At 32.8% G+C, this 276,400-nt stretch overlaps 24 protein-coding genes, 2 long non-coding RNA genes and 2 pseudogenes across 38 annotated transcripts; 18 read left to right on the forward strand and 10 right to left on the reverse strand.

Moving 5' to 3' along the window:
- Positions 1-9,638: 9,638 nt before the first annotated feature.
- On the forward strand, positions 9,639-13,440 carry LOC108322471 (triosephosphate isomerase, chloroplastic). Its single transcript, XM_017554577.2, has 9 exons — positions 9,639-9,904; positions 10,171-10,197; positions 11,020-11,089; positions 11,735-11,858; positions 12,095-12,179; positions 12,291-12,423; positions 12,522-12,695; positions 13,028-13,110; positions 13,207-13,440. Exons 1-9 carry the CDS (start codon positions 9,728-9,730, stop codon positions 13,261-13,263), a joined length of 930 nt encoding a protein of 309 aa, XP_017410066.1. The 5' UTR covers positions 9,639-9,727; the 3' UTR covers positions 13,264-13,440.
- A 4,594-nt stretch (positions 13,441-18,034) lies between these two features.
- LOC108322441 (probable aquaporin TIP-type) lies at positions 18,035-19,565 on the reverse strand. The gene is made up of 2 exons (XM_017554536.2): positions 18,835-19,565; positions 18,035-18,739 (listed from the first exon to the last, which is right to left on the reverse strand). The coding sequence occupies exons 1-2, from the start codon at positions 19,213-19,215 to the stop codon at positions 18,368-18,370; spliced, it is 753 nt and encodes a 250-aa protein (XP_017410025.1). The 5' UTR covers positions 19,216-19,565; the 3' UTR covers positions 18,035-18,367.
- A 17,125-nt stretch (positions 19,566-36,690) lies between these two features.
- LOC108322426 (zinc finger protein ZAT5) lies at positions 36,691-37,738 on the forward strand. The gene has a single exon (XM_017554501.2). It carries the CDS (start codon positions 36,829-36,831, stop codon positions 37,606-37,608), a length of 780 nt encoding a protein of 259 aa, XP_017409990.1. The 5' UTR covers positions 36,691-36,828; the 3' UTR covers positions 37,609-37,738.
- Positions 37,739-40,745: 3,007 nt separating this feature from the next.
- On the reverse strand, positions 40,746-43,971 carry LOC108322398 (ras-related protein RABC2a). Its single transcript, XM_017554472.2, is given in 7 exon segments — positions 40,746-41,063; positions 41,065-41,094; positions 41,234-41,362; positions 42,018-42,139; positions 42,751-42,816; positions 42,998-43,066; positions 43,493-43,971. Coding segments are annotated over 7 exon segments (585 nt in total). The 5' UTR covers positions 43,632-43,971; the 3' UTR covers positions 40,746-41,033.
- A 5,373-nt stretch (positions 43,972-49,344) lies between these two features.
- LOC128195401 (uncharacterized) lies at positions 49,345-50,188 on the forward strand. The gene is made up of 3 exons (XR_008246849.1): positions 49,345-49,569; positions 49,701-49,853; positions 50,003-50,188. It is a non-coding gene; the product is annotated as an uncharacterized LOC128195401 (long non-coding RNA).
- Positions 50,189-50,513: 325 nt separating this feature from the next.
- Positions 50,514-57,447, reverse strand: LOC108322466 (phosphatidylinositol 4-phosphate 5-kinase 9). Of its 2 annotated transcripts, none has more exons than XM_017554570.2 (9): positions 57,279-57,447; positions 55,064-56,588; positions 54,042-54,209; positions 53,490-53,655; positions 52,916-53,026; positions 52,493-52,680; positions 51,794-51,951; positions 51,517-51,679; positions 50,514-50,986 (listed from the first exon to the last, which is right to left on the reverse strand). In XM_017554570.2, exons 2-9 carry the CDS (start codon positions 56,281-56,283, stop codon positions 50,707-50,709), a joined length of 2,454 nt encoding a protein of 817 aa, XP_017410059.1. In that variant the 5' UTR covers positions 56,284-56,588; positions 57,279-57,447; the 3' UTR covers positions 50,514-50,706. The 2 variants fall into 2 exon arrangements, with proteins under 2 accessions (XP_017410059.1, XP_017410060.1); XM_017554571.2 differs by lacking the exon at positions 57,279-57,447 and adding an exon at positions 57,053-57,183.
- Positions 57,448-63,815: 6,368 nt separating this feature from the next.
- LOC108322454 (uncharacterized) lies at positions 63,816-73,985 on the forward strand. Its single transcript, XM_052872735.1, has 12 exons — positions 63,816-64,106; positions 64,182-64,397; positions 64,870-65,997; positions 66,709-66,831; positions 67,940-68,121; positions 68,218-68,449; positions 68,596-68,805; positions 69,674-69,802; positions 72,195-72,263; positions 72,406-72,528; positions 73,318-73,368; positions 73,445-73,985. Exons 1-12 carry the CDS (start codon positions 63,873-63,875, stop codon positions 73,580-73,582), a joined length of 2,835 nt encoding a protein of 944 aa, XP_052728695.1. The 5' UTR covers positions 63,816-63,872; the 3' UTR covers positions 73,583-73,985.
- Positions 73,986-75,532: 1,547 nt separating this feature from the next.
- Positions 75,533-76,751, reverse strand: LOC108322386 (expansin-A16). Its single transcript, XM_017554460.2, has 3 exons — positions 76,513-76,751; positions 76,013-76,331; positions 75,533-75,908 (listed from the first exon to the last, which is right to left on the reverse strand). The coding sequence occupies exons 1-3, from the start codon at positions 76,712-76,714 to the stop codon at positions 75,596-75,598; spliced, it is 834 nt and encodes a 277-aa protein (XP_017409949.1). The 5' UTR covers positions 76,715-76,751; the 3' UTR covers positions 75,533-75,595.
- Positions 76,752-79,546: 2,795 nt separating this feature from the next.
- Positions 79,547-80,638, reverse strand: LOC108322385 (expansin-A32). The gene is made up of 2 exons (XM_017554458.2): positions 80,383-80,638; positions 79,547-80,252 (listed from the first exon to the last, which is right to left on the reverse strand). Exons 1-2 carry the CDS (start codon positions 80,579-80,581, stop codon positions 79,663-79,665), a joined length of 789 nt encoding a protein of 262 aa, XP_017409947.1. The 5' UTR covers positions 80,582-80,638; the 3' UTR covers positions 79,547-79,662.
- A 2,409-nt stretch (positions 80,639-83,047) lies between these two features.
- On the forward strand, positions 83,048-89,732 carry LOC108322369 (uncharacterized). The gene is made up of 9 exons (XM_017554447.2): positions 83,048-83,503; positions 84,522-84,735; positions 84,846-84,993; positions 85,820-85,899; positions 85,988-86,030; positions 86,531-86,587; positions 86,727-86,814; positions 89,228-89,322; positions 89,405-89,732. The coding sequence occupies exons 1-9, from the start codon at positions 83,332-83,334 to the stop codon at positions 89,498-89,500; spliced, it is 993 nt and encodes a 330-aa protein (XP_017409936.1). The 5' UTR covers positions 83,048-83,331; the 3' UTR covers positions 89,501-89,732.
- A 4,564-nt stretch (positions 89,733-94,296) lies between these two features.
- On the forward strand, positions 94,297-162,586 carry LOC108322435 (protein SHOOT GRAVITROPISM 6). 10 transcript variants are annotated; one of them, XM_017554512.2, is made up of 51 exons: positions 94,300-94,525; positions 94,619-94,698; positions 94,778-94,832; positions 94,945-95,076; positions 97,353-97,424; positions 97,844-97,934; positions 98,043-98,138; positions 99,334-99,412; positions 99,521-99,584; positions 99,810-99,913; positions 100,082-100,187; positions 101,861-101,950; positions 102,894-102,971; positions 103,750-103,817; positions 103,895-103,994; positions 104,098-104,235; positions 104,592-104,681; positions 104,810-104,875; positions 105,048-105,143; positions 105,269-105,343; positions 107,056-107,115; positions 107,775-107,864; positions 108,197-108,318; positions 111,531-111,660; positions 111,761-111,840; positions 112,698-112,833; positions 120,862-120,943; positions 121,252-121,394; positions 121,483-121,563; positions 121,636-121,736; positions 122,117-122,355; positions 122,439-122,548; positions 122,734-122,865; positions 122,994-123,068; positions 123,148-123,281; positions 123,405-123,477; positions 123,992-124,123; positions 130,126-130,301; positions 130,382-130,504; positions 130,940-131,000; positions 131,081-131,176; positions 132,252-132,352; positions 141,248-141,353; positions 141,784-141,897; positions 141,986-142,060; positions 151,702-151,800; positions 160,430-160,501; positions 160,585-160,670; positions 160,782-160,875; positions 161,897-162,004; positions 162,084-162,586. In XM_017554512.2, the coding sequence occupies exons 1-51, from the start codon at positions 94,454-94,456 to the stop codon at positions 162,240-162,242; spliced, it is 5,142 nt and encodes a 1,713-aa protein (XP_017410001.1). In that variant the 5' UTR covers positions 94,300-94,453; the 3' UTR covers positions 162,243-162,586. The 10 variants fall into 10 exon arrangements, 9 of the variants coding, with proteins under 9 accessions (XP_052728699.1, XP_017410001.1, XP_052728696.1 ...); XM_052872736.1 differs by having other exon boundaries at positions 122,734-122,802; XM_017554513.2 differs by having other exon boundaries at positions 94,301-94,525; positions 94,608-94,698.
- Positions 162,587-164,196: 1,610 nt separating this feature from the next.
- On the forward strand, positions 164,197-165,411 carry LOC108322367 (UDP-glycosyltransferase 73C11-like; annotated as a pseudogene).
- Positions 165,412-171,751: 6,340 nt separating this feature from the next.
- Positions 171,752-173,418, forward strand: LOC108322366 (UDP-glycosyltransferase 73C2). Its single transcript, XM_017554444.2, is given in 2 exon segments — positions 171,752-173,278; positions 173,280-173,418. Coding segments are annotated over 2 exon segments (1,536 nt in total). The 5' UTR covers positions 171,752-171,796; the 3' UTR covers positions 173,334-173,418.
- Positions 173,419-174,843: 1,425 nt separating this feature from the next.
- Positions 174,844-176,530, forward strand: LOC108322406 (UDP-glycosyltransferase 73C1). 2 transcript variants are annotated; one of them, XM_052872743.1, is made up of 2 exons: positions 174,888-175,391; positions 175,516-176,530. In XM_052872743.1, the coding sequence occupies exon 2, from the start codon at positions 175,533-175,535 to the stop codon at positions 176,406-176,408; it is 876 nt and encodes a 291-aa protein (XP_052728703.1). In that variant the 5' UTR covers positions 174,888-175,391; positions 175,516-175,532; the 3' UTR covers positions 176,409-176,530. The 2 variants fall into 2 exon arrangements, with proteins under 2 accessions (XP_017409969.1, XP_052728703.1); XM_017554480.2 differs by having other exon boundaries at positions 174,844-176,530.
- A 2,529-nt stretch (positions 176,531-179,059) lies between these two features.
- LOC108322384 (triphosphate tunnel metalloenzyme 3-like) lies at positions 179,060-179,498 on the reverse strand (annotated as a pseudogene).
- Positions 179,499-187,039: 7,541 nt separating this feature from the next.
- LOC108322395 (UDP-glycosyltransferase 73C1-like) lies at positions 187,040-188,713 on the forward strand. The gene is given in 4 exon segments (NM_001329809.1): positions 187,040-187,727; positions 187,730-187,759; positions 187,762-187,774; positions 187,777-188,713. Coding segments are annotated over 4 exon segments (1,482 nt in total). The 5' UTR covers positions 187,040-187,066; the 3' UTR covers positions 188,555-188,713.
- Positions 188,714-192,177: 3,464 nt separating this feature from the next.
- Positions 192,178-193,788, forward strand: LOC108322396 (UDP-glycosyltransferase 73C1). Its single transcript, XM_017554470.2, has one exon. It carries the CDS (start codon positions 192,226-192,228, stop codon positions 193,690-193,692), a length of 1,467 nt encoding a protein of 488 aa, XP_017409959.1. The 5' UTR covers positions 192,178-192,225; the 3' UTR covers positions 193,693-193,788.
- A 9,993-nt stretch (positions 193,789-203,781) lies between these two features.
- Positions 203,782-204,954, reverse strand: LOC128195370 (uncharacterized). Its single transcript, XM_052872643.1, has one exon. The coding sequence runs from the start codon at positions 204,952-204,954 to the stop codon at positions 203,782-203,784; it is 1,173 nt and encodes a 390-aa protein (XP_052728603.1).
- A 5,099-nt stretch (positions 204,955-210,053) lies between these two features.
- On the forward strand, positions 210,054-211,526 carry LOC108322380 (UDP-glycosyltransferase 73C6). The gene has a single exon (XM_017554455.1). It carries the CDS (start codon positions 210,054-210,056, stop codon positions 211,524-211,526), a length of 1,473 nt encoding a protein of 490 aa, XP_017409944.1.
- Positions 211,527-214,706: 3,180 nt separating this feature from the next.
- On the forward strand, positions 214,707-216,425 carry LOC108322360 (UDP-glycosyltransferase 73C2). The gene has a single exon (XM_017554436.2). The coding sequence runs from the start codon at positions 214,769-214,771 to the stop codon at positions 216,233-216,235; it is 1,467 nt and encodes a 488-aa protein (XP_017409925.1). The 5' UTR covers positions 214,707-214,768; the 3' UTR covers positions 216,236-216,425.
- A 5,401-nt stretch (positions 216,426-221,826) lies between these two features.
- LOC108322408 (UDP-glycosyltransferase 73C12) lies at positions 221,827-224,092 on the forward strand. Its single transcript, XM_017554483.2, has one exon. The coding sequence runs from the start codon at positions 222,374-222,376 to the stop codon at positions 223,877-223,879; it is 1,506 nt and encodes a 501-aa protein (XP_017409972.1). The 5' UTR covers positions 221,827-222,373; the 3' UTR covers positions 223,880-224,092.
- A 1,298-nt stretch (positions 224,093-225,390) lies between these two features.
- On the forward strand, positions 225,391-230,182 carry LOC108322407 (UDP-glycosyltransferase 73C3). Its single transcript, XM_017554482.2, has one exon. It carries the CDS (start codon positions 225,542-225,544, stop codon positions 227,012-227,014), a length of 1,473 nt encoding a protein of 490 aa, XP_017409971.1. The 5' UTR covers positions 225,391-225,541; the 3' UTR covers positions 227,015-230,182.
- LOC108322377 (UDP-glycosyltransferase 73C6) lies at positions 227,894-228,463 on the forward strand. Its single transcript, XM_017554454.1, has one exon. It carries the CDS (start codon positions 227,894-227,896, stop codon positions 228,461-228,463), a length of 570 nt encoding a protein of 189 aa, XP_017409943.1.
- Positions 230,183-231,449: 1,267 nt separating the features above from the next.
- Positions 231,450-234,191, forward strand: LOC108322445 (UDP-glycosyltransferase 73C6). The gene is made up of 2 exons (XM_017554546.2): positions 231,450-233,093; positions 233,922-234,191. The coding sequence occupies exon 1, from the start codon at positions 231,599-231,601 to the stop codon at positions 233,066-233,068; it is 1,470 nt and encodes a 489-aa protein (XP_017410035.1). The 5' UTR covers positions 231,450-231,598; the 3' UTR covers positions 233,069-233,093; positions 233,922-234,191.
- Positions 234,192-234,273: 82 nt separating this feature from the next.
- LOC108322446 (uncharacterized) lies at positions 234,274-238,129 on the reverse strand. Of its 2 annotated transcripts, XR_001831608.2 has the most exons (4): positions 237,992-238,129; positions 235,187-236,946; positions 235,042-235,098; positions 234,274-234,318 (listed from the first exon to the last, which is right to left on the reverse strand). It is a non-coding gene; the product is annotated as an uncharacterized LOC108322446 (long non-coding RNA). The 2 variants fall into 2 exon arrangements; XR_008246850.1 differs by lacking the exon at positions 235,042-235,098.
- An 8,672-nt stretch (positions 238,130-246,801) lies between these two features.
- LOC108322376 (UDP-glycosyltransferase 73D1) lies at positions 246,802-248,423 on the forward strand. Its single transcript, XM_017554453.2, has one exon. It carries the CDS (start codon positions 246,861-246,863, stop codon positions 248,322-248,324), a length of 1,464 nt encoding a protein of 487 aa, XP_017409942.1. The 5' UTR covers positions 246,802-246,860; the 3' UTR covers positions 248,325-248,423.
- Positions 248,424-249,180: 757 nt separating this feature from the next.
- On the reverse strand, positions 249,181-252,574 carry LOC108322375 (probable pectinesterase 15). The gene is made up of 5 exons (XM_017554452.2): positions 252,105-252,574; positions 250,772-250,943; positions 250,349-250,555; positions 249,629-249,879; positions 249,181-249,542 (listed from the first exon to the last, which is right to left on the reverse strand). Exons 1-5 carry the CDS (start codon positions 252,512-252,514, stop codon positions 249,362-249,364), a joined length of 1,221 nt encoding a protein of 406 aa, XP_017409941.2. The 5' UTR covers positions 252,515-252,574; the 3' UTR covers positions 249,181-249,361.
- Positions 252,575-265,696: 13,122 nt separating this feature from the next.
- LOC108322429 (probable 2-oxoglutarate-dependent dioxygenase SLC1) lies at positions 265,697-268,749 on the reverse strand. The gene is made up of 5 exons (XM_017554505.2): positions 268,521-268,749; positions 268,063-268,367; positions 267,669-267,916; positions 267,136-267,469; positions 265,697-266,145 (listed from the first exon to the last, which is right to left on the reverse strand). The coding sequence occupies exons 2-5, from the start codon at positions 268,354-268,356 to the stop codon at positions 265,900-265,902; spliced, it is 1,122 nt and encodes a 373-aa protein (XP_017409994.1). The 5' UTR covers positions 268,357-268,367; positions 268,521-268,749; the 3' UTR covers positions 265,697-265,899.
- Between the last annotated feature and the right edge of the window lie 7,651 nt (positions 268,750-276,400).

Genomic DNA, 276,400 nt, shown 5'->3' on the forward strand with positions numbered 1-276,400 from the left:
CATGGTCAGAGTGATCGCAACCACTATGGGGCGAATGAGTTCATGAACATATTGGCATTTATATATTGCATGTTGAAGATATCAGATTGGTTTTAACGAATGTTGCTGAAGTTGGTACGAATGAAGAGATGTAATTGGCCAAATTTGATAAATAGGTATGTTAGAAGCAGCCTATAAAGTTTTGTTAGGTGATTGAGACGCACACATAAGCCATTTGAAGGTGTCAGATTGTTTAACAGGTAAATAGATGAAGTGATGTAATTCACGTATCTATATATTATTTACGATTGATCGGAACATCACCAACTGGGGTAGCCATTATCCACCTTGCTTCAGAAACCATGTTTTTCATTCGACTGATGAACATGCATGAATTCCATCACCATTGGCATCCGACACTGACATACTTTTGCCTCCTGTGCTTAAATTACGTCACCTTTTAACTCACTCTTTTGCCATTTTCCAAATTAATTGTTTTTTTTTTCCTTTTAGTATGAACTGATAACTTATATATTGTCCATGATACGATGTATGAGTTCGACCACATCATCTAAATCAATATCTTATCTGCATATGGCAGCAGTGGATTTTTTTTTCTCGTCTGTATAAATTCATTATTGACTTGTTAAATTCAGTTGTAAAGAACATTAAATTCAGGAGATGCTTAATTATTTGCTATTTTCCCAGGTATTATTAATTAAGTATTTTGCCTACCACCACGACATTCAAAAATTATGGTCCTTTAATTTTTACTGAAAATAATAAATAATTTATTTTCAAAATTTTGATTTAATTTATTTTTTCAATTTTAAAAATAAATTTATTTAATCTTTTTAATTAAATTTTATTAAATTTATTTGATATATAAAATATATTTGAGTTGTTTACACGGATACATTTTTACTTTTTAATGTTAATAGAGAAACTTGTCTTAAATATAAAAAAAAATTAATCAAATTTGATAAAAAAAAAGGCTAAATTTATTCTTATTATAAATATTAAACACTAAATTAATTCAAAATTTTAAAATAAAACTCGTAAAAGTTAAAAAATTAAAAATATATTTAATTAATATATTTAAATCTTACTTTTTCTTTTATTTTAAAAAATATGCCGAAATCAGTGTCGTAAATATGTATAAATCTCTTAGTTTTGTGTCTTTTATTCGGTTAATTAAGGGAGTTGTTATTCTCCTTCACAATTGCTTCAACATTTCTTTGTTTTTTCTTTTGTTATTGCAAGAAAGTAATACATTTAAAAATGATGAAATATTCTATGAAAAATTATTTGTTTAAATATAGAAAGATTTCAAAATTTATAAAAATATAATTTGGCTATTTGAAATATTTTATAATTTCCTTTCTTTTTCAAATTCATGTGTTTTTTTTTTTCATATTCTTTCTTTGACTTTAATATTGTGGGTTTGGAACATCAGTAACTTGATCAAGTCCAAGATATCATAAATTGAATTTGTTTTTTCATTGATGTCAATGGAATAACTTTTTAACTTAAAGTCAATATATAATTATTTGTTAGTTGTTTTCATCAGTGTTAATTTTTTTTGTCAACCTAGACCAATGTTATTTCTCGTGCTAAAAAATTAATTAGTTTGGATGTTTTCCGTCTGATGTTAATTAGAATTTTTTCATGGGCTCTAATGAGATTAATTTTCAACTAATATAAGTTAGAACCATTTAATAAATATTCATCTAGAATATTTTTTAACTAATATTGTTGAAATTATTTATATGATGATATAAGATAGAACTATTTCTTATTTAATGTTTGTTAAATTTTCTCAATCATTCTATGTTTATCCTTATTAACCAAGTTTTGTTTTAAAATGTATTATAATTATTTTTTTATCTCTACAGATTAAAATAGTAACTTTTGTATTTAGTGTTAATTGAAATATTCTATTCAAATAAGAAATTAAACAATTTAAAATAAACATAATTAAAATGTAGTATATTTAAAATTTTAAAAATTATATATTTCGCTGTTCAAACGCAAATTGTCGAATTTGCAATTTCTAATACCGTTGATAGTTTGGTTTGAAGAAAATTTGCATAAAAATATTAAATTTAAACTAAAAAAAATATTTTGAAGAATCGAATAATTTCAAATAAACTGAACTGATATTATATTAAAAAAATTCTAAATTGTTACAAGTTATTGAACCTTTTTATTTAAAAGATGACTTTGCAACAAAGTTAACAAACAAACAAATTTGTATAGACTAAAAAATATTGTTCTATTTTTTATCTCTATTTAATGCACACACACCGTTTTTTTAAAAAAAAATCATTTTTTTGTTATTTCAAATTGAAAATTCGTGATAAAATAACTTTAATAACAGTACTCTTAAGGAAAATGTTATTGATCAGCTTTTCTGGTCGTTATCCTTTTACGCACTCTTGATTCGATCTAAATACATGTGTAGTACATTTTTAGTTATATAAGGATCAAAATAAAAATATATTATATGGAAAAGAAATAAATTAGATTTAGATTTTTATAAGTTCAAATTTAATTTCGCAATAAGTTAATGCATAAAAAATTCGAAAATTTCTCAGTATATAAACTAATTTTAATTTATAAAAGGTTTAATTTTATTTTTCTTCTCTATGTTTTTGTCTTTTATTATAAAAGTTTATTCAAACAAATCCTTGTACATATTTCAAGAAGGAATGAGTTTTATCATGTAATTAAATACACGCTGACATAGTGTACCTTGATAAGATGTCTACTTTTATCTATTTTTTTGTATATTTATTGTTACTAATAAAATTAACTCTGTATTGTTTTATATTTTGTTTAATCGTTAAGTTTATTTATTTTTTAGTTATTTTGTGTTTGTTTTAGTTTAAATTTTCATTTATGTGTATGAAATAAGTAAATAGAAATATATTTTAGAAAAGGAAACAAGTTGGAATTCGAAAAAAAAATAATTGAACAACAAAAGAAGGTTTTGATGAAAGAATGTCTGTAGCAAAGGTCATAGGACCAACGTTCAGCATTACAAACAGATAGTGAAGCGTTACCCACCTGCATAGGCCTATTCATTGGGTGAGAATATAGCTCACTAAGCGTTGTCAATCCACATACTCAATGTTTGAGTCATTAGACAACGAGATGACTTGTTTAGTGAGTTGCAAGCTAGAGAACACCTGATTTTATTATGAATTTTATTATGAATTGTTAGATAAGAGTGTTGTAAAACTTGATATACGGAATTATATATTTAGTCATGTTTCTATGAGGATTTTAAGAAATTCCTTACTTGGATAAATAAAAATCGTCTTACAGTGTTTTGGGAAAGACTTTTGAAACTTCATAAGGATATTAAAAAACTATTTGTTTTCCTCCTTGGATCTTCTTCTTCATCCATAAAAGTTTCTCCTCTTTTGTGTTGAAGAGGAATAATATTGACAATTAAAAATGTTGAGGCGAATAAGAGACACAATTGAAACTTGAAACAATTCTTAGGTGCCTTGAAAAAGAGTTTTCTTCTTTTTTTTAGTTTCAATTTTTTTTATCTCTTCAATTTGTATGACTTAAGTTTTTCATTATGGAGTGCTAAACCTTCTTTTTATATATTAGATGTAATAAATTGATTTTCTGTAATGTTAATAAATATTTTTTTTTTTTAATTTCAATGTTAGAATTTAATTTCTATATACTTAGGGTTGAATACCTATGGTTTGATTATTGATTTTTAAGGTGTTGATTTTTTTTTTCAATTTAGAAATAAAATTAATAATTAATAGAACTTGTAAATAGACACCTTTCACTAATAATATTTAAGAAACATTATTTGTTTTGAAATTGACAAGTTATCACTAGAAAAACAATTTAAATAATTTTTTTAGTTAATCTTGACTTGAAGTTGGATTTGAAATAATCGTAAATATATGAAAGTAAAATTGGTAAAATTTAATATAAATACTACTATGTGTTAATTTATCTCGCACACCAACTATTCAATAAAATTACCATTTTTATATTTTTTTGTATTTGTCAAAATTAATTATAAAATTATATATTATACAACCCTTTAGAGAAAAAAATAATAATATACTTATTATTTATTATGTTACAACGGTGTACTTGTCGTATCATTATACATTAAAACTTTAACTTTATTTACTAAATTTAAGACTTTCTTTACTCAATTTTATTTTATATGATTTATACTACCTAATGTACCAATAGAACGTATACTAAATGTCAGGGTCATTAAATTCTCCAATGTAGTGGACACTAGGTGTCCGCAAGAAGGAAAATGAAACTCAGGAAATGGAAGATAAGTGACTGCAAGAGAGTGAACTAATCGGTTTGTGCAGGGATATATAAGTTAAAATTTTAAAATTCGGTCCCACTTTCTGCATGCACCCTTCTTCTTCAAACTTTTGAACCTCATTTTCTCCTTTTCTCTAGATTCCTCCATCTTCTCTCTAAGAATTCTAACCATTTTCTTCTTCCGATCACCATTCAGGCAACGTCTGAGCTTTCCTGGCGTCAAGGACTTTCATTTAGACCGATCAAGTTGCGGTTTTGAAGTGGTAAGTCCAATCTCGTCGTCTTTTATGGTCCATGCATTCCTGTCACATGCAAAGTATTGTTTGGTCTTGCATGCGTTCATCAAGCTCATCTCTGAAACTGTTTTTTATCTTTGATTCCATGGTTGGTTCTTCTACACCGATCAGAATCTTGAAGGAAGTCGTAGCAGTTAGTTGGGGTATAGTCAATATTGTCAAAGCTTAGCATTCTCTAGGTTTCAAGGTAAGGGAAGCTTGTAATTTAATTGTGATTCTCGTTCCATGATTGTTTACTTGCTGGAATGATGTTATGTTTGATAATTTGGTTGATGTTGAAATATTGCATGTTTGTTTGGATGTATTGATGATTGATGAAAAGGCATAAATTGGGTAGGAGTATAGTTTGATCGTGATTCTACAATAATCTGCCGAATTCTACCGAGAGTCATTCGTGACTGTTCGGTTTTCCTTTGGTGTGTTCGGTTTTAACTGGATTCTCCTTCTGAAGAGAATTTCAGTTAATGATCGTTCGGTCTTTTATTGGTAGGTTTGAACACTAAATACTTAGTTTAAGTTTAGTTTTCTATTTCTACTTAGTCATCAGCCTAGTCAGGGTATTCAAATAAGTTAAGTAATCAACATTATAGTCGTTTTCAGTATGTGAATAGATGTTAGGTTGTTTTCGTGGTCGGCTTTATATATATATATATATATATTTCTATTAGCTAGAGTGTTCGGTCTCTATAGTGCTAGGTTTGAGACTAGCACTCGGTCTCTTCAGTGTTCGGTCTTAGACTAAAGATGAGTATTATTAGTGCTCGGTATCGTACTAGTTCTCGGTTTCTTCATAGTATTCAGTTTGCTACTGGTATTCGGCGTTAAACAGTATTCGGCCTCAATAAATGGTGTTCGGCCTAGAGTCTTAGTATTCGGCCTAAGCTTAGTAGTGTTCGGTTTAAACTCTTAGGAGTCAGGTCAATGAAGTGGTTAATTTGGTAAATAGCGTTTGGTCATGCTAGTTACCAAGGAATGTTATTCTATTCGGTCTCGTTCATAAACATGATAATAACTCTTTTGGTCTTGTTCATGATTAGTATTTTATTTTATCATTATGTTTGATTGAATTGATAGTTAAGTATGATGATATTGAAGAGTGATATGAATTGAGTAATATGGATGTAAAAGAGAATTCCAAGGAGGAATATCTCATGAATGGTATTGGAATGGTAAAGTATGAATGTGGACAAAGCTTAGTTGGCGTTTATCCTGATATTCCGTGATTGCTCATTCTCACGTAGAGAAGAGTAACTCATGTGTGGGAATGGCAGGAGGTCCTAGACCATAAGGTGAACTTGGGCGGAACAGACTAACCTTGGGTGGCAGCTGTTGAAGGTATCCCAGCTATTACATCACCCAGGTGCAAAAAACGTTGTAGCTACACAGAATTCATACCATCCGGACAGTCAGAGTAAAGCAGTCGGTCATTGCATGCATTGACGTATAATTATGGTTGGAAATGTATGATTGGATGATTGCATGATTGACTTATTGATGTATATCAAATTTATGTGAAATATATGTTTTACTGAATTAATTAAATTACATAAGCTTACCCTATTTTCCTGTCTTGTCTGTATTGTCTGTTCGGCCGTCATTTCCTGTTGTAATGATCATCCTGTGGATGTGAGTAGAAGGGAAAGAGTGTCTACTGGAAGAAGTGGAAGTGAAAGCTGAACCATAGGACCGTTCCGTCGTTAGAATTGGTTCTATTTTGTATAACTGATCGATGTAAGCTTAGTCTTGGAACCGTTTGGTCTAGACCGTCGTTTTGTAAAGTTTAAATTCTGAAGTATTGTTAAAAGGCCGTTCAGCCATAAACGTACTTATTCTCTTTCAAAACTAAACTGTAATATTGTTAACTGTGAATATTCTATGGTATGATTTTATACTATATTTTGGGATGTTACACTAAATTTACTCAAGTTCCTAATTATGTTATAGAGAATTTTAAGTAACATTTTAACTATTTATTAAAATGTATAGAAAGACACAAATTCTAGTGAGCACGGTATGTATAAATCAAATTTTTTAAAAATAATATTATTAATTCCGCTTACATTATTTTATTTGTTCCTCATTTCATTTTAAGTGTTGATATTTTGAAGAACAAATATTTTTACTCATCTATTGATTTCAAAATTAAACATAGCATTAATTATTTTTAGAAAATCGTATTCTTATTTTTTTACATAAATTTTAGTTAATTAACACTTTTAAACGAAAATTAATGTTGCTAAGGCAATTAATGCTGCGGTTTGGTGATGGGTTCTTAAAGTCACATTCTTGTAATTTCATACCTAAAAAATGTTAGATAATGCACTAAGTTGAACCAAATATTCAATTGATAGGAACATCTAAACTACTCTAAAATACATATAAAATTTATAATTAAAGAAATTAAAAGATAAGATTGGTATTTTTCTCCATTATATGCTAAGAAGAATACACTTATATAGCCCAAAAACATCTCTCATCAACAAAATTATTTCATTATTTCATTTTACAGAGATTAAATATTGTACATATTATTTTTAACACTATAGAAACATTCTTTTAAATTCTTAAAATATTCTATAAAATTATTAAGTAAATGCAAATCCAACTTTGATTTATTTTCATCACAACTTTTTCATACATGCATTAATTTGAATTTTTTATGTAATAAAAGTCTATACCAAAACATTGTTTAATAATATATATTTTGAGTTTATTACTATATTAGAACTAAGCATTTCGATTATCAATCATACTTGTCACCATGTTTTGGTAGTTAGTAATTCCATACACTTTTACATTAAGTTAAGCCAGTGGCATAAGAGACGGATAATAATTTATCTACAACTATTTGTAAAGAAATAAGTTATTTTTTCTACGTTTTTGTATTCAACGTTATATCTGTGATATTGTTTATATTCTCAAAATTTCATTTGTATTTTTTAAATTATTCGCATTTCTATCCCACCCTACCATACAAATCATTCATTGTTTATTTTAACCATAACTATTAATTTCTTAATTTTAAAAATAACTATGATATGTTAATAATTTTTTGACAACTTTTTATAGTAGACTATGTAATATTATTTTATTAGTTTGTATATTTGAAACCGATCAATCACTAACTAACACATAAACTGTTATAAAAAAGTTGTTAAATTTTTTTTTTTTAAATAATAAAGATACAAAATGTTTCTTTCGTAATAATAATTAGCAAACTTTAGTAAACGTGTGGGGGAAATACAAAAAAAAAACAAAAAGAATATTTGCAAAATGTGACTGGTCTTGGAACGATCAAAAGAACAAATACAAAGGATAATTGGCAATATAAAAGGTGACAACCAACCAGGAGGAAATTATCCTTATTTGGTTTAAGAAAAAAAACCTTAGAAGGATATAATAAAAAAATAAAGATTTTTTTAATTATTTTAAAGCATCTGAATCAAAGTAAAGAAAATAAAAAAAAATAATCTCTCCACCAATTCCCACTAATAAATTATACCAATAAAAAGAAAGTCACAAGACCAAAGAAAACCAAAAGCAGGACTTTGGTTTGGGTCAACTTGAGTCACTCGTTTAGATTCTTGAGTTTTTGTAATACGTGTCGCCACTAAAACTGCAAACCCAATATCAAGTCAAACTCCAAAACAATTTCACTTTATCAATTTCCGATAAGGTTGCATATTTTCTTCCCACAAAAGTTTTAATGCCTTATTTCAACTGAGATTCCATTTATGTAAATTTTTCATAATACTAATTAGTATCCTAAAAGGATTAGTTAAGAAAATATATTCAGTAGAAAAATTATGAAAACATAATATTTAGCATTTTAATACACTTTCACCATAATATTCAGTAAAATATATTTATTAATCAATTATAATATTCACAATTTTTATTCAAAGTATGAAGTTCTAGATACATGTGTATTGAGGATTACATAATATTTACCATACACAAAAATAATTACACATATGTAATTCATGTATACATTTAATATATTTTAAATTACTAAAAATTACAAATAAGAAAATGGTAACAAGTAACCTGTTGAAGATTCAGAAATGAAAAGTATCAGTGGAAAAATATTACTTAACTACAATTTTCTTTATCAAGAGTATTTATGGGCTAAGGTTCAAATACAAAATATACTATAAAATATTTAAGAAATGGAAATTACTATAGTTTTAAATAGAATTTAGTGTGACATGCTTTTGTAGAAATCTTGTTTTCACTTATTTTTGTTTTTTCTTTCATATCAAAGCGCAGAAACCTAGGTATTAAATAATTATTTTCGTAGTTTTTTCTTTCATATCTATTTGATTTGTAAGAAAAAATTTCACATCTAAATTAAAATTCATGAATATTTTTGCAGTAAATAGTTAAAAAAATATTTTAAATTTTTAAAATGAAATATAAGTAAAATTATTAAAAATATATAATATAATATAAATTAAATTAAATATAAATATAAATTAAAATTTTATTTAATTTAATCTAATCAAATATAAATTAATTTTAATTTAATTAATTTTATTTTTAATTTTTTATAAATAATAAATACTTACACATATAAGTATTATGATACCATATTCAACTTGTATATAAAAAATATTAAAATATTTACAAATGTTAATTATTTATCACGAATTTTATTTTTAGGGAAAAGTATTTTTGTCGTCTAATTAAATTTGTTTACATTTTAATATGATATATATTTATATTTTATTAAAAAGATTCTATGTTTAAGTTCTTGTGATCACATAATAAAAGTTTTGTGAATAAAGAAAAAACATTTAATTGTATTTTTCTTATCTTGTGGCGGTGATGGATGGTTCGTGAATAGAGTATTGTTCCTGGACATGATTACTCTGCTATGTTCATGTGTAGGGACCACATAGTTGAACTCAGCAATTCAAGAACCAAGAAAACCATGGCCTTCTTAAGTTACTTGTTTAACTTGGTAGGTGCGTATTAAATAGTAAAACAGTAAAAAGTAACACACTCTCTCACCAACCAACACCAAACTACAAAACCAAAATCTAATCCAAACCTTAAAATTTACTACTAGTTTCGCACTCACCTCAACCGCAACCCAACACTGTTCTTGTTCTTCATCTTCTTCTTCCATGGCAGCAACCTCAACATCACTGGCTTCTCAACTCTACATTGGCCTGCGCCGCCCCTGCCCCAAGCTCGATTCTTTCAATTCTCCGTCTTTTTCTGCCTTCGACCCTAATCTTCGCCTCTCCCTCTCTCCTCCCAAACCCTCACGCGCCGTTGTCGCCATGGCCGGCTCTGGCAAGGTGCTTTTGCTTCTTCTTTTATTCTTTTTAAAAACTTCAAATTTATTATTCTTTTATTACCCTTGATCGTTAAATAAAACTCGTCTCTTTGATTTCGGTGGGTAATACATTTCTCTTCTATGGGTTGGGTTTGCGCAATTCCATCGAAGCCTGTTAGCATCCATGCATTATTGGTTATATATTGCTTTATCTTTAGTGGTTGGTTATCCATTTGCCATTTGCCATTTGGTGTATTGATCTTTTTCTTCCTTTCTTCGTTGTTGCAGTTCTTCGTTGGGGGCAACTGGAAGTGTGTAAGTATCTTTCCCCCAAACTGTTTTTGTTGCTATTTTTGTTAAAATGCTATGTTGATTTTTTGTGATTCAGTACTTGAGTAGTTGATTGATGTTATATTTTATTTTAGCATTAGAGTGGTATAACAGCACACTATTGGAATGCAAATTATGCGCCATAAATCTCGGACTATGTTTTGGTTTTGAGTAAATAACCTATACTTTTCCTTGTAAGTATTGAGCTTAATGTTTTTGGATTATGCATCTGGTTCAACTCACCACACTTTGCAACTTACGTCCCCTGACTTGACTTTTTTCTGTAGCTAGCAGTAGCAGTTTAGAGCTTGTTTTCAACCCTTTGTTCAAACTTTCTTTTAATTTTTTTTAGCACTAGTATCCTGGAGCCATTTCTTTCCATCTGCCATACCGTTCTTATAAAGAATGCACTCTACATTAAAGGACTAAAGGAACTCTTTCTTTCCTCTTGATCACTTTGTAGAGCAGCACAGGTTTATCTTAAATTAAACTAAATAAAAAAAAAATACAGTTTTCTTGTGATATCATATCTATCTTTCAGAAGAATTTCCTTCATACTTCATCAATTATCCCTTGGACCTATTTATTTGTGTAATATAATGAACTTATATTCTCTTGCAGTTCTACCAGGTTATTTGAAACAGGTCCTTTTTGCATTGTTCAGTAGTTTTTGTTCTTTTGTTGTATGTGATAAACCACTCATAAGTACACATGAATCATTGGTTCTCACGGTTCAATCAATTACTAGTTCAGTAAACTCTGCATATATCTCTATCTGATTTTTAGTACTTTTTCTGTTTTCTTTAGAACGGAACAAAAGATTCCATCAGTAAGCTTGTCGCTGACTTGAACAGTGCAAAATTGGAGCCCGATGTTGGTGAGATGTGTTCAATCTTTATTTGTGTTTCTTGCTAAAAGATGTAGAAGACTATAAATAATTGTTATGCTTCTTCCCTACTCCTAAAACCTAAAATAATTCGTTGAGTTTGAACATTTTTTTCTCTGTATGCTAGTGCAATGACACATTTGGTGTTTGGTTACAAAATGCTGATAAATGATGATATATTTTCTGGTTGGAAATGATCAAATTAATTGTTTCAAAAGGAAATGGATATAGTTCTCGATTATCCATTCCCAGTACCAAAAAGTGGCAAAACGCATGGAACCCCATTCCAACCATGGGTCATTTGCAGAGAACTCCCTTGTACTTTGGAACTCACCAACATGATTCATCGAACTTACCAAACTATACATAATGACTCCTCATAGGGGGTTTTGGGCACATGCCCAATAAGGTCAATATACACTATTTGTTTGGCATGTGCTGTGTGTGTTGGTGTGTTTGAAAGCTTAAGTAAATTTGCAAGCTATGATCCACAATTGGAGAGGTTCCTTGTTTTCTGGTCCCTCAAAAAATTGTATTGAGTATGTGATTCAAGTTAAAAAAACTCTTTCTTAATAACCTTGAAAAGTTATCATTTGCATTTGGTCATCACAAGCATTTCCATTTTGAGATGTACAGATGTCGTTGTTGCACCTCCCTTTCTGTACATCGATCAAGTGAAAAGCTCACTTACAGACCGGATTGAAATATCTGCCCAGAATTCTTGGGTTGGTAAAGGTGGTGCTTTCACTGGAGAAATCAGGTTAGCTTGCTCTTTCCTGCCAAATGTTAATTAATCCAGGTTTTCATTTTGTTTTTTGAATTATAAATTTTGGCAAGTTGGATGATTGCAGATACTATTTCTTTTATGTTCACAGTGTCCTTCATGCTGTTTTCGATGCAATTCCAATGTTTAAACCAAATATGTTATTGTTTTCTGGTTATCCTCAATTATGCTACAAGTTAATTCAGTTAGTTATTAAAACATGACTTTTGTAGTGCTGAACAAGTGAAAGATATTGGATGCAAGTGGGTTGTTCTTGGACATTCTGAGCGAAGACATATTATTGGAGAAAATGATGAGGTAAAGCAAATTCAGAAATCATTGATACAGCATTCTTGCCAGAGAATACTACCAGTATATTTGCAAGAGATGATAATATTTTAGATATTAACCGAACATTGTCCACTGCAGTTTATAGGAAAGAAAGCTGCCTATGCTTTGAACCAGGGTCTTGGAGTGATTGCATGCATAGGAGAATTGTTAGAAGAAAGGGAAGCAGGGAGAACTTTTGATGTTTGCTTTCAACAATTGAAGGCTTATGCTGGTATAATCCATTTAAAATCGTTTTTTTTTGGGGGGAAAAACAAAAGGGGGGAGGGGTTTCTGATTGCCAGCATAAAATTCATTGTCGCTTTTATGCAGATGCTGTTCCTAGTTGGGACAATATTGTTATTGCATATGAACCTGTATGGGCCATTGGAACTGGCAAAGTGGCCACTCCCCAGCAGGCTCAGGAAGTACATGTAGCTCTTCGGGATTGGCTGAAAAAGAATGTCTCAGATGAAGTTGCATCTAAAACACGAATTATTTATGGAGGTAAATCTTTTGTTGTACCTGTAGTTGCATTGTGAACTTTTGGCAGTGTTACGGAAATTTAACATATACCATGATTTAATAAGGCTGCATGTTTATTCAATGTAACTTTGCAACATCTGAACTTTCTTATGATGCATTATTTAAGAACATAGCAGAATCATGTATTTTCACAATCAATGAACTGCTTGCCATATAGTGATAGCTGATATACTTGATAGGTGTAAAGCTGTGCACAACATATCTTGTTAACATTAAGATTGTCCCTGACCTTGTCTATGCAAAATGTTGGTTTAGTTTCAGCATATTTGAATATAAAATTGATCTGTTTTCAGGGTCTGTAAATGGAGGGAACAGTGCTGAGCTGGCAAAGCAAGAGGATATCGATGGATTTCTCGTTGGAGGTGCTTCATTGAAGGTACATACATAGTTTGTTTGAGCAAAGTAATCATAGCATAAGATAAGGAATTGAGGTTATTATTTATACTTACAAGTTGATGTTGTTGAGCTGCAGGGTCCTGAGTTTGCTACCATTGTGAATTCAGTCACATCCAAGAAAGTTGCGGCTTGATTACTTATTGTAGTTTGGGCAATATGAGAGGGCAATTCTCAAATGTGGCAATAAATAATATGGGTCTATTATAATAATAGCACTTTGCTTTTGTCATCCTGAGTTTTTCCAAAGAGCCAGTATTTTCTTTCGATTAGAGATACAGAGAGGCAATAAATTTTAAATGTTTCTGAATTATTGTTGTTTTCTCATAACGTCACTGTTAAATCTTGAATTTTATTTTCTTTTTATGGTCGCTCTCAGTGATGTGGTCTGGACTTTTGTGACTCGAAATGTGCCTTCATAAGTTCACTTTCTGCGTATTGTGATGAAGCTTAACATACTTTTTAGATTAAACTTATTTATCGTCCAATCGAACAATTCAGATAGTTATATGAGAAGATAAATTGAATTACTTAAAATTAAGTATATTTAGTAAGTCATTCAGTTCATTGGGTTCCGTTACTTGAGTATTCAATTATGTTCAATTCAATTTCATTGAATTGAGTTCAGCTTTATTTATGATTGGGCCAAAGTCATCAAAATCCAAACTAACTCACTCTTGTATGGGCTAAAGCAAGCACCAAGGTATGAAATAACCATATTGACAAGTACTTCCAAGATAATGGCTGTTTTCGAAGTCTTAACGAGTATGCTCTTTATATAAAAACTTATGATAATTAAGATATTTTTATTGTTTGTCACTATGTGGATGATCACTTATTCACTAGCAACAATCCAAACTTGTTTGAAGAATTCAAGAAGGTGATGTCATATGAGTTTGAGATGACACACCTATGGTTCATTTAGAGTTGTCAAAACAGGTAAACCGATTTGACCTGGCCCGGTCTATCATGGGTTGGTCACTTAATGAGTCAATCCAGCTCGGTTCGATCCATTACGGGTTGGTGGGTTAAAAGAGTTGACTCACTGGTTCATTTAATTATAAGTTTTTTTAAATAAAAAAGTTAAAAAAAAGTAATTCAAATCTAAATAAATGTCACTCTAAAACGATGTTAAACTCCAAAGACAATTCAGAAAAAAATTATCATACAATACAAGCGTAATCCAAAAACATGTAAAAAAGACAAACAAATAAGTTTTTAATATTGTTAATTTTTATCTCACTTGTCCATTTATAATATTAGAGTCTTAAACAAATAAATCTATAATATTTTTCTCTCTTAGAAACATTTTTTTTTATCACTATCTACAATATAATAAAAAAATGTTAACTAATAATATTGAAACATAAAATAATAAATAATTAAATTAAATTAGGTGGGTTGGTGAGCCAACCCGACTCACCATCGATTCAACCTGGTGAGCCGGGTTCTCTAAGTGAACCGGGTTGAATACTAATTCGTATAAAAAAGTTATATTTTTTTCAAACCCAACCCAGTTTAAACTCGTGGTGAACCGAGTTGGCTCGCGAGGTACAACCCATTTTGAGAACATTACATGTCATACTAGAGGTTAAGCAATTGGAGGAAGGTATCTTCATTTATCAAGAAAGCTATGCAGAGGTGGTCTTGAAAAAAATTTAAGATGTTTGATTATAGTCTAGTGAACACACCCATGAAAGTGGGATGAAGCTATCAAAGTTTGAAGATGGAGAAATGGAGAATTCCACTTTATTCAAAAGCCTCATGGAAAGTTTGAGATACCTAACATTTACAAGACTCAATATTTTGTATGTCATTGAGTAGTGAGTCGATACATGGGGACTCCCGCTTCTACTCATATGAAAGTTGTTAAGAAAATAGTCTGTTATCTAATAGATACTCTTGATTATGGGTTATTTTATTCATTAATGGATTTTGTGACAGTGATTATACCATATATATCAATGATAGAAAGAACACTAGTAACTTATTTATATTTTTTATAGGAAAATGTGATTTTTTATGAAGTTAAAAAAAAGTTTCAAAGGTTAAAAACAAAGATCGATGTGTAGAAGATTTCAAATTAAGAGAAATGTTATTATAATTTGAAATATAGAAATATCTAAATGCCTCTAAAATTTTCTTAAGTAAACTCTAATATCTAAAAAGTCTTAAATTAGTGATGGATGTAAAAAATTTCATAGTGAAACTTTAATTAGATAAGCTCCTAGAAAAGAGTATAGATATCTCCATTAACCTTTGTAAATATCCAATTGTACTTGCTCTTTTTCAGAAAAAAAATTGACTTCTCTCTTCCAATTCTCACCTCTTCCTCTAACAGTCAGATGCTTCCAAACAATCCACATTGTATGTAGTAAAATAGTGCATTATGAGTCTGAGTCTTTCAGATTATGCCACTGATCTGAATCCAAATATGCTGTTTGTACTTGAAATTACAAAAATTGTCATGTGCTGTCATGTTAACGCTCTTATTGAATTGAAGAAAGGGGAAACCATATAATATAACTATATTTTTTTTTTTCAGTTTTCTGTGCAAATGACCAATGTTACCAACTTACGACGAATCTGTGACAGATAATATTGGTTGTACATTCAGAGGATAGTAATGGGTACAACAATTCCATTTCAAAATTTGGACCAAAATATGTGACGAAACGTGGAAATAAATTAATAGATTATGAGATGATGAGATGATAAGATGAAGAATATAATTTTGCGGACGTTAGTTTATTACTAAATCAGTGGGAAAGCACACTAATGATTGCAAGCCCCACACAGTATTTTAAATTTCTTGTCAGAGAAGACCCAACAACCAGATTCGTGCTGGTGCTGCATGTTAAACAAAGTTGTGTTCATAGTTTAACTCGTTTTAAAAGTTAAACTGTAAAAATTGAGTTTTTTTTTTTCTTAAAATTCATTACTTGGTATTGGAATAAAAAATAAGAGCTGTGTTTTGGGACACGCTGAAACAAAAGGCGAGGGTAAGACAATAAAGCAACCGGAAATCACGAACAGCACCGAAGCATTATTGAGATTGGTATTGTTTTTGTTTTCTACATCTGTCTATTATTAACCTTGCATGTGAAACCCGAGAATAAGGACCCCTACAATGTATAGTGATCTACGGCTCCTGTCTTATTCATTGTAACAAAACCAGCGACAGAACTACAACAAACGCCGAATGATTAACATTAATTAACGTGGTTAGGCACATGCAAAATCTTCCCTTTAGCCATCTATTGGCTGTAATTTGTAAATCGGTTCAAATCCCTTCATTACTTACTTCCAATATCCATAGAAATTAATGTTAAGTGATATTGCTTCGTTTACCAAATCGATGAATGGAGCCTCCAAAGTCAAATGAAATATAGCTGCAGATTATCATATGTCACGGGAAAGGATAGACATCAACTACCTGTTCGTTTTTCCGGACTGTGTACAATGTATGTAAAATCCAATAATTGTTCTACACTTTTTTCGAATTCTACATTAGTAGAAAGAACAAGTTTTTTTATATCAGTATATAAGCAGACAAATTCAGTTGTATATCTAAGTGAAAAAGATTTACAAGTTTATGTTTTGTTGTGATTTTGGTTGAAGATGAGGTTATATTGTTTTGTATAATCGGTTATCTTTTTGTTTCTTCTCTCATATCAAAGCCAAAGATTCATTTTAGTAGCGGATGATGAATTTTAGGTTTGCAGATCCTTCTGATAAAAACAGTGTTTCTGACAAGGTTTGTGCCAGATTGACTCAGTGTTATATGCTTTTGTATAAAATTAGGGGAAAATCTATAAAATGTTTAGCAGGGATGGAAGTAAGAGACTGTAGCATTTTTGCGTATATGGTCTAATAAACAAGAGATTTAGGTGAGTAAATGGTATGGATGGAGTGGACCATAGGCACATTTCCATGATGAAAAAGTGTGTTGGAGGGGCCAATTGGCAAAGTGGAATGCATAAAGTGAAAGACCTGTTTGGTTTGGATAATAGCCTTTCCAACGCTTTCTTTCACGTGCTGTGCTGTTTGGCCATCTCATCATTGGTGCGCAAAATCCATATTCCCATCAATTTACCTCCACCAACACCCATCTATCCATTCTATACCCATATTTAAGACAAAACTACCAAAACCATTTCGATCACAACTTGCTCACATTTATTTCATTTTTTCCTTACCGCTTCAAATAACAAAATAATATCTTTACAATCTTCTCGTATTCTCTACCATTTTTGCTTTATATATCCTTATCAGATCACATAGTAGCTCATGTATATTTTGTTAGAAAACAATGTAAAGCTATGTGTTTCAAGGTAGAAAGTTCGGTGGAAAAGGAAACAGTATAGTCATAATTTGAAAATCAAGATACATAATATAAGATATAACGTTGTACATCATCTAAATTTATGATATAGAATCTTGCTTTGTTATCCAATTCTCAATAATATTAGATAAAATAAATACAATAGCTTCACATATTGGAAGCCTCTGAAAGGGTGCATTATTCCCAAACAAGGAGACAAACTAGATTTCTGGAAAAAGTTATTAATGAGTGACGATAGATGCATAGCTATATGATCCAGTTGAATCTGGTTTAGTTCCTTTCTCTAATCAACGCTCTACAATCATTCTTCCTGGCTTTTAATAGTCCGATACTGTGGTCGGTACTCGTACGTCTTCGTTAGGGAAGTGAATTACCCATCCACGCTGATGGACCCACTTCTTGCATGTGCCTCAACGATTCTCCCTTTAAGAACTTTTGTCGCATGCCATGATTAACTTTTTTTCATTTTTTTTTTTAGTTCAATCTTCTTCTCTGGACAGTTTGTTTATTGTCGCAATGATTGACAGATTAAGGGTTTAATAAATTAGAACTGTGCAAGAAATTAGAAAAAAGAGGAAAACATTTCAATTCGACAGAAGCAGCAGTGAAATGGTACATTCAGCCAGACCCCAATAATGATACATCCATGGTGGACCAGGTGAGAAAGAGAGAGACAGAGAGAGGATGCACAAATGATGATAATTTAACTTAAAAGAGAACATGATCATCAACCATCCAACCAAAGATCAAAGTCCACCGATTCAACACGAAAGGAACAACCCGCGAAAGTAGAATGAAGAGAAACACAAGGAAAAAAAACATACACAGAAGAGGATCGAAGAGAAATTCAATAATAGACAAATTTTTTTTTTTGTTTATTTTTGTGATTTCGGGTCTAGTAGTCAGTGGTTGGGAGCTGCTCGTGGGTGTGGCTGATGAAGACGACCTCGTAGATGACTCCGGCGAGGCCACCACCGATGAGAGGGCCGACCCAGTAGATCCAGTTGTTGTCCCAGGTCCAGCTAACAACGGCAGGTCCGAATGTGACGGCAGGGTTCATGGCTGCTCCTGAGAAGGCCCCACCCAACAAAATGTTAGCGCCAACGATGAAACCAATGGCGATGGGAGCGATGGTTCCCAAAGTACCCCTCTTGGGGTCAACGGCGGTAGCGTAGACAGTGTACACCAAACCGAAAGTCATCACGATCTCCAACACCAAAGCGTTACCAACTCCAACTCCAGCTGAGAGTCCAAATGCGGGAACAGTCTGTCAAGCACCGGAACAAAACTCGTATCAGTTCATCAAACACTTCGACTTAAAAGTTAGTTATGTAAAGTAAATAACGGTAATAACGGTCTTACGGAGGAGGTCACGAAGGCCAGGAGGAGGGAGGCCACCACGGAGCCCAGGAGCTGGGCGATGATGTAGACGATACCGCGGAGGAAGGTGATGTTGCCTCCGACGAAGGCGCCGAAGGTGACGGCGGGGTTCACGTGACCTCCGGAGATGTTAGCGCCGACGGAGACGGCGACAAAAAGGCCGAATGCGTGGGCGATGGAGGCGGAGATGAGTCCGGCAGGTGTGGCGGCGCCGTTGTCAGTGAGCTTGTTGTAGGCGATGCCGGAGCCTGAGCCGGCGAACACGAAGATGAGGGTGGAGATGAACTCGGCCAAAGCCGCCTTCAACGTGTCGGGGTGAGTGGCCTCCTCGGGCCTTCCGATGGCGATGTTTCTGATCGGCATCTTCAATCGACGGTGGTGATGATTACGACTGGTGAAAGATGAAGTGAACACCGAGATCACTCACTCAAATCACTCTCTGTTTCGCTGCCACTGGTTTTCGCTCCTTTGCTTGTTATATACCCACTCTCAAGACGCACCTGCCTCTGAGTCCACCGGCTCTACCCGGTTCCCGGTTATTTCTATTTTCCTATTTTTCATGTTAAGAAATCATGATCAATACTTCCAAATATGACAGGAATCAAGCTTTTCTGAAACACCAATCCAGAAAAGAAATAATCTTATTTCTTGACAGCTGTGACATGTTCTTCATATTTCAAATTATCAATTGTTTTCCTTTTTCAATTTCATTTTTATTTTTTTTTTATTTTTGGTATAATGATGTATCCCCACCACTACTCCTTGTTCTTAATCCAGCGAAGCTTTTCAGCTATAGCCGTTCTATGATTGACACGTGTCCCAGATGGATAAGAGCCACGTCAGTCGCTGATAAGTGAATACGGTTTAATCTGTTTTTCCATCTGGATAGTTCGGAACAGCCCAATTTGCAGCCTAATATTTTATTTTCAAATGATGACTGTGCGGTTGTAATATTATATCATATCTCGTGGGATAAAAATAATACAGAGAGTATTAATTATATGAGCAAAGTAAATACTTAATTTATAATTATAAGGGCACAATTGATCATAATATAATGAAGGAGATAAGAGGATAAGCACTGTGAGTCTGTCAGTGACCCACAGGAAAAAAAGCTGGTATCATTAGCATACCGCGACTGACACGTGGGTAAAATGTTTTTTTTTGTTTATAATAAAAAAACATAAATGTTGCAAACTGAATAAAAAAAAATCAAACTTTGCATAAAGTTTACCTTTGTAGCAAAGAGGATATTGATAATCAAGAAATTTAAAGAATCAAAATTAATCTCCCTCTTTCATCCCTCGGTTGGATCAGTTTAGCTGCTCCCTCAATTATTGTTTTCTACCAAATCGGTGGATCGTGCATATGGAATCACTGATGCATTTTGTTTTTGGGCATCTAATCATGTACATATCAAGTTCTTTATGCTATTTTCCTTCAACAAAAGTTAAAAATTCATTTTAGATTTGTCCCGTTCTGCTCTCTTTTTTTGCCACCTTTGCTTATTTAATTTAATTACAGTAGTAACCATGGCTTTAACGGCTCTTGTTCAAGTTGAATGAATACGTGATCTGTAAACAATTAAACTGCCACAAATTTACAACCAGATATATGCAAGAGTTGGATCGGAACCAAGTCGTAATGAAAATGAATAACTTGCAAAATCTGCATCACGAGTTTCCTTAATTGAAAGCAAATATATATGCTCGTGAATTTGGATTATATACTAAGCATATGATTTGCCAACTAAGCTACAATCACTATTTTTCTAATCATTGCATTATCATCTATTTAAATACCTTATCGTCCAAATATTATATAACCCAACAAAGAGCTCCTAGAATTTTTCGAACCACCGAAAAAATATAAAATCAAAATTATATTCATCTCACTGAAAAATAATGTTTTCAAACTTTAAAGAGTATAAAACTAACAAAAAGAACATATATATTGAGGAACAAACCACACTTTATGCTATTAAAAACAGACACATTACCTAATTTGAACCCTCGTAGGCTATTAGTGCCATGTATTAATACTAATTCTTTAGTGGCATAAAAACAAAATATTTGTATCGTTCAAAGGAATTCTCATTTTGGGAGGTGGAGTTTATACCAAAGATTAGCCCTCAATTAATTAGAAAAACAAAATTCCACATCATTAATGCTTTTATATATTGACTTTATTCATAATTTTACTTTGGGCCGGCACCGCTTTTCAAATTTTTAATTACATCTGTACCAAATCATGAGATCATTTTAGTGGTTGGAATTCGATATTATAAACAAGAGGGGTTATGCAAACCCAGATAGCAGATATGGCTAATGTCAATTTCAAACTAATAAAGTTACGCAATATGATTTTCTAATCAAAGAACCTGTTGGACCTGTTCAAGTTCTTCGTAGTATACAGTTGATTTATAATTAGTCCCGGAGATGAGTATTTAATTTGATATTTAGTGAAAACTCAGTCATGATTAGCTTCGTACAACCCCATTAATACTGGCCTAATGCAGTCATTTTCTTTCTCAGACTTTTTTGCCTGCATGATTTGCGTGACGCAACCAATAAAGAAAGTATCAATATCATTGGGAGGTTAAAGTATTTCTATTTATATTTATATATCATACATTCAAAACCCTTGTTTTTTCTTTCCGCTAATTAAACAGACAATAACATTAAAGATGAACAAATATAGTGTTGCATATGATAACTACATCTAAACATGTGATTAGGAATTAAACTTTTGATCATTTATGTAAAAAGTAAATAAACTTTAGGTATATCCGGCAGCATATGCCAGCTTTAATTCTCTTGTCATTTCTATTTAGTGAGTCTCTAAACATGTGGTGAAAGCAAACTCAGAGCAACAATGGCCCACCCACGCGCGCCAAAGTCCAAGTCTCACATAATTCATGATCTTTCATATCAAAACAAAAGAGAGCAAGTAATAGTTTTCACATAGGGCCTCGGGCAGAAACAAAACCAACATTATATTCTATGATTTTGTCAGACGCACATAGTGTAGTTGTTTATCAAATGATTAGGTGTTGGAGGAGAAATTGTGAGGCCGAGATTCATTTTGCGCTCGCAATAACACTGATTTCTGCATAATTTAACAAGTACGTCAACATGCTAATACAAACAATTATATAATAACATAATAGAAGGAAAAAAAACAATTAATGAAATATTTAAAAATGAAAGACTAAAGAGAGTAGAAATGCGAAGAGATTGAGGTTTGGACCACATCACAACGTGAGACGGAGAGGTTGTCTTTGTCTGTGGTCACTTACGGTATAACCATCCAAAAAGCATTCTAAATTCATTTCCATTTGCATCATTCACCAACTTTTTTTCTCACCTTCAACCTAAATAAGTATCAAACAACTACTGTTGATGCCTTCGTGCTTAGTTCATTTCACACTGCCATAATGTCTCAAGATGAATGGTCAGTTTCTTACTGCTGTAATTATGTTGTATTAATAGTTTTAAATGTAAATAGAAATAATTTAGAATTAATAAATCATTAGTGATTAGTGATAAATGATGAAATTATGAGACAGCCGAAATAATTAATGGAAAAAAAGAATAATTAGTCTAAATATTTATATTTTGTAAGAAATAGAGGATGAATTGTTATGTTATGTATGTAAGAAAGAGAAATAGAAGGTGGCAATAGCGTGGAGGTGGGGACAGCATGTGAGGTTACAGACTGGCGTTGTGATTAGTCAAAAGGAAAGTGAGAACATGTTAGCAAATACAGCTGTAATCAGTGGGCCATCACGTGAACAATAGTAATTTTTTTATTTTAATATTTGGCGCCATAACTCATTTTCAAAATTTCTTCTTTTATTATTTTAAATTTGTATGTTCTGTTTTAAACACATTATCTATAGAATTTTTTATTTAATTAGTTCAGAAATTCTTATAATTTTACTTTTTTTAACTGTTTTTTCTAAATTTAAATAACTATGTATTATAGAAAAAAATACTTACATATTGAAAAAAAACTATATAATAAAATTATAAAAAGTATCTTTTATAACTGTTTCTTATAAAAGTATTTATACAATTTAATGAAATTTTTCATTTTAATAATTATTATAGTAATACTTTTTATTAATTTCATCTAATAAATCTTAAATAGGTATTATCATTTATTTGAAACTAAAATTCATTTAAATCAATAAAAAAAATTATATTTCAGTTGAAATTAATTATATATTTTAAATAGAATTACATATACTTTTGAAATTTAGATCAGTTTCGTTTATATCCTTTTAAGATATTTTTGTTGTATATTATTTATTGCACAATTATTCAACTTTAAAATATTAACTATGAATATATTATAAGTAAAAACATTACATGTTTATTGTTATTAAAAAATATAATATTAAGTTGACCTTTTATTTTTAAATGGTCACTTTTAACTCTGAAATTTGGAAGAAAAAAAAGTAAAGTATGATATTTTACTGATTGGAGTATTTTATTTTTAAGATGATTTTTTTCTATTTTCTTAAATTTTAATTTGTATATTAATAAAATTTTAACCGTTATTTATTATTTTTAATTTAGTTATATTATCATTCCATTATTTATTATTTTTAATTTAGTTATATTATCATTCCATTATTTATTATTTTTAATTTAGTTATATTATCATTCCATTATTTATTATTTTTAATTTAGTTATATTATCTTTCCATTATTTTGTCATTTTAAATGTTATATTATTTAAGTTTATTTTTATCATGTTTTATCATCTGATTTTGTAATTTTACAATTTTTTTTATTTCTTATATTTGTAATATATAATATATAAAAATAATTATTATACCAATCATAAAAGGCCTTTCTTTAATGATGAAAAGATTATGACGTTATCCATTTAGTTTTTAATTGAAATTGTTAAAATGACGATAAAGTTAATTTAAATCCTTAGTCAATTAATTTTGTTTCACGTGTTCATATAGTATGTTATTTTTTCTTTATATTATACATAGTTAATATGTGATATAATATTATGCTAAATATAAGAGATGATGAATATAGTTGGTGAGTTGTTTTATCTTTAAAATTACTGTTCAAGTAGGTTTTAATAGTACACATATGTTAGATTTTTTTTTTCAATCCTTTTTTAACACATAATGTTCAAAAAGAGCATTTTCCATATTATTTTTTCAATGTTTATGATTGCCCTTTCCATTTCTCCATCTGTTAACAAAATCAATGAAATTTTGAAAACTATAATTTTAGAGTTGGAGAGAAATATTTGGATAAAATTATATTAAAATATTAAAAAATAAATGTAAATTATGTTTTCAAACAAAAAATTAATTATGAACTTATCTTTTTTTATAAAAATTATATTAATACTTAAATATGTTTTTTTACAAAGATAATATACACTACTGCTATTCATAATCTCTCCATAAAAAACATGTATAATCTCTATAAAAACATGTATGATACATGTTTTCTTTATGGAGAGATTATGAATAGCCATAAGTATATCAAAAATATGTTTCAATATTAATATATATATATATATATATATATATATATTTATTTATTTATTTATTTTTAAAATATTAGAAACTGTAAAGAAACTAGAAAAGACAGCAAATGTCATAATATATTTATTAATATCCTTATGTATAGAAGTAGAAGTCTGAACTCGATCCTAAAAACAAATTTTCTTTTGAAAATATGACTCTCTTTTTTGTACATTTGAAGGATTTATTTCCTTTCCTAATATGTGATTATTATAGTATAGTATATTAGTAATATAACATTTTCAAATAGCCCTAAAAGTGAAACTGTTAAATACATTGCTTTCTTTAAATTTGATGTTTTGAATTTGTGTGGTGCTCTACGACCTATCATAACATTTGCATTAACCATAAAGCGAAACAATTTAATTATGAAGAGTTTTATCTATAGATAAATGGTAAATAATTAAAGAATAAAAAAAAATCTATGAATAGAAAAGATATATTTGTTTTTTATTTCATTCAAAAAAACTTCTTTTTACAACTTAAATCCTCTGAATAATTTCCAAATTTAAATAAAGATTAATTATTATTACTATATTATCAAAGTTGATTTTTTGAATAGTGTATCATTCTTTACTAATAGTTTTTTTTTGCTTGCTTAAAATAGTTTTTTTTAGTGTAGATGTTGTTGGTATAGCTTTTACAGTTTGAATAATATATGTCGAAGGGCCTTTTTAATTAATAGATAAACTTCATTTAGATAACAAAAAAAAAGTTAATATTTGTATTTATTTATATAACACACACACACACACACACACACACATATATATATATATATATATATATATATATATATATATATATATATATATATATATATATTCTAATTAATTATGTGGAGGTATTCATTTTATTATTATGTGATATTTTCAATAAAGACAAAATCAGGATTGGTTCAGAGTGTAACTAGAAAAAATAAGTAGATGTGGTATTTTTTGTTTGTGTGTGTTTGATAATTGATTTAGTTTTATACATTGAATCGTTATCTTTTATTTTTTATTTTTCATATTATTCGTTTTGTTTATTTATTTATTTTTATGTGGTCTGATACAAAAGTCATGTCAAGATTTTTGTCTATAAAGAAATGACATACTTACTAAACGTAATCTAAATATAAAGAGTAGAACAATCTTTTTAATGTCAATGAAAAGAAAACAAATTATTATATAATTAAAGTTATGAAATCATCAGAACAGTGAGACTAAAACTTTCTTCTTCATTTGATCAAGAACATAACAATGTCCCTTGTTACTACAATGCATACAAATCGTGTTAGATTCTCCTGCAACAATTGTCTAAAGCCCATCGTTTCATAATCCAAGGGACTCACTTTCGTCTCTATCATATACTAATTGTTTCGGTTGTTAGGATCGAAATTTAATTTTTTTTTAAATTTTGTGTGCCTAAATATTTTTTTTTATTTTTTTTTTCATCTTTTATTTTATTTTATTTAATTGAAAATTTATTTACAGAAAGTATTTAATGTCAAATTTAATATTGATTTCATAATTATAACCATTAATATTATAGCAATTAATATATAATAAATATAATTATTTAATTTTTTATGTCAAATCCATATTTATAATTTTCAGATTAAGTTTAAAATTAACGATGACTTACCCAATTATTAATAATGATACAATGTAGGGTTCATCACAAGAAAATGACGTACAACCATACAGTACGCTAATATTTTAGTCATGAGAACCTAAAATTCCATCAACTAAGCAATGGTACTTTTGAAGCGTTTCACTAACTTCGTTCCGTTCAGAACAAATTTTCCTAAAATGTGATGTCTAAATTGCCACTCAATCATTTATTTAAAATGTTGAAAGTTAAAGATTTAATATAAGAAAAAAGTAATGAGTAAGTATTGAGATATATAATTGAAATTTTAAAAAATAGTTTAAGACAGCAACTTTTAGTAAAATAAGGTGTTCTATATGTAAATAATAGTGTGAAGAAGTCCCCGACCAGTGGCCAATCATGATTGCAACCTTTTCCAACCAATGGCACGACACAATTAAAACACTATTCTTACGTTTTGAAATACTTCAAATCAATTAAATCTCGTTTCACTTATCCAATACTGCACATGCCTCTCTCACCTGGATTTTCTATTACAACTCACTCATAAACTTTGAAACGCCAAAGTTCTAGGAACCAATTTTAGATCAAAAACTTATCAGAAAAAAAAACTATATTCTAATATAATATTGCACCTCCTTTTTTCAATTTTACCACCTAATCAATCTTATATTCTAGTATTGTAACAAAAACATATAGAATTGAAAAGTACTAAAAAAATAATTTCATGATTAAAAGGGCTGGAGAAAAAAATAAAAAAAAAGTAATTGTTGAGCAAACACAAGTGTCCCCATCGCCCACCGTCCACGGGTTTTGTGGTATAAAAACCACAGCAGGAGAACAAAAAAGACAAGGATGTTACATTTATGTATTGTTATAAAATCATAGCAGTACACAAATTAGGTGAAAAAAATAATATTGTATTATTCCACTCCAATGAGATTTCAAAATTACAACCGCTCATAAATTCTGCTCCACCTAATCATCAATATAATAGAATGTTTCGACCACGTCCTTTACATTTTATTTTGTCCGAATCATTCAATTCGATATATATAAGATAGCTAAGAAATTACCGAAACAACATTGCTTTTATTTTGTTTTTTCAGTGAAAGTCGGTTCTTAACTATAAAGTAAGCACCAATAAAGTTTTGATATATTTAATAATATCATAGGGTAGGAGGAAGTTTTGATAATTTGATTATTAAATAAAGTTTATAAAAATGATACGGCATGTGTCGTTATCGTATTGTGGTCGCATATCGTGAAGAAAGTGAAAGAAGTTTAGAGAAATATGTGAGCGCATCGAGCAATGAATTGGTTGGGCCGAAATAAAAAAATCTTGGGCTAAGATGGGCCCACAGTGAAGAGAGCAGAGATGATTGTGAACCACAGAAGTTCGATGATGATGGAACATGAGACAGATGGAGATGAAAACATGTTTAATATGTGTGTGTGTGGCTTAGAAAAGTAATTTACGTAATCGTATGGCGTGTGGTTGGTTTTGTTGTGAGTGTTTTTGTTACAAAGCAAAGTGAGAGTGGGTGAGGGTTCTGGTCGAGGTTGAAAGGTCGGTTAGGTCGGCCACACTCGCATTATTATGAATCTGGGCACACTGCATCACAAGAAAAAAAGAAGATATTCTTCCGATTTGTGGGGACTTACACATTCCGCACTCTACCACTGTGCCTTTCTTTCTGTACAAAACAATTTCTACTACATAACAACATACTACGCCAGTTTCAATTCAACTTATAATAACTATAACTTACTTTTAAGTTCAGATCTAAGTATTCGAAAAATATAGTACACAGTAAAGACATGATGACTATATTTTTGATCGGGTTCGTTCTAGGAAAATGTAGAAATTTCTTAAGGTCACGTGCCTTTCTTACGGGTCAAAGATGGCTATATATCTTTGTCCTTTCAACAATTGGGTTGCAGTCACCCGCGATTGTACGGTCCTGATTATTGTCGGTTTGTTGGGAGTGTCAAAAAGGGAGAAAAGTTTCGTATTACAGGGGAATTAGTTATTCAACAAATAACCTATATGCAATAAAAAATTAGGATAACGATACTTTCATATTATCTATGGATCATGATTGATTTATGTTAGTATTTATGATTATGATTATTATTATTTGTTTCGGTTGAATTTATTTGAAGATCGATTGTCCTTTTTTGTTTTATTTTTTTTATTATCTAATGTTTTCCAAAAACGCGATCCCAAGGTCTATATTTTATTATGATAGAAAATTATCCTTGTATCCGAACATCAATTGTCTACTTATAAAGCTTGTAACAACACGTCCATTGATTAATCATTAATGTCGTATATTTGTAGAGTATAAGGTAATCTAATATATTAGTATCTGTTTAATGACAATCAATTTCGATCGGTATACTTCATATCATACATAATTCCGATCGGTATACTTCACATAATACATTATTGATTGTGAAATAATTTTGGATCAATTATATAATGATATTAAAATGTTATTAAAGAAATGTTGTCAAAGTATTATTATCTAAAAATTGATTTGCGTAATTTTTTTTTGTAATGTTTTAAATGGATATATAGAGTCTGGTTCTCACTTTATAATTAGAGTTGTTGATTATTGTTAGCCCCCTTTATAGCTCGACTTTGATTTCAAAGTTTGTCGCGTCATTTGATTAGGTTTGAGAAAAAGGTCTCACATTAAATAGAGAGATCACATTAAATAGAGAGAGCATCTATAAGGGTAAAATCAAATCTAAATCCTATATTATTAAATTGAATCTGAAATTTAAATCCATCTAAATTGAATTAAATTTAAATTCTTAACTCAAAATTTCCAAATTATTCAATTATATATCTTAAGTTAATTTTCTTACTTGCACTTGCCTTGTTTTTCAAGAAATTAAAACTTTTAGCAAATGAAAGAACTCAAAATCTACATAAATCCGTTGAAGAGATTCCAAAGTTAGATCCTAACAAAATTTCTTTCAAACTAAGTTTAATTTACACCTGTTTCAAGTCAAATGCTAGATTGAAAAGAATTGTGAAGAAAATAAATCTCTAGAATATCATAGAAAAAACAAATTCTAGAAAAGTCATTTATAGTAAAAGTAAAAAGTATTTTATTTATATTTATAATCTTATTATCATTATTTAATCCAAATATCATAAAAAATCTACAAAAAATATATCCTTGTTTCATGTTCCTAGTAATTTTAATTGTGACGAGTTTGTTAGACAGCTTAACTTTAATTAATTGATATTATACAACAGTTTTACATTATCAATGCATAGTCACTAAACTATTATTTTTATTTTTTATTTATAAAACACTGATCATTTTTACGCTTTGAGCGCAAGAAAAAGAACAGCAATTTTCCATCGGGCTCATATATGCTGTTCATATGATCCACCATTTTCATTCAACAACAGATGGATCATTTCTTTCTGCACCCCGTAGTTTCATATGCAATCTCTAGGGTAGTTGAAAGATCAAACTGTTCTTCTGCCATCCTTTATTGGTGTTGCCCTTAGGAAGAGAATATTCTGATTGTATGATCTATATATATATATATATATATATATATATATATATATATATATATATATATATATATATATTGTTTATAAAAAATAATTTTAAAATTTAAAAGTCAAAATTTTTTTGGAACAATAAAAAATGATATTGAATTGTAGAATTCAAAAGTCATTTTCTTATAAACTAAAATGACAAAGCAAAATTTTCATTTTCTAGAGGTGCAGAAGAAAAATAGAGGTTACAAAAAGAAGTTTCCTAACAGATGTTATATTCATAATCCAAAAATTAGCTCTCTCGACTGTTTTTGTTTTTGTTTGACTCCTTGTCTCTTTCTTCATGAAAATGAGAAATTATGATACTTTTAAAGACTACAGTTTGAGTATTTTTTAAAATTACGGAGAAAAAACTATTTTTATAAATATAGGAAACTGTTTCGGTAGATATTTTCGGGACCGAACTTCAGTCTTGACCGAGGGGATGTACCTGCAAAGATACTCTGACGCTCAAGTTAAGCGTCTGTTGAAGGAGCTTTTGCTTACAAATGAATGTTTTATATGGTGATTGAGTATTATGAACTCAGTAGGGTGTGAGTAGAATGTGAATGTAACGTTTTGAAATGTGAATTGAGCATATCTGGCTGATGACCCTGACCTTGTATTAATAAGTTGTCTCATAGATCTAATATGATACATGCCCAATAAAATATAAACAGACTTACCTTAAAATTCAGTCGATTTCTCATAAAAAGCATATCAATATCTTTAACTAGATATTTTAGATTTGGTGTTGACCGAACGGTTAATAATTAGTAATCGTTCGGTAAATACTATATCCGATACAAAAACAAAAATGAAAATACAATATTTTCGCATAAGACATTTTACCTAATATCTTCTTCAGATTTTTTTTTTGCAAATTATGACATATTCGCATGATGTAAAATTTATCTGATATTATGCGTTATATTTACAATTTAACGTGAGTGTGTCTTAATTTAAATAAGTAAAATGTTTATAAAAATATATTATGTGAAATATCCTATAAAAACAATACAAATATTTTTTTTATTTATTTCCATTTTTTTTTGGTAAATATATAGCTGAATTAAAAGTTAAATAAGAAGTAAGTATATTATTGAAAAAAAAAATTATCAACTTCAATTTTTAAAATGACAAACAGAATATTTTCTTTTAAAGTTTTACGTTTAAAAAAGGGCATGAGGAAAGTGATATTATAATTTAAAGCTAACACATAGTTATATCTACGCAAACACTGGAGTTATTATATTATTTATTTTAAGAAAAAGAAGCAACTTTCATGTCAGTGATTTTTCTGTTAGGTGTTATCAAGTGATTTACCCACCTTTTTTATATGCGCATATATCATTGTGATATGGTTCTTCATACGAACTACAATATCATAGACAAATTAGAAAAACTCTAAGAAATTATTAGACTGCATTTTGATAGTAAATTTCAGAAAAGACAGAAAGCGATCAATGGGAAGACAAGAACTACGTAGTTGGTGTCGCATGTACGATGAGATGTGGTGTTCTGGTGACCACTTTGTCTCTTGCCTAAGCAACATTAATGATTATATATATAATAATTAGATCGATAATAAATAATTGAGAATAGATATATTGTATATTAAGATCGATAATATGCAGGTGTTGAAGAAGATGCTTTGCTTTGAGGCATTAACTGTTGCAAAAACTAAAACCTAAACCTAAATGTGATGCTGAATTGGTGTGTAAGAACTTTACGTGCCTCTATCAAATAAGCCCTTACGCTAAGAATATAACTTCATATGACGGAACCTCAACACTTCCACCGCAGCAAACTCCATCCTTTACCTTATTCTTTACTTTTCTTCATTCATTTCTTTCCCCAAAATCATTCTTCTCCAACACATATGTTATGCATACTATAAAAAACACTCATTTACTCTAAAGGTTAGATATGACTTTCTCTATTTTATCTCAAGAAAATTAAATTACCACTCTGTTCTTTTCTGATGTACGCAGGCTATTAGTAAAAATATTATCAGTGTTATTGTAACATCTCAAAATACAGTAATAACCATAATCAGAATTAATTACATTTAACAGTAAAACAGTGCAGTCTTTACACTAAGATACGAGGTTCAAAAAGCCGAACGGCTTAAAGTACAGAAATATATACAAACACAGCAGTAACAGAATTTCAGAGACGAACGGTTTTACAAAACCTTAACCGAACGTTCATAATAAACTTAAAGACTAATAAAAGAAAAGCCTAGCGAGCACTCTAAGGCTCGGCTTTAACTTCTACTTCAACTAGATTAGCGTCTTCCAAATTTTCTTCTTCTAGCATTTCTTCAAGAGACGCACCTCCATCTGCTCACATCCACATGGATGATCATTGCAACGACAGGACGAACGTACAGAGACAACAGACAACACAAGGAAAACGAAAGGGTAAGCTTATGCAATTTAATTTATACGTCAACATATACAATAAACATTTCAATCCACACAAGCACATAGTTCAACATATAACATCATCCGAAATATATACATATATATATACTAGACCGACCGTCCGGACTGTATGAAACTGTGTAGTTACAAGCGTCCTTGCACCCGAGTGATGTAGTAACTGGGATACACTCAACAGCTGCCACTCGAGGTTAGTCCGTTCTTACGTCGCCCATGTTAACTTATGGACTAAGGACCTCCTACCGTTCCCACACATGACATACTCCCTCTACATGAGGATGAGTACTCACGGAACATCAGGATGAACAGCAAGTCTTAACTTATCCACAGTCATACTTTACCAAATTTAATATTCAATATATGTAAGAGTCGTTCCTCCCTGGAACGCTCGTTCAAATTCCATAATCGTATAATCATTCAATATAGTATTCACACTTCAACATCTTATAATTTATCACCATCTTTATCTTCAGTGTTAAAAGTATAAAATAACGAACGTTCATACTTCTGAAGAACGAAGACGAACGCTAAAGATTAGATTTAGAAAGACTCGTTGCCAATCAAAATAAGTCAACACATACTTATAGGAAGAACGTCACTGCTACTCGAATCAGTTGAATGAACCGACTCTTAAAGATATACAATAAATGTTCAGAATAATTTAGGTACAAAGACTCTAGACCGAATCCAAATGGATAAAGATACAACAAGACAATTATTTAATTATACTGAGAACAATTTGTTTAAAGGGATCGACTGCCAGTCAATGACTGAATGCGATAATATACATTTACTAATAATTTGGAAGGACGTTATTTTCGCCCATTTAGAAATCAAAGGTAAGGACGAGCGTTCGGTATAAGACCGAACACTTCTTAGGACGAACGCTAGATATAAGACCGATAATTAATTAGGACGAACGTTTGGTATAAGACCGAGTACTAATGAGGACGAACGCTCAGTATAAGACCGAGCGCTACTAATTTGTAAGTATAAGGGGATAATACTTTATGACTTAATTTTAAAATATATGGTTACCACTAGGCTGAGCCGAACGCTCAACATAGTATTTCACGGAACGCTCGTTCTCGATCAGAACTCTTTCCAAATGAAAGGATTCCTTTTTAAGCAATTGATTAGAAATCGAACGGTATAAGACCATACGATGACGAACGTATTTTATCATAGCAATGATTTCATATTTCAGATTTTCATCTAGTTCAATTATCAATTTTCAACATATCAGTTCATACTTTATACTTCATATAAATATCAATTTCCAAACTTTATATGATTCACATTAATCATTCATACCTCAAAGTGATAACTCATCTCATATTCATACGTATCAACCATAAACATACATTTCAACCAACATATACTCTATTCATCCAGTACAATAACGTTCGTTCATGCATACTCAATCAGCATACATTTCATACATTCAGTTCATATCATGCTTGCATACAACATACAAGTATTAATTAAATTACTAAGCTTCCCTTACCTGGATAGCAGTAGTGAACGTCCTAAGAGTATGACTTTGACTTTGCCCAACTATGGCTTTCTACCCTCCACGATCTTTCTTACGCTCTTCAACTAAGTCTAACCAAAGAAAACTCAGAGAACTCAGTTTATACCCTTGCATGCAACTGAATCTTAGTTTGCATGTAACCCAGAAATTAGCGTCCAGAGTCGAGCGACTTACCGGTTACAGAACTTGGATCTATTCGGTTCAGATTGAAGCTCACGGCGCAGGGAACGTTCCTACGGTTCTGAATGTTGAACGGAGAAGAAATGGTGAGTAACAGTAGAGAGAAGTTGAAGGATTTCTAGAGAGAAGGTGGAGAAAATGAAAAGTTGAGTTCTGAGGAAGAAGAAGAGTGCGTGCAGGGTAGTGGAAGGGTTTTTCAGAAATCAGTTTTGTTCAACCCACGTCCAAACGGACGAGCGTCTCCCCTGCCGACACCTGCACCCCCACTACTGACTTCAGAAGCTTCTATTGTGACAAGTGGCGCTCATGCATGGAGTGCAGAGTGGGTTTTAATGGTTCTGTGCAAGTGATGTGGGGTGCATTAATTGTGATTTGCAGTGTTAATTTTTCAGGGTCTTACAGTTATCATCTTTTAATAGACAATTTTTTTTTAGTATAAAAAAACTTCATCTATATACTTCAGATCCTATATGCAAACAAATACTGAATTATAACGCTTTCAACAGAAAAAAATATATATTTAATTTTAATTAATTATATCACAAATTCGAATATTATTTTTAAAAAAATCATGGAGCTAAATGATTTATTGATAGTTTAAAAAAACTAATTTTTAAATCAATATGCTAAAGTTATATTGTTAATAGTTTCATAATACATTTATTTTATTAAATAAACATATGTTTTGTTAATAGCTTTAATATAAATTAAATATCGTAAGTAATAAAATTAGTAATTTAATAGTGGTTACAATTAAAAAAGTCATTGATCTCGATTAATATAAAAAAGTTTACAGTTGTTTGAATTTTTTTTATATAAAATTGTATCATTCTGAAAATTCTTACAAAGTATATATATATATATATATATATATATATATATATATATATATATATATATATATATATATATATATATATATATATATATATATATATATATATATATTTATATATATAAAAATAATGGTATATATACGGAAGTATTTAGGATATTCCTACTAATTATATAAAATAAGTGTTTCGCCTTATACCTCTATTCTTTCATCTGTTTTACCAAAATTACAAATATGATTTTTAATCTTTTATTAATTTTTTTTTCTCTTTTCTCTTATTTTTTATTTTCTCTCTATCGACTTTAGAAAATTTATAAATTCTTAATCTTATTAAGAGTTTATTGTCTTTCTAAAGTCGATTAAAAAAAAAACATATTTCAAACCTTAAATTGTTGAATTCTGTTTTGGAAAACCGATTAAGAAATAAAGATACACTGAGTGAAGAAGAAAAAAAGTAAAAAGAAAAAAATTAATTTAATAAAACATTAAAAATTATATTTATAATTTTGAAGTGGAGAAGAAAGAAGTGAGATTGAATGAAACAACCATGTAAAATAAATATTTAAAATTACAAAATTTCCTATGATACTACATTTAAGAATCTCTTGAATCTCTCTACGCGTTTTCAAAAAAAACCCAGAAAATGCACGATTCTGAATCCTCAATGTTTAAAAAATAATTTTCCTTAAAATATAAAAAATAATTATCATGTTATTTTTAAAATTGGGTTATAAGTGGTTGGTAGAGTCTGAAAATATTATTATATTTTTTTGTGTGTCTTTGTCTAATTAAGAACCATGTTAATATATCTTAAAATTAATTAAAATTGGTTGACTTCTATACAAATATAAATAATTATATTTAACATAAAAATTCTCTCTCTCCCTCTCTCTATATATAATTTAATAATTTTAATCAAGTTCACTCAACAATAAAAGAGTGTTTAATATTTCATTAGAACTAAAAGTCTTTTCAAACCTTATTAGGTTAATTCCCTATTGATTTTAATTTATTACATATAAGCTAGTACTTACAAATAAAGTGGCATGAAGCAATTCTTTCACCAAACATACAGCAGTGACCAAAATCAAACAACCTAACACTTTTTTTCTCTGACATCCATAACTAGCATAACAAAGTAAAATCGCGTGAATATACATGTATTACAAAGATATACATAGCAATATGAGCAAAAATTAAGCTAATATATATACTATATATATTTTCAAACAGCTATTATTATACAAATTTTTTATTAAAAAAAATATAAAAAATATATGAGAGACCATATCATAATTTAAATTTCATGTAACAAGAAAAAGACATATTCCTGGACTATTGATTATTTAGAATAGGTATACCCTTTATAACTATTTTAAATGACACAAATAAATAATATTAATATAGTCTGTATTTCCTTTTGTTAAAACGTTTATACTTATAAAAAATTTACGAACTTTTAGTCCATATATAATTTTTTTAAAAAGAAGAAAACACATTTGATAAAAGAATATTTTAGAACATATAATTGACTGCAATTTATATACCTCTCAGATAAACATATTTACACATACCAATGATTTTGGATCATGTGTATGCCTGACTTGATTATATAGTTGACTGTCTTGTGCCACACTGATGCAGTTGTGATTAATTTGTAGAGAAAGAAACGTTTAGGTCAACAGCACATGAACTAACTGTTTAGCAAATAATGAATCATTTAATATTTAATATGATGACAGATATAGATGGAATTATAAATTATTGAAAGATAAGATAGAAATAATCCTACACTTGGTTAAAATGGGATTGGAATTAGTTAAATTAAGCTGCAGTGGTTGAAGTAAAAGAAAGTAAGAAGGAAAAGCTAATAATAAAAGGTGGTGAAAGTTTGGAAAATGTGTGTGGTTCCAGGCTTGCAAACCAATCCTCCAGAAAGGAATCGTTGCCAAAAAGTAACGGGTTTGCTTCAAAGCCAACCGAATCTCACTCGTTTCCTAGCCTCCTCATGCTTAACATTGCATCTTTTCTCTCTCTCTTTCTCTCTTTCTTTCAACACTTCACATCTGTAATATAAGACTTCCAAGTTTGGAAACGCAACTCTGGCAAAGCCAAAACACGTTACTATAGCTATCATAGGTACCCTTTTCCCTCTACTTCAAACCATTCTAAATATTAACTCCCACTCTCTTCATTGCGCTTCTTCCATTCTCTCTCTCTCTCTCTCTCAACAACATCATCTTCTTCATCACCATGCAAATGCAAGAGGAACACATGCAAATCATCAAGGGCAAGCGCACAAAGCGTCAGAGGCTTCCGTCCCCACTTAGGTTAACCATGTCAACATGTTCCACCGCAGACAACTCCGCAGCTTTTGAGCCTCCGACAACCTCAAATGAATTAAGGAACGAAGAGGATGAAGACTTGGCCAATTGTTTGATTCTCTTGGCTCGAGGCCATAGCACTCCAAAACCCTCACACGGCAAAGAATCCGGGCTATATGTTTACGAGTGCAAGACTTGTAACCGATGCTTCCCTTCGTTTCAAGCCCTCGGTGGCCACAGAGCCAGCCACAAGAGATTTTCCAAGGCTGGTGCAGAAGAAAAGCAAGTTACTACTTTTGGGGATAATATTAGTAAAAATAATCATGATGATTATTGTCTCACCTTACAATTATCAACGGTTTTGTATAATAGTAGCAACAGCACTAGGAGTAGCACCGTTAATGCTAAATCTAAGGTTCATGAGTGTTCCATATGTGGGGCAGAGTTCTCGTCTGGGCAAGCCTTGGGAGGGCACATGAGAAGGCACAGAAATTTTCTGAGTTCACCTTCGAGTGGGGCAATTGCATATGCTGGTGATAGAATCCCCGAAATTCCAGAAATCAAGAAACAGAAAGATGTTTTGAACTTGGACTTGAATCTTCCGGCACCTGAGGATGATCACCACAGAGAATCCAACTTGCTTCCTTTTCAGTCCAAAGAAAAAGTCATTGTATTCTCTGCAACTTCTTTGGTGGATTGCCATTACTAAAAGCTCAACTCTGTCTTCACTGTTAACCTTCATTATTGCTTTTTCTTCTTCTTACGTTTAGCCATGTAACAACCAATTGTTCATTCTTTACATTCATTCTATGGTATGTTCACTATTAAATTTGAATTTATTCTGTTAGTGGGGTTTCGGTATTGCCAATTTCTTGAATTCTTGTATTTTAATTATCGTTCCATTTTTTGGTTTTTGATATATAGTTCGTATGATGGTTCCTTTTTCTATTTCACATATTCCACCGTCATGCACGTGAGAAAATTGAGAGAGAAAGTGGGTGAAAAATTAAAGCAGAGAAGAATAAAGCTGCAGGTATGAATGGGTGAAAGATAAGTTGCATCAAACTGATAGCAGAAAACGAAAGACCCAATGGCAAGCAAAGCCATTGGCTAACTTCTTAACTCATGGAACTTTAGTCATCAATAGTAATTAATGAATGAAGTTGTTTCAGGGAACAGAGTTTATATAAGTTAGTTAATTAAATAAATGTTTACTCTTTTGTGTTGTTTCATGTTTCTGCAATCAATGCTTCAGTTAAGGATATATTTCAACAAGGTTTTTTTTTTCTTCTATATCTCGAATGAAGTGTTTACGAAATTGATAAAATTGATTTTGATTCTTGATTTTGAAAGGGAATGATTTAAGTTTAAATATTGTCATTATAAAACAAAATAATAGCTAAAGTTAGTATAGGATTTTTTTTTTTCTGATGTGAAAATTATTGAACATTGGTAAAAAATATATGTTGATTACTTTTATTAAATTAAAATTATATCGATCACAGTTCACACACAAAGAATTTATAATCATAATAAAAACTTCAATAAAGGATTGTGTTTTATAGAATTCAAGTATTTTTTAATCCTTCTAACATAAATAAGATTTGATTTTGACATCTATACAAATTTATTTGCTTTTCATCTATAAATTAAAATTTCACTTATTTTATTCTGTTGTATAATATGGCATTGGTTAATGTTTATGTGTTGAATAAAATGTGAAGTCAACATTACATACGTGAACATATGTTAGTATTGTAATATAATGACAATATGCGATGTCTGAAAAAAAAGGTTTTGAATTTTGTAAATTAAATATTATTTATTTATCTTAAAATGAATATTAGGCTCTAATTAAAAGTATAGCTTTGAAGATGAAATTCAAAGAAAATATTGTTATAACAAGAAATACAGCCAAAATTTACACATTTTATAAAGATTAAAAATAATGCTTTTAAATTTTATGGGAATAAAAAACAAAGAAATTTTTTATGAGAACGAAAATAAAAACTTCTTAATTTTATAGAAACTAAAATCGTATTTAAGTCATTTCAAAACAATAATTAATTATATGACAGTCTGCATACATGACTAAGTTTTATCACTTCTCCTCTCAGTTTCATAAAAAATAACTATAGTTTCTTTCTACGTTTGGATCATCAAAAAATAATTTTGCTAATTGAAGAACTATAATATTATCAACAAGTGATAAAAAAAAGGGTTTAGGTACCTACCTACATATAAAATATGAATTGTTAATATATTTACTTAAGAGCACTTCAATAAAAATTGTTATTCTACAAAAGAAAAGGAGAAGTTATATAAGAAACTCTTCTATCTTAATAAATTTATATTTATGAGATTTATATCAAAATAGTGTTTTTATTGACAAGCAATTCGTATTTGAAATTAATATAATAACTTTTGGTTGGTGGATAGATTGACAGCATTTCTATTGGATGTTGACATACAAACACCCCATTTTCTTTTCAACATTTATCCAATATTAGTAAAATAGTATTTTTTTTATTTTAATATATAAATAATTCAGAATAAATCAACTAGAAAAGTGAAAAAAAAAATCTTTGTATTAGGTGTTGGAGAGAGGTATAAAAATTAAGAAGTGTACATCAAATGGGAGGCATTTCCTTATTGGAGAATGAATTCATAACATTAAAAGTGGTGTTGCTTCGAACGTCAATGTCAACACATCAAAACATGCATTCACATACTCATGCACATGATTTATATTAGTTACATGTTACCAATGTTGACTTAAATTCATTTAAATATAAATCAACTTTATCCTTTTAAAATAGAACAAATAATTTGGTTTATTTTCAAAATTTAGTTTGAAGTCTACTTGCTTCTCTCTTAAGTTTATATTTATCATTTTCTCCTTTTACTTTTAAGCCTTTTTTTTAGCATGTTATGAATAAGCATCTATTGAGCAACTTGATCAATCATTCATAACAGTTTGATATAACTTCAGTACAATTTAGACTAACACAGTGTTCGTATTTTGTGAATTTTTAGATGTTTTACTTTTCTTTTCTTATCTAAAGCAATTGATGCTGTGAAATTCCTTTAATAGTTACAACAGTTGAGAGATAAATAGGAATTTGTAATATACCGTAATTCATTTCTATTAGTAGAAAATTAAATACAAATTTAATTCATTCGAAGGTGTACTAAAATTTTAAAATATAAGAACGGAAATAAAAATAAATAAGGAAAGAATAAAGTGTAAAATGAGCATTAGACCAAAGATCAATAGAACCTTTCCGTCGTATAAGTATCTGCATTAGACATAGAAGCGTGCAGAATATAAACACATAAAATACTGTTTCTTGATAAAAAAAAATACAGATATTGTCTATGATTTCAATTCAAGTTAATTTGATTCAAGCTGAAAATGGAATACATGAGCTTAAACGAGAAAAGAACTGTAAGTGGGGCAGCTTGTATTCTTTGACTAAGCCATCTATATAATTTGTATAGGTTTGCAAATTTACAAGTGTTAAAGTTTATGAAACATGAGTTTTCGAGAAGAAGATCACTTGTAAAACATAATATCAATGACATACGAGTCCAATTCACGTAAAAGAGATTAATATTTCTTCCTCCTCAATTTTATAAACCCTTTTTATATACTGATCAATTTTCTAATTTTTATTCAAGACTTAAATTAATAATTGAATTCTCAGTCATGTATAGGTTATGTTAAGCAGAGCTTAAAATAGTAGTACTTTTGAGGAGCCAGATTCTGGTTTTAGATTACTTTGGTTTGCGTTTAAACGAAGTTAACCAAATTGCTGGATAATAGAGAATTTCATGAAACTGCAGTTGTAGAATCAGGATTGACTTGGGACTAATGAGCAAATCAAATGATAGTGATTGAAAGGAAAGCAAATTTACAGAAGCTAACAGGTGCCACTGTTGCCAATTTCCCCACTCCAGTAATACAAATAATTAAACAATCAAAAGACAATGGAAGTAAGAAACTAAGGAGGAAGCTTACATATACAAGATTTGTCCAAGATGTGCTAGTTAAGACCAATGTCCACTCCACAACGTATTGTTTTTAAGAGCAACAACCACTATTTTGGGACGCTTGGGGCTCTTGCTTCTGTTTTAAAACACTCCTTTTAACTGCTGTTGATCCTTCTTCCAAAAGACTGGGAGCTTCCATTATCTACAAAACGGTCCCACATTCACTCATACAAAATATCATCCCTTCCAAGTAATAATTAGTTTAGTTACTTCTTATAACCAAACACTTCATTTCTTGAACAAGACAGAAACAGCATTGAAGCAAACTTGTAATACTGTACCTTTAGAGCAAGTTCCTCAAAGCACTGCTCCACATTTTCCCTAGTTTTAGCACTACATTCAAGAAGCAAACACCCCAATTCTTTGGCAAGGGCTAAACCCTCTTCTCTGCTCACAGTCCTTTCAGTATCCTAGAAATTGAGAAACAGATGACAGAAATTAATGAACTTAAAAGGGAACAGTTTCGCCAGTCATGTCAAAATCTTAGACGATTCATCCAAGGAATCCTATGCAGTTGGGGGCCTATTTTTCTTTCATGAATTTAAGGATGTTATGATCTTAACCAATGCCATATGCATAGGGAAACGACGTTGATGCGAGACAATGTCATAGTATTAGCTCACTAATCTCCATATGGCTCTTCAACAGTCTCAGAGGGTCCACTAAATTGTTAATCACAGGCTTATGCAGATATTCACTAAATTCACTGAATTGGCATTGAGTTCATAAAGAAATGCTACATGGCTATGTAGTGAAAGTGTGGTGACATCAAGAACATCATATGTAAATGGGGCTCTAATGATAATGCACGGATCTAGTTTTCTGATGGATATCATGAGATAGATAATCATGAGTTAGTGCCAGAATAGTATGGAGCAGTGGAGTGAGAATCATGTATGCATGTCGAATTGTATCTACCATAAGTAAGTTGGATTGGACATGGTCTTAATTTGCTTCAAAAGGACAGACAAAACTTGAACAGATAAGATTAGAGCATTCATGACAATAGCAAACTCATTTGCTTTTGTCATATATTCGGGCCCTATATTTGAGCACGGAACTTACTCTATCAACTTTGTTTCCAACTAGCATCTTCACGCAATCCTGATTAGTTGAGTAGAGTTTCACTTCCTTAGACCACACTTCTGATAGGTTTGTAAAGGTTTCTCTCCTTGTCACATCATAAACTAGAAGTGAAGAAAACGAAGCACTCTATAAATAGAAATCATTAGAGTTTCAAGAATTTTAACTAGCAAATGGTCAAACACATACTTTGTCCACTTTAAATACACAAAATTATGGTTTCAGAAGGTCACCTTAAGACCCAAGAAAATACATTTGAGAAATTCTTCTTACTAAAAAAGGAACATGAAAGACAAGGGCAAGAATCATGTTACTACTAAAAAAGATAAAACAACTGGGGATGTCATTAAGAAAGGCCTATTTTCCCTAGATGCAAATGTAAAACTTATCTAACGATTGATAAAAATAACATCAGAATTCATTTACTGTGAAGTATAAACATGTAATAAAAAACATAGAGCATACCCTGAAACCAAGGTTCGAAATAAATGTCATAATACCTTGCAATTGCTTCATTTTAGTCCATCTTTACCAGACATCACTCGTAAATAAAAAAGTATCCAGAGTGTATATCGAAGCATAATGTTAACACAGAGTTCAATAGTAGTTGAAAAGATAAATTTTTCCCTAAAGATATTCTAGAAAATTCTCTCACGTGGATGAATCTAATAATCCTACATTTTTGTAGTTATGTGCATTAATAAATTGAGCATACCGAGAATGATTCCTTGTGCTTTTCTATAGTAAGAACTGGTTAGAGTCCTGAACCTTTCCTGCCCAGCTGCAATAGATGTGAATGTTATTTTAACTCAATAGATCACTTAAGTTGGTCATTTTGGGCAACAAATAACCAAAACACTACGAAAGGCATTTCATTCTATCTGTTCTAATCAAAAGCTGCTTGCATTGACAAACGGTCTAATTTCAAGAACTGAAAGCACAAGATTTGACTCTATCATTACCAGTATCCCAAATCGTTAATTTCAGTCTCTTGCCACCTACTGTGAGCGTTTTGATCTTAAAATCAACACCTGCATATCATAGGAACGACATTAGATCATATCAAAAGACAAACAACTCGTGACCGAGGCAAGAAGACGAATTAAATTGCTAGTTAATTCAAGTAGCAAAAGAACCAGAAGCAGTTAAATCCTACACAAGTAACAGGCAGAGACAATAACCGAAGACCAACAGATTCAATCACGAAAACATAGGAAAATACAGAATAACTGATCGGAATTGGATGAGTCCGAAATGCAAAGCAGCTTTTAAACCGAAAAACCATTTGAAAAAAGAAATCACAAACTCAACAGTGTTACTGTAAACAATAGATCGACAAGTATGCGGTATCATTTGGTTGCAAACAATGTGTCAGAAGTGTGACACCTAAATCCCAAGCATGCAAAGGTTAAAAATAGAAACTTGAAGGGTCGAATGTAATGTAATGAATGAATTACCAATGGTGGGGGTAAGATCTTCAACAGAACTTGAAATGAAGCTGACAAGTAGGCTACTTTTTCCCACCCCAGAATCTCCGATCAACAAGATCTTGAAAGAGAGATCAAAGCCACTGCTCTGACCGGAGGATGAACTCATTCTTTCCACCTCTGATGAATGGGTTACGTGTGGCTCAAAAAGTACAGTGAAAGAGCAAAAGAAAGTGGAAAGAAAGAGAGATAGAGAGAGAAAAGGCTAAGGAGGTTGAGGGTAGGCAAGGCTACGCTGTAAGGAAGAGCAATGGGGTAACACCTTTGATTTATTTGGTGTGTAAAGAGAGAGAGAAGGTAAGAAAGAAGATAAAAGAAAAGGAAAAACGGCCACGCTTTGGCTCAGTTCAGGCACAACCACCTATCCTAAGCTCACACACACCCCACACCAGCGTATTTATTCTTTCCTTTTCTCTCTCGTGATACGTGTGTGTGATGTAGTTGTTTGTAGAAGTGTATCATATAATATTGAGTTCCCAACTTCATGCCATGCCCACGTGCAAACCATTGATTGGTGTGGTTTAATCTCAAACAGATGCTGCTATTCAAATACCATTCATAATCATTCCTCGGAAGCCATTTTCAACTGCGCCATTTTTGGTTTTATTATTGTTTTTCATTCCTCCTTTCATCTCAAAACCAACGACGTCACGCTCCTTTTCCCCTTGTTTTTACATGCCTGAAAATCACCTTTTGCGACCATTATTGTTGCCTTTCGTTCTTCTTGAAATTCAAATTTTAACGGCACTGTAAAACTTGTACATAAATCTATGCACTATTATAACTTGGTTGTAGATTTCCCCCACACATTCCACAATCTATCATTATCTTGTTTCTTTCTCTTTTTAATGCAGGCGTGCTCGTCCCATCTGGCAAATCTGCAAGCTCGGTATTTTATAACTTAGATTCATATCTACTTGTGTTTCTGCACCAACTAATAAATTGTTGGCTTTTTATGTTAAATATGTGATTTTTAAATTTGTACCAACAACATTAAACGCGAACAAAAACATGTTATAAAAGATGGGACTTGTCATTTCCACCGAATGTACAGATCAACTTGTCTGGAGCTGTTTAAGCTTAAACAGTGATGGAGTTCAAACCGTGGGATACTTATAACTTATGGAGTGTAAAAGAAGCATTTTTTAGCAATGCTGCTTCAGCTTTATCACACAAATTTTCCTCAAACCCATCAATTTTAAATATTAGCTCATCCAAACATTAATACTAAAATCTTTCAATTTTCAAAAAAAAAAATCTACTAATTTTGTTATTTAGTGGCTCAACATTGCTTAACTAATTTTAGAATATATGTGTGAAACGCATACAATTTATTTAAAAAAAAAAAATACATTATTTTAGATACAGGATGAGAATATTCACAAAACATTTTTTTCATATTTTTTTAGGTTATCCTTCTAGACGAAGTTTTTTTTGTCCAAATTTTATATTTAAGGTAGTGATTAATCTAATCAAGTATTCTTAAATTCGTAATAATGCAACCATCTACTTTATTATCTTTGATATATATTTATAGGTTTCGATATAGACTTATGATTAATGAACTTCTAATCACGGTCTATTAACTAGTAAATAGCGTTTACCAATAATTTTGATTGAATGATGTTTAATTATATTCGTTATTCGGATTGGTCAGTCCTTCGGTGATCTTGATCGTACACACCTTTTGCACCTGACATACATGTTTTTTTTTCATTTTTAAATATTTACAATTCTTTTATAAATGTGATCCTAAGCACTTAAAGCAAATAAATTTTCATGGATATAAACTACTAATGAAAAAAATAATTTAATTGATCTTGATTTTTTAGTAATGATCATTACAAAGACTTATAAATATAAAAAATTGTGATCTTTAACATTTAAAATTTAAAAGGCAAACCAAAATAAGTAGGTATCAAATCATTCTTACCACGTGTTATTTTTTTTACTTTAATTTCTAATTATCTATCATCGGATTATCTTTACATTTAGAATATAATTAACATCATATTCAACCTTAAATCTTAAACCAACAGTTTTGTAAGTTTTATTTATTTATTTATATAACCTTTATCTTACTAGTATCTACACATTGTGTGACTTTCTATTTTTTTTAAATTTTCAATAATTTCTCTTTTAGATTGGATTTCTATTATATTGGTATACTTATCTCAAATCAAAATATTTTTTTAACAATTAGTACTTAAGTGATTATATTTATTTGATAATGGAACTTATTTCTTAAAATATAATATTTTTTTATATGAAAAATCCATAAATTTAAGATAGTTATTTTTTGTTTTACATATTGTCATTCTACCCTAACCATTCTTAGACATATATTTTTGTTCTCATGAGAGAATGTGATAAAAAAAAATCCTTTTTCAATTAAAGTTAGAATAATCTTCTTTAAGTTGATTCAATACATCAAGTTTAGCGTCCACATAGATCTAGTTAGAAAAAATTTCAATTATGACTCTAATACCATATTAGAAAGTAGTTTTAAGCCTAACTCAACCCCACAAAACCGGCTTGTATGATGAGGTTTGCACCCCACTTATATATTATAATTTGGTCTTATCTTTAGTCGATGTGTGATTTCTAAAATAAACCATGTATTGCAATCTAAATTACGTGGAATAATTTCTTTTGATTAAAGTTTGATTTTTAACTTGGTAATTTTTTTTTTGAAGAAATTGAAAATATAATTACAAATTGTGAAGGTTAAAAGATAATATAATATAAATGTTCCAAGATTTAAAAAAAAACACTACCCAAGTCGTAATATTATACCCTAATTCATAATAAATATAAGTAAACCAATATTGTATTGCCTATCAAGACTTCAATTCAACTTATTTAACCAAAGTCATCAAAATAAAAAACGATCTAAGTTAATACAAATCTCGTCATATGTTATGATGATTTCTTTTCAATGTAAATTATATTGAAATTATCACACACATGCTCGATTTTAGTATTGCAAAAATTTAGTCACACTTCACTATTTTAGTTAATTTAATTAAATGTAATTTATGTTAATAATTTATTAAAACGACTTCAGTTCAATAATCAAACTCGTTAAGGAACTTCTTCCAAATAAGTTCGTCCTTAGTAAGCACGACCCTTCAAATAATTTTTAAAAAAGTAACTCAGATGTTTAATGTTATAATAAAATTTGATCGGTTCTATAAAAAAGCCGATGACTTCTTGACAATGTGTCTCTACTTATATCACATTATTTAAGTTTCCCCATATGAGTGAAACGACTTCATTTAATGTTGGCAGGTTGTATGTCCTTCATTATTTATTCTACATTCGTACAATTTCAAACCATAATTTGAATTTACATTGTTTTGGAACTCTCATCATTTAAAGATTGTACTATAGCACATGATTTTCATCAATCATTCTTTTCAAATCTAAACACAATTATTTATCTAAGTTATTTGTCCTTTACCTGATCTACAAAAAAAATTAAAAAAATTCAATGATAGTTTAGTTGGTATATTTTTTTAAATTTAAAATATTTAACATATAAGAAAAAATTGCTTAAAATAATTTATTCTGTTGGAACTCTCATTTTCAGCGTTACATATATAAAGTTGGAAAATTTTATGTGTAATGGAATTAGATTCTACTTTGCCTCCAATAAAATAAATGAAAACATGTTGCAGATGTTTCATTGATCTTAAATCCTGTAGATACAATAAATAATATATTCATTAAAGAAGAGGAGATTTTTGTGAAAAGGAAGTTGAATTTTCCCTTTCATACAACAGTTTGAGAATTCAGGATTTGTTCAATCTTTCTACTCACCACGTTATATTGCTTGACAAGAAAAACGTACCAATATTAAATCTCTAATCCAACTATTGTACATAAAATAAATTATTAGATTGCAATACTATCTTTATTACATAATAACTCTTAATTTTTTTTTTCTTACAGTAACCATGTGATTTTTTACAAAGTTGACTCAATTTCTAATAGGTGGGATATTGTTTTAAGAGCTTAGAACTCATATACTTCTATTTATACTACTAAAAGTATTTTTGGTAATATCAATAAACTAATTATTAACTTATTTAATTAGCCTAAACCTAATTAAACCAGACTCTAAAGTGTAACAATAACAAAACATAAATTACAAAAATAAAAAATTATGGGTTTCTATCTTAATTACTTTCAATATTGTTCTTTGAGTGATTTTTAAAATATTCAATCTCATCATATAATAACAGGAAAATTGACCACTTTTAAAGAGGTGTGAGATTTTTAACATAAAAAGTTCAATCTCATCTTTGTTATTTTTACTTAATATAGGATTTTCAATTCATAACTTTCCGATATTTTTTTACTTCCTTGAATATAAAAATAATCAATTTCGAAGGTTGTCTAAGTTAATTTTGTTTCACCTATATAAGCGTCACCTGGTAAAAAAAATCGCTTATAAAGAATGTAACTGAGTCCTTACAAATAAAAATGGTCCCAAATTCATTTATCATATCAACATCTGAATCCTTAAATGTAACATAACTCACCTATGTAATATGCATCTTACGATTCTTTTTCAACTTTAAAATTTCGATCAATGTCCATGATTACTTCATACTTTTGATCCTTTCCTTTTCCCCTTTTTAACATGTGCATATAGTCAATGCAGATAACAAAAGAATGTTTAAGAAGAATATTGGAAAATAATATATTTATATACTTGTGACAAAATATATTAAAAGTTACCCAATTATTTTGAAATCTGGTGTCTCCATATTTCAAGAAATCACTTTTTGAACAAATTTAAGGTAAATTAAGATTGATGAAACTAGGTTTGAAGACAGGCATGAAAATGGTAATAGAAAAGGAATTGAATTGTGGTAAGTAGGTAGTGAATTGAGATGAGGGTATTGGTTTGTTGATAGAGGAAAGGGAAACAAGTTTGTCCATGGATTTGGATGTTCAGGTGTGCCTTTTTTATTCCTCAGGTAAAGGAAAGAAAGGAAAGAGATGACATGAGAGGTGGAGTGTCACTATCAAAATGGGGTGGCACCAATATCAATGGCCCATATCATGTCACCAACAAACTTCCATTCTTGACATTGGTTAAGAGGTCCATTTTCTTCCTTCATTACATATTTTAACCTAAAAATCACACTTTCTATCTTCATCACCACCTCTGCTTTTTGAATCAGCATTTATCACTCATTTTATTTTCAATCAAGATGTCATCTCACACTTTTTTCTGCGATTATTGTATATCTCACTTTATTGGATAATGTTAATGTCACTTTTGTGATCTTGATTTTGTTTTTAAATTTAGTGTTTGAAACTGTTTCTGCCAATTTTTTGTTAAATGGATAATTTTCATAAAATATAGGATAATCACTGCACTGATATATATTAAATTTATGTAATCTACATTATACAGAAATTAGGGATTCCTCGAGCAAAGATAAGCATTCTGTTGTTTGATTGGAAATCAAAGTTTCAAGAACAGAGTTGTACAGAATATGAATCTATTCAGCACAATACAGTATATGATTGGAAATCAAATATGAATATTTGACGGAAGGGAATTTGGCATACAACAACTATAGTTCCTGACACAATAACAACTTATATATTTGATGCTCGTCATGCTCATTCTAGAATGAAATAAAACTAAGAACTGCTTATTTAAGTTATATGATAGGTGACCTGTTATGTTTTTAGATCGAATGAATTGTTCTTTAGTTTATCTGAGTCTTAGAGATTCTCTGCTTCTCACTGCAGACAGATACATCTTCTGTTCTAAAGGAGTCAAATGAATACATAGGATTCCTTCATAAACAAGTTAAGGTTTGGCCATTCTTGCTACATTATGCTGAAACTATCACTGTTAATATTCTAGTAATTGGTTTCATATATCGCAAACATACAAACTTGGACCTAGAAAGACATAACAGATTCTAAATCATGTTTGACAAGACCTTTTTTTTCTCTTCCTTTTTTGACAGCTGCTCAGTGCTGCATGCCTTGAAACTTCAGCAGCAGCCAAGAAGCAGGTAAGCATAATATGATATGATTGATTATAAACACATATGTCTTGTTTTGCAATGGTTTAAATTAGTTGATGCCATTGACGAGAAACGCACATGCCTTACTGTGAAATGGTTAAATTATACTCTTGATACAGGTGATAGCAGAAAATCCACCTATCTGGAAATGAAAGGATGGATGAATATGGAGCTCTGTGGTCTGCTTCATTTCCTTGACAGGAGCTTCAAAGCTTGATTTCTGATCAATGGAAAGAAATGGGGCAGGGTAGAGATATGTCTACTGATTTCAGGTTATATATGGTTAATATGATTTTACTGAAATGAGAATTATATACATAAAATTGGCTCCTTTAATTTGTGTCTGTGAGATAAGATAACCATGGACCTAGGCACGTATATAGCACCAGATTCTGAACCTAACCATTGCATCAAAATGCAGGAACTATTAAAATGCTGAGATCAACACCAGATCCACCTAAAGAATCTGAAAGGAGAATTGTGTGATTGCTTTATTGAAAACAACACATGTCACGTAGTAGAGATGTAAAAATCTCTTTACCTTATCCTGAATGTTCTTAAGTAATTTATGCTTTGCTATATTTTTTGACACAGATAGTTGTTTATATATTTAATCTATAGTTTCCTTATAGTCGCAGATATGAGAAGAAATTCATTGTGGACTTTGAATTTTGAAATTGCTTTAATTATGATAGATAACGGATGAAATAACTTTAAAGACAAATGATTAAGTTATATAGGTGTGATTGGCATTATCCCTAGCAAATTGCATTAATTCATTAAGATTTCTTGTATTAGCATACATACTTGTAAAAGAAAAACAAATAAAACTTATCAAATAACGGACCTTTAGAAATAATAATCTTCTTAACATAAAGTATATTTTAGATTTATCTTCTTTAAATTGAACAAAAAAAAAGATTATATCCACATTGTTTAAGAATTGGTTAAAATTATTGAATACTTTAAGTATAACAAGTTTTTATGTATATTTACTGAGATACTCTTTATTCACTAAATTTCTACTATCACCGTCATGCCCAATGGTCACCTACAATAGAAATTCTGGAGCAATCCACACTCTCTAAACAAATTAAGTGGATAAATATAACCCCAAAATCTCAATTATCCACCTGCCATTGGATTTGGTGGAAACACTTTTTGAATAAACTCCAGGAAACGACGAGAGTAGAATGTAGGGTCCACAGCTGAGATAGACAATGAATCAAACTGAAGAGATTTATAAGCATGTTCAATCTTCTTGGTCATGTTATAGTCCTGCAATATATCAATGATACCCAGGTACAGCACCACATCGTAGACCTCCTGGAACTTTGGTTTTTCTTGTTTATCCGAAATCTGCTCTGCCCTTGAAGGCATGTTCACACCAAGCTGGATTTGGAGTCTGCTTAACAAATTGGAAAGAGAAATATGCAAGTCGGTATTTGCAGTATTGTGGCAATGATACAATTATAGCGTAAAGGAATCATTATAATCATTAAAATCCTGAATAGAACGCCTAGAATTATTAGAATAGTCTACATTATAAGTAATACATGTGATAATTTGAAGAAAATAAATAACCAATTTATCTGTTTTACTGAACCGTTTCGATCACATTCTATCTAGTTTGTGTTAAACTTAGATACAGTCCCAGAGTGTTATTTGTGCTGTTTTCCTATCAGAACTAATCATTCACTTTGATCATCTATAGAATCGTTCAATACAAAATTTTTATTAGATAGATATGTTACTTAGGTGAAATTTGAATTCTGATTAAAAAATAATATCAACACCTAAAGAATTGTATATAAGTTTTGTCCTTTGATCTAACCTGCATATGCTGGGAACAACAGAACTCTCAAACAGTCTAGCTAACCTGAGTTATTTAACCTGAAGATTAAAGGCCAAGGCAAAGTAATTAAGAAACCACACCTTGCTGTACCAGGTAGAAGTAGATCCACCTCCTCATCACCAGCAGATGAAGCCCGCAACCGACTACCCCTCACATGTGAGCCCACAACAACACTGTTATCATCTGCTCCTCTAGGAACTAGAACAAGACCTTGTGGATAGGATGCTTCATCCTCCAGAGGATCTATCAAATCATCGTTAGCATATCACAGTTTTTAAGTTGATCACTTCATTCATGCTTATATATTGCACTAGAAAAAGCAAGAATATAAATCTATAAACTAGACAATCGATTCACCTTCCTCTGCAAGCATTGCTAATCCATCCACACTTCTACTTTGGTTGTATGATATGAGAGGACGCAGATGCTGTGGAGCTCGATAGTGAACACCTAGAAGAAGGCTGTAATCCATAATGTGTTGTGCTTCTAAAAATTTGCTGTCTATTTCAATCTGCCTGCACAAAAGTATGAGTAGGAGGAAGTATTCAGTATTTGCAGTGGATTTAAAAAACGTCTTACATTTTGTATCAGGATGCATGGTTAAGATATATTATGCCAATTAAAAAAAAATTGTATGCATGCTGCCTATATGCATCATAAAAAAATGGACTGCAAAGATCAAACAAAATTTCGACATGAATAGTTACTGTTTTCAATAGCATCATAATTTATTGGAGACAGTCTGCCCACATATATTTACATATTCATAGCTCACAGTATCAAAACATGATCCAAGGGTTTTTGCAGCATATTTCAGACACCAGTACTGTACTAAACAGAAGATACACACGTTTTCTGTTGTTACCTTGTCCAAGAAGAATATCTTATCTTCCTTTTCTTATATGTACGTTATAATAAAGTTTCTTCTTTTTGTCTTATTTTTACACTTGGGTAATCCTTTTTATGGTACTGAAAATTGACCTCTTTCAATAAATATTTTTTACCGTGTATAAGAAACCCAAATGCAAAAGAAAAATCGTTATAACTACAGCTTACTTTAATAAAGACTCCCGCCAAGACGGTTCCAAGTAGAAACAGTAGTTCAGATCCAAATCCTTTAGTGTTGTATTTTCGTCAATTTCTATCTTGTCTGATGATCGTCCAAAGGAAGAACCTTTTAAATCAAATCTCCGATGGATCCTCAGTTCCGTGCAGAACATATTTCCCATTACAACGAAGCGAAACTGCAAAAGGGAAAATTATATCCAAATATTAGACTCCTAGTTCAGGAAATGCATATGAAAAAATTAAAGAAGCGGGATTGATTGACTCAAATATCTGATGTTGTAAATTCACTTTATGATATTTTCATAATTTATATTTCAGATTGCAAGTATTAGGAAACGTGACATTCCTTCTTTATTGATACGGAAAATGACCCATGATCTGAAAAATGCTGCAAGGCAATGTGCACGTTACCTTTTGACCACTTGAAGCCTTAATCCTGTGCAAGCCAAAGAATTTTGTGATAAGTGTATTTTCGTATGTCTTCACATGATGATGATAGTCTGGCAGCATTCTTAGAAGAACCTGCATGCCAAATGTTGAACAAAGGAGTATTTATTATACACTGAAAACAAGTAGATAATAACAAGTGAATACTAAGATAACATTACTAAAATTGTAAGTTGCCTCAGTACGTATTAGCTAAAAGCTTCTTCTTTTACGAGTTGCCTCTGAAAAAGGCTAACATTATTCTACAACTACAACAAAAGCTCAATTGTAAAATCCTAACTCTGGCACAAAATTATTACGGACTCAGCAGGAGAACTAATTAAGCACTCTCTCGTTCCTTAATGGCTGCGAAATTCCATACTAAATTTCTACAAATAAAGTGTTAGCTTCAATTTGTTATGAGTACATTGAATGTACGCAATAGAGTCCACACGAAATATGAGAGATTCACCTGAAACATTTGTAAACGTTATTGAAATACTATAACGCTACCTTCGACCTTCTATTGGTTCTAACTGAAACATTTATAAGAACGCACCTTCACTTCAGACATTCGCAATGTCTTGATCATGAAACGATCATCCTGAGACAGGAAAAAGACACTGCCACTTTTCCCTGGAGAAGATAGTTCCCTCAGAGTATCGTTTCCACAAATGGACATCATGTAGTCGGCAGCGTCAATCTTGAATAATTCTCTCAAATTTCTGTAATAGTTTATACCAAACAAACTCATGGAAGGACTTGTGGAATTTAAGAATGCATATTATGATCAATCAAACACTTAAGTCCCACATTATGATCTTACATTCTTAAATCCTATATTATCTCAGATTTGGAACACGTTTGTTCTTCTGAACATAACGCACAAAACTAAGGATAATAGAAGCACAGTTATGTTTCAAAGGAGACAATTCAATTCAAATTGGAAACGTTTACAGTATGATGGGAGCTAAGTAGGCTAACTATCTCAGAAAGGGTTTTAAAATCTTGCTTAAAGAGACAGATTTACATGCAAACCTAGACGGTTTAACAATTATATTAGCACCACATGAAAGACAGATCATAAAAAAAATCAGGAGTAACTACTGACCTGAACACCATGGGGCAGTAATCTTTCCATTTAAAATCCTCTGATGGATGGGTAGGTGTTAACTGAGAACCTTCTTTAGGAAAATTCATCCAAAAGCTTGCTTTGGTACCAAAATCTGATATTCTTACTTCTCGCGTAGGTATAGGTGTTATCTTGCCCACGGTATACCTAACCAATTGAAGGACATTTACAAGGAAATCCATGGAAAAGCAACCATATTGAAGAATGATGAGACAGTTATGTGAACAACACGAATTTAGTAACTAATAAATTGCGCCATTATGTGTTTTGTAACCATTATTAAAAAATGTGCTTGGTGAATTGCAAGAGGACGAGTCTCTGTTAGTGCTTAGGCCTATCTATGTATTGTGTATTAAGAGAGGTTACTCTCAATGAGGGAGTCTGTCCTTTAATTTTCTTTTGTTGTCTGGGGTCTGTTGTAACTTCTTTTCTGGTTTAATCCAGAATATATAAATTAAACTAATTGGTTTGTGTGTAGTTCTCCAGTCTAACCAAAAACTTCACATGTTAGGAAAATCCATGCAAAGGAAAATGAAGATAGTCTGTTTAGGATAGCATTTTAACTTCAACTTATGTGACTTCAGTTCACAGTTTTCGGCCTCCTGACGTCCTAATCTTAAAATCGGAGTAATAAAACAAAATGAGATGTCTATGTTCCACTGTATAAGCTAATCAATACAAGCGAGAAACTTTGTTGAATGAAAACAGCTTATAATTGTCATGCGATTCTCAAATCTTTATTGGAGCTGCACACTAAAAGAAGTTAGGTATGGGACCTTAATATGATTGACGAATAGAACCATCAACCAGACCTATATAATAATTATGGTTTTATGACTTGGGTATTGCCTTCCAACTTTGGATTCATCTTGAAATGTTAGCATATGTCATGTGCCATAGAATAAAGGCAAAAGCATGCAGAGAATAATTTGAGTGTATTGTAACAAATGATAACAACTGAAGCAGTTTGAGTATGCTACAGGTCAACATAGTGTCTTTACCTTATTCCAAGCTGCAAACAGAGCATTAGATCATAACTCCTGTGACCTTTAATGATTATTTCACCAGGTTTTTTAATCTCTTTGGCAAGCTTTTTTTTAAGTCGCCTTGCCCTTCTAGACATTGATGAAAACATATTATTTAACACAACCTCACTTATCAATACACCTTGCATGTACTCTCGTTCCAAAATTGGGATCATTGTATCAACCTCTTTGTCGCTACTTTCTGGCACAGAATCTGCTAATCCTAATGCTGAATCATATCCAATCACTTTCTCAATCGACACCTCAAGACTCCAACGTCTTTCAAGAGACACATTTCTTCTATTAGACTGTTCCAGATTTAACAGGTTTCCTTTTGCAAGATTATCAGATGAAACATGACTTGACAGCTGGTTTTCTGGTACCTTGACATCTCTCACTTGCGTCTGTTTTCTCAAATCTGGCAATAGCCCTCTTTTTCTCAAGGCACTGAGATAAATTTCTTGCATTGATGGAAGCCGGCTACCTCTTGGGTAAAAGGTTCCTTTGCCATCTTTTAGACCAAATGCCCAAGTCCCAACATAGCTTCCTCCATCACTCCAAGTGTAAACTCCAAATCCATGCATCATGCCATTTAACCAGTTTCCTTCGTACGAGTCCCCATTTATCCAGGTGAGTGTTCCTTTCCCAGACATTATCCCACCTTTCATATTCCCCACATAAACATTTCCATTGGCCCAGGTATACTTGCCAGGGCCCTCTGGTGTTCCTTGCATCCAAGAACCTTCAAAGGTATCTCCATTAGGATAAACTTCATACCCCAAACCATGTTTAAGATTCAACCGCCATCTACCTTTATAGGTCAATTTATCAGAACGAATATATGTCCCCGTGCCATGGATATAGCCACCGGAGAAATCACCTTCATACACTGCTCCAGAAGGCCATCTGATCTTCCCATAACCATTTCTCATCCCTCTCCTCCATTCACCCTCATATACACAACCATCACACCAAACGTATGTCCCATAGCCCTCAGAAACATTGCCATAAAGGGACCCAGAATATGACTCTCCATTAGAAAGTAAGAGTTGCCCAACAGTAAAGCCATCACTTTCACCGTTTGTCAGCGTAGAAGGTTGGTCTAATTCATCAAGCACATCAACAGATTTCGTTCTCTCTGTAAAAGAAAGTGCTCCTCCATTTGAATAATCTGCTATGGCCACGGGGCCAGACATTCATAATTACCAGAAGAAAGATTTCCTTGTAGAATTTCAAGTTTCGCGATTTCTCAGCCTCTCCAAGACAAGAAGGTTTGCATATAGGAATTCCAACCCAAAGATGCACTCTTGAAACTCTTTGTCCTGGAATTGAATATGTTATTACTTAAGGTACAGTATATAATTATACTCAGCGTCTGGATCGACTGAAAAGGTTGCTACAGCTTAACCAATGGTTTCAGATTCGAACACTGGGCATGCAATTTGTATTGCCTGTAGTAGTTTTATGCGACTCGAGTAGACGTGTCTTCCACGAAGGATGCCTGTAGTCTCAAACAAGATAAAAACAGATATGTTATATTCTAGTTATTACAAGGGAAGGAGAAAAAAGAAAGACGGCCGAGAATTCAAGAATCAAAGTCATATTACAGCGTGTGTGAGTGTGAAGAAACAAGTTTAATTCTAAAGCGCAGTAACCAGACACGCTATGTTCTTCACTGAATTTTGCAGACCACAAATTACTAAACAAAAGGACAGACCGCAAAGTACGATCATAATATTAAAATGGAGACAGAAAACAATTAAACAATAGTATCATAAAAAAATTATAAAAAGAACAAGAATTAAATGAAAAAGGTAACAACTTTTTCCGTCATTATGATGAAATTTATCAAAGAAAATAAATGAAGCAATATACAACAGAGAGTAAGTGTTGGGGGAGAGTCAAAGAAAAACAGAAGACTAATAACAACAAAATCTGCAGCAAATGAAGCTTCTTGGTCCTTACATCATTACATGGCTAAATAATACTTGGAATTCCAGTGTTGAGATTTCGTAGGCTTATAAGGATAGGTTCCGTAGCTTTGAATACAGAAAGAACGGCCAAATATAATACACAAGCAAGTTGCAGAAGAAATTGGAAAGCGAAGATAACAAAGTTTGTGAGATACGACATTAGTGAATAAGAAGTTGACATCCATTAACACAAGGGAAGAAGTGTGAGAGAAGTTTACCGGAGAATTGTGAGCAGTGATGAAACAGTGTTGTTGCCGGAGAATGCAAAAGAACAAGAGAAGAATTCTGTTCAAATGGAAGATTATATACTTCTTCTAAAATTCTCAAAATTGAATGAGTTCATTTTTCAAAATAGCTTTTTAATGACAATTCAGAACATAAGTTAGGTCAATTGATCCAAATCAAGTTATGGGTCGGCTAACTTACAATAGCGGATTAATATGAGCACATCAACGCATTAAAAAAGTAAAAATGATTTGGTTTTCCATTTATTATTTTAAATGATTGTCATTATTAGATGTAACGATTGGTCAGGAAACTATAGTTAGCATTGATTAGCAATATAAATATTTCATAATGTAAAGTTTGAATAATTTGTTAGACGATCCTTCCAATGAAGTAAGATTGAGAAATTCAATGGCCACACATACTTACATCAGAGACAATAACATTACATCGTGCCTCATTTGTAAAAGAAAGCGCCACCTACTAACACCAACAAATGTCACCTATCATTGTAATAACACTGTCACGATAAATTTGATGAAAAATATTATTATAAAAAAATTAAAACCAACTATATATTAAGGTTCAGTAATTAAAAAATAATAATAAATAAAAGTCAACACAGATTTCTAAATAAAAAAATCATAAGTGATAAACATTATTATAAAAAAAATAGAGAGAAGAAAACAATATTGTGAAACAGACTTGGTAAATACTGTAGAAAGAATCATTATTATTATGCTATATTTAAAGTACCATGTCAATTTTTTAAGGACATCATATAAAAGTATACATACACGTCACTGTAACAATATAAATACCATGAGATATATAAATACCATTATATATATATATATATATATATATATATATATATATATATATGTATGTGTGTGTGTGTTTAAAATATTAATTTCAAAATAATAGATGATATTTTATATGTTGATTTTAGTGAGTCGCTTGAACAGGTCTTTGAGAATGCTTTATAGCAAAGTAAATGATAATTTAAAAAATTCAAAAACTAATTATTTAAAGTTTAATATATTCGTAGACTGTAACATTAAATGTGCCCACGAATTCTCTATTAAATACATTGCTTTTAGAATATTTTCCACTGTGAACATACATACATAACTTATTAGTTTATAAATATAATAACTAAATCTAAATGCACTCATTGTTATGAAAAAAAATAGAAACTGCGGTTATAAGACAGCAATTAGATGTTGTGGATGGCCTACTTGTCCTACGTTTCAAAGACGGTTGGTGAATTTGTGTCCCTGTTCATGGCCTGCACTGTCTGTAACATGTTTGTGTCCTAATTACTTTATTTAATCACAGCTTTTTTTTTATCACAAATTACTTTAAAGATAAATTAAAAATAGTGTGAGAATATAATGATGATATTTTCAATGAAAAAAATATATTTTTAATTCCATGATTATTATATACTTAACTATGTTGTCATATATTGTAAATATCTTATGTTATTATTTTTACTGTATGACATTTGACTTTTTTTTCTCTCGATCATCTTGTTTAAATAAAAAAAAAACGTTTTAAGGATAGTAAAGAATCTTAAATGTAGTATATTAAATGTTTTTGCTAAATTCTATATCTTTAGTATAATAAATGTACTTCATATAATTGTTTGTTTTAATTTTCTCAAACAATACCATTAAGGTATGAATTAATAATATCACTTTTTAAAAGTAAACTTTAGTACTCTATTTTTTATATCTGCACTGATATAAATTCAACAAATCATTAAATGTTATTATTTTATTTTTTTATATGCCTCTTGATTAGACTGGAAAGTTCTGTTTCTATTGTGAACTTGTTTTGAAGGTTCATTAATGTTATTATTGGTAAACCTTAAATGATTAGTGAATAAAAATGAAACATTATATATTTTACAGATGCGGATATGATTGTTTTTAAAATATTGTAAGACCAAGATATATGACTGTAGAGGTAGTCAAATTACATTTTATTTAGTTATTTTTAAAATAATTTACTACACATACATTTTTTTTATATATTCAGATTTTTGTCGTTTTTAATTCTTTCAAGTAATTATTGTTATCTTGATTATTTTTTATCAAATGTTTTGTTTTATATAAGTCCTCAACATTAGTTTCACAGTTGATCATTTCGTAAAACTAAAGTAAAATTAATCAAGTAAAAGTAAGTATATTAATACATAATAAACTATAGAAATAGTTTTTGTTTAATATGGTTCGGCTTAAATAATAAATAAAAAACAAACTGATGAGTTTTTATAACAATAAGTAAACGTAATTAATTTAATTTTTTTATTTTTTATTCAAGATTCTTTTATTCAGTTATGTTGACTCTTGACTGATTACATAATAGAATGAGTAAAAAAAGACTTTGGTATTTGTAGAAGGAAAACTAAATGGAACATATTTTCTAATAAAAACCTTATTTCTAGCCAAATTAATAGTACAAAATTAAGTAGGCATAGTTGTCCATTATTATTTTCCTTTCTTTCATTTTCATAGTGTTTAGTTGTCCATTATTATTCTCCCTCTCTTTCATTTTCATAGTTCTTTTTCTTTGTTCTTACGTTAATAGTATACTAGTTATATTTTTCCCATTATAATATTATCTATTAAATATTTTCTATAATCAAAGTTACTATAATATAATACAAATTATAAGAAATAATATAAAAATTTGTTTTACTTTCTATATAAAATTTTAAAAATAATATACAAAAAAAACATAAAAATATATCTTTTCAATGGCAATAATTGATAAATTTCGATCAATATATAATTAAGAAAAAACAATGTATTCATATTAAAAATAGTTTGAATATATAATATTCCTACAAAATTATTAAAATCCAGTTTTTGAAAGTTATAAAATAATATGTTAAGTTTGTTTTTTTTTCTTATATATATTTTACATCATTTTCACTTCATATATAATAAAAATATATAAAATAGTTACACTTTACTTAAACTACATGAACCATAACTTATTTGTTACCACCAATAATTATATTTGGAAAAAAATATCTATAAAATGACATTGGTAACAAAGTTTATATATATATATATATATATATATATATATATATATATATATATATATATATATATATATATATATATATATTGTTGAAAAGAATTAAGAAAGAGATTCAATTAAATTGGTTATGTACACGTGTGGCATTCCTATTAGGTAAGAATGGGTGAGTAAGACATTTGAAAGTGGCCAAAGGAAGCTTTGCAAATGAGTCTTAAATTGGTATATTAATAATGGGCTTTTTGTGGCCATAACTTAATGATATCTCAACCCCACTTTTATCATCTCATCATTACCAATTATTATATCAGACAATAAGAGTCGGTAATTATCATTACTCACTTGCACCAATTTCTTCCATTTTTCTTTCTTAATTTTCTCTCAATTTGGTTGACTAACTCGTAATAACATTTGTTTCTTTCCAAATTCTATGCCCAGTTGCATTTTAATTTCTCTGGCGGCCACCGACTCTCTCCACCCATTTAACTCTTTCATTTGGTTTTTTCATATAATAAACTCTTTAATTTAAATAATCCAAGCTACTCCTCATTGGTTCCTGCATTAATTTAATATTTACAATTTTAAAAGGAAAGCAATGTTTTATATAACTACAATTCAATATTAACTAAGAGACTACGTTCTAGTTCAGCTAATTATGGATGTACTATTTAGTGAATTAATTTAATCTGTTTTGTTAGTTAATAAGTTTAAAAAATTTAAACTAGATTCAATCCATTAGGAATTGATGAATTAAACAAGTTGATTTATTGTCTTATTTAATTATAAGTTTTTTTAAATAAAAAATATATAATTTTTTTAATTTAAATTTAAATAAATTTTACTAATGATAAACTTCAAAGACAAATAAAAAAAATACCGTATAACCTAAATGTAATAAAAAAACAAACATAAAAAAGTTAACAAATAAATTTTTATATATTAATATCTTTTTGTCATTTATTTATTTTAAAAATTAGAGTTTTCAATAGATAAATTTATAATAATTTTATCTCTTAAACATCTTATTATTTATCCCCATCTGCAATACAATAAAAATATATTAACTAACAATATTGAAACACAAAATAATAAATAATTAAATTAAATTAGGTGCATTTGTGAATCAGCTCACCACGCGTTCAATCCAGGTGAACGTGTTCTAAGTAGATCGAGTTGAAAATTAACTTATATAAAAAAAATTACATTTTTTCAAATCTAATCCAGTCTCAACTCGTAGTGAACCAGGTTGGTCTGTAGATTTTAATCCATTTTGACAACACTACTATTTATAATTTTACATTAATACATAAATGTTAAATTTTTGTAATTTAATTTAATTTACTGAAATAATTAACTTTACTTTTTATTTATTTAACTTAATAAATAGATCTAAACCAAAAGACCGTGTTTGATGTGGAAACATAAGTGAATGTAATCTGTTTGGTGGAGGGTTTGCTCTCAAATTTGAACCACATAATTAGTCAAAAACATGCATTGAAGGAAAAAATATAGACGATAAAGAAAACGTTAAAGAATAAGATATGCATCTACGTTTACATTCGACAAAATTGTCTCTATCAAAATAATGACCGTTTCTTTTATTTGGCAAATCATTTCAAAGAAAAATACAATACTTGTATTGTATTATAACATGATACATGTTCATTACTAGCCGTTTCACTACTGTATATAATACATGTTCATTTTTTTATTTAATCGTTATCATCTCTTTCATAATTTGCTTCTGTTTTTTTTTTAATTTAACTTTTTGGAAAAACATTATTCACAAAGGCCTCTCTTCCCTTTTTAATTTAATACATGAAAATCATTTTTTTCCCTTTTTGAGAGAAAAATAACTTTGAAGACAAACTTATAGTTACACACGTAAACTTGAAACGTGGGACGTGAATAGTGCCCATCATTGTAAGAAAATTCTGAATATATATATATATATATATATATATATATATATATATATATATATATATATATATATATATATGATTTCATATAATATTAACTTAATTTTCTTATCAAATACATACTTGCATAGTTTAGATTAGTACGGTAGCTAATGGTTCTATATTAAATTGGCTTTTGTTAATGCAATCATTGCCTAACAAAATAAAATCAGCAATATAAATATTTATAGTCTATATACCAACAAAACAAAAGTTCATGTTATCAACTACATTAGGTGTCTATTTGGATGTATTTTGAAAGGTCTTTCAAACTTGTGTCACAAGTATCTAATGATTTTAAATAAGATTAATGTTTTACTGAGTTTTTTTTTCTTTTGTTATGGTCTCACTATTTTGATTAATTTCCATTTAGTTTAGTATAATTTGTAGATAGTAATCAATGTAATTTTTTTTATTAACATCACTAGGTTGATCAATGGAAACGTTGCAAATGTAGTAAGATGAAAATATATTTTATTAATAAAATAATGATAAATTGTTTTTTGTTTTTTTAAAACCACGTAACTTTAATGTTGTGTGTTTTGAGAAGTACTAATGATTCTAGGTTATTGTTGTGAAAGACTCGGAATATTTAATTTAGAAAGATGATGATAAGTCTCGTTGTTTAAAGTTTTGTGTTACTGTTTGGTGGTTGTGAGAAGGTAGTGATATCTCATGATTTTGTAGGTATTTTATAAGGCGAGTGTTATTCTGTAATTTGTTAAATAATATTATGATTAGTAATTAATCTTCAAAAAAAAATTTGTGAGTATTAACATTTTCTTTTATAAATATATGCAAACTTAAAAAGATTAAATATATAAAATTTAGTAAAATTTAAAAAGAAATTATTTTATTTATATAATAATTTTGTTTGTATATGTCATTATCAAAAAAGATAAAAATAAAAACCTATTGCTTCTTACGCCCCATAATTACTAACTGCACTCTCACAATAAAAGACAAAGACTCAAAAATTCTTCATCACTGCACCACACCACCATTGCTGTGATCGCTTTTGCCACCATCATCACCACTATGAAAGAGAAGAATGAAAGATCTTTCTGGGGACATATTTCATTCAAAAGAAGAAGAAAGAGAAAATGCTGAGACCACTAATTCAAGAAATCTCCTTCTGATACGTATTTCATGTGTTCTAAAAAAAGTGTTTTAGAAATATATTTTATATAAGGATGTTTCGAAAAATTTATTCCAAAAAATATTATATATATTGCAGAAATTTTATTTTCAAAATCCCATTTCATAAATTTTGAAATATATTTTATACATTTTGAAAATTACATTCAAAATATTTGATTTCAAAAATTCTATTCGGAAAATTTCGTACTAAAAATTCTAGGTTTGGAATTTCGTTCCTAAAGTTCAAAAAAAATGTTTTGAAAAGTAAAAGCCACACTTTTTTGGAGGATAAAACAATAATTTTAAAATTTGAGGGGTGCGCGAAGGTGCAGGAAGTAAAAGCCGAAATAAAAAAAATAAAAAAGCTAAGAGTCCGTAACCATAAACCCTTAAACCCCTCGACTCAGAAATAGTCATCGCGGCAAAACCATGGTGAAGGCCTACCTCCGATTCGAGGCGGCAGCGTCGTTTGGAGTGATAGCCTCGGTGGATTCCAACATATCATACGACAGCTCCGGCAAGAACCTTCTCTCTCCGGCACTCGAGAAGATAGGCGTTTGGAACGTGCGGCAGGGCCTCTGCACCAAAACCCTAACACCTTCTACCGCGTCTCTTGGTCCTTCCCTCGCCGTCACCTCCATTGCCTCCTCTCCTTCCTCATTGGTAATGAACTTCGAATCTCGATTGTGCCAGCGTGAATTTGTGATTCTCTTAAACTGTTTTATGGTTGTGTTGCAGATTGCTGGTGGTTACGGGGATGGTAGCATACGGATTTGGGACTCTGATAAAGGAGCGTGTGAGACTACGCTAAATGGTCACAAGGGAGCTGTCACCGCTCTTCGTTACAACAAGGCTGGTTCCTTGCTCGCCTCTGGTAGCAAGGATAATGATGTTATTTTATGGGACGTGGTGGGCGAGACTGGGCTCTTTCGCCTTCGTGGTCATCGTGACCAGGTTTGGTTTTCTTACCTTTGGGTTTGGAAAGACTTTTCAGTAAGCACTTAATAGAAGAAGGAAAAAGAAACAAAATTAATCAAACTTATGTAAGTGAAAATGAACTTATGTACATCAGCTTTAGAGAAGTTACGAGAAAGATCTTTTATAAAAGTTGAAGTAGGTAAGTTCATTTCAACTAATGGGAAAATTTTAATTCATTTTACCTTCTTGTTTTCTTCTCTTGTTAATAATTGTTTGGAGGTTTATTTAAACATGGTCTTAATTAAAAGAGTTGTATAGGTTTTGGATAAGAGAATAAGGGATAATGGAACGGTTTTTGATACACTGTCATCTTTTTAATTTCATTCTAAAAGTGAGGAAAATAGAGAAAAATAATATTTACCTGAAATGAGACTGATGCTCTTCCTTTCCCCCCAAAACCCTCTGTCTCAAACTTACCTTGACAGTTTCGTTTATGTGGTTCTGGCAGGTGACTGATGTTGTTTTTTTGAATTCTGGGAAAAAACTTGTGAGTTCCTCCAAAGACAAATTCTTGAGAGTGTGGGATCTTGATACCCAGCACTGTATGCAAATTGTGGGTGGACATCATAGTGAAATATGGTCCCTGGATGTTGATCTAGATGAAAGGTATCTGGTCACTGGTTCTGCAGATAGTGAACTTCATTTTTATGTAATCAGACATGAGTCTGTGGATGGGAACTCTTTAAATGGGGTTGAAGAATCCTCCATTCAAAGCAAATGGGAAGTGCTGAGGCATTTTGGTGAAATTCAGCGACAAAGTAAGGAAAGGGTTGCAACTGTGCAGTTCAACAAGTCTGGAAACCTGCTAGCTTGCCAAGTTGCCGGTAAAACTGTAGAAATATATCGTGTATTGGATGATGCTGAAGCAAAGCGCAAGGCAAAGCGAAGGGTTCACCGAAAGAAAGAGAAGAAACACAGTAAAGAGGCTTTGGACGGAGTAGAAAATGGAGACGGGAATAATGCTAACAAAGGAGATAACTCTTCTGTCACTCTTGTGCCCACAAAAACAACTAACCCTGAATTTACTGTGCCTGATGTTTTCAAGCTGTTGCATACTATTAGAGCTAACAAAAAGATATGCTCCATTTCTTTCTGTCCAATCACTCCAAAAAATTCATTGGCTAGTTTAGCATTGTCTCTGAACAATAATCTTCTTGAGTTTTACTCCATTGAACTTGGTGAAACCAGAAAAACACTTGCTATTGATCTTCAAGGGCATCGTTCTGATGTTAGAAGTGTCACGCTTAGTTCAGACAACACTTTTCTGATGTCAACCAGTCACAATGCAGTAAAGATTTGGAACCCAATTACTGGCGCTTGCCTAAGAACCATTGATTCTGGGTATGGACTGTGCAGTTTAATTCTTCCCACTAACAAGTATGGGCTTGTTGGAACTAAAGATGGAACCATAGAAATTATTGACATTGGAAGCGGCACTTGTGTTGAAGTAATGGAAGCTCATGGTGGTTCTGTTCGCTCAATTGCTGCCCTACCTCATAAAAGTGGTTTTGTCACTGGAAGTGCTGATCATGATGTCAAATTTTGGGAGTACCAGTTGAAGCAAAAACCTGGTCAAGTATGTCCATCACCTTCATATAATTTCCTTTTCATTTTCTTTTTAAGAATAAAAATTGTTTTGTTTTCAAAAGTACCCAGAATTTTAACATTTTGTTTGGTTTTGTATTATACTGCACATAGAGCATAGTTAAAAATCTAAAACTTCTTTTTGTTTATAATAATGCAATATTTCATTGAGAAGTTCATTTGTATTTGTCTTTATGTTTTATATTTAATTGATAGAATCAAATACTTAAACTGTAAACACAAAACTGTCTCCACGTAGATATGTACATAGAAGCTACTGAATACTGGTAATGATGACGGTACAAGAAATTTAAACCAATAATATTCAATATTTCCATTCTCATACTAAATTTATTAATAATTAACTTGAACTTACATTATAAAAATCAAATAGAAGATCATCTCATACCTTCTATATGGATGCAGTTAACCTATGTTTTCTTTAATAGCTTTTTCTCAGGTGATGCTACTCCAAAAAGGTGAAAGAAGATGATCTTATGTTGTTTATACTGGAATTGTTTTGTTTTCTCCCATTTTTTTTTTCTAATTTATTTGAATGTGCTCTCCCAGCCTCTCTTTTCCAATTTTCGTATACTTTATTTATGTGTCCTCCAATTAGTTCCCTGTTAATACATGCCAAATCATCTTAGTACAAATGGTTATCCAATTTGTTTATTTAGCAACTTTATTTATTTTGTTTCAGGCTACTAAGCAACTCGTAGTGTCAAATGTCAGTACCATGAAAATGAATGATGACGCCCTTGTTGTTGCAATTAGCCCTGATGCTAAATATATTGCTGTTGCTCTATTGGATAGTACTGTGAAGGTTAGATGCCTTAATCTTTCGTGTTCTGTTTATAATCTGTGGTTTCCAAAAACACAATTATCTTGCAGATTTTACTTTGTTTATTGTCGTTTTTGTTTTACCTGTGCACCTGAAAATGAAAATTTGAAGAGTTTACATTGTTTAGCATTTCTTGGTGATTTGGGAACCTTAGCATTATTTCTACGTAGTGGCACAGAAATTGAGGACACTGAACGCACACATGTAAAAGGAGACTCTAAGGAAATAAAATTGAAGCAACATAACAAAAGATAATTATAATTACATTGAAAAGCCATTATTTTACTGGATATAATGTATTGCAAAAGAATAGTAAGTGACAACTTTATTTGATAAAATGATATGCCTTCTTTTAATATTTAATATTATATTATTGGTTGACTTTTCTAAAATATAAAACCATTTTCTAATAATGTTAGCCTGTGCCCATCTGTACGTGGGTGTTGGCTCTGGTAAACAAACCTTATTGAGGTGGCATTTCTAATGTCTGAGTTGGATTTTTTTAATCGGGAACTTAATCAGTATTTTTGTGTCTGTCAGAGGACTTGAGTAGGTATCGTCCTTCATAGGATTTGATCATTTCATATACAAATGACAATGTGGCTAAGCATATTTCTATTTGCTTCAGAGGCATTTGGAAGATTTTATGAAATTTCATTCGAGCTTAAGAAAATAGATTTCCACTCCCATAAAATAAGTTTTTTTAAACTTATTTCAGTAAGTTTCTTAGTGTAGCTTACCCAAAATACTTTATTTGTGTTTTCCAAGAAGTTTACCTCTCAAGTTTTTGCCATAAGCCCTCTAGTGGCTAGAGCTTATTGAATAAGAACCTAATGATGCTTTTTATTCAAATGCATCTGCAGTTTGAATGCTATTTTGCAAATATAGTGAGTGATACAGGCTAAAGTGATAACTTAGTTAATTATATTTCTACTAATGCTGCTTTTCATAGCAAATGCAAAATTCTTGGTGTGTTGGACACCTATGTTGGGTACTTTTATACTATGAGATTATGGTGGGTCTTGTATTTATGCTTTAGTCCTATTTTCTGGTTTCTAGTGTGTTTTAAATAATTTCGTTCATCATTCAGGTTCACTTTGCAGACACATTCAAATTTTTCCTTTCATTATATGGCCACAAGCTGCCTGTTCTGTGTATGGATATCTCATCAGATGGAGATTTAATTGTGACTGGCTCTGCAGATAAAAATTTAAAGATCTGGGGTTTAGACTTTGGTGACTGTCATAAATCCATTTTTGCGCATGCTGACAGGTGCTACACAATTATTTGCTGTTCTTTATTTCTTTTCTTAACTGGGGATCTTGGATGAATCCGTATTTGAATTATATTATACTATTTATGTGGCAGTGTTATGGCCGTACAATTTGTTCCCAAGACACATTATGTGTTCAGTGTTGGAAAAGATCGCCTAGTAAAATATTGGGATGCTGATAAATTTGAGCTGCTGTTGACTCTAGAAGGACATCATGCAGATATTTGGTGTCTTGCAGTCAGTAATCGTGGGGATTTCATTGTCACTGGATCTCATGATCGTTCCATCCGACGCTGGGATCGCACTGAAGAGCAGTTTTTCATAGAGGTATTCACAACTTGTATAAGATGGCCTACACGTGTTAAAAGCAGGACAAAGGGCCCATGTCTCTAATTTTATTACAGGAATACTTTCAATTGAATTTGCTTCATTAAATATATGTCACTGGAGTAAGTAGAACATTTCAACTGCAGGAAGAAAAGGAGAAAAGGTTGGAGGAAATGTTTGACGCTGATCTCGACAATGCATTTGAAAAGAAGTATGCATCAATGGAAGAAATACCAGAGGAGGGAGCCGTGGCTTTAGCTGGGAAACAAACCCAGGAAACCCTTACTGCAACTGACTTAATTATTGAAAGATTAGACATCGCAGAAGCTGAAAAAAAGCGCATTGCAGAACATCAGGTTTACGTTTGTTCCCTTGTAGATGACTACCTGAATCTAAACTCACGCATTTTCTGAAAAGTAAATCTTGAAAACTTGCTTGCATAGTTAGTTGCATTTTTGCAATATATGGATACCCATGCATAAGCAAATGGGCTTTTAAACAAGTTTAGTAGCCTCTACAGTGCACACGTGCTCCCTAATCTATGACTGCCATGGCCTAAATTGTTCTTTTATCTCACAAGTGAATCTGGAAAACATGCTTGCACAGACAATGTCTTTCTAAACAAGTATGCTAGTTTTTCAGTGTACAATTCCTGTGTTAGCGCCTGTATAATAGAGAACTAATGACTCCACACTTGATTTCTGCAAGTAATTATCAAATTATACATTATCAAATTATACATACAACACAACTAAACAACTTTGGGCTTGAAAATATGTATACAGGAAGTTCAATAAAGTGTTTTTTTTTTCCAGTAAGTAAGGTTAGTTACATCAAATTACACCTTTTGGTTCTATCAAAAACTTAAATTTCAATAAATGCATTTAGTATGAATGATTGCAGAAAATATATTATATTCATCTTGTGTGACATGTAACAGAGTGATGAGGAAGATTGTCTTATATATTTTGTTTTTAGTACCTAATGTCATTGTTGCAATGATTTGATTTTAGATTTCAGGAGAAAAATAAAAAATAATTACACATTTAGGTTCTATCAAAGACTAAAATTTCAATTCTATCGTTTAGTATGCATGATTGCAGAATATACCTTCAGTTCATCTTGTGTGACATGTAACAGAAAGTGCAGAGGAAGATTATCTTGCATATATTGTTAAATAATGCCTAATTTCTTTGTTGCAATTATTTTGAATCTGTATTTCAGGAGGATAAAAATAACAGAAATGTTGCTGTTTTCCAATCAAATCCGCTTATGAACGGGCTTTCACCTTCTGATTATGTTTTAAGTGCATTTTCAAATGTTCACACCAATGATTTGGAGCAAACATTACTGGTATGTTTGAGAATTGCATTTTTTTTTGCATGATCTCATGCTCGAATACAAGGCATTTCAGGCTACTGTATTTAGGCCCATTCCATTTTTAGTTTTCAATATGTTAATCTTATTTTTAAACCATTGCTTGGGATATGTACTAGCCTATTGAGTTGGTTGAACTTCTTGATTCATTACTATTTCTGCATGTCACATTTATGATCTCTACTAGTTTTTTTTTCTTCTTTTTATCTATATATTCAACCATTTATGGAGAAATCTTGACCTTTTATTGTAATCCAACTTGGTTACATTTCCTCACCAAGGTTTAAAATATTTTATCCTCAATCATAATAATATTCCTGCATATCATTTTTAGTTTCTAATTTGCTATAAGGAAAAATGGTTAAAGGGCTCATTTGGGTAAACAACATGGCTAAGGACGTATTAAGTACTTAAACTTGAGGATGAAAATATGAGAAAGGATGCGTGGTGATAATTGTTTCTCAGCCGATTCATGCCTGTATGCACACACACTCTTAGGAAGCTAAAGGTATATGAGAGGAGGAATAAAAGAGGATGGCCGAACGATAGTGATAGACGAGGGCTGAACGGTAATGTTAATGACAGAGGAGGACCGAACGGTAATGTTAGAGGAGGGCCGAACGGTAATGTTAGAGGAGGGCCGAACGAGAATGATAAAGGAGGACCGAATGATAATGTGGAAGTAATATCCGAACGGATGATGCGGGAGAGGGGAGGGAGTGAAGGACCGAACGGTATTAAGTTGCTAATACCGAACGGTGGAGAATTTATGTTAGGAGGAAAGTCGGGGGCGGGAAAGTTGGTTAGTTGTTAGTAGAGAGAGAGAGTATAAATAATTACAGAATAAGTGGAGAGGGTTTATCAGAGAATTTGTTTAGGGTTTAGACGGGACCTCTTGGCCCGTGGAGGAAGGGAGGCTTCCTTGGGGAACATTTACTTGTATTTTCTTCTTTCTTTACACTACAGATTGAATAAAATACTTATACATATTTTATATCTTCCGTTGTTGAGTGTGTGAGTGAGAAGAGAAGCTATTGTTTAGGTTCCCTGAATAAGGAACCTAACACACACACACCAAAGATACAAAGGGAAGATATAAAAAGACAACACGAATTACTGTAGGTGATAAATGGGTACAATACAACAAAACATAGCTTTTCAGCTTTCCCGGAGTTGGTCAAAAGATTAGTTCTAAGCTATTCTAATACTCCCCTCAAGCCGAAAATGCAATTTTTTTGTACCAAAATTGTAACAGATTGAATATAAGGCCCTCTTAAGGATTTAGTCAAAATATTTGCAAGATTATTTGAGCTGACAAACATAGTGCAAATTCCTTGGAAGACACCTCAAACAATGACAATAAACTTTTATATGATTGGTTATGAAATACAAGATTTGAAGCCATGTGAATTAGTGTTAGGTTATCACAATGCATACTCATTTGTAGGAATTCGACAAAGTTTCAGCTCTTGGAGGAATTGTTTTATCCATAGAAGTTTACAAGTGTGTGACATCATTGTCCTATGCTTAACTTCAACACTAGATTGAACAACCACATTATATTTCTTGCTCTTCCAAGAAATAATATTACCTCCAATGAAAAACCATTATCTAGAGGAAGATATTGCCCAATAAGCATCGCAATACCTATATACATTTGATTATTTCCCTTTTCATATATGAATCAATGTCCTAGAGCCTTTTTTGAGGTATACGGGGATGCAAACGACAACATTCTAGTGAGCAACACAATGAGCTTACTAACAATTAGATAAGTTTCCCAACAAGTATTTTATATCTTTCTGGTCTGAGAAAGGTTCACTTTACTCGATCATTAATTTTATTATTTGGATCCATAAGACTATGCTTGGGTCTATAATCAATCATACTTGTTTCTTTTTAAGATATTTAAGGCATTGCTTTTTAGAATACTGTCTTTTGATTGAGCTACTTTGATATCAAGGAAGTATTCAAGATTATGAGATATTTCACATCGATTAGAGATATGATCAAATTGTAGTATATAAGTAGATGTAAATTTATTTCTTAAGTTTTTATTTATTGAGTTAGACTTAAAAGTCAATTTTCTAAGAAAGACATTTGTTTATAAGAGATTGCATAAGTGTTTCTCCAGTTAAAATGTCTTGTGGCATCATTCCTTGTTATGACTGAATTGAGCACACACTTCTTAGGAAAGGCTTAACAATAAAAGACTAAATTATCTGTTTCTTTATGTTTTAGCCTAAATTTGTAGAACTTGGCTAAATTTTCCAAAGTAGTCATGTTAAGATTGGTGGAGATCATAAAGAATTTTGTATAATTTACAAATGTACAAATCTAGTCTAACGTATATCATTACATTATGCAGGCTTTACCATTTTCAGATGCTTTGAAGCTTCTCTCGTACTTGAAAGACTGGACTTCATATTCTGATAAGGTTACCCTTGATATATGAAAAATTATGTTATCATACATAGTAATGATGTTGATGATGATAATTAAATTAACAATAATAGATGTATACAAATTTTAGATATTTTTACAAGATACTGGTATTAATGTCTTTCTGATATTTGCAGGTTGAGCTTGTTTGCAGAGTAGGTACGCTGCTGTTGCAGACACATTATAACCAGCTTCTTGCCACACCAGCTGCCCGACCTATCTTGACTGTTTTCAGTGACATTTTTTATGAAAGGGTCAAGGTAAATATGCTAGGTTTTTACTTTTATTTTTTTAGATAATTTAAGCTTTGTCATATTTGGTACATTAAAATTTACTGCTAGAAAGCGTATTTAGATTTAAATTAATTAATTCATTATGGAAGTTTAACATGTCTATGAGTGTGGACTCCCTATGAAGAAATTGGTGATACTTTTGGATTGTATGTTTTGTTGTTTGGACCTAAATTTTCGAATTTAGATGTATTTCTGTGATACGTTTTTGTTGTCAAAGTTTGGTTTAAAAAGCAGATGGGTTGTGGTATGCCCAATATTCAAACTCTTGAAAATTGCCTGATGAGATAAATTAGAGCAAATGATAATGGACCTTTGTGAAGGATGATGAAACGCTGGCTAAACTTTACGAAAATTACTCTTCTGATGTTTCTTAATTATTTCTTATCCTAATGTTTGAGAGGCGTGACATGCTAGGGACTATAGACATCTTATGCATGACATTGCGAGTCCTCAGACACCGTACTATCATATCTAACATGGGCATTTTACAGACCTACGGTGTTTCAAAAGAATAAAATATCTGATGGTTATGGGTGATAATCCTAATATAAATAGTATTATTTGTTTGTGATCAGAATGAACTTGTTGTAGGTAGCCCAATAATTTTAAAATTTAATTTATTATTATCCAGCTTTTATTTTAGTAATAGAAAATATTTTCGAAATTAAATATTTTTGTTATTTCGTTAGTTTCAGTATAGTTAACTGGTGAACTTGATTGTATCGTTGACAACTTGTTGTCATAACCTTATGCTAGGGATGGAAGGATATCTTTGGGTTTAACCTCGCAGCCATGGATCATATTCAGGTTTGTATAAAAAATTTTCCGACCAGTTTTTCGCCACTGATAAACACGCTGATTCAATTTTGAAATGATCTTTCAGCAATTGATGGCATCTAGATCAGATGCTCTTTTTCATGATGCAAGATCAAAACTGCTAGAGATACGTACTCGACAATCTAAACGTTTAGAAGAAAGGTCACACACTGGAGAAGTGAAGCGAAAGAAGAAAAAGACATAAAGTATCGTTGTATATTGGACACGGTTATGTGCTGGATATGTTAATGACATGGCTATTTCAATCATGGTGGAAAAATTGATGAAAAATTGCAGATTCAGAGTTAGTTTTCGTAATATAGCATACATGTTCAAGAAAAGAAGATGCTGAGTAGAGGTTCGATCACCAGAAAGGCGTATGACCTTGTCAAAACGGTACATTTTTCCAGATTGTTGAAGTTTTAATCAGCGGCTTATGTCTTGATGTCAAGATGTCATCATCATTTGGAGAGTTAGTTTTTCACAGTATACTTTTGCTGATTTGGGTACCTCAGAAAAGGTCTTACTTTTCCATGTAATATGTGTAAACATTATAAATTTTTCCTGAATTTAATTTAATTCATTATACAACTTTTTCTGATAGTTTATTTACTATGTTAGCGAGAACTTTTTCTCATTAACTTAAGGGCATCGCCTGTCAAGTCGATAAATAGAGTGTACTTGTGTCTATATATTGTGACAAAATAAAAAGCTTAACTTTTTGTTGAACATAATATTTTATGTGATGTATTATACTCAACAAAAAATAGAAGTTGTATATTTCCTAAATTCTCTACTAGATTGTTTCCCTATAAATAATATATTTTAGTTTGAATATATTAGAATGGAATAATTCTGCCATCTATTTTATTACCGGAAAAATGTAAATTATGGATTTGAATTATTGTATCGTATTTGATGAGCAATTTTTTTAAATATACATGTAACTAGTTGAATTGATAATGTGACTAACTAATTTTAATCTCATTATTCATATATAATTGTATAATCAAGATTTCTAGTTCTTATTTCATATTAGACTTAAGGCTACGAGTTATACAGATTTGACCAAAAAAGAACAATGGAATTATACCTAATTTTCAAAACTGCAAACAGGGGATCTGTGAAATGAGCAGTGAGGGGACATGCCTTTATTTTTCATTTGAAGTGGGGAAGAAAATATTTAGGAAGAGGAAAACCTTATTATAGAATTTGTGAACAACGAACTAAAGTATTTTAGCAAAGTAAAAAGTTAATTAAATAGATTTTACATCATTTCTCAACTAGCACAAAAAATAAACTAATTAAAACTAAAACAGCTAATTTAAATATATGTTAAATAATAGTCCATTATATATATATATATAAACAAAAAAAAACAAATATGATAGAATGTGTGTCCGTGCACATATGTTATCTTTTATTTTCTGTGATTTTGTTTATTATTTGAAAACAAGATAATTAAATATAATATTTATTGTACTAAATTAGACATTTTAAGTACTTACAAATTCATTGTATATATAATGTGAGATTTTTTTTTTTAATTTTGGTTATGTTTTTTTTTCTTAACTTTTCCACGTTGGTATCTTCCATTATAAATTTGTATGGTAAAACTTTGAAAGATTATTAAAGGTTTAAATGCTTATTTCGTCTTCATGTTAAAAGGTGAATTTTTATTTAGTATCCGGTTTTAAAAATGAAGATATTGGGTTCCTATGTTATGAAAAATATATGAATAAGGTCCACACAGAAAGAGCAAGTTCAACAAATCATCAAAGAAAAAGCTAAACAAGTAAGAGAAAAGCTGGACAGCAAAAGAGATAAGAAAAAAAGTACGTCACATCAGCATGGACTTAACACCGTTGTTGTCAACTTAACGGACAAGACCTTATTCATACACTTTTCATAACATAGGGACCCAATGTCTTTATTTTTAAAATCGGGTACTAAACAGAAATTCACCTCTTAAGACGAAGTAAGCATTTAAGTCATTATTAAAAATAGAATCTTATAAGAATTGGTGTACAAAATGAAAAAAACTATTATTCATATTTCATGTCTTCATTTTTATTTTCCTTTTCTGAAAAATAAATCAGACATGTTTGGAAACAAAAAGTGATGTAGGGAAAATGTTTATCTGAGCTAAACTAAATTGCTAAGTAGACAAGTAACCTAGTCACTTCCTAGATAGAAGGAGCAAGTTGCAGAGAAAGATCTAAGCGAAGTTCTTGCCAACAAAAGTCTGACCAAATTTCCAATTACTGGGAGCTATCCAGCGAGAGGTAGAGTACCTGAGATCACTGCTTCTCACTCTGAAAGACAATGCCTCTCCCACTAACATGACATCACTTTGCCATTTTTGACCCCAATTTCGCTTCAAATTTGTCCAATGCTTGATTTTCTTGTTACCCTTTACCTGCACTTCTGTGATGTCTCCAGCTCCTCCAACATTCCACACTGATACCAAATTAAAATAAGGATTCCCAGTAATAGTGAACCGAATTCCTCCTTTCTTCTTGCATGGTACCCTGCAAAAATGTAAGACTCCTACACTTAAATAAATATCATTGGAAAAGTTTTTCTACCATTTTAACTACACCTTATGCAAATATGATAAGCATTTATTCGTAACCTGCGATAATTGATTGGGACTATGCCAGCCTTATACTCTGCAATTTTGAGATATGCAGGTTTGGCCAAATCAAAGTGTTCGCGTGGTGGGTTGCACCATCCTCCATCATCACCTGGTATATCGTAGTTTGGAGGGCAAAGGTTGGTTCCCGTCACAAAAATAGAGGATTTCCCTGCCTTACATCCCGCACGAGAATTTACACATTTGATCTCGTAACATGCACCACATGTCTGTCCATCCTTGAACAAAACTGAACTCAATGCTGTCGTGTCTAGGCCATAGCCATCCTTAACCACATCATCGTACCCACAAGCTCCACCTGCATGCAATGTGATCAGGTTTCATTAAGAAGATACTAGTAACAACTTTATGTATATAGTATTGGTACATGCATTATTTCAATGAGTTTTTATATTATAACACATCTTTTATTTTCAGCATGGTAAAAAAATTTAGAATAGCTTTAAATATTAGTAATGAAATCAGGTAAGAAATTGTACCAAATGTTTTAGTGTCTCCATCGTAGAAAGTTGCAAGAGCTTTCTTCCATCCAGTAGGCCTAAAAATGGGACGATGCTTTCTGAGTTCACCTTTCTTGTTATATTTGTTAGTGCTTTTGCCAGCAGCATGGACATTAGGAAGTGAGAATGCAACAAGAAAGAGCAATGTTGTGGTTAGGATGGCTCCCGAGAGGAAAGCCATGACAACTTTTCAGATTTGGTTTCAGTTCTCTCCAATATATGAGATGATTCTTTGATGTTTTCCTATATTTTCTCACCTGTATTTGTATGTATATATATAGGAAAATGTTTTTAGCATGTGTGACAATTTTAATTGGCTGCCACTTTCGTGGATTATTACATTATGATGACCTGTTCTCTCGGACATCCTTAAAAAATTAGAAAGAAGAATGGAAGATTTAAATTTATTATTGTAAAATTACAAAATTATAAGATAAGAAAATAATTAAGCTATAAAATTAAAAAATCATGAAATTAAAAAATCATAATAATTTAAATTATAAAATTATAAAGTTATTCAATTAAATATAGTGTAGGTTTCTGGACCATTTAATTTGGATCAACAAATGTCAATGTCCAAATTAAATATTAAATTACGGTTGTTTTACCTTACACCTCCAATCATTTCATTCTCTACTTTCAAAAACTTTTTAAATTTCAAAACTGTTCTCTCCAATTAAAAAAATCTTACACCCCACTTTTTGTGTTTCATCGGATTTCAAAATCTGATGAAGGAGTTTTTCTTCATCGAAGTTTAAAATCCGATGAAGGATTATTCATTTTGGATGAAGATTTCTTCATCAAATTTCAAAATCCAATAGAGATTTTTTTTTATCAGATTTCGAAATCTGATAAAAGATTTTTCATTTTCTTCATCGGATTTTGAAATTCAATGAAGTCTTTGAAACATCCTTTATCGGATTTCGAAATCTGATGAAGAAAAAATCTTTGATCAAATTTCGAAATTTGATGAAGAAAAATGTGACCTTAAGACTATTTTTGGAAATTTGAGGAGTAAGATGAAATGTTTGGAGGTGCAGGGTGAAACCTCCCTAGATTACTTATCCAAAATACAAAGTCCAAATTAAAATCTTAGACTACTTGACCCATAATATAAAGTCTAAAAGAAAATATTAGACTATTTGGCTCATAATACAAAACCCAAATTATTCCTACTCTACTATGAGTTTCATGATGGCTCAAGATGACCCAAGAGAGAGATAGAGAGAGAGAGAGAATTTAGACTCATTTTACACATATGACTTCAACTCTTCTTGAATGTAATTAGCCATATCTATGGAATATGCCATCACCCAACCTTAGGAATCCTTCGCCCAACGGAACACTAAACACTTGCCCAGCCAAAAAGCCTTGTGGCCTAAAGAGTAGAGCAATCCAACATGTCAAATAAGTTATATCTTACCCAACAAGAGGGTATTCTTGCCCAACAAAAAAAGTAATTTTTGGAGAACTATTAAAAATGTCAAGAGTTGAAGAAAAAAGTAGTTTTTTGTGTGGGAATGCAATTAAGACTCAAGACATAGGTTGAGACACTTCTAGGACTCAAAGACTCCATCTTTCCTCATCCATTTTCACCATTTCAATCCTTTCTTATGCTTTTGATGTATAGGAGTAGCTAAGCTCCATTTCATTAGGGTTGGATGTAGTGTACCTAAACTTCTTTGTAGTTTTTTGTGTGAAATAGAATATTTCATTAGTCTTGTGTTCTATCTTTATTTTTCATGTGTATGATGGAATATCTATATTATTTGGGTGATGTTTAATTATTGAAAAATGTTTTGGAACCTAGACCTAGATAAAACAACCAAGAGGTTTGGTTCTAGACATAAACCAAAGCTCTTGGTCATTAGACATCTTTTCTTAATACAAATCTTGTGTTTGAATATCTAAGGGATTAGTATTTTCACATAAGGATCTATAACTTGTGTCAAAGGGATTAAAGCTTGTATATGATGTGTGAATGCTTAAGTATGTTAGAGATATATTGTGTAGATGATTGTATAGAATTTTGGTCATGAAGTTCAACCTAATAAGTATTTACCTGGATCATTTTATTATAACTTTCATATTTAGTAACTTTATATGCTTTTAACTTGTTTCGAATTAATTAATGTTCATATTCTCTATCTAAGTTGATAAGTAATCATAGTTAATTAGTTAAATAAATGCAAGTTTTTTAGAAACAATACTTGGACTTATCATTTTTGCAGTGGTATGATTTAGTATTGTCAATGAGTTAACAATGGTCTCAAACATGCCAAGAGACATTGGTTTGATAAATTGAAATTAACTTTGTTGCAACTTGGTTTTCAATCTAGCATGATCCCTCTTTATTTGTCTATCAATATACTTAGCAAACCGTTTACATTCTTGTATATGTTAATGACATCATAATCTCAGGAACTTCTACATCTTTAATTCAAGAGCTCGCCCATAAACTGCATTCTAATTTCTCTCAAACAACTGAACAAACTTGATTATTTTTTAGGTATTGAAATTAACTATTGTGTAGACAAAAGCATTGTGATGACTCAATAAATACATCAAAGATTTGCTACAATGGCATATGCTTGCAAACTGTCTAAATCTGGATCATAGATTGTTCTTTTACCCAATATACAAATATGTTATTAAGTCTCTTCGGTATGCTACTCTCATAAGGTCAGACATCAATTATGCAGTTAATAAGGTTTGTCAATTCATGGTAAATCCTTTCTTTCTCATTGGATAACTATTAAAAGAATTCTTTATCATCTTAAAGATATTATTTCCTATGGCTTACACTTGCAACCCACTGCTAAAAATAAGTCCATTCATCACATTTTTCTTTTATACCTTTTCATGTTTTTCATTGTTAATTTCGTATCATAATTTCGAAAGATTACTAAAAATAGAATAGGAAAGGAATTAGTGTAGACAAAATAAAAATAAAAAATATTCATATTTCATGTCTTTATTTTTCTTTTCTTTGAAAAATATGAGACATGTTCGTAATAAAAGGTGATATATAAATATAGGGATAATGTTTATCCGAGCTGAACTAACTTTCTATGTAGACAAGTAACCTAGTCACTTCCTATATAGAAAGTGGAAATTGCAGACTAAGATCTAATTGAAGTTCTTGCCTTCAAACGTTTGACCAAATTTCCAATCACTGGGAGCAATCTTGGGAGAGATAGAGTGCCTGCCATCACCAGTTCTGACCTTAAAAGACAATGTCTCTCCCTGTAACATGACATCAGTTTGCCATTTTTGACCCCAATTTCGCTTCAAATTTGTCCAATGCTTGATTTTCTTGTCACCCTTCACCTGCACTTGATTGACGTCCCCAGCTCCTCCGACATTCCCCACTGATACTAGATTAAAATGAGGATTCCCAGTGATTGTGAATCGAATCCCTCCCTTCTTCTTGCACGCTACCCTGCGAAAAAGGATTGGGACTGCGCCAGCCTTCTGCTCTGCAATTTTGAGAAATGCAGGTTTGGCCAAATCTAAGTGTTCGGGTGTGCACCCATGGCAAGCGTTTGTTGCCGTCACCAAAAGAGGGGATTTCGTCTTACATCCCTTACTAGAATCTGTGCATTTGATCTCGTAACATGACCCACATGACTGACCATCCTTAAACAAAACTGAACTCACTGCTATCGTGTCTAGGCCGTAGCCATCCTTAACCACATCATCGTACCCACAAGCTCCACCTGCATGCATTCATGCAGTGAGATTTTATATTCACACATCGCATATATCTTTTATTTTAGACATGTGTTAATGGTTATAGAATTCGAAGAACTTTAGATATAAGTAATGAAATTAAGTAAGAGATTGTACCAAATGATTTAGAGTCTCCATCGTAGAAGGTAGCTTGAGCTTTCTTCCATCCAGTAGGCGCAAAAGCTGGTCGATGCTTTCTTAATTCACCTTTCTTGTTATATATGTTGGTGTTGTTTTCAGCATGGACATTAGGAAGTGAGAATGCAACAAGAAAGAGCAATGTTGTGGTTAGGAGGGCTCCCCAGGGGAAAGCCATGACAGCGCTTCAGATTTGGGTTCAGTTTTCTACAATGTATAAGATGATTATTTGATGTTTTTTGATATATTTTTTTTTTTTTATTTTCTCACTTGTATCTGAATGTTTATATAGGGAAAAGATTTTAGCATGTATGGCTATTTTAATAGGTTGTTATTTTTGTGGAATATTGCAGTAAACAGCTCTCTCGGCCATCCTTAAAAAATGGAAAGATGAATCATAAATTTAAAACATATTACTATTGTAAGTTCATTTACTTTGTCAACTTCTATTCGATTGCAAAAACATACATAACTAATTTAGGATGACAATATAAAACCATGTGTGGATATGCAATTGTTATGCAATTTTAGGATGACAGTATATTATGGATGCAATTTTTGTGGAATATATTGTTTTTGATTTTTTTTTTCTAAATATTGAAATCTCATTCTCTATCTCATATGTTTTTATTTTCGAATCAGTAAAGTTTATATTAAGTTTTAATTCGTTGAAAGAATATAGTATAATAGTTATTACTGCACTTTTAGAAAGTATATTTTAAGTTTTAATTTACGTTTAATTTATGTTAAATTAATACCATACCTTTATTAAATAAAAATCCGACCTTAGCTAAGTTCTAATTTAATATATAGTACTCCTGTTTGTGCATTATTTGTTTGGATAGTATTTCTGCCGTAATTTAAAAAATAATTTTGTTTTTATTATGATATACATGTGAACTTTTTTATTATGATCGTGTTTGAAATAAGTTGAAAAAATAAGAAGAGAAAGTCTATGAGCCATTAATGATACATTTTTCACAATTATCATCGTTGAATAATGATATTTAAATGATTTTATATTTTAAAATAAACTTATTAGCTGGAGCTTTAATGATATTTTATGTATGATGAAACTTATTAGCTGGAGCTTTAATTAAATGTCTGATTTACTTATTTAAAAAAAATTAAGTTGTTATTTTTCTTCTAATAAGTCAGTAGAAATGATCAAACTTGTAAAATAAGATCTTGAGTGAAATACATGATTTTTTTGTTGTTTGATCCCACAAATTATTTATATTTTTTAATCAATTTATTGAGTTCCGTATTATAATATAAATATTCTTTAGATTTATAGTTATTTTTTTATTAGTCATTTAAAAGGGTTTGGACTTAATTATTCTTAACAAACTTCTTTAATATTGTTTGAAATCATAGTCATTTTTGAGTAACCCATGAAGTATTATATCAAGTTATTTTTAACTCAATTAAGTATTTTTTTTAAGTTACTCATAATTTAACCAAATTATTTTTCAAATCATTTGAACTCAACAAAAGTAATCTTTTGACTTTCAATCATTTCTAACTATCCCGTTCAAATATTGTTTCTTCAAGTCATGTTTAACTTAGACAAATATTGTTTCAAAAATTACTTTGAGTTAAACAAATATTCTTTCAACAACAATTATTTTTAATTAATATAACTAGATTTTTTTGTCAAATGATCATAAAGTTAGGACTTTAGTGATATACATAATCACATTTTAGCTTGTTAGGTGAAGACATTCGTGTGTGTATGATTTAAGCATTCTTCCTTTTAGCTCGTTGAAATAACAATAGCAATATTTTTTGTTGAAACCTTAGTTTTGGTTCAGAATTTTGTGCAGCGTTTTAATTATATATATGTGCGTTGTCTCACTCTTCTTTTTTTCATATTAAAAAAACTTTATATAGACTGTAGAAGAAAATAATCATTGGAATAACTTTTAATTGTTGACCAACTTCAACTCTTTATAAGGTCTTTCATGACAATCATGTTAGTGATGGATGCATAAAGTCATTTTCTAATTAAATGCATGTTTTTTTTCATTTAAAGAGATCTATCATTTTTAATGTTATTTCTATTATTAATATTAATTATTTAAATAATTAAATACTTAAATTATAATAATAATAATTAAATAAGGTTGTGTCTTTGAATCTTCAAGCTCGAATCGGATAAACTTGATATTATCTTACCTTTTTATTTTATTTTTTTATGAAATTGAGGTTTAGTCCTCAATTTTTTTTAAATAAGTGAATTTTATCCATGTTGTCACGTAACTAAGTCACGTTACACGTGCTAGCCACCCTGGTGAAAGCGTTGATTGTCTGAGAGACAGTTTCACCTATTTTCAAAATTTCGAGTACCTAAAAAGAGAAAACTAAAGTATAATGGGCAAAATTAATTTTCTGCAAATTCATCCAATTCAATTCATACATATGAATTTTATGTTTAGTTCAATTAAGTTAAAGTTTATATAATCAGATCAAGAATATGTCAAAAACAAGATTCCAAACCAAAAATACAAATTTTATATTAGTTATATATTTTTTGATGGAAGTGATGTGATATTTAATTTTGTTCTGTTTATTTCTTTTTATCAGGAAAACTATAAATACAATTTTGGACTTTGGAAAAGATGATGTTTTGGATTATGGAACATAAGATGTGGAGTGACCAGCTTTGAGCTTGCCATGTTGGAGCAGTATTTTAGTTGGTAGTGGTGGTGGCAACTGGCAACTGTCAAGTTTAAGGAAATTGTTTTCGTCCTACAATTCCGATTTCTGTTGGGTTGGGACTTACTAGGATTAAGGAATAATAACGAAATAGGTGGCCCGCATCTTAACTTGCAAATACTAATGTTTCCCTAGTTTCAACTTCGTCAATGCTGCAAGATTTTGTTGCCAACCTCCTCTAGGGTTCTCTATTTCTTTCTTCACACACCAATGGCCAAGAAGAGAACCACACCTCACAACAACAACAATCAGAAGAAGAAGATCCAATTGATAATTCACATGTCAAAACATTCTCAACAGCCAAGAAGCTCACCTCCCAAGCGTCGCACTGATTTCTCTGTGTTCACACGCACTCCCTCCTCTTTCTCTAACCCTGCTTCTGGTACCTTTTCTGCTTCTTATCAATAAGGGCTTTTGAATTTTCTTTTTTCACGTTTAGTCTACTGCTTCCTGAATTTGGTTTCGGTAGGGAATATGATTGTTGTTCACTGTGTGGGCTTATTGTTGCTAATTGATTTTGTTGATTTTTATGTGGGGATCCTTGTTTCGTTTTTCTTTGAATTAATCGTCAACTGTTGACTGCAAAGCTAGTGCCATTCGTGCAATTCCCCGCATTTAGTTCATTTTCTGCTTTTCTGTTCGGTGCATCTGAGAATAATTGAATTGTAATGATTTCGTATGGTAAGAAGCAATTGGAAATGGGATTATGAAATCCCTTCTTCCTTCTTTGGTCTGAAGTAGTTCGATTTGCTGTTTATTGTGTCACGTCTTCATAGATGACGATGTTTTAAAAATTTATTGGATGGTAGCTTGTTAGCAATGTGGTTGAGCAATGAAATAAACGTGTCAACGTGCTTGTTGCTTTTCCAAGTTTTGCATTTTTTTGCCAATGTAATGAAATTTTTCTTTTGTTACCATGCTAAATGGTTTGTGTGTACTGAAAATTATTCATAACTTTTTTATTTCAATCTTCCAGTCATGTGTATTTGTGTTGGAGGAAAAGTGAAGAATATGGTATTTTTTGCATGGACCTTTACAGTCCGTATCAGAAGTCACATGCATCAACCTTTAGGGTTGAGTGGCTCCATTTAGATAATGTGTTTGATAAGCTTTGTCAAAATTTTGAAGGAATTAATTTTTGTTTTTAGATCCATATGACTTTATTCAGGCTAGTTTTATACATTTGGTAATCTAAAACTTTGTTGTTGATGTTGCCAAGTATGGAGGTTTTGCCAGTAGTTTGTTCTCTTCCTTCCAACATCTTGCCGTGTGTAACATGTGATTCAATTTAAATTAACCATTCTGTTAGGATTTAAATCCAGTGTCTGTCTTTCATTGCCAAACTGTGATTGAATTTTTTTAAAATATACTGATCTTTGATCTGACCAATTTTCATGCAGGTTCGTCTTCTGGTGAGGTGAGGTTGAGCAATGTCACTGCAAGAAGTTTGCAGGGGAAGGGAATGACAACAAAACAAATTTCTGAAAATACGATGGTTCGATGTAGCATTTACCAAGAGGGTAGACCAGTATGCTCATCTGAGTTTTTTGATGCTGGAGTTGTGGAAGTTGATTCAGCTGTCCGAGATGAAAGTCTTGATCTTGGTCGCAATAGGTCTGTTTTTGTGCAATTGTGCTAGTGCAAATAAGTAGAGTTTAAGACCTTGTGGCTTTTATGTTTCTTAGTAGACTGAAACTTAAAAAAAGTTTCTTGTTTTTATACAGGGATGATTGCAATGAAAGAAATGATATTTCCAAGATGTTTGAATCTATAACTCTTGAATCATCTGTCAGTGATAGCAGTTCTCTAGCTGCAACTCCTGGAAGCGTTGTATGGGCGAGGACAGAGTGTCAATTGTGGTGGCCTGCTGAGGTATTTACTTTTATATCTGTGTGCTGGTTTATGAGTCAATATGGCATTTGATAGACAAAAGGAATCCACTGATACAAAGTCGGTCATCTCTTTTTGGTATCCTTGAAGAATCTCTTGATTTTACGTGCAGTGTTCATTTACCACCTAAGATCTTCAGGAAAATTCACTGACATCAGGATATTGTAACATGTCCTTGTCTTCTTTAAAATTGGAGAACTTACTTTCAAATTTTGAAATGACTTTCCATATAATAAATAGATTAGGTTATAATCAGTTTAAGCGTCACTGTCTTTGCCTTTTTTCCCTTTTTAATAATTGATGTACTATAATGTATTATCTTTATTATCTCGGTAAACTTTGATAAACTTCCTTCTTATTTCTCTATTTACTCATTCCACCATGTTGCTTTCTATTCCTTCGGAGATTTGTGAGACAATATTGATTTATGGGAGCTATAGAAGTTAAGATCAATGTTTTAGATCAATTCATGTTCACTTGAAATTTGTATCCTTTAATTATTGAATATTGAACATTTTTTTCCTATTCATATCTACGGTGCTTGATTTGTCAAAACTTTTCTCAACCTATCTACAAAAGATACGAGGAAAACCAATTATTGGAACGTTTTTGTAGTTTACAAGGTAAAAAACTATCGGTGTAAATCTGCCATACCTTTGATGTTTTTGAATCCAACATTCTAAACATAATAGTTAATCAAATAGATCATCTCATGACTTTGGCATGGAGTTTATTTCTCTGTGTCACTATTTGCTTTCAAATTTCATGGCCAATTTATCTATATTAATTAAAAAAATAAACTTTTCAGATCATGGAAGAAACATCTGCGTTATCCAAACCTGGTAGTGATGGGCATGTTTTAGTGCATTTTTATGGAAATCTTCCCAGGTATTGTCTCATACATTTTCCTGACGGAAGTTTCTTGGTTGTCTAACTTGTCTACTTATTGCACTGATATTTCTTTGTTCCTTATCAGTGCCTGGATTGATCCAATGACAGATATTTCAACTTTTGAGGAGGTGAGTTAACCCTTTTCATGCAATATGCTTTTGTACATATATAACAAGTTGATGGTGCTTATAACTTTAGAAATCAAGCCACTATCTTGTATTTACATCTTGTTGATATTTAACATCCAAGTAAAGCCATGCTAGAAGAGAGGCATATAGAATGCCTAATCCTCATCTTCTAAATGAGAAAGCAGAGGATGAATAAATGCTTATTTCTCAATTTTCTAATACGTTTCCGTGCAACATGTCACACAATTTTTGTACTGAACTATTAAAATAATGATTTGGATTAAGCATATTGCCTCTGCTGTTGTCAATCCTTCTATTCTAAATTTTATTTTCAATTTTATGAATTTCCTTTTCTTTTCTGTTGAGAGGTTGGTTGCTATGGAATTAGGGAGTTATTTTACACAATTTTCTGTTAAGCAGGACATAATTTTCAACAATTGTGAAGAAAGTAGTTCTATGATTGTTTGCTTAATCATTTCTGTACATGATTTTTATTGCAGTCGTTTGAAGCAAGGAGCAATAACCCTTCAGAAGATTTTCAACAGGCTTTAAAGCAAGTATGTTTAATGTAAAGCAAAACTTTTGTATGTTTTGCTCCAATAAATTTTACAATTTCAGCCAATGGAGTCTGTATATTATCTATTTTATAACCTCTTCCCTATTCTCGGTAATATTTTTTATTTTTTTTAATACTAGGCATTGCAGAAGAAGGCACAGCTTAGTTCTTGCCAAAAGTTGACGGCTGATAGTTCTCCTCAATCTGATATGCAAGAACGTCCATTTGGTACCGTCTTGATTTATACTCTAAATTATTTTGTGTATAGTGAAGTGAGATGTCACAACAAGGAACACAATGGGGGATGCCACAGTATAGAAAATAAACTATTTTCAACCTCTATCATGACCCTCATTGTGACAAATGATGATTCAACTAGAGAATTTGCAATTTCACATAGGCTTATTGGCAATCATCATCCCGTTCCATTCCATATGGTTGATTTTGCATTATAGTTTGAAGATTTAGTTCACGTCTAACTATCAAATACAGTATGACATGGGAAGCTTAGTTTCATTCTGTCATATGAATTGTTACCTCAAATGTAACACGATAAATCGGATTGACAAATTTTTCTTTGCAATCACTTCTTTATGAGCCATCAAAAGTTCTGTCTACCACAGTGCTTGACTTAATGTATAATTCATTAGATGATACTCTTTCAAGTGTCTTTTGAGATCACTTTCAATGAGAAACTATTGTCAACTAGAACACTTGTCAAGATATGGTTTGTTGTGTATGTCACTGATATGTGTTGGGTCTATTTATGCCCAGCTCCTTCCACTGACATCCCATAGGTAATTATTGGTAGTGATCCTAAGAATGATATCTTCACCTTTTTCCACATAAATGCTATGAACAATGTCGATTTCATTCAGTATTGATAAATGTATTTTACTTTTTACTATATGGACATAGGACCAGATATATTGTTGTGCTTTAGACACACAAGGATTCCATCATATGACTCTTTATCTTTTATCTCTACATGGTATCTATAGCCTAATATGAATCTGTGCCCTCCCAATGGATGGTGTCAGTTTTTGTTTTCGAATATTGTCTCTTTCCAATTTCCAGCATCCCTTCTTTGGCGTGCATATTTTTCCATCTATTTTCTATCACTTCCTTCACTGTTGCTCTATGGTTGTTATCTTTTCAAACTACAACCCCACTATTTGAGTTACCTTGCCTAGTTGACCATTGCATCGTTGGAGTTGTAGCATTAAAGCAGCCATGCACTCTCATGCACGCCTTGATGCTGTTGTGTTTTTGTCTCCCTTTATCGTTCCCGAGGCACATGATCACAGAGTCATTTAATTTATTTGCAAAAAGTGTTAAAAGTGTTTGAAGAAGTTCTAAGAGGCTAACCCAACTGAATGCCCTTTTGGCATGAAGTCTGACAAGTTGGGGTTTGTAGTCAACTAAAAGGGAGTTGAAATGTATCTGACAGTATTCAAATGCCACTTTCTCACCAAAGAAAGAAAAATTTAAGGCCTTTTAGAGAGATATTGGATTATATTTCCCGATTCACATCTCTACCTAACAAAACTATATATGGTCCGTCCATCTTCAAATTGTTGTGCAAAAATCAACCAATGGAGTAAAATGATGTTTGCCCAAACTCAAACAATATTTGTGAAGTCATCAATAGAATCGTTGCCTTTTGCATCAAGTAGCACAACGAAGGTGATGACTCCATTGAAAATATCTTATTTTTCAACGATAGGTAGTGATTTCATTTTGGGTAGTGGTATGATTAAGATTACGGGTGTCAAGTGAGTCAACCCAACTCATTACGGGTTAAGCTACCTCATTATGGGTTGAGATAAAAAAGGATAAGCTCTACCCAACTCACTTTTTGGTGAACTAGAAATTTTTGTAACCCGGTTTGATCCACTACGGATTAGTGGGTTGACTTACTTACGAATATTTTATTTTTATAATTTATTCTAAAAATTTATTGCAGTGCAATAAAAGTGGATTTACTCAAATTTTTTTTATAATAGGAAAATCAAAGTGTTCACCTAATTCTCGAAATATTACTATAAAGATAGTAGTTGGAAATTAAAGTATCAACATATATAAAATAAATAAAAAATTAACTTGACAAACAAATAAATTAAACATCCAAATTATTAAAACATTATTGAATAACATTCTAGTATTTAAGAAGATCAATTATGAACCAATATAATTTGAAGTAATAAATAATTATAATAAAAAACTTATAAAAAAATAATAAAAAAATTAATAAAATATTGTTTGCAAGTTATGGATCAACTCATCTTCAATCAAGTTGGAACCCATTTAATCCATGGGTTAGCTGAGTCAAGTTCAGTTTAACCCATATCAGCTCGAACTCATGGTGAATCAATCAGGTTGACTCACAACCCAAAATCCATTTTCACATCTCTAATTAAGATTAGTCACGTTTCTATTTAGCAAATATATTTAGCAAACAAAGGATTGTGGGGCACTTATCTTCATAGAGTCCCATGTGCATTGTTTTTATCCATGCATCTTTTAATGTTCTTGATGTCTTGTGTGTTTGTCAGATTCGACAGCTATCTACTGGTTGGCAATGGTTTATTCTTTTTGGTTGTTCTTTTTGCTTTTTAATACGAAGTTATGGTTTGAACAGATAACTGCCCTTCTAGAACGACAAGCAAAACAAGTGATGATTTTCAAGAGAGACGAAGAGGGAAAAGGGAACGTAAACCCAAAGTTCACTTTGATGTAAGTTTATAATTTAGAACCTGTGGCATGATCACTATTGGAACTTGTTTTTAACGGGCTTATTGTATAAATTCTTTTCCAGGAGGTTACATATCCAGTGAAATCAGAAAGAAAGCTTCGTCGGTTAAAGATAATGCGGTACCTCGGCCTTGCAGCACCAATCGGTTCTCCCTTTTGAATTTTGACCGCGATTACGAGTAATGCATATTTCAAATGTTTGCAGCCAAATTTCCTTTCTTTAACTATAAATTATCATGAAATATGCATATTAAAAAATCTTTTTTTATTTGCCATTAGTTCTGTAAATTTTGTAGGACCATGTAGTCTCATATTACATTATTATCTGTAAAAACCATATCAGAATTTAATGGAATAACAGATTAGTTCTCCAATAAAATCTCCATTTTCCATTTGTTTAGTTTGGGTTTATCTTAATGGTCATATGTCGTATAATTTACAAAAATCTTTGGGTCGCCTATTCACTTTTTTTTTTGTCAAAATAAGGCAATAGAACCCAACAAAATGAAGGGGGGATGAACTCATAATTACAGTTGGTAAGTGTTGATTGTTGATCTATTATGAAGAAATATACGTTAATTATTAAACCACCAATTTGAAATATTTGGTCAAAAATCAAAAGATATTAGTAATTGAAATATTCTGATTTGGAAGTATCCGTTTTGAGAGGTTCATTATTGTACCATGCTTGAAATTCCAAATGCAGTTTATGTATCTTTGCTAGAAATTTGTAGATGAGAGAAAAAAGTGACCTTGTCAGGGAAACATTATCTATCGATGATGAAAACCAAAGTGACTACCCAACCACTTAAATCTGTATTATTGGCGATTCACAGCAGTGGGTGATGCAAATGATTTGTCAAATATTCTGGCTCGTATGTGCGTCTTATTCAATTCGGCCAAAATTTACAACAAAATCTATAATACCAACATGATGAAAAAAACCAAATGACGAGAAGGAAATGAACAAGCCAAAAGAATGAAATGAATAAGTAGAAGACGAAAGGGAACATGAAATACTGTTTGAGAAGAAAATCTCACATCCATTCCACAGAAGATAAAAGGCCATTTGCATCACTTCAGATTGAAGAAGCAAATTCAAATGTTTGCTATACAATGATGTGCTAAACACGTTATTTAATTATTTTGTTATTTGCAGTGCTAAACTTGCTGAATAACGCGGTATTTTATCATCAGATCACAGTATAATAAACTTTTGTGTATGTACCAAAATTAAACTATATTAGTTGTATGTTCTCATACATTTTTTTAGTTGTGTTCTCGTACATATTTTTAGTTGTATGACTTACCTTGTATGACTTACCAACATTGTGTTAATACAATGGTTAGTGATGGTTTGAGGTTTAAATTCAGGGATTTTCGGGCCCTCGTTAAGGAGATAAAAGGAGGAAAAGAAAAAAAAAAGCGAACTACAACGACTTGTGGTACACCATGATCTGTGATGGTGTGTAGTTGAGGGCTTAGTAGTTGAACAAGGAACGTAAAGGTAAACAAGGAAAAGATAAATAAGAGAAATAAGAAAAGGAAAAGGAAAAATCTCAACTACCTTTTAAAAGTTATATACATCTAACGATTCTAAACTATTATTTCATAATGGTAATGGTGGTCATGTACACATTCTCTACATTTCCATTTATTTTTTCGTTGCACGATTTTAACTTATAGTTAAGAAAATGCATTTATTATATAAATGTCATAATATTTTAATGTAAATCGTATTTTTAGACACTTAAAAAAGATATTCTCAACTAGAAGCCCTCCACTTATCATGAATACACTATACCATTTTTACCTTTAAACCTAATCTTTATACTTGATTAGACAATAACTTAGTCTTTGGGTCTAGATTTATCAACCTGCCATCAAAACTCTTCAGTGTGTGTATATATATATGGATTTGCTAATTTACGCAACCTCTTCTAGGAAACAATCTCTTATGTACTCAGACGGGCCGCTCCACTCCCTGTGTTCTTTCAACGTAGCAAGGAGGCCGGCTGAGAATGCCAAGTCGGTCATCCACACTCAGTCAGAGTCCAATTTCCTAGCGGAAGAAAGCCAAAAGGGAAGTTCTACGTCCTCACCTTTCAATCGAGCAACTGCGTTTCTTCGTCTTAGGCCTCCTACAGAGGTGTATTTCCTTTCAAAGTAAAAGAATTGAGGGGATTCTCGCCAGATGGAACAAGGCGCTTCGAACCATATACTGCTTTTGCTGGAATGAAACGAACGAAGCCTTGGAACATCATTCTGCTGCTTGCTGAGCCCGGATGGCGGAACTTGCCTCGTTTTTTTAGTTGATACATTTTAGTAAAGTGTACAAGTTTTAATGAACAAAAAAATCTCTATTTAAAGAAAAACATACTTTAAACCCAAAGGGTATTTTAATATTTAATTTAAAATAAAAAAATAAAAGTTAGTTATTTACAATTCACGACTTAATAACTACCTTTTATTTTTTTATTTAAAAAAAAAACTAAACCCTACATCCTAAACCCTGAACCCTAAACCCTAGACTCTAGACCATAAATCCTAGACCCTAAATTTTAAACTCTAAATCCTATCATCCATGATTGCTGACACGCAGTTATTTATCATCCATGGTTGCTGCCACGTAGTTATTTATCATCCATGATTGTTGCCACGTGTATTAGTAGTTATTAGTTTTTTTAAAATAAAAAAATAAAAGGTAGTTATTGATTGTAAATAATTAACTTTTATTTATTTTATTTTAAATTAAATATTAAAATTATTAAAATAGCCTTGGGTTTAAAGTATGTTTTTTCTTTGAATGTGGATTTTTTTGTCTATTAAAACTTAGTACACTTTGCTAAAATGTACCAAACTAAAAAAAAGACCTTACATAAATTAGCAAACCTCATATATACGTGTATACATATAATATACATATATGGAATTTGTTAACATATCTAAGCGTTTTTTTAAATTGGTACATTTTAGTAATGTGTATAAAAATACCGGATTTTAGTAAACAAAAATATTCTTCTATATTATGGATTCTAAGTTTTAAGGTCAATGGTATTTGAATAATTTTTATTCTTAAAACAAAACAAAAAACTCACAAACCTTTATTTACATCTCTCTCATCCCTCATTCCTCTCAATTCTTTCTCTATCTCTCACTCCACATTCTTTCTATCATCCTTACCGTAACTTCAAATGAAAAAAATCAGAAACACTCGCTAACACTAATCCACCTTTCTTACTTATCCAATTTGTTTATCTCTCATCTTCATCCTCTCTCTCACCCACACAGTAACTCGTAACACAATATTTTCTTATTCTTACTCTGTTCATTCATTTGTTTTTCATTTGAATAACAAAACAATTGATGATGTTGATGTTTATTTTTTATTTGAGGTTGTGTTATATCTTTTCCATTCTCATTGTTTAGTTTTTTAACCCTCCAATCAAAAATTAATATCAACATCATCAATTATTTTGTTATTAAAGTGGAAAACAAATGAACGAATAGAACAAGAACAACAAAGTGCGGTGTCGCGGGTTAGTGTGTCGCGGGTTAGTGTGTGTGGGTGAGAGAGATTCAAATTTTTTTTTCAGTTGATGCTAATGTAAGATGACATAGAGAATGTTGGAGTGAAAGAGGATCGAGAAGAATGAGAGTAAAGATCTGGTTTTCTTTTTTACGTATATTAGCAACCGATATATATATATATATATATATATATATATATATATATATATATATATATATATATATATATATATATATATATATATATAATAACATCACAGCCTTTTGGATTCTTTAAAGCTGGATAGAGAGATAATATTTATGTTTGTATTTTTTTAAATGTATACACTTTAAAGTTTATTATATTTTTGTTGAGAGAAATTATTATGATGGTAATTTAGTTGATTTAGCTTTAATTCATAAATAATAAGTAGTTTAATATTTTATTTTTATATATTAATTTAGATTTTTATAATAGATATAATTTATTTTGTTTTGTAAAATATAATTTTTATCTTTTGTTTGCATATTTTTTTTTTTAATTTTTTAATAAATTTTATGTGATGGTAATAATGGATGAGATGTTAAAATTCATAGATTACTTTATTTGAAAATGAAACTCTTAAATATACCAAACAAAAAAAATAAGGGATGTGTACAACATAAAACATGTTTGAATTCTAAAAGCATTTTTTTTATAGGAATTGTTTCCTATTTTCATAAACGATTTAAAATAAGAAAAGATACATCTGACAGTGCTATGATATTTCTACTAATTTTAAAATAGAAATTATTTATCTTTTATATTAATATAATTTTTAATTTGTAAATAAATATTCTCTTTCCTTATGTTTTTAATAAACAACAACATTCTTTATATTTTTAATAAGTTCACATTAACTTTCTTTATTTTATTTAAAAATATCATATAAATAAGCACTTTCAAAAATAAAAAGTTAAAAATAAATAATATATTCTAACATTGCTTTTTGACATGTAATTATAAATTTTCACAAATAATAAATTTACTGACTTTACATGGTTGAAAAAAAAAACATGTATCTTGGTTTACTTTAAAGAAAGTTAGTTATAAAGAGAATTTTTGAGTAAATAAGTGTTGAAAATTCAAATTTATTACTATATAATTACAAATTATTATCTATAATAAGTTTTAGATTTATGAAAATTATTTTAATTTGATATTAACAATAACTTTTGATTGGTTTTGAGTATAAATATTTTTGTCATAATTATTTAAAATTGATTAAAGCTGTTATAACTAATTATGAACACATTATTAATTGTAATTAATTGTAACATAGGTTATTGTGCTGTTAAAAAACAGTTTCCAATCATTTTAGCTGTTAGAAAAATTTGTTTTTCGGGGGAAGAGGAGGAGTGCATCTTAAATTCTAACAAAAAAAGTAAAGAAATGTTCTTGTGTTGATGGTTGATGGGACGGAACCCATAATATTAAATGGGAAAGAAAGAGAGGAGTACTATATTTAATTTCCGGAAGGCATGACATAACCAGCGCAGCATTCTCTGTGTGTCCTGGCGTCTAGAGGCACGTCTCCACACCATACCACTCCTCTCTCTATATATGTTGCTCTCGCATTCGCGATTCTCGCACCTTCCAATTCCATGGCTTCCTCGACTTCGATTCCCGCATCCGGTACGTTCTCCTTCTCCGAACATTCGTTAAATTCACTTTTCTTTTAATCTCAATCAATCATCAATTAATCTCTTTCTTGCAGAGGCCGTGCAGGTTCTTCTCTCCTTGCTCGCCGATGACTCTTCCTCCGTCAGAGAGGCCTCCATGTCCTCTCTCAAGAACATTGCCGCACTGTAATCACTTCTTTTTTTCGTTGCATTTCTTCAATTTCGCTTCGTATTTCATCCTCACAATTCTTTGCGTCTTTCTCAGGAATCCTCTTCTTGTTCTTGATTGCTGTGCCGTCGTGTCGCGTGGTGGACGTCGGGTGCGTTTTCACTCTCTCGTTCTCTCTCTATCTTGTTTTTCATTCGATGCTTAGGTTTTACTCGATTATTCCATTCTTTAATTTATTTTAATTCTCTTTTGTGGTCTTTCAGCGGTTCGGGAATATGGCTGGAGTTTTCCAAGTGATGGCGTTCGGCGTTCGGTCTCTTGACACAAGAGACGTTGATTCTGCTTTCATGGCGAAGCTAGCTAAGATTGCTACCGCGGAGCTGATATCCTCTAAGGTGCTTTGTTTTCTGCTTTCTTGCAGGAGTGAGTAGCTAGCTGCAGTAGTAATAGTAATGGACACAATTCAGTGACAGTCACTTTTATTTTATGTTGTTGGCTTAGTAGGAGTAAGTTAATTTGCGTGTGGTATTTTGGAGACTCGGTCTTACTTCGCACCAACTCAAACTAATTATAGAATAGAGGGAGCGCGTATATGGAGATGTCAGCGGGCTTGAATTGATCGCATGGTACTTTTGCCGTTTTGAATTGATGCAGGATACGTTTAATTTTTGTTTCTTTTTTATCAACGTAAGAGGATTACCTTTTAAGTTTTAACAATGCTTTTCCACATTTTGATAGAAGGTTTATACCTTCAAAATTTGGGTAACACCAATTATCAAACCTTCTAACCCTCATAAAGATACCAAGAACGCAGCTTTGTTTCCTGAACTTGGCACAGATTATTAAATCCTTGACGATTGTGGCATATGTCTCCCAATTGCAAACACTCTATATCTGCCTACTTTTGGTAGAAATTAATTTATCTGACTGACACGTAATATGGATGTTATCTGTGATGCTGCATTGGCCATGGTCAATTTAAGATCCAGACAAGAGAGTCGAGGATTAGAAGGTTTGATAATTGGTGTTACCTTAACATTCGATTGATTTGTTTTACTGTCCTCTACAGTAACAGAAGTAAGGAAGCTTAAGGTGACTATGACTATGTTTATTTAAATTTGAAAGATGATTTCCTAAAAAAAAAGCTTGTCTGATTTTTGGGATTGGATGTTAAGTTGGTTGACATAATTTTTTTTGATAGATAAGCACCATTCCGGGTGTTCATCTAAGAGATGGTTGAACAAATAGTGATTCAAGGTTTGAAATGTGGCTGTCCCTCCCCCTTTCATTGTCCATATGGACAAATAATTGGGTTTCAAAATTGAAATTCATTTTACTAGAGGACAAAAAAAAGACAGCTTACATGCTGGACCTGTTGATAGAAGGTTTTTACCTTCACAATTTGGGTAACACAAATTAGCAAACCTTCTAACCCTCATAAAAGATACCAAGAACGCAGCTTTGTTTCCTGAACTTGGCACAGATTATTAAATCCTTGACGATTGTGGCATATGTCTCCCAATTGCAAACACTCTATATCTGCCTACTTTTGATAGAAATTAATTTATCTGACTGACACGTAATATGGATGTTATCTGTGATGCTGCATTGGCCATGGTCAATTTAAGATCCAGACAAGAGAGTCGAGGATTAGAAGATTTGATAATTGGTGTTACCTTAACATTCGATTGATTTGTTTTACTGTCCTCTGTAGTAAGAGAGGTAAGGAAGCTTAAGGTGACCATGACTATGTTTATTTAAATTTGAAAGATGATTTCCTAAAAAAAAGCTTGTCTGATTTTTTGGGGATTGGATGTTATTAAGCTGGTTGACATAATTATTGTTTGATAGATAAGCACCATTCCTGGGTGTTCATCTAAGAGATGGTTGAACAAATAGTGATTCAAGGTTTGAAATTAGGGTTTTAGATTTGGTATTATTTGTTAGAGTTTTTATCTTATATTGGACTTTTTCCAAAACAATATTGTCTTATTGCGGTGTTTTGTTGTGTTGGGTTTATCAATAAACTACTATTGTCAACTTTTATGCCTTGTTTTTGAGGGGAAGAGAGAAACGAGTCAGATGGAAATGAAGAAGATGGAAATGAAAAAGATGCAAATGAAAAAGATGAGTGAAAATACCTGAGAAATAAAGTTACATGTGTTTGGTTGAAGAAAATATAATAGACGTGGCGAGAGAGATGTGTAGAGATAAGTGAGAAATAAAAAAGTGGATTTCGCTGTTTTTAAAATTATTTCTCCTTCTTTCTCTCCTACTAAACAGCTTACATTAATTTTACCCTCTTCATTTCTTCACAACCAAAGTCGCCATTAGTATCACATAATTATGCGACATAGATTTTCTTTTTCTCATAGTATTTGAGACCTATATTAGATGAGTACTCCTCATATTTCTGGTCTTTCCTTTATTTGAAATAATGGTAAGCGCTTGTTTGTATAAGCTTCGCTGTAGACGCTTATAGGACAGAAGAATGTTGATGGAGAAGTTTATCTAAACATATCCAAAGTCTATTATACTCTTATTGGATCCTCCCTTGTGTGTTATTTTCTTGATATCATGGTCATCTTAGAATATTTGAGCTTATGGCTTTACCAGATTTGCTAAGTTTCAGCTAATGCTTTATTTAATTCACAGTGATTGTTTTCTGCAGGAACTAAATTCTGACTGGCAACGAGCAGCAACAAGCCTACTTGTTGCAATAGGTTCACATTTACCTGATCTCGTAAGATATCTTCTTTTTCTTTTTAACTATTGAAATTGGTTTTTGTTTATATTAAAAAATTTAGTTCGATAAAGAATGGAAAGATAGGTTTACAGAGCCATTGAAACAAGTATGACCAAGAGAAAGAAAGATCAGTTGCATGCAACCCTACTGTAGTACAGTTTCTTTTTTACCCGTTGAATCATAAGTTAAGAACTGTTGTCCGTACTCCATAGTTTTACTTTATCCTTGTACTTGGAGTTATTGAAGTATTTTTCTATCAAGCTAAAGTAATATCTCCCATTCATTTTACTTTCATGGGATGTACCACTGCCTTCCATATATATTTTATATAAACTCTTTTTTGCACATCCCCTAGTTTTCCCTGGATTTTTGATCTCATGTCTTTGATCTACCTTTCCCCTGGATTGGTGTTGCAGATGATGGAAGAAATTTTTCTTCATTTATCTGGGACCAATTCAGCAGTACAGGCTATGGTTCAAATCCTTGCAGAATTTGCTTCTACTGATCGTTAGTAATCAATTTTAACTATGTACATCAGCTGCCAAATTTTTCTGTGGGATCACACATTCAATTGTAAACGCTGATGAGTTTTTCTTCCATATAAATCTGATACAGCCATGCAGTTCATTCCACGTTGGAAAGGTGTACTTTCCCGAATTTTGCCAATTCTTGGAAATGTACGAGAAATGCATCGCCCGATTTTTGCAAATGGTATGGTGATTTTTCTGTTACGTTGTTGATGGATATGTTTCTTCTATCTTTGATGTCTTTTATGAAGCACTGGATAGTACTTTGATTGGCTTCACGTATATGTAACCAATTTTGATACTCTTGGATACTTCATTGATACCTATTTGTTAAGTATCAAGGCTTATAATTTTTGTTTGAAAATCTAGTACAACTACGCTGGTTGTTATATAAACATACAATATGGAACCATGGAAGCACTGTCCGTTTGTGAACAAAAAAGGTGACTGTCCTCTTTATGGTTGATTTGAAGAACCAAATTAGATTACTAGTACTATTCCATTTTGTAAATAATTGGAAGTGATTTATGATGACAATATTTATAATTTATTTATTTATTTTAGCAATGTCCATTAAGTATGTTCTTAATTTGGATGGAATTGAAATTATATGTTTATTATGTTTTAGGATTCATTATTAATATCTACATATAAATACTAAACTTAAACGTATCTTATTTATTATTAGAACAATCATATCACCATATTGAATGCATATCATGTACGTGCTTAGTATGCATCGTAGGTGACTTTCTTGAATTGGTTGAGATTGCTGACAAGGGCAGTTTATATCTGACAGGTCCAGCCTAAGTGAATTGCATATGAATTCACCTTTTTATAAATTCCATGACATGTTAGGGCATAGAGTAATAAATGTAAAATTGGAAAACCATAATGTATTAAATATAGTTGTGATGAACAATTTTAGATTTTTTAAAGGACATGTGCATCTTGTGGTTTCTGGAATTTCAAAGAGACCTTGGCCAAAAAACATTTTAAGATAAATTGGTGTTATTAGTAGGCTAACATTTTTAATGGATGGTAAAATTGGAGATTTCTATCAGCATGGACGTGAAAAATCTTGGCTACCTGGTTTTGGAGCATGCCAATTTTGGTGATTTTATTTTCTTTGTACGTTTTTTTAGAGTTCACTCTAGGTTTAGTTGGTAATGTGTTATATTATGGCTGATACATCATTGAAATATTTTTAAATTGTTTTAAAATATAAATTTTGAAAATTTATGATCCTTTTGTGTTGAGCTTTCATTTTTTTATGGTAGGCGAATGGGGGAGGATGATTTTTGGCTAACTATTGCTCAAAGATGTTATTGTTACTGATAATCTGATCCAGTTAACTCATAATTTATCATTTTTTGCAGCATTTAAGTGTTGGTGTCAAGCGTCTTGGCAATATAGTATAGACTTTCCTTCACATTTTCCTCAAGATGCTGATGTCATGTGAGATCAATATACAGTCTTCTAGTTTATTTTCTGATTCAACACATCTTGTTCCCTTTATTTCTTATCTGAAGGTGAGAAATATCTCTAATTCTCTATGTAGTGCAGGTCATTTCTAAATTCAGCTTTTGAGCTTTTGTTGAGAGTTTGGGCAGCTTCAAGAGACCTTAAGGTCACTACTATTTTTCTTTACTTCTGTTCTTGCATTCTGCTCCTTATATGAGTCTTTATAATTTTCTGGATCCTTTTTTTGCTGATACATCTATAAAAGTTAAGTTTCTGAACATGTTCTGTTTGTGTGGTTGATGAACATAGATGAGTATTTTAGTGTATAATTTATGACTTTTTTACTTGATTGTTTTTGATCTTTGTCTTATTTAAACTTATTTCGTTTTAGGTTCGTGTGGCATCTGTAGAAGCACTGGGGCAGATGGTAGGTCTCATAACACGAGCACAGTTAAAGACTGCCCTACCAAGGCTTATCCCTACAATATTGGACTTGTAAGTATGGTCTTTAAAGCATTTTATATTTTAGTTATCTATTGTTCATATTTAATTGGTTTTTTTTTCTCTTTAATGTGTGATTTCTCACTAGATTAAAATATGAAGACACTTAAAATATCAACTAGTATTATTAGATGGATTCATATTCATATCTTCTTATGTCAGGTATAAAAAAGATCAAGATATAGCTTTTTTGGCTACATGCAGTCTCCACAATCTGCTAAATGCCTCTTTGTTGTCCGAAAGTGGTCCTCCTATGCTTGATTTTGAGGTATGAATACTATAATGTTCTTGTTTAAAACGTTTCATGGTATGTTAGAATTTTTTTATCATACTTCTGGTTATGTGGTAATTTTCAATCAAACCTTAAAAATTTGTATTTGATTTGTTTGCATATCATTTAAGTGATGGGAGAGTCACTGCTTACTTTAGGATGTAGTATGAACATCTATACATTGTTTGAAAATCTTTACCTTTATTTATCTTTTGTTGTGTGGGTTAAGCACTTGTATTTCTACCATCTCCTATATACCTGCATTTCCTTATCGTCATGGGAAAGGAGGGCTAACTGGGTTGTTGTTGTTCTGCTGGTAATGTGGTCATCTCTAAAGCAATTTCTACCCTTTTCTAGTAGGAATGAGTGGACAGCTTCATAAGCATACTGGAATATCTGCTTATGTAAATAAGAAATTGTAATGCCTTGGTATATGTCACTAATCTAATGCTCATAGTAAATTGTAAATGAATGAGGCTTTGAATATTGAATGATTATGGTTTGAAGGATGACTGTGGTTGTTTAGTTTAAATTTGTTCTTTCACAAAAAATATATAATCTTCTGATGTTCATATTGGATTGTATGTTCGTAATATGATAGCCAAAATTATCCAATGATCATACTGCAGTGTGGTGTCAAATGCTATAACTCCATTTATGGGTGTAAAGAAGTTAAAACAAATGCTTTAAAAATTGTTTCAACCAGATAATTGAGAAACAGTGGTTCATAACCCATTGAATCAGTGCATAGGAAATGATAAATATATTAGAATGCAAAAATTTAATTTAGTGGTATTCAGAAGTCAAAATAAAGATAAAAAAGGAACAAATAACTACATGGAAAAGAAACTATAAAATAAAGTGGAATAAATATATAAATAAATTATGTTAATGAAGTGTTGATTTTTTTTGGAATAGATATGGCCTTCCTGAATTTAGGTTTGGCTAAGCATTTGGTGTTATGTGTTACCTTGTTTCTATGGGTGTATTTTCTTTTGGCATGGGTTTTGGTGTGCTACCCCATGTTTTTTGTATTCTTTTTTCTTTGTTTTTGTTATGGATTCTCATGTAATGGCATATGATTGCTGAGCTTTGGGGTGCTAATCTAGTTGGGATTCTAAGGTGCCATATGCCTAGCGTGTGAGAAAAAAGAACTTCTATGCAGACTTTGTTATAGACTACAAGAGAAGTATGCTGCATTCACAAATTAGACAAACATTATCTGGCCAGGGTTGGGGGAGGGAGAGTTTATGATTCTTTTGGGTCTAATATAAACAAGAGAGAGCCAACAGTGAATTAAAGGAGAAGAGCTTCTGGATTCAACCAATGTCAGAAAGTTTTGGAAAACATGAGACAATTGAAGTTAAAGCCACAGTGGAGGACATGGATTGCAGATTTCTGAGGCTTCATTATTGAGCCCTAATAGGCATGCTGTCTGGTTGACAGTGCAACATCTTTTTGAAACTGCTGGTCAAGATTTATTGTCCCTTAAAACATCTGACACATTTCTTATTTTATCTTCTTGATGCTTTACGAATCACCATTTCAATGATGCATGTATGCAAGTGCAACACTATCATTCTCTCTTAATCATGGACACATTCCAAAGTTGTGCTATATGTTGCTGTACTTTTATCACTTGTGAAATTAAATAAAATCATTGCTTGCAGGATTTGACTATTGTTTTATCAACACTTCTACCTGTGATATCTACGAATAATGACGGCAAAGACCAATCAGATTATTCTGTGGGACTAAAGGTAATACTATCGATTTCATTAGTTGGAAACATAAGTTGTTTGAATATGATAACGACTGTTGCACCTGTTGCTACAATGGTCTATCTTTATTCCATTTTTTACCAACTCAACTTTTATGCTTTGAATTTAGTAGTGCAATTCTTTTTAGCATATATTTGTTATGTTCCTTTTGTTTCTTGGACTTAGGTTCCAACTGCAGGTATAATAATTAGTTTACTTTTTTATGGGTGCCTTTTGCAATGTGGGGTTATAGTGGTTGTGTAGGTCAGTGGAATTTATCATTATGGTTTTGTAAAGATGTTCTTTTTTGTGGGATGGTATATTTTTCTAGAATTTGTTATTAGCTTTTTTAGCCTGAATAACTTGTCTCTTATTTTAAGATAGAGTTGTATTCTTTCACTTCCTTATGGGCTAGAATTAAAGCTCTTCTGGGTAAGGAATGGTGTATCTACGCATACAATTTTTGGTGGATTAAGAGCACAATGTGTTTTAGATTAAAACCGAGAGTGGGTGGGTATACTCTTGCTCATTTTAGTGGAGCCTCATCGGGATTAGATTCTGTGGATTTTTAATGGGTTCTCTATGATGCACGGAAAGGGTTTGGACCCTAGAGAATCTTTTTGAGATGATAATTCTCCATTTTGTTCGTGTTTTTGTGGATTTCATTGGAGGCTTTCATTTGGCTTTGTGCCAGTACTTTTGCTTTTATTGGTTTTCTTTTAGATAAGGGTGTCCTCTAATATTAAGTTATCTCCGAAGTTAATAATGGTTAAGATGTATACATCTTCAATATGAAGTGTGTCATAATCTTAACCTACTAATATTTGAGGGTGGATGCATCTTTAGTTAATCACTGAGAATATCAATTTAGAATAATTTTTTCCTTTTTCTTTATCCAGAGTAAAAGAGGTAAACATTTAATTTATTCAATTATGTGTCACAGATGTATAATGAGGTTCAGCATTGCTTTCTGACGGTTGGCTTGGTGTATCCAGATGATTTGTTTTTGTTCCTTGTGAATGTAAGTACTTAAAAATTGGTAGTATGCTTGTAATTCTGTATGGTGTTAATTCAAAGTAATTTTTCTTTTGGCCCCTACCTTGTTGATTAAAAAATAAAATTTACGAAGAATAAAAGAGGAATAATATAATAGTAGAATATAGATAAAGTCAACAAATAAAACATCAGGATAAATTAATTAAATTTCTTGAAGAAGCTTGAATAGAAACAGGGGATGCTGTTTCTTTTGTCTTTATTTTTTCCTTTTTGGCTGGTATGTTTTCTTTAGTAAGTACAAAAAACCTATACTGTTCAAAATTTATTGAAGTTTTTGAAACCAACAAATGGGATTAAAACTAGGTGGCAATTTATAACTATTAAAACTTATCAATTAAAGTTAAGGTCATCAAATTTCAAACCTCAGTTTTGGGTGTATTTAGTTTTCTTTTTTGTCCATAAAAAAAGTAAATTCAAAGTAGTACCTAGTTTTTATCTTAAGCATTTGTTTTACTCCCTAATAGTAAAATCACATCACTTATGGTAAAATATTCTAGTCCATACGTTTATCAAAAGTAATCTGGTTTTAGTTCCTCGTTAGGGAATAAGGATTAAAAAGCATTTTAACCTTTAAACTTTAAATGATGTTCGCATGTTCAGTCCAAGAGGGCTTTTTATTGTCAGTATTTTTTATTCCTTGTTTTCTCTATCTATTTTCTTTTTCCAAGTTGAACAATACTTTTTTGTGTTTCTTGTAATATTTACAAATAATGCATATGTGTCTCTATTGTACCTGCTTCCAGAAATGCAGATTGAGGGAAGAACCATTGACTTTTGGTGCTCTTTGCATTTTGAAGCATCTTTTGCCAAGGTTCCTGCCTCCTCTATTCCTGATGGTAGTTATTCATATATATTAATAATAATGTAATCTATAATTCTTATTTGAAGGCTGTCAGAAGCTTGGCATAGTAAAATATCTCTACTAGTCGAAGCTGTAAAGTCCTTGCTTGAGGAGCAGAATTTAGCTGTTCGAAAGGCACTATCTGAGGTAAGTTCTGTGTTGGTTTTTTAATATTTAAATGAGACAATACCGTCTTTCAGTAATAGGTCAATATATTTTGGCTTCTCAGTCTTTCCTCCTTTGTTTATAGTTAATTGTGGTTATGGCTTCTCACTGTTACTTGGTTGGTTCGTCTGGAGAGTTGTTCATTGAATATCTTGTACGCCATTGTGCTATAACTGATCACAATAGGAGTGATCTCGAGAACATACCAAACAAGAGAATAGAGGTACTTTCTCTCCCCCTTCCCTCAAAGCAAAAAAATCAAGCAAAGTTCATATCTTTGAATTGCCAAGAATTCTTGTGAATTTTTAGTAAAATATGGTTATATCTTGGAGCTTAATACCAAATTGTGTGTGTACTTCTTACTTTCTTGGATATAGTCCTCTTTACTCCACTGTTTTCAGTGCTTTAGGAGAACTTTCATATGTTGATATGATTGGAAGACTCTGTCGTTTTGAGCTTTCCAGTCTCTAGTTCACCTTTCAATTGAACGTTCATTGTTATAGTTATTCTTCCTCCTCTCTTATATGATACATTTATTTTATTTATCATCGACACCTAAGTTTTGACGATCCTTCTTAGATGAAAATTGGAGCAGTTACTCCTAGTGAGTTAAGAGCAGTTTGTGAAAAAGGTCTGCTTTTGGTAACTATTACGATTCCTGAAATGGAGGTAAGTTTTATTTCTTTTCCTTATTGATAAAAATTTTTCACTTGTTTTTGTGGGCTCATTATTTCTTTTAATTCTCTATTTGCTAATTTTACCCACAAATTCTTTTGAATTGATATTGGATTGTACAGCATATTCTTTGGCCTTTTCTGTTGAGGATGATTATTCCACGAACCTACACTGGTGCTGTGGCCACGGTAAAAGTTCTGTTGGGAATTTCAGCTTGGTTTTCAGATGCATGATTAATTTTATCCATTCATTGTATGATTTGCAAATTATCTGGAAGTATAAATTTACTGCAAAATTGAATTTTTATTTTTGCAGAATTTTTTCTTTGGCAAATGAAATGACATCATTACTACTTTACAGGTTTGCAGGTGTATCTCAGAATTGTGGCGGCATAGGTCATATAGCAATGATATGTTGAGTGAGTGTAAAACCCGTCTTGATATACCAATTGCTGAGGTATGATATCACTGATAGTTTGAATTTTTTTTAATATTTATAATTCACTTTCAATTGTTAAAAAAGAACCACTGTTTCCTGTATCAGCACATATTGCCTGGTTGAATAATTTATGCTTGATGCAGGAACTTCTGGCTCGCTTGGTGGTGCTTTTGCATAATCCTCTGGCAAGGGAACAATTGGCCACTCAAATTTTGACAGTGAGCTAATGACATCCCTTAATATCTTCATAATATTTCTCAATAAATTCTTCTTTGATATATATTGTCACATATAGAGGCCTTCAGCATGATTTTTTTATGTTGCAATTCCGTATATATACTAACATTTACCAATCCATGGACAAAAAAATAAACTTTTATTAGCTTTGGGCTAAAACCTGAAGAAGTTAACATGTTTGTTGAATAGTTTCGTTAATGCTATTAGGAACTAGATATTTCTTCTGTGATTATTGTATCAATAAAAACATCTTCTATATAACTTAACAAGTATTGACTCTATAATAGCCTACAGACTTTAGAAGCTTTGCTAAATTACTGTCTAATGCTAATTGTATCATTCTTCTATCCTTTTATCCTCTGTTACCATCATTTAGAAAACACATAGCTTCTAAGTTTAGTTCTTCAAGAGTGAACTTTGCCAAATCAAGAAGCCCAATGCTATACTTGGAAAAGAGAGTGACTTTATTATTTTCATTCATATCAATTACATTCTCCTTACCTCTATTTGTAGCAATCTAATCTTCTAAAAAAGAGAAATAAGGAAACAATATACTGAAAAATAATCTGGAATATCCTACAAATATTTTTTCTAATTAAGAAGATTATATATATATATATTTTCTCTAAGAAGATTCTATAGATATTTCCTCTAATTACAACAACTATCATCATGTGGATATATCTCCACAAATGTTCATCAACCTTGTCTGTCCTTTTTTATACAATAATACCTTCATCTTTTCTAGACAAACGTTGAAGGTTCGAGAACATATAACCAAATATTAGGTCTTTTTTGGATACATTGTTTCTTTTCAAAGACTGAGATGGAATTTGTTCTCCAATTTTTATCATAACATGACCAAACATATGACAAGCTCAAGAAGCTTCAAGATAAACTTTTTAGATACTATTTCAAGCAACCAAACTATATCCTAGAAAAAAACTTTAAAGTTTAGATGCCAAAAGATTCAATACTTTTTTGATTTGTATTTGGAAGTATACTAGAAATATCCAAGAAGTATCTTATAAAAACATCTATGAAATACTTATACTTCAATTTGGTTAGTCTATTCCAAATACTCTACTTCATTGATACATGTCAATGAAGTATCAAAATCTGTGAAACTTCAATATTTTATTTCTTTCACATGTTATATACTGATACTTTTGGATACATCATTGATACATGTTGGAAAAATGTCCATATCTTTAAAATATTTATATGCAATAAAACTACAATTGGTGAAGTGACGATGATCTTGGAAAGCAAAGATGGAAATTGTTCTATTTACGAATCATTTTGAGAACCTAATGAGATTGATAGTGGTATTTCTAAATCTAAATAATGGAAACTAATTTATGATGACAACGATTTATAATTGTTTTATTTTGACAATGACAGTTTAAGAAATGTGCTTTTAATTTGGATTTACATTATATTCTTGTTATGTTTAAGAATTTTTTATACATTTTTAAATATATATCTTACACATGATGGTAAAAGTGCCATTAGATTGAGGCCAAGTCTCAACTCTTCGGAATGGTCGCTCAAACTATTTGGAATGTTATTTTAATATGTATTTGATGAATTCTTTTTATTGGTTGATGGTGTCATTCACTAAGCTTTTCTTTTTTTCTCAAATTTAGTTGCACACATTCCATTGGATGACATGTAAACATATTTTCTGCAGGTTCTATGTCTTTTGGCACCTCTATTTCCAAAAAATATTAATTTGTTTTGGCAAGATGAGGTAACATTTTTTGCTAAAAATTATATGTTATCCGGTTTAAATCTTCAGTGCTTTGTGAATTTCTTTACCTTTTGTTAGAGGTTGACAATCAGTCAAGTTTTTTGGTTATACATCATTATTTTGAAGCATGTCCAAGTTGAGCAAATGAGCAAATAAATATTGGTGAAGGTCTTGCATTTAAATATCTTAATTGTGCTTGTTGAAATTGTAATAAATTATCTTCTATTTATAATAGTATTGTTTATAAGTGAATATATTGGATTTGTAGGCTGGCCATTTTGGATTTAGAGGATTCTAAATTTCTCTATATATGTGTAATTATTGTAATAAGCCTATATAAGCTCCTTAAGTGAAGTCATTCAAATATTCTGAGAATGTTGAATCATAAAATTTTGTGCTTTGCTAGGCTTTCTTGTCTTGTAAAGTTTTAGATGAAGAAAACACTTTAGCAGTTTTATAATTTTGTATCTAATGTGTCTGCCTGCATAAGTCTGTTTGTTATTGAGAAATAATCAAAAAGCTTCACATACTTATGTTCATTTTAAAATATAGTTTTGTTGTAATATGCTATTTTGAATCAGTTACATTATAACTTAAAATTTCAGGATGATTATTATAGACCAAAGTGTAATTATTTTCTGTATTTGGGTAAGCTCTAGATTCCAAAGATGAAGGCATATGTTAGTGATACAGAGGACTTAAAGCAGGATCCGTCATATCAAGACACTTGGGATGACATGATTATCAATGTGAGTGTGAATGAATTGCTTAACATCCTACCCTCACGTTGTTCAACTGTATAATAAATAGTTCAATAATTTGTAAGAAGTACTTGTCATGAAGGCAAACTTTCTGTTCAATGCATGAGCTATTTTTGTTCAAGTAGGTGGAGTATTTAGTTTGTTTGCAACTAAAATATTTTTTCAAATAGGTTAATTGTGAACTGCATTATGATAGTTCTACTGAAGTGATCAAACATGTTTCAAATTGTTTATGTTGATAAGAAAAAATACAATGATGGATCAGTATACAAATTGTGGTTATTCAAAGCTAATGTATGATCTCTATTTTTGGGCTGCAGTTTCTTGCAGAATCTTTGGATGTGATTCAAGATGCAGATTGGGTTATGTCTCTTGGAAATGTTTTTGCCAAACATTATGAACTTTATGCTTCTGATGATGAACACACCGCACTTCTGCACCGGTATCAATGCTCTATCATTAAGTGTTCTCTTTTGTAAACGGAATAGAAACACATGTTAAATATTGCTTTCTGTTACTTGACAAGTTGTTTGCTTTATATTTTATCTTATATATACAAAATAAGGCAGATGAAATTGTATTTGTACTGGTAATATTCAGGTTCACTGCAGAATATGAAATTAGTAGCTTATGATTAATCATTGTTTGTCAGTTAAATTGTTAGGCACCTTTGAAACAAAGACCAGAAAAACAAGACAGAAGAACCAGAGATAAAATCTCAAACTGAATTATTCACTTATTAGCTGTTAAAGAACAATGTTTACAAAGGAAAAAGCTTCCTTTCACACAGGGATCGAAGTCAAAGACTTTCAATACCAAAAAGATAGCCCTGTAATACCTTCCAAATGGAAACTATTTATTGACTGTCTTAGAAAGTCTCTCTTTGAAAACAACTAAATAAATAACCCCTTTTATTTCTAAATTCCCTTGTGTAATATGCATTCCTCTACCTCAAAGAATCTTTTAGCTCAAGTTATCCCTCCTAAAGGACCAATTCCCACAAACATTGACAACTCCAACCTTTTAACTCAAGGGTGAATTGGTTCTTCTTCCTCTTTATTAAAAGCATTATTGTCCTTGTTCTCCTAATCATAGTTGTTATTCGGGACTGATTGTTTTTCCTTCTTCTCTTCTACATCGGTTGAATTCTCCCACCCCTTTGAACCCCTTTTCATTCTTCTTGATAACTTTAAGCAATTCTTTAAGTTCTTTCATATCTTGTATTGGAGATTCCACATTAATTAGAGATAAGACAAGTTATTAATGTATAAGTGGGTGTAAACTTCACCTTACAAGTCGGTTGTGAGATTGAGTTAGGCTTAAAGTTAATTTCTTAACATGGTATCAGAGCCATTGTTAGAGCATATCCTAGCGAGATTTGTCGTTTGTTGGGCATATTGTTTCGCCTGTTACTGGGCTACTATTGGATCACCTACTAATGTTTAATCCCATGCTCGAGATGTATATACCTCGGTGTGTGTTGGAGATCCCGATTGACTAGAGATAAGACATGTTTATAGTATATATAAGTGGGATTAAACCTCACCTTATAAACTGATTTTATGGGGTTGAGTTAGGCTTAAAGTCCAATTTTTAACATTGTTAGATATATTGTGTTTTATGTTAATTAGGGAAGCATAGTTCCTATGTTAATTATGTTATTTTTTCATATTCATTTGTAGCCTACATTCTCATTATTATAAATACATTACCTTATGTGTATTTACTACACAAGTGAGATTAATCCTTTACCTAGTTTTGCTATTTTCAACTTGGTATCTAAAGGCTAAAGCTTTTAATAGTCAAATTTTAATTATGAATTCATTGAGAGATGATTTTCTTTGTTCTTGTCATAGAACACTTGTTTTACCAATTGAGATCCTTTTGTAAATTTTCATTGACTCATCAATCTGTTAGATTGTGGTGTTTCCATATTTGTCTTATTTTTGTGTTCTTCTTTGATTTTATTTAATTAAGGAAACATATTTTCTATGTTAATTATGTTATTTTTACATATTCATTTGTATTTGGACTTAGCCCACATTCTCATTATTATAAATACATTACTCTATTTGTATTTTCTACACAAGGGAGATTAATCCTATACATCCTGCAAGCTATCTTTCACAATATCCAAACCCGTTTTTACCTTTTTCTTTCCTTTTCTGATGTCCTGAAGAAGTTCTTTAATCTCCTTTATGTCCCATAGGATATCTTTGCTTATAAACAATTCTGTCAGACCAGTTTGTTTGGATACTTGAACAAAACATAAAAGAAAGAGACATGGAAAAAGGAAACTCAAAGAACCAATGATTAAAAGTCGTTTCCGTGCTATCTCTATTGTTTAGAAAAAACAGAAAACACATACAAAGGAGCTCTCTCCTTTACCATGAGCTAATACTCATTTAAAACTCCCAAGTTCTTAAGAAAAATGTGTCCCTCAAAGGATTTGATTGGTCTAATTATATAGACCAACTCACTCCGAAAACACAGATTCATTTGCCTCCTTTATTGTGCACCATTTACACCTCTTCATTTATTGTTCCACTGCACCCTTTAGTTTTCCTTCTATAATAATCTTTACATGCCTTCTCATTTTTCCCATTCCTATCATAATCCAACCTAATTAGGAAAACAAATTGTGAAATAAGCAAATGTGGTAAAAATCCTTAAAGATAAAGAAAAATAGGGGAACTATTCCTAAAGGGTAATAATCTAAGATACTATAAAGTATGATAAGACATAGTCATAAAAACAATGACCATGAACTTTACTAGTACAAGCCAAAAGATGGCTAATTATTTTCTCAATATGAAATGCACAGAAAAAGAATTTTTCATAAAAATGTAAGAATTGTTCTCCAACTTGATGCACAAAAGAGTAGCATAAATATTACACATTGCCGTGCACATTGGTTTCTTTTGTTCCGTCAAAACCAATAAATCCAGTCAACAGAAACTAGTCCACATGCCTTAGGGAAAACTCAATACTTTCCCTAAATGATCAAATCTTTAATGAAAGAAACAATTGGAGTACAAGAACAAATGGGAATCAATTCAATTTTTCACTGCAATATATTACATTAGTGGTTCCCTTCTATTAATTAAAAACTTGTTATGTTGATTTCAGAAATGTTCTTGTTCGGAAAAAAATTAAGTCCCACGTCATTTAGAGATAATGTCAAAATACACTATATAAGTGGGGGAAATCCTTACCTATTAAGCTGGTTGAGTTAAGCCTAAAGCCACTTTGTAAAATGTGATGAGAATCTATTCTAGATCAATTAAAAGAGTTACTTGTATTATCCATGTACGAAGCCTAATAGTGCTGGATGTGAGTGGGTGTATTGGGGAAAACCCCAATTTACTTGTATTATCCATGTACGGAGCCTAAATCTGCTTTTGTAAGAATTTTAAAGCCTGTGATGAGAAGTGATTGAAACAGATGAGCAAAACATTTTTCATGTTTATTTTTTCTTTTTACTATTACCAGTCTGAGCATAAACACCCATATACCATGGTATTTATTTCCAACTTTTGGCATAATTACGGATTCTCCAATTTGGTTCTCTACATGCACGTGCCTTTTGAAAATTCAAGTTACCATTACTTAAGATTGGAAAGGGTGTGAAAAAGGTATTGTACTTGAACACAGGTGCCTAGGCATTCTGCTTCAAAAGGTTAATGAAAGAGCTTATGTCCGTGATAAAATAGATTGGATGTACAAGCAGGCAAACATTGCAATTCCAACAAACAGACTTGGATTGGCAAAAGCAATGGGATTGGTGATTTAATCTTTTTATTTATTTTAGTTTATTTATTTTGATCTTGTTGGATTCATTTTCCTTTCCTATTGCTTCTTAAACATACTTTCTATTTATTAAGGTTGCTGCATCACACTTGGATACAGTATTGGACAAGCTGAAGGACATTTTAGACAATGTTGGGCAAGGCATATTTCAGAGGTTTATGCCAGATTTATAGGATTGAGTGTATACCGTTTTTTTTTCAAAATGTTATTTGATGAAGTTTTGATGTTCAGATCTTACTGCTACACTTGTGAATTGTTTTCATCCTCTTTTCTCTCCTTTATGTTTTATTTTCATGTTTTTGATGTTTGCAGTTTAATATATATCACATTGGAATTCAAAACCTTAAGTTTTTTAATGATAGCTTATGAAATTATTGCCCCTTGTATAATAATGTCAACTAAAACAGTAACTATGCTTTTATATCACCATAATATTACTGGAATTTTTCTGTTTTTATTAGTAACTTAAATGGCATCAGAAACCGAGGAATCTATTTACATAGATCCTCTTTAGCAGGAAAAGGAAACTATAGAATGCTAATAGGATTTTAATCTCTTCAATGGTTTCTCTGTTTCCAAATCTTTTTATTCAATCACGTTATGCACATTTCCAAATCACGTTCCTGCCTTCTTGTTTTTCTCTCTTGTTTTTCCCTTGCCTTCATATACAAGCCAAATCTCGATTCTGTCTGGAGTCTGTTACTTACCCTTCCATCAGGTCTTCTTAAAATGATTTTTTATTTCTTTTTCTTTCGAAGATTATATTACATTCAGAATTTGTCGTTTTTTGTTGATATATACTTGGTTTATTGAACAATATGTTTTGCATAAGAACATGATATCAGCTTGGAGAGAGATAGATCTTTATGTCCTGTCATTGAACATTAACATTTTCATCATTGCAAGTGTTCCTTAACTTACCCGCTGAATGCTCTGTTTTTCCTTTTTCTTTTCTCAAGATTCATATAGTTTCAGACTGTCTTATCTATTTGTAGCTTTTATTTGTTGCAGGATCCTGTCATTATTTTCAGATAGTTTCAGAACGGAAGAGTCTGATGACATTCATGCTGCTTTGGCCCTAATGTATGGATATGCTGCAAAGTATGCCCCATCAACAGTTATTGAAGCCAGAATAAATGCCCTTGTTGTAGGTCATCTTTTTTCTCTGCATTTGTTTTTGTTGTCTTGCTTTTTTTCTGATCAGATACTTAAGGAATAATTAATGTTTCATTTGGAACCATTCTCAGTTCTGTTTAAATGCAGTTATAATTAGGTACTGTTGAAAGAGAAAAATGATGTTAGAGATGTGGAACTGTGTGTCTAAAGTATTCGACCGAGTCTATTTTATATAAGTTTATTACAATAAATACAAACAGCTATATTGATATTTTTCCTGGATACATGATATTATAAGCCTATTAATGAGATTCTAATGAAATTTGGTTGATATCCTTACAATTATGAATCTCCTAATTAAATAAGGAAACAAATCACAAAATATAAAAGAATAAATCCTGAGAGAATGTAGGATATTCCCAAATATGTTAAAATGGTATCATTATAAATATCTCTTATTTCTATTAATGAGATTCTAATGAAATTTGGTTGATATCCCTACAATTACAAATATCCTAATTAAATAAGGAAACAAATCACAAAATATAAAAGAATAGATCCTGAGAGAATGTAGGATATTCCCAAATATGTTAAAATGGTATCATTATAAATATCTCTTATTTCTATTAATGAGATTCTAATGAAATTTGGTTGATATCCCTACAATTACAAATATCCTAATTTAAGGAAACAAATCACAAAATATAAAAGAATAAATCTTGAGAGAATGTAGGATATTCCCAAATATGTTAAAATGATATCATTATAAATACAGTGGAGTTCATTGTATATAAGTTGGATGCAATTGCAGTAAATACAAATAATTATACATGATTTTATTCCTGTATACATGATGAGATATGTTGATAAGTTAGATTTTAAAAGACATGCATATAATTACAAAAATTGTAATTAGGGAAACAACTCAAAATTGAGTAAGTTTTAAGATATCATCTAGGATTCTCTTGAAACATTATGATATCGTGAAATATTTCTTAAATCTCTTACTCTAGGAGTTCTTTAAGAACAGGAAAAAAAAAATGTATTCCTGTATTTTATGTATCATTACTGGTTTGCTGTGGACTAAATAATGAATTGTTTTCATTGAAGGAAGTTTGTATATTCTTGGGTTATTTTATGTGTTATTAGTTGGATATTAAATGCAAAACTGAAAATTGTTGGTAGGGTATTACTTGAAAAAGAGAAGTGACTTTATTATTTTCATTCATATCAATTATATTCTCCTTACCTCTATTTGTAGCAATCTAATCTTTTAAAAAAGGGAAATAAGGAAACAATATACTGAAAAATAATCTAGAAGATCCTACAAATATTTTTTCTAGTTAGGAAGATTCTATGGATATTTTCTCTAATTAAGAAGATTCTATAGATATTTCCTCTAATTACAACACTCTCCCTCAAGTTGGTAAATAAATATCAGTCATTCCCAACATGCCTATAAGATCTTGAGTCTACCTAGAGGGAGCCCTTTTGTAAAAATATCTATTATCTGAAGTTTGGTAGGAACATGAGTTGTCATCACAAAGCCTCTGTTTAGATTTTTTCTTTGATGAAATGTCTGTTAATCTCAATGTGTTTGGTCCTGTCATGTTGTACTAGATTATGGACAATGCTCATGGCAGACTTATTGTCACAGTATAGTTGCACAAGGTTGTCCACCTTGACTTTAAGGTTATCCAAAATGATTTTCATCTAGAGTCCTTCAGACATTCCTTGAGCAAGAGCTCAGAATTCAGCTTCTGCACTACAATGAGATACTCTATCTTGCTCTTTGCTCCTCCACGTTACCATACTATCTCCATGAAACACATAATACCCAGAAGTAGATTTTCTATCAGTAATAGAACCTGCAGCATTAGTATATATTTTCATACTCAATGTGTCTTCCCTTTTGAATAATAGCCCCTTTCCTGGACTTGACTTCAAGTATTGGAGAATTTTTTCAACTGCTTGCATGTGTCTCTCTCTTGGATCATGCATAAATTGGCTCACTACACTAACTGCATAAGAATGTCTAGTCTTGTGTGTGATAGATAAATCAATTTTCCTACCAACCTTTGATATTGGGTTTTCTTTACAGGAGCACTTTCATCACTTCCAATTGTGATTTTGTTCTATAGGATCTGTTTAGGTTCTACATCCCAATTTTCTATTTCTTTGAGGAGATCAAGTAAATATTTTCTTTGGGAGATAAAAATTTCATTCTTGGAGTAACCAACCTCTTTTCCAAGAAAACATTTGAGTTTTCCTAGGTCTTTCATTTTAAATTGGGCTGTCAATTTTTCTTTTAACGCCAATTTTCTTGTTTCATAATCTCCTGCAATAATCATATCATCCATATAGACAAACAATAAAGTGAGTTTACTAGTAGAATAATGCTTTATGAATAGAGTATAATCTCCTTGACTTTGTCTGTATCTCAAGGAAACCATTGCTTTTGTAAATCTTCCAAACCATACTCTAGGGAATTGCTTAAGACCATACAATGCTTTCTTTAGGAGGCATACCTTGTTTTTTTCATTTTTCACTTCAAAACCTGGGGAAATCTCCATGTACACTTTCTTTTCTAGATTTCCATGAAGAAAGGGATTCTTCACATCCAACTAGTGTAAGTCCCATCCAAAATGAGTAGCCAAAGCGAGAACAAATCGAACTGTATTCATCTTTTCCACTGGGGCAAACGTCTGCTCATAGTCAATCCCATAAGTTTGGGTATGTCCTTTGTCACCAATCTAGCTTTATGTCTTTCTATTGTCCCATCTGCCTTATGTTTCACTGTGAATATCCATATATACTCTACTACCTTATTGTCTCTTGACTTATGAACAATCTCCCATGTTGAATTTATTTCTAATGCATTCATCTCTCCTTTCATGGCTTGATTCCAATGTTCAAGTTTCATTGCCTCTTGGACTGAGTTTGGAATATTTGTGGCATCAATGGTAGTAAGAAAGCTTCTATGCTGATTAGAGAGATTGTTAGTGCAAACATATTGAGAAATAGGATATTTAGCACATGATCTTCCTTCCTTTCTCAATGCAATGGGTAAATCCTCAGTAATACTTATCTCCTCATTGTTACCATCAAGGATCCTCACCTCCAGATTAGACAATTTTTCTTGCTCAGGAGTCGAAGTGGGTTGTTTTCTTTCACCTTTTTTCCAAAAAAATTGTATTATTCCTCTTCTTTCTCATTGTGGAATAGGGTAGCTCATTGCTAAGATCTTGGGCATCCTGCAAAGTCAAACATGGTAATGACAAGAAGGAGAGTTCATCCACTTCAAGTGTTTTCTCCCCTGGAAGTGGTGGACTGACATAAAAGGATTGTGTTTCATGAAAGGTGACATCCATGGTGATAAAGACACTATTGAATATAGTGAAAAACTATATTTAGATTAATCTCCCTTGTGTTAAATACACACATAGGGTTCTCTATTTATAATAGAAGAAATATGGGCTAAGCCCAAAATACAAATGAGAAATAATAACAAACTAACTAAAAGATAAAAGATATAATATATCTAACACTCCCCCTCAAGCTGGAGCATACAAATTGTATGAACTAAGCTTGAAATAGATGAACTCAGTGTTGAACTAGATGATTTGTCTTCAAGGGTGTGAGGCAAACATAGATGGACTAACAGCAGCTTGTGAAACTTCAACTTCAAAAGTGGATGAAGGAGAGCCGTGTGGACAATGATAAACTGCAAGGACTGATTCCCAATCAATGATGGATGAGTGACGGGATCAACAGTAGTAGCTGAAAGCTAAGAGCTACAAAACTGCAGGGACTACACTAAATCCTCATCAATGATGGATGGGTGACGGGATCAACAGTAGTAGCTGAAATCTACAAAACTGCAGGGACTACACCCATATTTATGTGACTTGCAGTGTCTTGGAAACGTACTCCCCCTTAGTGTGAAGGTGGAAATGTGAAAGATCACAGTTGCTGAACCACTAAAACAAAACAAAATATTAAGCTACAATGCTAAAACAAAGACATCAAGATATGTTGGAGGTCCAAGATTCTTTGCTGGACAACTCCCAAGTGGTGATACTCAGCCGTGTATCACAAGAAGATCGGGCTAAACTCTAGCATCGAACAACGGCAAACAGTGCTAACTCTAGCACCAAACAGCAGCAAACAGTGCTAACTCTAGCACTGAACAGCGGCAAACAGGGCCAAACATCGGGCTAACTCTAGCACCGAAAAGTGGCAAACAGTGCCGAACAGCGGCAAACGAAACGGCGCCGGACAGCGGAAACGGCACCTGGACAGCGATCAATAGTGGATGGACAGTGGTCAAACGGCGCGGACAGCGGGAAACGGCGCCTGGACAGCGGGAAACGGCGCGTGGACAGCAGCAAACGGCGCGGGACAGCGGCAAACGGCATGGCCAGCGGCGATGGTCTGGTTGGCGAGACCGACTCCGATCATCAAGTTGGGCAGCCATGGCGAGGGAGAAACCCTAAAAATTCAAAGTACTCCGATTGATGCAACGACCACAGATCCAGAAAGAGGGCGAAGAGGCGATCACGGCAGTGCTGATCGGCGGCGGAAAGCTCCGGCGACGCGCCGGCACGCGCGGCGGCAGCGGCGAATCTTGCGGCGGCGCGTGGCGGCGCGTGGGTGCTCCGATCGCCGCGATCTTTGTGCGACGGTGGTCGCCCGGCCGAGACGATTCCGATGGTGTGGTCGCCGGTCGATTCTGGAACTCCGGCGGCGGCGGCGACGGCGGTAGCGGTGGCCGGAGGCGGCGACGGACTGGCCGGAAAGAAGCGGCGGCGACGGTGGAGAGATCTGACTGCACGGTGCTGACTGTGGCACAGATTTAAGAGAAAAAGAAAGAGAGAAGGGTTGCCCACTGAAATTTTAGGGGCTGCCGGCGGCCATGGCGGCCAGCCGCCGGCAGACAGCAGAGACACCAGAAGAAGATCAGAGAACCTGCTTTGATACCATATTGAATATAGTGAAAAACTATATTTAGATTAATCTCCCTTGTGTTAAATACACACATAGGGTTCTCTATTTATAATAGAAGAAATATGGGCTAAGCCCAAAATACAAATGAGAAATAATAACAAACTAACTAAAAGATAAAAGATATAATATATCTAACAGACACAATGACTTTGAGGATCATAACATTTATAACCTTTTTTATTAGAAGGATACCCAATAAAGAAACATTGAAGAGCTTTGGGATCTAATTTACTATGGTTAGGATGATGAGAGTGAACAAAAAAATACATCCAAAGACTCGACTAGGTAGACTCGTTATTAGGGGGGAAGAAGGAACAAAAGGCAATAGAGACACTACAGGACTAATGCCATTTAAGATACGGGTGGGTAGCCTCTTGATGAGATATGTGGTAGTTAACACAACTTCTCCATAATAATTTTTTGAAACAGACATTTGAAAGTGAAGAACTTCTAGTTACTTCAAGAAGCTGATGATTCTTTCTTTCTGCAACCCCGTTTTATTGAGGAGTGTTTACACATGTTAGTTCATGAATAATATCATTGAGACAAAAATTTGAAAAGTTCATGTTTCACGTATTCAGTACCATTATCAGATCTGATTTTGTTTATATTTTTTCCAAATTGATTTTGGTCAAGACAAAAAAAATTAACAAAGATTTGGAAAACTTCTAATTTATTTTTCATAAGGTATGTTCACGTGACACGGGTACAATCGTCAATAAAGATAACAAACCATTTGGCTCTGGAAATAGATTCTACGACAGATCCCCAAACGTTAGAGTGAATTAAATCAAATGGAGAAGTACTCTTTTTATTACTAATAGGATAAGATGCACAATGATGTTTTGACAACTGACAAATATCACAATTAAAAGACTCAACAAAATCCTAGGTAAACAAATGGGGAAATAAGGACGGATAAGATTGAATGAAGGATGCCCAAGCCTTTTATGATGTAACCATATTTGGGAATTTGCCCACGTCTCAGATGTAACTTGTTGACTCATGATTTTATTTTTGCTTTGGTCATCAGTTCCAACAAATACAACCCACGTTGCTCGTTATCAGTTAAAATCGTCTTTCCCGTGACAAGTTCCTGAAAAACATAATAAGTTGAGAAAAATGTTACTGAACAATTTAAATCTTTTGTGAATTTTTTCATAGAGATAAGACTGTTGGCTAATTGTGGAACATGTAAAACATCCTTCAATACAATAGATGAGTCCAAAATTATATTCCCAGAGGCACATATAGGTATATCCTAACCATTCGTAACTGTAATAAGTTTCTATTTGTTTTACCATATGAGTCGAAGGACAAACGAAAATGTGTCATATGATCAGTTGCTCCTGAATCAAGAATCTAAATACCACCCATGACCAATAGTATCGAGACAAATCTTACCTTTCATCGAAGAGTACATGATTCAGAGGGCTTACTCATTGATTCAACCAATTCTTTCAAGCGTTCGAGTTCCTCCTTATAAACTTTCATATCAAGAGTCATAAATGATAGGATATTGGACAACGGCGGCGGTGGGTACTGTTGAAGTGGAAATAGAGCTCTCAAGATCGGGAGCTCTACTAAAACCAACTTGAAAAAGAGAAACACTTTATTATTTTCATTCTTATCAATTACATTTTCCTTTCCTCTATTTGTAGCAATCTAATCTTCTGAAAAAGGGAAATAAGGAAACAATATACTAAAAAATAATCTAGAAGATCCTACAAATATTTTCTCTAATTAGGAAAATTCTATAGATATTTCCTCTAATCACAACAGTATTAAATGTATTGCTAGAAGTTGTTAGAAGATTCTAGAGATCTCTTGTAATTATTACTATAGGGTTTGAGTTCTCTATATATAGAAGTTGATATACTATTTCAAATTAATTAACTAAATAATAATCTTCTTTCTTTCGTATTAATCCTTTCAAGTTGGTATTAGAGCTCATGATCTAGAGCCCTGCATCCGCATTTCTTCTTTCCGTCTTAGTTATGGTTCTCATTAACATTATCTAAAGTGCAGCTATTTTTCTTTTAATTATTGGGGTTGCCTGAAGTGACCCAAGGTTGTGGTTCTGTCGCTACTATTGCTACCCCCATCAGCTGCCACCCACTGGAGCTGTCGTTAGAGTTTTTGCGGAGCTTTCGCTGAAGCTGTAGCTACTGCCTCACCACTACAGTTGCCTTTACTGTGTCACTGTTGCTATCACTGCTACTGCCATCACAGCTGCTGTCATTGGTGCCATTACTGCTGTCATCCCTTGAGCTTTCTGTCTTACCTTTCATTCTCATTTAGGAGAGGGCAAAGGAATCCCTATTATTTATTGTTTGGCATGACAATTCCACTAAGTAATCCCAATCTTCCATGCTTACCTGATGAAAACCGCCTTAAAGGTTGAAATTATCTCTAGTGGGCTCAATTTATCATAAGTACATTAAAGGGTATGAGTAGACTCAATCATATTGAAGGGGAGGCAATTTCCATGGATAACCCTAATTTTCAGATTTGGGATAATGACGGCTCACGAATCATTACATGGTTATGGGGATCCATGACTACGGAAATAAGTAGAAACTATATGTTCTACTCTAGTGCATTAATGTCTCGTCTCACGCTCGAGATGTATATACCTCAGCCTGAGGGGTATCTGTTGGAAGTCTCATATCGACTAGAGATAAAGTCAGTTTGGTGTATATAAGTGAGTGCAAACTTCACCTTACAAGCTAATTTTACTGGGATTGAATTAGCCTTAAAGTCCACTTTTTAACAAAAACAATTTTCTAAACAGTTTCATTAGTTTGCCTTTTGAAAACCAATGAAAGTTATAGAACCAGTCTGTATCAGAACCTAGGTTTTTCTTATTTTTTTAAAAAAAGGATTGTGTCCTGGTTTAATCTTCTGTTTAGATTATGCATGAATGAACAAAATAGTAAACGAAGTGTAGGTTGAGTGTCTCCTTTCCTGTAAGTGTGTTTTTTTGCTTATTTTTGCATATGCTTGTAATCAGGGAAAGTTGATTTACATTGTTTCATTTATTTGTGGGCAGGGCACCAATGTGCTCTCACGACTTCTTCATGTGCGTCATCCCAAAGCAAAGCAAGCGGTCATCACAGCAATTGATTTACTAGGTTTGTAGTTATCTTTTCAGAGTTTTATTATTTTTCATTCTCATTATTATCCCTTTCATTTTTAACTGCTGATATGGTTGTCATAAACACTTATCTTCTATTTTTTTCTTCTCACTTGACTTGAATTTATGCAAAAAAAGGGATTGCTTTAAAGCCTACTTTAGAAAGTGAAGATCTGTGAAAGTTGTGGTTATTTTTCCCCATATACAATAGTTGTAGAAATCATGCTATTCATGATTTATTTATGTTTTATGAATAATTTTAATGACTGAATTTATTTTATTAATTGTGAGCTTGATTTATTGCAGGTAATGCTGTTATTAATGCTGCTGAAAGTGGCTCACCATTTCCACTGAAAAGAAGGGACCAACTGCTTGATTATATTTTAACTTTAATGGGTCGGGATGATGAAGATGGTTTTGCTGATTACAATGACCTATTGCGTACTCAGGTATATAGAATTGAGCTATGCCTAAGATGAAGACGGTCATTTAAAGCTGAGAATATTTTAGTTTGCTAATGTGATTTCTTATATTTAGGCCCTTGCTATAAGTGCCTGCACCACGTTGGTCTCTGTGGAACCAAAGCTAACAGTTGAAACTAGGAACCATGTAATGAAGGTATGTGGGTTTCATTTGATTTATTTGTAATCCTACCTTTTAATCATCCAAGTTTCCTAATGAATTTGACAGGCCACATTGGGGTTCTTTGCTATACCAAATGATCCAGTTGATGTTGTCAATCCCCTTATAGACAACTTGATTACCCTTTTATGTGCAATTCTTCTCTCTGGGTAATTTAAGTTAAAATCTTCTAATTATTTATTTCTAGTTTGTTATATTACCTGTTCTTTTGAACATTATTCAACTTTGTTGTTTTCTTTAGAACTGTGTGTCAACTGTGCATCATTTTATTTTTATTGTTCATTTATAAAGAAAACTGTTTCTCTTTTGTTAGATCTGTTTTTAATTCCATCCTGGGTTATCAGTTCTTGTTTGTTGTTGGTTCTGCATCTTGTGTACTACAAACATAACATCATTATCACACTCCTTCTAAACACACCTGCCAGTCAGTTTTTGTCATGAATGTTTTTTGTCATTCCTATCTGGTCATTCCGTCCATGTATAGTTACTTTTTCTTACTCGTGCTGATTAGTAAAAATTTAATATATAGTGGAGAAGATGGAAGAAGTCGAGCAGAGCTGTTAATGCTTATCTTGAGGCAAATTGATCAATTTGTCTGTTCGCCCATTGAGTATCAGAGGAAAAGAGGCTGCCTTGCTGTACACGAGATGCTTCTAAAGTTTCGGATGATTTGTGTTAGTGGGTATTGTGCACTGGGCTGCCATGGGAGTTGTGCACATAACAAGCAAATCGACAGGACTCTGTTTAGGAATTTTTCAAAGCTTCCATGTAAATATGTTGTTCCATTAGATACCATTGAATTGCTCTTCTTTCATATATTCTGAAGTATAGTTTTTCTTATCAACCACTAGCTGCATTTGTACTGCCAAGTCGAGAAGCTCTGTGCTTGGGAGATAGGGTTATAATGTACCTTCCACGATGTGCAGACCCAAATTCTGAAGTCCGAAAAGTGTCAGCACAAGTAAGTAGTATATGAGAAGTTGTGCTCCTTTACAGAAAAAGGCACTCACTATTTGAATAGTTTCAGGAATATAGTATGGTCTATATTCTATAATGTGCATGCTCTACTTAACTTCTGTAAGGAGGATATTGTGGACTTGTTCTTAAATAGTCTAATTAATAGTCTAATTAATTGTTTTTGTGCAGATTATTGATTTACTCTTTAGCATCTCTCTTTCACTTCCAAGACCTGCGGGTTCATCTATATCTCCTGAGGTTATAGAATTGTCATACAGTGCATTATCTTCTCTTGAGGATGTTATAGCCATATTGAGGAATGTTAGTTCACTGACCACTTTGTTTATTGCCTTGCTTCTTGTTCTGATTTTTCCATCTTGTATTTTATAGTGTCAGAAAAAATGAGACCAAAGCTCTTGATTTTCATGTATATTTGTATATATATGCAGGATACTTCTATTGATCCATCAGAAGTTTTCAACAGGATTGTTTCCTCCCTCTGCATTTTGCTGACAAAAGAGGAGGTAAGTGTCTTTGATTCTCTGTGTGTGTATTGATCATGTCTAAGTTACATTTAATAACTGTGTTGGCACTGGTGTACAGATGGTGGCTACACTGCATGGTTGCTCAGTTGCTATATGTGATAAGATCAAGCAGTCAGCTGAAGGGGCTATTCAAGCTGTTGTTGAATTTGTTACAAAGAGAGGGGGGGAATTGACTGAAATTGATATCTCAAGGTTTAAAGCATAGTGTATACACCAACACAATGTTACTTGAACTTTGTTGATATCGTACTGTCTTTTGAACTTGTAATTTTGAGCATAGGTTATGGTGACATGACATAATGTTTTTGCCCACAGGACAACCCAATCATTGATCTCTGCTGTTGTGCATGCAACTGACAAGCATTTGCGTGTGGAAACTCTTGGAGCTGTATCCTTTTAATATTTTTAAAGTTGACATATTTCATTGAATATCTTGTCATAATTTTAATTTGTTAGGAAGGTATTGTTTGTTTTTCTCTCTCATATATAATCGGTATATGTTGTTTTCAAGCTGTTCACTAATGGATCCCCTATTAAATAATGACAGTGTGTAAGAAGTATGAAAATGTGCAGCACTTGATCAAAATTAGGAGAGTGAATATTCTAACTAAGCTAGATCATGGGGTGTGCTTGTGTTGTATGATGGAAAGAGACAGTATAAATTGTGGGAGGTTGTGAGATGGGAAGGAATTTGCTTTGACCTGGGAGAAAATTGGTAACTCTTGAATTTGCCCATATCAAATTTTTCGATCTTCTGCATTTCTTATGATCATACATAGTCTTGGTATCATCCTGATATAGGCTAGGGTTTCACTGATAATTGATACCTGTCTCTGATTTTACTTCAATGTTTCTGGTGTCTGTCATTTTCTACTGGCAAATTTATCCTTTACTTGCTAAAGATTTCTTCTTTGGCTGAAAACACTAGCTCAAAAACTGTTTTTGATGAAGTCCTGGCTACTGCTGGAAGGGATACGATCACAAAGGATATATCTAGGTTACGTGGAGGATGGCCCATGCAGGATGCATTCTATGTAAGTCTCATTGTGTTAGAATCTGTTTTATTTCTATTAGAATCATTGTTTCTTATTAGTTATATTTTTTTCCTTATTTAACAGATTATAATTATTGGGAATAATGGGGATATCCTTGAATCATAGGAATCTGGTTGTCTAGGAGTTATTATTATGGTTCCTGTCAAAATATATTTTAGGAAACTTTAGACATTACTCCCATGTAGTTAATTTGTTATATTCCGTGTATCTTGCTATTATTATCTTGCTATTATTACTAGAATAACAATCCCACAATTTTAGGGATTTGTTCCGTAGAATAGGCTGCTCATTAAATAAGCTCTTGTATATATATATATCCAATGCATGTAAGGAGACAGATAATAAAATATATATCCTCTCTCCTAAATTTAATATGGTATCAGAGCCATGTTAGTGTCTATCCTAACCAAATTTATGTGGGTAATTTGTTCCACCCGTTGTCGGACCACTATCGGACCACCCATTAATTTCTACTATCATGCTCGAGATGTCTATACCTCGGTGTGAAGGGTGTGTGTTGGAAGTCCCACATTGACTAGAGATAAGGCCAAATTATAATATATAAGTGAGGTGCAAACCTCACCATACAAGCCGATTTTGTGGGGTTGAGTTAGGCTTAAAGCCCGCTTCTTAAGATGGTATCAGAGCTCTCGATCCTTGGGAGCCTCTGACCGTGTATTTTCATTGCAGCCTTTATTATTGCCTAACCCTAGAATTCCATCACAACCTTCATTGCTGCCCAACCCTAAAGTTCCGTCATAGTCTTTGTTTTTTGTGCCTTAATTGCACATTTTTGTAATGGCTGAAATGGAAAATGTAGACAAGATCCAGAATAATGGAGAATTGCAGAATTTTCATTCAGCTTATCGATTGAATAGAAAAAATTATCTTAAATGGTCTCAACTCATTAAGACCATTCTAAAAGGGAAAGGAAAGGTCAGTCATCTCACTGATGATGCTCCTACAAAAGAAGATGCCAGATCCAAGTCATGGGATGAAGAAGACTCCATGATCATGGCATGGCTATGGAACTCAATGGTTCCGAAAATAAGCGATACATGCATGTTCCTCACTTCTGCAAAGGCCATATGGATTGCAATAGAGCAAACCTACTCTAAGGCAAAGGATGTTGTCCAGATTTATGAGGTGAAAGTAAAAACAATGGCAGCTAAACAGGGCACTAAATCTGTCGCATAGTATGCTAATCGACTCAAATCTTTATGGATGGAATTAGATCATTACAGGGTGATAAAGGCCAAGTGTTTTGAGGATTCAACAATTCTAAGAGAATACATTGAACAAGATCGAGTGTATGATTTCTTGGTAGGCCTAAACCAAGAATATGATCAAGTCAGAATCCAAATATTAGGCAAGGAGAAGGTTCTTGGACTCAATGAAGTAATGGCAATTATTCGGAGTGAAGAAAGCAGAAAGAGTCTAATGCTTGAGACCCCAATTGCGGATAATTTTGCTATGATTGTTGAAGGAGCAACAATCATGGGTGCAGAACAAAAAAAAGTAGGCCCTTTTCCAAGAACAAAGAAGAAAAATGAAGGAGTTTGGTGCACCTATTGCAACAAGCCACGTCACACAAGGGACAAATGCTGGAAGTTACATGGAAAACCTCAAAGCAAAGATTGGGGACACAAAGGAGGCCTTCCAAGGAGAGGGGGGCAAGCTCATGTTGCTGCTGGTCTTGAAAGTCAAGAAGGATCTCTACAACTCAACCATGAGGAGTTAGAAAGAGTAAGGTCCTTTCTCAGTAAATTGGAAAAACCCACACGTACGTGTTCATTGACATATTCTGGTAAGTTCCTATTTTCTTGTGGATTTAATGTCTCAAATACCCCATTTACCCACTATTGGATATTAGACTCTAGAGCCACAGACCATATGACACCATTCCCTAAACACTTCTCCACATATTCCCCATGTCCTAGCAGCAAGAAAATTTCTACGGTTGATGGAACCCTCATCACTGCAGCTGGACAAGAAGATGTCCAAATAACCCCAAACATGATACTAAAAAATGTTCATGTCCCTAAGTTATCCATAAGTCTGATATCTATACAAAAACTTACCAAGGACCTCTTACGTAATGTAATTTTTCATAGCAACTCTTGTATATGGCAGGACAAGAACTCAGGGAGGACGATTGGACATGCTAGAGAATGGAATGGCCTTTACTACATGGAAGGTTTGAGTCTGCCTGTTGAGAGTCACTCTCTAAATACTCAATCCTCCATGGCCAACAAAGAAAAAATCCAATTGTTTCAATGTCGTTTGGGACATCCTTCATTTTGGGTTATAAAGTTAATATTTCCTTCCTTGTTTAAAAATTTAAATCTAGAAGATCTTCATTGTGAGGCGTGTGAGCTTGCCAAACACAACCATGTACCTTTTCCTATCAGCAATAAAGTAAGCAATTCTCCATTTTATCTTGTTCATACGGATGTGTGGGGTCCCTCTAATATTCCTAGTACTTCAGGGGCTAAATGGTTTATAACCTTTATAGATGATTGTACAAGGGTAACATGGCTTTTCCTTCTTAAACACAAATATGAGGTCAAATATATTTTTCTACAGTTTGTTTCAATGATTAAAAATCAATTTGGGGTTAATATAAAAATAATTAGGTCTGATAATGCCAAAGATTACTTCAATCATACTCTAAATTCTTTTTGTCAAAAGGAAGGAATAATCCATGAATCCTCTTGTGTAAACACACCCCAACAAAATGGGATTGTAGAAAGGAAAAATGGGCACTTATTAGATCAAACTAGAGCACTTCTTTTTCGAAATAATGTTACAAAAAGATTTTGGGGGGAAGCTATTCTCACTGTTACTTACTTGATTAATAGGTTACCTTCTGTTTTATCCTCAAAAAGCCCCATGGAAGTCTTAAACTCATTCTACCCACATATAATCCATACAAATAACCTTCAACCTAGAATATTTGGGTGTCTCTTTTGTACATGTTCATAGTAATGGAAGAGGAAAACTTGACCCAAGGGCAATAAAATGTATTTTCTTGGGGTACTCAACCACACAAAAAGGGTATAAGTGTTTTCATCCCCATCCAAAAAATTATGTGTCAAGAGATGTTACTTTCAATGAATGAGTAAGCTACTTTGACCAATCTCATCTTCAGGGGGAGTCTTTAAGAGAGGAAGATGAACCTTTTATATTACCAAATCTGTCTTTTGGACCAGAAACAAAAATTCAAAACAATACTACCACTATATGTGAAGCTGAATCTGAAGAGGAAGAAGTAGAGGTGAATCGAATACCTCAATCTGCACGACCAACAACTAAACCACATGATAATACAAAGTTTGGGAAATATTTGGTGTACACACGAAGAGGAAAGGCCATTCCAAGATCTACTCATGTTCAAGAATCCAATCCTGCAACATTACTTGAGGTAATTCCTTTTGATCCTATAAATTGTAACTCTATTGGTTGTGATGAATTTCCTTCTGAAAAGCCAGTTGAACATATAGATCATAATTTAGACCTCTCAATTGCTCTTAGAAAAGGCACCAGAAGATGCACCAAACAACAACCTTACCCCCTTGACAAATTATTTATCCTTTGAAAAATTCTCACCTACCCATAAAACCTTTCTCACAAGCCTAAACACCACAACTACACCTTCTTCTTATCTGCGGCATTAACTGACAAAAAATGGAAACAAGCCATGGACTTGGAGATGGAGGCGTTGGAGAAAAACAATACTTGGTAGCTAGTCTCCCTATCACATGGAGTTGGGTGCAAATGGGTTTATACAGTAAAGTACAAGTCTGATGGGACTATTGAGAGGTATAAGGCAAGGTTGGTGGCCAAGGGATTCACCTAAACATATGGAGTGGATTACTTAGAGACTTTTGGACCAGTTGCCAAAATGAACATGGTTAGAGTAATTTTGTCATTGGCAGCAAACTACAATTGGGAACTGTAATAATTTGATGTAAAAAATGTATTCCTACATGGGGATCTTGAAGAAGAAATATACATGGAGATACCACCCGGGTATACGGGACAGATTGAGTCCAACACAGTTTGCAAATTAAAAAAGGCACTATATGGGTTGAAACAATCACCTAGAGCATGGTTTGGGAGATTCACCAAAGTTATGACAAGTCTTAAATATAAAAAGAGCCAAGGGGACCACACTTTATTCATCAAACATTCTGATTCAAGGGGAGTAACAATACTATTGGTCTATGTGGATGATATAATTATTACTGGGAATGATAAAAAGGAACAACAAAGGTTGAGCCAATGCCTTGCCAAAGAATTCGAAATCAAGACTTTAGGGAAGCTAAAATATTTTTTGGGGATTGAAGTAGCCCATTCCAAGAAAGGAATCTTCATATCCCAACAAAAATATATCATTGATTTGCTACAGGAAACAGGTAAAACAACTTGCAAACCATCAAGTACACCTGTAGATCCAAATATAAAGTTGGGAAGTGCAGAGGAGGATGTGTCTGTGGATAAAGAAATGTACCAAAGACTTGTGGGAAGACTCATTTACCTATCTCACATTGGGCCAGGTATTGCATTTGCTGTGAGCTTAGTTAGCCAATTTATGCACCAACCAAAGGAAGCACATTTACAAGCTGCACTTAGATTTGTCCAGTATTTAAAAGAGACTCTTGGAAGAGGAATTTTGTTCAAAAGAAATAAGAGTGCCAGTCTTGAGGCATATACAGATGCTGATTATGCAGGTTCAGTTGTGGATAGGAGGTCAACTACTGGATATTGTACCTTTCTTGGTGGAAACCTAGTAACTTGGAAGAGCAAAAAACAAAGTGTGGTAGCTAGATCTAGTGCTGAAGCAAAATTTTGAGCAATGGCCCAAGGAATATGTGAACTTTTATGGCTGAAGATTATATTGGAAGACTTAAGGATAAAGTGGGATGAACCAATGAGGTTATATTGTGATAATAAATCTGCAATTAGTATAGCACACAACCCAATACAACATGATAGAACGAAACATATTGAAGTGGACAGACATTTTATAAAAAAAAAAAGCTTGATAGTGGCTTGATTTGCACCCATATGTGTCCACTCAAGGTCAACTTGATACTCACCAAAGGACTGAGCAGGAGTAATTTTGAAAGAATTATATCCAAGCTGGGAATGGAAAACACTTATTCACCAGCTTGAGGGGGAGTGTCAAAATATATTTTAGGAAACTTTAGATATTATTCCCACGTAGTTAATTTGTTATATTCCTTGTATCTTGCTATATCTTGCTATTATTACTAGAATAACAATCCCATAATTTTAGGGATTTGTTCCGTAGAATAGGATGCTCATTAAATAAGCTCTTGTATATATATCCAATGCATGTAAGGAGACAAATAATAAAATATATATTCTCTTTCCTAAATTTGAGACTTCCTAAAATAGCTCCCTAGCCTTGTATATATGGATTGTATTCTCCGCATAATAATAATATAAGATTCTACCCTAAACTGTGAGAGATAGGATAGTATACCTTTTCTAAATTCTAATATTTTTGGAGAAAGATTTCAACTTCCTTGTTATAGGTTTTCTTGGTGGGTTGTGGTCTAGTCCTCCATTTTTTTTTTCTCATTTATTTTATGGATTAGGGTGTTGCATATGATTGTTATTTGTGGTGGTGTCTGCACAGCTAGGATGAGAATTAATATTGTGATGCTTAGCACTACCTTTTTTAACCTTCTTTTAGAACAATGGTTGCAACATCAACTGAACTCTAGAACACTTGATCATATATGCTTTAATTAACACTATGTTGTGAACAAACTATCCCAAAAAGCTTAAGCTATTAGGTGATGACACTATTGATTTTAATTTTTACATGGACCGAGTAACATTTGTGTTGAAATATTATTAGAAGACGAGTTACATATTGTCATCTTTACTCCTATTTGAAGATTTTTTTAATATATTAATTGAGTTTTTTTGGGTACAACTTTTTCCAGGCATTTTCTCAGCACATGGTACTGTCAGTTTTGTTTCTAGAACATGTGATATCTGTCCTTAGCCAGATTCCGATTCTAAAAGCTGATGTGGACAGAGTTGAGGATAGTCCCGTTGACAGTCATACAGAAGATGGCAAACTACAAGCTGCAATTTTTGCTCTTACTGCTTTCTTCAGGTCTGCATTATCAGCAATGCCTTTTTGCCTTTAAGATACATAAATGATCCAATAATTTTACAAACCATTATTTGATGCAGAGGTGGGGGAAAAGTTGGAAAAAGGGCCGTTGAACAAAACTATGCTTCTGTTCTTTCTGAGCTTACACTGCAACTTGGAAGCTGTCACGGTTTAACCTATTCTGGTCAGCATGAACCATTGAGGTAACCACTTTGAAACTGTGCTTCTGCTTTTGCCTATTTCTGTTCTTACTAAGTTTACACTGGAATTTCACTTGCATGATAGCATCACATTTGCGTTGCCAATCAACTATGTCTGTAATTTATTGTGTTACGTATAAATAACACTTTCAAATTTAAATATTAGGGATAATTTTAAAAGGGTATGTTTTGAAATCTACAGTTCATATTATTTTGGGATGGTTTTCAATGGAATTGGGGAGATATTTTAATTCTGTAGGTAAAAACCCCAAAGTGAGTTTTAACGTCTGACCTATCATTATTTTTTTTTCCGAACATGATATTATATCATATGGTATAGTTGGCATCTTCAAGGGAACCGAACAAATTACAAGTAAAATAAAATTTGTGAAAAACTACTCAGAGAAAGCAGTTATTTGCACTTACATTCTTGTGCAGGAATCTTCTTACTGCATTTCAGGCATTCTGTGAATGTGTTGGTGACCTTGAGATGGGCAAGGTAGACAAATTTAAAATTGCTTCGTGTTAGGGTATAAGATATGGTCTTCAAATTAATACAGAAAGTGTTCATTTATCTAGATTTTAGCTAGAGATGGTGAACTATCAGGAAATGAAAGGTGGATTAGTCTCATTGGAGACATTGCAGGCTGCATATCTATAAAGCGACCAAAAGAGGTAATGTGATTTCAAATATAAGCATTACCTTACATATCCAGAATACCCCATGAGTTAATGATTATATGACCAAAAGGAAAATGCTAATAGGATATTTGAGTATATATTGATGAAATTTTAGTTGTTGGTGTTGGAGATGTAAATCAAACCTTGAGTCACCTTTTCAAGTAAACCCATTTCTGGAAATTGTTTGATAGGTCAAGGCTTTTCAGTTTATGATGATTAAGTTGTTGACATTGTATGTTAAATTGTAATCTCTTTGATAAAATGTTTGGAGTTCAATTCTCTCTTTATTGGATTATTAGTGGTTATGCATGTTGGAGATACGAATCTGAACCATTTGATTATTCTCTTAACAATGCAAGCTTTTATATGTTTTAAGCCTTGGTTTTTATTGAAAGTTATGATAATTATATCAATTGACTGTTATTTTATTTGTATTGGACAAGTCTCAATAATTTAATATTATTTAGTTCAGTTTGAAGGACTGTGCGTAATAGGCTATTTGATGCCTGCCCACTAGTCATGAATATCTATTATTCCTAATGAAATGAAATCAATATTTCAAAAATCAGTTTTTGCATACATTAGGTTGGATAGGTTATGATGGTATCACTGGAATACAATGATTACTTTAGCTGATTGTTTTGTTTAAAATACTATTGTCATCAATATAGTGGTCTGTGATTTGGTGTTAATTTCAGTTTCCCTTTTCTTTTTCAATAGGAGGTGTCTCATCTTTTCTTTATTTATTAGTTACTTATTCTAGCTCCAATCAGTCACCTTCCTACTCTTTTTCCTTCACGAATACTGATTTGACTGATATTTGGACTATGGAATAGACTACATCAAGGAAAGAACCTGACTAACCAGCAGAAGTGACTGCACTTTTTTTTTCTGCTTTTAAGAATGTCTTGCATTTGACCTTCTGCTCTCATTTTCAGCAAATAATACGATAGAAAAGTTATATTGTTGGGGATCATTTTCTTTCCTTGAGAGCTATTTAGTAAAACATTGTATGCCTTCTGAAGTGTTAACCTGATTGACCAACTTTCTTTCCTTGTTGGATATATAGGTACAAAATATTTGTCTATTTTTGAAAAACTCATTGCATCGACCCCAGAAATATCAGAGGGAAGCTGCAGCAGCTGCACTATCAGAATTTGTTCGGTATAGGTGAGTGGGTATATAATGACACTTTGAATAATTGCCACCACTTGAAAAGATTAATCTGAAAGAAAGAAGATTCTTATTCATTTGATTAATTTGAAACAATACCTCAACCTCTATCTATATATAGAGAACCGAAACCCTTAGTAATAATTGTTGAGAGATCTCTAAAATCTTCTAATAGCTTCTAGTAGTACACTTAATATCCTACTAATAACACTCCCCCTCAAGATAGTGAATAAATATGTATCGTTCCTAGTTTGTATGTGAGATCATGAAATCATTTAGTAGGAAGACCTTTGGTAAATAGATCTACTAACTAAAGTCCAGATGAGACACAAGAAGTAGGGACAATGCCATTATCCAATTTCTGATGAATAGTGTTGATCTATCTTTGTGTTTCATCCTATCATGTTGAACCAGATTATGAGCAATGCTAGTAGTTGACTTATTATCAAAATGAAGAATCATAGACTCTTCAATGCCACTTTAAGATCATGTAGAATAATTCTCAGCTATAACAATTTAGACATCCCATGTGCCATAGCTCGAAATTTAGCCTTTGCACGAATGCTATTGAAAACGGTGATAATGGTGTCATGGTGGAAATCGGTGGAGGTTTTGGTCCTTGCCACAACAACATGATGGTGGCGATGTGGATTTTTCATGGCGCCCCCTTTTTGGATATGGGTAGCGGATGCAGAACGGCAATGGCGGAGAAGGAAACGCTATTGAAGCAGCAGTGGCTTGGAGAAGAAGACTCTTTAGCTAGGGCAGCAGTGCTGGTAAAAAACACTAGTTTAGGAATTTGAGTTCTGTTCTATTTAGGGTGTTGTATTGGGTTTAAAGCCCAAATAACAATTTAGAAGAAATTGGCCGTTTATGGCCCAATAAAGTCTTTATATTTAACCTAATATTCAAATAATACTTAAACTTCTTCTCCTTCAGCCTAGTGTTGCTTGCCTTGCTCTCCACCACACACCATCGTTCACTTATGCACGACGCCGCGCATCGCCATCAGTTGTTGATTTTAGCATATTGCATGTCTTTTTTATTTTTTGTGAAGTGTCACCTACGTTCTTAATTTTTTTTCTTCTTCCTTTCCATATTTGAATTCCTAGACATAATATTATCACTTTTGCATAACAATTATATTTCTGTATTTTTTTAAAATATATATATATATATATATTATTTCTTCTAATGGGATATGATTTTCGTTATAACTTTATAAAGGATTTTTGGGGTTTCTGATATTTTCTGTTATCTAATATCGGTAACACGATAACACTACTATGCACTAGACATTGCAAAGACATTTTGTTTCTTACTTCTCCAAGTCATTAAATTTCCACCCAAGAACATGTAATATTGTGAGGTGGATTTGCTATCTATGACAAATCAGGCCTAATTTACATCAAATTACACTTCCATTTTTAGTTTTTCGTTCCTCTTCAACAATAATCCCCTTCTTGGGCTTGTTTTCAAATATTGGAGGATTTTGTTCACAACTTGTAAAGGTTTCTCACAACATAGGCTATCTTTGGTCTAAAGCGAGCTAAGTAAATGGACTTCCCCATAAGCCTTTATTCATAGTAGAACTGTCTTCATTACTCCCAATTCTATGGTTTTGTTTTTTGGGAATTCTAGTGGTCTTGCAAAGGTTCAAGGGTATCAGAAGGAGCACTTGCTCCTAGCTCAGACAATTGGAGTTGGTCTTTTGGATCATGTTAGGTTGCTTTTGGCTCCTCTGATATTATGTATGCAAGAAACTCTTTGGATCACTAATGTTTGGAGTTGACCTCTACTCAGGTACATAGATGCCTTTGTTAGGAGCAACTTTAGAGACATAACTAATTACTATAGCTAACTTGACTATCGAACAAAGATACCCTTGTTAGGAGTAGCTTCAAAGATAGCCATACAAGATGTGCAAGGTGAAGTTTCAGGAGTACCAAGAGTAGTATCAGTATGAGACGATTCCTGTATTAAAGAGGTAAAAAGATGATTCAAGAGATTCAAAAGACTCAGAGAATGGTAACAACGATATCCCTTTTTTATTAGATGCATAACCATTGAATATGTATTTAACAATTCTAGGATTTAACTTTCCATGGGAACTGAATATGGACAAACACTACACATCCAAACATCTGACTTTGAAGACTAGAAATAGGAACGGATGGAAAGAAGGACATACTTACCCCAATACAATTAAGGGATACAAATTTGGAAAAGGAGTGTGCTTGTGACCTCAAGAAGATGCCTATTTTTATTTTCCTTTCAACAATGTCATTTTGTTTATCCAGACATGTGAATTCATGAACAACACCATTTTTGGAAAGAAATTTAGACATATTGCCTCCCATTATAAGAACCCAAACATTTACTTAACTTTCCAAATTGTGTTTTTATCATATGGAAGAATGTAACGAAGAACGTAAAAAGGTCTGACATTACCTTTTTGAGGAAAATTAATTTAATACGGGTACAATCATTAGTAAAAGTGACAAACCATTTAATACTAGATATACTAGAGTTTGATGTAGGTCCCCAAATGTCATGATGAACTAAACAAAAAAGATGAAAACTTTTTGTTTTACTAGGAGGATATGTGACCTGATGGTACATTGCAAGTCAGCATACATCAAATTTAAATTATTCAATGGACTTTGAAAATATGGAGGGACACGTAGATTTTAGAACAAAAAAGGATGAATGAAATAGATGATAATGGAGAATTCAGATTTGAGAAGACTAAAAAATCTAGTTATATCACTTTCGTTTAGGTCATCCATCATTCAATACCTTTTGAAATTACGTTTCCTAATTTATTTCAAAAAGTTCACAAACAAATGTTTCATTGTGATTCATGTGAATATGCAAAAGCATATGCTTTGAGTTTCCCTCTAGTAATAATAGAATGAATGTTACCTTTGCATTAATACGTAGTCATGTATGATGAAGCTCTAGTATTCCTAATCTTTTTGGGGCTCATTGGTTTGTCATATTGATTGATGATTGCACACAAGTTTTATGGGTATTTCTCTTGAAACAAAAAAGTGAAGTGAGTCAGGTTTAGTTGAAAATAGGACTGATTTTATTATTCAAATTCATAAAAAATACATTCTCATATCCTCTATTTGTAACAATCTAATTCTCCTAAAAAGGGAAATAGGGAAACTAGGTAAACAAAATAAAATAGAAGATTATATATCTATTTTCTCTAAAGATATCTTCTCTAATTACAACACTCCCCCTAAAGTTGGTAAATGAATATCAATCATTCCCAACTTGCCTACAAGATCTTAAAATCTACCCGGAGGAAGCCCTTTTGTAAAAATATCTGCTATTTGAAGTTCTGTAGGAACACGAGTTGTAATCACAAAGCCTCTGTCAAGATTATCTTTGATGAAATGTTTGTCAATCTCAATGTGTTTGGTTCTGTCATGCTGTATTCGATTATGGGCTATGCTCATGGCAGACTTATTGTCACAGTGTAGTTGCACCGGGTTCTCCACTTTGACTTTAAGATCATCCAAAATGATTTTCATCTAGAGTCCTTCACACATTCCTTGAGCAAGAGCTCGAAATTCAGATTCTGCACTAGAATGAGATACTCTATCTTGCTTTTTGCTTCTCCATGTTACCAGACTATCTCCAAGAAACACATAATACCCAAAAGTAGATTTTCTGTCATTAATAAAACCTGCATAGTCAGCAAGAGCTGCCAATTTATCTTTTAATGCCAATTTTTCTGTTTCATCGTCTCCTGCAATAATCATATCATCCACATAGACAAACAATAGAGTGAGTTTACCTGTAGAAGAGTGCTTTATGAATAGAGTGTGATCTCCTTGGCTTTGTTTGTATTACATGGAAACCATTGCTTTTGTAAATCTTCCAAACCATGCTCTGGGGGATTGCTTAAGCCCATACAATGCTTTCTTCAGGAGGCATACCTTGTTTCTTTCATTTTTCACTTCAAAGCTTGGGGGAATCTCCATGTATACTTCCTCTTCTAGATTTCCATGAAGAAAGGCATTCTTCACATCCAGTTGTTGTAAGTCCCATCCAAAATGAGCAGCCAAAGCGAGAATAACTCGAACTGTATTCATCTTTGCCACTGGGGCAAATGTCTCCTCATTGTCAATTCCATATGTTTGGGTTTATCCCTTTGCCACCAATCTAGCTTTATATCTTTCTATTGTCCCATCTGCCTTATGCTTCACGGTGAATATCCATCTACACCCTACTACTGCCTTCTTGTCGCTTGGCTTATCAACAATCTCCCTAGTTGAATTTCTTTCTAGTGCATTCATCTATTCTTTCATGGCTTGATTCCAATGTTCAAGTTTCATGGCCTCCTGGATTGAGGTAGGAATTTCTGTGGCATCAATGGCAGTAATAAAACTTTTGTGCTTATTAGAGAGATTGTTAGTGCAAACATACTGAGAAATAGGATATTTAGCACATGATCTTCTTTCCTTTCTCAATGCAATGGGTAAATCCTTAGTAATACTTATCTCCTCCTCATTCATATCTTTAGGGATCCTCACCTCCGGATTAGACAATTCTTCTTGCTCAAGAGTCGAATTGGATTGTTTTCTTCTTTCATATTTTTTGCCAAAAAATTTGTTTTCTTCCTCTTGGTCTTGGGCATCCTCCAAAGACAAACATGGTAATGACAAGAAGGAGAGTTCATCCACTTCAAATGTTTTCTCCCCCTGAAGTGGTGGACTGTCATAAAAGGATTGTATTTCATGAAAGGTGACATCCATGTTGATAAAGACGCGACGACTCTGAGGATGATAACATTTGTACCATTTTTTATTAGAAGGATACCCAATAAAGACACATTTAAGAGCTCTGGGATCTAATTTACCACGATTAGGATGATGAGAGTGAACAAAAACAACACATCCAAAGACTCGACTAAGTAGACTCGTTAGTAGGGAAGAAGGAACAAAAGACAAAAGACTCTATAGGACTAATGCCATTTAAGATACGAGTTGGTAACCTGTTGATGAGATATGTGGCAGTTAACACAACTCCTCCCCAATAATTTTTTGGAACAGACATTTGAAAAAGAAGAGCTCTAGTTACTTCAAGAAGATGACGATTCTTTCTTTCTGCAACCCCATTTTGTTGAGAGGTGGTAACACATGTTAGTTCATGAACAATACCATTATGAGACAAAAAATTGAGAAATTCATGATTCACATATTCAGTACCATTACCATACCTAATTCTTTTGATATTTTTTCGAAATTGATTTTGGACAAGATGGAAAAAATTAAGAAAAATTTGAAAAACTTCGGATTTATTTTTCATAAGGTATGTCCACGTGATACAAGTACAATCGTCAATAAAAGTAACACACCATTTCGCTCCAGAAATAGAATCTATGACAGGACCCCAAACATCAGAGTGAATTAAATCAAATGGAGAAATACTCTTTTTATGACTAATAGGATAAGTTGCACGATGGTGTTTTGAAAATTGACAAATATCACAATTAAAAGACTCAACATACTCTTTGGTAAACAAGTGGGGAAATAAGGACTTGATAAGACTAAATGAAGGATGTCCATGGCTTTGATGATGTAACCATATTTGGGATTTTGCCCACGTCTCATATGTTGCTTGTTGACTCATGATTTTCGTGTTGCTTTGGTCTTTAAACTCTAAAAAATGCAACCCACTCTGCTCCTTAGCCGTTAAAATTGTCTTTCCCGTGGCAATGTCTTGAAAAACACAATAACTTGGAAAAAATGTTATTGAACAATTTAAATCCTTTGTGAGTTTTTGCACAGAGATAAGACTATGAGCTAATTAAGGAACATGTAAAACATCCTTCAATACAATAGATGAGTCCAAAATTATATTCCCAGAGTGGCATATAGGTATACCCTGATCATTCGCAGCTATAATAAGTTCTTTATTTCTTTTACCATATGAGTCGAAGGACACACTAAAAGGTGTCATATGATCAGTTGCACCCGAATCAAGGATCCAAATACCTTCAGACATATGACCAACAATATTGAGACAAATCTTACCTTTTATGGACAAAGTACATGATCCAAAGGGTTTACCTCATTGATTCAACCATTGCTTTCAAGTGCTCGAGATCCTTTTTTAACACGATCGCGTGTGGGTCACACCGAGAAAAAAAGGAGCAGAACTTAAAAGCTCAAATCTACTCAAATATAGGCCAAACGGTTCGTCACCAACCCTAGGAACAGACTCAGGCAGCTCCGGCGACTCTGTCTGTGGCGACGCCTGCGAGTGGGTCACACCGAGAAAAAAGGAGCAGAACTTAAAACTCATATCTACTCAAATATAGGCCAAACAAGTCGTCACCGACCCTAGGAACAGACTCAGGAGGCTTCGACGACCCTGTCTGTGGCGGCGGCGGCGAGTGGGTCTCGCCGGAGGTGGGCGCGTGGGCTACACGCGCCAGCGACGATGGAGGCGCGTGGCTACGCGTGACGACTCCTCTTACGGAGCGACTTCCGGCGTTGTGATCGCCTATGTTGGGCGCACCTTTCTGCCTTATCAAGGACCCCAACCGGCAACGGTGGCAGCGGCAGTGGTCAGACAGTGGCGGCAGCGCGACTGTGCAGCGGAACGGAGCCCCAAGAACGATAGCTCTGACACCAAGTTGAAAGTAGGACTGATTTTATTATTCAGAATCATAAAAAATACATTCTCATATCCTCTATTTGTAACAATGTAATTCTCCTAAAAAGGGAAATAGGGAAACTAAGTAAACAAAATAAAATAGAAGATTATATATCTATTTTCTCTAATTAGGAAGATTCTAAAGATATTTTCTCTAATTACAACAGGTTTTCAACATCTTCATCCAAAGGATTAAAAATCAATTCCAGACAACCATTAAAAGAGTGTGTTCATATAATGCCAAAGATTTTTTCAACCGAACACTTTCCTCCTTCTTCAATGAATCAGGGATAATTCATGAATCCCTTTGTGTAAACACCCCACAACAAAATGGGGTGTCAGAATGAAATATTAGGAATCTCATAAATGTAACTTGAGCCTCTCCTCCCCATAAGAATGTACCAAAACAATATCGGAGAGAAGTTGTCTTTACTGCTACCTATTAGGTCAATCTTCTATCCTTAACAAGTCTAAACAATTTTAGTCTCATTCAAGTACTCTCCAAATTTTTCTCAGACTTTAGGACAACAGATCATGTTGTACCTCGAGTCTTTGGTTGTGTATTTGTTGTCCATGTTTATCCTAATCATGGGGTAAACTTGATTTTGGGGCTGTTAAGTGCATATTTATTGGTGTCTCATGATGTCACCTTTGATCAAAACACACTATATTTTCAGCCTTATCTTTAGGGGCAAAGCTTATGTTAGGTTCCTGGGTTGGAAACCTAACTATCAACACTCACAGTAATCAAAAGAACAAAGAAAGAATGGATTTCTGTATTGATATTGAGAACAAAGTACACTGATAGCGCTAAGGCCTCTTCTGGCCAATGTCTAGATTTACAAAATAATATTCAAAAAAATTCCCCTCTAACCTGAAATAGAACTCTATTTATACAAGACCCCATCCCGCCTTTTCTAATTGCTCTCACCTCCATCCCGCCTTTCCTAACTGCTCTCTCATTTCCCTTTCCTTCTCTCCTCTTACCTTAGATCCTATCGCTTATGCATTGAAGATAAGGTTAATTCACTCTCGACATAGTACCTAAGTTTCCCAAATTTAAGTCCCATTAATACCCCCACCATCTATTAAGTCTAATACTTAACCATCTACTAAGTCTAGTCATGTTCCTAATAATTCGCCATCTACTCAGTCTAGTTATGCTCCTTCTCCTATTTATTCTCCTAATTTGAAGCCCAAAGATAATTGGAGAACAAACTCAGGGGAGAATGGAAGCCTTGAAAAAATGTTTGATTACTGAATTTTAAATATTTCTTGTGCATTGAAGTTGTTCATTCCCATAGTGCTATTTTCATCTCTCAACAGAAATATGTGCTGGATTTATTGGCTGAAACTAGTAAATTAGGATGCAAATAAGTAGAGACACCTATTCAGTCACAAGCTTGGTGAATCAATTGAAGATGTGATTGTTGATAGGCGTTCTTATCGAAGACAGGTTGGGAAATTGATCTACTTGTCTCACCCTAGGCTCAACATTGTGTATGTTGTAGGGGTTATAAATCAGTACACGCATAATCCAAAGGAAGGAGACTCATCTTGGAACTTTTTATCACATTCTACAGTACTTGAAAGCAACTTCTAGAAAAGAGTTCCATGCTTCCAACATGAGACTCAAGTCACAACTTGTAGTTGGATCTTATCATGCTTATATTGGTTGTATAAAATATTTTAAAATTTCGATAGTAAAATTTTTGTTTTAAAGTTTGTAGATATTGGTCTTATTAGTCAATCTCTAATCCCTACCTTTGAGTCTCTTATAAGGAAACCCCAAAAGAGGTTGCAACTAAGTAGGGTCATGGGTGATCACAATTATAGGGACTTTTCATCAACAACCAAAAAATCTTAAAAGTCAATGAAACAAATAATCATTTCTTTAAAGTTGAGTAAACAACATGTTATAAAATTGATTTAATTTCTAAAATAATTGTGGATAAATAAGAGAATATTTTGAAATTGTAAACTGTAGTTAGCATTAACTAGAATAAACTCTAGTCAGTATAATTGTTTGTATGCAATGTATATTTTCTTGATTCAATAGAACTTTTGAAATAATTTTATGGATGAAGTCATTCATTGACAATGTTTATCTTTCATTGGCACTATATTAATTAATCACCTGCTTTCCTTTATGCATTTGTTGACTTATTATGATCCTCAATTGAAGTTCATATTGATTTCATCTTCATTATATAGTGGTGGACTTGGTTCACTTTTGGAGCAAATGGTTGAGGTTTTATGTCGACATGTATCAGATGAGTCTTCAACTGTTCGACGATTATGTTTGCGAGGATTAGTGCAGGTATTGTGTTTCACCTATGATACTTTGTCATGACTTATGCCACCATGGTTTCTTTGTCTTCAATAATATTTATTTTAACAAGAACTTAAGCCAATTTATATGCTTGATTTCTTGCCAACTATCTTCTCTTTTTTGCATATAATTAGTTTTTCTATATGAGAAATGTGGTTGTTTATGTGTAGTGACAATCATCAGATTGAGACTTTGATGAATGTTATCATATTTAATTCTATGTTGTTTTTAGTTTATTTTTCAGTTTTAAGGTTTTTTAAGAGCTATCTATCTATCTATCTATATCTCTATATATATATATGTATATATATAGTCCTTAATCCAATATGATCATTGAATTGTGGCATATGTTATGAGTTAGAGTTTGAATTACAAGTAGTAAATCTATATATCAACATCACTAAATTTGAAATTGCAGATCCCTCTGATTCATATTCTGAAGTATACAACTCAAGTCTTGGGGGTTATATTAGCTCTACTAGATGATTCTGATGAATCTGTGCAATTAACTGCTGTATCATGCTTACTAATGGTGAGGTTCTTTGTTTCCAATTTTGATTGTATTTACTTTTTTTTCATTCTAAGTTTAGTTGTTTATTTTGCTTTTGAGTTTCTTGTAGATTCTTGATTCTTCACCTGATGATGCAGTTGAGCCCATTTTGCTTAGTCTTTCAATAAGGCTTCGAAATCTTCAAGTATGTAAAGTTACTTTTATATGTATCATTTTTATTTTGCTTAAGTATTTATTTTGGTTCTAAATGTTTATTAAAGCTAGTATGTTTGACATATTTCATCTTAAAACCAATTGACATCAAGGCAGTCAAAATTTAGATAGGTGAAACTCAATCTCATAAGACCAACTTGTAAGCGAAGTTTGCACCTCCTTATATATTATAATTAAACCATATCTCTAGTTGATGTGGGATTCCAATACATCTCAAGTGTGAAAGTAAATACTAGTTGAAAAAATAGGACTAATTTTATTATTCTCAAATCATTAAAAAATACATTCTCATATCCTCTATTTGAAACAATCTAATTCTCCTAAAAAGGGAAATAGGAAAACTAGGTAAACAAAATAAAATAGAAGATTATATATTTATTTTCTATAATTAGGAAGATGCTAAAGATATCTTCTCTAATTACAACACTCTCCCTCAAGTTGGTAAATGAATATCAATCATTTCCAACTTGCCTACAAGATCTTGAAATCTAATCGGAGGAAGCACTTTTGTAAAAATATCTGCTATTTGAAGTTATGTAGGAACATGAGTTGTAATCACAAGGCCTCTGTCAAGATTATCTTTGATGAAATGTTTGTCAATCTCAATGTGTTTGGTTCTGTCATGTTGTACTAGATTATAGGCTATGCTCATGGCCGACTTATTGTCACAGTGTAGTTGCACCGGGTTATCCACTTTGACTTTAAGATCATCCAAAATGATTTTCATGTAGAGTCCTTCACACATTCCTTAAGCAAGTGCTCCAAATTCAACTTCTGCACTAGAACGGGATACTCTATCTTGCTTTTTTGCTTACCAGACTATCTCTAAGAAACACACAATACTCGGAAGTAGATTTTCTGTCATGAATAGAACCTGCATAGTCAGCATTAGTATATATTTTCATAGTCAATGTGTCTTCCCTTTTGAATAATAGCTCCTTTCCTGGACTTGACTTCAAGTATTGGAGAATTTTGTCGACTGCTTGCATGTGTCTCTCTCTTGGATCATGCATAAAATGGCTTACTACACTAACTGCATAAGCAATATTTGGACTTGTGTGTGATAGATAAATCAATTTTCCTACCAATCTCTGATACTAGGCCTTCACTACAGGAGCACTTTCTTCACTTCCAATTCTGTGATTCAGTTCTATAGGAACTGTTGAGATTCTACAACCCAGCATTCCTATTTCTTTGAGGAGATCAAGTACATATTTCCTTCGGGAGATGAAAATTTCGTTCTTGGAGTAGGCAACTTCTATTCCAAGAAAATATTTGAGTTTTCCTAGGTCTTTCATTTCAAATTGAGCTGCCAATTTATCTTTTAATGTGGATTTTTCTGTTTCATCATTTCTTGCAATAATCATATCATCCACATGGACAAGTGATAGGTTTCCGAACAAGAAACCTGATCAAGAACTCCCTCTCAACCTCTCACAACAAAGATACAGAGAAGAATGGAAAGAATCTAGTATTATTAACAAAGGAATAGTCTGTACAGTCAAGATACAGGGGCATAATCCCCTTCACAGGTCTAAGGCTTGTCAACAATCAAAGTCTCAAAAAGTCCCTTCTAACTATACAATCAATCTATTTATACAATTCCTCTGCCTTCTATCCTAATCCCATTTCCCATTATATCCAAATACCCTATATCCTAACATTACACCTCGCTGCAGAACAACCTTGTCCTCAAGGTTGGAATCAGGAAGCTTGGTCTCATGGCTCCTCTTCCTCGTCGGGTTATCATATGAGGGGAATCCACTGGCTATGGCCTCCAATTCAAGTCAGGAGGCTTGGGTGGTGGCAAATCCTCCTCTTCTTCTTCGGCCAATATCAACATTCGTAATCCCTTCTCCTGGCATTGATGGCCTGGACTGAACGGCCCTCCGCACCTAAAACACCTTCCCTCCTCCCTTCTCTTCACAAACTTCGAGTAAGGTAAGTTTCAGATATTTTTCCCCTACCATCGAAACTGGGTTTCACTATTCCGCTTCCCTGGGTCGCCTCCTTATCCATTGATCCTACACTCTCTTCTACCCCTCCTCGGCCCTGCGCATCGCGACTATGTTCGACTCGCGCTACCACCCCGGTCGTCCTCCCCCACGAACTCTGATTCTTGGTCGTCAGTCCGCCTCCGATCTTCGAAAGGTTACACAGCTTCTCCACATTACGCGCGATTTGCATGGCTGTCATCAAATCTTGTGGATCATGCGGTCTCACGTGATCACACACCTCTTCTTGGAGACCCGCCATGAAGTAACCCAGAAGTTGTTCTTCGGGAAACTTGGTCGTCTGTCCCACCAAAACTTCAAAATCTCGAATGTAATCGTCCACCGGCCCCACCTGTTTAATGGCCGCCATCCTCTCATAGACCGACCCTCGAGTTCCCCCTCCGAACCTAATCACCATCGCTCTCTTGAAGCCTTCCCAAGAGTTGTTCTTGGTTTTCTCCCTCCAAAAGCGAAACCAATACCCTGCGTATCCCTCCATGCTGATGAAGGCCAATTGCAATTTTTCTTCTTCGGCCACTCTCTGCACTTTCAAAAAATTTTCCGCCCGGTTGATCCAATTCAATGGATTCCCTCCTTTAAACACGGGTAATTCCACCCGTTTCGTCCAGTTAGACTGTCCGTCCTGGTTCCATTCCCCTTTTCTTTCTCTCTCTCCGTCGCGTCTACTGTCGTTCTCATTCACCGAAAATTGATTTCCATCCTGGTGTCGGCTGTTCGGGTGGTGATTACGATCTTCCAGCATTCTCAAAATCGCCTGAATGTCCTGGCACATCGTTGCCAACTCCTTTCTCAAAGCCCCCGCTTCATGTCGCAGAGCTACCGTGTCCGCCTTTGTCTCCGCTATCGCAATTTCGACAGCCTCCAACTGACCTTCTACCGCCACCACTCTCCGCTCCATCACTCGAAAAGGATCACCGCCTTCATCCGTTTGGTTCCCTTCTTCTCCCTCATTGCTCAGCCTCTTCCTACGTTCCACCATTCGGTTGCCTTCTAATACCGCCTTCGTCGTTCGGTGTCCTCCTTCTTCTTCACTGCTCGGCCTTGCTCGGTAGCCTCACTGCCTTCAGTCGTTCGGTTCCCCTCTTCTAAGGAGATCCGGCAGGTCGGACCAATTTGATAGGTTTCTAAACAAGAAACCTGATCAAGAACTCCCTCTCAACCTCTCACAACAAAGATACAGAGAAGAATGGAAAGAATATGGTATTATTAACAAAGGAATAGTCTGTACAGTCAAGATACAGGGGCATAATCCCCTTCACAGGTCTAAGGCCTGTCAACAATTAAAGTCTCAAAAAGTCCCTTCTAACTATACAATCAATCTATTTATACAATTCCTCTGCCTTCTATCCTAATCCCATTTCCCATTATATCCAAATACCCTATATCCTAACAAGCTATTAAGTGAGTTTATATGTAGAAGAGTGCTTTATGAATAGAGTGTGATCTCCATGTATACTTCCTCTCCTAGATTTCCATGAAGAAAGGCATTCTTCACATCCAACTGTTGTAAGTCCCATCCAAAATGCGCAACCAAAGCGAGAATAACTCGAACTGTATTCATCTTTGCCACTAGGGCAAATGTCTCTTCATAGTCAATCCCATATGTTTGGGTATATCCTTTTGCCACCAATCTAACTTTATATCTTTCTATTGTCCCATCTGCCTTATGTTTCACTGTGAATATCCATCTACACCCTACTGTCTTCCTGTCTCTTGGCTTATCAACAATCTCCCAAGTTGAATTTCTTTCTAGTGCATTCATCTCTTCTTTCATGGCTCGATTCCAATGTTCAAGTTTCATGGCCTCCTGGATTGAGGTAGGAATTTTTGTGGCATCAATGGCAAGAATAAAACTTTTGTGCTGATCAGAGAGATTGTTAGTGCAAACATACTGAGAAATAGGATATTAAACACATGATCTTCTTTCCTTTCTCAATGCAATGGGTAAATCCTTAGTAATACTTACCTCCTCCTCATTGATATCTTCAGGGATCCTCACCTCTTGATTAGACAATTCTTCTTGCTCAAGAGTCGAAGTGGGTCTTTTTCTTCTTTCATATTTTTTGCGAAAAAAATTGTCTTCTTCCTCTTCTTCTTCACTGTGGACTATGGTAGCTTCATTGCTTAGGTCTTGGGCATCCTGCAAAGACAAACATGGTAATGACAAGGAGAGTTCATCCACTTCAAATGTTTTCTCCCCTAAAGTGGTGGACTGACATAAAAGGATTGTGTTTCATGAAAGGTGACATTCATGGTGATAAAGACGCGACGACTCTGAGATGATAACATTTGTACCCTTTTTTATTAGAAGGATACCCAATAAAGACACATTTAAGAGCTCTACCACGGTTAGGATGATGAGAGTGAACAAAAACAACACATCCAAAGACTCGACTAGGTAGACTCGTTAGTAGGGAAGAAGAAGGAACAAAAGACAGTAGAGACTCTATAGGACTAATGCCATTTAAGATACGAGTGGGTAACCTGTTGATGAGATATGTGGCAGTTATCACAGTTTCTCCCTTGTAATTTTTTGGAACAGACATTTGAAAAAGAAGAGCTCTAGTTACTTCAAGAAGATGACGATTCTTTCTTTCTGCAACCCCATTTTGTTGAGGGGTGTTAACATAGGTTAGTTCATGAACAATACCATTATGAGACAAAAAATTGAGAAATTCATGATTCACATATTCAGTACCAAAAATCAGACCTAATTCTTTTGATATTTTTTCCAAATTGATTGTGGACAAGACGGAAAAAATTAACAAAAATTTGAAAACCTTCGGATTTATTTTTCATAAGGTATGTCCACGTCACACGGGTACAATCGTCAATAAAGGTAACGAACCATTTGGCTTCGGAAATAGAATCTGTGACAGGACCCCAAACATCAGAGTGAATTAAATCAAATGGAGAAATACTCTTTTTATTACTAATAGGATAACATGCATGTTGGTGTTTTGACAATTGACAAATATCACAATTAAAAGACTCAACATACTCCTTGGTAAACAAATGGGGAAACAAGCATTTGATAAGCCTAAATGAAGGATGCCCAAGCCTTTGATGATAACCATATTTGGGAATTTGCCCACGTCTCAAATGTAGCTTGTTGACTCATGATTTTTAGGTTGCTTTGGTCATCAAAGTCTAAAAAATGCAACCCACTCTGCTCCTTAGCAGTTAAAATCGTCTTCCCCGTTACAAGGTCCTGAAAAACACAATAAGTTAAAAAAATGTTACTGAACAATTTCAATCCTTTGTGGGTTTTTGCATAGTGATAAGACTATTAGTTAATTGAGAAACATGTAAAACATCCCTCAATACAATAGATGATTCCAAAATTAAATTCCCAGAGCCGCATATACGTATACCCTGACCATTCGCAACTGTAATAAGTTGTTCTTTATTTCTTTTACTATATGAGTCGAAAGACACACTAAAAGGTGTCATATGATCAGTCGCACCCAAATCAAGGATCCAAATTCCTTGAGACACATGACAAACAGTGTTGAGACAAATCTTACCTTTTATGGACAAAGTACATGATCCAGAGGGGTTACGCATTGATTCAACCATTGCTTCCAAGCACTCGAGTTTCTCCTTATAAGCTTGCATATCAAGATCTGGTGGTGGTGGGGGACTTGATTGTGAAGGACGAGATTGATTGGGGGCTTCCTGTTCTGAAGTAGTATGATTTACCCATCTTTGAGTAGATCCTTTGTTGTTTCCCATGTGCTCGAGAACATTCTTTCTTCCATGGAGTTTGAAGCATGTTTCCTTGGTATGTCCAGATCTTTTACAGTATGAACAATAGTCCCCATGAGTACCTTTTTCAAACGACTTTCCCCCTGCATTTGCTCCCTTATGGACTCCCTTTCCAGTTGTCATAACAGAGTTTGTGTTGGAGATCCCCCCATTGAGCATGACAGTTCTCTGAGTTTCTTCTCCTCTTACTATAAAAAAAACTTCTGATAGGGATGGTAATTTTTCTCTTCCAAAAATCTGTACCTGGATTGGGTCGTACTCATGATTCAGGCCTTGGAGAAATTTAAAAATTCTTCCTTTTCAATGAATTCAGCAAATGCGGCAGCATCTGTTTTACACATCTTTATTGTTTGGTTCTGACTGAATTCCATCCAAAGACCATTCAGGATTTCGTGATATTCTGATACGAAAAGAGAGCCCTGCTTTGTATTAAATATCTTGTTTTCAATGTCATAGTAAGCGGCAAGATCCTTTTTTAATGAAAAAGTACTTTGTAAACCATCCCATATTTCTTTTGTAGAAGAATGAAACATATAATTTCTACTTATCTCAGGAGTCATGGATTGCCACATCCAAGTCATAATTAATGAATCTTCATTATCCCATATTGAAAAATGAGTGTCGTCTGGTCCTGGTCCTCCTCCATCTATGTGATCAAGTCTTGAACGACCCTTGAGAACCCTTCGAATAAATTGGCTCCATTGTAAGATATTCTAACCATCCAACCGACATGTACCCCCTATATTTGGTAGGTCATTAGGACCCAAAGGAATAATCTTTACTTCAGACATCCCGTAGAACGCAACCAGGAGTCTCCGGTGACCATTTCCGAGACGACGACGGCGTGTGGGTCACACCGAGAAAAGGATCAAAACTTAAAACTCAGATATACTCAAATATAGGCCAAATGGGTTGTCACCGACCCTAGGAACAAACTCAGGAGGCTCTGGCGACTCTATCTGTGGCGGCGGCAGCGAGAGGGTCTCGCCGGAGGTGGAGGTGTGGGCTACACGTGCCGACGACGGTGGCGGCGCGTGGCAGCTTCTCTCACAGAGTGACTTCCGGCGTTGTGATCGCCGGTGTTGGGTGCACCTTTCTGCCCTATCAACAACCTCAATCAACAACGGTGGTGGTGGTCGGACAGCAGTGGCGGCGCAACTGTGCAGCGGAACGGAGCCCCAAGAACGGGAGCTCTGATACCTTATTAAGAAGTGGACTTTAAGCCTAACTCAACCTCATAAAACCGGCTAGTAAGGTGAGGTTTGCACCCACTTATAATTTATAAATTGGCCTTATCGCTATTCATGTGGGACTTCCAACACACACCCTTCACGCCGAAGTATAGAGATCTCGAGTGTGAGAGTAGACATTAATGGGTGGTTCGATAGCGGGTGGAACAGAATGCCCACATAGATCTCGTTAGGATAGGCTCTAAACATGGCTCTAATACCAAGTTGAAAAATAGGACTGATTTTATTATTCTCAAATCATTAAAAAATACAATCTCATATCCTCTATTTGTAACAATCTAATTCTCCTAAAAAGGGTAATAGAGAAACTAGGTAAACAAAATAAAATAGAAGATTATATATCTATTTTTTCTAATTAAGAAGATTTTAAAGATATCTTCTCTAATTACAACAATACTTTTAGGTGGTCCAATAACAACTAAATAGCAGGTGGCACAATAACTGAACAGACCTTGCTAGGATGAGATCTAATGCCATCTTAGAAAGAGAAGGTTAGGCCTAATTCAGACTCAATCATATTGTAAAGTGAGGTTTGTACTTACTAATATACTATAATTTGATCCTATTTTTAGTCAATATGAAATCCCCTAGATCCTTTTCCATAGATGCTTTGTAAACCAACCAGTCGATGGTGTATACCAAGATAAGTAGTAGGCTATGATACTGTGTAAGATTTCATCTTAAAACTAGTTGACATTAAGTGAAATTGCCCAACAGATATATAAGTTGCACTCTAATAACTAAGGATGGTGATGTGAGACTTCTCAACTAGAATCACAAAAAAGCAGTGAGAGAGAATGAGAGTTTGAAGCTTAAATGTTTTCACTCATTTTTAGATGCATACGTACTGATATTTTTTAACAACAACGGATCCTAGTTGACATTCAGTTACAAGCAGTAATTTAACCAAACTAACTGCTAGAGGTCCTGGAACCTTCACATTTACTAATTAATAGGTATTCATGTTAGTTAGAACAAGCTATATGAAGCTAACCCAAACACTAGGCAAACTAAGCTTTGTGAAAGGATGCCTGAAACAAAGGATGCACCTAATTAGAGTATGAGGTTTTGTGAAAAAAACTGCAGGTTCTAAGCAATAATGATTGAATTACTTTTCTTGATCTAGAAAAAAACAATACATATGTATTTAAAGGAAAAACAAAATCCTAATGAAAGAAAATAAATCTCTTCAAATAGAGGAAATAAACCTCCAGGCATAAAGACTATATCTGATACAAATCTACCAAATAAACTCCTAATCCCAATCATTTAATTTTAAAGGATTTCTTAACAACAAATCTATATTTATTGTACAGTAGATGTGCAATATTTACACCATATTTCAACAGGGTTGTCTGAAATTCATTTTAGTTATGATAACTTCCAACCTGCCTTAGTTAGGATATAAGGGTGGGGAGCATCCCCTGCCCACTATATGGCATGCTGTAGTGGAGCAGTTCTGGTAGCGATTGTAGCAAATCACCCTCAAACTCAGTGAGGTTGACCAAGAGAAAATCTGTCAATCACTCCTAGTTTGCTCTTAAAGATGGAGAAATGAAGAGGTGAGGGAACTTTGGTTAAAATGTCAGCCTTCTGGTCAGCAGCATGATAGTGAGTTACTGAGAGACTCCTTTTAAGCACCTTCTATCGAACAAAAAAGGTACCAAGTTCCATATCATTTTCTTGTATATAGAACGGGATTATGAGATAGGTACTGGTCAGATAGTCACATGAAAGCATGGGAATTTAGATAGGAATCTGCAGTCAGTTAGTAGTGACTGCAGCTAAAGGAGTTTATCAGCAGTGTTGGCCAGACTGCTGGCAAGACTGCAATATTCACCTTCTGTGGTAGATCAAGCTGTCAATTCCTGCTTTTTTCTTGGACGACCAGCACACTTGATTTAGACCAAAATCTTATGGTGTCATTGGCATCACTGAATGCTAAAAGTGAGAGACTAGAGTAGAAGAATCATCAGAAGATGTGGAATGTCCAAGAGCATCTGGAATGTAGAAATGAAACTGCTGTTGACTAACCACCTTGTCATAGGAAGGGATAGGTGTTCAAGCTCGTAGTTTGAAACTATACTCACCCAGGAACACGTGAAGCCACATCTGGCAAGGATGGGCCAGAGGGGCTCACTGGAGGGAGCCCTTGCTAGTTGTGTAGTCACATGGACATAATCAGGCAGAGGCACAGTGGTTTGTGGGCAATTATTGACTAATTTGTGCAATACCGTAAAGCTCTTCTCTATTTATACTGAAGTATGTTAACTGTAAAGGGTACAAAAAATCAATTAAATCCCTAATATCTAGTAATTGGATATTTCTTTATTTTTTGTATTTGCATATACTAAATGCACACATTTAACAACAAGTCAGCAATGCACTATCTCTATCAAAAGTGAGAATTTATATATGTATCTGTATATTAGAAGGTACTTTCTTGCTTTTATAATTTTCTTTGGATATTTTATTCTGCCTTCATATTACTAATATCCTTAGTTTATGTAAAAGAAAGAATAGAGAACTTTCCATTAACTACTCTTACTTCGGAAATTCTTACCACTTTTATGAAACAGGCAAGCATGAATGCAAAGATGCGAGCCACTTCTTTTGCAGTATTTGGGGCCCTAAGCAAATATGGAACTGGGGCACTAAGTGAGGCATTTGTTGAGCAGGTTTATAGCTAACTCTGATTGTAGTAGTAGCTTTTATTCTTTCCTCTTTATCTCATTTTTGTTTTTTAATTATGGACTCTAATGCTACTATGTAACTGGTGGTTGTCAGAAGTGGATATATGTGGATGGGTATAGAAAAGGGCATTTATTCTTGTAAGTTAACAATTTGTCTTTTATGTCGTGTTCGTAAATCATTAACAATTTGGTGTCACTTGAGTGCAGAAACAGATATTTTCACTAAGACGTTATGGGATTATATTAGCAACAAGCTTAGTACATACGATTTGTATGTATGAGAAATAAAGAAGATTGGGAGAAAATATCCCTTGTGTGTTTAGACTACACATAGGGTAGTTTATTTATATTGTAAGATATGGGCCAATGCCCTTAATACAGAATAGACTAAGCCCAAATAACAGAAACACACATCTTAACATCTAACACTCCCCCTCAAGCTGGAGCATATAAATCATATGTTCCAAGCTTGTTACAAAGATAATCAATTCTAGGTCCTCGTAAGGACTTAGTGAATATGTCTGCCAACTGGTTGCTTGAGTTAACAAACTCAGTCTTGATATCTCCGGATATGATTTTTTCTCGAATGAAATGACAATCAACTTCAATGTGTTTGGTTCTCTCATGGAAGACAGGGTTAGAGCTAATATGGAGAGCAGCTTGATTATCACATATAAGTATCATGTGAGTGACATCTCCAAATTTCAATTCACTAAGCAATTGTTTAAGCCACACAAGCTCGCAAGTAGCTGATGTCATAGCTCTATATTCTGCTTCTGCACTCGACCTTGCCACAACACTTTGCTTCTTACTTTTCCAAGATATCAAGTTGCTACCAATAGAGACACAATATCCAGAAGTAGACCTCCTATCAGAAGGGGAACCAGCCCAATCAGCATCTGAATAGCAAACGATCTTTGTATCGTTGTTAGGGCCATATAGCAAACCTTTTCCAGGTGATCTTTTAATATACTTCAGTATACGAACAACTGCATCCCAATGGTCTTCACATGGGGAGTTTAGAAATTGACTCACCACACTAACTGCGAAGGAAATGTCAGGACGCGTAACAGTAAGATAGTTTAATTTACCAACTAGTCTTCTGTACCGTTCAGGATCTGAGAAAGGCTCCCCCTGATTTGGTAGGAGTTTGATGTTAGGGTCCATAGGTGTCTCAACAGATTTACAATTCATTAACCCTGTTTCCTCCAAGATATCTAACGCATACTTCCTCTGAGATATGACAATACCATCATTGGATTGTGCTACTTCAATACCCAAAAAATACCGGAGTTTGCCAAGATCTTTGGTTTGAAAATGATGACAAAGGTGTTGTTTCATCTGAGAGATGCCAAGATAGTCGCTTCCTGTGAGAACAATATCATCGACATACACTATTAAATAGATACATCCAGCACTCGAGTGGCGATAGAACACTGAATGATCCGCTTCACTGCGAGACATACCAAATTGTTGAACAACACAACTGAATTTACCAAACCAGGCCCGAGGAGACTGTTTTAGGCCATATAAGGATTTGCGAAGACGACATACCAATCCAGATGACTCCCCCTGAGCAACAAAGCCAGGCGTTTGCTCCATATAAATTTCTTCCTGCAAATCACCATTGAGAAAAGCATTTTTGACATCAAGTTGGTAAAGAGGCCATTGTCGAAGAGCGGCCATGGCAATGAAAAGGCGAACAGAGGTCATTTTTGCCACTGGAGAAAAAGTATCACCATAATCCAAACCAAAAATCTGTGTGTAGCCTTTGGCAACCAGTCGAGCTTTCAGACGATCAATTGTGCCATCAGGACCACCTTGATAGCATACACCCACCTGCAACCAACAACAGACTTTCCAGATGGTAATTGGACAAGCTCCCAAGTTCCACTTTCCTGTAAAGCACTTAATTCATCCATCATAGCTTGACGCCAACCAGGATGAGTTAAGGCATCACCCACAGATTTGGGAATTGACACAGAAGAAATGGATGAGAGACAAGTATAAAAAGATGGAGATAATCTGTGATAATTAAGAACAGTATAATGGGGGGAAGGGTTACGGGTAGAGCGTATACCTTTACGGAGGGCAATAGGCAAGTCAGACTCAGTTGCTGGAGCCGGAGGAGACACATGAGGCGGCACCGGAAGTGAGTCATGAGGGAGACAATTACGGCGACTATAAACCTGAAGGGGTGGAGGTGAAGGAGGATCCTGTGGTGAATGAGAGTCTAAAGGAGAAGACAAAATGGGTGGAGCATCACCAGGAGGATCACAGATAAGAGGAATATCAACAGTAACAGGGAGAGGTACAGAACTAGAAGATAGGTGTGAAAAGTAAAAAGAAGACTCATCAAAAGTGACATCAGCAGAGATAAAATGACGATTGAGGGAAGGGGAAAAACACTTATAGCCCTTTTGTGACCGTGGAAATCCTAAGAAGACACATTTGTGAGACCTAGGAGATAACTTATCAAGACCAGGACTAAAATCATGAACAAAACATGTAGACCCAAAAACTCGAAGAGGTAATGGATGCAGAGGGTCTTGAGGAAATAAGATAGAATGAGGGATTTTGTTATCTAGGACGGAAGATGGCATGCGGTTGATAAGATAACATGCTGTGAGAACTGCATCACCCCAAAAACGTGAGGGTACTTGACCATGAATCAGAAGTGTACGAATTGTTTCAATAAGGTGTCTATTCTTGCGCTTAGCCACCCCATTTTGTTGAGGGGTATAAGCACATGAGGTTTGGTGAAGAATGCCATGAGAAGCCATAAACTGTTTAAACGGTTGAGAAAGGTATTCACGGCCATTATCACTACGTAAATTTCGAATAGACACCCCAAACTGTGTTTTTATTTCATTGAAAAAAGATTGAAAAATAGAAAACAACTCAGAACGATTCTTCATTAAAAACAACCAAGTACATCTGAAATAGTCATCAATAAAGGTAACAAAATACTGAAAACCTAAAGTGGACTTAACACGACTAGGTCCCCAAATGTCAGAATGAACCAATGAAAAGGGGGACGACGCCCGTTGTGAGACACTACGAGGAAAGGAACTACGAGTATGCTTCCCTAACTGACAAGACTCACACGACAAACTTGATAATGTGGACAACCTCGGGACAAGTTGTTGTAGTTTGGCAAGACTAGGATGACCGAACTGAGCATGAAGAAGGGATGGTGACTCCATGACTACGCCAACATGTGGAGAAGGGCGGAGATGATAAAGGCCATGAGACTCACATCCTGTGCCAATCATGTGTTTCGAACTCCGGTCCTGCAACCAAACAGAATCTTTAGTAAAGGAAATAACACAATTAAGAGTACGAGTTAAACGACTAATGGACAATAAGTTGAAGGGAGACCCAGGGACATAGAGTACATGATCAATGGATATGGATGGAAAAATATTAACAGTACCAATACCATGAGATGAGACTCTAGACCCATCAGCCATTGTTACCGAGGGTAAATTAGCCGGACATGACAAGGAAGAAAACAAGGACTTGTTACCAGTGATATGATCGGTGGCGCCTGAGTCAAGGACCCAAGGTCCAAGGGAGTGAGTTAGACCAACAAAAGGTGTACCTGTACGTGCAACAGATGCAGATGTAGTGGAACCAGAGTGCTGATGATTCTCATACCATCTGAGAAATTCGTTAAAGATTGCAGGTTTGTCTACGATATTAGATGAAGTAGGATGGTCTGCAGACGGTGATCGGGGAGGTGGATCAGAATTTGCCATTGCTACAGGTCGAGGAGGACGTCCATGGAGAGCATAACATCTATCAATCTTGTGGCCTAACTTGCCACAATGGTCACATTTTGGACGTCCTTTACTTGGCTTGCGAGACCGACTTCGATCATCACGTTGAGCAGCCATAACAGAGGAATCATCAGTACGAGGGGATGTCTAAGTGACGGGTTTGCTCGATATACGCAAAAGAGCAGAACAAGTAGAAGTAAAGTTGGGTATGACAGGAGAACCCAAAATCTGATCACGGACATGAGAAACATCATCAGAGAGTCCGTATAATGCCAACAACATGATGAACTTTGATCGTTGTTCCAATTCTTCAGCAGGAGTGGAAGCAGGAGGTAATATATCATTAAAGTCATGAAGAAGGGCATGAATTTTACCCATATATTCTGCCATGGGACCAGGATTGCGCGGACCAATAACAGTTAATAGGTCCTGACAAACACCATAAAGACGCTGAGTGTCATTTGTGTATAACAACTTCGCTTGTGCCCATACTTCTGAACATGTCTCATAGGATCGAAACATTTGTTTCAGTGAGGAGTGAATGGTGGACTTTATAACAATGCATAACTGAGCATCAATTTTCATCCAGCGGGAAGTGTCATCTATGAGAGCAGTAGTCACATTTTGAGTAAGATGATCTAAGTACCCCTGACTCTTCAACCAAAGTTTGATGTCGGACGCCCAGGTTGCATAATTTGTGCCATCTAACTTGTCAATGGACAAGTGTACATTCACATAATTAGTATATATTGAGGGATCAGAAGATGAGCCACCAATAGAGGTGTTTGTAGACGAGGAAGACGCCATGGAGAGGGAGAAACCCTTAAAATTCAAAGTACTCCGTTTGACGCAACGACCACAGATCCAGAAAGAGGGCGAGGAGGCGATCACGGCGGTGCTGATCGACGGTGGAAAGCTCCGGCGACGCGCCGGCACGCGCGGCGGCGCGTGAGAGGTCCGATCGCCGCGATCTTCGTACGACGGTGGTCGCCCGGCCGAGACGCTTCTGATGGTGTGGTCGCCGGTCGATTCTGGAACTCCGGCGGCGGCGACGGCAGCGGCGGCGGCGACGGCAGCGGTGGAGGCGACGGCAGCAACGGCGACTGCAACGGCAGCGACAGTGATGGGTGCCGGAGACCGTGGAGTTGACTGGAACTATTCCTGTGCTCTAGATACCATATGAGAAATAAAGAAGATTGGGAGAAAATATCCCTTGTGTGTTTAGACTACACATAGGGTAGTTTATTTATATTGTAAGATATGGGCCAATGCCCTTAATACAGAATAGACTAAGCCCAAATAACAGAAACACACATCTTAACATCTAACAGTATGCACTAGCTTGATAGGGAGTGTTAGATATATTATCTTTATCTTATCTTTTATCTTTAGTTAGTTTGTTATTATTTTTTTTTTATATTTTAGGCTTAGCCCATATTTCTTCTATTATAAATAGAGGACCCTCTGTGCATATTTAACAAAAAGGGAGATTAATCTCTTACATAGTTTTCACTATATTCAACAATTAGTGCAAACATAGTGAGAAATGGGATATTTAGTACATGATCTTCTTTCCTTTCTCAATGCAATGGGTAAATCCTTAGTTAATACTTACCTTCTCATTGTTATCTTCAGGGATCCTCACCTCCATATTAGACATTTTTTTTGCTCGAGAGCCGAAGTTGGTTGTTTTCTTCTTTCATATTTTTTGCCAAAAAATGTCATCTTTCTCTTCTTCCTTATTGTGGACTATGGTAGCTTCATTGCTCAGATTTTGGGCATCCTGCAAAGAGAAATATGGTAATGACAAGAAGGGGAGCTCATCCACTTCAAGTCCTTTCTCCCCCTGAAGTGGTGGACTGGTATAAAAGGATTGTGTTTCATGAAAGGTGACATCCATGCTGATAAAGATGTGATGACTCTGAGGATGATAACATTTGTACCATTTTTTATTAGAAGGATACCCAATAAAGACACATTGAAGAGCTCTGGGATCTAATTTACCACGATTAGGATGATGAGAGTGAACAATTACAGTACATCCAAAGACTTGACTAGATAGACTCGATATTAGGGCGAAATAAGGAACAAAAGGCAATAGAAACTCTATAGGACTAATGTCATTTAAGATAGGGTGGGTAACCTGTTGATGAGATATGTGACAGTTAACACAACTTTTTTCTAGTAATTTTTTGGAACAGACATCTGAAAAAGAAAAGTTCTAGTTATGTCAAGAAGATGACAATTCTTTCTTTGTACAATGTGGTGTTTACACATGTTAGTTCCCGAACAATACCATTATGAGACAAAAAATTGAGAAATTCATTATTCACATACCTAGTACCATTATCAGACTTGATTCTTTTGATATTTTTTCCAAATTGAATTTGGACAAAATGGAAAAAATTAACAAAGATTTGGAAAACTTCTGATTATTTTTTATAAGGTATGTTCACGTGACACGAGTACAATTTTTAATAAAGGTAATGAACCATTTTGCTTCGGAAATAGATTCTACGACAGGTTCCCAAACATTAGAGTGAATTAAATCAAATTGAGAAGTACTCTTTTTATGACTAATAGGATAAGATGCACGATGGTGTTTTGACAACTGACAAATATCACGATTAAAAGACTCAAGAGACTTATTGGTAAACAAATGGGGAAATAAGGACTTGATAAGATTCTACTCAAATTTGGGCCAAATAGGACTCCATCGACCCGTGGAACAGACTCAGGAAGTTTCGGCGACCCTTTTTGTGACAGCGGCGACAAGTGAGTCTCACCGAAACTAGCATATGGACTACACACGCCGGGAACAGTAGTGGTGTGTGGCAGTGTCTTTCCTATAGCGATTTTTTGTGTTAGATTCTGATTTAGAGCAAATAATTTTGGAACATTTAGAGCACCCTTCAGAATTAGATTCTGATTTATCATAATATCTTCTTTTCCAGCAACTATGATGAAAGTTCCATCCTCAAGTGCAATTTTTTAGTTAGTTGCATGGGCTCTATAAGATATAAACCCACTAGAACATTGAGACATGTGGTATTTGGCTTCAGAATCAACTACCCATAGAGCTTTAGAGGAACTTACGACATTAAGTATGTTAGAAGTCTCACGTCAACTAAAGATAAGTCTAATTTAGAATATATAAGTGAGTGCAAACCTCACTTTACAATCTGATTTTGTGGAGTTGAGTTAGCCTTAAAGTCTACTTCTTGACATGGTATTAGAGTTATGGGTTTGAGTCTATCCTAGCGAAAATGCTAATTTATAATGTATAAGTGGGTGCAGATTTTGTGGGGTTGAGTTAGGCTTAAAAAGTCTACTTCTTGACATGGTATTAGAGTTATGGGTTTGAGTCTATCCTAGCGAAAATGCTAATTTATAATGTATAAGTGGGTACAAACCTCACTTTACAAGCCAGTTTTGTGGAGTTGAGTTAGGCTTGAAGTTCACTTCTTAACATAATGTATAGGAGTACAAAATATTACCTACAAATGCTAAGGAGCAATTACTTGAGTCTACATGTTTTGTTAATGTGTCCAACAATCCTATTAATTTTAGACAAACCAGTTTTGTAGGGTTGAATTATGCTTAAAATTCACGTGTGCAGGAGTACAAAATATTACCTGCGAATGCTAAGGAGCAATTACTTGAGTCTACATGTTTTGTTAGTGTGTCCAACAACCATATTAATCTTAGAATCTCCTATGTGGTGAGTCGAGCTTTTTGAGTATCAGACCTTTTTTAGGTTTGAACTGTGACAATGTAGGCCGAGAAGGAATACAATAGAATAAAGAAAGGTTTGTGATGTTTCTGCAATGTAGGCTGCGCAAGAGATCACACTGGCCCCCAAGGATTTTAAATATCTGATACCATGTTAGAAAAATTATTTTTGATATTATTCATAGAGGAGCAATTGCTCTTAAATAGAATACAAAGACATAACAACTGAAAACCCTAATTTATGATGGATATAATCTATCTCTACAATTTAGGATCAATGCTCTTGTACAATAAATATAAAATATATTGTCAGATTATTAACCCTCCTAATTATGAAATGCAGTTAAATCTCCCAATTATGTAATTACAACTGTACAGGGACATATTGACTGCAGCATAAAAAAACGGGATTCTAACAGGTGACATAACTAGCTGATAGCAATTTTACCACGTTTTCATTCTGAATACCATTTGGGTTAACTTAAAATGATAATTAATACAAGTTTGGTACATACACAGGAAAAAAATTGGCCACATTTAAGCTTGTAGTTAAGAACTATTTGTGCCTTATTTCTGCCAACCGGCTATTTGTAGACTTACCCATACTAAAGCCCCGAGCTGGGTACAATGCCCAGTTCCCTCCATCCTTAACTAATCTCCAAATACAGAATTTCACTCTTATCTTGTGCTACTATAAAGTTATGCACTGATATGTTTATATGATAATCTTAGACTTCACATATTCCAATTTAAAGGTAGTTGTTTTTATCCAATAACCAAATTTGGAATTTGCAACTTGGCAATTTCAAAACCTAGTAAAATACTTTATTACAAGGAAAACAAAAGGTTAATCTCTTAGTAGGTACACATCATACTTCTTTCTTGTTATATAACCAGTATCCAAAAAAATCATATATTCTTAGAAATATTATCAACCAAGTTGACAAGTTTATCATCCAAGTATTCCAAGGTGATATGTCTTCCATTATTTTGGTGCACCTTTTGATTGCATAGTAGACTAACTGAACTGGTGATCGTCATGTTTTAGCTTCTCTAAGTATTTCGGCAAGCTCATTTTATGTCAATGATTTTTTTGAAAGGTGCATGCTGCTGTTCCTCGCCTGATCTTGCATCTTCATGATGAAGATGTTAGTGTCCGATCAGCCTGTCGGGTAATTGACCATCATCGTGGATTTTCTTGAATTGGAGATTTGTAAAGAAATATCTGACATGATAAATGCTTCCTTTTTGATAGAATACCATGAAACAAGTTTGCCCATTGATGGAAATTGAACGATTGCATGCTGTACTAAACACACACAGTTTCCTTTCTGATCATCGGTATGGTTTGACAGATTGTAAAATTGCCTAGTTTGTTATTATTTTGAATAATTTACAATGACGTATAATTATGCTGTATAATTATGACAATGGCGTCTTTTGTGTATATAGAAGTGACTATGAGGACTTTCTCCGAGATATTGCAAAGCAATTTACTCAACATCTTCCCATCAGAGTTGATAGTTATATGGCTTCATCGGTGCAGGTTCCTGTTCACAATTTTGGTTATAACACAATTAGTCATATTTTTTACTGACTGAAATTAAGATTATATGTGCTTGGATCAACTTACTTTTGTGTTTCATGATAATTTTATAGCCAAAGCTTTAATCTTAATGTATGAGACAGCATTTGAATTTTTTTAAAACCAATCTTTTTTTCTCTTGGAGTTTAATATTCATGTACTATCAGAATAAATTTTTTTATACTATTTAGAAATCATTGACCTTGCAAGGTTACCCTGTTTGTGCACTATAATTCATTTTCTCTCGAAATTAATCAAAATTGAACATGCAGTTCTTTTGTTACCCCATTCCTAAACAATCTCTCTTTTGGGATGAATGAGTTGTAATATCTTTTCTTTTTCCATTTTAGTTGAAAGAATCTAATGTAGATACTGTATCTCTTTTATATATGTGCATATAAGTTTCATTTTTTCTTTTTTGAGAATTATCTGTATTGGAATTACAAGTTGGAATTTATTCAGATTCATATTAAGGTTTATGGATATAGCTTCATGTACATAGAAAACACCATTCATAAACCTGGGAGAAAGCATTCTTATTCATTTTCCTTGTAATCTTAAAAGGAAATTATTTCAGGGTGTGCGTGCATATATATCCGTCTTTGCTGGGTGCTTTTCCATTCAAGTAACTAAAAAATAAATCTCTCTAAACATCCTCTTCTCAAGTATTAAGTCGTACAAAATATTCCTCATCTTCTCTGCATTGTTCAAGCATGATCTGTCAACTTTGGTCGAATGTGTAGAGCATAGTAAGATTGGATAAAGGGCCAATATGTATTAGAACATTATTTAATTCATGCATTTTAGCTGAATTTTCTTTTCATGGACTTTCCTACTTGATAATTCCCCAATGCAAGTAAGCTTGTAAATAATTGTACAAGAAGGCATTAGAAACCTCAACCAAGCACTGGTGTGTTATGAATTATTTTTCCTGCTGTTTAAATCTAAGGCAATTTAGTTATTTGCTTTCTTGATGAGGCAGGCTTTTGACGCACCATGGCCCATAATTCAGGCAAATGCTATATACTTCTGCAGCAGCATGCTCTCTCTATCGGACAATCAGCATATTTTATCTGTTTATCATTCACAGGTATTTTCAGGACGCGGTTGCAATTTTCAGGCATTTCGGCTAAAACTCGGTTTCACCAGATTTGTCTGTCTTCTTTTAGGTCTTTGGTATGCTGGTTGGGAAAATGAGTCGATCACCTGATTCTGTTGTTAGAGCAACATGTTCTGCCGCTCTGGGCTTGTTGCTGAAATCCTCCAATTTATGTTCATGGGTGGACTCAACATCAAGGAACAATGATGCAGAGTCCGTGAAGAACTAGCAACGACTCTAGATTATATAACTTAAATGAGGATTAGCCATGAGCTTTTTTAGGAAGGTTGAGTGGATCAGCCTGCTGCTTTGCATATTTGTCATGTTAAGGCAACATGGCTGTTGGTGACGTTCTTGCACGGGGTTTTGCTTTAGCAATCGCCTCTTCTGTATTCTATTCTATCCATTTCCCTCCTCAAGTATGTTGTTTTCTTGTAAAGTTTGAAATTGAACATTATTCCTTTCTTTCTCCTTTTAAATGTACATTTATATTAGTGTCGTGATCGTGTAAATTGTTGTATATTAATTATACACTTGAAACTACACGAGGGAGGACTGTTTTTAGTATTTTCATTATTTGTTTTTCTATATTAAAGAATTAATGGTGTACAAGTCTCTCTCTTTCTCCCTCTCTCCCTCCCTGCCTCCCTGCCTCCCTGTGCTTGTATTAACGATGAAAGAGGAAATAAATTCTGGCTATATCACGTGGCCAAAGTTTTAATGAGCAAGAATTGTGACTAGAAAAAATAAGGAGGATATTACCGTCCGAAGATAATGTGCAAACTCTAATTCAAATTAAAAATTAAATTATACTTAACTAAGTGACTCCGAATTATTTAAATATCTGTTAAATATTATCAATTATTTGGTAATTTTCTTTGAAATCTCATATGATCTTTTATGTTTAAAGTGTTTAAATTTTGTTTGAGTATTTGAGTTTCATCTTAAATTTGATTAAGCACCTCAACATCACACTGGAGTTGGAGTTCTTGTCTCTTAATCTCACCTTACCACCATTTTTCAAGAGTTTCATCCTCAAAATGTCATTGAGTATCATGGAGGGCTCTGTCGTGTTGTGAAACTAAAAACGATTTTTCATTTAAGCAATTTAATTACCTTAGGATGGTTTGTGTTTCTGGAGCCAAATTCAAACCAAAATGCTTCAAAAAGCAAATAATAATATCAAATGTAAAAAAGGCATTCAATTAATATTAAATCTTTTAATATACCTACGGTATATGGAGAGTCCAAAGTACTAAAATATTTTCTTCATCAATTGACATAATTACTACTCCTCTATACGGTGATTTGGATAGAAATTTTAAAATTTCTAAGAAATTTAACATGTTATATATAACATTCTATTCTAACATTCTATTTTATTATTAAACTATTGTCAAAATCATCACTAATTCAATATATAAATAACAATTAACTAAAAGAAAACATATATTGCAGTTATATAATTGAGAAAACCCAATTAACGTTAGTTGAAAAATAATTTTAACTTAAATATTAGAATGAAAAACAAAATCTCAAGTTACATTAACTGAAAACAATTTTAATTCACATAAATTGAAAATTTTATGGTCTATATCACTGAAAAAGAAATCCATCATCATTCATATTTACAAAGAAAATTTAAATACTGTCATATCAACTGAAAAATAACATTTGTTTTTATTGACAAAAAATAATTTGAGTGATAACAATTAGCTAAATTATATTCATGATGAACACTAAAAAATATTTATTTAGCTAAATTATTTCACTTGGCTTATATAGGTAATTCTTTTAAAAATATTATTATTTAAGAAAAAAATTAGTAAGAGAATCACCTATACTGACTTTGCTAACTAGAATAAAGTAACTATTTATTAATGATTATTATATTCTAGTTGCCCCGATCATTTATCATATACTGGAATATTTGAATCTTTTATAGAGATAACTAGAATTTGAAAGAAGCCCTGACAGCAAAGATTTTTGTCATCAACTTCTTTGTTTGCATCTTTTTGGCAGAGAATTTTGTGACGCCAAGACTCTTACACCTTCCGTATCCATGTACTGCATGCACTCCAACCACAATAAATTATTATTAAATTCCTCAAAATCTATGCATATTCTCTCTTACATTATCCTTAAAAAATTATGGCACTCGTTATAAAAACTGGGACAATTAAGCAAATGCGAAGGGCAACATCAAAGCCACACTCGAAAGCCTCATTTCGTTTGCAGTCATGGTTTTCCTAACAGAAAATCTTCACTTTGTCTTGTTTTCTCTACTGGCTCAAGGCCACATGATCCCAATGATTGATATTGCAAGAATATTGGCACACCGTGGTGTGGTTGTTACCATATTCACAACACCAAAAAATGCATCACGTTTCAATTCAGTCCTTTCTCGTGCTGTTTCATCTGGTCTCCAAATCCGACTTCTACAGCTGCATTTTCCAGCAAAAGAGGCAGGACTACCTGAAGGCTGTGAGAATTTCGACATGGTAACATCACTGGATATGGTAAAGAAAATGTTCCGCACCATCATCACGCTTCAGCAGTCAGCCGAGGAATTGTTTGAAGCACTTACTCCAAAACCAAGTTGCATAATCTCTGACTTCTGCATTCCTTGGACCGCTCAACTAGCTGAAAAGTATCATATTCCAAGGATTTCGTTCCACGGATTTTCTTGCTTCTGCCTCCATTGTCTGCACCAGCTTCACATTTCAGAGATTTTGGAAAACATCACTTCAGAATCAGAGTATTTCACTATTCCTGATATACCTGACGAAATTCAAGTTACCAAAGAGCAGTTACCAGGAGCAGTCACATTTAATTCGAAGGACTTCGGAGAGCTGGTGCGTGCTGCTGAGTGCTGCTGAGAAGAAGTCATATGGGGTTATCGTCAATACTTTCGAAGAGTTGGAGAAGGCATATGTGCGGGATTTCAAGAAGGTTAAAAATAATAAGGCGTGGTTCATTGGTCCTGTTTCGTTATGTAACAAAGATGGTTTGGATAAGGCTCAAAGAGGCAACCGGGCCTCAATTAATGAGAACCATTGCTTGAAGTGGCTAGATTTGCAGAAATGGGAAAGAGAGCTGTTGAAGAAGGAGGCTCTTCTCATCTTGCCATCACTTCCCTTATCCAAGACATCATGCAACAATCAACTACCAAAGTCTCGATTCTCATGTTGACGTATTCCTTTGATTATATTAAGAGGGCAATATGCATGGTGATGGACGATGATGAGAAGGAGGCAAAGAGAGAAGAGAGAAAGTGTATGCAAATTGAGTGAAATGGGAAAGAGAGCGATGGAAAAGAGACGTTCTTCTTATGTTTCCATCACTTCGCTTATCAAAGAAACTATGCAAGAATCAACTAATTAAGAGATGTAAATTTGGCACCTGAAGTCTCGCAACTTTGCGTTCTGCTTGTTTTGATCGATTTAACTATAATATCATTTCAACCGACGGGATTATTTTTAAAACCACCTAATTTTGTTTTCATAACAATTATAACTAAATAAACAAAATTTCAAAATAAATATTATGTTTTTAATAAAATAATGATAAATATGATTCAAGAAAAGATGTTAACTTAATAATATTCACGCTAAAAAAGATATTAACGTGTACTGTAATTTTAATTCTAAATTATATATTATTTTCAATATTTTATTATTTAATTTATTAATAATGTCAGTATTTAATTATTTACTATTTTATATAATTTTAAAAATTTAATCGTTATTATATTAATAATATTTGTTATTGTATTATTATTATGTTATTATTTGTTACTGTATTGTTAGTTATTTTTTTATATTTTTAAGAGTTTAAAAGATTTGCAATTTTTACTTTTTAATACATGTTTATGTTATTTATATTATTTTTTAAATTTAATATAAGTGTAGTATAATTTTAAATGTTTATATTTTTTATAATATTTTATTATTATGTTTATTTTTAGTTTATTAATAATGTCATTATTCAGTTATTTTTTTATTTTTTATATGAATTTTAAGTTTTATTATTATTATTTTTCTTTATTTACATATTTTTATTAAAAAATTATCTTTTATTTTTTAGATTTTTGTTTGCATCCTAAATAAGAATTTTTCTTATAGGTTAAAAATATATGATATTCTTTTAGAGACATTAAGTGGGTCCTGGTGTCCATTAAAAATGCTTCAATTTTTATATATTTATTTTACATTTTTATTTTCAAATTCAAGCTTGTTACCATTTCAAATTCAAACTTTTTTACTATATATTTCGAATTTTAAATTTTGCAATATGAACATTAATTTTAGAAAAACAAATTGATACTGAAATAGTTAGTTATTTTTATATCTTTAAAAGTTTAAGGAATTTACAATTTTCACCTTCTAATAATATAGTTGGTGAGATTATTTTTAAAATATTATTTAAATTTAACATAAATGTATTACAATTTTAAATAAAGTATATTATTTTCAATATTTTGTTATTTATTTTTTTTATTTTATTAATAATATCATTATTTATTTGTTATTTTATATTATATTTTAATTTTTATGATTAAAAATTAGACTTCAAACATAAATTCATCTCAAATAAATCGATTTTGTAAAATGATATTTATAACCACCTATATAAATATAAGACTTCCAATGATTCTTATTATTATTCATTATTCACATATTTTTATTAAACTTTTCTATTCTTTTATCTTCCAAATTTAATTAAAGTCTAATTAAGAGTGTCACGATCATTTATGGGTAGTTAGTAGTTATATTAACAAGTATTAATGGTTTGACGGTCGTATATACAACATTAATGTTTTGATTGTTCTATCAAATATAAATATACGATATTAATGGTTTGATTGTCATATTAAATGGTATTAATGATTAATTAATGGACTTGATTGCTATAAACCCTGTAAATATACTATTAATGTCCGGCTAAAATACATTTTTCTATCTTAAAAACATAAAAAACTTTTTATAAAAGATATGTCACTTGAGTGTCGGAGTATCTTTCACCGGTTTGTGTGGATTGTATTCTTGAAGAGAATTGGACGATCGGAGCAGAGTCAACCATCGAAAGAGTATCATATGTAATTTATTTATTTAAACTTTAGATTAAACACATAAATAAAAATGATTATTAACTAAATTTTCCTAATAATTTTCGTTTGGTGATGTAATATAAATTTCATGGATTCACGTAAGGAAGCTTATCTTTGCAGCTGAAGAGGTGGTAGGGAGAGAGATAAGTAGAAGTTCCTGAGCTGACCATCACATGCAAAGAGTGACAACACGTATTTGTGTTATCAACTTTGTTTGCATCTTTTTGGCAGAGAATTTTGTGACGCCAAAACTCTTACACCTTCCGTATCCATGCACTGCAGCCACAATAAATTATTATTAAATCCTTCAAATTCATTATTTATATGTAAATATATCAATCACAAATATAAGAGGGTTTCTTATATGAAATTCTACGTCCCTTTCTCCTCTCTTCTCACAGTATTCCTCTCATCCTCTCTCACTTTATTTGTTGTCGCGTTTGTATGTGTTGTTTGTATGAATTGTTTGTATGTAGTATTTGTATATGCTATTTGTATGTTAAGATTGTATGTGTTGGGATGCATTTATAAGCTGAATGGAACGAAAGTTGAGGCCTTAACCCCACTAGTTGAGAGTACGCCAGCATTGAAAGAGGGGTTGCAAAACTCTTCATAATTGGAAGTGCAGTTGAGAGCTCGTCGTACCGTCTAACCATAATTGGAAGTGTGATTCATACCGTGCCGCAATTGAAAATACAGCTACCGCACTTGGAAATGCAGTTTTACTATTGCCGCAGCTTGAAATGCGTTCAAGCATTGCTTTTTCATTCCTTTTATTTGCTTTATTATATTTAATTATTTTTTAAACTTGATTTGTTTTTTATATCTTTTTTAGTTTATTTAAATATTAAATATTTTGTAGTTAATATTTTTGTAATTTTGTATTTTATTTTTATATTTGATATTTATTTAAATTTTATTTTTAATGTAATTAATTTTTCTTAATTTCGAAATTTATATTTGTTTGTTAAGTTTTTAGTCTATAATTATTTATTGATATTTTATTTTTCATATGAATTATTATTTAATTATTTGTTGTATATTTTTTTTAGATTTTGATTCATTTATTAATTTAAATTTAATTTGTTGTGTTTTTGTTGTTTTTTAAAACTTTTTTTATTGATTTGTTAACTTTTTTTTATTTTTAATATTTGATGTTTATTTAAATATTATTTATAATGTAATTAATTTGAAATTTATATCTGTTTGTTAATGTTTTTGAAATTATTTATTTATTTAAATAATATTTATTATGCTTAAATTTTTAATTTTTGACTTATTAATTTATTTCTTAATTTATAATGTGTAGTTATTTAAGTATTATTTATTAAATAATTATTATTATCCATTTATTTGATTATTTTAAACATATTTATTATAATAATATATATAAGAAAATGAAAAACAAAATAAAAACTAAAACACCTAAATAAAAGCATAAAACTAAAACAGCATTCAACTAAAACAACATAAAACTAAATTTAAAAACAGCATATAGTACAAATATAACCTCTCACAAAAAAAAATTCAATGAGACAAGAAAGAAATAAATGAAACAGTGGAGAAAAAAGGTTGGGATGCATGCACAAGCTTATAGTACAAGGTTAACATAACAATGAAGAAATGAGATGGTGTGCATGTAGGAGTTACAGTATAATAGTATAGGATTAAGAGTTGGTGGTGGTTGAAAAATTATTAAATTATTATTATAATCTTTTAGATTTTTTTAAATGAAGGGCATAATTATAAATTGGGAGGTGCAGGGTGAGACTGGTGAGGTACAGGGAGAAGCACTCCTAATATAATTATGTCAGGCTGTAAAAAATAAGTATTATTTTAGACACGATACTCGGTAGATAATCAATTTTTTGTATAAGTGTGGTATGTTTTTCATTGTCGTATTGATGTTTTTTCAATTTGGATCATGGGCACGGTTTAGATACATATTACTCTAAACACTTACCACACACTCTCATTGTATGAAATTTAAGAGATATTTTATGGCATTTTAAGGAACACCGATTAATTTTTTGAAAGGAAAATATTATAAAAAATTATCGGTGGAATATTATTTTTGTCCACATTTCAATAAAAAAAAGTTTCAGATACAATTCCAGTGGCCTAAAACACAATTGTCATTCACTTTCCGTCTTATATGAGAATTGAAAAGCTTAGCATGTTCGTGGGGTCCATGTCAAGGTTGAAGCCCTGAAACTAATATCAGTTGCTTCTCCGTCTTTTGTTTCGGTTTGATGTGAAATTTCTTTTAATTCAAACCAGACTTTCTTCACGACTTTAGAATATGAATTATAACTTATCAATTTAGGTTTTATATATATATATATATATATCTATATCTATATATATATATATATATATATATATATATATATATATATATATATATTAGTGCTGTAAAAATGGGTTCTAATACGTGAGTCAACCCGGATTTGAGTCGGATTAAGTTTGAAAAAAATGTAATTTTTTATGCGGATTAGTTTTTAACCTAACTCACTTAGAACCCGACTTATTAGGTTGAACTCGTGGTGAGCCGGGTTGACTCACCAACCCACCTAATTTAATTTAATTATTTATTATTTTGTGTTATAATATTATTAGTTAACATTTTTTTTATATATTGTAGATGGTGATAAAGAAGAAGAAGTTTAAAGAGAGAAAAATATTATAGATTTATCTATTCAGGACTCTAATATTATAAATGGACAAGTGATACAAAAATTATCAATATTAAAAACTTATTTGTTCGTCTTTTGTATATGTTTTTGGATTATGCTTTGATTGTATGATACTTTTGTTTTTATTTTGAATTGTGTGGAGTTTAAGATCATTTTAGTGTGATGTTTATTTAGATTTGAATTAAAAAAATTGTAATTTTTTTATTTTAAAAACAATTATAACTAAATGAGTTAGTGAGTCAACTTGTTTAACCCACTAACCCGTTAATTGTTTATATATAGGGTTTAGGGTTTATATATAGTACAAAAATCGCGTACAATGTCGAATATTTTGGCCTTTTAACGACGAATTCGCGAAAGACGTCCTATCAGAAGATGTTAAATTAAGGTCAAATTTTGTCAATATACGATGTTAACTTAACATTGAATTTTGTCAATATACGACGTTAATCTATTTTTTTTGTTTTTTTTAAATCTTTTTTTACAACTCTAAGAGACCTGAAAAACAAAAAAACAACAAATTTTAATTTTTGGTATTTTATAAAGCAAGAACTATGAACGTGTAGTGTAATATCAACTTCAAACAACAATAACCAACAACAAACAAGTTCAATCAAACAACAACAACAAAGTTCAACCAAACAATACCAAACAAGTTCAACAAAAAAAACAACAAACAAGTTCAACAAATAAGTTCTTCAAAACGAAAATGAAAACTAACATTCAAAAGGAAGGTGGGTTCGTTATAATAAAGTGTTGTCACCAGTGACAGATAAAACAGAATGCGTCTATGAAGGACAAGAGCACGAAAATAATTGGTCAAAACAAACAAAAATCATAAATAAAGTAATTAATTAACATGCATTTGTATCAAATGAAATAAATATTACATGTATGGTCGTCAAACTTGGTTCGAGAAAAATTCGATAAGAGAATAGGGTTACGCGCTAAGATAAAGTGAATGAATTTTCAATCTCTCGCTTTTTATTGAATTCATTAACCTTTTAACGTATAAGACATTCAATGTTTTATATCCTTTTACGTCAAATTAAAATTCTATACTACGTTTAATAATTGCATTAATTTAAAAACACAGACATTATAATTTTTTGTACTAGTGAAGCTCCACAATTAAAAAATAAAATACATTATTTGATCCATTATTACCCATAACCAATCAGATAATATTTTATGGAATATTAAAGATTGCTTGATTTAATAAAGGGTTTATTGCTCATTATTATTAATTTAAAAATATTCATAATCTAACATTATATACATTTTTTTTATAATTTAAATTTTCATCGTATAAGTAATATAATTTACACACATATACTTATGAATGCACATATAAACAAATTTAGATATTAGTGTCTATGTTTATGCTATCTGTGTTAAAATTGGTATTTAATAATCTGAATTCTAATGTATTTTTATATAGTATCTAAAAAAATATAGTTTAAAAAAAATTATACGACATGTAAAGATTAATCTGTGATATATTCTAATATCAACAAATTCTCCAATCGTAAATGGGCCTTATATAGCCCTAGATATTTCAAATTAAAACACATAGATAACTATTTTACTTTAACATTTTAAATACCCAAGTAACATTATTTAATTATTATTATTACTATTATTTTCTTAACAAATATTATAGTATTTATTACGAAAATAATTGAGTTTTCTATGTTAGATGAAGTGAAGTATAGTTTATTCTTGTTTTTAATACATTTTATTTATAATATTATTATTTGTTAAAAATATGAACAATTTGTAATTTATTAATCAAAGGTTTTTAGTAACATTAAATAGATTCTGGCAACCCAGTCATCTAATTCTGGTTCGCCCGTTTTAGATAATAAGAAAATCATTCTCTTACATCATCCCCACAAATATATGGTGTTATATAAGTGGGACAATTAAGCACACGCGAAGAGCAACACCAAAGACTCTCATTTGCCTCTTGCAATCATGGCGTTCCTAACACCCAATCTTCACTTCGTCTTGTTTCCCCTAATGGCTCAAGGCCACATGATCCCGATGATGGATATTGCAAGAATATTGGCACATCGTGGTGTAGTTGTTACCATATTCACCACACCAAAAAATGCATCACGTTTCAATTCAGTCCTTTCTCGTGCTGTTTCGTCTGGTCTCCAAATCCGACATCTACAACTCCATTTTCCAGCAAAAGAGGCAGGACTACCTGAAGGCTGTGAGAATTTCGACATGGTAACATCAATGGATACGATGAACAAAATGTTCCATGCCATCAGCATGCTTCAGAAGTCAGCAGAGGAATTGTTTGAAACGCTAACACCAAAACCAAGTTGCATAATCTCTGACTTCTGCATTCCTTGGACCGCTCAACTAGCTGAAAAGTATCATATTCCAAGGATTTCATTCCACGGATTTTCTTGCTTCGCCCTCCATTGTGTGCTCCAGCTACACGTTTCAGAGGTTTGTGAAAGCATCACTTCAGAATCCGAGTATTTCACTATTCCTGGCATACCTGACAAAATTCAAGTTACCAAAGAGCAGGTTATGATAACCACAACATCAAATGATGAAAAAATATTATTGGAGCAGATGCGCAATGCTGATATGAAGTCGTATGGGGCAATCATAAATACTTTTGAAGAGTTGGAGAAAGCATATGTGAGGGATTACAAGAAGGCGAGAAACGATAAGCTTTGGTGCTTTGGTCCAGTTTCATTATGTAACAAAGATAGTTTGGACAAGGCTCAAAGAGGCAACCAGGCCTCAATTAATGAGAGCCATTACTTGAAATGGCTAGATTTGAAGCAACCCAAGTCTGTGGTCTATGTTTGTTTCGGAAGCTTATGCAACTTGATTCCTTCACAGCTTGTGGAGTTGGCCTTGGCCTTGGAAGACACTAAAAGACCATTTGTATGGGTTATTAGGGAGGGAAGTCAGTTCCAAGAAGTAGAAAAGTGGATCTCTGAAGAAGGGTTTGAGGAAAGGACAAAAGGGAGAGGCCTTATAATTGGAGGTTGGGCACCACAAGTAATAATATTATCACATCCTTCCGTTGGAGGATTCATAACGCACTGCGGTTGGAATTCAACACTTGAAGGTATAAGTGCAGGAGTGCCACTTGTTACATGGCCTCTATTTGCTGATCAGTTTTTTAATGGGAAGCTTGTTACTGATGTGTTGAAGATTGGGGTGAGCGTTGGGGTAGAAGTTCCATTGAAGTGGGGAGAGGAAGAGAAGAGAGGTGTGATGGTGAAGAAGGATGATATTAAGAGGGCAATATGCATGGTGATGGATGAAGATGGAGAAGAAAGCAAACAGAGAAGAGAAAGGGTATGCAAATTGAGCCAAATGGGAAAGAGAGCTGTTGAAGAAGGAGGCTCTTCTCATCTTGCCATCACTTCCCTTATCCAAGACATCATGCAACAATCAACTACCAAAGTGGATGCATATTTGACGCACGCTTGAAGAGTCGCAGTTTACATACAAGGCTAAATTTGTTTTACTATAATATTATATTTTGCATATCTACTTACTAATTTTATTAGCCCAAATATGTAAGTTGCATGTTATTCAGGTTTTTTTTAATCGATCAAGATCTACGCCTAATTAGGATACAAATTACGAAAATAAATAAATTTTAAAAAATTAAGAGAATAGGTAAGTCATTTTTTTGTCACACGACTTTCATGTTGACCGTTAAAAATTTAAAGTCGTCAACCCCTTTAATAATTTCAGTGTAATATAGATTACAATGCATACATAATCGATTAAATTATGCACAAGTCATGGGGACTGTTTGGTGCACACGACTTCAAATTTGGTAATACGCACGGTAATCAATTATAGGGCACTTGCAATCGATTATCAAGGAGGGGAAAAATACTTTGACCTAAGAAGTCCACTTGCAATCAACGTTGAGACCAGTTCTAATGACTCCACCAACGTTTCTTTTGGTGAGATTAGCGACAGTGTTGAAGTCCAAAACATTTTTGCACATCAACAACATTGTCCCTTTTATTTTGTTCTGACGATGTCCTCCTGAATTGATGATTCTTGAAACCCCTGAAACTTAAAATATCTTTCCTAAACCTACCAACAACACTATTTTTATTTCCTAAAACCAGAAAGGAAAATAAAAACAACAGCCTACAGGATACTTCATATTAACACTATTTGGCAACCTGGTTAAGGTTTAGCTTGTGAATTACAATTTATTATTTATTTACATTAGTTTCTAATTTGAAAATATAAACTAATTTAAAATTAATAATAGTAAGTAGCTATAATATTATAAATTAATTTAAATTTTAATTCACAAGTTAATATATAATTTTTATTAATATTATAGATTATTTTAAATATCAATAATTTTTAATTTAGTTAATATAATAACTTATTAATTTTATTCTAAATTTAATTGTTATTTATTAATTTTATGAAACGTGTCAGAAAAGAATATTTGTTATAGATATCTTTTACATAAAAAAGTGGGATAAAGTCATTTTCATTCTTACTCCTCCCGTACATGTCTTGTGTGGAATGAAACACAAATATCTTACCTATTGTATGATTCTTAAAGACAACAAGATAATATCAAAATCATACAATAGATTTCTTCAAGCAACAATATAACCCTTGAAAAGAGGAAAAATATAATCACTATTTTATTTTATATATGCTGTCCTAATTTTCCTGATATACCAACCAGATATATTTCAAGTGAATATATTTCAAATTTTCAATATATCTACTTTCACGTTGGAAAATTGATCAGAAGTTCCAATTTGTTTTTGAAAATAGATAAAGAAGAAGAAAAATAAAATTGATGATATCAAGGATGTGAATAAGTGTAGTTTACGAATTATATCAAGATGAATTCATTTAGGTAAATTTAATTAAAAGGGATTAATATTTAGAAAAAAACTTCTAATGATGTGATTGAAACCAGAGGACAAAAAAGCTAAATACTTGACTCAGAAGCGGCACACAATCCTATGTTACGTAAGTGCTTACGTGAACATTCACCGATTCATCAATTATATATAACTTACAAAAAGACTATACATGAACCAGTCGAATTCATTGTATTGTGATTTGTATGTACTTGTCATTTCACCCGAAAAGCATGCCTTCGCAAGAACAAAAGCTACACTTTGTCCTGTTTCCATTGATGGCCCAAGGCCACATGATCCCTATGATGGACATCGCCAAAATATTGGTGCAACGCAATATTATTGTGACAGTAGTCACAACGCCACATAATGCATCTCGTTTCACCTCAATCTTTGATCGTTATATTCAGTCTGGCTTTCCCATCAGATTAGTTCAAGTTCAATTCCCATGTGAAGAAGCAGGAGTACCACATGGGTGTGAGAATCTCGATATGATACCTTCACTAGGCACTGCCACAGGTTTCTTCCAAGCAACAAGCCTTCTGCAACAACCGGTGGAAAAACTATTTCAAGAGTTAACACCAGCACCAAGCTGCATCATATCTGATATGTGCTTACCATATACATCCCACATCGCCAAAATATTCAATACTCCAAGGATTTCTTTTGTCGGAGTAAGTTGCTTTTTTCTTCTGTGTAAGCATAATATAATGATCTATAATGCTCTGGAGAGTATAACGTCTGAGTCCGATTTCTTTGTTGTGCCTGGTATCGCTGACAAAATTGAAATCACCAAAGCCCAGTCTGCACAGCCGATGAATGAAAGCTGGAAATATTTTAGTAGTGAAATTATGGCTGCTGAAATGGATACTTATGGGGTAATCATGAATTCTTTTGAAGAATTGGAGCCAGCATATGCAAGGGATTACAAGAAGGTGAAAGATGATAAAGTGTGGTGCATAGGACCTGTGTCTCTTATTAACAAGGATCACTTGGATAAGGTTCAAAGAGGTAGGGATTCAGTTGATGAATCTGAACATATAAAATGGCTTGATGGTCAGAAGGGAGGGAGTGTAATCTATGCATGCCTTGGAAGCCTGTGCAATTTAACAGCACCCCAGTTGATAGAGCTTGGTTTGGCCTTGGAAGCATCAGAAAGACCCTTCATTTGGGTCATCAGGGAAGGAAATCATTCAGCAGCATTGGAAAAGTGGATCGAGGAAAATGGATTTGAGGAAAGAACAAGTTGTAGAAGCCTTGTGATTCGGGGTTGGGCACCTCAATTGTTAATATTATCACACCCTGCAATTGGAGGGTTCATAACACACTGTGGTTGGAACTCTACCTTAGAAGCCATATGTGCTGGTGTTCCAATGATTACGTGGCCACTGTTTGCGGATCAGTTTTTGAATGAAAGTTTTGTGGTGCACGTTCTAAAAGTTGGAGTGAAGGTTGGGGTGGAAATTCAGATGACATGGGGCAAGGAAGAGGAAATTGGCGTGGCAGTCAAAAAGGAAGACGTTGAAAAGGCAATAACGGAGATAATGGATGTGACAAGTGAAAGTGAAGAAAGAAGAAAAAGGGTCAGAGAATTGAGTGAGATGGCTGAAAGAGCCGTGGAGAAAGGGGGATCCTCTCATTCTAATGTCACCCTGCTCATCCAGGATATCATGCAAAAGATCCATATATAGAAGTGTGATAATCTCATTTACCATAAACCAATTTAGTATTTCCCTTAATTCTCATGTTCATGATCTTTTTCAAATTTACTAATTATCTCCTATCTTTTTTTAATACCATGACATCTTTCAAATGTGTCTTTATATTTGTGCAAGTCCATGTAACATTTGAAAATTTATATGGTTGAAGAAAATTTTCACTTTTGACATCCCATTTTTTAATACATCCACTACAATGATTTCCAATAATAAAATATTGTATTAACATAATAATATAAATGAAAGATTATAATAAAATAATATTTTATACTATTATCCTTATTTCACCAATATAACAAATATGATTATGTGATTTGACTTGCAAAATATATTTCATTAAATCCTTTTGTGAAGATACAATTTTAGTTTACTCATACATGCGATTATTACTCATAATAATATGACCGACTGTTTGAGTATGAAAGAAGTCTGTCAGTAAAGATAAAAATTAGTTTAATATTTAATTAATTTAAATAGATTAATAATCAAGTTTAAAAAGAGTTTGATTGTAATTAAGTTGATTTTAGTTAAATGTTTACGAAAAAATTATAAATACAAGTTAAAGACAGTGTTGTTGAAACTTTTATCACATATTTATTGTAATATTAATTATTTAATCAATCAAATTTGAAACTTTTATCACATATTTATTATAATATTAATTATTTAATCAATCAAATTTGAAACTTTTACCACATATTTATTGTAATATTAATTATTTAATCAATCAAATTTGAAATGACTTTAACAATGGAGTAGGTGTAATAAATACTTCCTAATCTGTTGGTGAACAAATTATTTTAGACATTCAAGTAGGTGATGAGGAAGTTGTTTTAATTAGACATTCAACCCTACACTCAAAACATTCCAAAAAAAATTAAAAATATATAGTATTTGAATTACTTGTAATTGAATTATCTTTATTTCTTAAATAGTTTGTTTAGATGGAATGATTGAAATATCTTGAATTTCAATTTTCTTGTTTGGAAAAAATAAAATAATTTTTCTTTTAAGGTAAAATTTTATTTTAAAAATATTTATCTCAACCTTTGGATTAGACTAATTTGACTCCTTTAACTTAGACTAGTTCGTATCAACTTTCAACCCAAATCAATTAGTCTAAATTCTCGATCATAATTGACTTCACTCATCTTTTGTCCCATAATTGGATCCTTCATCACCGAACATTGAGTTACACTAATTTAAGTTGAAGGGTTGAGCTACGTCGACTAGGATGGAAGGTCGAGTCAAGCCAACTTGAGCATAAGCTCTAGTCGAGTTAATCATGGTTAAAGGTTGTGATTACTCAATCTTAGTCAAAGGTTGAGACTAGTCGGTCATAGTTAAAAGTCAAGATGAGTCGATCTAGATTGGAAGCAAAGTCAAGTCACTCGAGATGAAGGACCAACTCAGCCAACCCAAATCAAATGGTTGAGTTGAGTTGGCTCAAGTGAAAGGTCGAGTTGAATCAATTCTAGTGCAAGGTCGAGTTAAATCGACTCAAGCGAAAGGTTGAGCTGAGTCAATCAAACAGAAGATCAACATGAGTCATTTATGAACATAAATAGAGACAAGTTAGCTTTGACCAAAGGTCGAATTAGGTCAGTTCGGACTAGATGTCGACTCTACTAAGTTAAAAGCTAATATAAGTCAAAGTTTTGGATCCGTGAAGTTTTCTCCTCTAAACTAATGACTAATTCCATAATTTGTGAAATTTCAAATTCCTTTTCTTTTTTTAATAAATTTGAAATTTGAATTTTTATTATTTTAATTATTTAAAATATCTTCTTAAAAATTTTCAATTTTTTTTAATTTTCTCATTAAAACAAATCAATTTACTTCAAACAATTTTAAATTTTCTAAATAAATAAATCACTCTCTTATATTGCCTCGTCCAAATACAACATTATTATTTTCATGATTACTTTCATGGTAAACTAACAAGGATTGGTGATGATTGTTCTCTACTAATTTTCTTTTATTGTACTTTAAATGTTGAAGTTATTATATTAAGAAATCTGTTAATATATTTTAAAATGTTAAAATTAATATCTATTAGTCTAATTTGAAAGTAAAACAGAGAAACAAAAACAATAATAAAATACTCAACAAATAATTCAAAATCGCACAAACAACCTCTACCTTTACTTTGTTTTTGGTTACATTCACAAGTACCACATTCATAGAGTTTATACAAGGAAGATGAAAAAAAATGAGAGAGACACAAATATTTTACATTTATTAGATATTATATTTTATTTTTTATGATTTCTTTTTACAAAAATAAAAATTTATTTCTTATAATTATTTTATTCTTATAATATATATTAACTAAATATCAATATGAGTCACAGTATTATTATTGCTGTTTCTATTTTGTATTCTCTTTAAACGTGTTGAGCATAAATAATTTGACAGTGCTGGATATTATGATATTATAGTACTTTTCTCAATCTCTTAGGTTGTGTCACTACAAAAAAAGTATATTTTAAGAGGGTTATTTTCCGGCGGTTTTTGAAACCCTAAATAGTTTCGGTGGTTTATAAGTAAAAACCGCCCCTAAACATTTATTTATTTTTTTAAAATAATTTTTTTGACTAATTATTGTAAACCCCAGTTCCTCTTCATTGTCTTTCGTTTAGTTTGAAACTCTGCTTTTCTTTTTTATCTTCTCCCAAACCCTCCCAATCCTGTAACCCCTTTTCAGTTCCAAAGTCCTCCTTCACTTTCCGCAAAACCCTAGATTCCACCGATCCCAACTTCCCAGGCTCTGCAACGCATTCGTGCATGACCCATGGGTCCAGATCCTTCTCATCCTCGTCTACGCGACTGACGTTGTCCACCAGCACCGCTCGAGCCTTCAGCGAAACGACGCACCGCTCGTCGTCACCGTAGAAGTGCAAGCGCAGCACAGCGCGACGCTTAGAGGGCTCGGACACAGCACCGTCGAAGAAGAGGTTTTTTTCGATGGGTGACGACGTGGAAGGGGGAGAGCAAGCTGGTGACACGGCGGTGGGCGTTAGCGTCTGCGAGGTGCAGCTTCACTTTGACCTCCATTGGGGAAGAAAGGTGGGAGACTAAGACTAGGGTTTTACGATAAATTTTTCAGTTATTCTACTTTTGTTATCTGTGATCACTATCCCTTCCCAAATGTTGTTTTGTAGGTTTTGAAGCATTATACTTGTGTTAGTGATAATATTTTTGTTGTAAATTGGTGTGACATTATTTGTAGGGGATCTTGGTCAGAGTTTTGATTCAAATGTGACTCTTTTTCACTATGAATTGAGTCCAAGAAAAGGAGAAACTGTACTGTTTGTTGGCGACCTCTCTTATGCTGATAACTACCCGAATCATGATAACATGAGGTGGGATACTTGGGGAAGGTTTACAGAAAGAAGTGTTGCATATCAACCATGGATTTGGACTGCAGGGAACCATGAAATTGATTTTGCTCCAGAAATTGTAAGCTTCTCAAACCAATTCACTTTATCTGGTTTCAACTATCTGAAAAATTTCTTTCTGTTTTGCTCAACGAAAAATTTTAAATTTGGTGTAATGCATTTACCCAGTCCAAATGTTCGTAAGAATAGAGTTTTTAACATAGATGAACACTGTTGCAGGGTGAAACCGTACCTTTTCAAATGGTGCCAAATAGCATTTTGCATTTGGCATTTGCACTCCAAAAATTATCAATCAGCCCCTGTTTATATCACCATTGGTGATGGAGGAAACCTTGAAGGCTTAGCAACCAAGTAAGCTCAACGAACGTAACATGATGATTCTTGTCACATTTCTCCTTACTTTTATATCATTAAGCTTGAACAAATATTTACTTTGAAAAAAGGCATGTGTTTTCATTATTCGTTCTGCTAAATTTTTATTTATTGGATGCAACTACTTGTTGCAGAATTACGGACTGCTATATTTTCTAAGGATGCACTGCAAAAAATTAGATTAGTATCAAGGAAGGTATGCATGCTTCTTCTTGGTTTCAATACATCAAATAAGGATATAAGTATTTTTAGTATATCTATTTTTATTTATTTAGGATTTGGTTTTTCTAAAATGATTAAGCGAGATTCTTCCAGCAATTTCATATTCGACCTGCCACCACGCCGCATGCCGCACGCTGCACGCTGCAGAACAAAAGCGTTTAGGAGGTTCTCATCTCTTTCTATCTCTCTGTTACTCTTTTTTTATGGTTTATTTTTTTTCTTCTTCTTTCTTCACAGTCACATATCTCTTCTCTTCTTGTAAATTAGATTTCAAGAATTAGGTTGGAAGAAGATGCAAAGGCGACTGTGAATTGAAGAAGTATGAAGAAGGAGAAAGAGAAATAAGCTCTGATCATCCCTGACCGAGCCATAGAGTTTAGATTACATGATGAACATTAATCCTACTGTGTTTAGTTTTCTTTTCTTGCTAGGTGCTAATTCTCTCGGTGTAGGCCAAAGCTGCACATTAATCATGACTAAAGAATCTTTTAGTGCTGAATATATATGCACTTAATCATATACCTTGAATAAAATGATCTGTCAAATTACTTTGTATTGTACCTACTTCATTCTTTAGGATTTATTTAATTGGTAAAATAATGAAGGTTATATATGGAATTGATGTATACCTTGGATTGGAATTCACGAATGGAATTAAGAACCTCCTTCATTAAAGTTGTGCAGTCACTTTTTCACTAATAAAATTGTTGCTGCAGTTTTATTTCCTTTACATTGGTGCAGACGCTGTTTTTAGTGTAGTATATGGTTGTAGTGTAGGTTTCCTTGCCTATGACACGGGCTGGTTTTCTTTCCATTCAAATAATTGGACTTTAACCTTATTTTTTTGTCAATATATGCTTTTGTGGTGTAACCTATCTTTGTTAAGGCTTGCGATGCAAATTCAACACCACATAGAAATACTTGACTGGATCTTCCTATACTTGGTACAGTCCTTCAAGTCTCTTCATTTTGCTATTGGTGCCTCTTCCATACGTTCAGGAACCGTTCTCTCTTATTAAATTTTGTATTGCTTGATCTATGCCCTGTCACATAGTGGGGTATTATATGTATATATATGAATTAAGCCTTTCTTTTGTTTAAAATAGAACTAGTGCAGGCTGTGTCACTGGTTTCAACAGTGAATGTTGCCATATCCAATCACAGAAGTGACATTGATTGGCTTGTTGGATGGGTTTTAGCTCAGGTGATTGTGATTGTCTTATTTAGTATGACCTCTTTCACATTCATCACAAGAAAATTAATACTGGAATTTACATATGAATTGGAATCAGTTGCATGTTTCATTTGTCATTCTGAAATGTTTAATATTATCTTACTAGGAAAAAAGTACTCATAGTTGGGGCCTACTTATAGGTTTATTTCACCATAAATGTGATATTCTTAGATTTAAATTGGAATGAATTATGAAATGGGGCTTTATTGTTTGTATCTATTGATAATAATGGGATGGGATTCTGTTTGGTGGTTTGGTTTATCACATGATTTATGCTTGCTTCAGGCCTGATTGGACATGGAAGCTTTTGAACCTACTTGCATTTTTTTTTGCTTCATTGATAATATCAACATTTGTGTTAATGTTGTTCTATTTGCTAAGTTAAAATGTGCAGGTTATTGGTTGGTCAATGTGGTTTTCTGAATATCTTTTCCTGGAGAGAAGTTGGACAAAGAATGAAAGCACGCTAAAGGTATGAGATACTCTAATATAATTGATATTTGCATATGTTATTGTTTTAATGATAGAAATAAGGAACATATCTTATATAATCAGTAGTACACAAAGTATATATGTATTACTAAGAGTGTTTTTGTTTATTCTTGTATCATATCTTTATTATTAAAGGATATAAAATCTTTTCTATATATTGTATTAATTCCTTTCTCTCAGAACAAATAAAGCATTATTCACTACAAAAATAATTAATTTTAGAAAAATATATTATTTTTTTCACGTGCTTGCGCATTTTGTTCAAATTTTAGTAAGTTATGTCCATATATTAATAGTTGTTTATATGTTCTGTTTAATATTGTTTCAAAGATGCAAATCTGGACAATTGTTATTTTTTACCTTTCGTACAGTTAAGATTCACAATTTGAATCATATGATTTAATATATATCAAAGATATAGTAGATATTTTTGTAGTGTATTAAGATCAAGATCTATGTTTTTTTTTTCTCTTACTTTCCATAAAATGCTTAACCTTTTGTTTTCATCGATATACTTGGATTTAGTTTCTATTATATCATATTTTAATATTTTTCAACCATCAATAGTTCTTAAATTCGTCTAATAATTTTTTTAAAATATTATTAACTAATTATTGTTTTATATTGTAGGTATTTGAAAAAGGAAGCATATCAAATGATGGATAAAATGAAGAAGAACCAAATGATGGATAAAATGAAGAAGTACCAAATGATGAAAATAATGAAGAAGTACGAAACTATAATTATTATTCATAACATGATAATTTTAATTTTTAACAATAATTAATTGTATTTCTAATCTTTACAATTTATATAATAATATTTTGGTTTATATTTAATGTTTACATTTAATTTTGGTTTCATATTATTTAATTTTGGTTTATTAATGATAATCAAGTAATTTGAATAATAAAAAAAATTAAATTATTTACATTTCCGGCGGTTTTGAAAAACCTTCAAAAGTATCGGCGGTTTTCATAAACCCTCACAAATTACCGGCGGTTTTGCTTAATCCCGGTTATTTCCGGCGGTTTTAGTAAAACCTCCACTGTTACCGGCGGTTTTAGTAAAACCCCCACTACTACCGGCGGTTTTTCAAAACCCCCGCTAATTGCGGAGGTTTTTTAAAAAATCGCCGGTAATTACTTAACGACGCAGGTTTTCCCAACGGTTTTTCTAACCGCGGGTAACATATTTTCCGGGGGTTAAAACCGCCGGAAACGGAAAAAATAACCCCCGGTAAAAGTCTAATTTTTTGTAGTGTGTTGCTTTTTATTTCTAAAAGAAAGTACTTTTGAATAACTTTTGTATTTACCTAGAAATACTTTAATGTTGTAAATTATAATATACGAAGAAAGGTTTTATCAACAACGTCAAATATGTAGAGACAATTTAGGTACACATTAACATAGGTTTAATGTCTTTCCAAAAAAATATATCATTAATGAATGACCTAAAAAGATTATTGGTATTCATAGTGGAGCAAATAAAATTTAATTAGCTTGATATTTGTTTATAATCAATAATATATTTAGTTTTAACATATTAATTTTTTAAAACATTGACACTTTGTTATATTTATGATGACACTAGTGAATATTTAAAAGCACATAATCTTTATAAAAAAAATACTAATATTAGAATATAGTGTTATAAGTTTTTCTTATTTGATTTTATTCTTTATTTTCTTTTTAGTACAATGGTTTTTGCAAATAGTTCTTCCTTAATAGATTAAAAAGATAAATAAGAGTAGAAAGGAAGAATAAGTTATTTTAAAGTAATTTTTATCTCTTCCTCGTTTATCAATAATTAATCAATATATTAAAACTAGAGTTGTCAAAACGAGTAATTTGGTTCGGCTCACCACGGGTTGGTCACTTAGTGAGCAAACCCAACACAGCTCACTTATTAGCAAGCTAAAATAATTCGAACCCGATCCGACCCACCACTGATTGATGAGTTAAACGGGTTAATTATAAGTTTTTTTTTTTAATTTAAATCTAAACAAACATCATGCTAAAATGATGTTAAACTCCAAAGAAAATTCAAAATAAAAAAAATATCATACAATCCATGCGTAATTCAAAAATATGTACAAAAAACGAAAAAATAAGTTTTTAATATTGATAATTTTTATATCATTTGTTCATTTATAATATTAGAATCTTGAATAGATAAATCTATAATATTTTTTTCTCTTGAAACATCTTCTTTATCACCATCTACAATATAATAAAATAAAATACTAACTAATAATATTAAAACATAAAATAATAAATAATTAAATTAAATTAAATAGATTGGTGAACCAACATGACTCTCTACGAATTTAACCCGGTAAGTCGGAAAAAACTAACCCACATAACCTAACTCTACTCAAATCCTAGCTCAAGTTACGATACATTTTAACAGCATTACTTAAATCATAAAAGTTTTTAAATTGAAGGATTAAATGGACAAGTGCTTACGAGATAATAGCGAACATATTTTAACAATCATAGTATTTTTGTGAATTATACTAATTTTGTTGATTATTAATTAATGCTGCAAGAACATTAATGTAGACAAAAAGTTTGCATAGTTCTAGCTTCCTCTCGTTTTCTTTTTTCATTTTTGTTTTCTCTTTCTTCCACTTTGGCGAACCGACGACAAGAGACATTACACACATTTTTCTACAACTTCCACACGTCTCTACCTCTTAGTGAGCCATCATACACTCAGTAACAATCTTCTTTGTTTCACATCTACTTGCAACACAGACACCACATGTGACATGTCTAAAATGTTATATAAGGAAAACTGAGAAAACTGAAAGTAGGAGAGAAAAATAATGAGATTTATGATAAAAATATATATTAGAAAACTAATGTTAAATTAATTGATTTTGGCAATAAAATATATTTTTTATTTAAAATTTAAGAATTATTGTCAATTATGGTCTAACTAAATATAATTAATTTTTTATGTTACCGTTAATTAGGTCAATCTAACAATAAATTAAATTCATAATCAATTATGAAATATATATATATATAATAAACTGTATGAGCGTGTATTTTATTTTATTATTATAATAATATTTAAAATAATAAATGAAATTATATTACTTTTTACCCATGTTTTTTTAATTAACTTTGTTTTCTTCCATTCTTTTTTCTTCATTTCGGTTTTAATTTTTTCCTCTATATATATCAAAAGGTATTAATATCAAACTAGGTCAATGTAACTACTTTCAATTTTGTATCATCTTAAGTTGATATTAATTATTTTCATGTAAAATAAATCAAAATGTTGCTTTCACAGACAAATCGTAGTGACAAAATCGCCAGTTTGGCTCGTCCCACACTTGATATGTTAAAAAAAGGATGGTTGGAGCTTATCTTTTCATGTAAAAACCGGTTGAAAATAATCTTTAAAAGATGGGTTGGCAAGTTAATGGGTCTTATTTTAAGAAAAAAAAAATTTTAAAATTTGTTTATATATTGAATGGTTGTCTAGTTAACTTAGATCATATTGTCCAACCAATTAATAATATAGAATAAATCGATTGATCAAACAATATGCATCTAACAATCAGTCTTAAACAACAATTAAGATTGATGATGATTAACTTACATCAAAACACAATCATTATCAGTTGAATCGTAATTAAGTTAAAGATAATCCGAAACTCTATAAATACAGATTTAAGATAGTCAGGTATGTTGATTATATTTAATATACATTTATTATTGAGTTTGTCGAATTTTTATTAATTTTAGCATTAGAATACCTTCTACAATGTGACCGAACAAAATGAAGGATAAACAATAACTAAGACAAACAGTTGAACATACTAAACTTAGAGAACTTATAACTTCAATCTCGCAAACTAAAATAGTTTATATATATATATATATATTAATAATATGTAATTGAAAAAATATGTTTTAAGTTTTTAATTATTTAATTAACTTTATAAAAAAATATTATATTTATATATTAAATTATTTTATTATACCTAATAATCAAACTTAATTTATAACTATTAATGTTTTAAGTTATAATAATAATACATATTTAAAGTAATATTATATAGAAAAATTTATTTTTATTTTTATTTAATTAAGAAAATGTCTGATTTTTATCATTTGGCTCACCATTTTGAAAGATTAGGTGAGACAAATCGAATTGATGAGTTGAAAAGTCTAACTTTTGACCTGCAAATTTTGGTGCGTGGAACATAATCCACTTTGTCACCATTAAACAAACCTCATACATAACCTTATTTTTAGTCAAATTTAAGTTAAGTTAGTTCACTATTATATTTTGTTCAAATTAAAAGAAATACATATCCACTAAGTAATTTTAAACTTTAGTTGTACACTTTTTTGTTTTTCAAATGTAGTCTACTTTTTGCTTATTAAATTATATTACAGTGTTTTTTTTATTGACATTGAATTCCTATTTCAATTTCTCATTTTACTACCCTTAAACCTTATTACGTCAATTAATTTCATTGAGTAATAAACAATGATGTAACATAGATTGTCAAAGAAAAAAAAACAAATAAAAATTGTGATTAGTTAGGATACAGCTACACTTATAGTTTCTTTTCATTGTGTCTTTTGTTGATAAAATACAGATGCCAATGAAGTATTTTCAAAAGTTGTGGAAAAAACATAAACTTTACATTCATAATAATTTGTGAAACAAAAAAAAAAGACTCAGATCGTACACAAGACACCAATCTCATGCCTCATATGAGTCACACGCACTTCAAATAATACAACTAAAATTACGTAAGCTCTTACATCATAACCATCAAATGATAATTTTTTAGTCTTCATCGCTCTTATAAAGGATAAGGACACCGCAGAGGGAAAACCACAAAACCAAGAGAACCATTTTTCATTTGCCTCTTGGTAGCCATGGTTCTCCAAACAAACAATATTCCTCACTTTGTATTATTCCCCATGATGGCTCAAGGTCACATCATCCCCATGATGGACATTGCAAGAATATTGGCACAGCGTGGTGTGATCATCACCGTATTCACAACCCCAAAAAATGCATCACGTTTCAATTCGGTCATATCTCGAGCTGTTTCATCAGGCCTCAAAATCCGTTTAGTACAACTAAATTTTCCATCAAAAGAAGCAGGACTACGCGAAGGGTGTGAGAATTTGGACATGGTCTCATCAAATGATATGTCCAAAATTTTCCAAGTCATCCACATGCTCCAAAAGCCAGCAGAGGAGTTCTTTCAGACACTTACCCCTAAACCAAGTTGCATAATCTCTGACTTCTGCATCGCTTGGACCCTTCAATTAGCTGAAAAGTATCACATTCCAAGGGTTTCTTTCCACGGATTTTCTTGCTTTTGCCTCCACTGCCGGTACGTGATACATACTTCAGATTTTTGTAGAAGCATCACCTCAGAATCCAAATATTTCACTATTCCCGGCATACCCGACAAAATTCAAGTTACCAAAGAGCAGTTACCAGGATCACTTGCCACTGATTTGGATGACTTTAAAGACCAGGTGCGTGATGCTGAAAAAAAGTCTTATGGGGTTATCGTAAATACTTTTGAAGAGTTGGAGAAGGCATATGTGAGGGATTTCAAGAAGGTTAAAAATAATAAGGCGTGGTTCATTGGTCCAGTTTCGTTATGTAACAAAGATGGTTTGGATAAGGCTCAAAGAGGCAAACAGGCCTCAATTAATGAGAACCATTGCTTGAAGTGGCTAGATGTTCAGCAAGCCAAGTCTGTGGTCTATGTTTGTTTTGGAAGCATATGCAACTTGATTCCTTCACAGCTTGTGGAGTTGGCCTTGGCCTTGGAAGATACAAAAAGGCCATTCGTATGGGTTATTAGGGAGGGAAGCCAGTTGCAAGAACTGGAAAAGTGGTTCTCTGAAGAAGGGTTTGAGGAAAGGACAAAAGGGAGAGGCCTTATAATTGGAGGTTGGGCACCACAAGTAATGATATTATCACACCCTTCCATTGGAGGATTCTTAACACACTGCGGTTGGAATTCAACACTTGAAGGGATATGTGCTGGAGTGCCACTTGTTACCTGGCCTCTGTTTGGTGATCAGTTTTTAAACGAAAAGCTTGTTAGTGATGTGTTGAGGATTGGGGTGAGCGTTGGGGCAGAGGTTCCATTGAAGTGGGGAGAAGAAGAGAAGAGAGGTGTGATGGTGAAGAAGGATGATATTAAGAGGGCAATATGCATGGTGATGGATGATGATGAAGAAGGCAAAGAGAGAAGAGAAAGGGTATGCAAATTGAGCGAAATGGGAAAGAGAGCTGTTGAAGAAGGAGGCTCTTCTCATCTTGATGTCACTTTACTTATCCAAGACATCATGCAACAAACAAATACCAAAGAGGATGAAAATTTGAGTGACGTTTGAAGATTCTCGATTCTCATGTTGACGTATTCCTTTCATTTTTTTTTAGTTTATATTGTTGGAAATCCAAGTTTTTTTAGTTTATATAGTTGGATATCCAAGTTTTATAGTGTATAAAACATGACTATTATATAAAAATTAAAGATTTATTAACTTATTATCTTAACGTTTTGAGTAAAGAATAGTATTAATATTTTATATGATTAAATTAAGATATGGTTAGTGTTTGTAATTTTTAGTGAATTTTTTTTAAGAGACCCATATCTTTATTTGGAAGGTCTTTCATACAAAGTACTATGATTCGAATATTAGTACTATTTTAAATATCAAATAAATATTATAGCATTTTCAGTTCTTATTTTTAAGAAATATAAAGTGGTCCATTAAGTCATTATTTTTATCCTTTTAACATTAGATTATGGAGCAGTTATTAATTTTATTTAAACGTAAAGTTCATTTATTTTAAACCTGTGATGGCCAAATTTTATATAAGGAAATGAGTTACTCTCAATTTTGATCACTAAGCCTACTCCTCTATTTAGAAAACACATCATCGAGTTTGAGTGAGTTAAGGTTTAAAAAAACAAAGCTGACTGTGTTTGGATTACGAAATTGCAAGACAGGAGGTACACACATTATTCTTTTTTTTTTTTCTTCCGCTGTTTTTGATCTGAATGTGTGACTATGATGTTAATATAACATGTTTAGGTCAATTTTATACTCTCCTATTTTATCATCGAAATTTTTATGGTTATAACAGAGAGAGTGAGAACATTCAATAGAGGGAATCATTTTGATATCTAAAAAACCATGAATAAAAATATTATATTTAATTAAGTTATTTAATTTAAATATATAAATAACAAATAGATTGCAAAAGTGGGAATAAAATATGTGTCTAGTGGTTGAGATGATGGTCCTTTGATTTGTCTTTGTCCTATGACAACCTGTATAGGTCCATGCGCTCTAATTGTTTGTTTTATTGTGTTACTTTCCGTGAATCTACATTTTAGTTAGAAAAATGTTTTTTTAATAATATTTTTATAACTTTTCTTGCTCACGTAATCACGTGTGAATGTTCTGTTTTAAATATTTGTTAAAAATAAATTTAAATAAATTAATAAAATAGTTACACATTATTATTAAAAAGTTGTTAATATATTATTATCTTTTTAAGTATTAGTTATATTTTTATCTTATGATTTGTTTACTTTTATTTTCTTTAATTTCGATTTGATTATGTTAATTAACTGTGATAGGTTTAGATAGTCACTGAAAAACTATTACTATTCAATAATTTTTCAGTAACATATTCAGAACTTTACAACACTAATTCAATTTAGACAGAGTATCAAATTGTATTAACTCTTAAAACTTATAAGGAACTAAACTGTCTTAATTTGAAAATTAACATATCAATTTAAACAATTAATTTAAAGCTAAATAAGATAAATAAATAATGTCACAAAACGTAGTTATTCCTTTACTTTAAAGTGCATGCATACTGCACGTTAAATGTTTTCTTCGTCAATCATATAATAGTCTGAAGATTTTATTTACGGAATATATATTATGAAAGTATAAGGGGGGAAAGTTAATACATACACTATTTAAATTATACTTTTACTTCTTATATTTCCTTATATATGTATGTCAATGTATTTTTCCTTATATATATATTTATTTATTTTTTTCATGAAGACAATAAATTATAATATATGTATAATACATCCGTATGCATAGAGTTTTTCTTTAGGAAAACATGCTATTAAAACTAATTTCATAAAATATTAATTAAATAACAAAACTTTATCGCTCAAGAAAAAAAAAAGTTACTTTTGAATACATTCACAATGCAGTATGATAATAGTTATTTTAAACATTAGATTCACTTCTATACTAAAAAAAAATGTAAATGTGGTTTCAATTATAAGTAAAACTGAAGTCAAATTTCTGATTAAAATATTATTTCATTATAAGGGTATTTAGCTTCAATTATAACCATTTACTTTTAAGCGTCGTCTATTTGAAATATTAACCTTTGGTCAATCTCATATGATGTTTATAGTCATCAACCAAACCATTTATCATGCAATACATATTTGATCCAAATTTATGTTCTTAAATTAACACAGAATAATGTTCAAGTCAATTATACAAACATACATGCAAATCAATAATACAATTATCAAATATTTCACCAAATACGATCAAAGATTATTAATAATTAAAATATTATATGCGGGAAGATTGTTCTAACTATAAACTTTTAATTAAATATCTGACCGATCAAATGAAATAAAAACATATTTAGAATCTACAGTAAAATTTTCAGTTCAATCCAACGGTTAATGAGACAGAAATCTTAATTTTTGTCTAGATGATTCAAAAACAAAATTAAGGTAGTGTTGAGTTCCCAAATAAACACCAAACTAATTTATCTAAATATAGACTTCCAATACAAATCTGAGCTGTCAACGTGAATCAATGTCTTATGAACTATACATTTAAACTTCAGATTAATCTAACGGTTAACTAGGTAGATATTGAGGTTTTACCGAGATAACTTAAGAGGAGAATTCAGGTGGTTTTCAACTCTACTCAAAATGAGAAATTACTTCCTCTAAGAATAGACATTCAATTAAAAATTTAAGCAGTCGAAGTAGAAATTAAAATTTTATCGTTATAACTTAAAGAAAAAAATACAGTTTTAATCAAGTTACTCAAAAATCCAAAATTAATTTCTTTAATCACAGACCTCATATTAATAATCCAACCACTAACCTATCACGATTCTTTATTTAACTTACTATTTTTCTTTTATATAAATTCATTAATCAATGTTTCTACTAATAAAAAAATTTATTATTACTAATAATAAAAAAATTATTACTATTTATTAAGGTGAATATTTTAATGGATCTTACGGATAAAGTTTTATATATTTTAATATTTGTAACGTTATAAAACCCTAAATTGTTTGGAGAAACTATTACTTCCCTAAATTAAAAATAATAGTTAATTAAATCGTTTGATTTTTTCTCGTAATATTTGAATAAAATCTCTAGAAGTAGTTTACATGACAACTTAAAATCGTCACTGTAACAAATTCTGTAATTTCAAAAATTACAAGATTAAGAATTCAATTAGATAATGTGTTCAGTACTTACTAGTGAATTTAACCTACTTTTAGTAACCTGGACAGCAATATCGATTAAATATAATATATGTTTTGAAAAGATTTTCACCGTTGATTGATTGCTGACATATGACATACACTTACAAACAAACAAACTTTTGATTGGATAATTTTGTTAATGACCAGTGCTCATATATATATATATATATATATATATATATATATATTACAATTATCTATGGATACGTGATTAAAAAGATGACCAGCCATGATTCTTGTTCTAATTCTGTTTGGTGACTCTCTCATTGACAGCTATCGTGTGATGGACGAAAGGACAGACAAAGAAACATAATCCTAGTTCATGTATTAGTAGCCAACAAATTTGAATGCGGCCGAAAAGGTCAAAATTCTTTTACTCGGGAGTGTGGCATTATTCCATTTGCTTGCGTAAGCGCTTACATTAATATTCACTAATACATTAGAAATTGCAAGCAATGCGAATTCTTTGCATCGTGCATCATTTCACTGCAAAGCTATGTCTTCCCAAGAACAAGGGCCACACTTTGTCCTGTTTCCATTGATGGCCCAAGGCCACATGATCCCGATGATGGACATCGCCAAACTATTGGTTCACCGCGGTGTGACTGTGACTGTCGTCACCACTCCGGGTAACGCAGCTCGTTTCACACCAATCTTTGATCGTTATGTTGGGTCAGGACTTCCTATTAGATTAGCTCAACTTCCATTCCCATGTGAAGAAGTTGGACTGCCAGAAGGATGCGAGAATATCGATATGATACCTTCACTTGGCACGGCCAGGACTTTCTTCGAAGCAACAAACCTTCTGCATCAACCGGCGGAAAAACTCTTCGGAGAGTTTTGGCCACCACCAAGCTGCATAATATCTGATATGTGTTTGCCATATACATCCCATATCGCCAAAAAATTCAATATCCCAAGGATTTCCTTTGTTGGGGTAAGTTGCTTTTGTCTTTTGTGTCATCATACTATACTCGTCAATAATGTTAGGGAGAACATAGCATCGGATTCGGAGTACTTTGTATTGCCTGGTATCCCTGACAAGATTGAGATGACCATGAAACAAAGTGGAGTATCGATGAATGAAACATGGGTACAGTTTCGCGAAGAAGTTATGGCTGCTGAAATGGCTACGTATGGGGTAATCATGAATTCTTTTGAAGAGTTGGAGCCAGCGTATGCAAGGGAATACAAGAAGGTGAAAGATGATAAAGTGTGGTGCATAGGACCTGTGTCTCTTATTAACAAGGATCACTTGGATAAGGCTCAAAGAGGTAGGGCTTCAGTTGATGAGTCTGAACATATAAAATGGCTTGATTGTCAGAAGGCAGGGAGTGTAATCTATGCATGCCTTGGAAGTCTGTGCAATTTAACAGCACCCCAATTGATAGAGCTTGGTTTGGCCTTAGAAGCATCAGAAAGACCCTTCATTTGGGTTATCAGGGAAGGAAAACATTCAGAATCATTGGAAAAGTGGATCGAGGAAAATGGATTTGAGGAAAGAACAAGTTGTAGAAGCCTTGTGATTCGGGGTTGGGCACCTCAATTGTTAATATTATCACACCCTGCAATTGGAGGGTTCATAACACACTGTGGTTGGAACTCTACCTTAGAAGCTATATGTGCTGGTGTTCCAATGATTACGTGGCCACTGTTTGCGGATCAGTTCTTGAATGAAAGTCTGGTGGTGAAGGTTCTGAAAGTTGGAGTGAAGGTTGGGGTGGAAAGTCCGATGACATGGGGCAAGGAAGAGGAAGTCGGTGTGGAAGTGAAGAAGGAAGACATTGAAAGGGCAATAGCAGAGATAATGAATGAGACAAGTGAAAGTGAAGAAAGAAGAGAAAGGGTTAGAGAATTAGGTGAGATGGCTAAAAGAGCCGTGGAGAAAGGGGGGTCCTCTCATTCTAACGTCTCTTTTCTTATCCAAGATATCATGCAAAGAAACAAGGGAGATACGCCATAGTTCATTAGCCATACACCACTTTTTCACTTTTAAGATTTTTTCTTTCAAATGTTGTCCGTGATGCCTTTAATAAAATTTACGAAGTTTCCATGTTTACTCTTTTACAGACACCCCAATTATGTATCTTTTGAACGGTGTACCATGACATTTTTCAAATATATTCTTATATTTTTAAAAAATAGATGTGATGTTTTTAGACAATTCTTTTCTGTTGGTTATAATCTGTTGTTGCTATTCAAATATTATAAATTTAGTATCCCTTTGTGTTGATTGAATCACTATTATAACTCATGGTCATAGCAGAAATACATACGAAATGGTAACGGGTCAGGTCTTCGTGACTACTAGTTATCTGATTTGCATAAAAAAGTTCTTACTTCTTACTTACTTCGCTGTCTGTTTGATACTTATATAAAAAAGATACGCGTATACGGTTGGATATCTACGAATATTTAAAAAAAAATTATTTTAATGAATTTTTAAATGAGATTTAAATTTAATTGCAATGAAAATAATAGAGAAAAACAAAACTGTAGATAATTATTTAAGTAACAATAAGTAAAACAAGTTTCAGTCTTTAAATGGTAGAATTTTGAAGAAAAAGATAAATTTGAAAACAGAAAGCAAATATCACAATTATATGTAGGCATACAGATAAATGTGAAAATAGAGTGTAAATGTTACAATTATATGTAAGCATGACATAAGTGAATATGTGACTTTTCAATTCCTATAGCATCTGGTGAATGAGTTTGATGACGAAACACAAGCGTCTATGTGCATATCTCTAATTTTTATATTTTTTTAGAATATTTTTAATTAATTAAATATGTTTTCTTAAATATTATTAACGAAAAATACTTCTTTAAATAAAACCTCAATGCTAACTTAAACTTCATAAAGATAAAAATGTAATTTCATTTAATAACATATATCTACAAATATGAATTATAAAATACTTAAATTTGATCCGTTTAAATTATTCGTTACTCACTACTTAGGAGTATCTATCACCCATATTTTACCAACAGAAATCCGCGGTACATATGTTTTTACCATTCTTATACATAAGTCTCTTTTTCAATCAAATTTTTGAAAAATATATATATAATAATTAATTTTTTCATTCTTATACATAAGTCTCTTTTCAATCAAATTTATCCATAATTATTTCACTTTATTAAAATATAAATTTTCATAATTAAATTTTATCTTTTTCGTCTTTGTAATAATCTTTACAAATATTATATTCTTAAAACATTAAATTTCTATCCATAATTATTTCACTTTATTTAAATAAAAAATTATTTTATTTTCATAGTTAATTTTGATTTTTTTCCCTTTTATAATAATTTTTACAAATATTTATATTATTAATAAATATTATTTTATATTACTTCTACCATTAAAGATATTTTGGTAATCCTCATTTTCTATCTATTAAAATAAAATTTTATCTATTTAGATTAAATGATAAAGAAATTTTACCTCCAAATTTACTCTTAATTACCTCCAAATATCTTCATGTTTCGGATGTGTAGGGCAGTGTGGTTATGAACCTTCCAACCTTCTTTCGATCTTCTCTCAATGGCGGATCTTCTTCCCAAGCTTTGACTTTCCTCTTGTCCCGGAGGGGTGGAGACCTACAAAAGATTCTCCGATGCCAAAGTCAGTTTCAGAGCAATGGCGTTTCTCAAGGGATAGCAATAAATGTGCATTCAATGTAACCTATCTACCACTCACCGTGAACCTGTATTTACAGTTTTCGCTATGGGCTTTGGGATTAGTGAAAGGTTAATCATGGCCCAATCAGCCCAATAACTCCTAATTTCTATTTATCTCTAAACCAGGTCAATTTACTTGAGCCACAGTGATTAGTGATTTGGCCGGTTAGTGTGATATGGGCGTCCGTCCAAGTGATACGGGCGTTCGTCTTTCCTATGGACGACTCGGGCACTACATTGGGCGGACGATCCCCTATGCGGTCGCCCGGCACTTCGTTGGGCGGACGATCTCCTATACGGTCGCCCGACACTTCGTGATACCAAACGTCCGTCTCTCGGCGTCATCCTGTAGAACAGTTTTTGTGAGCATGGAGAGTGCGGCACTGTCTCGTGGTGATGGAATTCCTTGTGAGTTCTTCAAAGTTTCTCTTAGAGACAGAGGTTCTACCCCGGTGGTCGGCGTAGTCACCGAGATGGTCGGCCGACCTCATTAGTGGGCGTCCATACGTGCGACGCCGGACATTAGCTGGTGTAGGAGAGTTTGTACGGTCTAGGTTCAATCCGTACCTACTTGGGCGGCCAAGACTTGGGCGGTTGAGCATTCGTCTGTGGCGGGTGTGACATGGGCGTCCTTTGGGCGGCGCCCGCCGCCTCACGGGCGTCCTTTGTACGGCGCCCGGCTCTCCCTAGTTGGGCGGCCAAGACTTGGGCGGTCGAGCATTCGTCTGTGGCGGGTGTGACATGGGCGTCCTTTGGGCGGCGCCCGTCGCCTCACGGGCGTCCTTTGTACGGCGCCCGGCTCTCCCTGATACACAAGCCCCCCAAGTCCTAGTGCACGTAGTGAACGTAGGATTTTGGATACGGCGCGCTTTGGGTCAGGAACCCGCAATTGGGCTTTATCCAGTGGGCTTTTCGAATTTGGATTTTGGGCGGGAAAACACGTGGCGCGCTCTTATTGACGGAAGGTGAAGCGTCGCCAAATCCGGAGCGTTGGTCGTGCTAAATCTAGACGGCCAGGATACACCCAACGGTTACTAACTTTTTCCTATAAATAGCGGATTTAGACGATGTCATTTTCACTTATCTTCATTACTCAAGAGCTCAAGATTCTTTTTCCCTCAGGTAATAAATGGCATCTGTGTCCATCGAGTCAGGTTCTGGGTCGTCGGGCGGAGTCCGGGAGGGGTCTGCGCGAGGCGACAGCGGCGATTCTCCTAGCTCGGTTTCTTCTTATTTTTTGGAGGAGGCGGTTGGGTCTTCCGGGGGGGCCCTGAGTCACCGGTCTTAACCAACGATCGTATCTTCCACGGCGTGGCACTGTTCCTGCTTAAAGGCGGTATTCGCGTAGTCGGGTCGCCCTTCGAGCCGGATGGTCAAGGGACGGTGGTATCTGAGTTGGCACCCGTCATTCCCAGCCGGTATGCTTCCTGCTATGCTTATCGCAAGGAGTTAGAATGGAGAGTCCGCCATACCCATATCGTCCGGGATGTGGAGGATTCGAAGTTAATTCGTGCCGGGGTGACTTTATTAAACGAAAGGGTCTTTCATGATGGGCGGTCTAGTCCATATGATTTCTTCTTCATGTACGTGACCTTCTTCACCCACCTTTTTATCCGGGTGCCCTTTACTGAATTTCAAACGGCCGTTCTTCGAGCAGTTAATGTGGCTCCCACGCAGCTGCATCCCAATTCATGGGCGGCTGTGCAGGCGTTCATGGCGATGTGTTCGGCAGTAGGTGTCACTCCCACCATCCCGGTCTTCTTTTATTATTTCGCAGTCCGCCCTTCTCCTTCTGGCGGTTGGGTATCGTTTAGGTCGGTGCGGGACAGGACCCTTTTCCGCCCCTTCTCCGACTCCTTCAAAAATTTTAAGCAACATTATTTTAAAATAATCGTTGACAAAGCCGGCCTCCACGAATTTTTCGATGGTGAAGGGAGGCCGCTGTTCCCCTTCTATTGGACGAGGGACCCTCGGCGCATAAGGGCGAATTCTATCGGGGATTTGACGGCACGCGACCTAGAGGCCGTGCGTACCATTAACACCCTCCCCCGCCGGATCTCCGCCCGTCACTTAGTTGAATGCCTTAGTCTTGAGGATTGTGGACCAAAGGCGTTCGGTATGGTCTTGTCACATTAGGTGTGCTCGTTTTTCGCATACTGACGTTAATTTTTCTGAATTTCTTTGTTTTTTGCAAAACTAATGACGACTCCGGGCCCCCGCAAATCCAACTTCCTCACCATCAGAAAGAAATCCGGGGCCAGCTCGTCAACCGCCCGTCCAACCAGTGTTCCAAAAGTGTCGCGCCCGCCTCCTGCCGGCGCTTCGACTGGACGGGTCCCCCCCACTGATAAGGCCGGGGGTTCAGGCGTGAAGGTTTCGGGTTCTAGCCTACCACCTGAATTGGCGGCCGTTCAGGTAAGTCCAACCTCTGGGGCGGCCATGACTTCCGCGGATCCTACTCGAAAGAGAAAAGATCCTACTGCTGAGGGACGCAAAGACAAAGAGGGCTCTTCGTCTCGGTCAGCTTCAAAGAAGGCCCGGAAGGACAAGGGCAAAGAGAAGGATCGGGAGAGGGTATTGGCCGTCCCCCTACCCGGCGGTGTTTTTAGCCCGGATTTCAGCATGAGCGACCAGACAAAATTCCACATGAGCTCTTCTCAACGGGCGCTCATTGAACCCCTCTCCGAGCTGGAGCTAACCAACGCCATGCTAGAGATGTCTACCCGGACGTCCGCTCTAGCGTGGTATCTGAGGAACTTTGCTGACCGCCCTGGAGTGGCGGAGGTCCGGGCCGAGCTTGACAGGGAGAAGAAAAACGCAGCCTCCCTTCAGATGACTTTGGAAGAGATGGTCCTCAACCAAGATGAATATGATAAGAGGATCGAGCAGCTGGAGGCCGACCTAGAGAAAACCAAAAGGGAGTCCGCTGAAAGGTTGGCAGCCGCCCGGATCGAGCAGGAGCGCTTGGCGGAAGAGAGTCGCCAGAAAATCGATTTGCTGGAGGCGGAGGTAACCCGCGTAAAGGAGGTCGAATCGTGCCGGGCCAAGGCTAATGAGGAGCTCACTCTTGAAGTGGCTAAGGCCAAGGAGCAAATTGCCGAGTTGGAGTCCACCATCCTGTTTGAACATGAGGAGGGCTTCAACAAAGCCCTTCGGCAAGTGACTCTTCTGGCGGGCGTCCAGGATCCTTTTGCTCTTGGCGTGGATATAGAGAAGGACGTTTTCAATGGCGTCCTCGTGGATTTGAATGCCGCCGAAGAAAATGAGCCGGCTGCGGAGGCCGCCGTCGGGGAAAAGAATTAGGAATTTTATTTTTGAATTTTTTGGACGTGTATCTTTCGACCGTCCGTCCAACGTCTAGGGTTGTCCAGATGTTGGCCGGACGGTCTTTTTGTAAATCTTGGCGCCTTTTAGCGCAAATGATTAATACACTGTGACCTTTTGAGTTTCGTGCATTTCCTTACGTATGCTGTTATTCCTTTAGCGATAATTTTTCTTTAGTTAATTGTCCGGCCTTGGTGGAGACTTCCCGAGGCGAACAGTATCGTTTAGCTTCAGTTTCTCGCTTCATTTTTTATCCGAGTTTTGTAGGGCGGACGGTCCTTTCGCGGTGTCGCCCCATCAAGCTGATAGTTGTTTCTTGTTGGAACATTTGCCAGCTTGGATTTTGGTAGGGCGGACGATGCTTTCGCGGTGTCGCCCAACCAAGCCGAGAGCTGTTCTCATTGGAACACTCGCCAGCTTGGAGTTTGGTAGGGCGGACGATCCTTTCGCGGTGTCGCCCAACCAAGCCGAGAGTTGTTCTCGTTGGAACACTCACCAGCTTGGAGTTTGGCAGGGCGGACGATCCTTTCGCGGTGTCGCCCAACCAAGCCGAGAGTTGTTCTCGTTGGAACACTCGCCAGCTTGGAGTTTGGTAGGGCGGACGATCCTTTCGCGGTGTCGCCCAACCAAGCCGAGAGTTGTTCTCGTTGGAACACTCGCCAGCTTGGAGTTTGGTAGGGCGGACGATCCTTTCGTGGTGTCGCCCAACCAAGCCGAGAGCTGTTCTCATTGGAACACTCGCCAGCTTGGAGTTTGGTAGGGCGGACGATCCTTTCGCGGTGTCGCCCAACCAAGCCGAGAGTTGTTCTCGTTGGAACACTCGCCAGCTTGGAGTTTGGTAGGGCGGACGACCCTTGTGCCTCGGTCAATCGAGCCGAGAGTTGCGCTGAAACGCTTTTTCTACTAAATTTCTACAAGATGCTTCGCAGGAGACAATAGATATTTTGTTTGATTGATTGTGGGAGTACATCAAAATAAGTAATTGAAATTAACTAAAATAAAATTTCAAATGTGTGGCGTTCCAAGTGTTGGTGATGGGACGTCCGTCCATGCGTTCTAGCCTGTAGGCCCCGTTTCCGAAGGCTTCCAGTATCTTGAACGGCCCTTCCCACTTGGCGGCGAGCTTTCCATGTGCCAGGTTTCGGCGGGCGTCGCCCGCTTTTCTCCATACTAGGTCTCCCTCCTGGAAGCTTCTTGGCCGGACCTTGGAGTTGTATTTTCTTTCGACCATTCGCTTGCATGCTTCGGCTCTCAGTGCCGCCCGGTCTCGCCGTTCGTCCAGGGAGTCCAACTCGATCCTCAACTCTTGGTCGTTGAGGTTCAGGTCTTCAACTTCCCGCCTTAGCGACGGTTCACCCAGCTCAACCGGCAACATGGCATCAGTACCATAGGTTAGGTTGAAAGGGGTCTCGCCTGTGGTTCCATGAGGTGTGCATCTATAGGCCCATAGGACCTCGGGTAGTTCGTCCACCCATGCTCCCTTCCTTTCTCCCAAACGCCGCTTAAGTTCTGAGACTATGGTCTTGTTCATTGCTTCTGCTTGACCGTTCGTCTGGGGGTGCTCTACAGAGGTGGTGATGTGCTTGATCCCTAGCCCTTTGAAGAATTCGGCGAGTTTTTTGTCAATAAACTACCGGCCATTATCTGTGATGATGGACTGAGGGAGGCTGAAGCGACATATCAATTTCCAGCAGAACTTCTGGACCTGGGCGGCCGTGATGGTTGCCAAAGGTTCGGCCTCTACCCACTTGGTGAAGTAATCAACCGCCACCAAAAGGAACTTCTTCTGCGCCCGCCCAGCTGGGAACGGTCCTACGATGTCCATTCCCCATTGGGCGAACGGCCAAGGGGATGATATTGAATGTAAGGCATGTGGCGGAAGGTGGGAATTGTTGGAATGCTCTTGACAGCGGATGCACTTCTGGACGAACGCTCTTGTATCCGCCTCCATGGTAGGCCAATAATATCCGGCTCTCAGTAGCCGGGCTTTTAACGTCCTCCAGCCCGTGTGGAGACCACAAACGCCGTTGTGAAGTTCGTCCATGACATAGTATGCCTCTTCAGCCCCCAAGCACTTAAGGAGGGGGGAGGAGAATCCCCTTCGGTACAAGTCATCCCCCACGATAAGATAACGGGCGACTCTTTTAGCTTCGCCCGGACCTACCATCCGCCCCTCATCCTGGCGGTTCATGATTTCCCGGATTCCTGCACGCCAATCTTGTCCTCCGCCGGATACCGCTGAGCATTCCACGGAAGGCTGTAGTAGAACCTGCCGTATGACAGTAGTCAACTGCCCCTTTTCCTTTCCCGAACTGAGTTTGGACAGTATGTCCGCCCTCGTGTTTTGTTCCCTGGGAATATGCTGTATATCAACTTTGTCGAACGCTTTGGCGAGCTCGGTCGCTCTCTGGTAGTACCGCGAAAGGCGTTCCTCTCTGACTTGGAAGTTGCCATTCATTTGGCCCACCACCAGCTCAGAGTCCGTCCGACAGGTTATCCTCCTCGCCCCCATGTCCTTTGCCAGCTCAAGGCCGGCCACAAGGGCCTCGTACTCGGCCTGATTGTTGGATACTTTGAATTTAAATATCAAAGAATGCTCCAGTAAGAATCCATTGGGGCCTTCAAGTACGATGTCGGCCCCGCTGATCGAGCGGCCGGAAGCCCCATCTACATACAAGTTCCAGTCATCTTGGCCGGAAGGGGGTAATTCGGCCGCGAAATCCGCCAAATGTTGGCCTTTAACCGATCCCCTCGGTTCGTAGCGCAAGCCGAACTCTGAGAGTTCTACCGCCCATGTCACCATCCGTCCGGCTAGGTCTGGCTTCCTGAGGATTTTGGAGATTGGGAAGTCTGTCCGGACTATGACCAGATAACTTTGAAAATAAGGACGAAGTCTTCGGGAGGCATGTAATAAAACCAAGGCCACCTTCTCTACCCGCTGGTATTGGGTTTCTGCGTCTAAGAGCGTGCGGCTCACGAAGTAAACTAGCCTCGCCTGAGGCCGTTCTTGCATTAATACGGCGCTGACAGCCGTTTCGGACACTCCTAAGAAGATGTGCAAATCTCCACCTGGGATCGGGCGGCTCATGACCGGTGGGTTGCTAAGGAGGGTCCTGACGTCCTGGAACGCTTGCTCACATTCGTCGTCCCATGTCGGACCGGTCCCTTTCTTCAACTTACGTAGGACCGGCCTCATCCGCTCCGCCAACTTGGGGATGAACCGGGATAAAGCAGTGAGGCGTCCGACCAGTCTCTGCACTTCCTTAAGGGTGGCCGGACTCTGCATTTGCAATACCGCGTCGCACTTGTCCGGGTTAGCCTCAATCCCCCTGGATGTTAGCATGAAGCCCAAGAACTTTCCGGCTGCTACCCCGAACGTACACTTTGCGGGGTTTAAGCGCATGCCGAATTTCCTTACTTGGCGGAAAACCTCCTCAAGGTCCTTGACGTGTCCCTCTCCGTCTGCTGACCGGACCACCATGTCATCCACATATACATCCATGCACCGGCCTATCTGGTCACAGAAGATTCTATCCATTAGGCGCTGATATGTTGCCCCCGCATTCTTCAGGCCGAACGGCATAACCTCGTAGCAGAAGTTAGCCTTCTCCGTAATGAATGCTGTCTTTTCAATGTCCGGCCCGTACATGGGTATCTGGTTATACCCGGAATATGCATCCAGGAAGCTCAGTACTCTGTGCCCGGAAGCGCCGTCCACCAGGGCGTCAATGCTGGGTAAGGGGTGTGAATCCTTCGGGCAGGCTTTGTTCAGATCCGTGTAATCAGTGCACATGCGCCACTTCCCGTTAGCCTTCTTCACCATGACCACGTTAGCTAGCCATGTGGTGTAAGTGACTGCCCGGACGAAACCAGCTCTCCTCAACTTCTCCACCTCTTCTTCCACAGCCTTACGCTTCTCCTCGCCCATTCTCCGCTTCTTCTGGGCTACGGGGCGAGCGTTTTGGAAAAGCGAGAGCTTATGGCTCATTACTGCGGGATGGATGCACGGCATATCCGCTGCCGTCCACGCAAATAGATCCCGGTTTTTCCATAGGAGTGCCCTCAGCTCCTTTTCCATCTCAGGGTTCAGCTCCCTGGCGATGAGGGTGGTCTGAGCGGGTTCCCTTCCTATCAAGATAGGTTGGGTTTCCCCAATAGGTTCCAGGCGGTCCTCGGTATTCGTCCTAGGGTCGAGGTCTGCCATGGCCACCTCAGAACCGGCCGCCCGCCTTTTTACTGGACGGACGTGCAACTTCAACCCCGCTGCGTAGCACTCTCGTGCCGTCTTCTGGTCCGCCCGGATCGTACAGATAGTTCCCTTCTCGGAGGGGTACTTCATCGTGAGGTGGGGGGTAGAGACGATCGCTCCAAAAGCGTTTAAGCACGGCCTTCCGAGCAGTACGTTGTATGACGTGTTAGCCTCCACCAGCAGATACCGGACCCTCTTCTCCTCGCTAGATCGTCCGGTCCCCAACCTCGTCCTCAACTCCACGTATCCCCTCGTGTCAACTCTCTCTCCTGCAAATCCCACTATCTGCCCATCGTAGGGGACGATCAGATCTTCTGAGATATCCATCTGCAAGAAAGTCTTCCAGTAAAGGATGTTGACCGAACTTCCTTGATCAACCAGAACTTTGCTTATCCCGTACCGTGCTATTTCTGCCGTTACGACCATTGGGTCGTCTTGGTCGGGATCAGGGGCGTGAAAGTCCTCGTCCGAGAAGGTGATAGGCGGCATGGAGCGGCGCGGCTTATCGATCAAATGGACGAAATGGAGGGCTCGAATATGGCGTTTACGGGCGGAGGAAGATGATCCTCCTCCCGCGAATCCTCCGGAAATGGTATTGATATGCCCCCTCAAAGGGCGCTCCCGACTGCGGCTTCGACTTCGGCTTGGGGGCCTCTCTGAGCGGGGCCGCTCCGCTCTTGGGTTCCGTGGCTTATCCTTACGGTAGGCCGGTCTCTGGGCAGGCCGTTCGGTCGGTTGCGGCGGGCGCTCGTCTCGGACGTATTTCTTGAGCTTTCCCGCCCGGATGAGTTCCTATATTTTGTCTTTGAGGGTCCAGCACTCTTCGGTGCTGTGACCCATGTTTTTGTGGTAGGAGCAGTGTTTGCTCCGGTCAGCGTTCTTCGAAGTCGGGATCCCTTCATGCTCCGTTATCAGCTCTGCACTCAGGGCCTCTCGGAGAATTTTCTCCCTTGAGGCGTTCAAAGGTGTATACTGTTGGAAGCGGGGTCCTTTCTTCTGCTCCCCGGGTCTAAGGCCGAACGTTTTTCTCGTCGACGAGCCGGTTTTATTACCGTCCGTCTTTTCTCCCCTAACTTCTTGATTCTCTTTTTTGTAGGAGAGTTTCATCTCCTCCACCCTTATCTCGTCAGCTGCTCTCTCCCTCAGTTCCTCCATTGTTTTAGGAGCATGCCTGCAGACACTATCCTTGAACGGTCCCGGCTTTAGGGCCGGCAGGATATAGTGAAGGGCGAGCTCGGGGGTCAGGCTTTTTACGCGACAGACAGTTTTCTGGTACCTATCCATAAACGTCCAGAGTGTTTCGTCCTTCCTCTGCTTGAGGGTCATCAATTCAAATACGGTCAAATCTTGGGTGCTGCTGGCCGCGAATTGTTTGATGAATAGTTGTTTCAATCCGGCAAAGTTTTCTATAGAATTAGGAGGGAGGGTGTTGAACCATTCCAGTGCTTCGTCTTCTAACGAGAGCGAGAATGCTCGGCACCAAATGGCGTCATTGCCTGTTCGGAACGCCATCGCGTTCGAGAATGTCTGGATATGGGACGCGGGGTCCGTTGTCCCGTTATACATTTTGAACTGCGGAGCCATGAATTGCTCCGAGATTTGGACATTCATTATGTTCTGGGTGAATGGAAGTAATAAGGTGGATGAAGGCTCCGACTTGACTACCATCCGCCCATCCTCGGCAGCGCTCTCCGCATGCACCGATTTAGCCTTACTTTCTTCTGCCTCCGATCCGGAAGGCCTCCAAGTCCTATCGCCCTCGGTATCCGGGGGCGGGCGTTCTCCTTCCACCCCCTTTCCTTTATCCTTCACTCGCTCTCCCCCGTCCATCCGCCCAATCTCCCGAGCTATCCGGGCTTCGCAGTCGGCCTTTACGGCCGCCATCTCTTCTTCATGACGTTGCTGCATCTCGTCCATTTTTTGTTGTAGCACGCGCATCATCTCAGCGGGATCGTCCATGCTCATGTTTCTCGTGGTCACCATTGGGTTTTTTAAATCACACGGCCCCACGGTGGGCGCCAAATGTTTCGGATGTGTAGGGCAGTGTGGTTATGAACCTTCCAACCTTCTTTCGATCTTCTCTCAATGGCGGATCTTCTTCCCAAGCTTTGACTTTCCTCTTGTCCCGGAGGGGTGGAGACCTACAAAAGATTCTCCGATGCCAAAGTCAGTTTCAGAGCAATGGCGTTTCTCAAGGGATAGCAATAAATGTGCATTCAATGTAACCTATCTACCACTCACCGTGAACCTGTATTTATAGTTTTCGCTATGGGCTTTGGGATTAGTGAAAGGTTAATCATGGCCCAATCAGCCCAATAGCTCCTAATTTCTATTTATCTCTAAACCAGGTCAATTTACTTGAGCCACAGTGATTAGTGATTTGGCCGGTTAGTGTGATATGGGCGTCCGTCCAAGTGATACGGGCGTTCGTCTTTCCTATGGACGACTCGGGCACTACATTGGGCGGACGATCCCCTATGCGGTCGCCCGGCACTTCGTTGGGCGGACGATCCCCTATGCGGTCGCCCGGCACTTCGTTGGGCGGACGATCCCCTATGCGGTCGCCCGGCACTTCGTTGGGCGGACGATCCCCTATGCGGTCGCCCGGCACTTCGTTGGGCGGACGATCTCCTATACGGTCGCCCGGCACTTCGTGATACCAAACGTCCGTCTCTCGGCGTCATCCTGTAGAACAGTTTTTGTGAGCATGGAGAGTGCGGCACTGTCTCGTGGTGATGGAATTCCTTGTGAGTTCTTCAAAGTTTCTCTTAGAGACAGAGGTTCTACCCCGGTGGTCGGCGTAGTCACCGAGATGGTCGGCCGACCTCATTAGTGGGCGTCCATACGTGCGACGCCGGACATTAGCTGGTGTAGGAGAGTTTGTACGGTCTAGGTTCAATCCGTACCTACTTGGGCGGCCAAGACTTGGGCGGCCAAGACTTGGGCGGTTGAGCATTCGTCTGTGGCGGGTGTGACATGGGCGTCCTTTGGGCGGCGCCCGCCGCCTCACGGGCGTCCTTTGTACGGCGCCCGGCTCTCCCTAGTTGGGCGGCCAAGACTTGGGCGGTCGAGCATTCGTCTGTGGCGGGTGTGACATGGGCGTCCTTTGGGCGGCGCCCGTCGCCTCACGGGCGTCCTTTGTACGGCGCCCGACTCTCCCTGGTACACTTCATAAAAATAATATTCAAATTACTCTTAAATTCCTCCAAATTCATTCACGGACTCTCTCATCCTTCCAAATAAACACACCTTAATTATCACATTCATATTCTTTATTCACGTCTATAAATCTTTTCACAGTAATCTTTTTCACTCACACATCTTTATACAAAAACATATCCAAATTTAAATTCTAACCACTTTTAATATGATAGTGTTTTCCTTTTAAACAAACAATCATAATTGCCAATTCCATTTAAAAGAAAACACAGTTATCTTTTAATTTTCTATTCATTTATTCAAAATAAACAAATTATAAGTATTTACACAATAATTTTTTAATTTAATTTTTATTATATAATAAAGTTTGGTTAACAAATCAAACATTTTTTTCTGTTAGAGAAATAAGTTTGACACAGAACATTGACTAGATCAATTTTCTCAATGAATTTTTTACACACTAGTTAACCAATCATTACTTATTCAAACAAATAATTTTTTAATTCCTAAACTATCAACGGTTTTCCTTGTTGAGTCGACGTGTCCACGAGCCTATTTTTTCTCCCAATTTTTAAGTTACATTAATTTAATATTCTAAAATAAAAATACTTAAAAATTTCACTTGTGCATGCGGTGGTATACGATTTGATTCTTCTCATTTTACTGTTTTGCACCATTTGCAAAAATTAGATTGTAAGGGGCTGACCCAAATAAAATTTATTGATTAATCAAGTCTCACTCTCATTGTCTAATTGTGTTTTGGCAACGTATGCATCTATCTAAATAAATTTAATAGAAAATTCTTTATAAGTTTAATAATCTTAAATTTAAGTGTCTTGAAAAAAATAAAAATTTAATTTATTGTAAGTATTAAAAAAATTATGAAAAAATAATGATTCATTAAAATAAATCGTAAAATAAAATCTAACTTTATATTTATAAATATATAATAATAAAAAATATTTTATTAAAAAATAATATAAACTATACAGAGCCAACTAATCAACCCATACTTTGACTTGCGTTGATTTAGGAGTTATGCGGAAGAAATCCATTCCATTTGCCAGTCTTCTACAGATGGGACATGGCCATGTTACCATCTCAGCTTGTGAAAGAAAATAACAAAAAATAAGAACAAAATTTCCAAATTTGCTTACAGTCAAAGTCTGATTTCACAAATAATTTGTTTGGTAAGAATGAGAGAACTTGTACTTTTATTTTTCTTCTTTTAAGAAGAGAATTCTTTCATATATAATTTTACCTTTTTTTTAATCAATAATTTCATATCAAACATCATTTTCAATTAAGACATTCCAATTAAAGTGACACCGAAAGTTAATAATATATCATTGTATAAATAATAATAAAAATAGAAAAGTTGATTATAGAACTAGGGAAAAGAAATCAATTTTATAAAAGACAATAGACTCAAAAAAAAAAAACAAATAAACACGTCTTAATTTTAGGATTAATATTGATTCAAAATTTAAACTAATAACAAAAGTAAAATTTTACTATATTTTTAATTCAAATATTATCGGGACCATTAACACTGTCTTTCTGGAAAAAATTTTAAAGACAACACATCTAAGTTGAGAATCAAATCATTTTAGAATTATTAATCAATCTAGTAAAAACTTTTCAACATTCATTGTGGGGTCAGATCATTTATAAACTTATATGGTGACTAAAGAAATATGATGAGCAATTTTTGTGAAGTATAAACAAAGTCTTATATAAGATAAAATAAGATATGAACATGAGTTTATATACACATATATAAGATATGTTTATTGGTAAGAGGTCTTTTGAAGTGGTACCAAAAACAGATTCGTCAGAGCTCAAAAGCGGATAATATCTTACCAGTATAGAAATTTATGTGTGTATTGAACCTCTCTACAAATGGTATCAGAATCCATCCTTACAAAGGATTTATAGACGAGGAGAGAAAAAAAATTGAAAACCAAATCAGTTATTAGTACTTCATGCAATAAAACAAAAATAAAATTTAATCTTCTAAGATTAACTTAAAATTTTTACTTAGTAGACTTTGATTGTTTTAATTAGAGTCAAATTTTTAAAACCTGTATAAAAAGATGGTTTTGTATAAATCTTTATCTATTTGGCATGACAGTACAGGATGTAAACGGACAAGGATAAATATTTTATCTTATTACTCATTTTATTATTATTATTAGTCAAATATATCTTTTTAAATCTAGAAATATCTATAATTATGAAAAAATATTTTTTATTTTAATAATTTAAAATAATTTTTTAAAACTTAAAGTCGTATAAAAAATTAATATCAAAATATAGTTCAAATTAAATTACCTGATTTCGGCAAATAAAAATTTGATCTTTTTAATAAAAATTTAAATAAGTTAAACCATACTATAAACGCTTAATAAAATTAATCTTCTTAAAATAATTTCAATTTTATAAATTTAAATAAAAATATACATATATAAATTAAATTCTAAATAATTATTTAATAACTTATAGTTTTTGAATAATAATTTTATTTTTATTACTTAACTTTTTAAAATATCCAAGTGTGCTTAATAGTTATCCTAAAGTTAAATATATAATATTAGTATTCACCTTATCAATAATAAATAATTAAAATACCTATATTTATTGGATCAGTGATATTGACTAAAAATATCAATAATTAATAATTAAAATAACTATACTCGTTATATAAGGTATATTGATTAAAAATATCAATTTAGGATGCACTACAAAATTTAACAAGTAAACTTCATTATCCTATCCAACATTTACCTAACCTTATTCTTACCATAATTACGACTCTCAAGCCGGCTTGCAATACAAAAAGGTACATTGATGTTATGTGATCAAACTTTCCAATTTCGTATATTTTATCAAAACCAAAAGGACAAAAGGCAAGGAAATCTCCAATGCACTGTCTCATAATACAAAGTAAATTGTACGTATAGCGATGCAATTATATTTTTTACTATTTTTCATTTATAAAATATAGAAAAAAGTAATCCGATATTAATTTTTTAAAATAATTTAACTAATTAATCGATTAAAATTAACAATTAACTTGTTGAATAGTATAAAATATGGTTAAAACAACATAATTATTTACATGAATTTTAATCTCCACTTTTTTTAATGTTTAATTAATTATTCTAATGAGGAAATATTATTTAAAATATTAATGATGAAGGTAATAAATATTTATTTTCAAAATATATATATATATATATATATATATATATATATATATATATGTTTGTTATTGATAGATTTTTTACTATTTTATAAATTTGAAAAGAAATATAATATGTTAACCACTTTTTTTAACAATTTTTTTATAATAATTTATCATGATTAATATGTATATTTGAAAGGAACCATCACATACTATCACATAGATGGCAATAAAAAAGTTGTAAAAAAAAAAGTTGTTAAAAAAATATTTTCTATTCTAAAAGGTGAGAGATAAGATGACATAAATGAATCTGAATGTAATAATTGAATAATAAACCAATGAACTGGTATTATTACTAAGGTAAATCTTGGTGAAAGCACACATGCATTTATTATATCACTCATCAAAATGGACATTATTCTCTCACCAACCAAGCCTCTCATGGCCGGCTTGGCATCCATATGGACAAAGGAATCCGACATCATGATAAAAACATACTATGCACAACGTAGCAACAAAACTTTCCAACTTAATGCATTTGTTTCAGCAGAAGATGCTAATCCAAAACAGACAAAACGTAACGCAATTTGCAATGCATACTGTCTCATAATCCAAGGTATTTACGTAATTACATCAACAGAGCGATTCATGACTCGTTTATAAATAAATAAGCAATAGTTGAAGTGAATCCATTGCACCATACCATTCCACAACAAGAATGGCTCCCCAAGAACAGCAACTCCACTTCGTCTTGTTTCCATTGATGGCTCAAGGCCACATGATCCCCATGATGGACATTGCAAAAATATTGGTGAGACGCAATGTTATTGTCACTGTAGTCACAACACCTAATAATGCAGCTCGTTTCACGTCCATCTTTGATCGTTATGCTGAATCTGGGTTTCAAATCAGATTAGTTCAACTTCAATTTCCATGCAAAGAAGCTGGAGTGCCAGATGGATGCGAGAATCTCGATACCATACCTACACTGGGCATGGCCGCTGATTTCTTCAATGCAACGAACTTTCTTCGACAGCCAGCTGAAAAACTGTTTGAAGAGTTAACACCGGCAGCAAGCTGCATCATCTCCGATATGTGCTTACCATATACAAACGACATTGCTAAAAAGTTCAAAATTCCCAGGATTTCTTTTGTGGGTGTAAGTTGCTTCTATCTCTTTAGCATGTCTAACATACGCATCCATAATGTTATGGAGAGCGTAACTACCGAATCGGAGTACTTTGTTGTGCCTGGTATACCTGACAAAATTGAAATGAACATAGCTAAGACAGGAATGGCGATGACTGAAGGCATGAGACTGGTTACTAATAAATTGTTTGAAGCTGAAATGGAAGCATATGGGATGATCATGAATTCTTTTGAAGAGTTGGAGCCAGCATATGCAGGGGGATACAAGAAGATGAGAAACAATAAACTGTGGTGTTTGGGACCACTATCATTTAGCAACAAGGATCACTTGGATAAGGCTCAAAGAGGTCAGATTGCCTCAATTAAGGAGTGCCAACTGAGTTGCTGGCTTGATCGTCAAAAGCCAGGAACTGTAATCTATGCATGCTTTGGAAGCCTGTGTAATCTAACAGCACCACAGTTGATAGAGCTCGGTTTGGCCTTGGAAGCATCAGAAAGACCCTTCATTTGGGTTATCAGGGAACGAAGTTATTCAGAATCATTGGAATTGGAAAAGTGGATCGAGGAAAATGGATTTGAGGAAAGAACAAGTTCTAGAAGCCTTCTGATTCGAGGTTGGGCACCTCAATTGTTAATACTATCACACCCTGCAATTGGAGGGTTCATAACACACTGTGGTTGGAACTCTACCTTAGAAGCAATATGTGCTGGTGTTCCAATGGCTACGTGGCCACTTTTTGGAGACCAGTTTTTGAATGAAAGTCTTGCCGTGGATGTATTAAAAGTTGGAGTGAAGGTTGGAGTGGATCGTCCTGTTACATGGGGAGAAGAAGAAAAAATTGGTGTGTTGGTGAAGAAAGAAGATGTTGAAAGGGCAATTGTAAAGTTAATGGATGAGACAAGCGAGAATGAAGAAAGAAGAAAAAGGGTGAGAGAGCTTGCAGAAATGGCTAAAGGAGCTGTAGAGAAAGGAGGATCCTCTTATTCTAATGCGACCTTGCTTATCGAAGATATAGCGCAAAAGATCAAACAAAAAGTATGATACTGTCATACTGATTTGTAATAAAAGGAGCAACCTCGTAGTTTTGCACTTAATTATCTATGATTTGTATTCTTAACTTCTTCCAAATTTCCGCAAGTTTTGCAAATCAATACAACTTTTTTAGGCAGTTATTTCTTTTTCAGTAGTACCATTTCTCTCTAATTTTTAGAATTCCCGCAAATTTATTGAATTTCTTGACATTAACAGCAGCTAGATGAATGCAAATTAGCTGAGGGGGAGATGTCATTTTCATTTTATGTCAAACCAAGCACATTGGTTTCAACCGTTAAAATTTTTCTTTCAACTGATAATTTACGGGTCCAAAATAGAATATAAGAAATGATAATTGAATTATTAATTTCGTTTTATGGTGATGATTAGGGCTGGGCATGATTAACTAAATTATACTAAACTATGGATTATCTATACTATTTTGTACTATAAAAATTAAACTACTTTTTATAAAAACTGAATTATACTTATTTGTAGTTCAGTTCAAAAAATCTGAACTTCTTTTATTAACAATTTAGTTAACTACTTTAAACTATGTACTTTATTTTACTTTTGCTTGTTTAATTGTTTTGCTCTTCTTCTATTTCCAACAACACAAACATAAGAAATAAAGGTACGGGTATATATATATATATATATATATATATATATATATATATATATATATATATATATATATATATATATATAATTTAGATTTTATTAATTTTGTTTTCTGTGACAACATGAGACAATTTTTTTTACGTCACTTATATATATATATATATATATATATATATATATATATATATATATATATATATATATATATATATATAGATAAATAAATAAATAAATGTTCTTTTTCAAGTCTCTTAAAAAGTTAATTATTATTATAATAATTATTAAAATAAAATGATATTATTAAATTTATACTAAAATAATTATCTATTTTAAAAAAAACTAAATTTTATTATATTGTAATTATATTTCAAAAACTGGTAATTATTTTTATAACTTAATAAAATTAACTATAATTGTAAAAATAAAAAGGTAAAAGTACTTATGTAAATAATTATAAAATATAATATTATATATATATATATATATATATATATATATATATATATATATATATATATATATATATATGAGAATTCAGAAAAAGGTGAGAAGAGAAGAAAGATGAGAGTTTTTATATTAAACTAGATAATTGTCAAAATAAAAATATTTCGAATAACGCAAAACAGAGATAAACAGAAATATTTTTTAGAGATTAAGTTTTTAATCTATATAAAATAATATATAAACAAATTTATATTATTAAATTAAACTATATTTAATATGAGAATCAAATTTTAGACATTTTATATTTTTAAATTAATAATAAATAGTAATGATAAATAATTATAGTTATTAATTTAATTTTAATAATATGATAAAATAGTACCAATAATATTTCATTAATTTTTTTAAATTTTTTTTTATAATTATTTACTAATTCTAATTATATAGATTTATAATTTAATTTTTTAAATGCTGTGATGTTATTGAATATTAATTTATTTGTTTGTAATTATTAAAAAAATATCAAATTGAACTAATTCTTTTAACTCTATCGATGATTAGCCATTGACAATTGTACTAGTGTAAAACTACATTTATTTATTAGAAAAAGGTGCATTGTAGTTAACTGAATTGTTTTGTAGTTAACTGAACTAAAAAATAGTTTAGTTCAGTTTTTTTGAACTATTTTCTAGTACAGTTCAGTTTTTTTAAACTATTTTATAGTTAATTGTAATAGATTTATAGTGCAGTGCAAATAGTGCAGTTTGTCCACCCCTAGTAATTAGTAATGATAAACGAATAGGACAGTAATTCTTAACATCTCTCCTACTCCACAACTCATTTTATTACATTGACACTTATAAAATAAATTAATAACCTAAAATATTAATATTTTAATTTAATTTTTTATTTAACATACCAATATATATTATAATATTATTAAAATTTAATTAAATTTTGAGTTTCTATTTTTATTAATAGATTGTCAAATATGAAATTTTATAGTTAATAAAAAATAATATATTTAATACAATACGTTCGTTGATTATTTAAAAAAAAAATTAATTAAATCTATTATTTGTGTAAACTTAATTTCTATTACATATATCATCTAAACTTTATTGTTATGTTATTATGGATCAGGTGCATAGATGGTTTATTTATTCTCTATTATTCTCACTATCGTCAAAATAAGTTGTAATCCTCAAGCTAATCTGGCTCATCACGGGTTTGAGTCCAGTTGAGTTTGAAAAAATTGTAATTTTTTTATACGGATTAGTTTTCCCGACTCGCTTAGAATTTGACTTATCCGGATTGAAATCGTGGTGAGTGGGTGAGTCGGGTGACTCATCAATCCACCTAATTTAATTTAATTATTTATTATTTTGTGTTTCAATATTATTAGTTAACATATTTTTATTATATTGTAGATGAGATAAAAAAAATGTTTCAAAAAAGAAAAATATTACATATTTATCTATTCAAGACTCTAATGTTATAGATGGACAATGATACAAAAATTATTAATATTAAAAACTTATTTGTTCGTCTTTTGTGCTTGTTTTTGGATTACGTTGAATTATATGATTTTTTATTTATTTTGAATTGTCTTTAAAATTTAACATCATTTTATATTTTATAGTGAAATTTATTTAGATTTGAACTAAAAAAAATATAATCTTTTAATTTTAAAACAACTTATAATTAAGTGAGTTAGTAACCTCATCCATTTAATCCACCAATCTGTAATAAGTCAAATCAGATTCAAATTTTTTTAGTTTTTAAATAAGTAAATCGAGTTAAATTAACTCACTGAATAAGTTGGATTACTCATTTTGAGAAGTCTCATTTTCTTAATTTTATTTTCTACCATAGTAGAAATTATCCTTATCGTTAACATTGTTTTAATAGGATACTAGTTTTTCTCAGCGCAATTAAGTCAAAACCATTAAACCATTCTCACTACAGTAATGTATTGTTTTGTCTGGAACGGAAGAAGATCAGATAAACATGACTCGACTCGACGTGAGTGAAGAAAACTTGAAAAGATAATCCAAAGATGTCTACGTAGGCGCTTACGTCACCAATATTTGGCCTATTAAGACGTGTGAAAATGATTCAAGTGAAAACTCGTATTCATCTTTCAATTTCTTCTGTTGTTGAGGTGAATTCACAGTAAAAGAATGGCTTCCCAAGAACCGCAGCTTCACTTCGTACTGTTCCCATTCATGGCACAAGGCCACTTGATCCCTATGATGGACTTTGCAAAAGTGTTGGTGCAACACAACGTTATTGTGACAGTAGTCACAACAGCACATAACGCAGCTCGTTTTGAATCAATCGTTCACCGCTATACTGAAGCGGGGTTTCAGATCAGAGTAGCTAAAGTTCATTTTCCAAGTAAAGAGTTTGGATTACCAGAAGAGTGTGAGAATCTTGATATGCTGCCTACACTCGGAATGGGGTTTCGCTTTTTCAGTGCAGCAAACATTTCATGGCAACCGGTGGAAAAATTATTTGAAGAGCTAACACCAGCACCAAGTTGCATAATTTCTGATATGGGTTTGCCATATACAACACACATAGCCAAAAGATTCAATATTCCGAGGATTGGTTTTGCCGCTGTAAGTTGCTTCTTTCTCCTATGTTTGCACACTTTACAAACTAACAATATGATGGAGAATAAAGCTGGTGAATCGGAGTATTTTGTTTTGCCTGGTTTCTCTGACAAAATTGAAATAACCAAAACTCAAACAGAACACTTAACGGATGAAAGATGGAAAGAGATTTTTTATGAATATGGTACAGCTAGTGTTGCTACGTATGGGACTATCGTGAATTCTTTTGAAGAGTTGGAGTCAGCATATGCAAGGGAATACAAGAAGATCAGTAATGATAAAGTATGGTGTATTGGACCACTATCACTTAGTAACAAGGATCACTTGGACAAGGCTGAAAGAGGTAACAGGGCTTCAATTGACGAGTGCCACCTCAAGTGTTGGCTTGATTGTCAGCAACCAGGGACTGTGATTTATGCATCCCTTGGAAGCCTATGCAATTTAACATCGCCACAATTGATAGAGCTTGGCTTAGCCTTGGAAGCATCAAAAAGACCTTTCATTTGGGTTATCAGAGGAGGAAGTTTGTCAGAAGCAATGAAAAAGTGGATTAAGGAAGAAGGGTTTGAGGAAAGGACCAATGGTAGAAGCCTTCTAATTCGGGGTTGGGCTCCTCAATTGCTAATACTGTCACACCCTGCAATTGGAGGGTTCATAACACACTGTGGTTGGAACTCTACCTTAGAAGCAATATGTGCTGGGGTGCCAATGGTTTCATGGCCACTGTTTGGGGATCAATTTTTTAATGAAAATTTGGTTGTGCAGATACTGAAAGTTGGAGTGAAGGTTGGTGCGAAGAGTACTATTAACTGGGGAAAGGAAGAGGAAATTGGTGTGGTAGTGAAGAAGAAAGATATTGAAAGGGCAATAGAAAGTGTAATGGATGAGAGTAGTGAAAGTGAAGAAAGAAGAAAAAGGGTAAGAGTACTTGCAGAGGTGGCTAAAAGAGCTGTAGAGAAAGGAGGATCCTCTCATTCTGATCTGACCTTGCTTATCCAGGATATCAGACAAAAAGTCAAGAGAGACATGTGACAATGTTATTTGTCATGCACCAATCTGAAATAGAAGGCAATGCGTTATGCTTTTTTCATTTAATGGTGTGTAATGAACTCTTTCAAGTTTATTCATAAGCTCTGCTAACTTTTGCAGGCAATTACTTTGCTTCTGCAGTACCGAATATGTAAACCAATCTTTGCTGTCTAAATTTTACTATTCCTGAAAATTGATTAACTTTCTTGTGAAGGAGTACTGTTAACGGGCAGATGTTCAGATGTATAATTACAGAGTGAAATGTCATGTATTTATTTACGTGGAGTCCTTTGTGGCGTTGTGAGTTGGATTTATTATTTTTGAAATTCTATTTCTTTTACGTGGAGTCCTTTGCTGCCCTTCTTCCTTGCGCGATCAGAGACGAAGAAAGAGTTTTTCTGTTGCAGATATGTGCTTGTGATTACAGGGTTTCTGATGTAAAGAAGGTGTAAGGGAAAGCTTGCTTATGCGCAGCGAGAAGAAACGAAGATAGGATCTTGCCCCTTTTATTCGCGGCGGCTCATAGCGGCGTGATGGTGCTTGCAAGAATGGCCGCTTCAATCTGATTTCTGGGAATGAATTGCAGGGGTGAATGGAGACAGTGCGCGCGAGTGGAGGAGACTGATGGAGAACACGCGATTCTGTTTCATGTTTTTGCGTTTTGGGTTTCTGCATCAATGGAGGATTCGCGGTGGCGGTTGGGTTTGTTGTTTTTCTAATTGCAGGTTCGGTGATTGTGGATGGAGAAGATGAAATCGCTATCTGATGGAGGATCTCGCGGCTGACGGTGAGTTTGATGGTGGTGGAGAATGGCAGCCTGATAAGGGTTTCATGGTGGAGATGGAAGTCGAGGAAGACGCTGAAGATGATGATGGAGGACTCGCGACTTTGGCGTTCGCGTTCTGTATTGGTGACGGTGGTGGCTACCGACGGCGACGCTAGTGAGGATGATGGGTGGTGGTCCGATGCTGGGTTTGGTGGTCGTCTAGTGACGACACAGTTTCATGATGGCGGCACAACGTGGCTGACGACGGCATTGACTAGGTTAGGGAACTAGGGTTTATGTGGAGAAGATGATGATGTGTCAAGGGTAGTGACGTGACAACAACTGATTGGTTAATCCAACTCACAATGCCACAAAATGATTTTCAAAAATAATAAATCCAACTCCAAAAAAGACTCCACGTAAGCCAATACATGACATTTCACTATGTAATTGCACATCTGGACATCTGCCCGTTAACGATTTAAACGACGTTTGCAAAAAGGATCAAATTGAACACAAATTACATTCTTTAGGACAACATTAAACAGCAGAAAAAAAATTGGTACCATTTCGAACATTCCCAACCAAAATTGTGACCAAAACAGGTATTATACCTTATTACTTTTTGTGTTTCAATATTATTAGTTATATATGGTAGATGAGATAAAAAAATAGATGTTTAAAGAGAGAAAAATATTATAGATTTATCTATTTAAGACTAATATTATAGATGAATAAGTGATACAAAAATTATTAAAAAGTTATTTGTTTATATCTTACTTGTTTTTGGATTAAGCTTATGATATTTTTTTTTATTTTGAATTGTCTTAAATTTAATATCATTTTAGAGTGAACTTTATTTAGATTTGAATAAAAATAAATTATAATTTTTTTTATTTTAAAAAAAAACTTATAATTAAATGGGTCAATGAACCAACCCGTTTAACCCTATCACTCCGGGTGTTGCTCCCTCCACCACCACCCTATACTTCCTCCACCTCCCCACATTATATCCTTAAGTTAAAAAGATTTTTAATTTTACCCTATTTTAAATAATTTGAAACCTTAATTTTACTTTTCCAGCACCCACCCACAGAACTCTCTTCCCCTTTTCCCATTTTCGTTTCACCTCCCCACCTCCCGCACTTCCATTCTTTTTTCTTCCCAGTTTTTTTTTTTGGTTTGAAAGCTTCCATTGCCGCCGTGATGTGAAGGAACATCGAAGAATGTCCAGAGCATCAACCAGCGTGAGAAAATATACATCAATGCCCTAATAAAACAAACTCTAAAATAAAAAAACGTAACCTTTAAACAGGAGGTGACATCTTCAACGGATGTCAACATCAGTTTTTCCTTAAACGGATGTTGACATCCGTTGAAGGATGTCACCTCCGTTTAAAAGGTTACGTTTTTTATTTTAGGGTTTTATTTCAAGGTTTATTCGAATACGAGGAAACACTCCACGCACTGCACCACGAGAGGGAGACTGCTTGATAATTCTTTCCACCACCACCAACCTTTGCAACTTGTAGTATTTCTTAACGACGAAAGAAAGAGAGGAAAAAATATAATGTTAAAATGAAAGAAAAGTATTTTACTCATGTACGGGACTAGAATATGTTATTAATGAAATAGGTTGTGAATGGATAAAATTAAAAAATAATAACGTAAAAATAAAATTTTACTAAGGGACAAAATAGTAAAGGGGAGTTGGAGGAAGAAATGTGTGGTGGTGGAGGGAGCAACACCCCTATCACTCGTGGTGGGTCGAGCTGAGTTTGAATTTTTTCAACTTGTTAATAAGTGAGTTGGGTTGAGTTAACTCTGAGTGACTAATCTATGATAGAGTGAACCAAATCGAACCAAGTTATCTGTTTTGTGATACGTAATTAAGACTTTTAAATGAAAAATATAAAATTCTGATATAAATCTGAAACACTGCAGCAAAAGGTTACTGTGACAGGAATTTTAAACAATAAAAAATGTTTTCTATCAAAGTTGTTTTCTATTAATAATTTATAATTAAATTATAGACAAATATAATGAAAAAGGTATTATTAAAATAGCTTAGTTAGGTATGTAGATAGTTAGAATATAATTTATATATATATATATATAATATTATTTCATCTAGAAGAATCTAATTAGGACCTTTTAAATGATAAATATAATTAAATAAAAGAGGAATTATAAGACGAATTTTGAAAAGCTTATTGATTGATATTAAAAGTAAAAGAGAATGATATGTAATCATGATTTATACTTTGAAAAAGGTAAGAATTAATATTAAAATAAAAGAGACTCATTTTATTTTTTATATTGTATGTAAAACCTAGAGTATTATACATTGACATCAATTATATATATATATATATATATATATATATATATATATATATCGATATTTTCACAATATTTTAACACTATTTATATATTATTATGTGATTAGTTCAAAATTATTTTATAATTAATAATAATTATTATAAACTTTAATATGAATCGATCACATAATGACATATAAATAATATTAAAATATTATAAAAAATATATTATCAAAGTATCATTATCATTCTTCGTATAATAATTTTTGATAACTTTTGTAGCTTTTTTATTATTTTTCACACATGTTACAACTTTAGAGGTAGCAGGACGTGACAATATGCTGGCAGTCTTTGCAGCTTAATATTGACACATAAGAAGTTGAAACAGGTGTACCAATTATCTTTCTCAAAAAATTATTATAAAAAAAGTATATTTGTAATGAATAAGATTATAAGTTAAGGATTTAAGAAAAAGAATTGTCATTTTTGTAATTATAATTGCTGAAAATTTATTGGTGACAAATATTTATCATAAAAATGGATTTAGTCTCTTTTGATTTAGGATTATCTTTTAAATTTTAAAGAAGATAGTTTCTAATATTATTATAAATTACGATGAAAATTAATAAAAGTGAAATTCAGTTGTTTTTAAAGTTAGATTTATCTTCTATATTTAGGATTCATACATAAATAACTATGTTTTATTTCTAGAGTTAAAACAAAATAAAAAACAAAAAATACTTATTCTAAAACAAATATGAAAATGTCAAGAACACAAATAAAAATGTAAAGAAATTTTTAAAACTTTTTACAACAAAAGAGCTACAACTAAATAAATTAAAGTTATGGGTATGTTACTCTGTATTTCTGATAGTTGTTCGAAGTTTTAAACTGTTGATATATATAGTTACTGAAATTAATTACATTAATGTGAAAATCCAGGTGTGTTACTGTTAGGTGTGTTGGCACTGCCAAGATTTACTGTAGTGCATATTATCAAAGAAGGATTTTTGAATGAATTTTTATGTTCGCTTTTACCGATTTGCAAGTAAGTAAAAGTGATTATTTGTGAGATATATATTTTTTCCTATCTTCGCACATCTGCATGGATTTTCAATGATTTTTTTGAGAAATGTTTTATTTAACCTCTGTGTAACACACCATTCTATCCATTCCATATTATAATTTTATTAGTTATTGTTTTTATTATGTTAAATCATTCGTGATACATAAAATATTATTAATCAAAGCAAATTTTTGTTCTGATATTTATAACACTACCAAATTATTTAAAAATATAATTTATTTTTACTTATACGATGAAAGTTGGTATACATATATAATATTTTCATTTCTACAATGATAAGATGTTCTTACCTCATATCATTTCATATATTTTTATAATTAAATAAATTTTATATTTTTTCTATTTTTAAATAATTATATTATTGATACATTCACTTTTTTATTATAAATATTCAATTTGATTATAAAAACCAAAAATTATAAAATTATATCAATTATGATTAAATTATATTACTAAATTACAATTTTTTTACCTTTTTAAAATTAATTTTGATAATTAATTTTAATAATTAATTTTAATTTTCTCTTTATAAATTTTTTTGCAATTAAATATAACATTAATAATTACCATTTTATATTACTTTATTAACTAGGAGTATTTTGGTAATCTTTAATTTATATTTATTAAACAAATTTTTTTATTCTGTCACATTAATCAAATCCTATAGTAATTTTAACAAATTTTATTTCTAAATCCACTCTCAATTACCTTCAAATCTACTCAAACAAACAATAAAAAATTTACCCTCAAATTTATTCAATCATTCTCCCCAAATTATATCCTCTAAATACCTAAAGTAAACAAAGCATTAGAGATTGCACATGAGCAAGGGATGAACACTGTTTGTTTGGCACTCGCTATGTCTGAAGAATGTTTATGTTATTGTTTGAAGTAGCTTAGTAACAATGGTTTTGGTTTTTCTGAGATGTTTATGCAAGAATGTAAATATATGAAAGTATTTGTGGTACATTGAGACAGACATCTTCAAGCAGTTAAAAAAAATGCAACGAAAGAGGTACTGAACTTCAATAAAATTGAAGTAATTTGAAAATGTTTATACAATTATTAATTTAATTATGATTAAAGTATAACATATAAAATTAATCAATTTTTATTATTAAATATCAAATATAATTAAAAAATACCCATGCATTTGCACGGATACAAATACTAGTTTTATATAATCTTGACCTTAATATTTTGTTTTTAATTTTGTCGTTTTTCTTCAAAGCCAGATTCGTTAACAGTTCGGTATAGTAGACACAAAGCTGTCTTGTCTTTAGTTCGAACGGCCTTCAACGCGTTCAATTGGACATTTGAATATTCATCTATGTTTGCCGGTTTCTCAAATCCAGTCTCGACCATGTCCCAGTTATATTGGGAGCCGAGAAGGGCTTTTATCTGCACCTTCCAGTTGTCATAGTTAACGTCTTTTGTCAACTTAGATAGCGAGATGTCATTGGTTAGTCGTGCCATTTCTCTCGGTGTTTACATTCAACTTACACACCTCATAAAACTCTTAGTTGCTGCTCTCTCCGCGCACACTGCCGCGTTGTCTCTCAGTCATACACACGCTCTGTTGCCAATTTGTTGGCAACAGGAAGGCAAAAGGTTGGCAGGGTATGGAAAAAAAATCTTAGTTTTTCTCTGCATTCTTTCAAATGACCTGATACAATTATTTATGGGAAAAGGACTGCCTCTTTACATGCCAGAGACAACTCAAAAGTTTTTGTCTTTTCAAATACTAGAAATAAATCATGATGCCTACCACTGCTATTCTAGGAATACTAACCGACCAGAAATAAATTTCTAATTTAAGTTTAATAACAAGCAGCACATGGCCATATGCCGGCGGTCTTTTCAGCTTAGTATTGCAGTGAGCAAACATCTATGGTTATTTGTTAGAAGGTAAAGTGAGAGTCTTTTCCTTTTCTCTGAATCTCCCACAACACAGAAGCTTGCAAATAATGGATTCAACATCCCTATGCAACCTCCACTTTGTGTTCATACCGTTAATGGCCCCGGGTCATCTTCTTCCCATGGTGGACATGGCCAAAATGTTGGCACGACGCAAAGTGAAAGTGAGCATAGTCACCACACCTCTCAATTCCATCCACTTCCAAGATAGCATAGACAGAGAGATTCAATCTGGCTCACCCATCCAAATTCTTCATGTTCCGTTTCCATGGGCTGAGGCTGGAATACCAGAGGGGTGTGAGAGTCAAGACACTCTTCCTTCAATGGATCTCCTATACAACTTCAATGTCGCTCTGAACTTGTTGCAGCGTCCAATAGAAGAGCTTCTACAAAACCAAAGCCCATTTCCAAGCTGCATAATTGCCGACACAAATCTCTTGTGCGCAGCTGGTGTTGCCGACAAGTTGAATGTTCCTAGAATAATATTCGACGGGACTAGTTGCTTCTATCTGCTGTGCTGCCACAGTTTAAACAAGAACAAGGTCCATGAAGCTGCATCTTATGATGAGAAATTTCTTGTGCCTGGAATGCCCCACAGGATCGAATTGCGAAGGTCTCAACTCCCCGGATTATTCTATCCTGGCAGGGACTTGAGGTTGCAAGCTTTCCGTGAGGCAATAAGGGAAGCTGCGAAAAAGGCATATGGGATAGTGGTTAATAGTTTTGAAGAGTTGGAAGCAGAGTATGTGAAAGAGTATGAAAGGGTTACGGGGCATAAGGTATGGTGTGTAGGACCTGTGTCGCTGTGCAATAAGGATGACAGGGAGAAGGGTCTGAGAAGTAAGAGAAACTGGAGTGATGAGAGTAGATATGTGAAGTGGCTTGATTCATGGCCTGCAAGGTCTGTGATTTATGTGTGCCTTGGTAGCCAAAACCGTGCAACGCCTGAGCAGTTGATAGAAGTGGGGTTGGGATTGGAAGCGACAAAAAGGCCATTCATTTGGGTTCTTAGAGGTGCATATAGAAGAGAGGAAATAGAGAAATGGCTGATGGAAGATGGGTTTGAAGAGAGGGTGAAAGGGAGAGGGATTCTGATAAAGAGTTGGGTGCCACAAGTGTTGATATTGTCACATAGAGCAATAGGAGCGTTTTTGACACATTGTGGATGGAATTCCACGGTTGAAGGGATCTGTGCAGGGGTTCCGTTGGTGACTTATCCTCTGTATGCTGAGCAGTTTCTTAATGAGAAGGTTGTTGTGCAGGTGGTGGAGACTGGAGTGAGTGCAGGAGCTGAAACTGTTGTGCGCTTGGGAGATGAATTCAAGGCTCGAGTAGAGGTGACGAGGGACAATGTTACGGATTCAATTGAGAATGTAATGGGTGAAGGAAAAGAAAAAGAAGTGATAAGGGAAAGAGCAAGAAAGTATGCAGACATGGCAAGGAAAACTATACAAGACGGTGGTTCATCTTACAACAACATGTCTCTGCTAACTCAAGACATCATCCGTTTGAAAATGTCACAACAAAATGGAACACCAAATGTTTTTCTAGAGTAAATTATATTCAGAGATGTCCTATAGTATTTTGAGTTATGCTAGACTCAGATTGCACTTTTAAATTGGGTGTTTTGTTGCTTAAGCTTTGTCCCAATGAAGCACGAAAAATGGATCTTTGATCTGCTATAGGTTGAATATATGCTAGGAAAGAAAGGAGGAGGGTACCCAAGATATCTTAGTGATGAGATGAAAGAAAGGGAAAGACATGTAACATGTTGGTTCGGCTCTTTTATTAAAGCAGGGTATATATATATATATATATATATATATATATATATATATTAATAAAGTATATATATATTTTTTAATAAAGTAATTGTAATAGCATTTATTTAAATATATATTTATATATATATATATATATATATATAATTATTTAATCATCTTCATTATTTACTTATTAATTTTGCATCTTACTCTGTACCCTTATAGAAGATAAAAGACATGTTGAAATAATATATCATGGCAAAGACCCGACATATGAAATAATGTATTCTGAATTCTCTTAAAGAATTAATTATTAACACATTCTCATCTCACGATATATTAAGGAGATTAGTTAAGTCTTTACAACATTCAAAGATAACTGTTTTTTAGGAAAATGCAATTAATTAACTAGTTAAATCCTACATTTAAAGATATTTTTAGTGGCAATTATTATATCTTTCTATGCAAAAAAAATGTAATGATGCAAGTGTACCCAAAATTTCAGCTACAATCATAATGAATGCTTGTAAAAATCCTTTTCCGTGACAAGGAAAAACTAGATATTCAAAGGATTTACGCGCAATTCTTCTTATGAGAAATTCAATGGATAATTTATTTTAATAAAAAACTTAAAATATTTTATGATTTAAAGTTTTATTTGGTAGAATTTTTTTTTAAAAAATGACATGTATTTATAAGGATAATTTACTATTTAAAATTAGATAATTTCATATTTTATATAAAAAAATTAAAATTTGAATTTTTTATTTTCTTTTCTCTTATATAACTTCGTCAGTGATTCATCGATTGAATTTCAGTTGAGTGTAGACATCATCTGTTTCACCAAGATTAGACATTGTTGATTTGATGTTTTTTTTTCACGGATCATACAGTTTCTTTCATACTTTGATATTTTTCAGCCATTGTTTTCTTTTTTAAAGTTTAATAGAATTTTTCGTTTTTTATCTTGCCAAAAATAAAAAGGAAAATTAGTGAATTGTTACTGTACACCCAATGATGAAGAATCACCCCTCCAGTGAACCACACCAACTCAAACTCTGCCTCGTTAACGAGTGGCGACGAAAAACCAGGTGGAAATTTCTTGTCCAAGTCACGTGAATGAAAACCACCAAACTCTTTCACTGTTGCATTTTGGAAAGTAACAAGTGTCATTTATGATTTGTCTATAAACACAAAATCGTGTCTCAATTTAGGTGGTTCAACTCGGTTCGCGTCTTCCTTAGAATTCATACCATATGCATGCCTTACAACGAGTATTTGGTTATCAATAAAAACAAAATATGTAATTGGATTTGGATCTGAAAGAGTGAGCACAGACACATAATATTAACCCCTTGATGAACAAATTGAATACTCATAAAGAAAAAGAGTCGGAGAGCAGAGAAATAGCAAGAATTTTCTCAGAAACTCCCACAACACAGAAGCTTGCAATTAATGGATTCAACTCCCCCTTGCAACCTCCACTTTGTGTTCATCCCAATAATGACCCCGGGTCATCTTCTTCCCATGGTGGACATGGCCAAAATGTTGGCACGACGCAAAGTGAAAGTGAGCATAATCACCACACCCCTCAACTCCATCCACTTCCAAGCTAGCATAGACAGAGAGATTCAATCTGGCTCACCCATCCAGATTCTGCATGTTCAGTTTCCATGGGCTCAAGCTGGATTACCAGAGGGGTGTGAGAGCGCAGACATTCTTCCTTCAATGGATCTCCTATCCAATTTCACTGTCGCCATGAACTTGATGCAGCGACCAATAGAAGAGCTTCTTCAAAACCAAAGGCCCTTTCCAAGCTGCATAATTGCCGACAAGAATTTCGTGTGTATGGCTGATGTTGCTGACAAGTTCAACGTCCCAAGAATAATATTCGAGGCATCAAATTTTTTCTATCTCCTATGCTGCTACATTTTGAACAAGGAAAAGGTCCATGAAGACTTGTCTTATGATGAGAAATTTCTTGTGCCTGGAATGCCCCACAGAATCGAATTGCGAAGGTCTCAACTCCCCGGATTATTCCATCCCGGCAAAGACGTGAAGCTGCAAGCTTGTCGTGAGGCGACAAGAAAAGCTGCAAAAAAGGCATATGGGATTGTTGTTAACAGTTTTGAAGAGTTGGAAGCTGAATATGTGAAAGAGTATGAAAGGGTTACGGGGCATAAGGTATGGTGTGTAGGACCTGTGTCGCTGTGCAATAAGGATGACAGTGAGAAGGCTCTGAGAAATAAGAGAAACTCGAGTGATGAAAATAGGTATATGAAGTGGCTTGATTCATGGCCTGCAAGGTCTGTGATTTATGTGTGCCTTGGTAGCCTGAACCGTGCAACTCCTGAGCAATTGATAGAATTGGGGTTAGGATTGGAAGCAACGAAAAGGCCATTCATTTGGGTGCTTAGAGGTGCATATGGAAGAGAGGAAATTGAGAAGTGGCTGTTGGAAGATGGGTTTGAAGAGAGGGTGAAAGGGAGAGGGATTCTGATAAAGGGTTGGGTGCCACAAGTGTTGATATTGTCACATAGAGCAATAGGAGCGTTCTTGACACATTGTGGATGGAATTCCACGCTTGAAGGGATCTGTGCTGGGGTTCCGTTGGTGACTTTTCCTTTGTTTTCTGAGCAGTTTCTGAATGAGAAGATTGTTGTACAAGTGGTGGAGAATGGGGTGAGTTTAGGAGCTGAATCTGTTGTGCACTTAGGACAGGAAGATGAGGCTCGTGTTCAGGTCACAAAAGAAAATGTTGCAGATTCTATTGAGAAGCTAATGGATGAAGGCAAAGAAAAACAAGTGTTCATGGAAAGAGCCAGAAACTATGCAGACATGGCAAAGAAAACAGTGGAAGAAGGTGGTTCGTCTTACAACAATATGTCTCTCCTAATTCAAGACATAGCAAGTTTCAAAATGCCTTAGATCAATTATTAGGTTTATTTACTAGAATTGAGATGTTTTTGTCTAACGCTTTTTGAGGTTCCTTTTTTGTTGCTTTTTTTTTTTTAAATTAAAATGAAGTACTTATGATAATTTCCGTAGTCTACTTAAGTTTGTGATAATTACTTTCTTTATTTGTATTTTATGTTCTTTGAGGAAAAAAGAAGTGGAAAGTTTTGGAGAAAAATTACACAAATTCTTCAAACTTCCAATAATAGTTCATAACTTTCACTTCATATTATTTTTTTCTATGGAGAACTATCATCTATGGGTTGTCAAAATAAGGGCATACTTCAGAGTTCAAAGGTAGTTAAAGACAGTTCAATTCAAACTCCATTACTTGAAAATTTAAGAGTAGCACAACACAACTCAAAAGCCATAATAACAAAAACACTTGTTATTGTACAAGAAACTTTATATGATAATATTTTTATCATCATTACTTTAAAAACTGTCAAGAAAACTTGTGACAAGTTAAATAAAACAAAGAAGATGCAGGTTTCGAATTTGAGAAGATAGTTTGAAGCATTTAGCATGAAGTCCACTGAATCTTTCAAAAGAGTTCATGGACCATCCAGATGAAAGATAAAAGCTTTTCAGTTGAATAAAAAAAAAAAGAGCAACATGTAATATAGTTTGGTAAAACCAACATATCATTATCTATATCTATCCGAAGAAAGAGTTGGAAGTGCAAAGGTAGTAGCAGAACACCAAATTTCAGAGAAGACAAAGATTGCCACCTTCCTTTCTCTGTGGCATTTTATTCTCGTATATCGTTTATCACGACCATTATATTGCAACTACGCTTTCACCCATTCCTTATTACAATGAACTCAAGGCTACAGTCTTGCCCTTCACTCCATGGATTCCCAAACTCATCAGCAACACTCTGTTCTTGTTCCCTTAATGTCCCAAAGCCATCTCCTTCCCTTTACACAAAAGGTCAAATTACTCGCAGTCAATGGCGTTTCTGTCACTATTTTCCTTACACCCCTCAATGCAGCAAAGTTAAACAATGTCATTGATCAAGCAAAAGCGTTAAACCTCCAAATCCAGTTTCACTTGCTACACTTTCCTTCCAAAGAAGCAGGGTTGCAAGAAGGTCGTGAAAATACGGACACTCTCCCTTCCCCTCAATACCAATACTTGTTTTTCGCCGCTTCTAATAAGCTGAAAGAGCCATCGAGAAATGGCTTTCAGAGTTGGAAACACTACCCACTTGCATGTTTCCGACTTCTGCGTACCTTGGAAAGTTCAAAGGCAGTGCAAGACTCCATTGCCTATGTTGTTGAATCAAAGTTCAAGATACCGAGAGTTGTCTTCCACGGAATCTCATGCTTCGCCCTCTTGTGCTCGCACAACATTACCAAGTCCAAAGTGCATGAAAATGTCACCTCAATGTCAGTCATTCGCGGTGCCGGACTTCCCTGACACCATTGAATTCTCCAAGGCATAGTTACCTAACGAAATGGCTCAGGACTCGCAGGATTGGAAACGTGCTAAATTTATACTACAGGGTTTAAGATATTTTTTCTTTATTTTTTTAGATTTGTTTAGTTTTTAGTTACATTCTTAATCAGTTTAAATGATCAATTGATTGGGAAGGTATCTCAATTATCTTTTATTTTGAAACTCATGAATTTGATATATGACACATTTCAAAATAAAAAATAATTAAATTGCAGGGTTAAATATGTGTTTAGTCCCTAATCTATCATGCGAATTTGTTTTTAATCTCTCTTTTAAAATAAAGTACATTTTAGTCATCTCTTTAAAGAAAGCTTTATTTTGATCCTCCAAAACCAACAACTTTAAAAAAAAGCTAACGTGCCTAACAGTAGTGTGACACGTAATTTTTTTTCTAAAACTGTTAATCTTTCCTCGATCCTCTCCCTTCTTCTCTCTCTCCCGACTCTACCACAGTCATGAACAAACCCAACAGCAGGATTCACAGAGGGATTGTAATTGTGAATTGGCATAGCAGGCCACACACACAACGTCGCAGCAGCACCGCCACCTCCCGAAGTCACGTTCCCATACCCCATTCCAACCAAGCCAGCATCAGAGACGGATGGCAGAATGACACCCACCTCTGAACAGCTTGTACTCCAATTAGTTAAAATTGTTTATGGGGGTAGCAGATGCTTCATCTCTCAGCTGCTCTTTATGTTCCCTTTTCTGTGAGCACCTAAAGTTGAGTCTGGGACGGAAAAATTGAGTGGTCTTTGTCTTTGCATCCTTATACAAAGAGTGCATGCAGTAAGCAGTAGCAGCAACTTTGGACCACCCTACTCACAAAATTCTTGTACTTATAGTTATATATCTCTCCCACATCTGCCATATCCTTAATAAAGACCAGAATCACTCTTCTTTAAAAAAATCATCCACCTATATGTATGTAGGGTTCTTAGGGAACGAAATCCCAAAACACCCCTCCATCTTTGCCAGTGGATTGTGTACAGAACACAACCGAAAGCTCGTTTATAGGAGGGCCCTCAACACTCAGCAAGAATCCGTGAACTACTCTGAGCACCCGACAAACCCCATTTTGAAAAATTTACTTGTGAGAATGCCAGTTTTGTTTAGGCTTTAATTTTGACCTTGTGTCATCAAGCCTCGGTGTTTTTGTGCGCAGGACAGAAAATCGTCATCGCGCCAAGAACCGCCGTAGACACCGGCAAAACGAGAAACTCTTCCGCCACACTCCGCGTTACTGAATTCAGTGGTCGCACAACATCGCCGCCAATCAATAAAACACGTAAATCGAAGAAAAACCTGTGATCTCTCCGACGAGTTCATCTCCTCCATGTCATCAGGCTTTGATCTCTCTGGCCTGTTCGAGACCAAGCAGAAGACGGTCACAGTGTTCACTTCCAAGTGTTCTGCGGTGTCGATTATGGCCAAGATCGTTGCGGAGGCACCGGCGGCGGCTGGCCTCGTCGGTGGCCGGGAGAATGCATCTTGTTGAGTGAGGGTGTTTCTCTCTCGCGCACAAGAAGAAGACATAAAAGGAGGGCTTTCACGGTCGCTGGCGATGAGTTTGTCGACGAGCGACGTTGCTGGAGATGCCTTTGGCCGACCAGAGGGGGTGCTGGTTCGATGGTTGTTGGTTCGGTGAGTGCTGCTGGTCTCACAGAGAAAGAAGAGGATGTTTTGCCCAAGGAAAAAGAAAGGCAACTAATGTCAAGGAAAAGCTGACGTTTACTTTGAAAAAATTCATCGCGTAAACGATAGAAAGAAAAGACGTTAACACGTGCTTAGACGTTTGGTATGTCAGCGTTATTTTAACGCCGTTGATTTTGGAAAAAAAAAAACTAAAATGTACTTTATTTTAAAAAATATATTTAATTCCAAATTTTAATATAAATTTAATATATGATCAAAATACTCAAATTTTAATATATGATATTTTTTAAACAACATTATGTCTAATAAAAGAAAAATTCATATTAATTATATTTAACAAATATTAAAACTCAATTAAATAAAAAATATTAAAACTTAATTGAGCAAAAATAAATTAAAATAATCATAAATTTAAATATACATATAAATTACCAAATAAACCTATTTTATAGACAAATAAAAAACAACTTTGATAAAGGAATAGGGCAGCTGTAATTTTAAAATAATAATATATTTACAGTTTACATTAACTCATAACTTATAGTGATGTTATAGTTAACGAGTAGTTTAGTTCTCATTATTATTTTATTTTTTTCACTGGTTTATAGACCAACGTGTCATTCCGTCATATGCATAAATAGTAATGACATGAGCACTAGGTTATCAATGTTGTCGTTTGTTTATTCGCTAACATTGTTATTTAAGAAAATAAGAAATTCAAAAAATAAGATCAAATTTTTTATTAAAGACTAAAAACTAAAATATGAAAAAGAGTGGGAAATAAAAAGATAGTAAACTCTTTTTAACAAGCTGGAGCAAAATTTTTTTTCTACTATTTATGGTCATTGCCTATGTTTTTGTTTTCTCTCTCTTCTTAGTAGTTTCCCCACTGGTCTAATTGATAACTAATTTTTTTATCTATACAAGATAGACGTTTAAGCGAATCCAGCTGGATTGAACCAGCCTCCAAACTCAAAAAATTAAAATAAACACCTAGGAGTATTTATAAATTGTTTGTCGATAACTCTTTACATTAACAAGAAACTCAAATTCTTTGTGTAATGTACGAGTCATGTTCTTAAGGCTCCAATCTTGTTTGTTAGCTGAGAACCTTTTATGATATGTTAATAACTAAAATTTTTTAACCATTTTTTTATAATGAATATATGTCAAAAATGTATTGGTCCATTCAAATACTTTTTAAAAAAATTTCAAATACACCAATCAAAAGGTGTCGTGTTGTCATGCAGAGTTGTTGAAGAAAAGCTTCTAATTAGTAGATGAACACTAAAGACGTGTTGACTTGCAATTCTTGCAAGTCTTCGCCATCGGAAGCTGTGCCACCACAGAAAATAGCCATGAGATGCTTTTTAAAACAAGTGTCTAAGAGATTATAAACAAGTGAATTTCAGCTTTTGCATTCGACCAATTCAAATCCAAATGGCATCCCAAGAATCTCAGTTTCACTTCGTTCTGTTTCCTCTCATGTCCCCCGGCCACTTGCTCCCAATGACAGACCTAGCAACAATATTGGCACAGAATAACGTGATTGTTACTGTAGTCACCACCGTACATAACGCTTCTCGTTTATCAGAAACCTTTTCCCGTGCTTCCGACTCAGGCCTCAACCTCCGACTGGTTCCACTCGAATTTCCATCCCACGATGCTGGATTTCCAGAAGGGTGTGAGAATTTTGACATGCTGCCTTCTATGGGCATGGGTTTGAATTTCTTCCTTGCCGCAAACACCATGCTACACGAACCGGCTGAGAAAGTGTTTGAACAGTTGACACCGAAACCAAACTGCATAATCTCTGACGTGGGTTTAACATACACAGCCGACATCGCCACCAAATTCAACGTCCCCAGAATATCTTTCTACGGCGTTAGTGGTTTCTGTCTCTGGTGGCAGCAAAAGTTGGTCACTTCTAAAGTTTTTGATACCATAGCCACAGATTCAGAGTACTTTTCCATACCTGACATCCCTGACAAAGTTGAGATCACAAAAGCACAGACTGCAAGACCTATGCACGAAAACTGGAGCGAGTTTGTTGAAAAAATGGCCGCAGCTGAAGCGGTTACTTATGGGGTGGTCGTGAATTCTTTTGAGGAGTTGGAACAAGCATATGCAGGGGATTTCAAGAAGGCCAGAAACAATAAAGTGTGGTTTGTTGGGCCCGTTTCACTTAGAAACAGGAATGACTTGGATAAGGCTCAGAGAGGGAACAGCAACAACACATCAAGTGATGCTCATAGTTGCATGAAGTGGCTTGACTTGCAAAAACCAAATTCAGTCATTTACGTGTGCCTTGGTAGCATATGCAATTTAACTCCGTTGCAGTTGATAGAGCTTGGTATGGCCTTAGAAGCATCCAAAATACCGTTCATTTGGGTCATCAGGGAAAGGAATCAAACAGAAGAGTTGATGAAGTGGATTAAGGAATCAGGGTTTGAGGAAAGGACCAAGGGGGTAGGTCTAATGCTACTGGGTTGGTCTCCTCAGGTACTAATACTATCACACCCTGCAATTGGAGGGTTCATGACACACTGCGGTTGGAACTCAACCCTAGAAGCAATATCCGCTGGCGTGCCAATGCTTACGTGGCCACTGTTTGGGGACCAATTCTTCAATGAGAGGTTTGTTGTGAACATTATAAGAATTGGTGTACGCGTTGGGGTGGAAACTCCGGTGCTCTGGGGTGATGAAGAGAAAACTGAGGTATTGGTGAAGAAGGAAGATGTAGTGAGGGCTATAGAGAAGTTAATGGATGAGGGAAGTGAAAGGGAAGAGAGAAGAAAAAGGGCCACAGGGCTTGCAGAGATGGCTAAGACAGCTGTAGAAGGAGGCTCCTCTCACTTCAATGTGACCCAGCTAATCCAAGACATCATGCAACAGTCCCACAAAAACTAATCTTCTGTTACCAAAAGCATATAAGGTATATTATTTCCACAGATTTCCTAATTCTGCTTAGCAAATTAGTAAAATACATTAGTAATTTTGTAATCTTGATTGTGTTTAAGACTGCCAAATAAATTATGCCCGCCCAATATTTTATCTGATGATTTTAGTCCACTAACACTCAACCAGAATGAGTAATACGATCTTAAGCCTGTGGACTAGGTCATTATCACACAAAAATAAGTCCACAGAAAATATTTTTAATTAAATTAAATTACTATAGTTCTTAAAATTGAATTTTTTTTATCATAATATAGATTTTGATATTAGGCGAATGCCATAAAAGAATAGAAATTATTGTCATTTTAGTCTCCTACTAGTTACTATATCTCTCAATAGCACTAGCAGCAAATAATAATATGTCAAACAAATTTCAATTATTAATTTGACTCCTTTTAAGTATAAAGATTTTATTATAATTTCGTGGATAAGTTATCTACAGATTAATACCGGATTAATATGTGGGTAATTTCATGGGGAACCTAGAAAATTCATCCAATAAAATGTCATGTGATTGATTCTAGCCAAGTAAAAATATACCTAAATATAATATTCAAATAGTGTTATACCTATTCAATACAGCTGTATATAATATGCAGCAAATTCAACTCAAATTATCCATAACTTGTCCATTGCTATTATGTCTTTTATAGTTAAGTATTGTTTGATGCTAACGTTGCTAATGTTACGAGCAATTTAAGTGCAAGTTTGATCAACCAACCCCATAAATCCTCGCTGAGTATTGTTTTCGGCAATCTCTTTTCAAGCTCCACCTTGACAATATTGTGTTGTTTTATTTACGCAGAGGAAATCGTACAATTAGCTCAGACTTGGAGTTCTCCAATCCCTTCGTAGAACAATTGCAGAGCTTCACTAGTAAAGCCATAAGCAGAAAGTCAGAAATCCATAGAGAGGATATTGCTATCTGTAAAGACTACTCTGTTCCATACAAGGTGTTATATCTTGTTTTAACTTACAGCTATTTTGAAATATATTGTGTTAGAAGGAGATAAAATACGAAGAGGACATTATAAAGCATTGTGTTTAACCGTTTGGTTCCACACTTGTCTTCAAATAGTTCTATTTCTACTAATTATATTAGATTTTGAGTAATATAGAGAATAAACAATCTGATCAGATAGCAAAATTTCCCGCACCTCTTGATGGACAATAGGATCTTTCACTATCCCTCCTTTTCTTACCTGAACAGAATATGATATTCAAAGGTTAGAGATAGTACTTTTCTCTTCTTTATTTACAAGGGGAAACAATGATGATTATTTAATACAAAACTATAATGAGTATAATCCCACTTGCACAAAACACGATAAATATACAATTGTTATTTTCATCGGAGACATTGGGATAAAAATTGTCTTTTCACGCATTAAATTGACTGACAAAATCTATGCAGCAAAGTTAACATTTAAAAATCGCATTGGTGACATGTTTTGAAATTAGAAAAGTGTGTATCTTAGCGATTTATTTGAAAATAAATCATTGGATATCCCTAACAAAATCCATGAGCTGAGAGCAAAAGAGGCCATCCCTTGACAATCTTTGGAGAAACATATTCACTTTAGATGTCTAACCTTCCTCTACAACCAAAGATTACGTAGTATTATTACAGATAAACTCCCTACTACTACCCAATTCCCTCAGATTTAGCTTATGAAACTGATCTAGTCCAAGGGGCACATCGGGTTCACCAAATATATGTACGCAATGTCTCAATAAACCAAGATGAAAGAAAGGAAAATGCCAGAGAAGAAAATGTAAAGGTGCATTTGTAATATTTCACCTAGTTTACCTAAACTTCTTCCATATCATATTAATCATGTAGAGCATATTTAAATGCACATTATTATTGCCGACAATATCAAAACAAACAACAAAATTATATAATAGGAGTTTGTATTCCTCACTTGAAATCTACGAGCTTCAAATTGTGGCTTAATCAAAGTCACTAATGCTGCATTTTCCTTCATGATATTGACCACAGCAGGCATGAACTATTAAAAGAATAAAAGAAATAAAAAAGATGCAGTGAATCAAGAAGGCTAATCATACCAGTAATTCTCAGTTCAGCGAAAATAATCTCCAATGTCTCCTCTTACTCTTCTGTGGTTGCTTACAAAGATGACCGAGCACTTAATAATCAATAGACATAGGAGACAAGATCGTGATCATAAACTTTTCTGATAATCTGAAATATTTTACTTGTGATAGGAGTGTAGGACTATGTTTGACAATATTTCAGAACTTACCCAGAGAATAGAGATGAATGAGAGGTCTAAAATCACCAAATCAAGATTTTGGGAGTCTAGGCACAAATATATAGCAACATTTCTTTCTCTTACCCTTAAAAGATGAATAGAAGTGTATATTTATTAATAAAACAATTCATATTTTATATCATTGAGCAGCTGAATATACATTAAGTTTTATTTACAGATAAAAGATATTGCTTGTCATAAAAAGCACCGAGGAGGAAATTTATGGCTAAAAGAATTAGGAATTATGCCTGCACCAGCTGTAGTCGACCCCAAAAATAAATGACCCGGGCACTTTATGAATTCATTATTAACAATTGGAGTTCATACCTTGAGACAGTAATATATGCGTACATATACAGACAAAGAAAAGATTGCAGCAGTCATTCTCTAATACCTCTGGAATGTAAGCTATTTTACATAACGGAATGATACCAGAGTACGATCCAGTGTGCCTAATCCTAGACCATAAGGCATAACGATCAACCCCAAAAGAAGTAGCGGTGTAGTTGAAGGCCATTATACCAAGAGAGCAGATACAGACAAAATGGGTGCTCAAAACTTAAGATATATTCATCATTAGAATCGAAAGTCGTAGGTTTGGCCAGACAATCATTATTAATCCAAGGCATAACTAATAAAAATAAGTCCAAAAAAAAAGTGTAACAAAATAAAAGTACTGTGCTATGCAAGTTAAGCCTCTAAGGAATAACTGCATAACTAAACAGTCAACACAAACAATGAATATAAGAAACCTTAGACACAAAACTAAAGAAATATTAAGGAAAAACCACATAGTTGGGTTTGCATTTAACAAAAGGAAAAAAAAATATTAATATAGCTTCACTAGCAGCATCAATATAATTAGATTTAAAGTTCATTTCTCAACATAGTATCAGAGTTTGGTTAGAGTCTATCCTAACAAAATTTGTTATTTGTTTGACATATTTAGAGTCTATCCTAGCAAAATTTATTATTTGTTAGACATATTGTTTCACCCACTTCTGGACCATCCATTAATGTCTAATTCCACGCTCGATATGCATATACCTTAACATGAGAGAAGATATGTTGGAAGTCTCACCGACTAGTAATAAGACCAATTTATAATATATAAATGAATACAAACTTCACCTTATAAACCGATTTTGTGGAGTTGAATTAAACTTAGAGTCTATTTCTTAACATAACCAAAAGAAACTTGAATTATCTAACAAGTTACTTGTCCATAACCTATGCCAACTCCATAAACATGTGATGCACCATAATGAAGTAAGCAGCCAGTAAATCCTCCAGTTGACAGCTCAGAATCAAGAGCTACTTTACCAGTAGTATCACCACCAAGTTGTTTCCAACTTCTGTCCAGTTCTGTGTTGATGTAAAAAAGCCAAACGACAATACAGTTCCACCAAAGTTGCAGCTGAGACATTATTTCAAGTAAATAGAACTGTCACCTACATACATATTTGGTAATTTTGGCTATTATCTCCACAACAGTTTTTTCAGGCAGAGGGCTACCGGCTTTATTTATAAACTTCCCGTCAAAATATACTTTGCCTGCATGCCATATGATACCAGTATATAATAATATATTCTATTGTCTTACAATGAAAAACATAAAAAGAGTCTACAACGACAAACTAATATTGGTTACATTCATTTGAGTGTAATGCGTAAATGTAGATAGCACGAAAAGAAAGAAAAAAGGAAGGCTCCGAAGAATATTTGTCGCATTGCAGTACCCTTTTATCGAGTTGCATTATATTTGATCTGGAGTTTTAAAAAGGTTCAAACGAGATTCTACTCTAATATGAAAGATTTCACCAAGCAGAAGTTCAATCAAAACTATTCTTTTAGGGTGAGAATATATTATTCGAACTGGCTACGTATTAGCTCAAACACAATTGAAAACAAAATAGAAAAAATAAAATATAAAAATAAAAACAAAAAAGTCCTTCATTTGCTGAAATCATTGGTACACAAAGCACAGGTCAGCCTATCACCTGAGTAGCCAGTACCATTCAAGGTAACTAAATTAACAATTGTCACTCAAGAAACCTAATGTATTAAGGTTGTGGATTGTAAGTGATGTCCTAGTTGTTATATGGGCTCGTGCACGACTAAATGATGCCGAATCTCTCCGATGTCTTTCCTCAAAACCTCACAATGGCATCAGAATCAGAATCGGTGGTTCTCCCAATAATGACTCAGATAAATATGTTATAAAGCCGGTAAAGAATTTAGAAAAAATTAAGGTGAGTTGGATTTACCACATTGGTAAGAAATAAGATGACATGAGAACGACTAATGAGCTTTGGTTTTTAAACTGAGACTGATGTACTAATCTATTGTATGGTGAATATGATTGGTATCTTCCCTTGAAAAACCTCACAAACCAGAAACAGAAAATAGCCCGAATCAAACTAATCAGAGCAATTGTCAGAGTTGCCCACATAACATGATTCACAATAAAAAACATATAAGGAAAAAACTAAGAAAACAGAGAAAGGAGTAGTCTCAACGAACACTAGCAGAATGCAACGCATAAAGAAAGTGATGATATAAGTGCAAAGCTGAGAGTGAGATCAAAAAACACACTAACCGTCATTCACCATTGATGGCCAAATGCAGGTGTCGATGATGACAACCACCATCATGATCGGCCCCAACACGGCCACGAGGTATCCACAGTGAGACGGGTGTGCAGTGCCAGAGCAACCATATTGAAGGGTTTGAAGGGCAGAACTCGAAGAGGGTTTGGAGGGATTATATTATATGTCTGGAATATCTTATATGATTTTATTTTTTATTTTTGTGGGTAAATAATTTCGAATAATTGTTATTTTTTAAATTAAAGTACGAAATGAATTTGATTTGTCAAATATTTTGAAATGAAGTTTGTAAATGTTTTCCTAGTTTACACAGTTGTAGTGCTTTACATTATTATATTTAATCGCAAATATATTTTCTAAAACATAATTTGTAACGAATCGAATTACTGGTTTTAAATATATAAAATGATTATTTTAAAAATTAGACTTAAAGAGAGTGCTATTCTATTTACAATCTGAAAAAAAAAACTAATTAGTTGAAGAGAAAGTGGTATTAAAAGGACCGAAATTGCATGGAGTCTTTGTATTTCGATTTGTGGGATAGTAAGAAAATTGAAGTGTAATTATTGTCAAAAAGTATTAATAAGAAGAATTTATCAATTAAAACATAGTGATTTCAAAAGATGTTGAAGCATGGATAAGAATTATTGGAGATGTTAAAAAACTAACGTTGGATGTTGTTATTTGTTGTAACAAAATCTAATGTTCAAAAAATTTGAAAGGGGAGTAGCATTGGTATTTCAAAGGGTGTTGGAAAAAGATTAAAACAGAAATAAGAGAGTTATATTTAATGTATTTTCAACAAAAAGAAGTGAGTTGTTAAAAGAAATATTAATTTCATTTTCAAGAAAAGTAGAAGGGAGTTGTTGAATTTCTCCCAGGTGTACAATTAATGTTAATAATTTTAAAAGGAAATAAGAGTATTATATCCTTGTGACGATATAATATTAAGAATTACATTAATTTTATACTATTAATCCATTGGTTTTTATTTTATTTTTCTCAAATAAATCTTTTAGTTATTTTTTATTTCAATTGAGTTTTTAATTGTGAAAAATCTATGTAATTGAATCTCTATTGTTAAATTAGACGTTAAATATAAGCTAGCGAGATACAATAATATGATTTAATTAAAATACATGACAAACTTAGGATGTAGTGATCATATCACACTCATATGAGTCAATCAATATCACACTCATATGAGTCAATCAATATCACACTCATTTGAGTCAATCAAAAATGGTCACATTATCATCTTCATCTCCATCTTCTCAGTGTATGTATAATAATGTCATATGAAAATTTTTAATTTAGTTTATGTAATTGTTATTTTAATTTAATTGAGTACTAATTTAAAAAAAAACAATTTTATCTCACTCGAAACCAAATTTAAATTTTATATAAATATTATACTAGTAATTTTTTATTAAAATTAATATTTTTATTAAATATTTAAAACAAAATTAAGTTTATTTAAATGTATATATTACATTAAACTTTATTTAAATTTTATTTTAAAATTTTAAATGTATTTGTATTGATGTTTAATTATATAAAACTTTAATATTATTTTTTTATTTCAATTCATATTTAAAATAATTGTGTATAAATTTATAAATCTATACAAAATCTAAATTTATAAATCTATATAACCTTAAGATTCTTTTTCTATTAACAAAGGAACGCTTATACTTTTCATTTTATTTCTGTTTATATTTATACTTATATTAAAGTTATATATATATATATATATTATATTTTAACATCCCAATTATATAGTATTAAATTATAAAAGAGTTATACACATTTTATATAATAGAACAATTAACATAATTAGGAGATCAAGTTTCACTATATTTATATAAAACATAAAAGTCCATTTTATATGTATACAAAACAATTGACACACCAATATGTACATAGAACTAGTATAGAAAAAACTATACATTTGTTGTCCTTCTACTAAAGTATGATCCACGGACACTTTAATACCATCTATTTTCACCAATCAAGTGACAAAAACAAACATAAGCCAACAAGAAAAACAACAAGGGTAAGCTAGTATCAAATAAATTTAACATAATATTCACAATTAATTATATTACATTCATTAAGAATATATTGGAATAATATCACACTTCAATCAAATTATAATCATAGACTCATACCATCCTGATACATGTGTTATTGTAGAACTATGACGATTTGTGCACTTATAGTGATGAAACAGCTGGACAACCTCAAACTACCATACAAAGTTAGTCCGTTATCACTCACCTAAAGTCAAAAAAAACCTCTAGACTAGGATCTTCTACTACTCTCACCACATGTTTCATATCCCTCTCTATTTGAGAATATATGACCATTAGAATGTCAAGATAAACCCCAAGTAAGAGCTCACAATAACACATACACTACTTGAAACATCCATAAGAATTTCACCATAAAAATTCATATTCAACCATACCTTAATACAAACATTCATTTATATAATACACATCAAACAATACATTGAATACAACCCTACATATATCAAAGTATAAGAAACAATCCATCATAGTATCATACACAACTTAAAATAGCAAAACATAAAACTCAAAAGATTGGCGCTTGGGCGCCCAGGAGCTGGTGATCAACGCTCAAGCCTCTGGTTTCTAATGCTCAACGTCCAAAAAAAGGAACCCAACGCTAGAGCCCCTAAAATCAAGCGCTCAAGGGGTGCCCAATTTACTTCCAAATCAATCCCAAAGAACTTATAAAACAGTCACACAATATCACAACATCAGCAACACATCATAACTCATCAAAATTTACATTTACTCAATTCAACTCATCTAAGCTATCATACAATCATATTTCATCACCAATTACTCAAGAATCAAATTAACTAAATTTTCATACCACGTAAGCACATATACAACAAAATAACATTTTCTATTACATATATAAGTAATAAATTAGTTTCTTTTACCTTAAAGAGAACTATCACCAATTAACACCGGTCTCAAACCTTGCTTATAACAAAAGAAATTCTAAAAATGCCAACAAATCACATAAAAGATATTACAGTAAGTCTTTAGGACCTCTCTAATCAACAAGAAACCAAGAGAAGAGATCAAAACACATATGCAATGGAATATTACAATGCATGATCTCAACCTAAAACGAAAAAGTAAAAAAAGACCAAAACTTACTTCCTTAATACTAAAAATTGATCAGGTACAAATATAGACCGCACTATTATGGTCATTTAGACACCTCCTGGTTGTCAAAAAAGATGACCTAAGAGTTAGAAAAGTTAAAAAATTAGTAGAGAACTTAAAAAAAAAAGTTTTAGAAAAAAGACAAGTGCTTTAGACAGTGAGACGAGTTCAAAAAATTTTATTAATATTATCAAATTAATTTAATTTTATAATACTCAGTTTTATTATTTTAAAATATCTATCAACTCTTATATTCTACTATATATATATTAATATGATATTTTATTTATAATTAATTAGAAATCTATAAAATATTGAAATATAAATTTAAATAAAAACACTAAAGTATGATGTAATAAAATATTAATATAAAATACATTTAAAATTTTTAAAAATAAAGTTTAATATAAAATATAAATTTAAATAAATTTAATCTTATTAAAAATATCAATTTTAATAAAAATATTAATATATTCTTAAAAATACCAATATGATAGAAATTAAATTTAGTCTTAAAAAATATAAAATTATTTAATTTAAAAAATATACACGTTTAAATTGAGAATTTTACATGACATTTGATATCTGACGTTACCCTAGTCACATCGTATTACCTTTACTATGTGATGAGACCTTCACTTAACACAATAGTTTTTTTTTTAATTAAGAATTACAAAATAAATAAAAAATCACTGACAGATGACTTAACGCTTTTAATACAATACTTACGAAAAACACCAAATTACATTACATTTTAAACATTTCAATTTTTTTGTAGACTTGATGTACATTAGTACATAAATACTGAATCGACATAAAGATACCTACGGTTATATTTTAAAATTTAATATATAAATAAATGTTGGTACAGCTAATATTCATTTAGGCTTTATTTTTTTGGTAGATTTGGGGGAGATGATTTGAATGGATTTGAGTAGATTTGAGGGTAATTTTTTAGTTGTTTTTTTTGAGTGAATTTGTGGATAATTGAGAGTGGATTTGGAAGTAAAGTTTGTAAGAATTAGTGTAGGATTTGATTGATCTGATAGATTTTAAAAATTAATTTAATTTGTAAAAATTAAAGATTACTAAAATACCCCTAGTTATAAAAGTAATATAAAATGTTATTTATAAATGTTATATTTAATTGTAAAAATGTCTATAAAGAAAAAAAAATTATGAATAATTTATAAAATTAATGTTTAAAAATTATAAAAATTAAATAATCAACTTATTTTTAATAAATTAGAAAATATAATATACCTAATTTTATTAAGATGTACATCTTTTTAAATTATAATATTAAAATAATTATACAAAAAATTGAAAAATATATAGCCCTGTAACCGGTTACGCGTTTGCGTAACCGGTTACGGTGTCCCAGCAAAAACTTCATTCTTCTGTAACTGGTTACACTCTGCTGTAACCGATTACGCCACCCCCGTCGTTGCTTAAATTGGAGGGCACATACGACTTTTCCGCGACAATTTACTCAAATCTCATCACAACCGTGGGTGACTGAACAGTGCAACCATCCCGCATTTCACCACAAATCCATCCGCGCATTTCAGTTCAACCGAACGCATAACGAGCTTAATTCCTCGCTCGCAAAACTGTGTAAATAGTTAAATCGCTTCAAACGAACACAGCGTTAATGTTTGTTGTGCGTGGTTGGTAGATTAATATTAAAATAAAATGTACAATAAACTTTTATGTTTCATCATCAGCGGTGGAATCGTATAGAGGTTGAGGCGGCCTTCCTCCACCAAATTATTTTTAGCATATATCTAAATTAATATATAAATAATAAAAATTTATTTTAATTTTAGTATATTTTATATTTAGCATTTTTAAATTTGTATAGATTTATTTATGTCACTATTCATCATATATATATATATATATATAATTTATTGATTTTTTTACGGTAAGAGTGTCGAAATAGAAACCGATGATTAATATGTCTGTCTGCCAAAACATAGTAGGTTGGATAAGAATTTTCAACCACCAATCCATCGAACTTCTAACTTGTTAAATTAGCGTACCAAACACGAATTAAATCGTTTCTGACCCATTTTATTTTTTATTTTTAATTAAAAAATAATTTTTTTATATTATACTTTTGTAAAAATGTAAATATACAATAGTATTAGAATTTAAATATTAATATATAAAAATTAAGTTTCAATTTTTATTAATTTTAATAAAAGAATTCAACAAATTAAAAATATTAATTAATCAATTAAAAATTTAAAAATTATTTATATGATTAAATGTTTTTTAAATATTTATTGGTAAGTATATATACAAACAAATTTTAAAAAAGTTTAAAAAAAATGTGCAACCTCAAACGCTAGCCTGTCGACCTATGACAGAATGTTGTAATTTCTAACCTGATTTTTGATAGCGGACTAACCCGACCCAAATCATTTTTAACAAATTAAGATCGAACCAAAACATTGTAGCTGGCCTGTTTTTCCATCTTGTCACCTCTACTTAATAGATCAAGTTTGCCAACTTTTATAAAATTCGTTCTCACCGAACAGTGCTTTATTAAATAAATTCAATTTAATATATAGACCTCTCTAAATACAAAGTCAATGTTTCCTATAAACTTTTCATCTATCTAAAATTTGTGCGCATAATTGTTAAATTAAAAAAAATCGACCTCATATTCTTAATAATATTAATGATGGCCAACATAAGCTTCAGATAAAATAATTAATTATAAAGTTAATTTAATAACATTGTTGTTAAAGAGTGGGTTATGAAGCGAGCTTTAAACCTAATTCACAAAACAGGCTTGTAAGACGAGATTTGCACTCACTTATATATTATAAATTGATCATATCTCTAGTCGATGTGAAACTTGATATCAAAATCAAACCTCACCTTATGAGCCGGTTTTGTGGTGTTGAGTTGGACTTAAAGTCCACTTCTTAATATAGTATCAGAATCATGGTTGAAACTTATCCTAGCGAGATCCATGTGGACATTCTGTTCCACTCGTTGTCGGGTCACTATCAAACAACCCATTAATTCTACTCTCACGCTCGATATGTATATACCTCAACGTGAAGGGAGTGTGTTGGAAATTTCAAATCGACTAAAAATAAAATCAATTTATAATATATAAGTGTGTATAAACCTCACCCAAACCAGTTTTATGGAATTGAGTTAAACTTAAGTTATTTCTTAACAATTCTCTGACTATTTTATCTATTTACTAACCTTTGTTTTTATGTGTAACCAAAATATATTCTGTAAGGTCTCTGGAGTGAGTAATTTGGTATGAAACTTCTTCATTTAATGACATTGGCAAACATACTTGATTCACGAAAACTCAAATATACATTTGGTAAGAAACTTACCTATAGTTCTTTTCTGTTGATTTATGGTTTCAATACCCACATATTTAGGCAGTTACTTGCAAGGACGAAAGAACCTTCTTTTCAAACTGTGCTTAGAAAATTTCAGTATCTAATATATGAGGGTGCGGTTCTATAATTTTTCTGGGCATTATACTTTTCGGAGCTTTTATTAATCATCACAAATGCACCTCTCCAATACTATTGAAGTCAAACATTATAGTTTCTTTCTATGGACAACTATTCTTAACGTAGACCAAATAGAATGATGACATCTGTATCCTATATGACCAATAAATGCTTGATACAACACTTTGTATATATTTTTTAGAGCAAATATTTAATTAATATACAGAATACAAACTTGCTTTGTTATAAGCTTATAAAATCTTTTATATAGTAAAAAATGTAAATTACGTTAAAGATAACCAAATACATGTAAAAGATACATTTATAACTCTTATATTTCCTATTACCAAACTATTAGTTTTCTTTACAGTTAACTTACGTTAATTTGATATGAATTAGTGAACAATAAAAAAATTTATACAAAAACTTATACATTATCTTTAATTTAATATTTTAAAGTCATAAATTTATGACTCTTTCTGTTTAAGTCATGTTTATTTTTATCCAACAACAAACATTCTATTCATATTTAAATTTTTAACTTAAAACTATATTAAATTTTAACATAAACATGCATTAAATTCTTTTAGTCTACAATTCCCTTCAAACATTCCACATGTTTCATTCATCATATTTATGTTTTCAATGTAGGAAGGGACAACACACACATAAATCTCAATACTGGTAAGATATTGTCTACTTTTGGTCAAGTATTCATGGATTTACTTTTGATACCACTCCAAAAGGTCTCTTACCAATTGAGTTATCTTATGTGTATATAAGTTCATATCTATTTCTTATTTCATCTTATGTGAAACTTTATTTGTACCTAACATTGAAAAAAACAATTTCTTCTTTTTATATTGAAAAAGTCATATTCACATCTAAATTTAACAAACTCATGTACATCATCAATAGAAGTCTCCAAATTTAAATACTACATGTTTGGACGAAAACAAATAGATAAACAAACACTCACATGCCTTCTTAAATTTATCTCTAAATATTGTTAAAATAAATCTTCTTGTATTTATGTATTTTGGTGAGAATTGATATTTTATAGGATTCAAATAAAATGTCATTTGAGAAGAAATATTCCAACAGCAAACAAAAAGGGAAACATATCAACTTATTCATATAATTGCTATAGTACCATATGAACATAATTGAATAGATTTATATATTTACAGCTTTTCATATCAATTTACCCATAATTCTTTGTTGAAAGAATCCTTTCCCACGGAACAAATTGCGGTTGGTTTCGAACAAATTGCGTATTTGAGTGATTCAACTTTTGACCTAGTCAACGATGAACCCACTGTTTCTGTCAGTCGTACTGCGTACTTTGAGTGATTCAACTCATCAATCGTTATGTACGTAATTGATTTTATGGATATGTTTATCTTTTTAAAGCAACCTTTTGTAACAGTTATAATAATAAAAAAAATACTTTTAATGTATAGTTAAAAGAATAATTTCATAACATATATTATAATAAGATAAATAAAAGTTATAAGTTGCTTTATGGGTGCCAAAGTTTTATATTTAAACAAACCATTTGTTGTCGTTTATTAAAATATAAAATTAATATATGAATTAGTCGTACACTTCATCGCCTTAACAAGTGCTCAAATTACGTCACATGGGTATCTGAATATATCAAATGCTTCAACAACCAAAGAAATTCGTATTCTAAAAACAACTGAAAGTAATAAAATGCAAACTTAGTGTCAATTGATCAAACGCATATATGAATATAATTACATCTCTTGATCACCAGGAAAATCTTAGTAGCAATTAATTAAGCTTATTTCATTAAAAACTAAACCTAGTCATAACATATAACAATTATGTATATTAAATTTGGATAGAGTTAAAGGCACAAAAAACTAATTTGCAGGAAAATTGACAAATAAATGATTTGAGATTATTTCTTCATTAGTTTATTTTGATGTTTTTTTTTTAATTTACTTTGAAGCTAATATTTTATCATCATAAAATAAAAAGAAAGCTCTCGAAGGTTTGAAATCATGGTCATCGGTTTAAATAGAAACATCGTACTGTGACTCATGGCCAACAATATATATTGGCCTTCTGAATTTTTTCAATAGCATGTACAAAACAAGTTTTATTAGATAATTTAAGTTCATTTCGTAATGGCTTTGCCACTGAAGCAGCCTCATTTTGTGTTGGTTCCACTTCTGGCTCAAGGGCACATGATCCCCATGGTTGACATAGCAAGGATTTTGGCAGAGAGAGGTGTTATCATCACATTGATAAGTACCCCTAACAATGCCTCAAGAATGGGGCAAACCATTGTTAGAGCAGCAAAATCTGGCCTTCCAATTCAGCTCCTACAAGTTCCATTTCCATGCCAAAAAGTAGGACTTCCATTAGGCTGCGAAAACCTTGATGCTTTACCATCAAAAAACCTTCTCAGAAACTTCTATATTGGCCTTGACATGATGCAAGAACCTGTGGAGCAGTACCTTCAAAACCACCCTTCTCCTCCAAGTTGCATTATATCAGATAAATGCCTCTCTTGGACTTCTGTAACAGCCAAGAAGTTCAACATTCCAAGGCTTGTCTTTCATGGGATGTCGTGTTTTTCATTACTTAGCTCCTATAACATCAAGCTCTACAATTCTCATCTTTCTTGCTCTTCTGATTCAGAACCTTTTCTCATTCCGGGACTGCCCCAGAGGGTTGAGATAACCAAAGCTCAGCTCCCTGGAGCCTTTTTTTCTCTGCCTGATTTGGATGATTTTAGACACAAAATGTTGGAGGCCGAAATGTCTGCTTCTGGGGTTGTGGTAAACAGCTTTGAAGAATTGGAACATGGTTGTGTAAAGGAGTATGAGAAGGCCTTGAACAAGAGAGTTTGGTGCATTGGTCCTGTGTCTTTATCCAACAAGGATAGTTTGGACAAGTTTGAGAGAGGAAACAAACCTTCAATTGAAGAGAAGCAATGCTTGGAATGGCTGAACTCAAAGGAGCCAAGATCAGTTATTTATGCATGCCTTGGCAGCTTGTGTAGGCTTGTTACGTCTCAATTGATAGAAATTGCTTTGGGTTTAGAAGCATCAAATCAACCATTTATATGGGTGGTAAAAACTGCGGGAGAAAATATTACAGAGGTAAATAATTGGTTAGAGAATGAAAATTTTGATGAAAGGGTAAGAGGAAGAGGAATTGTCATAAAGGGATGGGCTCCACAGACATTGATATTGTCTCACCCTTCGGTTGGTGCATTCTTGACCCACTGTGGCTGGAATTCAACCATAGAAGGCGTGTCATCTGGGTTGCCCATGATAACATGGCCTTTATTTGCTGAGCAATTCTTGAATGAAAAATTTATTGTGCAAGTCTTGAAAATTGGAGTTAGAATTGGTGTGGAGGTTCCGGTGAGATGGGGTGATGAAGAGAAAGTTGGTGCAATGGTGAAGAAAACTAGAATCACTGAGGCTATAGAGATGTGCATGGCGGGTGGAGAAGAGGGGGAAAACAGGAGGAATAGAGCAATAGAGCTTGGAAAGATGGCAAGAAATGCCATGGTGGAGGAAGGTTCTTCTCACTTCAACGTTTCATGCTTAATTCAAGACATTGTCAACATTAATTAGTGTTAATTAATTAATATGTGAAACATCTGGGTCAAGGTCTTCGTTGTCTACCCGGTAACTAACATGGGATATACGTTTGTTTATCCTTCTGTCATTTTCTCTTCATGACTTATAATAAAATAAATTTAATTAAAATTTTAGAATTCGTTATTATTAACGGCCAGTTATTTTGTTTAATTTTCTTATTTAATTATCTTCACATAAAATGTAAGATTTTATAAGTAATATAAAATAATATTATAGTTATGAAGTTCTTTATTACATTTAAAATAAGGGGTTTAAAAAAAACAAAATATATATATATATATATATATATATATATATATATATATATATATATATATATATATATATATATATATATATATTATTGGATTAGACATGATAGATCGGAGATGACTATGTGCTGAGTTGAATGAATTAAATGGTTGGGGTAAGAAAAAATATTTTACTGTTTAATTAGAATAACAGTTGAGCAGAATTATAATATAATCAATGTGATAACTACTGTTAATGAATGATTAAAATTGATATTAATAATTATTAAAAGATAAATTAATTCGTCATATTTTTTAAATTCTATAAATGAGAAAGTTTAATTTCGAGATAACACATTTTTTATAATTAAATTATTTTACAAATCCAGACAAAATTCTGATTTAAGAGTGGGAGTATTTCTGAACGTCAACCCACACAAAACGACCCAGAACACGGAAGAAGCCAATGCTCGTCCAGACAGGAGTTTCGCGCGATTCATCCTGATCCCTGTCGTCCCTATCCCACCTGTCGTCTCTATCCGGTAGAAACAAAATATATATATATATATATATATATAAACAGAATATTTTACACGGGTTGAGTACTTTTCTAATAGTTATTTCCCTTTCCAACTTGGTTTAATTTGAACTTTTTGAAGTGACGTACGTCAAATTTACTCATCAATTATGAACAGCTGGATCACCAAAAGAACAAAAAAATGAAACTTTGGTTTGTTCCCAAATCCTAATGATGTCTTAGTGGAGCTTTATTGTTTGGCATTAGATATACGAAGGATTAACATAACTATGACGATAATTAAGAAGCCAATCATTTCCATCAATGTAGGAAATGTCCATGTAAGAGTTTGCTTCGTAATCCCTGAGTTGCTTGGCATAAGAGACTCTGGATGCATAATTTGCTCCAGCTCCATGGCAACTGTACTCCCCAAAGAAGACGCTCCTGTGTGAGTGAAAATGAGACAGTGAATTAATCATGGCTGAAAGCGAAGAGATAAAAGGTATAATTAAGAAGACATGCACAGATACCGGTCTCTAGAGGGATCTCTCCAATCATTCCATCCTTCAGGTGCTACGACATCAGACATGTATGTTGTCGAGAAGATGACAGTGGCATAGGGTCCCCAAGCTCTTCCAAGCCACACTCTTCCACTCCCAACGATGCTACAATTCACAAAGGAAAACCCACTTTCTTCATCCATCGATTGCCTCCCTTGAGCAGTGATCGACCCACTAATCTCATCCTTCTCTGCTTTTGCTACACAGTTTATGCTACAATCCTGCACGTCTCACTGTCACAACTAAATTCCTGTTTCAATTTTCACTTAATACATCTTTATAATATGATTACCACATTATATTATTATTTAGTAATAATGTAAAACATATGATGCTATTATAAAGTAATTGTTACGTAATGTTTTTAAATGTATATCATGTGAAAACAAAATAGTAAACCAAAACGATAAAAAAGCACTGAAAAAATGAAACTAAAATAGTTATTTCTATAAAGAATAAAAATTCATTTGATAGTATGACACCTTTTTCTCACAAAATTATATAAATATATCCCGAAGAAGGCAAACATGCTCCAATAACATTACCTAACGGATTCTTGTGGTTAGTTTTTGAATAGGAGAGAATCCAAAACCTTAAGCAATGTCATGTATTGGGTAATGAATTGCGATAGACAAGACATATATATATATATATATATACTTTAAAGGGAAGAAAGTTCTCTTTTCTCACCTCATAAAGTGATCTACCATTTCCAAATATGAAATCAATGGATCCTTGGATTAAGCATTCTTTGAAATAATGTCTTCCACCATCATCATTCAGTGTATCCTGTGCACCATAAAATCCACATCCATAGAAGGCTGCTTGATCACCGGTGACTCTCAGTGCCACTGCTTGTGCCCCCACCGCTCCTGGTGACGGTGGAGGAGCCGTGTTCTTTTCAGAGAATCAAATTGTAAAAATCTCAGAAATCACATGGCCATGATAATATCCCGGAAACAATAAATATTTAACATTCAAAAGGCTGTTTTACACTTACTGAGATGATACTATAGTTAATAGTTTTACCATTGTTACTATCCATATCCATGCAGAAACCCAACAGATATTGACCAAAGAAAGTAACATGAAATTTCATGCATGCTTAATTACCTTAAAGCTGATGTTGTAAGCAGTGAACTTAGAAGCAAAGATGGCAAAGGAGTAGCTGTAGGAAGTACCGCCAGTGGAATTGGCGGTGTCGTTCCATTCTATGATTGTATTCAGATATCCTTGACCTTGAATTATTAAGTTTGTTTTATTGGCTTGCACAGCTACCTTCTCCCTGTCATTTGTAACAACTTATCAAATATTTGAGGAATAAGGTTATCAGTCCACTTTTTCACTAATATTTCAGAATAATAAGATTGGTCTGATAGATTTAAAAAGAAATGTATAAAAGATAAAAGATTATGAGTTCAACTTCTACCCTAACAAAATATTAACATTTATCAATAAAAATAATAAAAAAAAACTTATCTCATATTTGAAGTGAGATAGAGTTACTAATTGAAGTTTATCAGTTCATGAATAAATTATACGATTTAAGTAATTAGTTATAAGTAATCGAATATATATATATATATATATTAAAGTAGAAATAAATTATATAATGTAAAACAATTTTATATATGCTGAGTTTTCAACTTCACTTCTAGATATATTGCATCTAAATGCTTGCAGTTTTGGTTTTTCAAGGATATTTTTGTTATTATGCTAAATATTTTTCTAAAAGGGGATTGAAGCATAAAAACAAAAATGCTATAATTATATATAGCCAGACACGTCTAGTCATGTTCTTCAGCTTTTAATGAAAGCACTAACGATAATCCATTATTCTTTCATTTTTATGTTCACTACATTATCCATAAGTAATCTTACACCACTTTTACTCTTTTTACTCTAGATTTATTCTTAGGCAAGATTTTTATAAATAATCCTTACTGTAATAATTTTTTATTTTGACACTAAAGAAAATGAATTATTGTAATTAAATTTTTTATTCCTTGAGAACCCTTATATACTAACTCAATGGATATTAATGGCTGATTCTTGCAAGAGTGGAACTTATAAAGGACAACATGCATAAAAGTTGATGGAGTTGCTGTTAGTGATACCAGAAAGAGTTTTCTCCACCTAATAATTTAACTTTTTGGGGGTAAGTTCATGACATGGAATACACAGCTTTACGACCAAGTCATTTGATCCTTCAGTGCCTCCATTTTTATCAAAATTAATTTTTTAACATAAAAAAACCTTTGAATTATTTACCCATCAGTCTGAGAAGACTCTTGCATGTAAGAGAGTTTCTCAGACGTAATTTAGAATCATTTTTTTTTTAATTTTTGGATTCATGAACTAGGTGTTTGGTTTAACAGATGAAAGAAACAGTAAAGTGAAGGTGGTGAGGCAGAAAGGATGAAGAAAAAGTGAGAGAGAGAACGACCTGTATGTACCAGAATCGATTATGATAAGGGTGGTATCAGAGCTAGATTCAGGAACAGCATCAACAGCTTTTTGAACGCTACTGAAGTTAGCACAGCCCTTTAAATCAACCGTGAAAACAAGACTCACGTTATAGTCTTGAATAAGCCTGGAATCCCACTTGGCCCCTTCACATTTTTCCTTATGATGATGATGGTGGTGATGGTGTCTCCTCCTAGCTATACTTGTTATCAGAGATACCAAGTCTTGAGCGCCACTAAATATACCAAGCTGGAAACTGAAACTATCGTGAGGACTAATGGCTGTGTAATCGATGGGGGAAGGTGAAGTGCAATAGAAAATAAAGGAGACAGAAAAGAGAAAAATGACAAAGGCAGAAAGCCAGAAGAAGTTTCTGTTGAATCCCATCATTAGCTTTATGAAATGGTTAGGTTATGTTTCTTATTGAGCTAAAAAAGGTTTTGGGGTTGAGGGGAGAGTGAAGAATGCTTCTATTATGTGCTGGTGATGCTTGATTGGAGTGGGAGGTAAGAAATGTTCGTATGGAGTTGTGTCATGTCTAGTTAGAGACTGCTTTTTAAAGCATTATGGATCTATGTAGAAAATTGATGGAAAAACAAAGATGCGCAGTATTAGAGATTGGAAGATGGACACGCCAAGTAATTGCACAAAGATTGAAAATGAACAAAAAAAATGAAGTCAAGGATAAAATAAATACATGTCCATTCATTACTGGGGTGGTATGAATGAGACTGAAGACCCTAACAAGTTTAATTGAGTAGAATAATGAGAATGAAGAGATAAGTTTAACTTACAATTTGTGGGATGAGTAAAATGATTTAGTTATCTAACTTATTTGGTTAAAGGGTTTGAATAACATAAGGAAGAAATTAATTATGTTTAATTCTTACCAACAATGTTTTTGTTCTAGATAATTTCTAAATTATATGTTATAATTTGTGAAGTTGGACTAGTTTATTCGGACTTTGAGAAAAATAATAAATGTGAAATAAAATCTAAAGTAGTGATTATACGGTTTTTCTTAAAATAGAAACTTTAGGATATTTTATAATTTCTGAGACAATTGCTGTTTGGAATTCGATAAAGTAAAAGAAAATATGAAAATATCAGAGCGAAAATCATAAGCTAGGTGAAAGGAATTAATCCTATTTTATATATATATATATATATATATATATATATATATATATATATATATTTTTTTTTTTCAGATTGTGATGTGATTATATGATATTTAGTTTTTTTTTTAATTCTAAAATGGAAAGAGATTAGTTCATGAATTTGATCCTCTTATTTTTAATAAGATGTGGGTTAGTTTCTCGTACTTCAAATGCTAATATTATTTATTTTATGTGGATTTTTTGTTTTAAAAAGAAATTTGATGACAAAGCTTGTTTTGCTTGTGATGTAGGTCTTAACAGGTTGGTGTAGATTGTGATGAATTTTTTAGCACAATAGTCAAACTTGCAACTATACAGACTGTTCTGAGCATTGCACTATCAAAATCTTGATCTATCCATAACTTGGATGTTAAAAATGTCTTCCCACATGCTAAACTCCATGAAGTTGTATACATGTATCAATCGATGAGTTTCTAAGATCTCATTCATCCCAATTATGTGTGCTTATTGAAGAAATCTCTCTATGGACTCAAACAAGCCATTCGTGTTTGGTACCACCAACGGTTTGTTGATTTTGTCTCAACTATTGGTTTTACACCTAGAAAATATGATCTTTCACTATTCATTTAACATAAAGGAGCTCACACGGCATATATTCTACTTTACGTTGATGACATCATTATCTCAACATCCTCTATTGTTCTTCATAATTCCATTATGTTACTACTTGCTTCTGAATTTGCTATGAAAGACTTGGGTCCTTTAAGCTATTTCCTAAGTATTGTTGTTACACGACATGAAGTTGGGTTGTTTCTTCCCAACGTAAATATACACAAGACATTGTTGAGTGAGTCAGCATGAGCTCTTGTAAGTCATCCACCATGTCGGTCGACACTAAGCCTAAACTTAGTGCATCTTTAGGACCCCCTACTCAGATCCCACACATTGTCACAGTTTAGCATGAGCTTTGCAATATCTTACCTTCATAAGACCTCATATATCAAATGTTGTATAACAAGTTTGTCTACATATGCATGGGCCAAAAGATGAACACATGCTTGCTCTTAAAAGAATTGTGCGCTACATTCAAGTCACCTTTGATCATGGTTTACATCTTCACCCATCTTCATTCTTCGGTCTTCTTTCCTACAATGACATTGACTAGGGTGGATGCCCAGATACTAGAAGTTCCACTCTGGATATTGTGTTTTTTTAGACAACCTGATCTCATGGTCCTCTAAGTGTCGGCCAACCTTATCTCGATCCAATGTTGAAGTAGAATATAGAGGAATAGCTAACGTGGTCTTTGAGTTCATTTGGATTTGGAATCTCCTCTTCGAACTACAACATCCAGTTCATAAAGCCATACTAATTTATTGTGACAATATCAGTGCAATCTATCTCTCAGGCAATCCTATTGAACATCAATGCACTAAACACATTGAGATAAATAAACACTTCGTTCGTGAGACAGTGACTCATGGACAGGCTCGTGTACTTCATGTTTCGTCACATTATCAAATTGCTGACATCTTCACTAAAGAATTTTTGCACATATTCTTTGAAGATTTGAGAGACAGTAATTTTTGCACTTACGGACACCTCCCGCTTCAACTGCGGGGTGTGTTAAATAACGTAATTAAATGGATAGCAAATATTCCTCTTATAAATAATTATTAGAAATCAATCATCGTCTTAATAAGATACATAATTATAGGAATTCACAATTATAGGAGCCATAATCATACGTTACAATTTCTCTTGCATTGATGTATATATTGATACTATAATATCAATGAAACACATGATTTCTAATAGTGTTGTTTTAGAAAAGGTTTATTGGTCATGGGTATAATCCAAGTGAAACAAGAGAAGTAATCGATAATAGTAAAAGAATATCTGAAAGCATTCATGGTATGGAATGCAAGGACCCATATATCCATGTGTAAATAGCAAAAGATCGTTCAGAACGAGATGAACTAAGGGAATATGGAAGCTTCTTTTGCATGACACGATGGCAAGCATCACAAACAAACAGAAATAGAGTCAACAGTGACATAAGAGTATTTTGAATGTAAAATATTTAATGTTTCATTAGATGGGTGGCCAAGACGAGAATGCCACAGGTTATGAGTTTGAACATGGCAAGAACATGCATTACAATTGTTAACAGAAGTATGAGAAGAGTCAGTAAGAACACATAATCCAGCTCCAAGGTTAATCAGACCAATCTTCTCGTTGGTTTGAGCATCCTGTATATCACATCCCAAAACAAAAAGGTAAAGGTAACTGTGTGTATGAGTCTCAACAGGTGGATCCTGTATATTACCTTGAGTGTTTAATTGTTTGGAATGTATGTTTATGCATGAATTAAATTACATAAGTTTACCCTGTATTCCTGTCTTGTCTTGTTTTGTACGTCCGTCTTTGTCATTGCAATGATCATCCGTGTGGATGTGAGCAGAAGGAGACGAGCTGTTGGAAGAGGCGCTGGAGGAAGAAAACCTAGTTGAGGTTGAAGTTAAGACCGAACAGTAGAATGTTCGGTTAGTAGTTTAATTTTATAGTGAGGTGGTCGTTCGATCACTTTCCCTTTTGATTTGTATGATCGTCAGTATTTGACTTTTGTAAACTCTTCGTTCAGAAGTGTACCTTTGTATAGTTAAATTTTCTCGTACTGATTTATAAGGTCGTTCGTACGTTCTCTTTTAGTATAAGACTGATCTGTATTATTATTTAATGTAATTATTCTATTATATAGTTTTAAACTGTATTTTTAGAATGTTAGATATTACATAAGTTCATTTAAAAAATTTGAAGTCTGGTAATGCCAAGAAAAGTTTTGAGTAAGTTATGTCATAACTTAAAATAGATATTAGGTACAAATTGAGCATCAACCGCATATATTTTTACTAGGATATATACTTGCAGATGTCAAAAACTTCGGTGCTTAATGGTGCTGAAAATTGCAAACTCATTCAAACAAACTAAAAATAACATATAATTGTAACTTTCAATTCCAACAATTTCAAATTAGATGTCTCCAACCCCATACAACGAATTGAGCAAACTCATTCTGAGAGAAACGACTTCTTCTAGTCACTCCCTGCTGGAAATATTTTACAAATCTGTAATTTAAGTGGCCCATTGTAGTAAAAAAATCCAGTTATACACGCTTGAAAATTTTAAACCAGACAGGGAAAACATGTTTTAGCTTTAAAAAGAATGTCATGTACTTATTGCAGCAGTTTGTGCCATTATCTCCAGACTGATATGATCAGTTAGAAGCAGAAAACAACAAAAACAGATAAACTTACCCACACGAACGAACAGAGCATGAAAACAGTTCTCTAAACACCAACATTTATTGCTTGCCCACTGTACTATACAGTAGGCGCATTGATACATATATATAATGAAGTTCGAATTAAAGCATAAGGTACGAGAAAACAAAGAGTACAATAGTACAATACATAGTATGAATACTATGTATCTCAATCGCCAAACTTAATTCACACAAAGTGAAGTGAGTTGGAGGAATCAATAGGAAAATGCCAAAGGATGGAAGTTGCCCTTTTGAAGAGAAAACCGCCCTTAAGAAGGAGGGTTCATTCCCAGCAATCCTTCAACCTAAAGAAAACATTGAGAAAAATGGAGGATAAGCACTAATTATCCCCCATCTATGCCTCTGCACCACTTCCATTTCACAGAGAAGCAGTGAGTGCAGTTTGGAGAGGATTTGAGAAGGAGGGTCGGATTTGGCGTTATAAGATGGTGTGCGAGATGACTTGTGTATATAGGTAGTCTAGCTAGTGTGAGGAGTGACATTTGTGAAAAGTAACACATAAATAAAAGAGAAAAAGGGTTAACTGAAGATTCTTGTTTCAGCATCTTCCAAAGCATATGCCATTGCCACCTCCATTGCTCTCCACATCTGATATACACTTTTTGCATAAATCTCACATCATACGTATTTTATATTTTTGGCAACACACCATCCACCGTTCAGCAATCAGTTTCTTCTTACCTAAACTACCTTACCTACTATCCCACTTCATTACCCAGTTATAATGCCTTACCTTTCACTTCCAGAAACTCTCATTTATCACAATTATGGCTAGGTAACAATGGTCACAAATCTCAGATAGATAACCATCACTTTTTGTTTTCCCATCACATCAAAACTGCACCAACTCTATCTCTCATAATTAAGAGCACATTTTAGAATTCTAAACGTAAATTTAAGTTTCAATAAATGAAAAACTACGTTAAAAGCACTAATTATTTGTAGTAAATTTTATTTGCAATATTTATATGAGTATTTGTGATACCCTGTAACAGTTATCTGTAGTTCTGTCTCTCTTACGAAAAAGAGAAAATATAAACTTTACAAAAGTTATGTTCACTTTCTTCCTTTTTGCTGTTTCTTAATGAGAAAAATATTATTTAGGTTAGTGATACTTCACAATATTTTTTTTGAAAATATTTTAACGATATTTTCTTGACAATATTTTAACATCATCGTGTTATTACGTGATTGATCCAAAATTATTTCACAATCAATAATAATAATTATAAACACCAACATGAATTAATTACATAATAACACGTAGATGATGTTAAAATGTTATCAAAAATATATTAGCAAAATATTATCATCTTATTATTCATGACAGCAGCAGTAGCAAGTCATAGTTCTCTTTATATTCTCTTCTCTCGATTTGATTGAGTGATGCATTTCTTAGCAAGAGGGTTTACTCCTTGATGAGTATTTTGAGACAGTTTTAAGTTATGGGGTTAAGAAGGACTCCCTCGTGATTAGCGAAGAAATAAGTGGGTTTAATCACAAACCAATGGCTCATCCAAAACAAATGAATGAAAGCCATAGTGCATTAAGCTATTTAACCTATTATATTTTCGGAAGACTATTCTTTTTTTTTCTTCTAATTTTCTAAGTTACTTTTGGAAAAGGAAAAAACAGTAAAATACAATATGTCAATTTAACATCTTCAATGACTCAAAAATAAAAAAGGTGTACACATGAGTAAGTTAATATTAATGTGATATATCATTAGAGGTTTGAACTCCGATTGCATCGCTTAACATTTGAAGTTAATTTAATTGGCTTAACGTGATGCATACTCTGATGTAACAGCACAGGTTAATCACTTCAAATATATAATAAAAAAGGTTAAATAACTTTTTTCCTCCTACCTTATTATTAAATTAAAATTAATACCTTAAAACAATTCAGTATTTTAATTTCAATATTTAATAGCTATGTTAAATTAATTCTGACAGTAATTTTGTCTATATTATCATCTCAATATCATTAATTTAAAAATAACAAAATAATTTCATACTCACATTAACATATTTATTAAATATTGCGTATAAATAATGAAAAATCTTAGAAATATTAATTTTAATAGGTTCTAAAAAACTTTATTAATCCAAAACAAAGGCCGTGAAAGGTTAAATGCTTTTAAAAGAAGATTTCTTTCAGCCCATCCCACAATTTTTTTTCTTGCATCTACAAAAAATAGTAGAAATATCATTCTTTTGGGTGTTTGTATATATATATATATATATATATATATATATATATATATATATATATATATATATATATATATATATATGATTTTCTTTTTTGTGTATACACTTTATATTATATATTTTTTATTTTATATTAATATATAAAGAGATATACATTTAATATACTTATTTTATTAATAATTATACTTTTAAAATTAAAAATAAACTAACCAAATATTGAAAGTAACTTCACATTTTAACTGCCTAATCATTATTTTTTATCCAACCTTCGTTATTAATATTATTTTTTTGCTTAGAACATATATTTACACTATGAATTTGAAAAGAATATTTTGGTCTGCCAAATATACCTACGGATTGCAGAGAGAAATGTGTCGAGGGTGCAGGAAGAAAATCCTTCATAGAAATTTGTTAGGCAAAAAATTAAAATAATGGGCCGAATTTCCAATCGGAAAATCCGACACTTTATTTTCTTTATTTTTATTTTTTATTTTTTTAAAATTTGTTTTACTTATTTTAGTTTAATAAATTATTTCAAAATATTAAAACATTAACATATATTAAATTATATATTAAAATAAATAGTTTTTAAATTTGAAGTTAGGAAACAAAATTTAGATCAACCTAAGCGAAAGAAGTACTGGTACAAGGACAATGTACACTTAAATATTCTATTATATTTATTATTTTTTTTGTTAATAAAAAAATTAATCAGGTGAAACTCGAACCTTCATTTTCCGCTTGTCAGAGCAAAGAATATTTTTTAAAAAGAATGTATTATTTATATACCAATTACTTAGAATATTTATTTTCTTTTATATTTTCTATCATATCAAGTATCTCATCACATTTTTCCTCTTCGTTTCGTATCTTTCTTTTATTGTACAAAACTTTTGACGAAAAGAATTACGTAAATATGTAATATCTATTTTAAAAATTAAGCAAATATTATAGTCTTGTAAATAATTTTTTAAATAAATTTTACTTATTTTTATTAAAGTTAATAAAGACAATATTTACAATCGTTTTAAAATAATTCTTTAATGGACGGTTGACACCTTAACAATGAAAATATTTTATTTCTACATGTCACTATTCTATGGTTGTTAAACATAATAGTATACTAATTAAAGTTTATGACGGTCCCCTATAAATAATCAAACCTTAGAAAGACTGCGACTCTTTTTCTTTATTTGAAAATCTCATCGCAATTTGGCAATTTAGAATATCAAATTATAAGAGATATTTGTGAAAAGATAAATTAAGAAGTACGGAAAAAAATAGTAAATTATTAAGTACAAACAAGAACTAAAAATGAAACAAGTTTTAAGATTTTTTCTCTTTGCATTGTTTTATATATATATATATATATATATATATATATATATATATATATATATATATATATATATAATCATACAACTCAGCTATTTGTTAGTACCATAGCGTAAACCTTCAATAATATCAACTAATTTTTTCATAGTATTAATTTCACCCAATTAATAAAACCATATATTAGAGAGAGATATTAAACTAAATTTCACGCTCCGTGCATTATAAATTTGCAAAGTCATTGTGCTGTCGTGAATAACATATATGCAATCATAGAATAAGATTATTGATTTTTTTTTCGTTACAATAGTGTAAAATTGTATTACACTACAATTTAATCTTGGAATGTTCTACCTAATAAGAGTATTATTTTTTAATAATTACTTTTAAACAGAATTTTTTTATGCGTTATAAATGTAAATATGCTTTTTAATACCTTAATCTTTTACGTTAATTAGTGTTACAAAAATTTCAAATTCATATAAAATTTTTAATTTAAGAAACTAAAAGGAATCAAAATAAAATTTAACAAAAATTCAAGAGATAGAAAAAAAATACTTTAACCAGAAATTTTAAAAATAAATTTTCACATTATATATTATTTTAGTTTTACTTTCTTATTGTTGAAATGAATGCTATATTATTTATCTCAGCAATAAATGTAACCTGTTAAGTGCTGAAGTATATATATATATATATATATATATATATATATATATATATATATATATATATATATATATATATATATATATATATATATATATATATATATATATATATATATATATTTTCTAAAATTCAGAAACTAAGATAATATATGTATATTAAACAAAACCCCACGACATGATGCATATACAGAGTTTACTTTTAAAAGTCATCCACGAATTAAACAATTCTATATAGTTTATTTTATGGAAATCTGTTTGTTTCCGTGCGTGGATATTTGATTTTTTTTTTCTTTTTTCAACAAAAGACTAGCAATTTTATTGGAGGGATCGTATATATGAAGAAGAAAATTAGGTCAACTGGTAAAAGATTTTGAGGATGAGATGATGCCACGTAGTGTGATGGTGTAGTATGAACAATAAGGTGATATAGATTGAGAATTTAAAAATGAGTCAAGTGTGCTAAAGACCTGCATGTGGACATAGCTATGGTCAAGTCAATTTGGCACAAAACTCTTACCAATCCCTTAAAGGTCAAGGTCCATGCATCATCGTTACTGCATGGATTTACCAAACACCTTCTGCATGGCGGCTTAAAATATCTCTTTCCATTTTCAAACACGACCCACTTATACAAAACTTATTTACCAATTTCTTCCTAACTTTTATATTGAGTCAAAATCCACAAGTATAGTACTGATTTGGCTGTAGTTGTTCTTCTTTTACTACTATATTTTATGAACTTTACAGGAACTAAAAAAAAGTTAAATGGCTCTTTCAACCACTCCTTCAGGTTACTCTGAAAAAGAGATTAGATAAAAACAAAAGTAATTTTATCCTAATGAAATATGAAAAATATATTGTTAAAAGTGTGACTTTAAGTCTCACATTTTAAAACAATGAAAAATTGAATATTTTAGAATTAGATAAGTTTATATTCTTTGAATTTGGAATCAAAATTAGAATTTTGAAACTTTAGTACAGGTTACTTCTTAAACTTTAAAAATGAACATGTTTCGGGTAAAGAATGAGATTCTTTATTCAAAACACTTCATGTTTCCTCAAGACTGGATGAGTTTCCTTGTGTTCCTCCATCATCCAAGTGATATTGTTCATTCTCTCTCTTCCTTGTTCAAGTCATGTAAGAGGATACCTGTCAAAGACACTTCGACACTAAGTTAGTGACTTTGCATAATAAGCTTGTAATAAAGACTAGTAATCAGAATTCATTACCTGCCTTTTTCGTCAGAGCTATATTTATAAATATTGTAATGAGTTTACTATTAGGTCTGACTCATTAATCACCAATAAATGACTTTCAATATTCCTATTAATATATAATCAATCACTATTATATATTCTTCTTAATTGTTCATTAATAGCTATTATTGCTCAGATTCATTGTCAATTAATTATTGCTCTAGACTGTTGTTGGATAGTCGATCACCCGGTTCTTAGCCAAGCGAGTGGTCATACAGTACAGAATGGATATAATCATTTTAATCCAATTACTTAATTTATTTTATATTTCAAACAAGTTTTATGTTAACATTTAATTTATTTATATCGTTTAATATATCTTTGTTTCAATGAGTATCGAAAAACTTATTTAAAAAAAAAAAAATAACGTAACTAAATTAAAAATATTATACTCATTTATTTTTAAAATTTAAAAATCAAAATGTATTAAAATTTACAAATTCTAATTTCAAATTAAAGTTGAGAAATTAAAAATATATTTAACTCAATACTTTATATATGATAAAAAGAAATTCATATATTTATTATTTTAAGATTTTGTATTTGTGTTGAGAGTGATTTTAATTTTTTATATGATTTGGATTCAAGTTTTTTAAATTTTGTTTATAAACAAACCCAATGCATTAATATTTTGGACTAGATGTTAGGTATTGAATTCAAATTTCTGCATTCAAAATCAAATTTTTTGGTTTGAATACGTTTACAGTGAGAACACTCACCCAACAAGGTCAATGCTAATTACCGGAAACTGTATGTTGTTGAATGGCTGAATTTCAATCAAAAGTTCAACTATTAATTGCTTAAACACCAAGTAATTGACATATGAAGGGTTAATTTGGTACTAAACATTATTTTTGACGAAAACAATATAGAATTGAAGAAGCAATAGAAGGGGTCTTGCGAAGCCATGCACGCCAAGATCTGAAGTCACGAGAAACTAGTTTGTGCATCTTGATTAGTTCTGAATTTGCATTGATTAATTGGTGATTAACGAAGATAATTTATAAAATTATTGTAAGGCGTTGACAACGTTTTTTTAATCCTCACTTAACACTTCACACCTTTCTTAAAATAGTGTGAACATTCATTTACATCAAGCCAAATTGACGGCATGCCACTATAGGGACTATTTTTTCACATATAATAACAAAATTATTAGTTAATTAATGTACTATAGTACAAAGGATACTGCAACGCTCCAACTATACAATCTCCTAGACTAATCACACTTTACATCTTGACCATATGATTAAAACTCTGATCATTATATACAATTTCTCACCCATTTTTATTCTTAATTGACATAAATAATATGGAAAGTATAGTACATCTTAATTAATCAATCCTATCAATATTAAAAATATAAAAGAAAAAAAAAATTGAAAAAATCCAGCTAATCATATAGTTGCTACTGACACACGAATTTCCAGATAATCATATGGGGAAGCTAGCTATCACTCTGTTATGTGAGGAATCTAGTAAAAGATATTCTTTTTATATTATTGGTTTGCATGCATAATGTTTCTCTTCATATTAATTTAAATTTCTTCGTTAAAAGTTCATAATTGTAGGCAGGAAAAAGCTTTATGTGTATATATAAGTATTTTTGTGTAAAATTAAAATTCAGTCAGTACTAGAGAAATTTATTTATTTTTCAAGAGGTTAGAAGAATTAGTCATGATTTATGCAAATCAGACAGAGATGTCTTACGAAAACTATTGGTTGACATTAAAGTGGGAAAAGAATTACGTATCTCCTTTATTTTTTAGGCATATTATAAGTGTATAAAAAAATAAAAACAGTTATTCATAAATATTAAATATTATGTACTTTGAGTCATATATATATAATTAAAATGTGATATATGATATAAATATGGTAGAGTTATTATATGTTTAGTTAAAAAAAATTATAAAGTGTTATGTTAATATTAAGTTTATGATTAAATACATAATTATCTTTAAATATAGTATTTAATATTTAGATTATAAGAAGACAAATAAAAATTATTAAAACGTGAAATGTATTTATCATAATTTACAAAAATGAATTATAGTTATCATCTATATGAAAAGTAAATGTTCTACCAATTCAGTTCATACCATTAGAATAGAAAACAAAAGCAGTATTAAAGTCCTTTTCATTTAAAAAGTCTTTTTCATTTATAATATCATGTACCCGACATTAATATTCATTATCCACGCCACGATAAATTTAGATATGTTTCTACATTTTATTTACATCATGAGTTACGGTAAGTGTTTATTAAAAATTAACATATGATTGTGTTGTGAATTTTAAATCATTAAACATAATTATTATTTGTTAAACCCTTTCATAGTAATCTTTCTTTTGTCTAAATAAGAGAATTTATGCATATAATGAACGAACGTTTTGTGAATTATTTGGCAAAAAAAATCTAAATAAGTATATGAGATATTCTAGATGCCGTAGAAGAAAGTTTCACAATTAGCATGTTGGAAGTCTTGCACCAATTCTTTCTTCGCAAAAGCACAAAAGACGAAGGACAAATAAATGGTTAGTGGTAAAGAATTGTCCTTTTCATTTCTTTTTCTATGAACATGACGTCATATATAAAGACTTTCTTGTTTAAGAAATATGCTCTTGAATAACTAAAACTCTGACAATAATTTTTATCATCTTAATTTACATCTCAATATGCCACATTCACTGAAATCGAGGTGGTGAAAACCATGGTATTGTATCAATAATACATGCCATTAGATGACGAAATCTAGGCCCGTGAGTCAAAGATTTTATTGGGTGAAGTTAAGTTATGTTAAATACGCGATATTTAATTATTTCTGTGCATGTTTATTGTTATTTAATGTAGGATTTACATTGTATTGATGGGATGATGCAAAATTAAGTTTTGTTCTACATTGACTTTCTTTTCTTAGCTATTTAATGGTAGATTCCAGAATATAGTTGTAAATCAGATTTCAATGTTCATTTTTTTTATCAACCCTTTGAACCCACAAAACCAAATTTAAATATCGAAATATATTGTTTGGAAACACGTCATTTACGTATTTTTGGCCCAATTACTATTAATACATTTGCGTAGTTCCTAAGTAAAGGAAAAGTCGTATCATATAAAATGAATTCCAAGCTAAGTATAAAAAAGAAAGTTTTCGGTAAATATATAATGAAATGAGAAAGCCTTTTTAAATATTATTATTGGTCGAATCTAATTGGTTACCGTATTAATTTAAATTGACCTTTTTCTTTTCATTTTCTTCAATAGAAACCGTTAAAATTTAATAGACCCAAAAGAACAATTGATTAATGCTAATCTACATTATTGATTAACTAAATACTTAATGGAAACTTCTCTAATTAAACTTTATAAAAACTTCCCATTTTACTTTTTCCTTCACACTTATTAAGCTACATTTTTGTTCGTCAATGGAGTTTTTATGTTTGATCTGATTATTATATTGAGAACTAGTCTTAAACTTGTTAATTTAGTTGTATGTCTTAATTAGTGTAATCACGTCAAGAGATGCTAAACTTTAATACTCGTTTGTTTAGCTTTTATTAGAATATTACCAAAGAAAATGCCCTTGGTATGCTATTAGTTATTTAATAATTAAAGTAAACAATACCAATTCCAAAATTAAGACAATCATAATTTCCAAAATTTCCTTCTACAACTCAGTGATTAAACACAAAACAAAACATAAATACAAACTATTGTTCACGAGGGACGTTGAAATTGAAGCCATTCGTATTACATATTTTCTACCTCGCTTTAATTAATTTATATCTGTGATTTTTTTTTTCGTTATTCTGCTTTCTAATTATGAATGTATCACAGCAATTTTCTTGACTCGAGAAAATCCTTCTTATTTGGCTCTTGGGAAGATACGTAGGCAAGAAAAGTGGCAAAATCTGTGTCCATGTAACGCTTGGGATTGTCTTCATCGACGAGTTTTGGTGACGGTTTCACTGTGCTGTTAAATGGAAGGCTATGAAGCGAAGCCACCGACACTCTACTCTTAACTTCATTCACTATAACTCTATGCAATATGCTCTTGTATTTTCCGTTGCTATATATCTGATCAATTCCAACACAAAAACTAATATCAGAACAGTAAAACCACAAACATAATTTAATATGGAATATATTTTATTTTTCTTTTATTGTTTTGTTTATAAGGTTTTAGAAAGATAGAGTAACATTCCTTTCTAATAAAAGAGTAGTCTTGCTTCCAGTCCTATTTTTTGGTAAAAGTACAACATCCTTTGAACCCTAAACCTTAAATATTTCTAACTATTAAGAAACATTTGTATTTATTATACATAACAAAAATATAATTTATATATAATAATAAATATTTCTTTCAAATATAAAAAACTATTATTCTAGAATCAACACTATTTACTGTGTTTTACCTTTCCCAAAATATACATATATTTTTATAATTTTGATACATACCACAAGCATGTTTTTAACATTTACGGAGGATTTCTAAAAGAATTGTCATAACTATAATAAGATTAATTAAATTTTCAAGGTAGTGGATCATCTTAATCAAAATTTGTCAAGTTATTGCATCATGATTAAATTCGTCTGTATATCATTTTTGAAAAAAAAATTACATAATATTTGTTCCACTCCAATTTATACAATTACATTTTGCACACCATGTCAAAAAACACTATAGTTTAATGATATATTTTTGTTTGTCACACACATTTCAACTTCAATTATAAGCACCAACACAAAAAAATTGGTTAGACACTCAAATGTAAATCAATTTTATATATTTTTGTTCTAATTTAAAGATATAATCTCAAAAAATATCCCATTGATTAAAATAAAAAATTATTTTTATTGACAAGTTTCATCGGAAGAAAAGTAAGGAAATAGTATTAGCTAATTTTCTTAATTAACATAATGACTTATTAATTATACTTGTGAGCTGAAATATTAGGTATAATGCATTTAATTGTGTGAATCCAGTTATCCTGAAGGAAGAAGAAAGCAGTTAAAATGCATGGTTGTGCATGTTTCCAAATTTTGAAAATGAAGAAGTAAAGGTACCTCTAAGTGATCACCAACGTTGATTACAAAGGCATTGGGAATGGGTTGAACAGTGACCCATTTGTCTTGGTACTGAACTTGCAAGCCTTCTACCTCTTCTTGTACAAGAAGTGTGAGGAAGCCATAGTCGGAGTGAGGGGGTATACCCAAGGTAAGCTCCGGTTCAGGGCATCGTGGGTAGAAATTCGCCACCATCATTTGACTCCCATTTTCAAACTCTTCCATTACACTCTCTTTTTCCTCCTTTTCCATTATTCCCAAGCTCTCTAGGATCGCTTCCATTACCACCAGAAACAAATGTCTGCTTTCTTCCGCGTAGGTGCCAACTACTTTCCTGGTTTAAATAAAAATATAAATGTCACACCGGCCCTCACTTGCATGACAGCTTGTAATCAATTCAAGTATAACATTATTCCCACAAACTTTTTCTTTACCATTGTTTCTCTCTTTTTTTAATCATAAAAAGTGTAAAAAAAAAAAAGTGTTATGGGTTATGTTGAGTTTAAGGTTGTCTGTAGTAGTATTCTGCTCACCGAAAGTCCAGTGGTGAAACAGGCCAATGGGGGAGGAAATCTGGTAAGGGATGGCACAGGAGTTTCAGGAAATCCCTCCAACACAACACACTGTCTTTGGTTTGACTGAAACTGGTCCCACATCGAACCGGTGCTCCCATATCAGTTGTCATGTACTTAACTCTCTCCTCCAAAGGCAGATCAAAGAACCTTCCACTCACATCTATCATGCTCCTCACAACATCATCTGAGATGCAATGATTTACCAGCTGCATCATTCCAACACAGCAAACTTCAGCATCACACACAAACATCACGTTCTAATCCTAAACAATTTCTTCACGAAAATGATTTCCTTTAATGTTAGTTCTTTGTTCATGCATCATTAATCCATGCACGAAACTCCAATAATTACCTGGAAAAATCCATACTGTTGACAAGCATTGGATAGGGATTGAAGGACTTGGGGCCTGTTCGGACCAAGCAATTCGGCAAAATCAATGATGGGTAACTGAAGATTTTGGTTCAAAACATTCGAATCTTTCACAGTCTTGGTGGGTCTGTCAGCAACAGGAAGTATGTACTTCTTAGGTACAGCACGAATATGACCTTTCTCACACAGATGCTTCTCTCCTTTCTCATATTCAATTTGTTCTTCTGCTGCATCATCCTTGCTCCTCTGCTCATTTAGTGCCATTGCAGGCGACATGTATATAGGATCTGCTAAATGTAAAGCAGTTAATTACCATGTGGAAGCAATTAATTATGTAACAACATATGCATGTAATTAACTGAGACAACAAAATTCTTAGGTTTATGTAATTGTACAACTAACAAAAAAGACGAGCTTAAAATTGAGCTGCTATAAACTACCTTGGTTGAGAAGTAGTAGGTAGTGTAGAATAAGGATTAGAAGAAGAGAAAGTGAAAAAGAAGCTTTATGGGTGTTAATGATATGAATATCTTGATCTATATATAGTGAAGGGAAGAAGGAAAAGTAGGGCAGGCAAGAGCAGCAAATTTTGAAGAAACCAGTTTCAAGGTTCTGAATTGGAGGACTGGTTCCATTTCCATTCCAAGTTTATTAACAATACCGTTGACAAAAGTTCAGTCAGACCACGGGGCAAGACAGACACAGAAGACCCCATCTATGCTAATCGAAAAAGTGTCTCTTTCTTTCCTAGCACCTACTGCCTCTCTCCTTGTGTTTTTCCTATTATTACTCTCTTTTTGTTTCTTTCCATTATTATAAACTCTCAAAACACCAACTTAAAAACTAGTCTATAATCCATGTATATATATATATATATATATATATATATATATATATATATATATATATATATATATATATATATATATAGATAGATAGATATATCAATTTAGCTGACTTTTGTGCATGCATATATTTTTAATTTGTGTAAAGTATCTATACAATACATCACTTCGTGTATTGTATATAGTATATGGAAGGAAGTGAGAGATGGAAAAAAGAAAGTAACACATGTGATAAATGGTATGCTTATTTCATCTGGTTTGGCTAAGTCAGTGAAGTATAGCAGCCTTCGTTATCATGCCCTTTTGTCTTAACAACATGGTTAGGATTTGAATTCAATGTCATTATTCTTTTAATTCATTTTTGATGGCTATGGTGTGGGGCAATGATTAATAATTGAAAATCCAAATGTTACTCCGTACTGAATTTACTTTCCACGTCATGTTTAAGCCTTTTGTGACTAAAATTTTTCATATTTCATAGCTGAGGCAGCTTTTTCGCAAGCCACCACCATATACCTGTTATTAATATTAATGGGTAAGTAGCCTTGTGTTCTCTGTCTGCACTGTTAGCACTCTTTCTACATCTTTGTTTGAATTCTGATAACCTTTTCAAGTTACTTCTTCTATTTAACAATTATCACCATCTTCACCTGGTTAATGCTTATTAACTTACTAATTCTTTTGTCTGCTGAGTGCATCAGCATTGTTTTTATTATTCTGCTTAAAGGTTCGCACGTTTTGAATTACCGTCAATACGTGGAATTCCTTGTATTGGACTGCTTCCAGAAGTTTTTACAGCTGAGAAAATCATCTCTTTATCGGTCACATATTCATTCCTAAGTTCATCACATTCATGAGTCATACAAATATATCCTATGAATAAGGAACAGGTCAAAATCAATCTGCTAAATTGTTCCATAATCGACTCTTTCTTAAATTTATACTTTTGATTTTATTTTTTACAATTTTTTTGGATACATTAAAAAGGTATATAATTTTAAAACATTTCTATAGACGTATTGGATATTTATCCACCAAAATTGTAAAAGGAATTTGTAATTACTGCAAAAAAAGGAAATTAAGTTTTAGTGATTATGGTTTTAAGAAAATTATTTTCAATATATGAAAATTTAGCCTTATTTATATTATTATTATTTTCGTTAAGTTTGTTTATATACAAACTAAAATAAAAAATTGATAGCATGATTAGACAAGTGGACCAGAATGTCCAACCCACTCTAACTCTTAATCAAATGGAATGGGACAAGTTAACCCACTTGTCAGATTGAAAGACAACGTTTATATTAAGACTGAACCCGTCAAAAATTTGAAGAGGAAATAAAAATAAATATTAAAATTTTATTTATATTCTCAATTTGAAAGTTTCATTTATTATTTTTATTTTTGTGGTTCATAATATTTACAAAGCATCTTAATATTAACAAATGTAGTACAAAGAATAAGATTGTCTTGAAAAACATAGTGCAACGTCCATCAAAGACAGAAAAATATGAAACATACAGATTTTGTCCCCTTGCACTAAGCTAAAATTCTTACAATGCATGTTATTGTCAGTTAACGTTGTTCCATTACTTCTCCATGAGTGTTCTAAAGTAGAAATATAAATAGTAATTTTTGTATAATTTGAATTTTCTACTCATACTTAAATTTGAACAATAATAATGTCAAAATTGAAAACAGAAACTTATACAGATGCAGATTTTGAGATGAGAAGTTGTGTAGTTTCAAAATTGCGTGCTGTGACGAAAAGTTGACGATGGAAATTATTGTTAGTTTGAATGAGAGTGTGTTGGGAGGAGGGTTCCTAGAGAGTACTATAGTGAGTCATTTCACCAATAATTATAGTTTCATTAAGTAATATGCTTTCACTGTACCTTGCAGCAGGCATAGAAACTACGTATACCTACATATATATATATATACTATGTCTTATGTCTGTACGTGGTAATAAAACTAAAATGAGCCTGATGTAAAATAGATTGTTCAATTGTTTTATATCAATTTGACTTTATAATTTATAATTAATACCAGTAGGCTTTAGCTCTGGCAAATTTGTCTTGTTTTGAAGGATATTTTCGCAAGTTGCACAATTTATATATGCAAGATTAAGATTTGAAACTTTCTCTTAAATGTTTTTATTTTATTATCATCGAAAATACTTTTCAATTTTTATTTTTGTATATTATTTCGAAGAATTTTCTGAATTGTACACAATCTTATTTCTTTAAAATGTCTTATTTGGTTCTATTTCTATTTTATTATTTTGTAATAGTAATTTTCATATGATTTTTTTGTAAATCTTTGTCATTGTAGTAAACTCTTCACTATTGCTATTTTTTCCTTGGCGTGATTTTTCAAGATTAAAAAGTATTGCAGATTGAAAAAATGGAGCACATACTTAAAGCATTATATCTTAACATTGATATTTTCATGCGTGTGTAGGGTTTATTTATGTCTCACTGTGATCATTTTTGTTGTTGTTGATGTTCGGTTTAGGAAACTTATTATTATATACTTAAACTTAAGTTGTTTTTTAATGGAACATTTAATGCTCAATAATCAACCATAATAACTGGCTAAGTGACGAAGACTATAGAGTCCGTTTCACGCAGATCTATGCCTGCAAGTGTGCTTCCCATCAAATAATTTTACTGAATCACACATAATACAATATTGTCACACTTGATGAAGTTGCCAAGTGTGATTAGTTGATATAATTCAACATTTTCAATATTTTTTTTTTGTTTTATGAGGTTTGTCACTATAAGTGACAAAATTAATTAGACTAAATTATCAATTAATTATTCTATATTGAAAAAATTAAATTGTTTATAATAAAATCTGAGTTTAACTATTTTATAGTTTAATTTTAAAAAATTAAACAATTTTAGTTAAAGTAATTACTCATTAACTTAAAATTATTCTATTTTATACTTTTTTAATTCTTTTAGAATTTTTAAAGTTATAGTTTAGTTTGATTCAACCATATTTTCGTTATGATTGACTCGATCGATTTTCGATCCTCGATCAATTTCTTATTAGAGACGACTTAACTTAATTTTAATAAAAACAAAAACAATTAGATTTTAATGGTGAAATTTTCTATTGAAGCCTATTTAACAAAATTTGACCTAATTTTGCTTAAATTTGTTCTATAGAGAATTATAGACTAGTTAGTGTCAAACAAGTTTTTTTGTTGGAAATTTTGACATAATCTAGTTAAAGGAACACTTTTTATACCCTATGGAGTGAATAATTTTAAATTCTTCTGCAATACCGTTTTACTAATTGTTTTGCCTTTTTTAGGGCAAGTGTTCGATCTTTTATAGTTTTTATTAGATGTACTTCTTTTTAACTTAATATATATTTTTTAAAATAGTATGAAAATTTGTTAGAATTCATGGTTCAGAAAATTAATATTAAGAGAGATGTATATAACTTTGCAATTTTTTAAATAAAAACAATATAATTGTTTTTTGTGAAGACTTAAGACTTCTACATGACTTGACTTGAAGCTATTTAAACAAGAGAAACATGACATGTACACTTCAATTTATCAAATTATCAATCATTAAAATTTTATGTATGTCTTACTGGACACTATTAAGATATAAAAAAGAATAATCAATACAAAAGTGTTAAAAATTAAGGGTTACATCATCAAATTGTATTATAAGATTATGTGATAACCTTATATTCAATCCTATATTTGGAAAAGATACTAATTAAACTCTTAGTTTTAAGTTTTCTCTTATTCTTTTTGTGTGAGTGTGAAGCCTTGAGTGGTTAAACATTTTCTTGTTAAAGATTGATAATCGTCTAACTTATGTAATTTATCATTTATTTTCAACATTTGATCATTTAGTAAATTTCTTTCACTTTTTTCTTAACTAGTATTTTGATCACTGTCAAGGTTTATTTTTAAGACATCTGAATATTTTTTTTTCATACTAATTAAAAATATATTAAAAAGTTAAAATTTAAATAATGATAATAAATATAATTAAAGTAAATCATGCATAACTCATCATATTGTATATATATGGAGAGATACCTATGTTTCTATAATTATTGTTTTTTTACACAGACCTGAACCATGGGTTCTGATACCAAATGTTGTGTAGGTTTGCTTTAGGCTAAACTCTCACGGATTTGTTTTTGATATCACTCTAAAAGACCTTTTACTAAGAGAAGTATCTTATGTATATATAAACTCATGTTTATATCTTATTTTATTTGATGTGGGACTTTGTTTGTACCCAACATGGGATGTAAGTCTTTTTATATTAAAACACTTTCCTCTCAAACATGAGTATTTTAGTGATAACCATTTCTTTATACTGTAATTCTACAACTAGACATATTTTCTTAAGATGGAAGAGTTTTGATGTAAGGAATCATTAAACTTTAATATTATTTTCCTACTTTGTACTACACTCTTCCAAATTATTAACAAGATGAATTCGGCTTTGGTACCTACGAAGTTCTTTTATGAAAAATACACCAATAAATTGTAAACAAGTTTTTAAATATCATGATACCAGTTTCAATCTAAAACGTTAACCCAATCAGTTTACATATCTTTCTCTTATATATTGGTCATTTGACATTGTTTAATCATTTTTCCACTTTTACTTAATATGAAATTTCCAACTCACCTTATAATAAAATTCTATTATTTATCATAATAAAACTTATAGCAAAATATTTGTTTTTTCACACAATTTTTTACGCATCATCACTTTTATTGATTGATCTAATACACTAATTTAACTTACTAACAAGGGTCTACAGTAGTTTCTCAAGTCTCCCACTGCAATTGTAATTAATAAATCTTTTCCATGCATTACAGCTGTTGACCTTAAGTTTTTGAACTTATGCTGTTGTACTTACGTATGAATTAATTAAACAAACGATATTAAGTGAGTGTGCACATCAATCTCTATACTATAGCTGAAGCACTCAATCACTAATTAATCATATCATAACATTTCATCAATTAGGTGATGTTCAATAATCAGCATAAACAACCAGCAGATAGGATTTGAGCTAATAAAATAATGAAACCGTTAATATATTTATATATATATATATATATATATATATATATATATATATATTAGGTACAAATAAAGTCTCACATCAGATAAAATAAGAAATAGACATGAATTTATATACACATAAGATACCTCTCTTGATAATAGATCTTTTGGAGTGATACCAAAAACAAATCCGTAAAGACTTAGTACAAAGTGGACAATATCTCTCTAACATGGAGATCTATGGATATGTATAAGTAAACTAAAATAGTTAGACTAGTATGATATGTATACATAAGTAAACTAAAATAGTTAGACTAGTATGATATGTATACCATAAATGTTCACGAGAGGCATAGAATTATTAACCCTACAAGCTAAAGATGTTAATGCAGACAAAATCTCGTTTAAGGGAATTAAGGTAGTGGACCTACGAACATGGAATTTGATAATAGGTCTAAATTATGATTAAAATTCTAATAATTAATATTAAACCTTATGCCGAACTCAATTTATCCAACCACGAAGTTTATTCTTGTTTATACAGTACAATTTATTTTTATTTTTAATCAATATAAGATCTGCAATAATAAAAAAAAATAAAAGTAGTATTTATACTGTTCCACCAATAAAATTAACGGAGGAGGCTTGTGAGTTTGATATCAGGTCAAGGTCTATTGATGATGTTTTCTGCAATGGCCTTTTAAATTGAGAAAACTCATGCACTAAATTCCTAAGAGAAACAAACATAAAAACATTGTTTCAATCTAAATTGTTTGCATCCATTTATTTCTTGACTTAACTTTATTAATTGATTATTTAATTTGTTTATTTTCATAGCCTTTTGTCTCTTACTCATTCATAAATTTCCACTAAAATTTGTCTTACATCCTGAATTCATTGGATGACATTTGCCTTACTATTGTAGCGTGAACTTCAACCAGTGATTCATCATATTCTATGTCTTTTAGTTTCACTGGTTTTCGCTCACCACCTTGTTATTTGGACTTTCTGAAAGGACCTTAGTATTGATTTACACTGTTTTCAATCTGTTCAAATACTGTTCACGCAGAAAGAAAGAAGAAGTTCAAAAAGTAATGTATTGAAAAGCGTAAAACTACAAACAAAAGATAAAATTTCAATCTTAAATTCCGGAGATTCAAAACAAATTTGCGAACAAAATGTACCATCCTCGATTATGATTTCCACTTAATCGATGATGTCATAATATACTATCCTAAAATGATTATTGTATAAATATTTTGTATCATTTATGTTTATATGTTTCACTTTTAATATTGTTTTAAATATTATATTATTAATATTAATTTATATAGGTTTTATATTTTACTAAAATAAGTAAATAAAATATAAAAGTATATATATATATATTATTTATTTTTCTTGTAATAAGTATTTAAAATAAAAATAATATAATTAATTAGCTAATTTAAACTTTCACATTTTTGAAGTTATATATTTTAATATATTATTATTTTAAAATATAACTTTGTTTATTTTTAAGAATTAATATTAAATGGTTTATTTATAAATAGTTTTTTATAAAAAAGATTCATTATTTAAAAATATATCAATATCTAGAAAATGCCTTTTTAGAGTTTTTTACCCTTTTTCTTAGAGTTCTAACTTCTCGATTATCTATTTGACAACCAGGAGGTGTCTAGATAATCACTGCGACAATGTCTACTTATTCATCCGATCAATTTCTAATTTAGAGCAAGTAAGTTTCGACTCTTCTTTTTCTCTTGTTCTTAGTTTGAGATCATATGTTGTATAATCCTTTGTTGCATGTGATTCATGATCTCTTTTCCTAATTCTTGGTCAATCTAAAGTCCTAAAGACTCTTTTCGTTTCTAATTTGGTGTTTGTATAATTTCCTTGTATTTCAAGCAATCGAAAAGACATTTTTAGAGTTTGATAGTTCCTCGTGAAGTAAGGGAAGTTAGACCGTGTTTTAAATTATGTGTGCATTATAAATTTAGTAATTTCATGAATGATAGATAATTTACGTGAAATTATTATGATTGTGTTAGTACTTTTTATGTTTAATTGATGACTATCGATTGTATGAAGTATTTTCAGGTGTTTCTCAGTATTTAGAAGGTCTTAGGAATCAATTAAAATTGTGGAAAAAATGTTTAAAGTCATAATAATTGGTTTGATCATAGTTTCTGTTTTAATAGATTATAACACTAACTTAATCAATTAAAATAGACACTTCAACCTAATTGCTTATGACACTAACTTAATTGATTAAAACAGACATTTTAATCTAATATATTATCTTAGGGACATGATAGATTTAAATAGACAATTTAATATAAAAAGTATTAAATTAATCGTATCTATTACAAGTTCACACTCATTTTTCATTCCTTTTCCTTTTTCCTTCTA

The sequence above is a fragment of the Vigna angularis genome, chromosome 2 (genome assembly GCF_016808095.1).
Source record: "Vigna angularis cultivar LongXiaoDou No.4 chromosome 2, ASM1680809v1, whole genome shotgun sequence".
In the NCBI taxonomy this organism is placed as follows: domain Eukaryota; kingdom Viridiplantae; phylum Streptophyta; class Magnoliopsida; order Fabales; family Fabaceae; genus Vigna; species Vigna angularis.

Bases quoted from the DNA above. Each gene is read 5' to 3' on its own strand.
- LOC108322408 (XM_017554483.2), top strand. From the start codon at position 222,374: ATGGATTCAACATCCCTATGCAACCTCCACTTTGTGTTCATACCGTTA.
- LOC108322426 (XM_017554501.2), top strand. From the start codon at position 36,829: ATGCAAATGCAAGAGGAACACATGCAAATCATCAAGGGCAAGCGCACA.
- LOC108322380 (XM_017554455.1), top strand. From the start codon at position 210,054: ATGGCTCCCCAAGAACAGCAACTCCACTTCGTCTTGTTTCCATTGATG.
- LOC128195370 (XM_052872643.1), bottom strand. From the start codon at position 204,954: ATGAGCATGGACGATCCCGCTGAGATGATGCGCGTGCTACAACAAAAA.
- LOC108322407 (XM_017554482.2), top strand. From the start codon at position 225,542: ATGGATTCAACTCCCCCTTGCAACCTCCACTTTGTGTTCATCCCAATA.
- LOC108322466 (XM_017554570.2), bottom strand. From the start codon at position 56,283: ATGTCTGGCCCCGTGGCCATAGCAGATTATTCAAATGGAGGAGCACTT. The intron at 53,656-54,041 runs GTCAGTAGTTAC...AAACTATTACAG, and splicing joins TACTGCCCCATGGTGTTCAG to AAATTTGAGAGAATTATTCA. The intron at 51,680-51,793 runs GTGAATCGATTG...ATGATTTGATAG, and splicing joins AGCAATGCTTGCAGAGGAAG to ATCCTCTGGAGGATGAAGCA.
- LOC108322369 (XM_017554447.2), top strand. From the start codon at position 83,332: ATGGCCAAGAAGAGAACCACACCTCACAACAACAACAATCAGAAGAAG. The intron at 86,588-86,726 runs GTATGTTTAATG...TTTTAATACTAG, and splicing joins TTCAACAGGCTTTAAAGCAA to GCATTGCAGAAGAAGGCACA. The intron at 86,815-89,227 runs GTACCGTCTTGA...TGGTTTGAACAG, and splicing joins TATGCAAGAACGTCCATTTG to ATAACTGCCCTTCTAGAACG.
- LOC108322375 (XM_017554452.2), bottom strand. From the start codon at position 252,514: ATGATGGGATTCAACAGAAACTTCTTCTGGCTTTCTGCCTTTGTCATT. The intron at 249,880-250,348 runs GTGAGAAAAGAG...TGAGACGTGCAG, and splicing joins ATGGTAGATCACTTTATGAG to GATTGTAGCATAAACTGTGT. The intron at 249,543-249,628 runs GTATCTGTGCAT...TCACTCACACAG, and splicing joins AGAGATCCCTCTAGAGACCG to GAGCGTCTTCTTTGGGGAGT.
- LOC108322396 (XM_017554470.2), top strand. From the start codon at position 192,226: ATGTCTTCCCAAGAACAAGGGCCACACTTTGTCCTGTTTCCATTGATG.
- LOC108322376 (XM_017554453.2), top strand. From the start codon at position 246,861: ATGGCTTTGCCACTGAAGCAGCCTCATTTTGTGTTGGTTCCACTTCTG.
- LOC108322360 (XM_017554436.2), top strand. From the start codon at position 214,769: ATGGCTTCCCAAGAACCGCAGCTTCACTTCGTACTGTTCCCATTCATG.
- LOC108322377 (XM_017554454.1), top strand. From the start codon at position 227,894: ATGGATTCCCAAACTCATCAGCAACACTCTGTTCTTGTTCCCTTAATG.
- LOC108322385 (XM_017554458.2), bottom strand. From the start codon at position 80,581: ATGGCTTTCCCCTGGGGAGCCCTCCTAACCACAACATTGCTCTTTCTT. The intron at 80,253-80,382 runs GTACAATCTCTT...GAATGCATGCAG, and splicing joins TGGAGACTCTAAATCATTTG to GTGGAGCTTGTGGGTACGAT.
- LOC108322435 (XM_017554512.2), top strand. From the start codon at position 94,454: ATGTTGCTCTCGCATTCGCGATTCTCGCACCTTCCAATTCCATGGCTT. The intron at 111,661-111,760 runs GTGATTTAATCT...CTATTTATTAAG, and splicing joins TGGCAAAAGCAATGGGATTG to GTTGCTGCATCACACTTGGA. The intron at 130,302-130,381 runs GTCTGCATTATC...TATTTGATGCAG, and splicing joins GCTCTTACTGCTTTCTTCAG to AGGTGGGGGAAAAGTTGGAA.
- LOC108322454 (XM_052872735.1), top strand. From the start codon at position 63,873: ATGGTGAAGGCCTACCTCCGATTCGAGGCGGCAGCGTCGTTTGGAGTG. The intron at 64,107-64,181 runs GTAATGAACTTC...GTTGTGTTGCAG, and splicing joins CCTCCTCTCCTTCCTCATTG to ATTGCTGGTGGTTACGGGGA. The intron at 72,529-73,317 runs GTAAATATGCTA...ACCTTATGCTAG, and splicing joins TTTTTTATGAAAGGGTCAAG to GGATGGAAGGATATCTTTGG.
- LOC108322406 (XM_017554480.2), top strand. From the start codon at position 174,924: ATGTACTTGTCATTTCACCCGAAAAGCATGCCTTCGCAAGAACAAAAG.
- LOC108322471 (XM_017554577.2), top strand. From the start codon at position 9,728: ATGGCAGCAACCTCAACATCACTGGCTTCTCAACTCTACATTGGCCTG. The intron at 9,905-10,170 runs GTGCTTTTGCTT...TCGTTGTTGCAG, and splicing joins CCATGGCCGGCTCTGGCAAG to TTCTTCGTTGGGGGCAACTG. The intron at 13,111-13,206 runs GTACATACATAG...GTTGAGCTGCAG, and splicing joins TTGGAGGTGCTTCATTGAAG to GGTCCTGAGTTTGCTACCAT.
- LOC108322445 (XM_017554546.2), top strand. From the start codon at position 231,599: ATGGCATCCCAAGAATCTCAGTTTCACTTCGTTCTGTTTCCTCTCATG.
- LOC108322429 (XM_017554505.2), bottom strand. From the start codon at position 268,356: ATGTCGCCTGCAATGGCACTAAATGAGCAGAGGAGCAAGGATGATGCA. The intron at 267,917-268,062 runs GTAATTATTGGA...GGAATGATGCAG, and splicing joins AACAGTATGGATTTTTCCAG to CTGGTAAATCATTGCATCTC. The intron at 266,146-267,135 runs GTACCTTTACTT...GGAATTGATCAG, and splicing joins ACGTTGGTGATCACTTAGAG to ATATATAGCAACGGAAAATA.
- LOC108322441 (XM_017554536.2), bottom strand. From the start codon at position 19,215: ATGCCGATCAGAAACATCGCCATCGGAAGGCCCGAGGAGGCCACTCAC. The intron at 18,740-18,834 runs GTAAGACCGTTA...GGTGCTTGACAG, and splicing joins TGGCCTTCGTGACCTCCTCC to ACTGTTCCCGCATTTGGACT.
- LOC108322386 (XM_017554460.2), bottom strand. From the start codon at position 76,714: ATGGCTTTCCTCTCGGGAGCCATCCTAACCACAACATTGCTCTTTCTT. The intron at 76,332-76,512 runs GTACAATTTCTT...CATTGCATGCAG, and splicing joins TGGAGACACTAAAACATTTG to GTGGAGCTTGTGGGTACGAT. The intron at 75,909-76,012 runs GTTACGAATAAA...ACATTTTTGCAG, and splicing joins GTCCCAATCAATTATCGCAG to GGTACCATGCAAGAAGAAAG.